We start from the raw sequence: 288,358 nt of genomic DNA on the forward strand, positions 1-288,358 counted from the left end.
GAATCAGTGCCCAGAAGCCAAGACTAAACAAAAGACAATTGAAAAACCATGTGGCATTTGCCAAGGCCCACAGCCTGCTAAAAGGATGGACGCAGGAAAAGTGGCAGAAGGTGGATTTTTCAGATGAATCTTCTGTTGAATTACACCACAGTCGCCGCAAATATTGCAGCAGACCTACTGGAGCCAGAATGGATCCGAGATTCACCCAGAAAACAGTGAAGTTTGGTGGCGGAAAAATCATGGTCTGGGGTTACATCCAGTATGGGGGTGTGCGAGAGATCTGCAGGGTGGAAGGCAACATCAATAGTCTAAAATACCAAGAAATCTTAGCTACCTCTTATATTCCCAACCATAAAAGAGGTCAAATTCTGCAGCAGGACGGTGCTCCATCGCATACTTCCATCTCCACATCAAAGTTCCTCAAGGCGAAGAAGATCAAGATGCTCCAGGATTGGCCAGCCCAGTCACCAGACATGAACATCATTGAGCATATGTGGGGTAGGATGAAAGAGGACGCATGGAAGACGAAACCAAAGAATATTGATGAACTCTGGGAGGCATGCAAGACTGCTTTCTTAGCTATTCCTGATGACTTCATCAATAAGTTGTATGAATCCTTGCCAAACCGCATGGATGCAGTCCTTCAAGCTCATGGAAGTCATACAAGATATTACATTTGGATCTCACAGCACCACAACTTAATTTGCTGACATATTTTTGTATTTGCAGTAAATTTGTTCAATATCTGTATAGGCGGCAAAACTTTTGTCTTGCCAAAATTTGACCTTTCTGTCTTGATTAAATGATAAATATTTTTTCTGTGAAAATTATTTATTTCAGTGCAGTAAACATCATTTGTGAGGGTTTTAGCTTTTCATATGAGCTATTTCTAGCACCAATGAATTAATTAAAAGTCAGGTTAATATCAGGTATTTCTAGAAAATAGATAAGCGACAAGACTTTTGTCAGGGACTGTACTATTTTTCATTCAACATTAGGTGAAACTGGATAAGTGTAAATGCATCAGGTTGTTTAAACCACATATGTACTTTTTTACTTCTGGCAAACTGTTACAAAATAAACCTGGGAGAGCGTGTTATATGACTACTGCAACACGCATCGCCACAAATGAGTGAAGCAAGCCAACATGCAAACGGCCACAAGTAAAACTGAAAGTAAGTTTTAGATGCTCAAAAACATAATCATCTTCATTAAAACTAATGAGACTAAATGCTCTTACCGGTGCTTATGTCGCACTCTCTCATATTGCAGTCTTTAATGTTGAAATGAGCTGGTGAATAAAATGCAGTTTACATATCTGTTGCTTTCGTTGATGTGAGCTCCGTTAAATGTGCATATAGAGTGGAAATTGAATATCGAATTTACATTCATTTTGAGGAGAGGTGTAAGGTAAGACAACCTTCATGTTATTTTATTTTCATATTTTATATTGTGTAGCCTGTTTCGTTTGCGAGCGCCTACAATGATCAGCCTACCTCAACTTATAAAAAATGCCTTTTCACTGTGGTGGTGCAGGCTACATGTTTAAAGTAACATTGTGAAGCTTGAAATGTTTTATAGCTATGGATTTTATTATAGGCAAGACAAGTCCAGTGTTGATTTGAGAGGCTAAATTGATCCAACTTGTGGTTAACTCACTGTCTGCCTGTACAGTAACACGTTACTTTGTCTCCCAACACTGCTCACTGCTGTGAAAACATGTTGTAAGATACATTTGACGTTCTCCAGAATGCAAACACAAATATGGAGTTTGCCAAAATCTATTTCACAAATATATTACAGTATCAACTGAGGGTGCTTATGTTTGCGTTTGAGGGAGCATAGGCACCGTAGAACCAGGCCTGCAGAGCACCCGGAGGAAAAAACATGGAGAGCACACAAACGCCATGAATAAAATAATATAAATATAAAATAAATATTATCCTCAGTAAATATAGGGCTCAAGCTCTTCTCTTAAGTCAATACCTTGTCTGGCTGTGCGTGTTCTCGATGATGCTTTGTGTAGTTTCCTTGCATTGTGTCATCCTGAAGAGGACCTGGAGCACCTCCTGTAGCGCCTTCCTAACATTCAGAAAAAACATCATTTTTAATATACATTTCAAATGACAAACACAATTTATTTTAGGGATGCATTGATATGAAAATTTTAGCCGATACCGATATATTTGCCGGGAGATATATTTATAATGTTGAGGGTGATTATATATATATATATATATATATATATATATATGTACACACCGGTATCTAAACACACAATTATAATGTTCTCATATAATTTTATGTTGCCTATATGACACTGCACATGTTGCTCTGAACTGCATTTTCCTTTTGAAGTGATTTCAATCATATTTCAAGCAAATAAAAACCATCAAGGAAATACATTATCGGCTTTAATACATAGGTCACATTTTCTTTTAGGGCAAAAACGATAACATTACAAATTAACATGTATAGGCAGATACCGATATGGTGGCTCATATATTGTGCATCTCTAATTTATTTATTTCAAAGCAATGTGTTTTTGATTAGTTTACAGAGTATAATTTTTGGAATACCTTTGTTTGTTTCAAAGAATCTGTTTTCTATTTCTTTAACTGGTTAATTCATTTGACACAAACCACAGATTTAGTCAGAATTGTGCCTCAAACGGCAGACGTCAAGCTGAAATGGGTTACCACAATTAACCAGTTATTCCAATAGGGCTGAAATGAAGAGGGGTTTTTTAATAGATTTGGGTATGTTTTAGAAAGAAACACATGTTTAAAGGTTGTTTTGGACTTTAAATAAAGCAAATTATTTTTTCCAACAATCAATTGAAAAACATTTTTTTATAATAATAATAATAATAATAATAATAATATATGATTTAGTGATGTTTTGTAGGACTGCCAATTAATGAAAATATTTCTTACTGATTTTAGTCATTAATAAAAGAGAGCAAAAGTGGAAACATAAACGAGCCCAACTGAATTCTAGTTCTGTCTCTGTGATGCAATGTAATGGTATCTACATGTCCTGAATGAGCAAACGTACTTCTGTGTCTCCCTTCTGATGAAATCCGGTTTTGGAAAAGTCTTGTCCACTGACGCTGGTAGGCTGTGAAGTAACTACGGTTTCACTGGAAACCTGTGAGTGTGAGAATATTCTCTGTTTGTAGGATAACAATAATCTTTAAGTAGGTTTTTTTTTCCTTTTTTCATACATATTTCATTTGAAACATTTTCACTAGTTTACATTTCCCAAGATCTTCAGTACAAGAAATAAACTATACATTTCAGCTGAATTTGTGTCTGGTACTCACATGATCATTATCAGACTGACTGTTTTGCATCATTGAAAGTTTTGCATCCACTGAAAATGAGGTCTGCTGAATTAAGAAAAATTGTTGCCTATTTTAATTTAAATACAATCAATAATAGATGAAATATCACAAACCAACAAGGATTCTCATTATAAACACATTATATTTTATTTAATGGGAGCAGCTGACCCTGGAAAATGACCAAGAATGCCCAAGGAAGAACATGCCGCATTTTAAACCCCTATGTTGATATGAGTTGCTGCCATATAGATTTGAATGGAAGTGTCACTTTGGTCAAGCTTTCTCTTTTGTGACAGAGCCCGGACACTCCTGTATTGTTTGTCTTGTGTGAGTGCGCAGCTTTGGGTATTCTCCATCTGCGTGCTCTTCTGTCCTTGTGAGTGTTCTGTGTGGGTTGTGGTGTTCGGATCGCAGCACTTCGGTCTAGTTGGGTTTCGGACATTCATGCTCCTCGTGTTTTGTCTTCTGTTGTGAGCACAGGGAATGAGTATTCGCTCGTGATGTGAGTGTGTGCTCTTCTGTATGTGTGTTATGTTTGTCATGTGTTGTGTAGCTTACAGCTAATGTTTTTCACTAGCTGCGTGCTTTCATGTTGTCCTGTTTTGTGTGAACATGCAGCTTATGAGTTCCCATTAGCTGGATGTTCATGTCACGTTTGGTGTGAGCACATGGCTTGGCATGTGTTTCTTTGTCCCATGTCCTCTCATGTCGATTGTCTAACCCTGCACTCCTTGTTTCCTGATTATTGGTTCATTTGCCCCAACTGTCTTCCCTCATTACCCTCTTTTGTTTGTTCCCTATTTATTCTCCTTGTGTTTGCAGTCCTGTGCGGGTTCGTCGTCGTTCTTACCTCGTGTTTCCCTGCATGTCTGCATTGTCAAGTCAAGTCTTGTTTTTCCCCTTGGCGTTAGTTTTTGTTTATCTTGTTTAGTTTTTTTAATAAAGCCCATTCCTCCTACAAATTGAGTCCTCACTCCTTTCCCTTCAACAAACCCTGACAGGAAGTAGTTCTTCTGTTTTTTGTTTCCATTACTATGTTGTACATATACTGTAAGAATTATATAATCTATTTTAATCTTTATGCGCTCATCCAGTAAAAGGGGATCTTTACACTAAAATGTTTGCCTTAAGTCATAAAACAGAGCAATAAATTTAGAGAAAAGACTCACGAAGGACATATCTTAGTCTTCTAATATTCACTTCAACATTTTTTGTAGTAGAGATGTCTGAGGAAATGAACTATTAGCATATGTGTGATGTCAGACTTAACACCCGGATAGGCTGTTACACTGCTGTGATTGAGACCTAATGCACGGACCCCATATATATTGGCATTGATTGTCTCCCACATAACCAAAAGTTTACATTAACACTCACCGGATGGGCATTTTAACATCATTTTTTGTGTATTGAACTGTTCAAGCACAGTAATTTACAAAAGAAAGCTAAATTCGGTAAAAGGTACCTCAGTATGAAGTAGTTTTCTCTGTTTATTTATAACTTTAAGCACATAGATTTAAATTTCTCATTCACGCATGTTTCTTTATGATTCTAGCACGCCAAAAACTGTAACCAGTCCTTGGGAAAATTGATCATTATATATTGGCCCATTAAATTACTTCCAAATAATTATTCCCATGCACAAATATGCATTGTACTAATCATAGTTTAAAGGGCCAGTTCACTTTAAAATGAAAATTCTGTCATCCTTTACTCACCCTCAAGTTGTTTCAAACCTGTATGAGTTTCTTTCTTCAGCTGAGCAGTTAACTGGAGCCATTGACTTCCATATTAGGGGAAAAAAATACTATGGAAGTCAATGGCTCCAGTTAACTGTTTGGTTACTGACATTCTTCAAAATATCTTCCTTTGTGTTCAGCTGAAGAAAGAAACTCATACAGGTTTGAAACAACTTGAGGATGAGTAAAGGATGACAGAATTTTCATTTTAAAGTGAACTGGCCCTTTAAGGTATTCACTAGGGCTGGGCGATATGGAGCAAAAAATATATCTCGATATATTTTGCTATATCTCGATATACGATATATATCTCGATATCTTTACAGGAAAAATAACCCCCTAAAAACTACAGCAAAAACAAATATGCCAAATACCACAAATTCTTTTCTTTTTTTATTGAAGTGCAAAGAGGTAGTCAGTTCATGTAGGAACAAAGTGCTTTTGCGACATTTAAAAAAAAAAAACTCCCTGATTACATAAATAATAATAATTTAACTGTAAAAGAAAATAAATAATATTGCCCTCTTTTCATTTATTTCATGCTTTCAAAAGATGAATCAAAGACTACCTTTTTTACACTTAACAGTAAAACAGTAAGCATTTTGCAGAAAGATGGGGGCATGACTGAGATATAAATAAACTGATTTTGTCATAACACAATTTCCTGTTAATTTGTATCAAAATTCAAACAGTGATGTTTGTCATGAGTTTGACCAAATTCAAACTCATCATGCGGATCATGTAGGCTACACATGAGCTGAATTTCACTTCTTTTCCAGTTACAGAACGAAATATGAATGTCAGAAGGTAGGCTATATGATAATATGATACAGTACAACTGACAGAAGAGCACTGTGTCTCAGGACACCCGGGATGAAGCGTTTCTCCCTCTTGGTTAAAACGTGAATAGACCTGTTCATCATAATCCCGTGATAAAGCTGACAAAATAATCATAGTAATGATATTGCAATACTTTTTAAATGTTTTCAAATGATATGCGATCATTTTGACATTTTAACCGAAAACCATGCGATCAGTTAGACACAAATCATAAACTGGCATGATTGTGACTGAGAGTGCGTCTCGCACCAGTAGTGTCAATCACCTGACTGTGGGTGAAACGTGCGCTTTGAACTATGATGAACATTAATATTTCTTTATAAATTTAAGCAAGCAGTTGTGTTAGAAGGAAAACGTGATCTCTTAACTGAGTCCTGAACAACGCGTGCGCTTGTCAACATGATAACTAATCCTCACCTGGTTGCGGACGCAGCCGTGTGCACTGAGACGACACGCGAGGGGAGGGGGAACAAAAGCAATGAGGCGGGAGGCGCGCGAGCGGGAGCGAGCACAGCACATGGAAGCAAAGTGGCGGAATCAGAATTTAATATAAACAATATATCGATATATACGATATGTCCAAATCCATATCGAGCTGAAAAAATATCTCGATATATTTTAAATATCGAGATATCGCCCACCCCTAGTATTCACTCAAAATTTAAATTGTATATTCACCAAACATATTTAATAGTGCTCAGTCAATCTATAAAGTCAAATTGAAAAATCCATGTTGGATGAAGTGCTACGTCCGAAAATGCGCCCGAGAAAAACCGTTCATGTGGAGATTTCAAATGCGGATTCGTGGGAGCCCGAGCAGACTGCTGAGCCAAACCAGCCGGTGCTGCTGAAGACCGAAACAAACATCCCCAAGAGAATAGAGATATTCATTGTCACATAACGTTGGTGAGTATTGAGCATTGATATTATTCTCCAAAGTTTTGCTTTATGCCTCGTTATGAAGTTAAAAAACATATGTCAGTGCTGTCAATCGACTAATTAACTAATTAATCGCACATTTTTTCTGTAATTAATCACCATAAAAAACATCCGTTTTAAATATTTAATTATATCTTAATAATTTTGCAGCTACTCTCCAAATTAATGTAGAAATAACTTAAAGGTGCACTATGTAGTATTTTTGCAGTAAAATATCCAAATATTCGGCCGGTTTTATATATTTTGTTCAGTTGAGTATGTACAATATCCCAGATGTTTCCAACTATTTGTAAATTGTGAGAAAATTGCTATTTTAACTAAGGACCGGGACGTGTCAGGATAGCGTCTGAGGGAGTCGCCTGTCAATCTCGTCATATCTGCACTACCCTCGGTTTCGGCTTTTACTTGGCAGGAGCGCTTTACTCTTAGCAGTGTGAACAAGTGAACCCACAGAGTAACGTCATAACATCATTTTAAACACACTTAAATGTATCTAATATGATAAACAGAGCTGCTTTAACTCAAAATCATAACCGGAAGAGCGGATCAGTGCAGGCGCCCGGCGACTGTGTCCCGTCCCGTCATAATAAAAGTCCCGGTGCTCGCGAGTCGTGTGTTTGTGTAACAATCGCTCCAGCAGCCGTGCTCAGCTCCTCAACACTCGGTCCTGCTCTGCTTTACACTACAGTAACGTTAATAACCGCATCCATCAACATGATTTCTGCCCGAGTCCTATTTTCCACCGGCTGTGAGATGAAGACCACATGTCGCAAGATACTGCGCTCACACTTGGCGTCATCAAACTACACCTTTGTTTTGAATAGGCGCCCTCCAGTGGACGGAAAGTTGCATAGTGCACCTTTAAAGACAGTATATTTTAAATATTTGTTGTAATGGCATTTTTTTATGAATAAAAAAGCTAGTATCACTGATACTAATAAAGCTACTGATGCCAACATTAAAGCTACACTATGTAATTTTTCCATCTGCTAGAGAGCGTCTATTCAAAACAAAGGCATAGTTTGATGACGCCAGGTTTGAGCTCAGAAGAAGAAGTAGAATGGGGCGCTTCTTCTTAGCGTCTGTTTCATGGTGAATCATTGATTCGTCGCTCTGTTGAGAATGTCTTGTGTGTTAGCTGGGAACCCTGAGTTGTCTGAACTTACTCCTGTGTTTTTTGGAACCAGCACACCTCGAGTAAGCAAGGTTTGGCTTAATTAACCAAGAGTTCAGGGTATATGTGACAGCAAGTTAACATTGCTTTCTGGAATACCCCCCAGAAGTGAGGGGGACAGAATTTCAAGTATAAAATCCTTTTTTTCTGATCTGTGTCTAATCTTGCTCTTAACTGCCCTAATATTCTATTTATATTTTAAGAAAAAGGAAATAAATGCACATGTTCTGCACCGTATATATTGCATATTGTATTGTATACTGCAGTGTTTTGTTTACATAACTTAAATTGTTTACACAGTAATAGATTCTTGCACATCCACACACTACTTTATTCTTTTATATTCTAAAAAGAAAAAAAAGTCAATCCACATTGTTGACAAAGTAAATGAACTGAATAGCAAGCCACATTACCTGTGAAGTGTCTGTTGATTGTAATACTCCATGTTGAACATCCTATGGACAATACAGGAAAAAGTTGCATTAGAGCAATAATGAAAAAGAGCCACATGAATAAAGACCTATATTAGAATGTTAATGCATACAACTTCATATCTGTAAATAATGTTAAATACTACATGTCCATGGATCTATGGATGATATTGCTTTATGCCTTTTGAATGCTTTTTACACTAATATTGTTTTTTCCCCCTCATTCTTAAAATGAAACATTAGAAAAGGTTTTTTTACAGTGATGACACAAATTAACAATTTTTTTCTTAAAGGTCCTTTTGTGCCATCGAAAGGTTCCTAATGGAGGACGAAACCTGCAAAAACCACCAATAAATCCACAAAATTCTACATAAACATATGAATAAATGTGCAAATAAATACACAAATACACATATTCCGACATACATAAATATATAAATAATGTGCTTGGAGATAAATTATTAATTCAATAAATAAAACTTTTTTTTTTAAGGAAATGCTGAAGTGAAAGTTGTTTTGCATCCTCCATAGTTCCTTGGATGGAACCAACAATGTCACTAAAGAAACTTTATTGTGCAGTTTGAAAAAAACCCACTGAAAATTACTTATTTAAAGTATCCCAGTTGCTTTATGTGACATTGTTATATTGATAGGCTATTAGGGGTAACACTTTACAATAAGGTTTCATTTGTTAACATTAGTTAATGTATTAACTAGCATGAACTAACCATGAGAAACACATTGTTTACTGTATTAGTTCATCTTTGTTAATGTTAGCTAATAAAAATATAGCTGTTCATGTTTGTTCATGGTATTCAATACATCATTTGATTTTAATAATGTATTGGTCAATACATTAACATTAGCAAAGTTTAATAAATGCTGTAGAAGTGCAGTTCATTATAAGTTCATGTTAAAGGGATAGTTCACCCAAAAATGAAAATTATTTTAAATTTGTGAATTGTAAATTATGATTTACTCCCCCTCAAGTCATCCTAGGTGTATATGACATTCTTCTTTCAGACGAATATAATCAGAGTTATATTTAAAAAGTCCTGGCTCTTCCAAGTTTTATAATGGCAGTGAACGGCTGTTTCTGTGCAAAAAAAGTGCATCTATCCATCAAAAAAGTACCCACAGCTTCGGGGAGTTAATAAAGGCCTTCTGAAGTGAAGCGATGTGTTTGTGTAAGAAAAATATCCAAATTTAAAATTCTACAAGCTATTTACAAGAGACTGCCATTCAAGCCTACCAGTCCTACATCATTCGCTGGAGCACCAGTCTCTCGTGAACACACAGACGACAGTCAGCGGAAGTTAGCGATAACAGTTTGTACAGTTTTAAATATGGATATTTTTCTTAACAAATGCATTACTTCACCTCAGAAGGCCTTTATTAACCCCTGGAGCCGTGTGGAGCACTTTTATAATGGATGGTTGCACTTTTATGGACTTCAAAACAGAAGAAACAGAGCCAGGACATTTTTAATATAACTCTTGTGTTCGTCTGAAAGAAGAATGTCATATACACCTAGGGTGGCTAGAGGGGGAGTAAATCATGGGCTAATTTTCCTTTTTTGGGTGAACTATCCCTTTAACTAATGTAATTAACTAATGTTAAAGCTACACTGTGTAACTTTTTTTGTTTATTCTTAGCTAAAATCACTTAGTTCTTTCAAAAATATATGTGCTCATTAATGTATATTTACTTCTTTCAAATAATAAAGTATTCTCGTAAGTTTATAATATGCCATTGAAAATACATACGGGCATGGGCGTCGGAACCATTGTGTGTGTGTGTGGGACAAGACCCACCCACTTTTTAAGACCAATGATATTGGACCCACTCACTTTTATCGTCTCTAATTCAGCACATGTCTGCTTACCTTGACTACCCCTTAACCGAGAACTGTATTAAGAAACTTATTATTAAACACATGCTAAACGCTTTATTTCCCCTTTTCTGATATTTGCTCTTTTTTATTGAAAATAAATACCTTTCCGATCTGATATGTGATTGGGAAAGGGAGTAGAGCAAGTGCGGCAAAAGGCGGATTCGAACATGTTCGATTTGCGTCAAAACTTTATGCCATGCGTCTTACCCCTACTCTATACCCACGGTAACAAACCCAATTTTTTTTGGGGTTTGTTTTCAAATTTTGGCCCTCCATCTTGGCCCTCTATCTTGAAAATAGAGTAGCCAAAGAGGGACATACCCGTAAATTCAAGCTTCGCCTTTCGCGTTTTAACACTCGATGGCACCGTGTCGGATGTGAAGAGGGGGATTGCAATGTTAATCTTGGACTAAATCGGCCACCGTAGGAGTTAAAACGAAATTGGAATTGAAAGGAACAGAAACTGGATGGTCATATACCTTTTCACCTTTTCACGGGGAAAAATATCACACAGTGTAGCTTTATCTAATGCAACCTTATTGTAAAGTGGTATATAGGTTATATCAGACCTATATGTGATTCATGAATGAATGATAAAGTTACTGTTACTCACTGCTGAAAGATCAATCTCCATTGGCAGTCCCTGTGACATGACTGCGAGAGAATCTCCAAACAGCGACTGAAAGTAAACTTGGCCTTTTATTTAAAAAAAAAAACAATACCCAAATAAATATGACAAATTGCTGTTTTACTTCAAATACTTTTCAAATTGTTGTTCAAATGTGTAAGAGAGACGGGTAGTTTGAAAACGCCAAAAACTAGAGAGTAAACAAAATATGGAGAACATCAAATATGTCGATGATACAGTGTATCCAGCATTGTAAATGCTCAGTTTGACCGAATCGTTTGTTGTCTTCAAGACTAAAGCGATTAAACAGAAATGAGTTTAGTTTCATTTTCGTTTCACAGACACACAAACACACCCACACAAACACACACATTAGACAGATCATAATGTCTAATCATAAACACACACATATCCATGTCACAGACATTTCGTTACAACTCGATAGGTCTTGCAGATGAATGTCCATCTTCACGCGTTTACTCGCATTTAGCTTTTTATTCTTTAGTCAGAGGCTGTCGATGTATGACGCTAATATGGTTGTCAGGCTATATTTACAGCGGTTACAACATTTTACTCGGTCACTCGACAGTAATCGACACATCGAGCAAATAAAAGCACAACTCTGCCATTTAATCCTGTACTCACCGAAAAGCGTGAGCTGTGAAGTGTGAGCTGTGAACCTCTGAACTGAGCGATTCGACCTGATCCACTGGTTTTGACTTCAGATAACGAAAGAGAAAGTTATTGGAGGATATGAGGTAGCATGTGATAGGCCTAATATGACAACAATACAAGTGTGTTTAAAAGACGACACATATATCTACAGCATATTGTATCTCATATATTAAACATCCACATGCTGCCTTTATACAGAGCATATAAAACAAGAACATGAACAAAGAAGTTATTCTAATATTATAGGGTCATCATTTGAAGGATGTGTCCTGATATTCCGAAAACATTCGTTAATGTTTATTTGTTAAGACTTGACCGAAGATGAAAGAAATGCATAGAGGTTTGGAAAAACATGAGGGTGAGAAAATTATGACAGAATGTTTTGGGTTGACTGTCCCTTTAAGTGCTACGTCTCGTCCATGTCTCACCAATAGAGGGAGCCCAAGAGCTTAAGAATTGATCAAAACGGATCACTATTTTGTGATCATTTGTAACTAGGCTTTTTTTTAGTATTTTGAGTTTTAGTTATTCTCTTCCTCATTCCTTTTAGCTGAGAAAATATCCAGAAAGTAGAACCAAGTTGTGATTTCATGTATGGACGGACTACAACTCAGTTAGAAAAAATTCTTGCAATAAAAATTTGGTTTACAAATAATCCATACTATACTACAAGTTTAATATTTACTTAAGTGTGTCATGCAAACTTTCGATTTCATTTCATTGTGGCTTTTCAGTACTATGTTATCAGGTCATATGCCTAATGTATTTGTATTTTTTCTTCTAGCTAACTGTATGAATTAAAAGTGTGGTTTTATTAGTTTAACTAGCTGATAGATTTAAGAGTGTTTATCAACTTATACATTATAGTTGTTATACAACGCTTTTTTTTTTGCAGAGCCAAAATAGTGATCCGTTCTGTCTAGCTCATGAGCTCCCCCTATTGGTTAGACATGTGGACGACACCTAGCACTTAAAGGGACAGTCCACCCAAAATTTCTGTTATCATTTTCTCACCCTCATGTTTACCTGTATGCGTTTCTTTCATCTTCTGAACGCAAAATAACATAATATGCAGAACGCTGGGAACCAAACAAAATAGGAGCCCATTGACGTCTAATGTATGGAGAGAGACAAAACAATGAACAGACATTTCTTGGTAGCGCTCGTAGAAGATTTTATTATTGAATTGAATATAAAATAAGCTGTATATAAGACAGTATTATATATCAGATGTATGCTGAGGTTGCGTTTGCCCTGTATTAAGTTTGTGTGGACGTTGATAACGTGCTTGAAAATGACATGTAGAGGATGCATGATCGACAGAAAAAGATCTTGGAATGTGGTGACGTGTGAGCCAGGAAACCAACTGGAAAACTAGCTGAAGGTTGTTACCATTTTGGGAAAGCAGCTATGTATATATGCTAGGTAAACCAAAGAACTGGAGTTGTCTCCTGCAGGAGAGACTCGGCTTTGTTGATGTGAATTAAGTCTTTCTGTAATCAAATGATCTTTGGGAAACGATTTTTGCAAAAAGAAAATTTCCGACACATTCTAGGATCTTTGGAAATTATGAAGCTGACAAGGCTGCAGATTAAGTGCTCTTTCTCAGGACTGAAACCTGCTCTAAAATCATATATCAAACATAATATGAGTGGAATTAGTGTTTAGCAATAAAATTATATAAAATCAATCCTGCTGATAGGAACAAAGTACATTTTCATTTAGGATTGAGTTATTTACACACAGAATAAGACCCAAGACTAACACAGTATCAGGAAAATCCTCCCATCTGCATCATATCAGAGATCATTGCCAAACATATTTTGTTGGACTATAATATACTCCTTTGAGAAAACAGACCAATCTTCTCTTTTGATCCCCTTGAAAAGTTTTTTCTAATCAATTACTTTTAGAGAAAAAAATGGACCTTAATCATTAAAAATAAAACTTTAGTTCTTTTTAAAATTTTAATAACTAGTAACCAGGGTCTAAATATGCCAAATTAACAGTAAAATCACCTACACAATCAAAACCTATAGTGCATAAAAGGCAACCAGTGCTGGAGGTGGTTGTTTGAGAGGTGCTGGACCTTCCTGTGGTTTTACCCTGAAAACAGACCTCCTATTGCTCACCACACTCCTGACTACAGAACACCAGAGTTTCATTTATTTATAAAGCACATTTAAAACAATCTTGGTTGACCTAAGTGCTGCACAAAATTGCTTAGGTCCATCAACAAAAATAAAATGGACATTCACAACTTAAACTCAGACAATGTGTACGCTGTTCTGATAGAGCTGTGAGGACGGTGACCTTTGGACGGTTAAACAAGTATTCATAAAGATGATGTAACACCCCAGCAATGACACACGGAAGTCATTTGAGGCCCTGTTTGAGGATCTGAGCTCATGGTCTGAAAACTCACGGCACAGGTGCACTCAGGGTGTGTCTGTTGGTCTGAATCCACTTTTGCTAGTTTAGCAAAGGAAAAAACAGTTGGCGCACCAGGCTCAGGGTCTAAAAGGGTTGTCCCTCATCTCTTAATGAGTCATGGGGTGTGTTGGCCGTAAAGTGCAATAAACCAATCAGAGTCTTATCTCCTATTCCCTCTAAAAGCACTATGGCAGATTCACTATTTACATAGTGGAATTTGCAAGTGGAAAGATTGAACGCTTCTCAAGAGAAGAATACTTTTATTTTTAAAAATTATTATTTTACCTGTCTTAAGTCTTTTAACTGAATTAGTGCCAATTGTGATGGGGGAACTCACATGGAGGCTGTTGAGACAGTGTTTGGCTGGCTGTGGTCAACTCGCAGGAGCTCCAGCCCTGTATTTTTTCTCTGAGTACACACAGCCCTTCATCATGCCCAGCATGCAACCAGAGGTACACACTGACCTTTCTGCCATGGAACTAGTCCCCACCTTTGAGCCCATCTCCGGTTCCACCAGGGTCCTCAATCCTTCTGGCTCCACTGTTATCGGTATCAGTTATCAGTTCTCTGATCCTCCAGGTCCACCTTGGTCTCCACTTCTTCTTGTTCTGCCTCAGGTTTCTGATCCACCAGCTTTGGTCACCAGTTCACTAATACTCCACCGTAGATCTCCATGCCTCTGGCTCCACTGTGGTCATCCCCTCTCCTATTTCAACTTCCGCCTACTTCTCCATTACCCCTTTTCCACCAGAATAAACCGGGTGCTAGTTCAGAGCCAGAGCTAGAGTTGGTTCGGAGTTGGTTTGACTGACAAGCTTTCTAAGAACCGGTTTGGCTTTCCACTGGTAGAGAGCCACCACAGAGTCAGGTCATATGCCATTGTATACGTCTCATCTTTTTCACCAATGCTAGCGAGGCAGTGGGAAACACACACACTGAAACACACCAGGTTTGTTCGAGATGCATCAGTGCTGTGCAGAACGATCTGCATATTATATCAAAATACGGCATGAGTGATTCAAAAGCATAAGGAGTCGTATGCACAGCACCAATGCATCTCAAACAACCTTCCATCAACAATGGTGAACGTTGCGTCACTATTGATGCTCATGGATTTACGATCATACATTGGCATCAAAACAAAGCGAATCCAACACATTCGGGCAGCTCACTGTGTTTTTTAATTGACGGAGATTACAATCAAGCAGCTATTAGCTCGATTAGCAGCTATTTAAAAAATGGGGGATCTCAAGTTTGTGTTCATCTTGTTGGTCACAGTAACCCCGCCCCCAGCCGCTGATGGAAACGGTTCTTACTTCTAGACCAGCAATGTCTTTAGAAACACTTTTCCTGGTTCTGAGCTGGTGTTTTGGGTGTGGAAAAGCAAAGAACCGATTAGAAACTAGGCTATGGCTCCGAACCAGCACTGCCTTGGTGGAAAAGGGGTACATGTGTGTCTTCAGCTCCACTGTTGTCTCTTCATTGTCATCTCCTCTGAGCTTCTCCTCTGCTGACTGATCCACCATGGTCCACCATTTCCTCCACCAGCGTCCATGATGCTCACCTACTCCCTCAACACCCAACTAAAGCTTTGTTTCTCATTTCTATACAGCACCAAGTGCAATCAACTGAAGGGGGGAGTAATGTCTTCTTAGTTTTTTTTAGTTCAGTTTCATTATCTGTATTTAGTCCACGTTCTTGGTTTCCTCTGTTGCTCATGAATGATCAGTCCTACCTGTGTCTTGTATTATCCCACATTATTAACTATATAAATATATATTCCCATTCCGTTCAGCATTGTATGTTCTTGTTTATGTATGCTGCTGGTTTGTGTTCCTATACATGTTTACTAATTTTCCAGAGTGATTCAGTGTTTTGTTTGGTTTAATAAAGTACCGTTTATGACAAGATCCTCGCCTCTACTCTCCTTCTTCCGACTAAGCCTTGACAGGTAAGATAACTCTACAGCAACACTTAATTCAGATGTGACATGCATGAGCTAAAGTTGAGTAGAAAACATGGTCAATACAAATAAGCTCTAACAAAGGCTAAGATAAGAAATTGTTTTATTACATCAAAAAGGCTTTAGCTCCAAGAACATTTCCATCATTGACATATATTGTAATGTTTTAAAGCTAGAATTTGTTGACAAACAGAATAAATTTAACACGTATGTTGCCTTTCCTTAAACTAAAAGTGCATTTCTAAGAGGAGCATGAAGAGTAGAAAATATATCACATTTTAAAGAGCATGTATAACTTGATTATTTGTGCTGCATTAATCACATAGTCTTTACGTTACCTGAATATCATCTGTTCTTGTTGAGGTACAGTGGAGATCTGTCTTCTAAACTCTAGTCAAGAATGAATACACAGTATGTAAATCTAGGATCAGAAGTCATAGAACATACAAACACAGAAGTCGTAGATCATTACAAATAACTCAATGACTAAAAGTTAAGCAGATATCTGAGATTTTTTCTTCTTGTTGTTGATCATTTATCTCGTCCTGGCTGGGCTTTTTTATTTTGTCTGATTCAGTTTGATTCCTCTTGCGTGAGGAATGTCTCCTGAGTAACCAATCCATTTCTTCTGCTCGTCATCAAACACACTCCTCTTAAATATTTTCTCAATGTCAGCAATGGCAGGACCGAGGTGCTCTGGCAGTCCAACAAGCCTCCAGCGACTCAAAACATCTTCTGCAAAAACAGGATGATGCTGCTGCTGAAGCTTCTCTACTTCTGATGCCACAAGAGTTGCGTCTGAAGGGTATTTGAGTTCACAGGTGACAGCAGCTGAGCCAAGTTTCTGGTAGAGGTGTGATAAAGCTCTGGTGGCATGACTTTCGAGATTAACACGTTGATCTCCTTTGGATAGAGCTTGAACTTTAATCGTTCCATTGTTCTGCAGTTTGTCTTCATGAAATGACACTCCATACTTTGTTTCAAGCTGTGATAATTGCTTCTTATAGGAAAGTTTCATCAGATCCCAATGGACCGTGTCCATCTCAAGTTCAGCTGGAAGGTCCTTTGTGTCCATGTTCAATGAAGACCTGCTTTGTGGAGGGAGGTCGTTATTTTTATTCCTTTGAATTGATTTGTCATTGAATTGTCTTCCCATTCTTGTGTCTTCTACCCCTCTTTTAATCATGTCTGTAAAGTTCTTCGGTCCAAAGAACGGGTTACTGGCAGACATGGTGAACATCATCCTTGAGTCCTTTGACTGGATATGAGGAAGGGCCGGCTTCACAATATCTGAATCCATCTGATTATGATAAATGTCAGCCTCACTAAAACTACCAATCACAGGCATAGAGTCCATCACCTGAAAACATATAATGGGATTTGATTAAATTATTTGATACACACATTAAAATATTTATAATACTAAATATTTGCTATTGCTACTAACTGTTTATTAGTGTGTATTGTAATAGGTAAGGCAGCTTTCTATGGTTATACATAGTTCTTATAGCCATCAAAACTTCCAAAAACCGATGAATAAACTGATGAGATGATTGTACACAACGTAAACTTGATACCTTTGATGACAGAGCTCCGTTCTCCTTTAGCCTGGATTTTTGTGCTGCAGTCACAGAACATGCTTCATCCGGATAAATCTGTGCAGTCATGTCCTTAGAGTTACCGTACTTATCTCTAAACCTCAAAGATATAGGTGTGTGCTTTTTTAACTCTTCTAGAGCTGCAGAAAATAAGAACATTTAATTTAAGTCTTAAAACAATACACAATAATTATAAATGGGAGAAAATTTAACTTCTAGTTTTGGAGAATGTTAAAACAATCCTGTCAGAACCAACCCAACCACATTGTCTTTTTATTTAATGGAGAAAACATTTAATGAACAAAATGGCAAGTCTGATCCAACGCTTGCATTTTTCAAGGTTACCAGCTGAAGTCCCCAAAACTCCATCAATAGTCTCTCTGGACACCTAGTATTCAAATTGGAAGTGTAACAATACTTATTTACCATTGCGGTAAAGTACTTTGTACTTTATGTGTCCAAAAGTTTGCTAAAGCGTGACGTTCTTAAAAGTTTGACAGACAAAATTGCAATAGAGCTTCTTAACGCAGTGGTTTGGTTGGCTATTTGGGCTGTCTGTCATTTATCTGTTGTAAGGTAAATTAAAGGGTTACTTCAGCGATTATCATATGGCTTTGTATCAGTAGAAACCCTGGAGTATAATCAAATGATTGCCCCCAGAGACGAGAGATTTATGCATTTTATTTTTGGAAAAATTCCTCCTATGATGCCAATTGACGATATTTGCGTCATCTTTGGAATGTTTGTCCCGAGGCTAAAGACTACAGCCAGCAGAGGGAGCCATTTCCGCATGTTTTCAACTCACGCATGGGGAATGGGAGATCACACTTACAGCACAGCTCGCAGCTACAGGCACTCATTTAAATGGATGCTGAGCAATGTAAGTGTTTTAACATCTCAAATGAATTTCTATGAAAGTTAAGCTTCCAAAGGCATGAACTGAAAACGCACCAGACTGAACTTACGTTGTGAATGTATGCCGCGAGTGTGATCGCAATTACCTCAGCTCTCATCACTAGAGCTCATTAGCTCATTTATGACGTTTAATGTAATCTGATTCCTAATCTGAGTTAGTGCTGTGAGACTCACTCGATCGTTATATTGAACACACACGTTCAGTTTTTAATTGTAGTGTCTTCTCCAACTCAGTCACAGTAATTCAGTAGCGGTGGCTTTGGGAATGGCCTCACAGGGCAGTGAAGCATTCTGGGAATTGTAGTCTTTCATCCCCATAAGACAAAAATACATTTTCGGTCTTTCGAAAAGAAGGCACCAAATTCAAAAATAATTTCACATTTCTACTACATTAATGACCCAGTTTAAATACAGATTCATCGTTCCAGCGCTGAAGTACCCCTTTAACTCCAGTGCCAGTTCCAATCTACTTTAATAATATTTATTAAAGGGTTACTTCAGCGATGAGCATCAAGCTTTGTATCAGTAAAAACCTGGTACTATAATTGAATGACAGCCATCAGAGGTTATTTTCACGTTTTCAACCCGTCCATGGGCATTGGGATCGCAGTCAGCGCTCAGCTTGGGCAGCTGCAGGCATTCAGTGAACGGAGCGGTGCGGAGCAAAGTGAGTGTTTCAATATCTCTAATTATTTCCTATGAAAGTCAAGCTTCTAAAGGCATGAACTAAAAACGCTCCAGACTGAACAAGCGCTGTGAATGTATGCCACGGCCGCGCTAACCTCAGCTCATCTCAGCTCTTCGGTTGTAATTAACCTAATCTGACTCCTGCTGCGTTTGTGCCGTGACACTCATTCGGGTAACACTATATTGAACAGACACATTCAGTTTTTAATTATAGTTCTCTAACTGAACTAAATAATTGTATTAATATGAAAATGAAAACAACAGTAGGGGCGGTGCCGCGGTGGGGAAGTGATCCAGTGATCCAGTAGTGTTGGGAGTGGCCTCATAGGGCAGCGAAGCAATGCATTCTGGGAATTGTTGTCTTAAATACATTTAATGGCTTGTCTCAGTCTAGAAGGCACCAAATTCAAAATTAATTTCACATTTATACTAATTCAAATATTAATGACCTAATTTAAATACACATTCATCTTCCCAGTGCTAAGGTACCCCTTTAAAAAAATTACAACTGACAGGATCACGCTTGATTGATCATTGTTGTCAATTGTAACACTTTACTTATAACTTCACTCTGTAATTGTAATGTTTGTTAGAAACTTGAAGACTATGTATGTCATAGACACAGTTCAACAATCACTACAACCTCAGTCACAAGTGGAGATCGCAGGAGTGCCAGTGAGGATCATCATGGATTCTGGTGCAAGCGTAAATATCGTTGATGACAATATATCACAAAAAAATAAAATGTAACGTTGCATTAAAACCATCTGATTCAAAGATTTTTGCATATGGCTCTTCCACTCCACTTCTACTAAAAGGAAAATTTCTGACTAGAATCGCCTTCAACGACAAAGACGTTTTATGTAATTGATGGTCACTCTGGTTCTTTATTAAGCTACAACACAGCAACAGAACTCTGAAGTTCCCAATTACTTGAAAAGTATCAAGACCTTTTTCAAGGCATTGGAAAGCCTAAAGATTTTCAAGTTACTTTACCCAAAGGAGTCTGTGCAAGAATGTATCCCATGTCAAGCAGCCACGGTCCAGCATCATACAGAACCCCTTAAGATGTCTGATCTACTAAGAGAGCCATGGTCAGAAATCTCTGTAGATTTTACTGGCCTTTTTCCTTTTGGTGATTACTTGCTGGTAGTTCTTGATGATCAATCCAGATATCCAGAAGTGGCGATAGTCAAGTCTACAGCAGCCACTGCTGTAATTCGCAAACTGGACAAAATATTCTCAACTTTTGGCATACCCAGCATTGTCAAAACTGATAATGGCCCACCGTTCAATAGTCACTGTTTGCAGATTTCAGTTCCTATCTTGGTTTTAAACACAGAAAGATAACCCTACTGGCCTAAAATGAACGGTTCATGAGAACACTTAAAAAGACAGTCATGACCACCAACGCAGAAGGTAAACCATGGAAGCAGTGCCTGTATAGCTTCCTGAGAAATTAAAGAGCAACACCACATGGAACCACCCAAAAACCACCAGCAGAACTACTGTTTGGTTGAAAGATCAACACCACATTACCTTCAAATCCACAGAACAAGCTTAAAACTGACCTCAGCGACACTGATCATGTTGCAAAGCAACGAATTAAAAGATAGGCAGATCTTCAGAACAGAGCGAAAGAATCAAGGCAGGTGATGTTGTACTCTGCCAACAACCATTTACAGGAAAGTTTGACGACTCCGTATGAAATAAAACCCTACAAAGTAATCACGGTCAAAAGGTCAATGGTGACGGCAAGTAATTCAGAAGGATGCGTTACGAGAATTTCCTTGTTCTTCAAAAGACTCCCATCTCATCTCATGGTCGAGCAGAATAAAAGCTCTGAGAACGAAGATGATGTTGGAGAACAATCTCCAAATTCTGACGTGTTTCAGGACAACCTGCCCCAAAGCACACGGCACACACTACCACTGACCAAAAACACTTGACTCGTCACATGCCCCCCTATACTACCTGAAAGCAAATCGTTGGGCACCAAGATGAAATGTAAAATGTTTTTTTTTCACCATCCTTTCTACTTAAATTTTACTTTGTTTTGTTAAATGTTCTTGTTTTCGTATTTTGACGTTTAAAAGAAATAGCCTAAGGTAGCATGAAGACCTTAATCTAAGTTTGTTTTTTCTTTTAGTTTGATCATACTAAATAGGTCTACAGTTAAATTTTTTGTGCTGTAATTGCATCTTAATTTTGGAATAAGGGAGGGATGTAGTGTTCACATGTAATCCATACCGTGTTTTCTGTTCAGCATCTTACTGTGACGTAAGCGGGGGAACGAAAAAGACTGTATGGAAGTAAAAAGTAAACTGCACGTTTCAAAGCAGCTCTCTTGTCTCTCCTGCAATCTTTCTTTAATTGGACAAGAAAGACTACAACTAGCACCCATTAGATTTAAGTTGAACAAGGTTTTAAAGTGAATTATCATAAATCATATCACCTGATGATGGTGTTATCTGCACCTCTGCACAGGACTGATCATCCATGAGTTCAAGACTGAGGACAGATGCTTTCAGTCTTGACAAACATATCTGAAGGGCTTTCTGTAATGTTGCATCCCATCTGTCAGGAAATGGTTCTGTCCAGTCCACTTTGATTATAAATTTAGCAGTATCCATCGCTGCTGAAGGTTGTAGTGTTTTATCACTGGCTGCACCAATGGCCTGTTAAAGGAAAAATAGTTCAAATTTCTGAATTTGCTTGTGAAAAAACTATGCCCATTCTGTTTTATGAAGAAAAGTTCCAATTGCACACCATAAACCACACCACAACATTAGTACTAAATATTTCTGTATTTTATATTCTCTATATTGTTAGAGCAGTTTATTCTGTAATTGTGATTTGAAAAATGACAGCAATAATAATAATAAAAATCGGAGGTCGTTTTAAATCAGTCCATCATCGGTTCTTAAAATACTCCGAGGACAGAGTTATAATCTGAAATGTAAACCTGTGTAAATTATATGATTATACTAGATACACACCAGATACCAGATGTTAAACCTTTTCAAAATAATTTTATTGAACTAAAATAGTTATTTAAAAATTATCAGAAATATCTTTGCAAACAAAACAATCAATTTTAATTTGGTACATTATGCTTTTGACATTAAATCATACATACTTATAAAGTATATACTTATAACTTATAAAGTATGCCTCAATACCTCTGGCTGTGAGTGATGCCGATACATTGTGAAATGTTCATGCTTCATGTCATTCAAAAGTGTCTGTGAATCTGATTTTCGATCCATTGTGATTTTTGGATGCTTCATGTCATTCATAGTTTGTCTAGAGTCATTGAATTGTCTTCCCATTCTTGTGTCTTCTACCCCTCTTTTTATTGTGTCTGTAAAGTTCTTCGGTCCAAAGAACAGGCAATTACTGGCAGACATGGTGAACATCATCTTTGCCTCCTCTGACTGAATATGAAGAAGGGCCTGCTTCACAGTATCTGAATCCATCTGGTTATGATTAATGGCAGCCTCACTAAAACTATTCACAAATCCCTGAACAAGTTTCTGAAAGTCCTCATAGGCATTAAAGACGGAATCAGACCTTGAGCTCTCGGTAGGATTAATTGAGACTGACACTTCTGCACCAATAGAGACTCCATGATGTTGCTCAATTTGCTTTATCTCCTTTCCATAAGTGTGATGCATGAACCAGGACAGATAGAGGGGGAGAGTCAGTACAGCTGGTGTCCCAGAGGTCATTTCAGCAGTTTTACTGGTCTCAGCTTCACTTGGAGATCTATTAGATGCAGACCGGCCCTCAACATTATTTGTGTCTTCTGATGCTGCAGCTGAAGGCATAGAGCCGAACACCTGAAACATATGATGGGATTTGATTGAAAGATTTGATAAACAGTGAAACAAAAAATATATATTATACCAAATTATTTCTACGTGTCATTGATGAGTTTTATTATAATTTTACATCTACTGCTACAACTATTACTGTACTATGAGTCTGAACAGAAATAGTTTAACAATGCACTAATTATATGTGTATTATAATAGGTCAGGCAGCTTTCTATGGTTATAAATAGTTCTCTCAACATTCAAAACCTGAAAAAAGCAATGAATAAACTGATGAGATATACTGATTAAAAATAATGAGAATAAACTGATGAGATATACTGATTAAAAATAATGAGAATAAACTGATGAGATATACTGATTAAAAATAATGAGAATAAACTGATGAGATATACTGATTAAAAATAATGAGAATAAACTGATTGTACACAAAGTAAAATTAATACCTTTGATGAAGGAGCTCGGGACTTTTGTGCTGCAGTCACAGAAAGTGCTTCATTCGGATAAATCTGTGCAGTCACTTCCTTAAATTTGTCGTATTTATATTTCAACCTCAAAGATATAGGTGTTTGTTTTTTTAACTCTTCTAGAGCTGCACAAAAAAAGAGTACATTAAAGCAGAACCTCACAACATCTAATCCAATCATAGTTTGTTAAAAGTAGTTTAAAGCAGCACCTGGCAACTTTTGCTCTCGGGGTCCCCCTACAGTTTGGAAAAAATAATGTCCTCAACTACTGTCGTAAGCTCTGTAATCCTACATCAGGGGATGCCATCGCGCGCGCATTTGTTGACATGACAACCCTGATAGCCCTGAACTAGGGATGCGCGGGTCGTCTCATAACCCGCGGACCCCGTATGTCTATTTAATGATCGCGGGTGCGGGCGGGTTGTAAAAATATATACAGTGGTGCGGGGCGGGCCAAATAACTTCATAAAAGTGGCCCGCGGGTTGGTGCAGCACTAACAGTTCCCCTGAACACTGCAGGAGGAGTTCACATGCAGGTGTTCTTCTGGCGGCGCGTGTGAAATGTCTTTATCCCAGGTACAGTCAGTGGCATATGTTTCAGCATGTCATATGAATATAATTTCATGGGTTTTATTTTTTTCAAACGCCAAATAATCACGATGCTCACGTTTACAAGCCAGCGTCATTATAGTAGTCTATTGGTTAGCGTTTTACAGAATCTATATGATACTTCAATTCAATGTTTGAGTGGTAGCTCACCGTAACAAGCAGGACAGCATCGGTCGGGCACGCCTCCTTCAGCTCACGCCGACGAGCAAACGCTGGTCACATGTTGATCCTCGTCCTGCCTTTAATCCCAGCATTTTTCGTTTCCTCTTATTGCTTTCCTCCAACAAAACCTTTTCTTTCTTATTTGTCTCTGCTGCTTCGGACATGACTATATTATCCGACAAACAAAGTTGGGCTCGCACGTCTGAATGTAAGGAAGTGTGTGTGTTTGTGGAAGTGACGTATATGCCGTAAAGCAGTCGAATTTTGTAGTTCTTTTTTTTCTTGGGTTACTACCCGAAACCCGAAGTTTAAAAGTACGATTAAAAACGATACAGACCCCATCAGGCTATGGCAGACGGGTCATTCAACCTATTGTAAGTCGATTTATCATCACAAGAGTCTTGAAAATATATTATGAAGGTTGAAAAGTTACCTAGTGCTGCTTTAAATCCATGTGCAGTTTATTCAAAATAAAATGTAAAAGTCCACTAATTAAATAATTAAATCAGCAGAATATGTACATTAGTAACAAAAAAACATTTTGCTTTGTGATTTTACTGGAATGGACAACAAGAAAATTGAGTCTATAGAACCGTACTACCATATCTATTGAGCTCATAGAACAAATTTGCAGGAAAGTCGTACATTTTTTCACACAGATAAATGACAGTCTGATTATCAACCACAGCAAGTTAAGAGTCTCTAACTGAAACCCTCTAGCGCCACACACGGATCAAATTTACAAGCAGAGGCGGACATTAGTGAATGAGTATTTTTAAATTTTTAAGTTGTCTATACTTTATCAGAATTTTTTTCTTTAGAAAACTTTTACTTCAACACATTCCAAAGCATAATGCCACACTTTTTACTGCACTATGTTCCACATATCCGAATATCATTTAATACTTAATTACATTAAAAATAACATTTGAACTATAAGGGCTAGAAACTAAATTATTTTTCATTTGATTGCTTTGCTCAAGACGATTCCATTTTGAATTGTCTTGAAGACCTACTTTTTCAAGGTCCTTCTAGATTGTTGGTCCAATTTCCCCCGAAATCGCCTCTGATCATCTTCAGACCATGCCAGAAAGAAATTATTCAGAGCTTTTTGATTAACCAAACTGTTCTCAAATAATGCATCAACAAATTTGATGGCATGGTGCCAAGCTGATTCTGAGACAATGATATTTGCCTTTGTGTATATATATGGTAAAATACTCATTTTAGCTATTTCAGATACCAGCATCCATAGTAAGATTTAATTTGAACAAGGTTTTAAAGTGAATTATCATAAATCATATCACCTGTTGATGGTGTTATCTGCACCTCTGCACAGGACTGATCATCCATGAGTTTAAGACTGAGGACAGATGCATCCAGTCTTGACAAACAGGTCTGAAGAGCTTTCTGTAATGTTGCTCTCCATCTCTCTGGAAATGGTTCTGTCCAGTCCACTTTGATGATAAATTTAGCAGTATCCATCGGGGCTGAAGGTTGCAGTCTTGTATCACTGGCTGCACCAATGGCCTGCTTTTAGAAAAAAATTAAAACACAGATCAGGCATAACATTATGACCAATAACATAACACTGATTATCTCTTCATCACAGCACCTGTTAGTGGGTGGGATATATTAGGCCGCAAGTGAACATGTTGCTCTTAAAGTTGATGTGTTATAAGCAGGAAAAATAGGCAAGCTTAGGTTTTGTGACTGTCAAAATTTGAGTGTAGCCCTCTCGCCAGACCCTAACTGTTTGTTGTGTATGGGGCAACATAGCTGCTGACCAGTCAGGGTGACCTCTGACCCCTGACCCCGCCAAAAGCACCAACAGTGGTACGTGAGCATCAGAACTGGACCACGGAGCAATGGAAGAAGGTGGCCTGGTCTGAGGAATTACGTTTTCTTTTACATCACATGGATGGCCGGGTGTGTGTGTGGCTTACCTGAGGAACACATGGCCCCAGGATGCACTATGGGAAGAAGGCGAGCCGGCGGAGGCAGTGTGATGCTTTGGGCAATGTTCTGCTGGGAAACCTTGGGTCCTCCATCCATGTGGATGTTACTTTGACACGCTCCACCTACCTAAGCATTGCTGAGACCATGTTCAGCCTTTCATGGAAACGGTATTCTGGTGGCTGTGGCTCTTCCAGCAGGATAATGCTCCTGACACAAAGCACAAATGCTTCAGGAATGGTTTGAGAAGCACAACAACAAGTTTGAGATGTTGGCTCGGCCTCCAAATTCCCCCGATCTCAATCCAATTGAGCATCTGTGGGATGTGCTGGACAAACAAGCCCGATCCATGGAGGTCCCACCTCATAACTAACAGAACTTAAAGGATCTGATGCTACCATCTTGGTGCCAGATACCACAGCACATCTTCAGGGGTCTAGTGGAGTCCATGCCTCGACGGGTCAGGGCTTTTATGGCAGCAAAATGGGGATCAACACAACATTAGGAAGGTGGTCATAATTTTATGCCTGATCTCTAGTTATGAATGCAGATTCTGAATTTCTATGTGAAAAAATACTCAACTCACTACAAACTCGAGTAATGTTTACATTAATGTATTTTATGTAGAAGTGTAGCAAGTGCAGACATAAACCAAACCTGAGCATTTCATATTATATTGTTTATATTATTGGAACAGTTTATTTATTAATTGTAATTTGTATTTGTAATTTGACAAATGACTGCAAATAATAAATAAATAAAAAATCTGACATGATAGTCCATATATTCAATATATAATCAAGTTTGAATCTTTAGTCCTTACCTCTTCTGAGAGTGGGTCTGATTTGTGCGTTTGATCCATTGGGAAGTTCTGATGCATCATGTCACCCAGAGTTAGTCTAAAGTCTTGACATTCATCTCCTGCCGTATACAAATCCTAACATTCAGAGAAAAAAACATCTTAACACACAGTAATAATTTCAGTAATAAATTTAAAACGTACAATCCTATTTAAAAATGTCAACTCAATATGTCTGGATAAGATGTTTTTTGTTAAATTCATCCTATTTTCTGATGTATTTGTAGCCTGGATGCCAGCCGAACTCAGCCCCGCCCACAACATTTTTAGGTCGGGCGGTTCGGTCTGGCCTTGCTCCACAGAGGAGTAATTATCTCCGAACAGAAACTGTTCAGACCAATGAAATCATCAGGGCGGGCTTTAGACGATGACGGACAGATGATCAACAGTAACGTAATCATCACGTCATCAAAGGGGCTTGGGTTATATTTACTCAAATCCTAAACGGAGAGCTTGTTTGTATCTGCATTCACCTTCATAATTTCTCTCAGAAATGATGATCATGTTGGGTAAGTACTCTGTGTATCAATACATTATTTTACAACACTGGTAAAGATTGTGTATTCCAGCCTGATTTCAGCGTGCGTGCAGACAGGGTTGCCAAGTTTTTACAACAAAACCCGCCAACTACTAGCCCTAAACAATAGCTTCTCGGGGGGTTCTCTGGGGAAAAATGGTGTTTGGGGGGTAAAATGTGTGTTATTTTGGCAAGGTTTCCTGCTAAAATTCACACTCATGGGTCTATATATCATATAATAGTCGCTTCAACCCGCGGACATAGAAAACAACCCACGGAAAAAAGGCAGACTTGGCAACACAGTGCAGTTGAACTTTGTTGACATTTGACAATGCATCGCTCCGCTGCTCTGATTGGTTGTCGGTCTGTCCAATTGAGGTCTTTCCTAGTTCGGTTGAAACACGCCCCATAATCACAGCCCAATGGAGCATCAGACTCATATTCTGACTAGAATTGAGAATGACCACGTCAGGCTAATGTATTTGACCATCTATAAAGGAGTTTCTGCTACCTGAGGAACAATCAAAGTTCTTAACCAAGCACCTTCCTTATGTATTTTAATATCAATACAATAAGGGCAATAGTAGATTTTTTTTTAATACGGCATTTCAGAACATTTGTAAACAATCGGCACCAAGATACTTCTGGGTGTCATAACGCGATCACCTTACTGACCAACTGAGATCCAGCAAAAACATTGTTGTTGATTAAAGTTGAAACTATGATTACAACGTGTTGTGTTTGGGGTTGCGCTGTCAGATATACAGCAAAAGGTGTAGGTTTTATCTATTTCCTTTAGAAAAAAAGTAAATATATCCAGCAGAACCTGTGGGTGAGGAGGTTAAAGCGAGTGGACGTCGTCAAAAGTGAAGTATTCTCAAAATGGTCCATCTCCAAAATCATAGCAGAACATAATTATCTTCAGCTGGGGAAATTCGAGACTAACATTAGTAAACTTTAGATCTCTTTTGAAGATCAAACTCATTGCCAGTCGCTGCCTGAAGTAAAAGTACAAGGAAGAGACAGAACTTCTAGTGTCACGTAGGCTACTGATCGAACATAAATGGAAGATAGGAAAAGCAAAACATATTTGTAGGCTACTGCTGATGTGTGTGCGTGTACCACATTGGTTTCATCATCACCGTGAGTTTAGTTTGAGTGAATGCTTACGTTAGCTGAGTAGCGCTAGACTCATTTTCACCATCAAAGGCTCACGTCTGTGCCATCCGATCCGAGCAGCAGAAAACAATCATAGCCTTTTTAGTCAGATAACAGGGAAATAGACCATCTGCCTAACATATTGTAAGTCAAACAGCAACAGTCAATAAAATAACTACTCAATGAGGCTCATTTAAAAATGATGGTAGTAGATTAGCACTAAATCTACTAGACAGAGGTTAGGCATTTCATGTATTGCTAGGCCTATCTCCTGAATTTGCCATAGTAACACTTCTGCTTTTGCCACCCGGAAGAACGTCTATTACTGTTGCGACGTCATGGTGAATTGTTGTATCGATTGATTTTAATGAGTACATTATCAAATAGTGGATGTGTCACGTGTAATCTATTTTGGTTTAGTTTTCTCTGTGTTCTGTTCCTGTTTTGCCAACCTGTGTTCTCTAGTTAGTTTCCTCATTTATTAATTAATCCTGCACACCTGTTCTCTTTCAGTCAATCATTCCCTGTCTGTTTAAGCCCTGTGTTTCTTCTGTGTTTTCTTAATTTCTGTTTTTAAATGTCCATTGTTCACCAGCACACTCCACAAACACTGCAAAGTTCACTGCAAAGTGCTTTCTCTGTCGCTGGTCCTAGATTGTGGAATAACTGGCCGTTAGATCTTAGATCTTCAATAAATCTAAATGTTTTCAAGGAGCGCTTAAAATCACATCTGTACTCTCTGGCATTTAAGCACATTAGCAAATGGATATTTTGTCATGTTGTATTGTTGGTTTCTTTTTTACTGCATTGTACAGCAATTTGGAACTACAGTGGTAGTCTGTAAGGTGCTATATAAACGAAACAAAACGAAACAAACGTTTCCCAGAGGACCGTTCACAGGCAGGCCTAACCCTCTAGCAGGAGCAATATCAAGGCACACCTGCCTGTGAACGGTCTACAAAAGTCCCCTGTGTGGTCCTCAAGTGAGGGATCTCCTTGCTCCAAACAGACGGCAGGCAAATCAATAATTAGTTTTGACGCAAAAGTAAATTCTTTCTTGGTTTTCCGTTCTGTTATGAGTTATGGGAGAAAAGTAACAAGGCTATGAACAACGGAGAACAATGAACTGACAAAACCAGGGGCTTATAAACACAAGGAGTAATTAAGGGATTAATTATAATTTATAATCCATGACAACAGATGAACGAACTGGAACTAAGATAAAATAGAGACGATGAAAACTAAACTAAAGTCATACATGTGACTAACTATTGTATCTATAGGCCTACTACATGATTAGATTGTGTAATTTAAATTTTGATATAATACATTTATATGCTTGCAAAACCCTTCTGTTGTACGTTTTCCATAATTTCAGAAATTGAGTGTGTGTGTGTGTGTGTGTGTGTGTGTGTGTGTTTGTGTGTGTGTGTTTGTATAGTTTTGAATCCAGTTCTTGAATCCAGTTTCATGTTTATCTCTTTAACTTGACCAAATACTTTAGTTTTTCCTCGTTTAAAAAACCTCTTTATAAATCCTATTTGTTTTAGGCCATGTCATGTCATTTGAAAAACGCTTTGTACCAACTCATATTGTAATAACATCACATAATGTAATAAGTATTACATTATTATTATAATAAAATATTCATAATGTAATTTATACAAAATGTAATAAAATCTTGAGCTCATAATCTCTCTCTCTCTCTCTCTCTCTCTCTCTCTCTCTCTCTCTCTCTCTTTCTCTCTCTCTCTCTCTCTCTCTCTCTCTTCCTCTATTCCTGTTATGGGACATTTTTGGTCCCCAAGAAGAGAGCAGCATATAAAGCATTTAAAAATAGAGAAAGCCCTCATAAAACATGAAAACTGACCTGTGTAATAATTAAATAAATACTAAAATGACTCACATATTCGTAAATGTCCATCTGCTTGATCCTGTGATATCAGTGCGAGAGAATCTCCAGTCAGAAACTTTAGTCTTGAGTTAATTCTATGAAAACAGAAAGTTACATAGCTGGCCTAACTTATGTAGGCTATTCTCCAAACTAGCCTACAGATGTCGATGATCAAAAGTTTCGATCAGTATTGTTATTACATTAACAGCGCAGTCCGAGGATATTAGTTTAAGATAAAACATGTGTTAAATAATTAGAAGAACAAACTTGACTTTTGATCTTGTACCTACCGAAAACCGTGAGCTGTGTGAAACTGAGCTGTAAATCTTCAGGTTGATCAACTAATGTTTGAAGCGAAACCGAAAGCTGGCATGGAGCAATAAAGACAAGTTTGAGGAAACATTCAATGTTTATATCACATGAGGAAGGAGGGAATCTTACATCTGTGCGTGTAATGTGTCATAGACAGTCAGACACGAGCTTTGACACTGACTGTATCTGCACGATTTCAAATGTGATATTGAGCTCATAATTAAAAACACAATATGAAAAATAAGTTACACAATTCCCTTAGGTTATCTTACATTATACAATGATTTTCACTCCTCACAGGGCAGCATTTAAGGATTTATCATTTAAGGACTCATCCTTGCAAACCCCACATACAACAATATTGTATAAAAACACTGCCTATATTTAATGTAATAACTACTGCAATGTCTTATATGTTCATTAAAAAAAGGAAAAAACAGGAGATCACCAGAGTGGTCCAAGATACTAGGACCTCTGTCGCAGTTGAACCCTTGCAGGTCAATTTGACCCCCTTAGAAGTCAATAGAATGATTTAGTATATATAAAAAAATACAAAAAATGACTACTAAAAATGTTAAAAGATTATTTTAAAATGTTTACATGTGTATCTGAGTGCATACTAAAAAAATAACTTTAGGACCCAGCAGAACAGCTCATTTGCTCCATAGACAGCTACCAGGCCATGAAAGATCATGTTATATTTTTCCCCCACAAGTGGTTTGTAGAGATACACAAATGGACTCAATGTGAGCTATTTTGAGCTTGTTGCATGTATTGGAGTTATTTTGTAGCCTGGATGCCAGCCGAACTCAGCCCCGCCCACAACATTTTTAGGTCGGGCGGTTCGGTCTGGCCTCGCTCCATAGAGGAGTAATTATCTCCGAACAGAAACTGTTCAGACCAATGAAATCATCAGGGCGGGCTTTAGACGATGATGGACAGATGATCAACAGTAACGTAATCATCACGTCATCAAAGGAGCTTGGGTTATATTTGTTCAAATCCTAAACGGAGAGCTTGTTTGTATCTGCATTAACCTTCACTATTTCTATATATTCCTGCTAAAATTTGCACTCATGGGTCTGTATATCACATAACAGTCGCTTCAACAAGCGGACATGGAAAACAACCCGCGGAAAAAACCGCGGCCTTGGCAACACAGTGCAGTTGAACTCTGTTGACATTTGACATCTAACGTTATGCGTTGCTCCGTTGCTCTGATTGGTTGTAGGTCATCCGATTGAGGTCTTTCCTGGTTGGGTTGAAACACGCCCCATAATCACAGCCCAATGGAGCATCAGACTCATATTCTGACTAGAATTGAGTATGACCACGGGCCTATTGCACAAAACTAGGATAAGGAATTAAGCCGGGATATCTGGGTGATCCTGGCTCAATTTATCCACTAATATACAGTTATCTTTCATTATCATTATCGTTCCTGGTGTGAGTGTCCCTTCAGGGTACGTCTACATGACAGCGGTGTACTAAATTTTGCATACATTTAACAAGATCACCAAGATATCCTGGCTTAATCCATTACCCTAGTTTTGTGCAGTAGGCCCCACGTCAGGCTAGTTATGTTGTATTTAGTTAGAGAGAATATGCTTAATTATATTATTTATTGATAAAATCTAGTAATTTAGGGGAATACGCTAAAAAAAAAAAAACATATCCCCAATAAACCTGCATTCAAATATAAGCTTTCTGGACTTGAATAGTTATGATTTGTGATTTTATTAGTATTATTCTAAAATATATATATATATATTTTTAGAATAATACTAATAAAATCACATGTACATAAGTATTCACAGCCTTTGCTCAATACATTGTTGAAGCACCTTTGGCACCAATGACAGCCTCAAGTCTTTTTGAGTATGATGCTTGGCACACCTATTTCTGGGCAGTTTCTCCCATTCCTCTTTGCATGAGCTCTCAAGCTCCATCTGGTTGAATGGGGTGTGTCGGTGCACAGCTATTTTCAGTGCCTTTTGGCAAACTACAGGTGGGCTGCCATGTGCCTTTTCCTGAGGAGTGACTTCCGTTTGGCCACTCTACCATACAAGCCTGATTGGTGAAGAGCTGCAGACATGGCTGTTCTTCTGGAAGGGTCTTCTCTCTACAGAGAAATGCTGGAGTTTGTCAACGTGTCCAATGGGTTCTAGGTCACCTCCATGACTATGGCTCTGATCCTGATTGCTCAGTTTTGACTTAGGAAGTCCTAGTGGTTCCAAACTTCTTCCATTTATGGAGGATGGAGGCCACTGTGATCATTGAGACCTTCAATGCTCAATTTTTCTCTACCCCCAATCCCGTCTCAGAGGTCTACAGACAATTCCTTGGACTTCATGGCTGGGTTTGTGCTCCGACATGCACTGTTAACTGATGTGGGACCTTATATAGACAGGGGTGTGCCTTTCCAAATCATGTCCAATATATTGAATGGACCACAGGTGGACTCCAATCAAGTTATAGAAACATCTCAAGGATGATCAGTGGAAACAGGAGCACCTGAGCTCATGGCAAAGGCTGTGAATACTGATTTATATGTGGTTTCAAACTACTGTCACATTCTCATTATGGGGTATTGTTTATAGGACTTTGAGGAAAATAATGAATTTAATCCTTTTTGGAATAAGGCTGTAACAACAAAATGTGAAGAGCGCTGTGAATACTTTCCGGATGCACTGAGGTGTATGCCATGTAACTAACTTAATTTGTTTAGCTTAATATTTTTAATGTACTATCTAAAAACGTTTTACTCATCCCATCATCCCTCTAGACACAAATCTCAATATTTTTCATCAATTCATTCGCCATTTCACATTTCCTGAATATTCTGAATGTGCTCCTTCCACACACATACACAGGGTTCCCATCCAAACAGACAACGGCTGTTTTATTTTTCTTTCATAGCATACAATATTCTACTTTTTTAAAGAAACATTTCTATGCACATTGAATTAAGGCCTCACTTTGGCCTTATCACATTACTTCTGAACTCCTAAAAGTTATTTTACAAAGATTCAAGATGTATAATTTTCCAAACAGCAGGAAAAACTGTCAACCTATTTCTTTTGATACACAAACTGTACATACAGCTCGTACACCACATGAGCTCCAGCAGATGTCTAGTTATCCTTTCAGAAACACAAAAAAGTCAACAGAATATAACAAGATACTGAGATCCCTGAATAATTCCTCAGCATGTTCGCCATTTAAGATTTTGCAGGAATGCACGCGTTTGCTGCCAAATCAGTAACGGGGTTGACAATACATAAATAAAACAATAGCAAAACACTTATTATACAGGGTTAAATTAAGTAAAATGGGATTTTAAATGTGCTAACAAGCCAGAGAAAACAGGGCAAGAGCATTATCAGCATTAAAGTGTCTATTCTGGAACAGTAATCGTTTCATATTCATCAACACAAATTTTCCACATTATGTTTTGTAGAGAATATCAAAGCTGCAGCAGTGGGACTCGCCGTGGGATCAGGAAAGTATGAGAGCTCGGTTTGGGGCGTGAGATTTTAAAGAGCGAAGGTACCGTCTCGCTTTCTCCGTCATGAACAGCTGGTCTTTTGTCCGTCCACAGACAACGGTTTCCCAGGCTGGAGACATCTATCAGAAGAACAACAAAATGTTAGCAGTGGCTTACTTTATCACCACGATTAGAATTGGTTTAATGCCTATTCTTATAATGCAATAAAAAAATAAAAATAAAAATAAAATTAAAAAAGTGCCCCTATTATGTTACTTTAAAGGTTCCTAATGTTGTTTTACCATCTTCTACAACAGGTTTACATGCATTCAAAGTCAAAACCCTTTTACGGTCTCCTAATATCCACTGCAGCATCAGCTCTTTTCTCTCAGTGTCTGAAACGCTTCGATCAAGGATTCGTTCTCTCTAAACCCCGCCTTTCTGAGAGCCTGATCTGCTCTGATTGGTCAACCCTGTCTGAAATGAAACATCCATTATAATATCTAAACTTCACTTCTCGACACAGTGATACGAACTAGTGTTGGGCAATATCGGTTAGTTTGCTTTACTTATTTACTAATTCACTTCGTTTGTATAAATCACAGAAAATTTGAATAATTTTCTATTATTTTACAAGCAAAGATGGAGTTGGTGATTGAAGAAAAATATCACATTGCGTAGAAATATTTCACATAAAAAGGCGAGCCCGCAGATATCACAGGCAAATTGAAAACTTTGCATGAGAGTTAAAGGGTTACTTCAGCGATTAGCATATGGCTTTCTATCAGTAGAAACCCTGGAGTATATTCGAATGATCGTGCTCCCCCCTCTCATATCCCCTTTTATTTCTGGAAAAAATACTCCGGTGACGCAAATATCGTCGATTTGCATCATTGGTAAAATGTTTGCCCAGATGCTAAAGACTACAGCCAGCAGAGGGAGGCATTTCCGCATGTTTTCAACTCGCACATGGGGGATGGAGATCTCGCTCACAGCTCAGCTCGGCTCAGGCATTCGTGGAAACGGTGCGGCCGGCGGAGCAAAGGGAGTATTTGAGGACTGAACACGCGCTGAGAACGACTGCCACGAGGGTGGACGCGTTTACCTCAGCTCTCATCACGATGCGTGTAATCTGACTCCTGCTGCGTTTGTGCTGACACTTCCTCAGCGGCTAAATCACAATATATTGAACAGACATGTTCAGTTTTTAATTGTAGTGTCTGTTCTCTAACTGAACTGATTTTATGAAGATGAACGTGGTGTTGGGAAAGTAAAAGTGATTCAGTAGCGGTGGCTTTGGGAATGGCCTCACATGGCAGCGAAGCATTCTGGGAATTGTAGTCTTTCATCCCCATGAGACAAAAATACATTTACTGTCTTTTCTGATTGTCTTTTCTTTTCTTTTTTTAGAAAGCACCAAATTCAAAAATATTTTTTACATTTCTACTACATTAATGACCCAGATTAAAGACGCTGAAGTCCCCTTTTAAGCCCAAAGTATACTTGCACGTCCGCGCACAGCCCAATTTTTGAGACTGCGTGGTCGATGTACGTACAACAGCGCATGCGCCAGAAAGTTAGAAGTGTCACAACAATTGTACTGCACGTTTCGAACGGCGGTTGAATATACTTTGAAAACTGTGCGGACACGACTGCGCACGAGACTGGTCCAGATGCGGAAATTGAAGTACACCTGGGGCTTTACGCCGGTAAAAGTGTCTTAAACCACAGTCATACGAGCAGCTTTACACGCACACCAGGTAGTGAGGAACACAGCTTAATCATTTGCGTCTCTGAATCAGAGTATTACATTTATTATGTCTTATGTCTATGTTAAATAAATCATGAAAAGCCCATGAGTTTTCCTGTCTGCTGGCATTTTGCATTTTGATGAGAACACGTTTTTATAATTTCTTGGGTCAAGAAAATACGCTAATGCATAGTAAGGAAACTTTCCTGTCATAAAGCCCATGCACACAAAAAATGCAGGTTAGGTTAATGCGTTTACATGCTGAGAAATCAGGGAAAGGTGCAGTGATATAATGTGCTATGGAAACAATAAAATGTGGATGAACATTATGCTGTTTTCCCCTTGGCTTAAACAACAACTGCATAAGAATGAAGCGTCTTTACAAGCATTCTTGACAATTTGTGAATAGACATCTTGCAATTTAATTTTGATATGGGATGTTGCTTTGTAGAATAACTGGTGTACTGTAAACATGTCAGCTGTCCGATCAAAACATCACTCACAGGCAGTGGAGGAGTCATTTGGGGTGTTTGAGGCGCAGGTTTAGAGGGCAGCCCACTTTCATTCGGTCCAAGAATAAAGCCTTGATCCAACACATTTTCCTCCTTCACAGCAGGGGACACGAGAGAGAGCGACCGCGCGGTTTGAGCCTGGAAATCAACACAAAACCTGCTTTATAATCGGGTCAGTAACACTGAGCAAAGGCAACACCATCCGTCCGGTTTCTGTACCTTGTGATTGATTCTGACTGTGTGTTTGAGGTGTTGCTTTCGTGCAGTAACACTCTCACTGCAGTCAATGACATCGAGAGCCAGAGATTTACGCACTTTCTTCATGGGAGGACGATACTGTTAAAAGAGACAAAAACTATAACAGCAAAATGGCAAATAAACAAGTAATATTTTTATTTCTTTGAATGGTTTTACGCACTCCTTCAGGCTTTTCACAAAGGTTTATCTGTTCATCTCAAACATGATACTCAAAAAACATACCCTGTATTATTAAATATTTTGTAAAAAAAAATGTGTGTGTGTGTGTATTAGGGCTGGGATAAACGATTATTTTTTAAACGATTAATCTAGCGATTATTTTTCCGATGCGTCGATTAATCTAACGATTAATTTTCCCTGTCCGATTCGGTTACGATTCGATTCGATTATCGATTATCTCCCCATTAATAGCCTAATAGCAATTTATACATGTTGATTTAATTATCTGAATGAAAAAAACTAATTCCTTAACATTGCAATATATGTTTATTGCTTTTAAAATTCCAAAGTAAAAGACTATACAAGAACAATGCATTCAATAAAATCATAACAAAGTGCACGCACGCGCACACACGCGCACACACACGCGCGCACACGCGCACACACACGCGCGCACACACACACACACACACACACACACACACACACACACACACACACACACACACACACACACACACTATTTTGAAGTTACTGCACTCTGCCTTTGTATTTTCTGCAAAAAATGTGGAGTCATGCCAAGGCAAAAGGCAGTAACTTCCATTTTATCAATATTTGGTTGCTGATCACCATTTACAAAATCAATATAGTAACACCTGTATAAAATCTAATGATCATGGCATTTATTTTGGATGATTTACAATTAATTATAGCCATCTTCTTATTAGCATCATGTGCTTTGGTTGCATTCTGATGCCATTATTAAGGACACAATACGTCTTGTAAAGAGTACCTTCATTGCTGTGCAGCAAAACTTACAGGTTGATAGGTGACACTGAATTATATGAACAAGATAAGATTATTTCTTATGAGTAAACATTTGCATATATAATGCAAAGATATAAAAAATAGAACAAATAACGAATCATGTAAAAATGCATGGGATTGGAATAAGATAAATAGCAAACAGTGCCGCTGGTTAATCAAGGGTTAAGTTTGGCTATCACACTCTAATGACAGCACTGACTGGATCGGATTGCCCATTCATTAAACATCCCCGATGACGTTCATTGCCATGGATTTTATCGGGTTTACAAGAAAAGGTAGGATATATGGATATAATTGCGAACTGTTACTGATTGTATGCGTGATCGCACGCTGTCACGGCATTCGAGTACACACAGCCCCATACTGTCTGACAGCGCGCTGAGTGAATATTCTGCATTATGAAAACATGTATGACAGTACACAGGCTTCACCGTAACTTAAACGCGGCAGACTTTAATAGACAGTAAAACAAAGGCGGGACACCATAACTGGATGTCGGTACCGTAACTTAATTTAAACATCTGTCTTCCTGTGTGCAGAAATTTGTTTATGTAACGTTAGCAGTGACAACAAAACACGTGCATGCGCACCTGTACTCCGTGCGCGCCGCGCGCCAACCCGCAAGCCTTGCACTTCTGAAAGTCTGAGGAGCCACTGTTGCTACCATAGCTATACAAAATAAATAATATACTTAATTACATAATATACTTTATTATGGTTGCTACTACTCTCCGGCGCCGCCATCTTTATTTTGAGTCTGACGAATCGACGCGCATATTTTGCGTCGACGTCATCGATGACGTCGACGCGTTGTCCCAGCCCTAGTGTGTATGTATGTGTATATATATATATATGTATGTGTATTATTATTATTTATATATATATATATATATATATATATATATATATATATATATATATATATATATATATACACATATATACACACACACATATATACACACACACACACATACACAAATGTTTTCGACAAAATATTTAAAAATACTTAATTTTTTTCTCCTGACTATTACTTCATGTCAAGCGTTGCAGGGTTAAAAGGAAAAAATAAATCTCATTAGTCAAATAATACACATCCTAATTGGCATGTGAAGAAAGTATGAGATGACTTAAAACTATTTCTTTGTTAATTTGAGCATTTTACTTTAAATAAATACCTGATAAAAGCTGGGTTTACTTAACTGAGAAATACTTGAAAGCTACAGGTTGTTTATTTTCCTTATTTTAATTTATAGATAATTTTTTTACATTTTTAAATAATGCTGTGTTATCAACAGTATATTCGTTTTTGCTGAGGTTTCAAAATTCGTACTGTTTCGACAACTGAACAGTAGGTGTTATGGAAAAACCCTAGAACCTCACTGCAAACGCAGTTAAAGGGACAGTTCCCCTAAAATGAGAAACGAGGCATCTTTTACTCAGCCTGGTGTTGTTCTAATGCCATATTCCCTTCTTTCTTTTTCAGACCCCAAAGGAGATTTTCAAAATAAATAAAGTCCACTCCCGCTCGTCCATATAATGGCAGTGAATAGCGACCAGCATCAAACTTTTTTTAAACGGGTGCAAAAGCATGACAGGCTGATCCCATGTGACGTGGGGTATATTCCAAGTGTTCTGGGATATATGATGGGTTTCGGTGACAAACAAACCGAGATTTAATCTATTATTTAATGAAAATCCTTCTGTGCTCGACTCTATTAGCACCGCAGTGCACTCCCGACTGTGAGAAATATAGAGTAACAAAAACACGACATGAAATAATGTGTGCTTTCTTCTCTGAAGTGCATAAATCTGTTTTTGTGCAGAATTTCAAAATTTCTACTTTTGCCTCTACAAAAGCTTAATGCTGGTCTCTATTCACTGCTATTATATGTAGATATTATATGTATTTAGATATATTATATTAGATGAGCGTGAGGGAATTTCTCCTTTAGTGGTCCAAAAAAGAAAGCAGGGCATATTGGCATTAGTGAGCAAATATAGACTTATTTTTCATTCAGGGGGAACAATCACTTTAAGAGATGTATTAAAGGTACGATGTAACTTTACACAGTAATAATCTGGACACCGCTTTTACACGACAGTATCTTTCCTCTCTTACCACTTGTTTGCGTCTCTTCTCAGTAGGAGTTTCATCTTCTACGATCAGCTCGATTCCGGCTTCACTGCGCAGCACTTCTTTAAGATCCTCCTCCAGATTTGGTGTCGGAGGCTAAAGAAAACCAAACCAAACACACAAACGTCATCTCAAAGCATCAGAACGAGAATATCAAACAGGAGGTCATCCTTCAGTGAGCTGTATGTTAGTTTTAACCTTAAAGGGATACTTCACCGCTTTTTCCTATCAAACTATGTTATTCCCTTAACTTAAACGAGTTGATACATACCTCTCGTCTCAGTGCGTGCTCTTAATCTCTCTGACGCGCGGTGATGATCTGATAGCATTTAGCTTAGCCCACTAAGCCCAGTTCATTCACTATGGAACCAAACAGAGATCAAGTTAGAAGTACCAAACACCTCCAGGTTTCCCCTATTTAAATACAGTTACACGAATAGTTGAACGAACAAGTATGGTGACAAAATAAAACGGGGCGCGTTTCTAATCGGATTAAAAAGGAGAACTACAATGTATGGCGGAATAGCACTTCTGAGAGTACTTCGGCTCGGCGCAGTAAAAAGTCCCGGCCGAAACATCTTTCCTCACACCTCTCCCTCACTCTCTCATTTCTGTCAATAGGGAGATGTGAGGGAAGATGTTTCGGCCGGGACTTTTTACTGCGCCGAGCCGAAGTACTCTCAGAAGTGCTATTCCGCCATACATTGTAGTTCTCCTTTTTAATCCGATTAGAAACGCGCCCCGTTTTATTTTGTCACCATACTTGTTCGTTCAACTATTCGTGTAACTGTATTTAAATAGGGGAAACGTGGAGGTGTTGGTACTTCTAACTTGATCTCTGTTTGGTTCCATAGTGAATGAACTGGGCTTAGGGAGCTAAGCTAAATGCTATCAGATCATCACCGCGCGTCAGAGAGATTAAGTGCACGCACTGAGACGAGAGAGGTATGTATCAACTCGTTTAAGTTAAGGGAATAACATAGTTTAATATGAAAAAGCGGTGAAGTATCCCTTTAACATAGACAGCTGGCTTTTAGAAGTAATGAGCCTTTAATTATAAGAGAATCCCTCACCAGTGGCCGCAAAGGGCCGTATTTCTCCATGGCATTTTTAAACGGAGTGGGCGTACGGGGCGTCGTATCCAGATCAGATTTGTGATTTGGTGTGATGAACCTATAAGAGAAGAAAACAAAGGTTAAGCAGTGACATTTGAATTCGATTGATCTGAATCCGGCTGTATGTGAAGGAAGGCCGAGACGTACAGGGAGTTTTCCTTCTGTGTGAGCGGGGTTTTGTCCCGGTGCAGAGGGGTCGTGACGACCGCCTTCTGGCTGCAAACAGGCGTGGATGTGAGAGAAGGATTCTCCAGGTCCAACGTGTCTTGCTTGGTCCACATATTGAGGAACTGTGAAAACATTAAGATTTAAAATTAAAGGCTATAAAAAACTACACATAGGTAAACCACTACAGAAGGCTAATGATCCTGGTTGAAGAAAAACTCTTGTTTTTTATCCTTTTGTCTGTGTTAAAGCCAACTGCATAAATATTGGTACAAGTGTGTATTTCTATTGGAATTATACTATTTCACCCTCATGTTGTAATACACAATAGTTCCTCTCAGGACCTTAAGGACAAAAATGTCCCCATTAAAACTGCAATTTTTAATCCCAGAGCCATTTAACTATAAAATGATTCAGTCTTTGTTAATACGCTTTCCCTCTGTTGGCAAGGCTTCAAAATTTAAATAAAAAAATGTAACCAGATAGCACGATTTTCTCAGGTTTGGCCTTTAAAGAAAATACTTGCTTTATTTTCTGCTTCTGCATATTATAGAGCCATTTGGATGACATTATGCAGCTGTAATTGTGTGTGTGTGTTGTATGGATGTCAGTGTGTGGTTTGTATGCGTGTAATAAAAATAGTTTGTGTGTGTAATATTTGAGAGAGAAAAACTACTGTAAAAAAAAAAAAAAAAAACAAAACAAATTCAAGTACTGTGTCCCATTCATAGACTGTTAAAAAAAATATGGACAGTGTCCGTGACGTCACCCATAGGATTCTGAAGTGTAGAGACGAGCTGGCCTTCGCCATCTTGCCAGCGCATCACGCCCAGATAACAGAAAATGGGCAAAGAGGCGGGATGTGGGCGGAGCTGAGCTGACGTGACGACTAACAGACAGCGGATAAATGGCTATCCACCTTAATTATGCAGAACTGTAAGGCTTATATATATATTAAACAAATGAGTTATGAAAAAATTAACCGCCCTCACAGTTGTCATGAAGGGCAAAATGAGCTACATAGACCAAAACCACCATTTGTACCAGGGTATAAACATGTTTTTTTCTGTTGTAAAGTTGGCCATTTTAACATGGGGCTCAATGAGATTCTGCTCCTTCTGGAGCCTGCCTCTAGTGCGCAGTCAATGAATTGCAGTTTAAGTCACTTCCGTATTGGCTTCAACAGAAACTAGGGGAGCTCTGCCGGCATCTATTGGGGAAAATTTGGTACTGCGCACAAACGAAATCTGGCTGAAAGATCATTTTTGTGAAATATTAATCTTAAATTTGGATTTTTGGCTTTGATTTTCTAGCAGTTTTAGAGTTCAATATGTTTCCTAAAATGTATACTTTATATTTAGACTTCTACAACTTTATTTTACTTTTTAAAGCTACACTGTGTGATATTTCCCCCATCTAGCGGTGTAAAGATGACCATCCAGTGAATATTAGTTTCTGTTCCTCTCGATTCTGATTTCGTTTTAACTCCTACGGTGGCCGATTTAGTCCAAGATTAACATGGCAATCATTCACATTCAACACGGTGCCATCGAGTGTTAAAACGTGAAAGGCGAAGCTTGATTTTACGGGTATGTCCCTCTTTGGCTAATGTACTTTCAAGATGGAGGGGCAACATGGCGACCGGCATTTGAACCCCTCACCCGTATGCATTTTCAACGGCATATTATAAACTTACGAGAATACTTTATTACTGGAAAGAAGTAAATATACATTAATGAGCACATTTATTTTTGAAAGAACTAAGTGTTTTAGCTAAGAATAAACTAAAAAAGTTACACAGTGTAGCTTTAAACATCTTTACTTCAACAATAATCTGCCATGGGTCTTTAACATAAGACCAAACTTAAGTCTGCGCATTTATATGTCAGTTTTAGAACATATGGACCTGTGTGTGACTTTTATAATTGACACTCAAAGGCTGAAAAGGTAATGTAACGGCAGTGAGGTGAAGCTGCGTCGGCCGTACCTGTGAAGGAGAGAAAGGCAGGATTTTGACCGGTGTGCTCTTCGGGGTCATGGAGTCGTTGGGGTCTGGAGAGAGGGCGATGCGGCGGCGACTGCGGCGGTTCAGGATGGACGGAGGCGTGGCTCCGCCGGGTGAGATGGGGATGAGCTCTCCTTTGCTGCCCTTGCTGAGCTCCTGCAGGGTGCTTCCCTCCAGACGAAACTGCAGCAGCTCTGAGCTCTGGCTCTCCTCCGGCAGGTCGAAGTCTGACATTGTACACCAGCCCTCCAGATCCTGGTGGAAGAAATCAGCATCACGGTCAGGCCTACGCTCACTTAAGCCTAGTTCAGACTGCACGATTTTCAAACTCGTCGGGTCACTGCTCTTTTCACACTGCATGACTATCTGGGGTATCAATCAGTCGCTGTGCTCACACAGAGGGGTTCACGCTGCATGACTGTACAGGAGGAAGAGTCGCTGATAGCTCTCTCTCACAGGTGTGTGAACTACATTTCCCAACTACACGTGCGATGTGACGAGTAAACAACATGAGATCACGTGCGTCAGACCGGCGTTCTCGCGCGAGACTTGGAATTGTTATTAAAAATGATGAACTGCACAAAGTTTGCTTCAAATTGTATGTGCGCTGATTTGTGGAGAAAAAGAAAAAAAAAGACAGACAGAGGGAGCCAGGATTGTGTTCTGCAAAGACAGTTTGCGGCAAACAAATAAACTCAGCAAAAAAAGAAACGTCCCTTTTTCAGGACTGTGTATTTCAACAATAATGTGGTAAAAATCCAAATAACTTTACAGATTTTCATTGTAAAGGGTTTAAACAATGTTTTCCATGCATGTTCAATTAACCATAATCAATTAATTAACATGCACCTGTGGAATGGTCGTTAAGACCTTAACAGCTTACAGAGAGTAGGCATTTAGGGTCACAGTTCTAAAAACGCAGGACACTATAAAGAGACTTGTCTACTGACTGTGAAAAACACCCAAAGAAAGATGCCCAGGGTCCCTGCTCATCTGCGTGAACGTGCATTAGGCATGCTGCAGGGAGGCATGAGGACTGCTGATGTGGCTAGGGCAATAAATTGCCATGTCCGCACTGTGAGACGCCTAAGACAGCGCTACAGGGAGACCGGAAGGACAGCTGATCATCCTCGCAGTGGAAGACCACGTGTAACAACACCTGCACAGGATCGGTACATCCGAATATCACACCTGCGTGACAGGTACAGGATGGCCACAACAACTGCCCGAGTCACACCAGGAACACACAATCCCTCCATCAGTGCTCAGACTGTCCGGAATAGGCTGAAAGAGGCTGGACTGAGGGCTTGTAGGCCTGTTGTAAGGCAGGTCCTTACCAGACATCACCAGCAACAACGCCGCCTATGGGCACAAACCCACCTTCGCTGGACCAGACAGGAGTGGCAAAAAGTGCTCTTCACTGATGAGTCACGGTTTTGTCTCACCAGGGGTGATGGACGGATTCGTGTTTATCGTCGAAGGAATGAGCGTTACACCGAGGCCTGTACTCTGGAGCGGGATCGATTTGGAGGTGGGGGGTCCGTCATGGTCTGGGGCGGTATATCACATCACCATCGGACTGAGCTTGTTATCATTGCAGGCAATCTCAATGCCTTGCGGTACAGGGAAGACATCCTCCTCCCTCATGTGGTACCCTTTATGCATGCTCATCCGGACATGATCCTCCAGCAGGACAATGCCACCAGCCATACTGCTCATTCTGTGCATGAGTTTCTGCATGACAGCAATGTCAGTGTTCTGCCATGGCCAGCGAAGAGCCCGGATCTCAATCCCATTGAGCATGTTTGGGACCTGTTGGATCGCAGGGTGAGGGCTAGGGCCATTCCCCCCAGAAATGTCCAGGAACTTGCAAGTGCCTTGGTGGAAAAGTGGGGTAACATCTCACAACAAGAACTGACAAATCTGGTCCAGTCCATGAGGAGGAGATGCACTGCAGTACTTCAAGCAGCTGGTGGCCACACCAGATACTGACTGGTACTTTTGATTTTGAGCCTCCCTGCATTCAGGGACACAATTTTTCTATTTCTGTTAGACACATGTCTGTAAAACATCTTTAGTTTATGTTTTATGGTGTTGACTCTTTTAGTGTTCATACAAATATTTACACACATTAAGTTTACTGAAAGTAAAAACAGTTGAAAGTCAGAGGACGTTTCTTTTTTTGCTGAGTTTAATTTTGTAATGTGCTGCGGCTGTGGCTGGACGTGCAAATGTTTGGCCTTTGTTTCTGTTTGATAGAATTGTAAATATATCTATTAAAATACTGATATTCTGCTCTATAACTCCTCCCTGAACCTCCTGCTGCCCTGTATCTCAGTCTTTCATTGGCTGTCGGTCATCGGCAATGTGATTTTCAGTCAGAGCGCAGTTCACACAGCAGGAGTTTGAATCGCCGACAGGTCCAGATATTTAGCATGCCAAATATCTCACCGGCGTCGGCGACTCGTTGGCGATTCTCTCTGATCGCGTCTTTGATCATTCACACTGCGTGATTGTCACTTGCGTGCACGAGAACTGATTTGCCTATGATTTCGGGCATTTGTCGGCAATTTCACAAAACCTGTCGGCGAGTCAAAAATCAGGCAGTGTGAACTAGGCTTTATCAAGAGTGTCCCCAACAGAGATTTATGCTGCCTTCATGTGCTATGTGAATTATCGTAATTACGAGTTTCCTAGGTAAAAATTACACGTGAACGTACTCACATTTCAACATCTGAAGTCGTGATTGAGCTCATCACATTCAAAAGTGGGAAATATCAAATTTGTGATAGCACGTGAAGGCGGCATTACTCATGGGATGCACTGACGTCGCCACTCAAATATTGCATTAATACACCGCTGGAAAGAGCTCACATTTGAAGCTGATGAACTGCACACTCACTACACAAAGAAACCAACAACTGCATGACGTCTCCAACTCACTCCGTTTACATGGAACAAGCACAAGGGCTGTCAAAATGGCTGAAAAACCAAAGTCAATTGTTATACTTATTTACTAATATTTTAATTCTATATGCTAATGTGCTCCAAAACTATTTAGTCTTCACAAGAACGACTTCAAAACAGATCTGCCATTCATGGCATTATAAAGCTTAGATTAGCCAGGACTTTTTTTAATATAACTGAAAGAAGAATGTCATATAGATGTCCTAGGATGACTTAAGGGCGAGTAAATCATGGGCTAATTTTTAGTTTTGGGTGAATTATCCCGTTAAAACTCAATGACATCACATCTCGTGCACCTGACGCATATTTGAAATTTTGATTTTAATTTGACAGCCCTCATGCAAAACTAGTGACAAATAATGCATATTTGTGAATAGAGTTATTTATTTATTACTTAGTTTAAGATAATTGTATTTTTCACAATAGTGTGCATAAAAAAAGCAAGCCCTAATCTTAACCGTATAGTAAGTACATGTAGATAATGAACATCACGCAGTGTTTAGTTGTGCATGGACAAGAGCCCTGAAGGTGCGCTGTGGTTTCTGGCACCAATGCTTTAGCAACCGGTCCTTCAAGTCCTGTGGGCTGTGAGGTGGAGCCAATGTGGATCAAACTGGTTTGTCCAGCACATCCCACAGATGCTCAACTGGACTGAGGTCTAGGGAACGGACTACTTGCACTGAGCTTCATGATGCACTTCTGTTTCGACATGGTACATTTTTGGTTACGGTTCCATGTAACCGTAGTCATCAAGTTGACTAAACGCCGCCTAAAATGAGTGTCTGCAAGAAGATATAAAAACCTGGACATTTTCAGAGACAGGAGAAGAGATAATAGGATTACTGTGTACTGATTTTACTAATCTCAACAGATCATGAAGTTTAAGCCAACCAAGCCGATCGAAGTCCAGTTCTGATACTCGCGTGTCCATTGTAGGCACTTTCTCATACGCAGTAGTGTGTTGCACTGTGCGTTGACACATCCCTCCCATTACCATCATAAGGATGTCATAAATACCAGTACTTCAGTACCAAGTACCAGCGCTCCAGACTAAGGCCACGTTTACACACAGCTGGGTATTTAGAGAAACAAATATTTCCCCCCCTCCGTTTTCAAAAATAGCATCTTGCACACAACAACGTTTTCAAATAAGTTGTTGTTTCCATCAACCTGCATAAATACACCATCGAGCGCCATCATAACTATGCCAAACCAATGGGTGGCAGTGTAGGGAGAAGGATAAAGCCATGCAAGCCAATCAGAATCCTCAAAATCGACAACAACGAATAGCATGAGCGCCTTCGTATTCCTTTTAAAACAACGTTTCTTCGTCATTTGTATTTATTGCTCCTCGATATAGTACAGCAGTTGTGTTTGCAAATGCAAACAGGCCAAAAGCGTTTGCACAAAAGTAAAAATGAGTACCACCATAACAGCATCCATGATCAAACAAACTCTAAACAAAGGGCGCTCAAATGATGCAAGCATTTTCTGGCGCATAATGTGACGTTTGAGAACCTAACACCCTGTTTCTTCCAATTGACACGTCAACACATAACCGGAGTTTTTTTTAGAAATAATCGTTTTCTGGGATAAAAACTATGTTTTCGTTTAAATGACAGGCCAAAACACAGTGAAATATCGGTTTTCCCATTGTGTAAACGGGGCCTTACTATCCGCAATTTTTAAAAAAAATATGAATCCTGCATGTTCATGTCTCTGTGTGAGTGAATGGCACAAGTGCACTGTTTTATTTCACACACACACACACGCGCGCGCGCACAAACTCGTGTTTTCAGCTTCTGCCGTCTCACTATATGAGGATATGAAAGGCATGAACTTCGTCTCCAGAGCCGCTCTGAGAGTCACTTCATGAGCATTTTACCGTTTCACTTGAGAAAAAAAATAGTCATATACGTCACACACCCACAGAAACTCAAAGGTCTTCACTTCAAAATGAAAGGTTGGTTTACCTTGAAGAAATGTATTAGGCTACTGTTGTACAGAAGCTTTAATAATTAACTCACCCCATCCATGAGCTCCATCACCTCCTTTAGCGTCGGGGCCCCTGATGGAGAGAGGAACCCAGAGCTGTCCATCACCCATGTGGACACATTAGAGTCTCCACCTTCACTTTTGGGGGTTGTTGGAGCTTTTGGTGTCTTGGGAGAAGCAGTTTTCTGCGGAGCAGTGGCGGCTTTCTCCTGCGCTTCAGGATCCTGGAAATAAACAAGTGTGAAGTCATATGCTTATTTGTTAAAGGGTTAGTTACGCCAAAAATAAAATGTCCGTCATAAATTCATCACCCTCATGTCATTCCAAACCCGTAAGACCCGTTCATCTTCAGAACACAAATGAAGATATTTTTTGATTTGTGAATAGCTCCAGAGACTGACACGAAAGAGAAGAAATAGTTGAATACATGTTATTTTGTTTTTTTTGTGCACAAAAAGTACTCATCGCTTCATTACATTAAGGTTGAACCACTGGAGTCACATGGACTATGTTAACGATGTCTTTACTGCCTTTCTGGACCTTGAAAGTGTTCATTAAACAGCTGTCAATGGAGGGGTCAGAGAGCTCTCGGATTGCATCAGAAATATCTTCATTTGTGTTCTGAAGATGAACGAAGGTCTCACGGGTTTGGAACGACATGAGGGTGAGGAATTAATGACAGGATTTACATTTTTGGGTGAACGAATCCTTGGTTTCCCAAACGGAGTTTCAGTAATTAAAAAACAGAACTGGTTCTAAATAGGATGTCAGAAACAGGCATACAACTGACCTAGTGTAATATAATTTTAAAGATCAGAATGTTTTCGTGTTTTTACCTGCTTCAAGACTTCGCCTGGCAGTCCCTCATTGGCTCCATCATAGCAAAACTCCACCTACAAAACCCAAACCATCAGCGTTAAACTGAACGCCTGATCAAGGCCTATAAAGCGCTCTCAGGGCTCAGGGCTGAAAGTACCTGCTGTTGTTCTGTCTCTTCAGACACCAGCTCTTCGCTGTCCGTCTGCTGCAGCACATGAAGCGTGGTGTCCACACCGGTGTAGAAACCCGTCTCCACCTTACGCTTGATGGTAGAGTTCCAGTGGTTTTTCACAGCATTGTCCGTTCTGAAAAAAAATAAACTCAATTTCACATATACCAAACACCTATCAACTTCCAGACCCCTTCGTGCCATTATATTCCGCAAGTAAAAGGCCTTTTAGTATAACTGCACCTCCAAGCCAGTGATTTCTATAAAGTAAAACTTTTACATTGTTAAGCCCCTTTCACACTGCACGTCGGACCCGTAATATTCCCGGAACATTGCCGGGTCGCCTTCTGTGTGAAAGCAACCACGTCCCGGGATTGATTACCGAATTCGACCCGGGTCGGGGACCTAGTAATATTGCGGGATTCGACCCGGGACGAGCGCTGTGTGAACAAAAGCCGAAACTAATGCCGCAACGTGTACGTAGTTATCGTGCGACTCCTAGAGCTTGTTCTTTCAATAATACAACCCTGCAGTGCCAGAAGAGCTCGTCGGTGTTTTAAACGCAGAGAGTGTTCGTATACAAAAGAAACTAAAATTAAACAAGCAGAAATGTGTGCAAACTGGACACAAGTCGAGACCACGGAGCTCCTTACTATCCGCGCTGAAGCCGAGATCGCTCGCCGTTATACGTCACATCCGGATGTCACGTGTCAACTCGACCCGGGACCATTAAGCGTTGTGTGTGAAAGCGCACATATTACGGTATTTCACTGGCAGTGTGAATGGGCCAAATCTAGCGGCCCGGGAACAAATGCCGGGTCACATTATCCGTGTATTTGCCGGAATCGCAGTGGGAAAGGGGCTTTAGTAATATTCAAGACAAACAGAAACACTGGACTGAAGCACATATGCTTACTTCATTAGCCATCTTCACGTTTGAGTATTTTGAGGTTTATTTGTTTATCATTATTGTATTGCATTGTTGAAAACTACAGAGCTTAGATCATAAAACTAAGCATTTAAAGGTGCAGTGTGTAGTATTTGAGGATCTATTAAAAAAATAAATGCAATATAATATTCATAACTATGTTTTCAGTGGTGTATAAAAACCTCACATAATGAACCGTTATGTTTTTATGACCTTAGAATGAGCCGTTTCTATCGACACACACCACGGGTTCATTACAGTGAAGTCGCCATTTTGTGCAGTCATGTTTCTACGGCAGCTCTAAACGGACAAACTTCGAGCGCGCTAGTCACTCTCAGCCGCCTCAGACGAACACATTTGTCCTGTGTCAGCAACCGTAGCTCTTAATTGAGCGCAAACATGTGAGTTTGGATGCATGTGTAACAGTATATTGGATCCATGCCATGCAGTGACAGCAGTCTAATATTCCTGCTGCAATTTTTTTTAATGTTAATCAAAAAAAAAAGTCAGAAAAGCAAACAGTCACTGCTCTTGACTGAATAACTTTGAGAAGGGTTCATCTATGTTTACACTATGCCGTTATATTTTACATTTGATTGCCATTTCTGCACCTGAAAACCTAGTTTAGACCCAAATGAAAATTCTGAAAAGAACTGTTCACTTCATTCGTATACGTTTGCTATGTTGTATTTATGCTATTGCTCGTAAAAAATGTGTTACATGGATCAAAAATAACATTTTTATTTGATTTACTTATTACTTTTTTGGGGGGTTCAAGTTCAAGTTCAAGTTCAATTTTATTTATATAGCACATTTCCCACAGCCCCCAGGCTGACCAAAGTGCTTTACAGAAGGTCAAGAATAGCATACATACATAAAAATAAAACCAGAAGAGAGTAAAAAATAAAAAGCACAACTTTTAAAAGTCAAACACATCAGGGTAATCAGTACGCTAAAGTAAATAGAAAAGTTTTTAACAGTGACTTAAAAATAGACAGGGTAGGGGCCAGCCTGATCTCTAAAGGCAGGGTATTCCAGAGTCGTGGCCCTGCTACCGCAAATGCACGCTCACCTCTACGCTTCAGTCTAGCGCGCGTTTTTGGGGGGTGGGGTGGGGACCAGGCCAGTAGAAAAAATCCTTAGCATTGAGCCCTGGTTAGTCAGTTATAAAAATCTCATTCATTTACATTACAAGGATCATAATTGCATCTAACCTTTCTGCCACACATTTTATACACACACAAGCATCTGGACCAAATTGCATATATTTGCTCACTTTGAGTCTCTAAATAAAACGTGTGCCTTAATAAACCGTTCCATTTAAATCAATAATTTTATGTCAAGTTTTACAGGGTTAAAGGCCTGAAAACCTCCCGACTAGTCGATTATGAACCGTTTTTGGGACTCTATCAGATCTACAGTATATCTCGAGTGTCTCACCTTCCAGGCAGCAGTTTGGCGATCTCAGCCCAGCGGTTTCCCAGCACACAATGAGCCTTGTAGATGATGAGATCCTCCTCTGGCGTCCACGAGGACTTCTTGACGTCTGGGTTGAGGTGGTTGTGCCAGCGCTCCCGGCACTGCTTTCCCAGACGGCCCTTCAGGTGCTTGGCCACCATTGCCCACTGCTTGTTGCCGTACTTTTTCACCAGCTCAATCACCTAAACACACAACACGTTCAAGCATGGCATCACACACATTTCTATGGCCAGTGATTGTTCAGGACCACTGGTTAAGAAATCCGTGGATTTCCATTTGTATGACAAACAGCAACCTTTAAAGTGCCCCTGTTATGCTTTTTGGGGTATAATCTTTAATGTCGTGTGTAATAGAGCTGTTTGTGAATGTAAAAGATCTGCAGAGTTTCAAAGATTAAAGTGCAGATAAATTGAGATTTTGTCTCCTATAGTTCTATGTTAGAAACGAGTCGTCAGTATTTCCAGTCTCACTTCCTGCTGTAGGTTTGTAACTGATTTGCATAATGCCAGTCTCTGGTCTTGATTGGCTGAACGGCGTCTCTTTGCCCCTCGAGCGCTGTAGTTGTGTCTGAGACTGGAAGAGTTTGGTTGGCAAGCACCGCCTGAACTACAGGCTCAAAGTCTGTCTTTTGCTCCATTATGTAGTTTGATGGTTTGTACAACATGCAGAAAAATAGATATGCGTGTCAAAAGGATTACAGACTTGCCGGCTGCAGATATATTTTTAACAATACTGACAAGAAAACTCATTGAGATTGGATACATTTATTAGCCTCATAATTAATAAAATAAACTATCAAAATATGAAGAAATTTAAGTGGCTTTAATTTACATTTGACTGCATTAATTTTAATTTCTGGATATTCATCTCCGCTATTAGACATCAGACTCACTGAGTCCACATCATTGGGGGTCCACATCAGTGTTTTTTTCAGAGGGCCCAGAATTCCCTTGCTTCAGCCCTTCATTGGCCTAACACTTATGCCCAAACTCATTTCCACCCCTTCCCGTTCCCCTACCCTTTTGTTTTGCGTGTTGAAACGAAGATTTTTCGGGACCACACTACGAGCGAAGGGGTGTGAGGAATTTCCCTGCATACACAGACTACCGGCTGCTAGAATGTGTGTAGTGATGTTTCCACTCAGGATCGATCATTTATGTGTTGTCTGGATACCAGTTTCTCTACAGACAACCATTTGAGGGATGTGAACTAATAATTAATAATACAGTTAAAAAATATGTTTGTCATCCTTAAAGGGGCGGTGAAATGCTGTTTCATGCACACTGAGCTTTTTACACTGTTAAAGACTTGGATTCCCATCCTAAACATAGACAAAGTTTCAAAAACTAATGTTGGACGTTTGATGGAGTATTTCTGTGTTAAAAAATACTCCTTCCGGTTTCTCACAAGTTTCGGAGAGTTTTTTTTTCGAGTATGGCTTGGCTTGACGTTAATAGAGCGGAAGGTCCTTGTATGGGCCGTACAGGCTCTTCTCCCGGTAGGGTGCGCGCGTGCGTGACTAGAGCGAGAGAGGAAATGCACGCCCATAAACACTCTCTCAGCTGCAGATCCAGTCGTCCGTGAGCACTTATGACGCGCCGCGCTCCACTTTATTCCTATGGGTGACATCAAGTGACTTCAACGCTTCAGCACAGCAAGTCGCTGCTGTCAGGACTTCACCAAATCATACCAAAGAAGTGTGTTTTTGACGGAGCGGTCCCAGCGATAAAGGTTCGGTCCTGCTTTGGAAGCAGCCGGTGAGTTAAACTGCTTCAAATGTCTGTGCTGTCGGCTATCGTCGCGTGAGTAAACATCAGTAAACGACACGATCGCGTGCTTCGTCATTCAAATGCGCTAACGGACTCCATTGCTGTTCTCTGTATAACGTTACACTAGTCTGACGTGCAAAACCGTTTTGCTTGCTACTGCTAAGGTTTAGTCGCATACAATAGTCCATAAACTGAATCATGTCCTCATAAACTGCGAGTAAAGACACACAAATGTTGACAGGCCACTAAATACAGTCCATACCACAGAGACGGACGTCCTGCTGCTGCTGTTTCTCCTGTTTTATCTCAGTAAAAACTGGTTTTATCTCCAATTTATTTCAGCCTCCGGATCTGATTCTGGATCATATCTATTAGCTGAGATAGATGGGTTTCTCCACGCTTGAGGACATCACCACTTTGCGCGCTCGTCATTCTTTAGCTCCGCCCACACGATACGCCTCCAGGCGCTCAGTTTTTCCGGAAAGACTCAGTACAGCCCATATTTCTTTTATAAATATAATAAAACTAAAGACTTTTCTGAGATATGAAGGATGCAGTACTACTCTATAGGTACTCAAGATTGACATGAGATTGACTGAAACTGAGTGTTTCACCGCCCCTTTAATAACGCAGATGATATTTACATCACGTGTCGTCTGTAAACACTTGTGACTCGTTTGCATTACATTACAAAGAGCTCCGCTATTTCTAGCCTGGCTCCGCCCTCCTCCGTAGTTCCACTAAATTTTCATTTTCCCTTCAGTACTCCGTCTGGGATTGCCGTATATTCTTCTGTTTCCTCCGGTCAAATTTTAACAGGTCCAATCAGTGAACAGAGAACTATGACGTTGATGTTGTGCACTAGTTTGAGATGACAATTAAACGTTAGCGATTGGTTATGGCAGATCCAATAGTTTTAAAGAGCACCGCCTTCAAGGAAGTCAACGCTTGTCAATGGAGAGTGGCCAGACTCTCTGTACAAATGAAATGTATGAGAGTCTGGTAGGACCAGGCTATGTTATCGCAGCACCACGGTAGAAAATTAAATCATATCCGTACCGGCCGGAGGATCCGCACAAAATTGAACAGTTTGGCCTGATGGAAAAGCAGCTTCACCAATCTATCATGTTCTGTATCGTCTTAGCGCAAACGTTTATGAACTGAAAACGAGCGCTGTTTCCTTTAGTTCAAATACAGCGCAAAACAACACTGGGAGTAATGCATTATACGCTCTCACTCCTGGTTTCTGAGCCTACGCACCTCTCTGCTGTTCATACTGGTTAAATATTACAGAACTCTAATAAAAGAAACCGGGTTTTCTTCCATTTCTTAGAGGAATATTTTCAGCCCTACTCCTTACCACTCCATTTCAAGGGGAAGGGGTATACAATTAAATTGCGCCTAAATGACTTTGCTCACACAGATACTGCAAAACTAAAAAACTAAGTATCATTTTTGTGGCTCTTCTTGCCTACACTAAAGCCCCTTTCACACTGCGATTCCGGCAAATACACGGATAATGCGACCCGGCATTTGTTCCCGGGCCGCTAGATTTGGCCCATTCACACTGCCAGCGAAATACCGTAATATGTGCGCTCACACACAACGCTTAACGGTCCCGGGTCGAGTTGACACGTGACATCCTGATGTGACGTATAACGGCGAGCGATCTCAGCTTCAGCGCGGATAGTAAGGAGCTCCGTGGTCTCCACTTGTGTCCAGTTTGCGCACATTTCTGCTTGTTTAATTTGAGTTTCTTTTGTATACGAACACTCTCTGCGTTTAAAACACCGACGAGCTCTTCTGGCACTGCAGGGTTTTATTATTGAAAAAACAAGATCTAGGAGTCGCACGATAACTACGTACACGTTGCGGCATTAGTTTCGGCTTTTGTTCACACAGCGCTCGTCCCGGGTCGAATCCCGCAATATTACTAGGTCCCCGACCCGGGTTCAGTTCGGTAATCAATCCCGGGACGTGGTTGCTTTCATACAGAAGGCGACCCGGCAATGTTCCGGGAATATTGCGGGTCTGACGTGCAGTGTGAAAGGGGCTTTGGTATTCCTAGTCAAAAAATACGACCCACAAAAACACTTTGTGCTATTGCCAAATATTAGATTCAGTGTTTTTGTCAACTTTATTACAGGTTTCGTAGTCCATCTAGAGACTGATTTATCGAAGGGCTTCTTGATCAGAGTTTATGCAATCAGTGTTTAAGTGGGAAACAATAAAATACTGACCTGCAGAAGCTCGGGCTGACCAAAAAGACTGAATACAATATTTGGTGATAAAGCATAATGAGGTATTTAGAAGCTATTGAAAAGGCCAGTGATTGGACTACGAACACCAAATTAGGTGACGGATGCTCAACAGCACAGGGGTAAATTACAGGATCATACCAAGCCTGAATGTGGATTGCAACATTAAATATTTTACTTGCAATATAAAAAAATAAACTTTGTGTGTGAATTAGATGCTGCGATGAAGACACATTTTGGTAAAAACACACCTTCTCGTCCTCCTCTTTGGTCCAGGGTCCTTTGACAAGATCAGGATCCAAAACTTTGAACCAGCGATGCTGACACTGATGCTCTGACCGGCTCTTTATGTGAAAAACATGGACACTTTTAAGACACATTAACATGGACACTTTAATGTGGCGACACCAAGGTTTAATAGAACGTTATCAATAATAATCTCATCATTGAGGTAAACACACTTACAGGTAAAAAGCCAGCAATGTATTTCCAATCATTTGGTCCAACGTTCAGCACTAATTTCCGCAGCTTATCATCCTGGAAAAAGCCAATAAAAGCATATACCATGATTCATTTTTCACAAAGATCTTTTGATTGAAGCTGGAGACCGTGCAAGAGTGAAAAAAAATCATGTGTGTGTGCTGCTGAGCGTCCCTGTGTGTGTAATAAGTAGGGGTGTCCATGGTTAACCGATTGACCGATTAACCGTTAAAAATTGCGTAACCGAGTGAAACATTTTGCTCGGTTAAGTGGCGTCAATGACGTGCTTTGAATTTAGTTGTAATATATGTTTGCACCCCTAGAGACCGCCAGAGCGCTCCCAGACATTTGTAATATCCACAAGAAGAAGCCATGACCAGCTTTCTAAGCGGGCAAAGAAAGCGTGGGAGCACTTTAAAAATGAGAGTGACGGGGCGAAATGCAAGTATTGCAATGCAGTGCTTACCGCATTTTTCAGGCTATAAGTTGCTCCGGAGTATGAGTCGCATCAGTCAAAATATGCGTCATGAAGAGGAAAATAACACGTCGCACTGGACTAAAAGTCGCATTAGGGCAGAAGCAGAGCGGGAGCCGCGCGCGCTGGGCATAACGAATCAGAAGAAAGAAAGTTTGAAGTGAGAAACTTGTGAATGACTAGAGAAGAGCAGACGTTACTTTAACTGTAATGAAGAAAACAAAAAAGCTGATCGCGGACTGAAAGCAAGATGGCCAGAGCTGAAGGGACGAGTCCACAGATGCTTGAACTCTGCCGGGAGAGGCTCATCAGCCGCGCGAGTCAAACGCTGTGTCTGTGTGAATCATTCTCGGCTGCATATTTTACTAACGTTACATGCTCTAATCGTGCAGGCGGCCACTCGCATTGCTCGTGAACTGGAGCGCATCTCATCCTAATTTAACGAAACTCAGCGTAGGCTTTGCAGACATGAAATAGATCTTAAGAAACTTGAAATGTCTTTTAACAATTTAAAACGAAAAGAAATAGGCTACTCTCTGATTGTGTAATCCATGATGTGCATTTCTCTCTATAGGCGCGTTCACTACGGAGATGGTGGTCGTCAAATTAATAAACTAAAAATAACCCTGACGCACACTATGGTTAACCGAGAATTAACCGCTAAGGGCCTCGGTTAACGGTTAATGAAAAACTTGAAAACGTGCAGCCCTAGTAATAAGCAATGTGTAACGCGTTGTGCACCCACCTATAGGCTCATATTACTAACACACCCTTTAAATAACACAGAAATACTACACTATTGACTTTAGAGCCGGTGTGTGTTGGTCAATGGTCAGTGGTTTTCAGTTCCTCAAAATACCAACACGCCAACAACACCTGGTTTAGACCAGACGCCCATTGACACACACACACACACACACACACACACACACACACACACACACACACACACACACACACAGGTTTGTTTCACTATATTAGTGAGGACATTACATAGACTTCCATTGATTTTATATCAGGTCAATGATATTTTCTATCCCCTAACCCAACCCCTATCCCTAAACCTACCCATCACAGAAACTTGTGCAGATCAACAGATTTAAATAAAAACATGTTTTGGCCGATTTATAAGCCTTTTTATCTAGTGAGGACCAGTCCAATGTCCTCACTAGTGGGTTGTTTTCATGTTTTACTATATAAGTGAGGACATTTGTGTCCTCACAAGTATTGCCAAACAAGGAACACACACACACACACACACAGCGTTTGATATTTAAACAGCGTGACGCTGGACGTTAAAATGAGAACTGCGTCAGGATGAAACTAGAAAAAAAAGACTTGTGTCACGCCTGCCGTCACATTGTACTGTGTGTATGATAGGGCCCTTAGAGTTAGGACTGATATTTATATGCATTTTATAAAATTAATCTGCTATACCGATACAAATCTCAATGATTTAGTCTTTTGAAGACTTCTTATTCATATATAAACTTGAACACAGCATGTTTGAGCTTTCCTTTTATCATATTTGATGTGGTTTTATCAGTGTTTATAGGTGTAAACATTAGTCTGGTGGGTTTATAAGGATATGAAGGCAAGTTTAAGACAGCGGTTTCATTTTAGGTGAACTATCCCTTTATCAGTCCAAAGAGTGAAACAAATCTGAAAAACATGCTACAGGAGTCATATTTAGTAGTCTTCAGTTCAGTTCAGTTTTATGCTCTTCATAACATGAAGTGGTTTCTTATATTTTGGCGATGTATAATGTTACTACTATCTAAGATGTCATCAATACAAGCTCTCCAAACCAAGCAATGCCTGTGTGTGTTAATATGAGCTCCATTATACCTCCTCCTGGGTCCACTTCACTTTCACCTTCCCACAGTCCTTCTGATCGGCTACATCGGAGTCTGTGTCCTGACACATGGCCTCTTCCTCATCCTCACTGTTCACACACACAGACATGGATGTTAAGGGCTGGGAAAACATCACTGTGCACAGATCAGCAAACACTGGCAACAATGTGTTGAGGTACACTGACACCATTAGGCAGGGCAGTGTGTGTACATCTGGCCTTGTGTGTGTGTGTGTGTGTGTGTGTGTGTGTGTGTGTGAATGATCATCAAAAATAACGTCGGATGAAGATCTCAGCATCATGTTTAACTATAGCAGTGATAATAAAAACACTTTCATGGATCAAGAATGGAGTAAATGTAAAGCATCACTTCCAAATACTCTAATATTCTCAATGCATATGTCAGTTATCCAAACTTAAACATTGCAATGGTTTGGGTTGGTGGGTGACATTGCAAACACTGTCTGACTGTTAATATGTGTGTGTGTAATGCTGAAGTCGAGCGACTCTCTTTGTGCTTATATTAGGCGGGTTCATTGCATCGTTCACAAACATCATGTCAACAATCTCTACAAGCTCAATCATTTTTTTGAATGCATGTTTCATGCTCGTTTTCATGCCCTACAGTAAATCACTATCATATAATCATATTAAGCATGCGAGAATAATCAACTTTGTGTACTTACCCGCGCGCCCACCGCGACATTTCCTTAATGTTTTATCAAAACGCACCAATAAACCAGAGCTTTACGAGGACACAGCGCATGCAGCACACAAACGCAAAAACATCTGTGATGTTAATGAGATGGTCGATCAGATACAGTGAGCGCTTTCATTAAAGAGCGCGCAACAGCTCGCCAGCTACACATCTAACTTACAGCTGCGCGCCCAAGTTTCTATCTCGCGCTTCTTTTTCTTAGCCATTCCCGCGAGTGACGTCAGCGAACACACGCTGCGCGCGCACCTTCTTGAGTTCAGGACGCAGTGCGTGCGCGCTCGGATACACGTGACCGCGCTTCTCTAAAAAAAATAAAGATAGAAAATAAATTTTGCATAAAATGATCTGTTGTAAATCCCTCAAAATCGCTGGATTGTTTTATTGTACTTTAAAATGACAAAAATATGCCCGATAAATATGTTGTAGGTATTTGTTTTGGATATATTTTATAAATCACTGATCAGTTTAAATTCCAAACATGCAGTGCAAAATATGCCAGAAAAGAGTAATTCTAACTATGTTTAGGTTCCTGATAGAATATTAGGGATGTGTATATAGTTTAGTTTTACAGTGTAAAAAAATCACTAAAATAGTGTTTCATTAGTGAAATATTTTTTTTTACGTTACAAATAACCAGAACGCTAATTTCGTTTATCTTCGATTATAACCTAACTTTCATTTGTCTTTTATTTACATTATTAATAGCGATCAAAGATTTTAGTAGTGTTCGGTTCTTCAACAAATCATTCTTTTGAACCGGTTCATTGTAATGAACTGTCCGAAAGAACCGATTCGTGGAAATGAATCGGACTTTACATCACTATGTTGACGTGTTTAGAGAATTTAGCTTTTGAAAATGTCATTTTAATTTTACCCCGCTCAGGTGAACGAATTTACTTAAATAAAGATAAGCCTGGTTAATTCTGCTGAACGAGATCAAGTCAAATGACCGGATCAATTTACTAGACAAACGAACCAATGGTTGGAGATCTCGGTTAACGTCCAAATCAAGCACAGCTATAAATGTAAGCTGAGTCCAATTAACACCACACTTTCCTAATGGATTCAGGACGGGAAAGACCTGGTGATGTCTGCTTATAAAAAAAAATATATATATTTTGATGATTTAAACAAAATCTAGTAGCCTACTTTTTCAATAGTAAGATGTAAACACTTAATTAATCACTGCTTGTTTTGTAGAGCTGGCCCGGAGCTGTGAGGGCCCATCATCACTGTCTGACTTTGACAGAGGTTTTTGTACAGACCAGAGTCTATCCTTATCAGCAGTTTCAGCAGACGGGTTCCTGAGACAATTTAAAGGCGTTGTGCTGGAGTATTCAGAGCCCAACCTGTGTCTAAATTACTCCACAAGTCTTCTTTCGCCTTTAATGGCCCTCAACAAGAACACCCTCTCTCCAGGCAACACATTGAGCACAGCGCTGAGCAGTCCGGTGCAAGGCAAGTCCTCCACACAGGGTTGCCAAAAATGTCTGTATAATATGGAATTGTCTTGTATTTAAGGCATCAGTGAGCCACACTGAGAAACTATTGGAACTTAAATTGAGACATCAAAAGTAAAACGTTTTAAGAATTAGAAACTAAAAGGATATTAAGAATGATTAAGGATTCAAAATGAGCTCGTATGCAAACTTAGTTTTAAAAAGGGGAAAAAACACTTCTTGTGTTTCAATCAGTCTCTGTTGCAACAAAGATTGATAGTCAACATATTTACCGAACAGACCTGCCAAAATATCTGTGTGAAACTATAATGATGCTTATTGAGGCGTCATTTTTACACCCCTGTGAAAACTGTCATTCTGACCCCTACTACAAAATATTTAATTACTCTGTATATATACATACATCACATTTAATATTGTAATTTAATATTAATATTGTCTGTCTTCAGAAACAAAATTAACAATGACAAATTTGAGCCAGGAAAGTTTCTGAATTGGTTTTTTGACACTGAATGACCCAAATGTGTTTTTCTGAGAACCTTTTATACATGTTCTTAACTGCAGATACTAAAATGACACTGTGGTACAGTACAAATATTTAGCATGTTCCTTCTCGTATAAAGACCCACAATTGCCCTGTATTTTCTTTTCCAGAAGTTGGCAACCCTACCTCCACACCCTATGAGAGAGTAAGAGTTCAGAAGCCCATCCTGGCCAGCTCGCTGGACCTGTCCTGCGTCGACCTGACCTCTACACACCCCTCGTGGGAAGTGTCCCTTGTGAAGGCCATCGTCGAGAGCCCAAAGTCATGTTTGGAGTCCACGTGGAGTCCTATTAACCCCTCTGCGCCTCCTGAGATCTCACTGATGGGGTCCGGGACGTCACCTCACCCTAATGTTTCAGACGAGCTTCAGCGCTCTTGGAGGGAAATGGTCTGGCAGGGATCAGGTCAAGCTCCTGTGATCCCGGATCTCAGAGAGGAACAGAGTTCATTCAACCTGGCCATTTGATGGACGCCCTGTTTTAGGCACTTATGCGACCGAATACTGATCCTTGACATGCACTGCAAAAAAGGCTTTCTTACTTAGTATTTTGGTCTTGTTTCTAGTACAAACATCAACTCTTAAAACAAGATCTTGCTTACCCCATTGGCAGAATACTTTGCTTAGTTTACGCAAACATAGCTCAATTAAGAGTTTTTTCCCCCAAAACAAGACAATTACTTTTGCTTATAGTAAATATTTCTATTCTACTAGTTCTAAATATCTACTAGTTTTGACTAGAAACAAGACACAAATACTAAGAAAGCATTTTTTTTTTTTTTTTTTTGCAGCGTCACGAAAGCTTGTTCTAACCCTCTGCTTTTTTTCACAGATGTATGATGCTCACTAGAACAGCACCTGTGCATTATGTAAATGTGTTTGTACTATACATGTATTTTATAGAATGTGTTTTTGAAATGCCTTGTATTGTAATGTGTTGGGGTGCGTGTGAACTTCACACTGCATAACAAAAGGGAAATAAAAGCTTTTCTTACTATATTGTCTTGCATTCTTGCCTCAATATTTAAAGTCCTCGTGAAATCAAAATCGACCTTTTTACTTTGACTGGTGAGTAAACGCTGAAGTAACACCCTTCAGGATTTACTCCAAGTTGTCCAAGGTTTATATGACATTTTTTCAGCCAGACAGTTATATTAAATAATACTCTGGATCTTCCATAGCCTGACAAGCCAGACACTTGCGGGCAGATTAGATTTGCTGCCGCTAGGGTGTGTCTAGATTTCTAGGCTAGATCTTCCAAGCTTTATAATGACAGTGAATGGCAGTCAAAAAATTAAGCTTAAAGTGCATCCATCCATCATAACTGCTCCACGTGGCTCTGGGGGGTTAATAGAGGCCTTATGCAGCGACTTGATGGGTTTGTGTAAGAAAAATATCCATATTTAAAACTTAATAAAGCAAGAAATCTAGCTAATGTCCATAGTGCCTTCTGTGAGTCATCAGTAAATCAGAATCTCGAATGTTTGTTTGCCAATGTGTGTACGTACAAATGTTCCAACATGAGAAAAAGCTAATTTATTGAAAACTCAAATGTTACAGGAAAGCTTAACATTTCTTTAAACCATAGGCCTGAGAAAGTTCTGACGGACCACACCTGACTGTATGTGTATGGTTCTATTGTACCTTGATTGTTTATACTCGCTCTCCCTAGATATAGATATATACACACACACACACGTCCAGACCGAGTCCTTGCTCCAATCCTCCACAGCTTCATGGCTGTTCTGCTTCAATACATGTTGAACCTTGCTTCTGTGGTGTCAATATCATGCTCCTTTAAGAAAGGGAAAAAGAAGCAACCTTAAAGTCACCATAAAATCAAAATGGACAATTGTGTTTTTGTTGTTGTATTAATGGAATACTGCAGTAAATAATTTATCCGTGCACATTGTTTTAAATTCACATTCCTCGATCTCGAATCAGAATAACTTCCCCTCCCTCTTCTCTTCATGATGACGAAGGCGGGGCATCCTGTCCCTCACATGAGATCCACCAATAACAAACCACAACCATCCAATCAATTCCCCAAAGACAAAATCAAGCCCCGCCTACATTTGTTCTTGTCCCAGAAGTGTTTCACTCTGACATACTTCACAATAGGGAAGTAAAGTCTAGTGCAACTCTCATTTCATGCCGGCTTAACCCTGTAAGACCAATAAAAACAAAAACATCAATTTTAGCTCTATTATAATGAACCTGTAGATATTTTTTATCTCCAAGACCACATTTACACAACTAATAGGTCCTATTCTTCAGTATTGCAATGCTATTGGATGGCATATTTTGTGGATAGGCCTGTTTACCTGGCCAGGAACTCACACAACCTGCAAAAATGACTTCAATCACATCATGAGGTTTTACCGGACTGAATAAATCAACATTCAAGTAAAGTAAAATGCCCCAAAATATTTTTTTTATGTTATTAGTAATATGTCTAGAACATGCATGCAGATATTAAGGTACTGTTGAATGTTTTAATCTCATTAGATTTTGAGCTTGTAAAGCCAATGTTGTAATTTTACAACTCTGGGGGAAAAGGGTAGCAACATTTGCTGGTCCACGTGAAATAAATACTAATAGAAACAATGTTTTTGATTATTTACAAGTTTTAAAATGTTATCTTTGTTACAATTTTGAGTTTTAATCAACATTTAATTATTATTCAATAAGTTCAAGTTGAAATCAGGAATAAATTATTTCTTTGAGAATTTGAAAGTATTTGTGTTAGCAATATTTGACACTATCTGTGTCTTATAAATTACAAAACAACTGGTTTTCTTTGCCCAAATATCTGCTTCCTGCGTGAGGGACAGGTGATAATGTTCGGGAATGTGGGGGTAATAGTGATATTAGCATGATAGTAGAGAGCACATTAAGCTAGCCAGACTGTATTGTGTGAATTCTTTACGTGTTTAAGTATCATTGGGATATGGAAAATAACCCTTTTATTTCATTTCAGAATGCCACCAGCCAGGAAAGACCATATTATCTACATAATCTATGATGTCATTGATGGCGTCCAAAATGGGAACAGTGATTTTGAAATGGATTCTAAAACAAGAAGATGAATGTGGAAATGCATGTGAACTAGAAAAGTTAAATAAACAACCCATTGACCACACATCTGATGATTATGTGGACATCATGCCAACAAAATCAAGTCACTCAAGAATGCCCTGAGACAGGTATCGCTGGCTGATTAAGGATTTTATCAAGCTCAACACTGATTTTTCAGCTCATATCACTAATGATGCAGTCTCCCTTAATACACCTCTGCATTACCTGAAAGTTTGTGTCAGAAGATATTAAGAAAATAGAGGACGGGTAAAGGCTACACCAACATACTTTGCAGCAAGTGCAATGTCCACCTCTGCTTCACGGAGGACAAGAACTGCCTTTGGGACTATCATAACTGAATATGGCTATGAACATGGCTAAATCACATAAATCCCAACGTTTTCATTCAGTTCATCAAGTTTTGTAAATACAATCTGAAGATATTTTTTAATAAATAATGTTTAAAAATATGACTTATATTGATGTGAAATATGATGTCCAATTATTAATATTGTGTGATAAGTAGTGTATACATAATCATTACACCCTGCAAATGAACCCTTAGATGTTCTCTACATGTATTCAGACCGGTCTTAGTACATGATGTAACTACAGAAGAGTCAAGTTATAAATAGGAAAAATAACAAAACTCTTTGGTAATTTTTGAGCAAAATGCTAACGGTTGGTTTGGTCATTTTTGAGCGAAATGCTAACGGTCTAACCAGAATCAATCATAGACAGTAAAAGAAATGGACACAGCGACCCTACAGACTTCAACAGCGAAAAGTGAAGTCAATTAGAAACACTCACTTCCTGATGGCTGAGCGAACTGCGCAGGCTCAGACTGAGCTTGACGACGTAGATGTGACGTGAGCCTCCTGTCTGACAGCTGTAGGTCTTCTGGTAGTTGTGGAAAGTGAAATCTGAATCACGTTGTTTAAATGTTTTGTCCCGTTGCTTTTGGCTCACTATGAATGAATGGGCTTCTCCCCATTCTTCCCCCTTGACTTTATCAGACTTTATGTCTCCACGTCCCCCCGACTGTCTCATAGACAGTAAAAGATTGCTTCTGAGCGTCTCCTCAGGTCTATACGGTAATTTCTCAACTGTGCGACAGAGTCGCGTTGGTTATGACGCAATCGTTAGCCTATTTTTACAAAAACAGCTTCTGCGGGGCGATAGCGTAAGATACAAGGTAATGAAGTCTTTTATGCATTGTTGTGTTTCTTTAGAAATAAACAATGGACAAATGGAGTCTTTAAACGCCTCAGATGTAAAGATATTCACTGTCAAAGTGACGCAAAAATGAATGGGAGTCAATGGGATGCTAACAGATGGAGATGGCTTGGTTAGCAATGGCCGGCCGCCGCTATGGGTGGAACGCTTGGAATCAATGAATTCTGCTAAGCTATGCTAAAAGTGCTAGCGCCAGACCCGGTGTCATGACAAATCCTGTCCCCCTGTGAAATCGTGTCCGCTGGTAGCGGTTTTAAATGCCTGATCAAAAGTTGTTATACATGGTTCTGGACAATCAATTGTTTAAAAATAACTAAATAATTAACTAATAAACTATGAATTCATTGCCATACTAAGTACACACGCAAAACATTTATTTGAAATATTTAATTGATTGCTGTAATGGGAGCAAAAACATGTTCTGAATTATATACTTATATAAGCACTTAGCTTCAGTTATATACTACTAATATATGAAACATATGCTTTGTAAGACATTAAAGACTATTTGAACACAATTTAAACAGCAAAAATCAAAACGCGATTGTGTAAGAATTGTAATCAGGCTCTGAACAGATTACCTATTAAAATTTCTTTCAGCCAATAGAATCGCTCTGGGGGTCCTTGCGGACACGATTTCACAGGGGGACAGGATTTGTCATGACACCGGCGATCGGCTGAATGGATTTGAAAGCAGTAAAACTCAACTGTTTAACTCTAGGGGAATCGGAAAATTGGCCTCTTCAAAAATAGTGGAGTGTTCTTTAAAGATAATAAAACACCCAAAATCAAAATGTTGTAATTTACTCGCCCTCATTTACAGCTGTTCAAACCACAAATTATTTTTCAACTTCCGTCAAATACATAAAGAACCAATAAAACACCATATACATATCATAATAGTATTCCTTATGGCTTGTGTGTCACATGATTTAATCTATATTAATATTATAAAGTCTGTTAACTTAAATTTAAGTTCTAAGGGCCTTTTCTGAGCTCTGCAGTATAAATCACCATCCACTTACAATGTGTGGAAAAGTGCAGTTAGGACATTTTGCATATCTTTTCCTTTCTGTTTCACAGAGAAAAGAAAATCCCAAAGGTTTGAAACGTGGTTGTACAAGTGACAAATTAAAGACTAAATGAATGGCCAAATAAAATGGAAATGTTCATTTACTTACCACATTGAGCTTCTTGAACTCCACCACCTGGAAGAAGACGTGTTCCAGTATGTGCTTGGCGTCTCTTTTGTCCTTGTCCAGCTTCCCTTTCACTCCTAAGATGTCTCCACACTTACGTACATAAAACTCAAGATCATCATCGGTACCTTCGAGAAGACAATGCATGCGTTACACATCGCCAAACACTCAAACTCGAAGCAATGACAGGATTACAAATCTTTTTGTGCACTCTTCCAATGGGAGAAACTCACATTTATTTGAGAGCTGAGCCAGCCTCACTTTCTCAGAAGAAAAGGTCTCGTCGAGGTCAAAAAGGTCAAGCATGGGTGGGCGAAGGTCCCTAAAGGCTGGCTGAAAGACCTGAACACAAAACAACGCTTCAGTCAAACACAGATCATCTGAAAACACACCCATAAACACGAAGGGAATAATCAAAGCAGACTATAAAAATGCACTGATTTGATCCATCAATTCCACTGGATTGTGAAACGTAAGCTATGATATAATTAGCTAAATGTACTTTTCTCCACCCATGTGGAACTGGTTGCATCAGCAGTAAAAAAAAAAAAAATGGTTGAGTCAGAGAGTAAAACTATTTTGACAAAGAAATAAAGTAGGTGTGTGGACCGATAATGCAATGAAGACGGACTCACGGCCGGCTGCAGAGGAGGCAGAGGAGTTTCAAACTGAGGTGTGATCAGCTGGAGAGCTTCATGTTTTACATTGAGCTGCTTGTAAGAACTGGAAATACACACATTCATTAATTCATATTTCAACCAGGGTTTCTGCAGATTTTATGAAGGTAAATTTAAGACCTTTTTAAAACCAATTAAAGAAAAAGTAAGGAATGGAAGGGAACATAACACATCAATATGTTCTCTAAATGTAAATGTCTAACCACAGAATAAGTTGTATAAGCTACACTATTTCCAACATATATCCATTACCTTAAATTAATTTTTACAAAAAAGCTACGAATATACAAAAAACAATGTTGTTCAAAGCTCGTCTCCCAAACACTAGAATATTGAAATAACTTTTTACTGAACCTTCTGATCACACTACACAAAAGTTGTTATTTTTTCAGTCGTTTGGTCCTGTTTTGCAGTGTCTAAAATCTGAAAGATTCTTAAATCAAGATACATTCACTTGAGAAGAAAAATGACATTAGATAAGAAATCTTGTGATTTTATGATCAAAACAACAAAAAATCTTCTTAATTCAAATAAAAAAGTAATTGTCATACCCATTGACGATGCTTGTTCTTGTTTTAACCACAAACTCACTTAGTTTTGTTTAACTTCTCAGAAAACAAGACCTAATTTCATCCTTTTGCAAGTAAATATATTTTGATACGGATGTTTAGATATTTTTACTGAAAACCAAAATCCTGAGGATGTTTTTTTTATTTTATTTGCAGTGGATACCATTTAATTTAGGGCCTTATGAAATCGGTTTTATTTATTTTTAGTTTTAGCTTTACAAAAAGCATGTCTAATCAATTGAAATCATAAAATGTACAATTTATTAAAACTTTGACGCTGCATTCACACGGGGCTTCGGCGTTAACGCTTGGCGGAGCTGAAGGTTGGTGCTAATGAGACCGCAGCCGATCACATGTCTGCTCTAGGATTGCATGAACGCAGATGGCTAGCGTCTGCTCCAGGGTATTTGCATAGGGCGATCTGATTGGATGACACCTGCGTATAGGATGTAGAATAGTGATAGTGATTAAAATGGATGTTATGAAGGAGAGGTGTTCTAATAAAGATGGTACATGTATGTAGGCTGTAAACTGAAGAATGTTTTATTTTTATATCAGACCATTATTGTGGATCTGACCATTTATTTTTTATTTTATTTTATTATTATTACCTTTACAACTGTTTTAACTATGCTTGTTTTTTAAAAAATTATTCATCCACATGGTATTCTTTTTCTCATGCATTTGTTACCACTGTTTTAATTAATTTCTATGTAAAGCACTTTGAATTGCCATTGGGTATGAAATGCGCTATACAAATAAACTTGCCTTGCCTTGCCTTGCATGACATGAGTAGTTTATCTGTTAAAAAGCCTCATTAAGAAATGTTAATCTTACTCCAGGACAGAGGGAAGAGTGCTTGTGTGCAGCTTTAGCAAAGACATGTCAAACAGGGATGTGAAATCTCGCGGATTCTCGTCTCCCTCTTGCAGACACACCCGCAGACGGTCGGACAGACTCCCAGTGTCCGGCAGCATGGTGTAGTCTGTGATCTGGGAAAAGTCAAAGGAAGAATGTCACCTCACAGTCCTGAAGCATGATCGTGTACTCAGGTCAGACTTACACAAAAGTTTGAGGTCAGAAACATTGCATTCAATTCATTAAAGTCACAGGCAATGTTACAATAGATTTCAATTTATAAATGCCGTTTGGAACTTTTTATTCATCCTTTATTCCTTCTATCCTTCTATTCAAATCCTGAACAACATTTGTGAATATGTGTTCAACATTGATAATAATCCAAAATGTTTCTTGCTTATCAAATCAGCATATTAGAATAATTTCCAAAGGATCATGTGACACTTAAGACTGGAGCAATGAAGCTGAAAAGTCAGGTTGATCACAGGAATACTTTATATTTTAACATACTGTGTGTACTAGAATATGTTTGTATGTCTTTCAGGAGATTTAATTCTCCTGCCAGGCTGTTGTTGAAAATAAGAACTTGTTCTTTAGTAACTTGCCTGGTTAAATAAAGGTAAAAAAAAACAACAACAAAAAACAAAAACAACTGTATTTATTCGCATAGAAAACATTTATTTTAAATTGACCACTGTTTTACTGTATTTTTGATCAAATAAATGGCCCAGCCTTGGCGAGCAGAAGAGACTTCTTTCCACAATATTACACCAAACATAAATTATGAGGCCTAACTTTTGAACACATTGAATAATTGAGATTATTGAAACACATGAAGTCTACAACGATTGTGTTACGCTCACCTCTGGGTCCTCCGCATCTATCTGGTTGAGAGGGATGCTATCGGTTGTAAGCCACTGGAAAACAACATCCTGCAAAGTACACATTATATTATATTAAAAACAATGCATTTTAAACAATAACCACAAAAGTAACTTGAGTTTTTCTACTTTATCAAGGACATGAGAGTGGTGCTTGCCCATGCAAAACTCACTACCACAATCCTTGGTGTTGTTAAACTGTGTGTTAACACTTTGCTGTGTTTGCTAGGGTGTTACAGGCCATAACACATACAAAACAAAGTCAGCACTCCCACAAACATTTACTGAGCTCACGTAACAAAATATATGTTTGTGGGAGCAAGTGTACTGACTTCAGGATGTTTGAGTTACAATTCTTATCAGTCGGTGTGTGAGACAGGACTAACAACTTCTTCCGAGTTTATTACAGAGGTAGGAACGCGTGTTTTCTTCTAGACGTGGACATTACAGAAGATCATGTGCTCTGCTTGCCTGCATCACATATGTCTTTTAATTTATTATTTGTTAATATAATTTTAATTTATAATAAAAAAAACATTTAAGTGAACTTCATGAGTTTATAGCAGTGGCTATAAAACTAGACAAGTGTCTTACTCTTATCTGACACTGACATTAAAGGGGTAGTTCACCCAAAAATGAAAAGTACCCCATGATTTACTCCCCTTCAAGTCATCCCAAGGTTAATAAAGGCCTTTTGAAGAAAATCGATGTGTTTGTGTAAGAAAAATCCATATTTATAGCTTCCAGCAGACCTCTTCAGAAGACCTTTATTAACCTCCAGAGCCATGTGGAGCACTTTTATAATGGAGGGATGCACTTTTTTGCGCTTGAAATTTTGGGCTGCCATTCACTGCCATTCTAAAGCTTGGAAGAGCCAGGACATTTTTAATATAACTCTGATTGTATTCGTCTGAAAGAAGAATGTCATATACACCTAGGATGACTTGAGCGTGAGTACATCATTGGGTACTTTTTCATTTTTGGGTGAACTATCCCTTTAAACTTGGCATTCTTCACAGTTCCTGCGATTTGACTCTATTTATTGATTGTATATGTTATATTTTTAATCCATATTCAAAGGAAATGAAAGTATGCCGAAGACTGGTACGCAAACAGTAGCGGAGGTAAAAACACATGAGGAGACACAAAAGCATCAGCAATCACAGAAATTCACATTCGGACAGGATTAGAGGACGGTTGAGTTTGCCCAAAATAAATAAAACAGGTCATTTGCTCTGGAATTTTTACAGAGGTTGTATTTTTCGGATGATATTAAAATCGGAAAGTGAAGCATGAATTTCTTTACCGCCCCCCCTTACGCATAGGGCTTTTGCTTTGTTTTTGTTTTTTTATAAATCTACGGTTCCATATTTGTATTTCAGATATTTTTGGACACCCATGCTTTATATGTTTTTAAAGTAAAAGGACTTCTCTGTAAAGTCTGAAATATACTACACAACTTTTAAAATCTGAACAGATTTTCAAACCTTAGACATCATACACTTGTCGACTTTGTGGTTACTAAACCAATGAGGATCACACACTAACAGACGTTCAGAACACAAAAAACTAGGAGAAAAGATGTGCTTTTTCTAAAAATCGCCTCAAACTTGTTTGACATCCTCTGACTGGATGGAACCGCAGTTTAAAGCAAAAAAATTGGAGTCTGCGCACTTAAATAATTCTGTCATCCGTGACTTTGCAAACTCTGGCTCTGTCCAGTATACAAATCGGACATGAATCTGGACAAAAGTTGTGTAGTGTATTCCAGTCTTAATCTACATTTGAAGACGTATCATTCATTGCATAAACTGTACAAAACAAGCAATTGGCGAAAGTTTAGGGTTAGGGGTTTGTTCAGAGTGTGGCTCCTAACCATAGAATATCATACCATGATTTTACTATTCTCCTCCTTGTCCAGGTACTGGTCGCTGAACATGTGACATGAGCCCATAACTGCCAACTTGCCAGCGTTCTGAACACAAACAGACATTAACACACAGAATAAAGGCCAGTGAGTTGAACACAGGCACGAATGAGTCTGCTCATCAGAATGACTGTACACACCTTCGGCTGATGGAAGGCAAGAACAGGCCTGTTGAGTGGAAAGCACACAGAGCCAGTGGACAGGACGGCCACCGCAGGCTTCATCACATTTAATGTGGCTCCATAAGGGTATACGAATGTAAGTGCCCTGTTTAATCATCAGATAAAAAGTCATTACACAGTCTGATGTGGGACTTTAAAGTGCCTCTATTATGCTATTGTGGACATTCCCTTTAATGTAGGGTTTAATGTAACTTAATATGAATGTAAAAGATCTGTGATTCTGAACTGCCTGAAACGAGTCGTCAGTAAATCCAGTCTCACTTCCTGCTGTAGGTTTGTAACTGATTTGCATAATGCCAGTCTCTGGTCTTGATTGGCTGAACGGCGTCTCTTTGCCCCTCGAGCGCTGTAGTTGTGTCTGAGACTGGAAGAGTTTGGTTGGTGTTGTTCATGTGGAGAAGACGCTGTTTTCTGCTGCCAAAGCAAATCCACTTTGATGAGATTGAGACGGTAAAACCCACGCCATCGTTACTGTTCGTATCACTGTGTGTCAAAAGCTGAGATTTAGATATGATAATGAGCGTTTGGGTTCTGACACGGTCGGCCAATCACAACAGCCCATCTGACCAATCAGAGCAGAGATTGAACCTTTTTTGTTTGAACGAATCCTTGACTAAACCGTTTTAAACACTGAGAGAAAAGAGCTGATGCTGCAGTGGATATTATGAGAATATTAAAGTGTTTTTTGACCTTGGATGAATGTAAAACTGCTGTAGGAGACGCCAAAACAAAACTAGGAACCTGTAAAGTAGCATAATGAGGCACTTTAACAGTAAAGCCCCTGTATCTCTGTACGGTTACTCCTCAAATATTAATTGTTCACGATAACAAAACCAAACACTGGGCTCAAGCTTACTGTGAATTATTCCCTGAATTTTCTTCATCAATCACCCCTGTGACCACTTTACCGGCGGCACGACTGATCTCCCTGAAAAAAAGTAAAGACTGTTTAGTTTCAATATAATCTCTGCATAAATTCACAGAGGAACATTTTAACACACATGGGAGACACAAACCTGTTCAGAACACCATTGGACACAAGTGCCTCTTTAGGATGGAAATATTTATAATAGACATTCCTTATTACTGCATCTGCAAATCCAATGCAAAATAATACACAATTATACATTTCAGAATAATGAAATGCACCATGACATCATATTAAAGAAAAACTACTTTATAAAATAGTTTAAAAATATTGTTTACAGAATAATGTTATGATAACGAGATATCTGTGGAAAAAGAAAAACTTTCAGCAGTTTTTTAAAAAATATATATATTTTTTAGATTTGTATGGATTTTATATAATGTCAGGTGGTATAAAAATATATACAATATTTTCCTTAAACATTAAAAACATTTGCGTAGATAGTTAAACCAAAAATGATTTCTTTTTTCATTTTTGTTAAGTTTGTTCATTTACGTAACTGAGAAGAGCAAAATGAAGTAAACTGTGACATATTATACCACAAAATTCTTCACACCTGTAAAATTGATAAATAATTGGGAGCAAATTGATTGAGACACTTTGACCTGAGCATGTTTTGCTGAAGTGTTTTGTCTTGAATTGCTAATGTGACCTTTGACACCACAGACTGAACATAATGAAGCATCGCTTGGTCATTGGTTGAGCTAAACTGGTATTATCTAATTGTGTTCTTAAATCTAACAGCTGATTGGTTGATTGTAATCCATTACATCCCTTACTGTCACAGTTATCTGACATTATCAAGATTTAACTCTGAGTTCTTGTTAAGAATACTCGGAAGTCTTTTTAAAAATAAAATATTAATAAAATATTAATGTAATTATATTATATACAGTATATATACACTAATATAATATATATATATATATATATATATATATATATATATATATATATATATATACAGTATATATAGTGTATTTATAGTGTATTAACACTTACCATTGTTTATCATAATGCCAAACTCTTCCAGGAGGAAGTTGATATTAGTGTCATATTTCATTTCTCCTCCTTCTCCGAGCATCACAAGAAGAGCTCCACCACTGTCCAGATACTGCTTAAGAACCTCCAGCTGAAGCACAGCAAACATTCAGCGGTTTACAAGTGAAGCACCGGGCATTAGTTTGATCTCGTCCGTATTTGTGCTGCAGATTCTCACCTCAGCAGCCGTGAACTTCTCTCGAGGGCCTGCAGTGATCCATAACTTCACTCCTTGGAGTTTCTCCAAGCTGAGCTCCTCTTTGATGCTGAGGAACATGTATAGATTAGTTTGGAAGCTTGTTTCCCACCAGGAAATAAAAAATAAATAGAAGGTTGAAGTTGCAAGTTATAAACTCTTAATTGCAACTGTACATCTCACAGTTCACTTATCTTTCCTCAAAATTCAGTTATTAGCTCGTAATTGCAGGTTTTTTTTCTTGGAGTTACACTTCACAATTCTAAATTAAATCTCATAAAACTGATTTGTATCTCCCAATTCTGAGATATATAAAGATTTATATAAAGATTTTAGTAACAAAGTTTAATCATGTAGATTTGAATATGAAAAGTAAGACTGATCACCCCTTTGGCAAACTGCTAGCTGGTCAAACTTTAAAGCACAGTGGTTGTGTTAATGCAACTGGCACCAGATCACATTCATTCATAATCATTTATTTCTAATGGGTATTTAATTAGCATATATTCAAATCCATGAAAACGTGTGCATAATCCATGTTTTGTGATATAGATGGGCACATCACCAATGTAGTGAATAAACCTTCACAACTGTAAACATGTTTAAATGAGCCATTTAAAAGGTTTTACCTTTGGATCTTCCACTGTGCTCTTAATTTCTTCTGCAAGCACTTGTATCCAGAGTTGGAGGTGAAGAGCTCTCGTTTGGATGCGTTGAAAATAACAATATTTCGTTGCTCTTTGTCCATGCTGGTCTGGCATATGAATTGGTTAACGTTACACTATTTACAGATGGACAGATTACTGTCTGTAATACACGGAGCACGACGTTTTCCTCAAATGCTGATGCATTTAATATTTCAATACATTATCGCCTCATCACAATCCCGACGTTGAACGACAGCAACAGCAAGAACTGCAAAATATACATAAACTGTGAATACTGTGTTCATCATCTCACCGTTATGAGCTGCTAGGCTAGCAAGCTAAAGCTAACAACTCTCGCTAAACAACTGATCAAATCTGTTAAAATACGGGACAGTTATAGCGCTACACCATGTACAAAATGTAAATGCTTCTAAAAAACGAAAAAGGATCAAAGTTACCACAGAATTCACCTTAATGTAGTGGCCGTGAGAGATGCATTGTGGGTATTTTTGACAACGCACAAGCGTAACCAGGGGCGCTTCCTTCATAGCAACTGTGTTGCGTACTTGTGTGTAGCATCTCCAAACAAAATAAAACATGATATTTTCACATTTATTTCTAAAAGTGACTGAGACACTTTGGGATGGCGATTTATGCCATATCCGTAACATAGGAAAAGTAATTAGGACATCAAACGTCCGAGTCATATATTTCTTTTCATATCAAATGTTGTCTAATTTTATTTTTGGGGGGGGATATTTTAATTCCCGACTGTAGGTCAGAAAAACAACAACAACAGAACACCTATTGAAGGAACATCACTGGAGCTGTTTTAATAATTATCACGGGCAGCTTTATATTTCCATATCAACAATTCATACTATAAAATATTTAGATTATGATGTTCTCCACAAAGATCTTGATGCAAACTTCCAAGTAGAGAGGATCACTTTTTTACACCAATGGTAACATTCTACAGATTAGAATGGGGCGCATTATATGTATTTCATTGATATATATATATATATATATATATATATATATATATATATATATATATATATATATATATATATATATATATATATATATATATATATATAATAAAAAAAACACATCAGACAAAAAGGCTGACAGTGAAAAGGCTGCAAGACAGTAACGTTAAGGACATGTGAAGATCATCATTCTAACCTCTGATCTAAAAGATGAGCATAAAGTGTCAAATGACATAGAACAAACTCATGCAGAACATATGGGTAAAAAATGTAATTTCTCCGTTGAGATCAGAAAACTGCATGAAAAACCAAAAAGAAGCACCGTAGTCGTTTTGGGCAAATTGACATAAGTTGTTTCAGGATCAACCAATCCTACTAGAAAACATTCATAGGTATTTATGCATGTGCGTCACATACCTGGGGAACACATGGCACCAGGATACACTATGGAAAGGCAAGGCAGTGTGATGCTTTGGCCAATGTTCTGCTGTTGTTGGTGTATATTCAGATCAAACTCCAGTGGTACAGAACAAATGATGCAGATGGCACTGCTTGGGTCGTCTTACTTTATAACAATTTATTTTGAGGTTAAATGAAGTCCCATACTGCCATGTTTGACTTAATTGTGGACTCACACAGACACACAAAAACTGCTCAGTTCAAAAAAAGAAAAGCAGCAACACTGGAAACCAATTAAATGTTTATTTAACTAAAACAGTGGAAATATCCAAAAATCCATTTAAAAATGAGATCACAGAATCACACTGCAAGTGATGCATTCAATTTTTTGAAAAAAAAAAAAAAAAAAAAAGTCACAGACATTCAAGAGAAGCAAAAGCACTAACAGAAACACGGCTTCCAGGGGAAAAAAATAAACACCATCAGCAAGAGACAGGAATGAATTACTATACAGTGAGGATGCAGAGCTGACTGCTCAACTATCACATCTTGTTGACTACGCCACAAAAGGACAGTTGAGGAAGTAAGGTACACCTAACTCCAGGTTATAACGCATTGTTACAGCCTCCTGAAACCTCATGCTAAAGCAAAAATATGAAAAGAGCCTTCAAATAGACGTTTCATACCAAAACAAGTTGAATACAAACAATGGCCAGAGCAATGCTTACAAGCACCAAAAAAAAAAAAAAAAAATACTAATTCTGATTTGCCGCCTCGTGTGAGGGAGAAAAAAAACCCTCTGGTACGCAATTAAGTTTTCATGCAATGTTGAAAACGACACGTTAAATCAATACTACACTAGGCGGCAGGCTTCAAGCATTTGGTGAATGTTCATAGGCTGTAAATGATCAATTAAACACTGAGCTGAGCATTAGATGTTCCTGCTATCCAATCCAATGGGCGAGACTAGTCTTGAGAGGCAGACCTAGAACGGGAACGAGACTTCGATCGAGATGGAGAGCGAGATGCAGAGTGTTTGCCGGGTGACTCCGACTGATGCCGATCATCTTTAGGGGATGGCGAACGAGAGGTCGACTTGGCCCTCTCTCCATTTCCATTCTCCCTCGGTGAAGCAGAGCGGCTCCGTGACTTCTTACTGACAGACTTTTCCTTGGAGCGGCTTCTGGAATCTCTCTCCGACTTTGCTTTGGAGCGACTCTTGGAGCGAGATTTGCGTGCATCGGAGCGAGAACGGGACTTCTGCGTACGCGAACGGGACCGAGACTTTGACTTCCTGGAGCGGGACTTTGTTGGGGATTTGGAGTGAGACTTCCTCTCAGACCTGGAGCGTGATTTGCGGCCAGACCTGGAACGGGAGCGGCCCTTGCTACGGGACCTTGACCTGTAAATACAGACAAGCTAGTCAGAAAAACAACCGGGTCACATTTTAAAGGAATGCTCCACCATTTTTACAAATAGGGCTTATTCAAACTTTTTTCCTACATTTAGATATGTGGGCAAATGCATTTGTCTCAGTGCATGCATTGTTTTAGTGTGGCAGGGTCGCTGCTAGCTTAGCATAATGAATGGAATCATATGTTGCCAGCTAGGCATGTCCCAAATAAAAGTGATCAACAAAAAAAAAAACACAAGCACAGATAGCGATGCAGATTAAGACTAGGCGATCTGCTATGCAGATATTGACTTGGATATTGACCCATATTATGGGTAAGCACAGGCGAAGCAGAGATATCACGGCTCTCATCCTCACGTCCTCCGGCTGTTGAGTAATCGCAATGATTTGCGTGATATCTCTGTGCCCAAGTAGCAGTGCTTTACCTGTACTCGTTGTAAATACGCAGGCCACAAGAAGTAATTAGGTGGGTGTTTGTTTGTTTTTTTGGATCACTTTTACCCTGGACATGCTAGCTGGCAACATAGGATTCTATTATATGCACCGAGACAAAATTGCATTTGCCCACTAGGGGTGTCCATGGTTAACCGATTGACCGTTAAAAATTGCGTAACCGAGTGAAACATTTTGCTCGTTTAAGTGGCGTCAATGACGTGCTTTGAATTTAGTTGTAATATATTTTTGCACCCCTAGAGACCGCCAGCGCGCTCCCAGACATTTGTAATATCCACAAGAAGAAGTCATGACCCGCTTTCTAAGCGGGGAAAGAAAGCATGGGAGCACTTTAAAAATGAGAGTGACGGGGCAAAATGCAAGTATTGCAATACAGTGCTTACCGCATTTTTCAAGCTATAAGGCTATATACATTTCTCTCTATAGGCGCGTTCACTACGGAGATGGCGGTCGTCAAATTAATAAACTAAAAATAACCCTGACGCACACTATGGTTAACCGAGTATTAACCGCTAAGGGCCTCGGTTAACGGTTAATGAAAAAATTCTAAAAACGGCGGAGCGTTCCTTTAACCACAAAAATAAAGTGCCGTCCTACCCAGATCCGGAGCGGGAATGGCTTCGTGAACTTCTGCGGCTCCTGCTGCGAGAACGGCGTCTGCTTCGAGACCTGTAAAACACGACATTTGATTCAAGAGATCTATAGAAACCCAAGACATTTTACAAACGCATGGCTGAGATGAAGCTAAAACTGAAGGCCTGACCTTGACCTGCTCCCAGAGTAGGAACGACGGCGTCTAGGCTTGTCCTCTACGAGACGTATTTTTCTTCCATTAATATCAGTGCCATCCAACTTGTCAATAGCCCTCTTCATATCAGAGTAGGAGCGAAACTCAATCACGCCCTCATTGGTCCTTTCTTTGTGGGCGTCGGCATAGGTCACCTCACCAGCTTGACGCATGAAGTCCTATTTTGAAGAACAACAAGCCCTTCAATTACTGATACAAAGGTTTTCTAAAGAGTCTGAATCACTGTATACCAGAAATTAGACAAAAATAAACAAGACAATTAAACTTCACAAAACCTTTGTGAAAAAGTGTGCTTAATTGTATTGAAATGCACTTCAAATCTTATATAATCTCTTCAAATCTGACATTTGAATCAGGTTCTTGAATACGGTTCCTAAGAGCACAGTGTTATTTAAATCCCAACAAAGTGCTTACCTTCAGATCCTGCCAGCTGCAGCGGCTGGACAGGTTCTCCACTATCAGACGGTACTCCGTGCGAACCGGAGGTCCATATTTGTCTCTTCCGCTTCGGCTCCTGCTGCTATAACCACTACTGCCTTCAGACAAAAGCCAAAAGACAGCAGACAATCAGTACTGAATTAGACCAGATGCATAGGGCGCACACAAGGCAACCTCTTCAGACATCAAACTGCATAAAGCATGATGTTCAGGCATCAGAAAATCAAGTCTTCCTACCCCACCCCATTGAATAGTCACACCCATATAAACGGACCTCAGCACCACATAGTTCTGAAGGGAACGATTACTGTGGGATTATTAAAAACAAACAAAATAAATCTCGACATTTGACCGCACTGGATTTGTTCAATCAGTCCTTCTGAAAGGGCCAAAGGTCGCATTGCTGGTCTTTACCCAACAGCTCAAGAACAGCAATGCTCTGAACATGAATACCGCTCCAGGGACACAGGTTTTAATGTGAGCCCCAATTTTAAAGACAGCAAACGAGTACATGATACCCTCACAGGGCTCCAGACTAACATTTGAGAGTAGCAGCACCGGTGCCACTAAGTTCTACAGATGGTGGCGCCAGCGCCTGATTTGGCAGTGCCAAATAGTGATTTTAATCATAAAATTACTATTGCTTTGCATTAGTGCAGTTACTAATAGACATGTTTATTTCTTGGAAATGCAGTTCAGAGGCAGATAGAATTAACAAACTAAGTTTTATAGGGAAAAACTATAATGCACCGTTGTTGTTCTATAGCATCATAGAGTAACTGATGACAGCTTCAATGATTATAAAAGGAGCGTTCTTTGCAATTTGAAGTTGTTTTTTTATGAGACTTTGTAGTATGAAAAAGAAAGTCAAAGTCAGGGATATTATAATAGGGATTTCATAATACACAAGTTTAAAAGCAAAACGTGTGGAAAAAACTACAACTATATTACGGAGCGGGAATGGCTTACAAGCCAATAAGTGCTCCTCTGCCACAATCTACTGGTCATTTCATATCTTTTTATTTTTAAATAAAATTGTTTGTTGGCCACGTCGTAATGTTCCTACATATTGAAACTTAGTTTTACAAAGGAGAACAATCTTTAATAGATGAACAAATGTTTTGGTCATTGCATTAAAAATTACATTTAAATTGGGTAATATTTAGAGATTTGAAGAGCTAGAAAAAGTGAGCAGCACTTGAAAGCAATTAAAAAGTGCCTGAGTTTCACTCTCAAAAGGTTGAATGAACCCTGATAATAATGTAAAAAACAACAAAATTTACAATTTCTGCCACAATACCATGGTTAGCGTTGTTAGATTAAATCCATGGTGAATGTGGGTGATTTGTGGCCTTCTAACTTGTTTGTTCATGGCCTTATGTTTCTCCTGGTTTGCACGTCAGCGCTGTTTGATCTGATATCTGTGGTTTATAACAGAATTATGCGCTGAATTTGAAGGCTTCTCACTAGATTTAGCAGTGGTGTTATTAATTCTGCTGCAAATTCAAATGCTCTAACTAGATCTCTCTAACAATGTTGTATGTTTGGGAGCGGCCCTCGAGTAAACTTGTTCTGAGCTTGCGCTGCGTTGTCTATTATCGGTCCTAACTGATAAACAGTCCGTTCTGCGCTGCTCAAACGAGTATTGCGGATGTGTATCTGCTTTAGTTTTTTTGCCGTTTAATGTTTCTTATATGTAACAGATATGGCAGCTCTTATCAGTTGGGCAACGTGGTGGTCGCACCAGTGAGACTTCTTAACAAAATGTATTTGCCCCGGCAGGAAAGGAGGTCACAGTCTGGAGCCCTGCCCTCATGAAAACAAACAGAAGGAAATTTTACAAAAAAATAAAAAATAAATAACCAAGACTACTTACATTAGATGCTGACGTTACCTGTCTACTGACAGAACAGCGACAGCACAAGACACATAGCAAGGGAAGCCCATTGCTCTTTTGTTTTTATATATAGAAAGAAAAAAAATAAAAGGAAAAACTAGCGGGTAGCTACATAAATTTGTTTAACCTGACCAATATTTCGTTCAACATAAAAACCAATGGGTTTCCTCACCATCACCCTGGTCTATTGGCAAAAGGCAGCTGTCATCATGGCTTCCGGTTAGGTCAGCCAAGGGTCAAAGGGCAAAGGTCACACACACATTGTAAGGTGAAAGCCAAGGCCAAACGGGACAGGCAGTCATCTTAGCCTCAATGGACTCGGACTCAGCCCGCACCGGACTCTTTTAAATTGAAACATCAAGGACTTTTGTTAATGTTGAATTCAGATGTAAACACAAAATCGCATCGTCACACGTCATACTGTTTACATGCCAGTGAGGCTTCAGGTTGTGGCACAAAAAAAACAAAGCAACTCATTACTAAATCTATTGGCTAGAATAGATTTAGAGCTGGACCAATAGAAAATGGAAACAGCCCACCATCTGACATGTAAACATCTTTAGTCCCTAACTTTTTAGGATTACTCAAGTTATACTGCACATTCTCATGACCCTTGGCATTTAAAATGGGCCAAAACTACAAAAGCAAAGGCATCTTTTGAGGGTATTCCCATTTAAAAAGGTCACATTTCAGGACCATCTGCATTAAACAGAATATAAGATATCCCAGAAGCCTTCAATCCGGACCACAGGAACTGCAGACTTCAGAGAAATGTAGTTAGTCACTGGACGCAGGTGCAGTTACGGTCCACTGTAAATTAAAGCGTTATTATTCACCTCCACTTTTTCCTCGTGCCTGAAGGGGGAAATAAAAAGATAACATGTTTGACGAGATGAATGAGAATGTACTTACTGCGCCCACCGCCCCCATAACCCCCACCATATCCATCACGGTCCCGCCGGGGTCCCCTCGCGTGCTCCACGATCACACGCTCCCCACACAGATCTTTACCGTTCAGCTCGTACACGGCATCGTCTGCGTCACGGGTGTCTTCAAACTCCACGAACCCATACCTAAAAATACAATTTCCAATCCCAACTTGGGTTAACAAAGATTCACACCATTCCATAAGTGACATGCAAATGCAGCCTCAACACAGGATTAAGGGCTAAAGTCACCACAATTCTTGTTAATTGAATATTGCAGTGTTCACTTTTTTTTTTTTTATCCTTGCAGTCCTTTTATTAACTTCCCATTCCATTGACAGAAATTTGCAAGAATGAATATTATTCTCTCTTATTATACATTTTAATGGATTTACAGTATTGCATTAATTTCCAAAATGATTATAAAACATGGGAAATGTCAGTTCAAATAAGAGCCTTGTGCAATAAGGAGATATCTTTCTGAACATTGTAGCATTAGTTTGATAATGTCATATAGTGAAATTGTGTCAACGATTTATAGGAGTAATTATTATATATTTGATTTGTAGTAATTAAGCCTTGTGCAACTCAAATGACATTTGTTTAGGCATATCTGAGTTGGTTTGGCCTAAAAACATGAAACGCGCAGTGTATGGGTGTGAAACTGAATGTCTAACGTTAAACTAACTTCACCGCAGTCTTTAAGCGCAGACCTCCTAGTGAAACTGTCAGGGAAAAAAATGTGCAAAGTCTTCCTCGAAAATGGCTTTTGGAACCGATTTTTATATACATTCACAATACATGAAGCGTTTGTTTAATACGATCATTTTAAACTGCTAACGTTAGTTGTCAATATAAGAGCAAAACGACCGCCATATTGGTCCGTTTTAGGCACAGCACACTTTACACACGCAGACCATACTTCATAATGGAAATTGGTTTAGGAACCTAGTTGGTGATGTTACTGAAAAGAATACCTGCTTTAAAGTGCATTTATGAACACAAAGTAACACTAAAGTGGGAGAACGAATGCGCGCGACACAGAAACAACGGCGAGTCGCTGAGACGCGAATTCACGTCAGCTCCGTGTAAATGCTAAAATACTACTACTCTAAATACTAAAGCGAGCTAATATTTTTCTTAGATACTATTTAATAGATATGTTTGGTCTTTTGAGCCTCCGAATCGGCGACATTAAAAGCGTCGATGCTTTCAGTAAAGATAATCTAATCGTATAAAAGTTCACGCGCTGTACACAAACATCCGCCATTTTGAGCACGCGGCGAGAGCCTGTCATACTGGGGGAAAACACGACACCACACTAAGCATTTAAACTGCCATATAAATTCAAGATAGAAAACATTACGAGGCATACAATGTCCCTAAATGCATCGAAGACGTTTAGTTGTTGTTGTTATTATTATTATGAAGACAATGGCAAGGCCGCGGTGGCGCTCCACAAACTTACCCGTTTTTCAGATCGATCTCCAAAAGCTTTCCGTACCCGCTGAAAAACCTCTGTATATCTTTCTCCCGCACATGATAGCTCAGCCTGCCGACATACACTCGCGGCATGATTTATGTTTAGTACGTTAAATAACTGTCAAACGTACGAACCCCCGTAGCTTTAGTCGCTATCCTTCCTTTTTTCGGAATGGCCACCTAGCGGTTGTAACGGGCTTGATAACGACGTCACTTCCGAGGTCTCTGCGCGCATGCTGATTGGCTACCGATCAAGCAAAACATTATGACCTAGGTTAAGTGAATAGATTATCTCTCCATCATGGCACCTGCTGTTAGTGGGTGGGATATATTAGGCCACAAGTGAAGTTGTTCTCAAAGTTGATGTGTTAGATGCAGGAAAAATGGGCAAGTGTAAGGATTTAAGCGAGTTTGACAAGGGCCAAATTGTGATGGCTAGACGACTGGGTCAGAGCATCTCCAAAACTGCAGCTCTTGTGGGCTGTTCCCAGTCTGCAGTGATCAGTATCTATCAAAAGTGCTCCAAGGAAGGAACAGTGGAAACCGGCCACAGGGTCATGATCATTGATGCACGTGGGGAGCGAAGGATGGGCGGCCCGTGTAGTCCAATCAAACAGAAGAGCTACTGGAGCTCAAATTGCTCAAGAAGTTTAATGCTGACCCCTGTCAATCGCCCAAAGTGCCAACAGTGGCATGTGAGCATTAGAACTGGGGAACACATGGCACCAGGCAGCTCTAGGCAGTATGATGCTTTCACCATTGTTCTGCTGGGAAATCTTGGGTCCTGCCATCCATGTGGATGTTACTTTAACACATTCCACCTACTTAAGCATTGTTGCAGACCATGTTCAGCCTTCATAAAAACAGTATTCCCTGGTGGCTATGGCTCTTCCAGCAGGATAATGCTCCTGACACAAAGCACAAATGCTTCAGGAATGGTTTGAGGAGCACAACGAGTTTGAGGTGTTGACTTGGTCTCCAAATTCCCCAGATCTCAATCCAATCGAGCATTTGTGGGATGTGTCCGATCCATGGAGGCCACACCTCACAACTTACAGGACTTAAATGATCTGCTGCTAACATCTTGGTGCCAGACACTGAATGATTGCAAATGCACAACACAACTTAAGATTGTTTAGTTTATTAATAAATTATAAATAATTTAATTTCTTGGTCCACCTTCACAACTTGCTATAACAGTGGAGTTTGTCATTCGAGACTTCAAGTTTTTGTTATAATTCCACACAGCAAAGGAAATCTTATTGTTCATTACACTTCATAAGCAAAGATGTCTTCAACATTTCTAAACAGGGCTTACCTAAATGGACAAACATTTCAGCACAAGGACAAAAAAGCAAAGCATGTAAATCTTGTTATTTATAGCCATATTCTACAGACCAACTGCAACCTCAACATTTATTGTGCTTTTTGATATGACAAATAATAAACCAAAAAAGCCTGTCAGCTTGGCAACTATCATAATGCTTCTCAAGAATTCAATAATTTAGTTTTAACCCCTTCACTGCCTCACACCCTTTTAAGCATAGATGTGAAAATGCACTATCCATACTTAAATAGTTGGAATATAAATGCGTTGGAATACAGACCTATGGTTAGTCTCTTTTTAAAGACACTCAGCAGATTATGAAGCATTAAAAAAAAAAAAAAAAAAAGTGTAAAAAAAGTTATAGAAGTTTACATTTACTGTTTTATCCTGTACTAAACATTTTTATTTCATACAATATATATATATATATATATATATATATATATATATATATATATATATATATATATATATATATATATATATATATATATATATATAAAAAAATAATTTAATATAAAAAGTGCTATAAAAATCAAAGTCATATGTCTAACCAAGTTGTGTTCCAAATTTGAAGTTGATTTCACAAAAATTTAAATTTCGTTGAAATTTTATTTAGGCGCTGTATTAAAAATAGCCATCGGATGAAGCCCACCTTCCATTGAATTTTTTGTATGCCTTCTGTAACAAATTACACATTTGTCACAATATTACATCTATCACAAAAAAAAACTCTCCAAATATGGAACCTTAAGACTCAGACCTTTCCAACAATGTGTTTTGTCAACATTAGAAAAAGTTGTGATAAAAAATATAGGTCAATTTCGTAATAGGAAACTTGACACAGACCAATAGCCTGCTTAAAGGAATCAAAGTACTGTTTCCATGGTAACACAATGTCTGATTTGAAAATGGTGAGCGTAAGTTTTATGATGATTAATAAAATATGTGATAAAAAAAAGAGAGCGGACAGTGTCCATGATGGTGACACCTAATGGGTTAAAAGTATATTTTCAATCCTCTATAATTTACTCGGAGAAACTGCCATGACTCGTATCACTCCCTCTTGGGCACAGGAAGCTGCGAGAACGCCATCCTGCCTCCACAATCGGCCCTGGACGAAGCCTCTGCTACCTCCTGATAGGAACACAGGTATATTGCACCAATGCATTAAGACATAATAATAATAGTATTTATTATCATCATATAGTCATCACTAGCTATGTTTCCATCCAAAGTTCAAATTTAACTCATAATCAAAATTGGAATATCACATAAAACATTTGCAGATATAATAGCTTTTCTATCCCATGTGTTCAAGAGACCAAAATTGTCAGTTCCTGGCACAATAGTACACATTAGTACACTAGATTCCTATATAGTTGTATATAAAGTGGCTTATAAGTGTTTTTTAGACTCCTTTTTGTTATTTAGGTTATTTAAGGTTTATTTGGATTGTTAAAGGTGCACTATGCAGCTTTTGTCCACTGGAGGGCGCCTATGCAAAACAAATGCGTAGTTTGATGACGCAAAGTGTGAGCGCAGCATCTTGGGAAATGTGGTCTTCTCATCACAGCCGGTGAAAAAAAGGACTCGGGCAGAAATCACGTTCATGCAAGCGGTTATTAACGTTACTGTAGTCTAAAGCAGAGCAGGACCGAGTGTTATGGACCTGAGCAAAGCTGCTGGAGCGATTGTTAAACAAATACCCGCCTCGCGAATACCGGGACTTTTATTATGACGGGACAGGACTCATTTGCCGGGCGCCTGCACAGATCCGCTCTTCCGGTTATGATTTTGAGGTAATGGAGCTCTGTTTATCATATTAGATACATTTAAGTGTGTTTAAAACGATGTTATGACGTTACTCCGTGCGTTCAGTTGTTCACACTGCTAAGAGTAAAGCGCTCCTGGCAAATAAAAGCAGAAACCGAGGATAACGCAGATATGACGCAATTGACAGGCGACTCCCTCAAACGCAATACTGACACGTCCCTGTCCTTAGTTAAAATAGCAATTTTCTCACAATTTACAAATAGTTGGAAACATCTGGGATATTGTAGGTACTCAACTGAACAAAATATATAACACTGGCCTAGTGGTTTTTGGATATTTTACTGCAAAAATACTACATAGTTCACCTTTAATGTGTCTATATGTGTCAAGTGTCATCCAATGATGATATCAGTTATCCAATTATAGCCTCTGTGGAGTCAGTTACATGAGGTTTTGTTGTGCATTTGTTTCCATCGTAGTTTGCTTCTTATCTTCTTAGCATATATATATATATTTTTTACATTTTAAGCACATCTTGTAATTTCTAACCTGTTTGCGTGCAATATCCCAAAACTTGCTTAAAAAGCTTGGATGGAATCATGCAGTACATTCCCAAAAAACTCCATAAACATGCAAGAATGGACTGAAACGCCTGCTGACCTGACCAAGGGCTTTCGCATTCATAGAGCATCCACTCATCGGCTCTGAATGTGCTGTGAAACCACATGGCGTGATCCAGAGAGGCGGAAAACTGGGCCCTATGATTGGGGTAAGGTAACAGTGCTGTCCCCAGGAAAGCGTAGTCCGATACATACGCCGCCACACAACAGTGCAGTTTCATGTCACCAGGTCCTAAAATAAAACACATACAATATTCAAAAATATTGAGAAGTACAGGAACACAATAATGGCCATCCATTTGACTGTACATTGCTTAATATATGGCTTAAATGAATAGAAGTATATCATTGTAAATTCATTTTTAATCTGAGTAGAATTAAACAACATCTGACTGAATTCCATATGAATGACAATTGACCAATGAATTTCTTTTTTCTTTTTTTTCAACCGTTGAAATTATTAAGTAAGGAATTAAAAAATATATAATTTCACAGAGATTGCGCCCGCAATAATGTAACAAGTAAAACTTTACAGCAGAGTTTAACAAACAAATGTATGCTGACAGTAGGTTTTCATGACTTGAAGATATCTATAAAGATTTTACTAAATTATATAAAAAAAGAAAAAAATTAAACTAAAACTCCCTGTAAAAAAGATGTGTGTTTAACTGTATTAAATGTGCACTCCTAAAAACTCCTTGCAGATAATATAATATTAAAGAAATAAAAGCTCACTTAAGAGTATTTTCATGTCTGTTTCTTCACATTTAAAAGTTAATTTTATGTTTTAATATTTTGTCATGCTTTAAAGCACTTATTTTGATGTGTTGACTAATATAAAGCACTTCTTATAATTTCAACTGTATTGAGTTATTTGATAGCACATTTAAGATTAAATTATTCTAAATATAATAAATTGCAGCTTCATCGTTATTACAAAAGTGTATCTTCATTTGTGTTCCAAAGATAAACGAGTAGTCTTACGGGTTTGGAACGACAAGATGAGGGTTATTTCTGGGTGAGCTAACCCTTCAAAGGTTTTACTATGAGAGTTTATGGGTAAATAAGGTACACAGATGTCATTTTAAGGGTGTTTCTGTTTTGCCTCTAAACTAAAGGTACCATATTTGCACTTTTTCTGAGAGTGATTGGCATCCTTATACATTTTTTTACCTATATGTCCTCTCGCTCGCACCCAGAATAACTTCTTTGGTTCCATGGCAACACGTCTAAAAAAATCAGGTGGGTTGACTGGCTTGATCTCTATAGGAACTTCATCAGCAAGTATTTTATTTAGGCCCAGTCGCATATTATCAGCCAGGTTTGGATCACTGTAAAGCAAAAAGAAAGTCATACGTATGGGTGTGACTAAACTATTTGGAATAGGCTTTTATAATTCACTATGGCAAACACCAGTGTTGGGGAAAGTCACTTTGAAAAGTAATGCATTACAATATTGCGCTACTCCCTTAAAAAGTAACTAATTGAGTTACTTAGTTACTTTTTAAGAAAAGTAATGTGCTACGTTACTTTTTCTCACCTTTGTTCACAAATTTTATTACGTAACTCAAGTTACTTGTAATGCTTTACCCCAACACTGGCAAACACACTGATGTGGGCTGAGACCTGAGGTAGCGCTGAATGAGTTCCTCGACAGTGAGCAGTGTGTCCGGTAGAGGGACGGTGGGCATGGTGAACTGATGCTCCAGTGGACTCTTCTGCTGCATGTGAAACGACGCCTGACAGATCAGTATGGGCTGACCGTGCTGAATGGCTTTCACAGACCGCACAGAGAAACTGCGGCCATCTCGAGTCCTCTCCACCTGATACAGCACAGGTACCTTTGGGTCCCCTGGACACACACTTGTTGAAAAATATAGGGAAAACTAAATGTGTTTCTATATGTGATTAGATAACGTGAGTTTACCTGCTCTCACAAAGTAGCAGTGCAGTGAATGTGCATAGAGATGTTCACCGACAGAATTGGCTGCAGCTACCAGAGCCTGTCCCACAATCTGGCCACCGAAAAGGCGTTTAGTGCGAGGAATCCAGTGATGTGTCCCTCTGTAAGAGAAACAACAGCATGGTAATCCAGCTAACAAAAATATATTCCAAGAATGTTTTGATAACGTTCCTATTAAAGGGATAGTTCACCCAAAAATGAAAATTCTGTCATAACTTGATGGAGAGTAAATTATTCCAAACTTGCATGCATTTCTTTCTTCTGCTGAACACAAAGGAAGATATTTAGAAGAATGTTTGTATATAAGCAGATTTTGGGCCCCATTGACTACCATAGTTAGCCTGGATGCCAGCCGAACTTAGCCTCGCCCACTATTTTTTTATGTCGGGCAATTGATATTCTGACTAGAATTGAGTATGACCACGTCAGGCTATACCATAGTATGGAAAACAAAATAGTATGGTGGTTAAAAGGGCCCAAAATATGCTACAAACATTCTTCAAAATATCTTCCTTTGTATTCAGCAGAAGAAAGAAATGCTTGCAAGTTTGGAACAACTTGATGGAGACTAAATAATGATAGAATTTATTTTTGGGTGAACTAACCCTTTATAAGTTATGAAAACGTTATTCCTAAAGTTCAAAACATATTATGCAGAATGTTACATTTAAATTTTCATTGAAACCTTCTGAAACAAGTCGTAACATTTATAAAACGTTAAACGAACGTCTAAATAAAACGTTTCATAAATAATGTTTTTGTGCTGACATTTTGAGAGAATTACTAAAGTCCTAACTGAATGGACGTTCAACTGGAAGAAGTTACTGGTGCTGCTAAATCTAATAGACTCGATATTTTAAAAACAAGCATTCATTTAGCCTACCTGAACAGATCGGTGTCAAGCTTTTCTAAATTCAAGACACTGGTAACTAAAACACTTCTGAGATCAGCGTCACCTGTTTTAGACTCATGGTTTACTACAATGTTAGATTCACTACCGCGTTCGGCCATATTTACTGATCTGTGTGCCGCCGGCCGGGTGGATCTGCTGAATCGATTCAAAACCCCTTCAAACGATTCATTTGCGTCATCATTCAAAATGTTCACGGAATTACTGCCCACGTAGTTTTTTTGTTTTGTTTGGTAAATATTGGTACGTATGTTGTATTGGTGCATGCAAATTAAAATGATTACATTAGTAATGGGAGATATTATTTCCAAATATAAATAAAATGTATTATTATTATTATTAAATCTTTGAATCTAGTGAACCACGGCTCACTGTTCTGAACTTAAAAGGTGAATCGCCGCACGCTGGGGACATCTGCTGGTCAAATTAATCGTAAGCAGCCTCCCAAGAATCCCAAAATTTCAAATGATTCATAAAATTTGCAAATGAGTGCCATTTGAAACATAAATGAGTCTACGGTATCCTTAAAGGCACGAATTGACAATATGTAAGATTAAAAAAAAAATTAAAAAAATCCAAAACCCATTAGAACAATGTTATATATTTTGTTGACTTGTGACCTTACATTATCCCAGAATGACCGTGTGACCTTAAATTATCCCAGAAAGACCTTGTGACCTTACATTATCCCAGAATGACCTTGTGACCTTAAATTATCCCAGAATGACCTTGTGACCTTACATTATCCCAAGAATACAGAGAAATAAGTGATTTAACCAGGACACAGACTGTGTCCATGCGTCGCTATGGCATCATACCCGGGTTATTCTATTTTTTTTAACTTTATTTTGTAGAACCCTTAGAAACAACCAAAAATATGCTTTAATGTGTTAGGCATATGTTTTATTAGAAAAAGGAACAACTGTTTGTATAGATTTATAGACATGTCCATGAAAAAAAATATTATTGTACAATAATACAGCATTATCTCTATCATACAGTATGTTTTCAAATTAATTGTTTGCCATTTAGCAAGACAAGCCATCCAGCATTAATTAATATTATATTCTAATATTGATCTAGCTCACAGGCCAGTGTGTGTCTCATAGAAGCCGCAGAGTGAACGCACAGAGTAAGGTTATAAAATCATTTTCAAAACACTGAAATGTAGCTTATCTAATACATCTTAAGCCACAACTTTGTTTTAAATATGCGACCTCTAGTGGCAAAAATGACATATTGTGCCTTTAAATAATTGAATTAATGAATGTTTGTAGATCCCAACCACATTCCTGGAGCCCCCCTAACACTGCACATTTTGCATGTCTCCTTAATCAAACACACCTGATTCAGGTCATCAGCTCATTAGTAGTGACTCAAAAACCTGAAATGGGTGTGTCAGTCAAAGGAGATATGCAAAATGTGTAGTGTTAGGGGGGCTCCAGGAATGTGGTTGGGAACCACTGTAGTAATATAGCTATAGAGATATAAACAAGGTAGTAATAGCTATATTTGTTTAAAATAAAGGCTGTGTAGGCCTATAGTAGCCTATTTAAAGGGATTTCACCCAAAAATGAAAATTTGATGTTTATTTGCTGACCCCCAGGGCATCAGGGTGTGTTTGTTTCTTCTTAACTCCAACCTTGCTCGTATAATGAATGTCAATGGGGTCTAATTCTAATTAACTCTCCCTTTAAGATTTGTGCAATATATATGTTTCATACAGACACTCGTTGTGGACCATTTGTCTGGCTTTCCAATGCGAAACCCTTTTTGTTTTGTTTTGCTGTGTTGTATTTTGTTGGGACCCGACAACATCTGCTGATCAACCCAAACTTGTTTGCATCAGTCTGACCTGATCTATCCCATCAGACTGTGAAATTGCCTGACGTCTGTGTGGCTCCACTGTCATAAAGAGCCCACAAGATGGCGTCACAGGTTCATTCACCAGTTCCTCTGCCAAATCACTGTATCGCAAATAACACTGATTATATTACATATTCACGGGTTTTAATAGGGCTACACGTCCACCTCTTATAAAACCAGGATGGATGCCAAAACACAATAATTATCTTGCGCAAGTAGCATCTCCAGTCCCAAAAAGTCCCTTGAAATTCGTCCACACATTTAAATAGGCTACTCTACCAATGAGATGTTTTATATAAAATGTAAAAAAAATGAATAAAACATAATAATAATGATGACGATAATCCGATAGTCCCCCAGATGTGCCCCAGTGGCCCCCCATCAGCATACGCACGTGCACGCGCACTCGCGCTCTCCTCCTCCTCCTCCTCGTCCAGCGATGCTGTTGCTGTCAAACTGAATTAGGCTACATCCATCGCCGTCGCTCGGTCGCTGCTCATATCCCCGCACGCAGATTGGCTTTTCCCTATTTTATGGTCTGTTCTCATCTCCATGGCCACATCAAATGGATCAGAAGATTGCGTTGTGCAGAGAGGAAGATCTCGAAGTGACCCGAGCATCATTACCGACAGTCGTGTCGTTTATAACAGCACAGGTGAGTGTGTGTGTCTTTACTGCATAGATATCTGATTGGACCACTGCGGAGGGAGAGTTACATATAGGAAGCAGCTGCTGTTTTTCCCCCTTTATTTATTTTTTTCCTCGAGAAACCAAAACGCTGGCATGACTGGCACGATGTCTTTTCACATGCATTGCTGATGATGCGCGGAGATGAAATGCATCATGTAGAGCGCGCTGCTCATGCCGTGTTCGGCGGTGCTGATGCTGCTGTGACGCGCCGGGCTTCCCCGTGACTGATGCATGCTCATCCTGCAAATGAGCTCGCTTTAGTATAAACCTCATGAGTCGTGTCCTCTGCATTTGGCCAGTTTCAGCTCTGGATCACTGTCTTTCACTGACCTTTAGTTACATTGACTATGCAATAGATTGTGATTCAAGGCTGAAGCTAGAAGGACGACTGATTTCAAGTTGGACCAAAGTGTTTGCAATGCCTCCATTAGGGGATGAATGCAATCAGCCAAGACAGGCTTAATCGATTACCATTTACAATATAGTGGCAAATTACTAATCTGTGTTCTTCATTGCTGATCGCTCTAAGCTCTGTGGTGGTGAAAAGGCAATGATTTATCAGTGTGCATTGTTCTATAAACTTCTGCATCACTTTCTATTAGAGCATGGAAAGTCCCTCTCCCTGAACGGCTGAAGTGGGATTAGTGATTGTAATGTGTGAAAAGCCCTTTGTTTGGATACAGACAGGTGGTGAACATTTATCCTTGGATTTGGAGCTGATCACACTGTCGCAGTAATACACGTTGACATGTTGCTTACTTTACTGATGCACGCTTTCCCAAATGATGCGGTATGAGCACACTGGAGACTACGGTATCCTGTGGGGAATACAGGTGTGTTTGTTATATACTTGTTGCTTGATGTAACTTAAAATTACTGCATCAAATGTGACAAGCGCATTTACACACTGGTTAACAAATTTGCACACTGGTGCAAAAAAAGGAAATGTACTAAAACAAACTTGTAATGTACTAAAAACAAAAAATGCATGATAATGTTAGGACATTTTCATAAAAAAATTCAGTACACTTTAAAAAGTGCACTTCTTTAAATAATTGTGTTTTGTAATGATTTAAAGAAGTACACTTATTTTGGTGTGTTATAGCACATGTAAAGTACTTGACTATAATACTAACTTGTGTTTTTTTGATATACAGTTTGTAATTAATTTGCGACTTTATCATTGCAAATGTGTAATTACAAATACTGTATATTCAAATGCAAGATATACAAGTATCAGTTTAAATGATTTTGAAGTACAGGGAGTGCAGAATTATTAGGCAAGTTGTATTTTTGAGAATTAATTTTATTATTGAAAAACAACCATGTTCTCAATGAACACAAAAAACTCATTAATATCAAAGCTGAATATTTTTGGAAGTTTTAGTTTTTGCTATTTTAGGGGGATATCTGTGTGTGCAGGTGACTATTACTGTGCATAATTATTAGGCAACTTAACAAAAACTAATTTATACCCATTTCAATTATTTATTTTTACCAGTGAAACCAATATAACATCTCAACATTAACAAATATACATTTCTGACATTCAAAAACCAAACAAAACGTATCAGTGACCAATATAGCCACCTTTCTTTGCAAGGACACTCAAAAGCCTGCCATCCATGGATTCTGTCAGTGTTTTGATCTGTTCACCATCAACATTGCGTGCAGCAGCAACCACAGCCTCCCAGACACTGTTCAGAGAGGTGTACTGTTTTCCCTCCTTGTAAATCGCACATTTGATGATGGACCACAGGTTCTCAATGGGGTCAGATCAGGTGAACAAGGAGGCCATATCATTAGATTTTCTTCTTTTATACCCTTTCTTCCCAGCCACGCTGTGGAGTACTTGGACGCGTGTGATGGAGCATTGTCCTGAATGAAAATCATGTTTTTCTTGAAGGATGCAGACTTCTTCCTGTACCACTGCTTGAAGAAGGTGTCTTCCAGAAACTGGCAGAAGGACTGGGAGTTGAGCTTGACTCCATCCTCAACCCGAAAAGGCCCCACAAGCTCATCTTTGATGATACCAGCCCAAACCAGTACTCCACCTCCACCTTGGTGGCGTCTGAGTCGGACTGGAGCTCTCTGCCCTTTACCAATCCAGCCACGGGCCCATCCATCTGGCCCATCAAGACTCACTCTCATTTCATCAGTCCATAAAACCTTAGAAAAATCAGTCTTGAGATATTTCTTGGCCCAGTCTTGACGTTTCATCTTGTGTGTCTTGTTCAGTGGTGGTCGACTTTCTGCCTTTCTTACCTTGGCCATGATCTTGCTTCAGAAGCTTGGCTATTTTAAGACTGCTGCATCCCTCTGCAATATATCTCACTATTTTTGACTTTTCTGAGCCTGTCAAGTCCTTCTTTTGACCCATTTTGCCAAAGGAAAGGAAGTTGCCTAATAATTATGCACACCTGATATAGGGTGTTGATGTCATTAGACCACACCCCTTCTCATTACAGAGATGCACATCACCTAATATGCTTAATTGGCAGTAGGCTTTCCAGCCTATACAGCTTGGAGTAAGACAACATGCATAACGAGGATGATGTGGTCAAAATACTAATTTGCCTAATAATTCTGCACTCCCTGTATATTGTAGTTTATCACAAAGGCTTATCAGCACATTCAGTCGCACACTTTACCATATTTTTTTTGGTAGATAATTAATTATAAAATTATATATAAACCAGCCCTATAGGGATAGTTCACCCAAAATGAAAATTATCCTAGGTGTATATGACATTCTTCTTTCAGACAAATTCAATCTGAGTTATATTAATGCAGTGAGTGGCAGCTCAAAATGTGAAGCCCAAATAAGTGCATCCATCCATTATAAAAGTGCTCCACACGGCTCCAGGGGTTAATAAAGGCCTTATGAAGCGAATCGATGGTTTTGAAGAATGTCATATACACCTAGGCTTAAGGGGGAGTAAAACGGGCTAATTTTAATTTTTGCCTGAACTTTCCCTTTAAATTAGTCAAAAAGCAGTCTAAAAGCATTTCATATAAATTTAAACTAATACATTTTCATTTAATTGCCATTAACATGCATTTAAGTGTCTGCAGTTCACAGTATATATTTTAAAGTATACATTATTTATATCATAAGTATTCTTTTTAAAAGTATGCAAAGAAAATTCTTTACTTTATGTTACTGTGATTGTCTGGCTTTATGCAGCAAGTTTGTGTTTACAAGAGACTGGGTTACAACAATAGCACTTTTGAAAGATCACTGGATTAACCAGGTTAGATAAAAACCTTGAATGCCTGTGAGCTGCTTTGAGGAAAGCACAATGTAAATCTGTGGAAGATGCTCAAGAGAATGACTCGGGTACAGCACTGCTTGTTAAGGTAAAGTTTTCTCTCTCGACTTTTCTTCCCTACTGTGATTGAAACGCTTCTGGAAAAAGAACAAATGTAGGCGGGGCTTGATTTTGTCCTTGTGGAATTGAAGGGATTGTTGTGGTTTGCTATTGGCTGATCTCATGTGAGTGACAGGTTGTCCCGCCTTCATCATCATGAAGAGATGCAACATCCAGTGAAATCAAAAATACTGGAAAGTATGTGCTTTTTAGATTGTGAGAAGTCCCCCTCCCCGAAAAAGACATATCAGTCCATATGATCAGGTCAATGCACATCAGAATATTAGCAGAGCTTCATAACAAATTGCGACATGGCAGAGACGCCACTGGCCAAGCTTTCTCCTCTACGAAGTCTTTCATCCCTGCCGCACACCCACTGCGGCTTTGATCTCGCCTCTTGAGCTGCACTTGAGAAACAGAGCCAAAGCCCTCATTCGAGCAGAGAGATACAGTACAGGAGGACGCTAAAGAGAGGACAGGACACACATGGAGGTTTCCTAAGCAGACAGAGCCTCAGCTGCGCAGCAGACATGAGCGTTTATGATTGGGCCGCATTTGACGTATTTTAGCCGAAAGCGAGTGTTTAGGGGTTGAATCTGCACACATGTAGCCCACACTAATGAACGGTTGACCTGTTAGACACACGTTCTCTCAACCAGTCAACAGTTTCTGTATTGTTCAGCATTGAGAGCCCTTCCTCCACACGGAGGTGGGCAGCAACAGCGAGCAGCGAAGGGTCTTTTAAAGTTGTTTCTCTCTGCCGTTGACTGGACTGGCTGACTCATCTGCAGCTGAAGCAATGTTTCATACAGGCCATGAGCTGTAATTTCCACTGACATTCACATGTCTCAAATGAATTATCTGGGTAATGTCATATTGTTTTCTGTGTAATAGAGTACTGCAGGGATTATGAATATTTGTTGGCCATAACCTGGAAACAAGTTGCACTGGAGCACTTCTGGTTCAATCATCCTGAATCAAAAATACTCAATTGTGTTTTTTTAAAGCTTTTACCAAGTTAATGAGTTTATATAAAAAGATAATTCTGTAATTAATTCCTCACCCTCATGTCGTTCCAAACCTGTAAGACCTTCGATCATCTCTCTGACCCCTCCATAGACAGCAACACAATGACCACTTTCAAGGTCCAGAAAGGCAGTAAAGACATCGTTAAAATAGTCCATCTGACTCCAATTGTTTAGTCTTAATGTTATGAAGCGACGAGAATACCTTTTGTGCAAAAACAAACAAAAATAACGTTTTTATTCTGATGCAGAATCCGGAAACGCTAGCCTGACAAGCCTGACCCACATCAAGATGTTTGGTCTGAAACTCACCATTGACAGCTCAATCCGAGGGGCGGATAAGCGGCTGTCTTTCAAACTCCCTCTGCACGCGATAGGATAGCGCTACACCAACCAGAGCAACGAAGGTGAAGCAGAGCTCGCTGACAGATTAAACATTCGCCGTATCCGGTTGGCTTAACTCAGAACACATCTTCCCTTCTTAAGAATGACTTCAGTGCCGTTCTTTTCTCAGAGAAAAGCTCAACTCCAAGTCTTCCAGAGTCGCGGTCAAAGCTGATTCGAAAGACCGCCGTTCGCCAGTTTCTGTGTTTACTAGAAGCATGCAAACGCAACTCTGGCGTCATTATGTTAAGCCCCGCCCACCGGCTCTATACACGATGTGATTGGCCTCACCAGAGTTTGGCATTTACAGCTCAGAAGGGTATTGAGAGTTGCTAGACCACACTCGCTGGCAGATTAGATTTGTTTCCGCTAGGGTGCGTCTAGATTTCTAGGCTACGGAAACGCTGCACTGTAGTTACAACGTAAACTGCTGAGAGACTGACACAGACGATAAGAAATTGTTGAATAAAATCGTTATTTTCTTCTTTTTTTTATGCACAAAAAGTATTCTCGTTTCTTCATAACATTAAGATTGAACCACTGGAGTCACATGGACAATTTTAACGATGTCTTTACTTCCTTTCTGGAGCTTGAAAGTGTGAATTACATTGCTGTCTATGGAGGGGTCAGAGAGCTCTCGGATTTGATCAAACATTTCCTAATTTGTGTTCTGAAGATGAACGAAGGTCTTACGGGTTTGGAACGACATGAAGGTAAGGAATTAATGACAGAATTTTCATTTTTGGGTGAACAAACCGTTTAACATAACTTTCTGGCAAGGTTCTCTCAAAGTCATGAACAAACATCTTTGTACAATTTGTACAGATTGTACAGTAACATTAATAGAACAATCTTTTAGAGTTGTCTGGTCTTAAATAATGTTCTCAAAACATTAGTACAAAAAACATTATTTATACAACGTTAATGGATTTTTTTTCTTTCTAAATGGCTTGGTAAAGCTTTATTTTGATGGTCTCTTTTGAAAATTCTGTTGACTTGCAACTATGTCAACTAACTCTCAGAGTATTAGTAGACTGTCTGCATAATTTCTGCTAACTCTTTGTTGTGTTGGTCCTCTCTAACAGACATTCTACTGACTATAAGTTACTGTCAGTTTATTCTAATCCTAACATTCTGCTAATACTCTACAGACATTGAGAGTCAGTAGACATGGAGGTGAAACGATACTTAGAGTCAACAGAATGTGTTAAAGGGACCATCAAAAAGTAAAAACCAAACGTTGTGTCTAACATTTTGTACATGTTTCAGAACATTCAAAAGAAACATTTCCATGTTTGCAATATTATAAAATGGAAACTTCATAATTTTTTTGTTTGTTTTGTTTTTAAATATTTTAAAAACTAGACATTTTGAATGCCAGATCCACCAAATGGGCTGCCAGTGAGGCTAAAGGGGTGTCCCGCTGTCCCGACAAAGACTGAAATCTGGTGACAGATGATGAGCGCTCAGCATATATGTATCCTTCGCTGCCTTCGATATCCCACCATCCTGTGCTTTCCGTTCAGAGATAGTTGAGCTGGGGGGAAAAGAGGGCGTACGAAAATTGCATTTGCTGGTCAGTTTGTGTGTAAATATACGTTTTTTTTTTTTTTACCAACATTTTTCGCTTCTGATGTAATTTCAAGCGAGAAATAACTAATGTAGTCATTCAATATTTGTTTAGTTCTCACCAAAGCTTGCTCTATTTTGCTGTAGATCATTAAACTGTTACACTGCCTCAGAAGTCTGTCTGACTTGAGTTTTGTGAGGTGTACAAACACTGCCTTACAAGCTGCCTTAATCATCCACGTATAAATACTATGGTTACCACCCAGAACAGCCTAGAAACTACACAGACTAAAACACTCAGAGCACCTTGGAAAACCATAAAGAAAATCCCTGGAAAACATTTTAGCAGTGCAGTGGCAATTTTTTCACCAAACAAATCTGGTTGAATCTTCCATGCTGATCTTAGACCAGTATAAAATCTGTAAATGTTAAGTATAAGGCTGGTCACAGATCAGTCTCTTTGTGCCCAGAGTCGCTCCAGGGTGTCTTGAGCTGGATTAGCCATCCTTCCAGTCTTCAGCAACCTATTGGAGCAGTTTTGTGCTTACATCAAAGACCACCCCGCTCTTTACCCATGATCCTCCCTTACTTTCATTGGATAAGACTCTAAAATGTTCCACCAATTTTAGGACTATTAGATTAAGACTCTCCCTCCCCCATATGTGTTAATGTTTTATTAATCAGCCATCTATATTTAGCCGTTGTAGGTTTTTTTGCAGTGAATATTCAGAGCAGTGATTAATCCAGAGGCTTGTAACCGCACTTGCCTGTACAGTTTTGTGGTTGAGAACGAAACCCACCGCAGCATGACTTCTCTATCAGAGCTGTTACAGACCTCTTAGAAACATGCCAACTCCATTTCCTTCTGAAAGTATGATCACGTTTCATAATTAATAACTGAGCATGCAAAGGACAGGGAAAGCTTCCTCAATGACTTGTGATCTGATTCTATGAAGGTCTGTAGAGTTTTAGACGCAGATTTATTGTGGACCTCGTCATCTGTTGTTTGTTTTTTCTATCATAAATTTGAACTTTGCATAACTGGCTCTAGATCAGGGCTATTCAATGCGCTGCAGAGTTTGGCTCCAACCCTAATCAAACACACCTGAACATGCTAATCAGTGTCTTCAGGATCATTAGAAATCTCAGGTGGGTGTGTGTGATTAGGGTTGGAGCTAAACTCTGCAGCGCATTGGCTCTCCAGGGCAAGATTTGAATAGCCCTGCTCTATATTTCTTAGTTTTTAGTGTCCATTTTCTAATGAATTCTGGATGATTGGATTTACTGAATCTGCAAAACATGAAGTTGATTTAAAGCAGATACATTAGCTAGTTAGTAATTAAAAGCAATGATAATAATAACCTACTGGAATAAACTGAAAAAAAAATGGTTTACATTTGGTGTAAATCTAGTACATTTCATAAATAATTATAAAGAAAGGGCAAGTAACACATTGAATTAAAGGGGACCTATTATGCAAAGTCTCACTGTTGTTTTTGGGCTCTACTAGAATAGGTTTTCATGTTTGAGGCCCTGTCCACGCGAACACGGCTATTTTCAAAACCGCAGCTTTTTCTACGCGGTTTGGCTGTTCGTCCACACGCAAAAGCTGTATCCGGTTACTAAAACCGGACTTTTTTGAAAACTCCGGCCAGGGGGAAGATTTTTAGAAATTCCAGTTACAGCGTTGTCGTGTAGATGGTGAAACCGGAGATTTCGGCTTTTTAAATTGAAGTGCGCCGTTCTTTCCTTTGTTTGATATCAGATTTTCCACATCTCCTTTTGATTTACGTGAGTCGAGTCTATGCGGTGGACTCCACTAACAGCGTTTATCACACGTATATCCTACAGATACATGTTCAGTTATTTCATTGTATTGCAGAACAAAGGCACCAGAATGCAATAATACAAAATAGTAAAGCAAGTGTGTGAAGCTATTACAGTCCACTTCGGCCCTGCACCTGGGTATACAGTTACCTGAGTCCAAAGCAAAGGAACTTGTAGGAAGGGTTTCACTTGAGCCCATGGCATCCCTCAGTCAGTGCAATGTGCATCGGTGCAGTGAATGGGACCCATGTGGAAATCAGGCAGCCAATCACAGCGTAGTTTTGCGTTCTCATGTGGACAGATTTTTTTTTAAAACCGTGCTTGTGTGGACGCGATTGTTTTTTAAAACGGAGGAGGAAAAACTCTGGTAATAAAAATACCCGTGTACGTGTGGACTAGGCCTGAGTGTTCATTATTTCCCCCTTATACAGGGCTGTTGAATGCTTGAATCTGATTGGCTGGTGAATGTTCTAAGGCAGTGGTTTTCAAACCTGTCCTGGAGGACCCCCAGCCCTGCACATTTTATATGTCTCCCATATTTGGCACACCCACTTCAGGTCTTGCAGTCCCTACTAATGAGCTCATGAGTTGAATCAGGTGTATTAGATGAAGGAGACATAAGCTGTGTCTCATTTTGTTAAATTTCGAAGGCTGCGTCCTCCAGAGGACCCATCCTGTGTAGGATGCAGTATACGGAGTGTCCTCAATCAGAATTAAACGAGAAGTCCTTCGTAGTACACACAGGCAGGAAGTATCACGTTGCCATGCCAACAAGTTCAGCCACGTTGCGCTCTCATGCCAGTTTATATGAATGAAAATTATTTATAACTTGAAAATGACTATGAAATGTTTCTTGTCTTGACAGCAATGTACTGTTCTAAACGTTTAAAATGCACTAAACAGTTGTATTCCTGTTTACCACAACTATCTGTTTGAGGTAATAGAGCTAAAAAAACAACAACAAAAAAGCTTGAACTACTTAATTTAAACACCACACCTACGCTCGCATGTATATCTGGCGGTGGTGCCATTTTTTCATATAATAGAAAAAAAAATATGACGGGTGTTAACGGAGACGCAAAGAATTGTGGGTTATCTCCAGCCGTGAAGGATACACCTCAGCACACTCCGAAATCCTGTGAAAGAAGGACGCATCCGAAGGCCGCATTTGGAGAGTCCTACTCACTTTTTTGAAATGAGATGGCCTTATGACGTATGCACCCTTCGAATGCGACCTCCGGAGGACGCAGCCTTCTGAAATGAGACACAGCTATACAAAATGTGCAGGGCTGGGTCCTCCAGGGCAGGTTTGAAAACCACTGTTCTAAGGCATGCAATTATTTTCAAGGAAATGCACGGCTAAAGTAGTTACAGGCAGGTCTTGACCACATTACAGTTCCATATCACGTCGCCAAATGATATCAGTTATTTTAAATGTCTTTACAGCCAACAGAACCAAAACCCACAGAGACACTGACCAAGCAAATACACATAAACAATAGGATAAAAACAACAAATTAATTCCATGTTGTTGTTTTTTTGCCACAAAATTAAATTTTTATTGTGTACGGAAAGCACATGCTCTTTCTCCGCTCTCCCACTGAAATGCACACACACACACACACTCTCACAGACACGTGTTGTCAGTGCTGCTCTGATGTTTTTCCCCCTAGTAAAATAGTTTAGCAACTTAAAAGCAGTATAAAATTTCTCACTAACAAGGTAATAACAGCACTGTTCTTACCGTTCTGTATTAGTAGTTGCTGCTGCCGAACACTGTTGGGAAATAATTCACATTCTCTCTCTCTCTCTCTCTCTCTCTACATTAACTACATTAATAACAGCATTAGTCTGCTATCAGTGGCTCAAGCTTCCGTTACTAGCTCTAAAATTATGTTTGCGTAAGAAATTTGTCCTGCACAGAAAGCATTTTAAGGACAAAACCTGGCTAAATAATGTGAACAATGTTTTGTGGTGTGGTAACCATAGTAGAAGCGGAATAATTGTTGATTTATTGATGATAATGGATGATTGATTGTGATCACTGTAGTTCACAAGTCCCTTGTTTTTCCTGAGCAGTCAAACACAGTTCTCACAGTGAGCACAGTTCTTCAAAAACATCCTCCAGGTTTCTCATATTCTTTGGTTTTCTAGCATCTTCTGCATATCTGACCCCTTTTCAACGATGACAGCATAATTTTGAGACAGTGAGGACAACTGAGGGACTCATAGACAACTACAGTTGCTCAAGATGGCAACATGATGCATTGAAGGCACAATATGTAAGATTGTTGGATGAAAATATCAAAAATGTTATTTATTTTGTTGACTTGTGTACTAATATAATCAAAAAAGGCGGGAATAAAGAACCCTAAACTCTAACACAAAGAACCATTTCAGCAGATAAAGGGTTCTTCAGGACAATACATTTCTAAATAGATGTGTTACGCTGTGTAAAGAACTTTGGTCGTAATGTCTTGAACATGGGGGGGGGGGGGGGGGGGGGCGGTATTTTTATAAAGCATAAAGAAACTGAAAAGTGAATGAAAAGTTAGGAAATAATAATTTTAGGACTATTTGCAAATAATATTTCCATTCATTTGCATCAAATACATAGTTGGTCTCGAGATTCTTCCCATTTGTGTATAAATACATAGATCTGCTGTTTATTCTTGAATTCCTTAGTGGTCTGGTGGTAGAATTTCTGTAACCCATGTTGAAGGTTACAGCTTCTAATCCGCCCTCATTTAGTTTTTTCTTCTTCATTGAAATCAAGATGTTGCAAGAGTGCAAGAATTTCAAATATTGGGGCGGGACTTGTCTATGGTGGTCCCGGCCCTGTAAAGAACCTTTCAAGAACCATCTTTGTGTAGAGTTTAGGTATAATTTGCAATAATGACTTTACTGCATTAATGAAGGACTCTGCATTCATTGCTTCATGTATTATATTATGCACTGACCTCTGTTCTTAAAGTTGTGTATAGGAGGTGGGACATTAATAAATGAGAGTCCTGTGACATTATTTGAGGCATGCTGGGAAATGTCGGAAAAACCAGGCACTTTAAAAAAAGGCCTGTTCCCCTGAGGACTGAGAAAATGGTGCTAAAGAGGGAGGTTAAGAGACAAGCAGCCCTGCCAAATGGATCTGCAGGGGTAGAACATTTCTACACAGCCTCTGTGAAAGTCTCGCTACTGCTGAGACAGCAATTTATCAAGTGTGTCTACGCTGTGGAAAACCCTAGATTCCTTAGTTCATCCCAAAACAATGCTTTGACTTCTGAGGAATTAATCATATCTGCTGACTTGTGAGGGGATAGCAAGTGCGTTTGGGTCTTGTCTAGTGTCACTGCAGTGGGTCTGTTACTAATGTACGACATTGAGGCAATTGTTACGTGGCCACCTGGCCGACAGCAGGGGGTTACGGTGTGCTGCGCTTTGGGCAAGTCCTGCCCAAGGTCACTGATGACCAGTCTCATGCGACCTTCACTTTCACTGTATGCGCGTGCAGAGCTTTGAGGGACAGGCACATAATAATGCTGTAATGTTCACACTGTACAAAATATCATGTTTTTTTTGTTCAACAGAAGAAAGAAACTCATACACATTTGGAGCATTTTGAGGGTGAGTATCATGACAGAACTTTCATTTTAAACTGGAGCGACTCGATCACATGATCCGCTCTGAGCTGTCGTGACTCTGGACCGACTCGATCACATGATCCGCTCTGAGCTGTCGTGACTCTGGACCGACTCGATCACATGATCCGCTCTGAGCTGTCGTGACTCTGGACCGACTCGATCACATGATCCGCTCTGTGCTGTCGTGACTCTGGACCGACTCGGTCACATGATCCGCTCTGTGCTGTTGTGTCTCTGGACCGACTCGATCACATGATCCGCTCTGTGCTGTCGTGACTCTGGACCGACTCGATCACATGATCCGCTCTGTGCTGTCGTGACTCTGGACCGACTCGATCACATGATCCGCTCTGTGCTGTCGTGACTCTGGACCGACTCGATCACATGATCCGCTCTGTGCTGTCGTGACTCTGGACAGACTCGATCATATGATCTGCTCTGAGCTGTCGTGACTCTGGACCGACTTGATCACATGATCCGCTCTGTGCTGTCGTGTCTCTGGACCGACTCGATCACATGATCCGCTCTGTGCTGTCGTGTCTCTGGACCGACTCGATCACATGATCCGCTCTGAGCTGTCGTGACTCTGGACCGACTCGATCACATGATCCGCTCTGTGCTGTCGTGTCTCTGGACCGACTTGATCACATGATCCGCTCTGAGCTGTCGTGTCTCTGGACCGACTCGATCACATGATCCGCTCTGTGCTGTCGTGACTCTGGACCGACTCGATCACATGATCCGCTCTGAGCTGTCGTGACTCTGGACCGACTCGATCATATGATCCGCTCTGTGCTGTCGTGTCTCTGGACCGACTCGATCACATGATCCGCTCTGTGCTGTAGTGACTCTGGACCGACTCGATCACATGATCCGCTCTGAGCTGTCGTGACTCTGGACCGACTCGATCACATGATCCGCTCTGAGCTGTCGTGACTCTGGACCGACTCGATCACATGATCTGCTCTGAGCTGTCGTGACTCTGGACTGACTCGATCACATGATCCGCTCTGAGCTGTCGTGACTCTGGACCGACTCGATCACATGATCCGCTCTGAGCTGTCGTGTCTCTGGACCGACTCGATCACATGATCCGCTCTGAGCTGTTGTGTCTCTGGACCGACTCGATCACATGATCTGCTCTGAGCTGTCGTGTCTCTGGACCGACTCGATCACATGATCCGCTCTGAGCTGTTGTGTCTGGACCGGAGCTGCGGCGGTTTACTGACACTAATCTGAAACCAGACTTCATTCGTCCTAATGGAAAGCATATTTACACCGAATTGTTTTCTATCCCCTATCTAGCACATTGTGCCATTCACCATGTAGAATACAGTAAATGTGTGAACGAGTGACCTCTGACTGCAAAGTTGCTTATAGTTAATATGATGTCTAAAGTGTACTATCGAAATAAAGTGTTACAAAAAAACTGAAAATTAAAACAGTAGAAAATATTTAAAAAAAGAAATAAAAAAAATTCCTATTGCAAACTATTGTATGACAGTAAAAATAAATGTAATTTAGTACTTTCTGGAAGTTATCTTAAAGTAATGTTTACCATAACTTGAATGATCAAACATGAGTTGTTTTTCATAGACCTCCTTTTGATATTTTGATATTAACAAAGAATCAAACATCCCTAATGCAAGTTATGAAAGCCAACTGATTATATTATTTTGCTAGTTTCTAATGTAAATGATTAATTACTATTCTACGGTAATATAGCGTTAGCTTTCTGTGATTTACTGGCTGTCCAGGGTATTTTAAACTTTCCTTAACCACATATTACATGCGGTCTGGAAATTAGATGGATTAAACAAGAAAATATTCAGACAATATATTAACAAATTGTGATAAAACTTTAATTAGTCACTAAAGTAATCAAGAGACCTTCCAGTCAATAAAATATGTCAAATGTGATTGGAAGAAAATGTCTTTGCATTCACTTAAAAAAATCCTTTGTAGGTTTAAGTAAATGCCTGTTGAAAGGCAGTGTTTTGCTGCATCACACTACAGTAAATGCTGTTCTCCGCTCTGGAATAGTGTAATCTGTCATGCTGGCAGCAGTCTTTGTAAAACTGAATATAACCTTGTAGTCAGACTCCAATCACTGACCTCTCAGTTCTCCTCCTACTCAGTACCATGCCGAGATATCCCCATCTTCCCAGGACTCTGAAACCCTTTACTCCAATTGGCTGGTTTGGATGAGTGACAGTGGAAGGCGGTGCCTCTACTCTAAAAGAGCTGGAGCTTGAAAGAGAAAGCAGAAGTGTTTGTTTTTGCGCTGACCACCAGCTTGCAAAAGCAGGCTTGAGAGAGCAGAGAGATTATGAACTGTAGCCATCACTCAGGACGCGCCACACTTCATTAAATCGACATTTGCACACGCCGCCAGAGAGCAGATTAGCTCAAACGCCAACAGCTCTCGAGAAATGTGGTGGCGGGAAAAGACTGGCACGTACCAAGCCCAGCACAACAGTAGACGTAAACCGAAGGATGCAAAGCAAACCTGAACAATGGGTTAAGACAGCAGGGGAATGCAAATAATAAAATACAATATAATAATTCAAAGTTAGCTTAGAAAAATAAACACCAAAAAGGGAGAAGAAAAGGCTTTTCATACATTTTGTCATTGATGTCTAGGGCTGTGCATCCATTCAAACTCTTCTCACAAACTCATCTGTCACAGTGAAGAAGGTAGCCAGATGGACAGATGCCAACATGGACTGGTTGCGTGCATGTGGCCTCATCCTTGAAAACCATTGGCAAAACCACGGTAAAAGAAAGGTTACACTTTATTTCGAAAGTCCACTTTAGACTACTAACTACAAGGCTATGTTCAGACTGCAGGCAAATTTGATTTTTTTTCTCAAATCAGACCTTTTTAGGCATGAGATTTGTGTGTCCAGACACACCTAACCTATCTGCATGGATTGGTAATAATGTAGGTGTACCTGTGTGTGTGATGAAGCTTTCAAAACATAATCTCGCTCTCCAAATAAGCGAGTCGAGTCATGGTGCAGACCTTCTCAGTATTAATACTTTTGGCATTTCTATGTCTAGATTTGACAGCATTGGTGTGTGAATTTTTTAAGAGTGAAAAAATTGTTACATTTATTTGAAAGCCTATATTGAGCTGCAGGAGCATCCAGACTGAGACATATCTGTAAAAACCTGATTTGAATCACATTTTAACTGAAATTACCCGGAACAATTTGTCCCAGGAACTTTATCCCCCCAGACCTGTTGCTGTCTGTGTTTCCATCACGGTCTAAAGTACCGTGAAGATCAGGCTAATTAGTCAGATTCTAAAGATTTGGATTACAGTGAGCGAATAAATGTATTTTGTGAATTTATGTTGTGTTTTGGTGTATTCTATGGTTCTATTGGCAGTCGCTGTATAGGAGAAAACATCTTTTGTCTCACGGAAAACAAGTAGATAATAAATGCAACTGAAAACGTCATTGATTTGACAATTGAATACATTTCAACCATATCCTAGGCTGTGGAATTCATTGGAAAATTGTAAAACATTTGAAAACTCTTCTATTTAAAGAGGCTTTTATCTAGACTGTAGGTTGGTTAGGCCTGTCTTTTGTGCATTTCTGTTTATTTCCATTTCTATTTATTGTTTTTGTTACTCGTTCTGATTAGGGACTGTAATGTTTTGATGAATGTTGTGTATTCCTCCTTTTGTTGTGAAGCACTTTGTGATTTGTATCTGTTGAAAGTGCTATACAAATACATTTTACTTACTTACTTAGAGTCAAAAAATGAATGCCACAATTTTAATATATATCATTAATACGTTCAAATTACTTCTGTTAAGATGTTCATAAGTTAATAATTTATAATTTAGTTCTGTCAATACGTCATTGTGTATGAAATTGTACATACATTGTTTTGTGAACTACACTTTATGTAAAATACACATGTATTCTCATGAGATTATGTTGATCAATCAAAACTCAACCAATCAGCATGTTCAGTGCTCAAGTCCCACCCGTGAAAGTTCCTGAACTTTGAAAAATTACTGCCTTGTGATCAGGGACTTTCTGAGGGGGAAATCTTTACCCGGAACTTCATTTAGTCCCAGCGGTGGAAACGCAATGAGTACCACCCCAAAGTCCCTGCGGTCAAACGCAACGAGTACCACCCCAAAGTCCCTGCGGTCAAACGCAACGAATACCACCCCAAAGTCCCTGCGGTCAAACGCAAAGATTACCACCCCAAAGTCCCTGCGGTCAAACGCAACGAATACCACCCCAAAGTCCCTGCGGTCAAACGCAACGAATACCACCCAAAAGTCCCTGCGGTCAAACGCAATGAGTACCACCCCAAAGTCCCTGCGGTCAAACGCAACGAGTACCACCCCAAAGTCCCTGCGGTCAAACGCAACGAGTACCACCCCAAAGTCCCTGCGGTCAAACGCAACGAGTACCACCCCAAAGTCCCTGCGGTCAAACGCAAAAATTACCACCCCAAAGTCCCTGCGGTCAAACGCAACGAGTACCACCCCAAAGTCCCTGCGGTCAAACGCAACGAGTACCACCCCAAAGTCCCTGCGGTCAAACGCAACGATTACCACCCCAAAGTCCCTGCGGTCAAACGCAACGATTACCACCCCAAAGTCCCTGCGGTCAAACGCAACGAGTACCACCCCAAAGTCCCTGCAGTCAAACGCAACGAATACCACCCCAAAGTCCCTGCGGTCAAACGCAACGAGTACCACCCCAAAGTCCCTGCGGTGGAAACGTGGTTTAAGTCGGTTGCACAGTGTGCGATTTTAGCCACGATTTGGCTGTCGGAGACAAATTTTGCAAGTCCTAAAAGATTCCTTTTGATCCTAGGCTAAATTCGGACATCTTTGATCGTTAGTTTGACATGTTCACGACAGCCGATTTGTGGCAAATTTTACCTCAGACCAAATTTTGTCAGTGTCAGAAGATTTCCCGCACAGTCCTGCAGTGTGACTGCTCCTACGACGACCATCAAATTGTTTTTATTTATCAAGACAAATCATGACCAAAATGAGCGCTATAGAGATTTCTTTGTAGCCACCATTTCAATCCCACGATTGATTGATGATATAAAACTCCGGGCGAGTTTCCTTGGGTCAGTTGGGTGCGTCTTTTTAACGAGCCTTGACTATCAGACACTCTGATATTACCGATAACTGAGATCTTACAGTGTGTCATGGATGTTCGTACAGTCGGACAAGGACCAATAGAAAAGGACTATACATCGCATAGTGTTCACCTGGCTTTAATAGACTGCTAGTTGACATGTCACACTCTGGACTCTAATCACACACACCTGCATCTAATCACCTGCTCATTTGGACTGCTATTTAATGCTTTCAGTCGTTGTCAGACAATTATTTTTGTATTTGTGTTGAAAGTTACATGGATTCCCCTTCTTGTCGTGCCTCGCCCTGAAGGACTTGCCTGATCTCTATTTTCTTGGGCTTATTGTCCTGTTTATGAAGAACAGAGTTAGAATTGCAAGTTGCAGTCCTGATATTTCCATTTACCTGTGTTTTGGAAAAGAAAGAACTGACCTGTGATACTTTTGCTCTTGACACAATCAGAAATTCTGTAATTGTTTATTCAACTTCATTTGTGTAATTAACTTCATTTAGTGAAACACAAAAGACGGATTCTTCACACTGTTCTCATCACATTTTTCTGTGTAATTAACAAGGAATGAAAGGTTCAAGCCTAAAAAAGATGCAATAGTCTTGAAAAAGAGTAAATGTAGTTCAAATGAGAAGGATTAAATTGAAGTTGTTAGTCACTGATCACTTTAATCTCCAGTGAACAGATAACCATTTGCGACTGGAGAACCTTACACTGTACGTTTATTTTATTAACGAATCATATTGTTGCCCTATCAAAATACCAACTTTTGTGGTCTTGGCCACTTGAGAGCGTGTATATGTGGCAGGAAGTAAGTCCCATGTCTTAAAAATGGCAAAGTGCAGTGCCCTGAACGCACACTAAACCCACGCAATCTCGGATACTTCAGAGCGGTATTCAAGGCTAAGTGTATCCCATCATGAATCTCTCGTGCCCCGAAATCACGAGATGTCGAGAAAAACATGTAAGTTAAATTAATCCAATATTACATATAATTTGGTAAAACATAAAGTCTTGCAATTTTAATTGGTGCAACGATGATTAGGATATGTGTGTTTTGATCAATATTTGCATCTGCTTTTTATCACTTAATTAGAAGCACCACAATAAAAAAATAGTGTCTTCTGTTAGTTACAGTGACTAATGAATGTGGGCATTATTCATGAAAAACCTTACTGCAAAGGGTAGTTCCTAGTGACAAAAATCTAAGACCATTCTTAGAAGTGTGGAAATTTAATCTTAAAATTCAATACAAATCCTAGTAAAGGAAAAAGTAATTCAGAAAGCATCTTAACTGTTAAAATAGGTCTTAAGGTCCAAAAGTGTTAGGAGTACAGACGAGGACTTTTACGAGACTTAAGAGTTTCTTTAGCAGTGGAGAAAATGGACGAAACGCATCGAGGGAGAAGAAATGTTATACAGAATGCATGAGTGAATTAATAAGACACTACGCATTTAAATCGTGCCGGGATCATGTTTGTGACCGATCTTATTAGAGACACGCTAACATCTCCGACACTTCCAGAAATGGAAGTAATCACTACATTAACGTTAATGTTTGGCAACTGGAAAAATGAAACTGTGCAGCCGTGATGATTTGGGTCTGTCAAAAAGTTCAGAACCTCACTGTGTCCTGTTCATTTCCTATGAAATACATTATGTAAAACATTAACAGCATGGTAAATAAAACAAAAAATAATATATAAACTGATCAGGCATAACATTATGACCACTGACAGGTGAAGTGAATAACACTGATGATCTCTTCATCACGGCTCCTGTTAGTGGGTGGGATTTATTAGGCAGCATGTGAACATTTTTTCCTCAAAGTTGATGTGTTAGAAGCAGGAGAAATGGGCAAGCGTAAGGATTGACAAGGGCCAAATTGTGATGGCTCAGAGCATCTCCAAAAACTGCAGCTCTTGTGGGCTGTTCCCGGTCTGCAGTGGTCAGTATCTATCAAAAGTGCTCCAAGGAAGGAACAGTGGAGAACCGGCCACAGGGTCATGGGCGGCCAAGGCTCATTGATGTCGTGGGGAGCGAAGGCTGGCCCGTGTGGTCCGATCAAACAGACGAGCTACTGGAGCTCAAACTGCTCCAGAAGTTAATGCTGGTTCTGATAGAAAGCTGTCAGAATACACAGAGCATCTCAGTTTGTTGCGTATGGGGCGGCATAGCCGCTGACCAGTCAGGGTGCCCATGCTGACCCCTGACCCCGCCGAAAGCACCAACAGTGGGCATGTGAGCATCAGAACTGGACTACGGAGCAATGAAAGAATATTAGGTCATAATGTTATGCCTGATCCGTGTATATACACTCATCTAAAGGATTATTAGGAACACCACACTAATACTGTGTTTGACCCCCTTTCGCCTTCAGAACTGCCTTAATTCTATGTGGCATTGATTCAACAAGGTGCTGAAGCAATTCTTTAGAAATGTTGGCCCATATTGATAGGATAGCATCTTGCAGTTGATGGAGATTTGTGGGATGCACATCCAGGGCACGAAGCTCACGTTCCTCCACATCCCAAAAATGCTCAATTGGGTTGAGATCTGGTGACTGTGGGGGCCATTTTAGTACAGTCAACTCATTGTCATGTTTAAGAAACCAATCAACAGAAACAATGCTCAGGTAGGCCGTGTGCATTTAAACGATGCCCAATTGGCACTAAGGGGCCTAAAGTGTGCCAAGAAAACATCCCCCACACCATTACACCACCACCACCTGCCTGCACAGTGGTAACAAGGCATGATGGATCCATGTTCTCATTCTGTTTACACCATATTCTGACTCTACCATCTGAATGTCTCAACAGAAAACCAGACCCATCAGACCAGGCAGCATTTTTCCAGTCTTCAGCTGTCCAATTTTGATGAGCTTGTGCAAATTGTAGCCTCTTTTTCCTATTTGTAGTGGAGATGAGTGGTACCCGGTGGGGTCTTCTGCTGTTGTAGCCCATCCGCTTCAAGGTTGTGGCTACACAAATGCTTTGCTGCATACCTCGGTTGTAACGAGTGGTTATTTCAGTCAAAGTTGCTCTTCTATCAGCTTGAATCAGTGAGCCCATTCTCCTCTGACCTCAAGCATCAATAAGGCATTTCTGCCCACAGGACTGCCGTATACTGGATGTTTTTCTCTTTTCACACCATTCTTTGTAAACCCTAGGAATGGTTGTGCATGAAAATCCCAGTAACTGAGCAGATTGTGAAATACTCAGACTGGCCCGTCTGGCACCAACAACCATACCACGCTCAAAATTGCTTAAATCACCTTTATTTCCAATTCTGACATTCAGGAGTTCAGGAGATTGTCTTGAACAGGACCACACCCCAAAAAGCAACTGCCATGTGATGATGATAATGTTGATTAGATAATTGCATTAATGAAAAATTGAACAGGTGTTCCTAATAATCCTTTAGGTGAGTGTATGTCTGTGTGTGTCTATATATATATATATATATATATATATATATATACAATGTGAGAAAGGGAGAGTACAGTAAAACAGGAATAATGATGTCTGTAGTTTCAAAGTGAAGGCTTATATAGACCCTATACTTAAAAGCACTCCTTTTTCCTTCTTGGACAACTAACCAAGCACAGTCTTCAAAAGACTTCAAAAGACTGTCATATAGCAAAGGGATCAGCTCTGCATTCTCACTAAGATACATTTTTTGTATTTTCCTCTCTCAGAGTTGCTCTCAGATCAGTCCTCAATCACTCTTAAGCTAAGCTTTTTTATGTAAAAGTTTTAAGCTAAGAGGATTCTTTGAAGCTTTAAAAAATACGAGCCCAGACATTCAAATGCAAAGTATTAAAAATAATAATAATAATTTGCAACACTATAAGCGTGTCCCATCAGGAAATCAAAAGTTCGACACACTTGCTGTCTTCACTCATACTTGGCCAAATTGGCCAAAAGAAATACACCATGTACACTCTGTTGGGTGTACCCAAGTTGGGTTGAAAATGGACAATCCCAGAAATTAGGTTGTATGAATGTGGCCGTTTACTAGGGTTCAAACAACCCAATTTCTAGGATTGTCCATTTCCAAACCAACTTGGGTTGTTTTTAACCCAGCATTTTTTAGAGTGTAAGTAGTCAAGTGCAAAAATCGCAAGTGTTGGTATTTGGACAGGGCATAGAGATTTATGAATCAACTGATGCGTTGAGGATTTGATAAAAAACAACAACATTTTGTTAATGAATTGAACATCACTACTGTTCTACTATGCATTGCTAAGATTCCCAAGGAATAACATTCCTTTAATAAATGTATTCACATACCACAGTCTTATTTTAAGGGTATATTTGTTTACTTTTATCTATTTTGGATCTGTATTGGGTCACCACTTGATGGCCAATGTAAGTGTGAGTCCTGAAACAAAACCAGCTGAGAAGCACAGAACATCCCATAAGGTCATGTGTGTTTGGGGGGGGTTGGGTTTACTGACCTCCATAGGGAGCCCCATATGTCGTTCAACCCTATGTTTTGCTTTTTTATCTCCATACCATGCTAATTTGAAATTGCCCTAAGGGAGTGCAGTTAAGAGCCATCATCCATGCGCTCGTGACTGTTGCGAGCGTCTTTATGAATGATTCACACATTGACCTAAATGCTTGCAGAACTGAATAACACCAAAACACGCCGAACTGATCCTCCTCGAAACTGTACGAGATCCTGCTGAATGAGAAGCTTCCTATTGAATACATTGCATAGAACATGCCAGTCATTTTGGTGCATGCACATATATCAGAGAAAAATCATGTGACGTTATCATATGTTAAGCCATACGGCCTGAAAAATGGAAGATGTTTTGCATTTTGAATGGAGAGATTTTCCTCATTTTGGGTGGTAATTAGGGCAGCATGCTGATGCCCAGCAGGACGGATGTAGCTGTCGCTCACCCACACATGAAAGGAAGCGCGAGAATGAGGGACTGAGAGAAAAACAACACACACACACACACACACACACACACACACACACACAGAGGTCATGAGCGAGGGCTCGTGCATGGCAGTCCCCTGTGACTGCGCTCTAATTCAGACACTATTGAAAAACAACAACATATGAATGATTTTTATGGCTTCAAACTTACAGGCAATAGTAAAATATGACTGATTATTTAAATGTTTTGCAGATTAAATGTCTTCAAACCCTTCTGAAAAAAAGAAGTACACTTTAGCGTACTTTTAAAAAAGAGTACTTATTACTTATATAATACTTTGAAAAGAATATACTGAAATGTGATCTGAATGCCATGTTTTCAGACAATTCATTGCATGTTATTTACAACTAAACTAAAATGTATTATATTTGAAATTTATATTAAATGCAATTAGGCTGAACTTAAAGGTGCCATAGAATGCATTGATACAATATTTGAAATTTTTCTCTGATATCTACATATAAGGTATGTGGCTCAGGAAAGTTCAAAAATTCTCCAGATTTGCATGTCCATTTACAACCCTAGGATTTGTCCCTAGAATGAAATGGGCTGTTATTACCTTATCTGGAAGGTTCATGAATAATAATGTTGAGCTCTGCTCTGATTGGCTGTTGCATCTCTACTGTCCGGCATGACCGATGGAGAGATTAGGCATCCAGTCGTATATGGTTGAACCTGTGTCAAACAAATTCTGATTTTGAAGCCTACATCATTTGTATGCAGGAGCTGTGATGTACTCTGAAATACAAGCGTCTATCCATGATCTGCCATTTTCGCTATTGTCCTTGTTTGCTTCTTCACAATACCTGCAAAACTTACGAATAATGTTAGCCAACCAAATTGTGGGACTGTTACAACTGACTAACTTCAGCACACGTTTTGTAAGTTAGGCCTATAATGTTTGACACTCCAAGTAAAAGCAACTACCGTAGATGTTAGCGTTTGCTAACAATGACCAAAACAATCAAACAACCACAATTATATATATATATAAAAAAAACTTACATCTTTCTGAGGAATTGTAGGTCGGCCCACAGGTCCACCCTTTAAAAGCAACTTTAATGCGAGTCCAGCCTCGTATTGTCCAATGTTTGAAAAACTCTCACTCTCACTCTGTCTGGGACATTACCTTCATAAATAAAATCAAGCCATTTTGCTTTGGTTTCTTCTGAAGCTGGACATCTGTACATCCTAACACAGAGCAGGTGGCATGCCAGGATCGCTTCATTATGAAACTAAATTGTAGTAATGCGAATGGCACCTTAGTTAGCCGCTTCGCTATCTGTGTACAAAACGGGCTGGGAAGAGGGCGGACTCCAAATTGACACAGGACAGTTTATAACAAACTGGCTGCATGTTTTCTTTTTAGCTTTACTGTAAAATGCAAATGCAAATGTAAGTAAATGCAAAAAACCTACAAAAGTCAAAGTTTCATTTTATGACACCTGTAAGGATGCTTATTTGACCTGCCTAAATTTTAGCGGCATCTAGTGGTGAGGTTGTGAAATGCAATCCCTCACCCCTCCCTTTCAAGAGTATGAGGTTGCGAACTGATGGGTGTTTATAAATCACGCAATTAAGATGATTCCCTTCACCCGACCCCACCCCTAAACCCTACCCACACTGTGACGTGGGCAAATCAGGTAACAGTTGAAAACGTCCCTCTGTGTATGGCCACGCCCACTGATGTGATGCAGCAGACCTGCAGAGACATGTTTGCCTTTCAAAGCACAGTGAAAAGCTACAGTGGCCAACACAGAATAAAGATGTGGTCGTCTCAGACAGCAGAGTGACTAACGCTCTGTAGAAAAGCTTGTCCGTTTAGGGCTACCGTAGAAACATGACGGCGCAAAATGGCAAATGGATTTCACTGTAAGGGACCCGCGGTGTGTGTAGATAGAAACGGCCCATTCTAAGATAATAAAAACAACGGTTCATTATGTAAGGTCTTTATACTGAGAACATAGTTATGTATATTATACTACATTTCTGTCAATAAATCTTTGTAAATATTACACATTGGACCTTAAGTAGGACTTACATTACTCTACATAAATGTAATTTAAAGGGGGGGTGAAACACTCAGTTTCAGTCAGTGTCATGTCAATCTTGAGTACCTATAGAGTAGCATTGCATCCTGCATATCTCCGAAAAGTCTTTATTTTTTTTATAATTATATAAGAAAGATGCGCTGTTCCGAGTCTTTCCGAAAAAAGCCGAGCGGGTGGGGGCGTATCGTGTGAGCGGAGCTAAATAATGACGTGTGCACGCCGCTGCTATTGTGTTTGAGTCGAGTGCGTCGTAAAGCTGTGTCATCCCTAACAGCGGGAAAAAGACTTTATTCAAAATAAAAATATGGCTTTTAATCAGATACAGCCATACATCTATGATCCGGAATCAGACCCAGAGGCTGCAGTTGAACAGGAGCAGCAGCAAAAACGACTAGAGCAGGACGTCTCTATGTGGTACAAGTTATACACTAACTATATAATATGCTTAGCGGCTTGTGTTATTTACATATTTATACTTGAATTATATTGTCGTATTTTTGTCTTTGAAGGTGTACATGTGAGAAGTGCAGTTGTGCACGTGTGTGTGTGTGTGTGTGTGTGTGTGTGTGTTTACGCGTGGTTTGTGTAGACAATTGTAACGTTAGTAAGCGGACTGGTTTTGCACGGCAGGCTAGTTAGTGTTTACATAGGAAGACACGGAATAGTAGCGCATTTGAATGAAGAAGCGCGCTTATTTAGTTCAACATATTTCCCCCCTCTTTGTGTATTGTTGTTTGGAGTGCTTTTACAATACACAAACATAAAGTTACACATATAGTGGCCAGCTAAACAAATGTACACGCACTACACATCGCATGCTCCATTGATCAATTAACTATACGTGATCATGTTTGGGCTAACACAGACAAAAACACAGACATTTGAAGCAGTCTCACTCACCGCCTGCGGTTCTAACGTTGGGACCTTTATCGTTGGGACTGCTCCATCCTTCAGCATTAGGCGATCGGAAAATCCGGTGTCGAGCTGGGCCTTGTTTATGAAACAGTCGGCACCGAAATGCAGCGAACAGATATAAACATTCGCGCAACTCAGTTGCTGATCCGGAAAAGCAAATTACATCCACTGTTGCCTTACCGCGGGGTTTTTGGAGAATCTGTGCAGGACTGTCTTGGTCTGGCAACCAAAAACGCACTTTTTTGGTAACATTGTTATGTGCACATCCCCTGTGCAGCGCATCCTACGAGCCAGCGCTTTGATGGGCGTAGCCTGTTACTTTCGCTCTCTCCCTCTCTCTCTCTCACGCGCTTCCGGTAGAATTGTCCGTAAGGCCCATACAAGGAAATTCCGCCCCCATTAACGTCAAAGGGGACGCATGATCGCAAAAAACTTGCCGAAACTTATGACTAACCGGAAGTAGTATTTTTGACAAAGAAATACTCCCATCAAACGTCCACCTTAACTTTTGAAACTTTGTCTATGTTTAGTATGGGATTCCAAGTCTTTAACAGTGTAAAAAGATCAGTATGCATGAAACAGCATTTCACCCCCCCCTTTAATGATTACTTCGGTTGCATTTGAAATATGAAAAACAAGATCAATGCCAGATTATTAATAATCTGAAAAACAAGCCTTGTGCACTATAGTAATATTCTGAGTAATTTACAGTTTTGATACCCTTATGGTTATAGTTTAATGGATTTACAGTAGGCAATTGCATTTACATTTCTAAAATTATAATAAAACATATGAAATGCAAAAACAGAGCCTTTTGCAATAAAAGGGATATTTTTCTGAACATTCTTCTATTAGTTTGATGTCATATAGTTAAATTTTCATTAATTGATATATATTTTATTTCTTGAAATGAAGGCTTGTGATATGCAAAGGGTGTTGGTTTATGTATGTCTGAATTAGCTTGGGCTGAAAACATTAAATGCATTGAGGGCCTCATCATATACCCAGCGTAATGCAACGCCAGGCGAGACTCAAGTGTGTTTGGCTAGTTTCAGCCCGACGCAGTTCTCATGTTCACGTCCAGCGTCACGTTGTTTAAATATAAAATGCACTGGCCCATCTGTTCCCATCAGAGAGAGAGAGAGAGAGAGAGAGAGAGAGAGAGAGAGAGAGAGAGAGAGAGAGAGAGAGAGAGAGAGAGAGAGAGTGAGTGTGTGTGTGTGTGTGTGTGTGTGTGTGTGTGTTCGTTCCCCCATGGACGTCTGGTCTAAACCAGGAGTGTTCAGGAGCATTGTTGGCGTGTTGCTATTTTGAGGAACTGAAAACCACTGACCATTGACCAACACACACCTGCTCTAAAGTCAATAGCACAGTATTTGTTCCTTATTTTCCTGGGGTGAAGACATCCTCACGGAGTGCGGTTATTAATTGAGCTGCTGAATGGGTACTTGAATTACGGTCATGACAGCCGTTGTTTGCCTCAGACTTCTTAGATTTGGTTCGTTTTACTACAAGTTGTCAAGTAGTTACTTCCTCCTAAATCCTTCAACTGCTGTCAAAATGTGTTGTGTGCACTTTAAGCCGGCTGTGTGGATCTGTGGAACTGAGTTTCAATGTATTCACAGAAGACATAGTTCATTAGTTACAGTCACTATAGGCACCCACCCCGAATGCATCTGTATTATCCGTTTGCTGAACCGCAGTGGCACATAATTTTATAAGTGTAGTTTTGTAACTCCCATCTCTTTCTCCGTAAGAATGTTTGGCCCTGTGGAAGTGAATTGAGTGTCTGGTGCTTTAGTCATTAGTCATTCTCTGTGTTCAGAGTCAGACGCGGCTGCTGTAAAGCTCACTTTCTTTGAGCTGGCTACTTTCCCAACCTGTGGCTGTTTCATCCGTCTCAGAGGAATCCCTCGTGCTCTCTCATTACCACACACCAGACTGTTGAGCCTCTGCTTTCTGCTGGCGGGGAGATAATATATGTCTCTCTTTTTTTGAAGTATGAAATAAAATGAACAATCTTTGAAGAATAACTTTTGTAGATTATTGTTATGAAATACGATTGTATATAGAATATAATTCATTAATAAACAAATCAAATACATTTTGAATATACAATATTATATATTAGTACATACCTTATTATATAACAAAAGTTTTGCCCGTGTAAGATTTTTTAATGTTTTTGAAAGATGTCTCTTCATGTTTATCACAAAATGCACTAATCAGGCATAACATTATAACCTAATATTGTGCTGGTCCCACTTTTAATGCCAAAATGATTTTGACCCCATTTTTTGTGTATATCATATATAATAAGCAAATATAATTAAAGGTCCCATTCGTCGAGTGTTTTCTAAGCTTTGATTATGTTTACAGTGTCCAATATAACATGAGTTTATGTTTCGCGTGTAAAAACAGTATTTTTCACACAATTTACTTATCTGTACACCGCTGTTTTCTCTGTCCTAAAAACGGCCTGATGATTTCCTTGTTCTATGAAGTCCCGCCTTCAGAAACACGTAACGAGTTCTGATTGGGCCAGCGCTTCCTGTGTTGTGATTGGACAGCAGCTTAGCGCACTTTGCCCGGAAAGGTCCCGCCTCTTACCATAACGGAGAGATGCAAGCGCTGAATGCGCTCGTCTACACGTGGGAGAGCAACGAGACCACGCCCCCTATTTTGCGTGTTCTTGCGGGCGGAGGGTTAGTCAACAAACGGTTCTAGTGACGTCATTACAGCAGGAAGTGCAGCGGTGTAGTCCAAACCGGCCGTTCGCTGTAGGCTTTGAAAGGGAACTTCTGTTAAATAAAATATCTCGCTTGGCATTGAACTTTGGGCTTTATAATTTTACAGGTATTATTTATGCTCTAACAGCAACATTACACACTAACTAAAGTTTGAAAGATGGAATCGCGAAGAACGGGACTTTTAAGCAACTGATTTGTTTGCTGTAAAAAAGTATACTTTCATGAGTTCATTTTATGAAGTATACTGCTGTCATTTTTCACACCGAACCTATAGACAAAAAACAAAACACGGCTTATATGATAAAAAGTACTGTGTAGGTGACAAGTTGAAGCAATCAGAGTTGATTACATTATTTAAATAAGCATCCCATAATCATCCCTCCTTTAGCACAACTGGCCTGAAAGACGAAGAAGAAACTGATTACCCTCCTGTAGCAAGTGCCTATGCATATTTAATGCTAAATGTAAACACTATACTGCGGTTGTGTCTGCTAACAGTAATGGGCCTTAAATATTTTGCATTCTATACGTTTAAAGTGCTGCTTTGGCGCAGAGAAAAATCAATCATCAAGCACTTTGCAGTTCCGTATTGTGATGCTTTGATTAATGCCGCACGGATACTCTGATGTTTTTGAGTCCATTCCCATGAGCCCAGCAAACACGGCAGACTTTAAACAGCATTTACGCTGCACGACCGCAAATCGATTGCATCTGTAATACAATATTTCTAAATATTGACTGATCTCCATTACAAGTCCTCAGAGAAGGAGAGACTTTCTCTCTTTAATGTGGCGTTACTTACCGCTACACTCACTCTGGGGATGTTCTTGTTTAACTTCACTTCATCATGGTTCATATTGGTTCTGAAAGCGAGAAGAGATTTTGATTGATATCACCATAAACAATCAGATAAAAGAGACCCGTTCAATGGGACTCCTATTACATGGCAATTATGAACATAGATCTATATGATGAAACATTTAAAAACTGGACCACAACTAATCAATTTTACATCATGACCTAGTTTGTGTTGCCAATTTGTTAACAAGCCCATGAAAGCTCACAAAGAGGGATGGAAGCATAAGGCAGCAAACAAAGCTCTTGACATTTTCCTGAACACCGTCAGCCACTCATAGGCTCTCATGGATGCTCAACACACTGTTATTTGCTTCAATAATGTAACTGTGATGGTGAGGTTATAAGGGCTGTTTCTATTTAAAGGGACAGGAAACCCAAAGTGAAAATCCGGCCGCCATTTACTCATGTATTTCCAAACCTGTTCGAATCTTAAAAATGCCATAATCTCACTTCAACAGTAAGTCATATGATGTGTGTCCATCAGATCGCGCTCAATAGCATTAGTGATGTAGAACAAGCAGTCTTGGACTGAGGATCCGTAGCTGACATCTGAGTCTGAAATTAAGCCATTTGTTCTGTTTTGAACATGCTTCCAAAAGCAATCCTATGGGACTCCCAAAAGGGAAACCATCAAAATACCTAGAGCAGTGGTTCCCAAAACTGTCCTGGAGGTGGAGGACCATCAGCCCTGCACATTTAGCATGTTTCCCTCATCAGACACACCTGATCCAACTCATCAGCTCATTAGTAGAGATAGCAAGACCTGAAGTGAGTGGGTCTGATGAGGGAGACATACAACATGTGCAGGGCTGGTGGTCCTCCAGGACAGGTTTTGGGAACCACGTGACCTAGAGAAATAGTGTTTATCAGTTATTTACCAGTGAACTCAGTTGTAAGGGTGTAAATGTCTAATAGCTGTTTTGTAGCTAAGGCATTAATGAATATGCCACAAATTGACTTTAAAAATGAAAGGTGATTAACACTGTGGATATTTCTCCTCCAACGCAAGAACTGTCACATGCGCGTGCACATTCACATTGGCATCCTCTGTGTGAAAGCATATGTCACATTTCTGCAAAGTTTCCCCCCAGCAAATAAGACTGTTTTATTTATTATAAACGCAATTCTATAAATAAAATGCTGCTTTTGCGAATGATATTGAATGACAGACGCTTTTTGTCCTCGCGTGGTGTTGCGGGTTCAGCAGTTAGGACGCGCGGGATGATGATGTATGCGAGCGCGCGCACGTGAGGGATTCTGCTGACGAGCGATGCGGGAATGACCGCTCGCTTTCCATCAAGGATAAAGATTTTTTGGTTACTGTTCATAATGTGTTCATGGAAGCAGCGAAGATTCAAAGTCCAGCTGTCACACTCACAGTCCACGCCTAAAGGCTCCACCATATGAGGTCTTCACTCACTGTAACGGCGGCAGCGCGCGCTGAACTCTCGAGCGTCTGCGGGAAGTTACTGAAATAACGCGTGAGTGCGTTTGTTATGAAATATATTTTCTACTTTACCGCGTTTGTGAATGCTGTTATGTGCGTTTGACGAAAAAAACTTTAATTTTAATTTTACATTGTTTCTTTCACTCAAAGCAGTTCATGTTAAAACGCCTTGATTTTCACTGCAGTGATATGGACCAATTTTACTATTAACAATAAAAAAGTTTTACTTTAAAATAATGATCCAGATCACTGTTCGAAGAAAGACGTTAATGTAATTAATAGGTCATTGTTTTAATAATTTGTTAACTTCAAGCCTAATTGATTACTATCTCAGTCTTAAATTTGCCATTAAGCCATTACTGATTAGTTAAAGGCACAATATGTAAGATTTTTGGACTAAAATATCAAAAAAAACACTATAACAATGTTATATATTTTGTTGACCTGTGTAGGCTATCCCAAATGTTTCCAATAATGTTTAAATCCAAAGAAATAGCCTAAGCAATTTTTAACCAGAACATTTAATCATTGTTCTCCAGTCTTATTGTTCAAATCTGGTTTTCTTGATTTACCACGATGTTTCATGTTTTAACATGCCTAATATCGCTCTAGGTTACTGCAGTGTAAACAAGTGTCTCAGCAGCCGCCGAGCGGACGCACAGAGTAACATTAAAACATAACTTTCAACACACTCAAATAATGTGTCTAATATGATAAAACATGGGTGAAAGCAGCAGAAGCAGTCATCTGTGGCAGAATAAAAGCTCTGCGAAATGAAGGCGTCATCAAGCTACACATTTATTTTGAATAAGTGACCTCTAGCAGTGAAAAATTACATATTGTGGCTTTAATTTTGTTAATGTAGTAATACTCTATTGCATTACTTTAGGGACAATTATTCTAACGTGTTACCAGTTCACCAAAAGTTTTCAGTTTCTTCCAAAATATCATAACCTCTGCTAGTCTATTGTAACCAGTAACCTTACAATCAAAAACAGTAAGGAGAACGTGTGAACAATGTGCTTGCATTTAATGTACTTTATCTATAATAAAGCAACAGGCTAAGAAATTACATCCACCTTATGTTTTGTCAGTACTGTAACCTTGAACTATAGCAAGCCAGAAAAGCGAAAACGACTTATCATCGAGCGTCTAATATCATTCATTAATATTCTTACTTCAGAAACATTTTCAAATATTACTAGACTACTGCATTATTTGTAAAAAGCATACAAACTATTGTAATGGGTTGGTGAGATGTGTGGGAGACTGAAGCCTTAAAGGGGTCCTAAAGTGCCCATTTTTACAAGATGTAAAATAAGTCTCTGATATACCCAGAGTGTGTGTGTAAAGTTTTAGCTCAAAATATGCCACAGATCATTTTTTTATGCCATGGTAAAATTGTCACGTTTTGAGGGTGAGCAAAAATGCACTGTTTTGTGTGTCCCTTTAAATGCAAATGAGCTGCTTCTCCGGCCCCCTTTATAGAAGAGGGCGGAGCTTCAAGAGCTTGTGTTAGCAGCTCCGATTACCTCACGCAGACACACACTGAAAATGTCCGGACTCGGACAATGATTTAGAGACTCAGGACGTTTCTGAAAGGTAAGTTGATGAATTTATGAGCTAACTATCTTCAAGTCATTGATTAGCATATTCTGTCATGGTAATCTATAAATCACTCATGTGGGAACTGTTGTAAGATGAGCCAGAGAATATCTGATGCATAAAGATAGAACAGGTATAGTTTAGTTTAATTACGGAAATAACCTAATGTTATCATCTTGCTTTTATGACATGCAACTGCATTTGTGTTACATATAGTGTATTGTGAAAAGATGGATGTGACAGTTTGAGCGACTCCTTAATGTGATCCACTACAACAACTCTTCCTCTTCTCAAAATGGCCTTTTGTTATGTTCCTGGGGGCAGGTTTTAAATGTAAATTTTAGGGTAAGTGATGTCCTCAACCTGGGAAGAAGGCGTTGTAATCTGCTCCACGTTTAAAAAGGCGATTTCTGTAAAAGAAAATATCTCCCTTTGCGTTGAACTGTGAGCGTTGTTACTTTGCAGATGTTGTTTATGCTCAAACAGCAACATTACACACTAGTTAAAGTTAGAAAAGTAAAATCATAATCAACCACCCTTTTATTTAGGACAACCCTGCTTTCATGGGCCAGGCTGCTATCGAATAACTTCCTATTGATTTACTTTCTCCCAGTCTAATAAGAGTAGAAATCTTGTGCAGATGTTAAGAAACAGTCAAGCATGCAGCTACAGAGAGAGAGAGAGAGAGAGAGAGAGAGAGAGAGAGAGAGATAGTCTTGATATGTGTTTACACATGATACATTAATTCTTAGCATCCCATGATAGATTTTTCAAAACAATTTCTAGAAATTATAAATAGAGGGATGCCTGCCGTGGGTTCCGCGTCGCTAGCCTCTGATTGGCTCTCGTGGGTTTCTAGGCGCTCTGCGTGGCAACAGCCTCCCCGTCCGCCCAGCAACCCCCGTTAGTGATGCTGCGCCTCTAAGGGGCCGCGCTGCAGCAACCGGAGGAGTAACCATGGCAACGGCGCTCTGACCCTGGCTCGTGCTTCAGCTGCAGAAACTAAAAGGCTTGACCTGGATTCTGCACCGCTGGTATAGTAAGACACGAACAGCTGACCTGCTTTACACCGTCTGGGTTCGGTCTGACAGCACAGAGAAATACAAGCTGCATTGGATCCTCTGCTCTCTACAGAAACGTTTCACGCGATAGCAATACTGCTGAGCTGTTATGTAACTGCATTACATTAATATGCAGTTTGTTGTGCATAATACGCAGCACAGCGTCGATCTTTTGGCTTTCTTAGACTGGATAATTGTAGACAAGCACAAATGCTTTGCATATGGATATTTTAACAGGTGAGAGTGGAGTCTGCAGTCGACAGAATCAGTGTTTTGTACAGCGAGTTCAGCTGGAGGGCGATGTGGTCCCTTCCGCCATTAATATTACAGTGATGCTCCATCCACATACTGTGAGAATATTTAACCGCTCCAGCTAAAAACTACATCGCATTTTTTATACTAATTTGATGCATTTCAATGTTTAGAACTTCTATGTTACTAGAACAAGTCCATCCTTAGCATATGAGAAAATAATAAATTCAATAAATGCAATTTTATTTGGTCAACAGCAATTCTTTGCTATTCAATTAAACTTTATTTGTATAGCACTTTCACAATAAATATCGCTCCAAAGCAGCTTTACAGGAAATGGTGGTTTGAGTGTTACAAACCTTCGCCAGATTGTTGTCGAATGAATCCATCCTCAGTGCTGTATTTGAGTAACTGTAATTAGTTACTGTACTTGCCTATTATGCCCCTTTTTACAAATGTAATATAAGTCTCAGGAGAATAAGTATATGTACTCTTCACTCCAGTACATTTGTGATGAGTAATGCATTATTTTGCATGGCAACTTTTTCTACAGAATATTATTTCTGCTACAAAAGAAGTGATATCCCATTTTACAGGGCATTAAAGCTACTTTATCTTGTGCAATTTGCATTTACTCACCCAAACTTGACAACAAAGGCTACTTTACATGAATATGAATGCAGGTATTTGTGAATCGCAGTGTCTTATATCTGAATCGAGGACATGGCTGAAGCCGCTGAAGAGGCAAAACTGTTGAGTGCGAGTAGGCCGTGACTATTTAATTTGACTTAAAGGGTGAGTAGGTAAGAATTGGTTAAAAAACTTTTTTTTCAAAATTTGTTTAAATGTTCTTTATATATCAATACATAATTAAAATGTAACTACTCTAAAAAAGAAAGTATAAAATTTGAGTGTCTGTAGACGTCTCACGACTGTTTTAAAGACAGCTCATTATTTCCATTCGCTCCACCTTCTCCCTTCTGGGCTCTTTCCAAAGCCACGCCCCCAAAACACATGAACGCGCCTCACCGACCAATCAGCTGTAAGACGCATTATTGACCTGAGGAGTGGTGTGCATGTAGTCACATCATGTCAGAATCACATGTAATAAAACATCTAACTTTATCAGTATGAATATAAACAAATAAGATGTCTTTTAGTACTCACTATCCAGCTAGAATAACGGTACTATAGTTTAAAATATATTTTTGTTTAATTCGGTAACGAGCTAGTTATATTTATAAGGCAAAGCTAAAAACGGGTAGCATTGATTTTTTTTTTTCCAATAACATCAGTTATACTGTGATGAAGATGAATTTCGTGTAAGATTCATAACATATACTGTGTTTTGCATGTAAGAGTTTCCATGATGAAAGCATTGTTGATTAGCAGCAGCTAAAGCTAACTTAGCTCTAAAAACAGTTCCTGGATGCGGTGTACTAGCTTTTACACATGCATTTTGTTATCTAAGGTTAAATTTTGTGAAATTCAACACAACAGCGATCAACTTAACTAAGCATATTGAGTATTTATCATCTCTACTAATGGCTAAGTGTATAATATTGTAACTTTATGCTAAGTAATGTTATGCTATATTAGGCAGCTTCGTGTGCTAGTGCTACATGCTTCATGAAAACAGAAACCAAAAAAATGTATAATCAAAATGAAAGATGACCTGTCCAGCAGAAATACAGCCAGCAATCAGTCGTTTTTCAGCCCCTTTAGGTCCCTCAGTTCTCCATCGTTGGAAAGCCACGCCCATATTTACTCACGTTTGATTTATTTGTTTATCCAAAGACTTTGTGTGCATTGCCTTTACATGTAGGCCTACTGTCTTCCTTTTTCCCCGCTGACTACAAAACCGTGCACCGTGCATTTTGAATGCTATTGCTCTTCCTAGGGGTGGCGCATGTGTGGGCGGATCCTGTAGCAAAAGCGGTGGTTGCCATGGTAGCGAGAGAGAGTGACAGTCGCCCAAACCAATCATTTGTTTCGTCCCGAACAAAAATAATGAGCGGTGTTTATTGCAGATTCAAAAGTCTAGAGTCACTTGATTTTTATACTCTCTTTTTCAGACTACTTACATTTTAATTATGTATTGCCAGATAAAGAAATTCAGTCATTAATTCCTCACCCTAATGTCATTCGACATCCGTCAGACCTTCGTTCATCTTCAGAACACAATTGAAGATATTTGTGTTGAAATCCGATGGCTCAGAAAGGCCTTCATTGACACCAATGTCATTTCCTCTCTTAAGACCCATAAAGGCACTAAAGACGTCGTTACAAAGCCCATCTCACTACAGCGGCTCTACAGTCATTTTATGAAGACACGAGAATAGTTTTAGTGTGCAAAAAATAAATAAATATCGATTTATATAGTGATGGCCGATTTCAAAACAAAGTTTCCTGAAGCTTTGGAGCTTTATGAATCAGCATATCGATTCATAATTCACGGATATTAATACACTGATTCGTTAAGCTCCAAAGCTTTAGGAAGCAGTGTTTTGAAATCGGTCATCACTATATACGGTAAGTCGTTATTTAGGTTTTTTTGCGCAAAAAAAACTATTATCTTGTCTTCATAAAATGATTGTAGAGCCGCTGTAGTGAGATGGGCTTTGTAACGACGTCTTTAGTGCCTTTATGGGTCTTAAGAGAGGAAATGACATTGGTGTCAATGAAGGCCTTTCTGAGCCATCGGATTTAAACACAAATATATTCATCTGTGTGTGAAGATAAACGGAGGTCTGACGGGGAATAAATGAATGACAGAATTTTTATTTTTGGGTGATCTAACCCTTTAACATAATTTTATTTATCTGTTATATTGAAGAGTAGATTCTTTCTGAAGGACATTGGTTACTTTGATTCCCTTTTTAAGCACTTGTGAGACTTGAGTGTCTGTAGATATTTGTCGCGTCGACCTTGATGTAGTACACAAAATAGTTCGTAGTCACTACCCAGCAAGCAATTTTGCATTTAAAAGACGTCTAATAGCCGTCCACACAGCCCTGTTCAACACAGCCCTTACATCTAGGCTAAAACCAGGAAAAATATGGGCTGTCACTGAAAATAGCCGTCTAACTATAGCTCAAGAATAGCCTAGTCATCTAGAACATGAACATGTCAAAGAGATGAAACCAAACGCCTTGTAATCACTGTTGACTTTGCTTACATGATGGAATATCATGCATCTCGCAGGTTATTTTGGCAAAAACTACATGTAACTAAATTCAAGGTTATTTTAGCCAGAATTGAGTAACTCATAGCCAGACTATATCGGGTCTATAGTTAACAGAGCTATTTCTTGCTGGGTAAGTCTTTAGTGTTGAATCTATCCAGTTTAAGGAAGCACTTATGCATAAGACGGCAACCTGCCTTAACATAACCACACATTTATCATTATTAAGAAATGTTGAACACATCAAAGTTTTATAGGGGAAGTATTTCAGATTAGTTATATAAATGTTTATTATAATGTATGATTTTACATCCATCACTATTCCTTCTGATATAAACAGGTGTTGTTGTTGTTGTTGCTTTTTCACTTTCGTGCGGTTGAGGTGTGACAATCGGAAGAAACGGACAGAGATAGAAGCTCTCAGCGCTGCCCACGGTTCATCTGCACTCTTCCTGAGGTGTCAACTCTCCGTCTCAGCCAGACTGTGTAGGCAGAGACTGCTTCTATTCCTGCTCCAGCGCAGGGCTTGAGTCTCTCTGCAGAGGCATGTCGCTCAACCATTATGCTGGACACACAGCTCTTACTCAAAGGCTGTTGTAGACGCAGCCAAGAGTCAAGCCAGCTGTTTGATGGGGTTTGGGACAGATTGATGTCTGATAGATTGATGTATTCACTCGGCCGTCAGTGAACCAAGCAGCAGTTTGTGTCTTGAGTGGCAGGAGTTGATATGAAGCTGACTTGATTTCCTTGGGGAATACAGCATTGTCTTATAAAGTGTCCATATTAAGCTTTAATGTTTAATAGAGCTGTTTGTGAATGTAAAAGGTTAGCAATGTTTCAAAGATCAAAGTTAAATTGAGTTTTTGTCTCCTACGAGTTGTCAGTAATTCCAGTCTCACTTCCTGCTGTAGGTTTGTAACTGATTTGCATAATGCCAGTCTCTGGTCTTGATTGGCTGAACGGCGTCTCTTTGCCCCTCGAGCGCTGTAGTTGTGTCTGAGACTGGAAGAGTTTGGTTGGTGTTGTTCATGTGGAGAAGACGCTGTTTTCTGCTGCCAAAGCAAATCCACTTTGATGAGATTGAGACGGTAAAACCCACGCCATCGTTACTGTTCGTATCACTGTGTGTCAAGAGCTGAGATTCAGATATGATAATGAGCGTTTGGGTTCTGACACGGTCGACCAATCACAACAGACTGGGCCATCTGACCAATCAGAGCAGAGCAGGCTCTCAGAAAGGCGGGGTTTAGAGAGAAAGAATCCTTGATCGAACCGTTTCAGACACTGAGAGAAAAGAGCTGATGCTGCAGTGGATATTAGGAGAAAATAGGGGTTTTGACCTTGGATGCATGTAAACCTGTTGTTGGAGACGTCAAAACAACATTAGAAACCTTTAAAATAGCATAATAAGGGCACTTTAAAATAGTCAGTTGTTTGTGTGGTGGTGTCTGCACAGACCATGTGAGACCGATATAGAGCAGTGCTCTGTGTCTCAGAACAGGATTCAACTGCATACCATGTAAAAAAATTAATACTTATTTTTGTAGGACCAACAGGGGCTCTTTTCAAACAGAAGTTTAAGTCATTATTCACTAAATTAGCCACATCTTAATCTTTCCATGTGACTGTAGTAAGCACCAATGGAATTTGGCATAATTAGCGCTAAACCTGGTTCAATGTGTGTACGTACAGCAAGTCTGAAATGTGCAAAAACAAATTAGAGAGGGCAAGATTTTCTGAGAATAAAAATGTCAGTCTCTTCCTCATGCAGTGCTGTTTTACATCTTGTATGTTGAATTACTTCTGTGGTGTTTTTTTTGTCTTGTTTTTAGGCTCATCAGTATTCATCTAAATTCATTTTAATTCATTGTGTACGGGACATGTGAATGTCTTTTATTCCACAAGTTTTGACGCGTATCTTATTTTCTTGTATTCACAACTCAAAGTCCATTATTCCTTTATCATGATTTATTCTTCCAAGTCAATAAAGAATCACATTTCTTGAATACAGCATAATCCTCTTGTGCAGTGATGTCTTCTCAACAACTTATTTGTTGAGATCCTATACTTGTAAGCCAATGTATGCTATATTGATTACTTTACGGTCAAAAACTTTGCGTTCTCCCACTGCAATAACAAAATTATTGAATGTGCCTCAATATCCGGCTTGCGTGCTCTACAGAGAAAAAATGACGTCGCTGAACATGCGCAGAACGAACAAATATAAACCAAATAACTAATTAACAAAAACAATTATTGTACGAAATATACATAGTAAAACATCTAAAAATAGAAATTCTGAAATATTGAAATATGGCTCTTACACATTGAAAAAGAGCAGCATAAACATTGAAAAAAATATATTTTTGTGCTTTTTGGAAGGAAGCACATCATTATGGTTTCGAACAACTTTTCAAATGTCATATTAAGCCAATAATTTTTTGGTCACTTTGTCATGTGTTGTCATCTTTTAAATTAAAACTAATGTTTTGCGTCAGGGGAGATGATCCACATGCTGTTCCACCTTGGTAATGCTCACCCATCTGACACACACATTCACTCCCCATGGATTATCATTGGCTCTTTCGCAGCTGTTATTAACATCCGTCTCAGGTGGTCTGATGTCATTGGTTGACACTAAATACTGGAGTAAACGGGGTCCAACATATTTTTGTGATGCAGTCAGTATGCTATTGACATGCACCCAAATAATTGGTTTCTAATCAGATTGAAAGGCTGCCATGTAAACACCTGAATTATTTGCTTTTGACAATGTGTCAGATTTCTATTTAGATATGTGAATCAAGTCTGACAAAATGACAATTATACTCGCCGTAGCTCTGATGATATTGCTGAAGCTTTCTCCGGTTTTGAATGCAACGACTGGCCAAGTTCATTTAATGCACATGTGAACAAATATGTGTATCGGGTTGCAATAACTCATGTTAACAGAACATTTAGAATCAGAAATAGGACTGGATGTATTGTATTCTGACTAAAACATACCTGATGGCTGCTGGAGATAAAGAGTTAGTTCATCCAAAAATTAAAATTAGCCCATTAATTGGGAGTGACCTCTGACCCGACATATTGAGGAATGCGAAAGTGCTCAGGATAGAGCAAAACAAAACACCGGTGTAAGAGAAGAGGAGCCAGTGATTATAGATTATAAAGCTATAAATATGGACATTTTTCATACAAAAGCACATGGCTTTGCTTCAGAAGGCCTTTATTAACCCCCTGGAGTCGTATGGCTTACTTTCATGATGGATGATTCACTTTTTTGGGCTTCCAAATCTCAGGTACCATTCACTGCCATTATAAAGCTTGGAAGAGCCAATATATTATTTAATATAACTCAGATTGTGTTTGGCTGAAAGAAGAATGTCATATACACCTAGGATGGCTTGAGGGGCAGTAAATGACGGGATCGTTTTCATTCTTGGCTGAACTTTACCTTTAAATGCTTAATTTAATGTTGAAGCAGTGTCTTTGTGGTGTGCTGTTGATCACAGAAACACATTTTTAACTTGCGTTCACAGAAATACAGCTGCATAAAAATGCATTATCTTGCTTTTACAAACCGAGAGATTAGTTTCTGATGGAAACGTCATTTCTTCTTGTCTGTTTTGTGCCATAGATGTGATGGATCAGCACAGAACACTTCATTCTGGTTGTCTAGTGTCCGGGGTCCGAACTCCACCTATCCGCCGCAACAGTAAGCTGGCCAGCCTGGGCCGCATCTTCAAGCCCTGGAAGTGGAGGAAAAAGAAAAATGAAAAACTGAGACAGGGATCTACAGGTGAGTTAAGAAACAGAAATATAAATGTTGAATAATAACCTATAAACATCACATGGGTAATTATTTCCCCATCAAATAAACATCATTGCTGTCATGCCATTTCCTTATACTAATATGAATGGAAATCATCAAATGTAATATTCCCAGTTCTGGATTCTGACTGGTTAATGTGTGCTAAATTTAAGCAAAATCACTCAAGTAACAGTGTGATTCATTTAAATATCAAAAGGAGTAGCTGTGACATTGTGCCTACAGCTGAATCACAGCTCGACAGCACAATTGTTAGTGTGAAAGTTGTTTTATACAGTAGCTCAATAAACAAGAAGTTAATTTAGAGTAACAGACATTTTAGACACAATGGGCCCTATCATACACCCGGCACAGGTATTCTTGGCTAGTTTCAGCTCAACGCAGTTCTCATTTTCACATCCAGCTCCGCGTTATTTAAATATCAAATGCACCCGCACCCATCTGTTCCCCCATGGGCGTCTGGTCTGAAAACCAGGTATGTTCTGGAGCATTGTTGCTATTTTGAGGAACTGAAAAGTATTTATTGTGTTATTTAATGGGTGTGTTAGTAATATGCGCCTGTAGGCAGGAACCAGTGGCGATTTCTTTAAGACTGCAAGGGAAGCTTGACTTCCCTTATAATGTCACAAAATTAATGGTCAAATATGTACTATTGTATTAACATTTTATTGACTAAAAATGCGTTAGAAAACGTTCATCTCAAAGACGAGTTTGTTCAGAATCAGTTACATATAGCAGGTCGGCGTCCATTGACTTCAGTGGGGCTGCTTTGAACGTTTTTTTTTCAGCGCTTCGAAACTAGACGGTCATTGGATAAACGCTGCGATTATGTCCCGCCTACGGACGCTCAGCGTCTCTGGGGGTGAATGGGGAGTGGGCTGGCCCGGACTCCGAGCTTCTGCGTGATGATTGGAGGATCTGCATCTCCTTTTGACTGACAGCGATTCTGTACTATAAGGAATCACTGAAGCTATTCGCGGATTTCTCAAGTTCAGTCGAAATAAAAACTGCTGCAACCTATTTCTTTGATATTTGCTTTGCAAAATTGCTTGATTTTCATCATACATTTCACACAATTATACACCACATTCCTTGTTTCAGTTTTACAGAGTTTAATATTTTTTTTAGATCGTTCATTCATTCACAGGGTCACAGACCATTTTCTTGAAAAGGAACGTAGAGCAGAATTTACTTTTAAATAAATAGACAATTTTATGATGTAGGCCGAAAATGGGCTTCCCCTCTCTGACAGACCAGTAGCCGCCACTGGCAGGAACACAACATGCGTACACTCTACTTATTACACACACAAGGACGTGCAGAAACACAAACATTTTTAATATTAAAAATAAAAGGGTTCCTCTCTAAAAAGCGTTCAGTCTTTCCGCTCTCGCAAATTCCTCCAAGTAAATAGCGAATCCACTATGACACGAATGCATGCAACTAGCTTTTAAAGGGAAAGGGAGATGAGACTGATCTGTTTATTGCACGTTACGCAAAAAATACACCCATGACTTATTAAGAGACAAGGGACAACCCTTTTGGACCATGCATCTGGCACACAGATAATAGTTCTGTTGTTAAAATAGCAAAAGTGGATTCAGACATTCCCTAAGTGCACCTGCGCCGTGAGCTTAAGACCATGAGCTCAGATCGGTAAAATAGGGCCCAAGGACTCACTCACGAGGACATCAATCGATGTAACTTACAGAAATCCTCACTGAAAAACCCTCACAAGCTGACAAAGCGAAGGGATAGAAACTGAAAAGATGAAAAGATGTTTGCTTGTTTAGTCAAAAATGTTTTCTTTATTTAATCGATATTATGGCACAAATTTGACATAAACTTACTGATCCTAATTCATTAATTTAATAAAATATATTTTTTAATTAAATTCTGTGTAATATTTTATGATGTTTTATAAAGCCTTTCTGACTCTAAGGCCACAATTTAAATGCTCCTAATTTTCAAACTTGTTTTATATATAGAAATTTGGAGTGGGGATTTAAATTAGTTTAAGTAAATATTTACATTGATGTTTATACAAAAGTATTATATATGTATATATGAATAATTTGGGAATTGTGTTAATTAATTTTGAACGCTCTAACTTTTATAAATGATTATTAGCATCTCTCCAACAGCTTTAGAGATTGATTTACAGAGGGAAGTGTTGTTGTGTTTGTGTTCAGTGAGATCTATATTTAACTCTCTCTGATGGCATCTGCAGCGCTGGAGAGAAAAGTGCCCAGCAGGCAGAATCGTGAGGATCTCGTCAGGAAGGGTCTGGCAGAGGCTGGCATGGGTGAGAAACTGCCACATCACTGACTCTCTTCACTGCACCAACACTGCCAAACGCTCCCTGCCGAGCACATGTACACGCATAAAGGCTTCAACATACTCCGCAAGAACACAGAAAAAAGTTCTCGCTCCCAGGGCTGAGAGAGCAAAATGACGTCAGTTTGTTCTCTCAGCCCTGGTTTGGGAGTTCTCGCAGCTTGTTCTCGAGCAGAACTTTTTTCTTGCGGGTGTCCGAGAACTATTCTGTGATTGGTCAGACATTTAAAGTGGGCGTGGTTAATGCGGAGAAACGCAGATATTCGGCTCCTGCTTTTCTCGTGAAGTATGAATGTACTGGCCAATACGAACTTTGTTCTTGTTCTTGCCAACTCGAGAAAACGAACAAATTTCTTAGTTCTTGCAGAGTATGTTCCAAGCTTAACTGTAGTTCAGACAGGTCCACCTGATTCAAAAACACCATAGACAAACTTTTAGTTAACTTTTCATTGTGTATTTTGCATAAATTTACATTTGGTGATATTGCTCTGTTCTAAATTCCCCATCCTTTCCATGAGCTCCATGCAAAGTCAAGACAGGGAACAGCAGCATCTGGGGACAACCTCCCAAGGCATCGTAAATCCCCCATTTAGAACAGAGCATGCATCAATGACACAATCGACATTGATTAAGTTAAACACAGTTAAGGAGGAGGTGGGTTAGAAAGCAGGAAGCAGGCAGACTGAACTAAAGCTACACTTAAAGGGTTAGTTCACCCAAAAATTAAATTTATGGCATTATTTACTCACCCTAATGTTGCTCCACACCCGTAAGACCTCCATTCATCTTCAGACACAGTTTAAGATATTTTAGATTTAGTCCGAGAGCGTATGCAAGTGTATGCACACTATACTGTCCATGTCCAGAAAGGGAATAAAAACATCATCACAGTAGTCCATATGAGACATCAGTGGGTTAATTAGAATCTCTTTAAGGATCGAAAATACATTTTGGTCCAAAAATAACAAAAACTACGACTTTATTCAGCATTGTCTTCTCTTCCTTGTTTGTGTTCAGTCTTCAAATAACGTTTCTAATGGTTATGAATCAGCGTATTGATTCATGATTCGGATCGCCAATGTCACATGATTTCAGCAGTGATTTCATCAATATGATGATTCATAACCGTTTTAATCTTTATTTGAGGATTAAAAACAAACATTATCATTGGAGGAACAGAAAAGCTCTCGGACTAAATATAAAATATCTTAAACTGTGTTCTGAAGATGAACGGAGGTCTTATGGGTGTGGAACGACATTAGGGTGAGTCATTAATGACATCAATAAAATGTTTTGGGTGAACTAACCCTTTAAGTAAGACAGTAAGTAAGTAAGCCCTGTTTGAGAGTTGCTAGTTGAGTGCATGGGAATCGGATCAGCTGATATGGGCGGGGTTGTTATGTTTCCAATCAGCTGATAGCGGAGCTTGACTACAGGCCTGCCTGAACTAACGCGGATGCTTGATCGAGATCATCACCTCGTACTGTTTGACCACCAGGAGAGTTTTGAGGCTTTTATGAGAAAGTGATGACAGCCGTTAAGACTGGCCCTTTTCTCCATGCTTACAGAGTCTGGCCTGGCCTGCGGTGGGACTGCAGACGAGCCCGGAAGCCCCACGCTGGAGGATTCGGACGCAGAGGAGCGAGAGGATGAGCCCATGGCGCCGCTGGCCAGCAACTCCGAGGATCTTGGATCGGATGAGGACAATCTGTCTACAGGTCAGGACTCGTGAGCACTGCAGAAAAATGCTTTTCTTACTTAGTATTTTTGTCTTGTTTCTAAACATCTAAAAATTCTTACATTAAGAAACATTTACTTGACAAGCAAAAGTAATCTTGTTTTCTGGGAAAAATTACTCAAAATTAAGAGAGTTGTTGCTTAAAGTAAGCAAAATTATCTGCCAGTAGGGTAAATAAAATAATGTTAAAATAAGATTATTTTGCTTACCCCACTAGCAGATTATTTTGCTTATTTAAAGCCAAAAACTCTCTTAATGTAGAGTAATTTTTTCTCAAAACAAGACAATTATTTTCACTTGTCTAGTAAATGTTTCTTAAAGTAAGCATATTTAGATATTTAGACTAGAAACAAGACAAAAATACTTTTTTGCAGTGAATGATTCGTCTTTTGCGAAACTGATGACAACAGAGTGAATGTTGAACTACAACCAATGCTATTTACATTATCAATAAAAATTCCTGGCTTTATTCTTCCATTAGTCCAATAGAAAAAAATGCCCATGTAATTCCCAGCTAACAGGGAGAACTTTAGCTGATGCTCTGACAAGATTTTCTCAAAGTTATGAACAGTAACATTAACGTGCCCCTACACTCTAAAAACTGCTGGGTTAAAAACAACCCAAGTTGGTTTGAAAATGGACAAACCCAGAAATTGGGTTGTTCGAACCCATTGAATGGACCCATTCAAACAACCCAATTTCTGGGTTTGTCCATTTTCAAAGCAAATTGGGTTGTTTTTAACCCAGCAGTTTTTAGAGTGTATTATGCGATTTTTAAAGGCTCATGATCTAGTCTCCTAAAAAAGGTTTACATGCATCAAAGGTCAAAAAACACTTTAAAGGAAGTGTAAGATTGTGGCCAAAACTGGTACTGCAATCTCTATCCCCTCCCCCTGATTCGAGGTTGCCAGATTGGCTACAGGATCAGCAGGAACATTTGTAGATCTGCAGCTGTGGTATCTAGAGCAGATCTGGCAACCCGGATGCCCAAAGACTACTGACTTTGTGATTGGTCGATAGGTGGAGGGCAGAGCTTCAGGCCAAAACACAACATGACAACATAAATATCAGTTGAGTGCTGCAACAACCACTTTTAAATGACAATATTCTGGCCGGACTACTGTTGTCAGTAATAAAAGTATTTTAAATTAACATGATTTATTAATGTCTAGTGACATATCAGGGCCCTGTAGATCATTCCGTGAGCTACTCTGCTCTGATTGGTCAGACGGCCCAGTCTGCTGTGATTGATCTAACGCTTACAGCATGTGTCAGAAACAAACGGCCATAACCATAAACTTCCTAAAGCCTAGAGATTGTACACGGTAAAGACAGTAATGATGACGATGAGTTTACCATATCAAACATCAGAAGAACTAATTATTCAACCTGAACCTCCAATGCTAGGACGACTTGAGCAGGACGTTTCAAACAGCGGGATTCAAATTACAAACGACTGGTTAAGGTAGTTCAGAGTCGATTCTTATTTTTGGGAGACAATAACTTTATTTATCATGTACTTTCAGCTTTACATCTTTGCAGAACGTTTACATTCCCAGACAGGTTTATTACACACGATATGAAAGATGATATCGGAAAAAAACATAACAGGGGCACTTTAATAGAACATTTGTTCAAAATGATCTGGCCTTTAATAGATGTTACTCCTTGTTTCCGAACATTCAGAGAACATTATGAAGTAACGTTCTCATAATGTTAGCAAAATTCATTAGTTACCCTCATGTTGTTCCAAACCCGTAAGACCTTGTAATATATTTTAAGATATTCTTGAATAAAGTCGTTTCAGAAATATGCATCATTAGGGAAGTAAAATGGGGGTGCTGTTTCATGTTGACTTTAACAATTAATTGATAAGCATGTATGGTATGTGCATGTTCATCATCATTATCATCATCTTTATTTATTGGAGCATCTGAGTTCTACAAAATTCAACATAGTAACACATTTCAACAGAAGGATACATGCACAAATGATTAAAGGGGGGGTGAAACACTCAGTTTCAGTCAATCTCATGTCAATCTTGAGTACCTATAGAGTAGTATTGCATCCTTCATATCTCCGAAAAGTCTTTAGTTTTATTATATTTATAAAAGAAATATGGGCTGTACCGAGTCTTTCCGGAAAAAAACGAGCGCCTGGAGGCGTATCGTGTGGGTGGAGGTAAAGAATGACGAGGGCGCAAAGCGGTGACGTCCTCAAGCGTGGAGATACCCATGGCTATCGATCTCAGCTAATAGATATGATCCAGAATCATTCGGAGGATGAAATAAATTGAACAGGAGAAACAGCAGCAGCAGGACGTCCGTCTCTGTGGTATGGACTGTATTTAGTGGCCTGTCAACATTTGTGTGTGTTTACTCGCAGTTTATGAGGACATGATTCGGTTTATGGACTATTGTAAGCGACTAAACCTTAGCAGTAGCAAGCAAAATGGTTTTGCACGTCAGACTAGTGTAACGTTATACAGAGAACAGCAATGGAGTCCGTTAGCGCATTTGAATGACGAAGCACGCGATCGTGTCGTTTACTGATGTTTACTCACGCGACGATAGCCGACAGCACAGACATTTGAAGCAGTTTAACTCACCGGCTGCTTCCAAAGCAGGACCGAACCTTTATCGCTGGGACCGCTCCGTCAAAAACACACTTCTTTGGTATGATTTGGTGAAGTCCTGACAGCAGTGAACGGTGGAGATCCACTTTTGCGACGCGACTGAAGCGATGTTGTGAAGCTTCCCGTCATTTCTGCGTTCAAATCGGTTCAAATGCAGCGCTGCCTTCCCGGGAATGCTGTGCTGAAGCGTTGGAAGCCGCTTGATGTCAATAAAGTGAAGCGCGGCGCAACAGAAGTGTTCACGGACGTCTGGATCTGAGAGAGGTTTTATGGGCGTGCATTTCCTCTCTCGCTTTAGTCACGCCCGCGCACACCCTACCGGGAGAAGAGCCCGTACGGCCCATACAAGGACCTGAATCCTAAGTTCTAAGCCTATTAACGTCAAGCCAAGCCATACTCGAAAAAAACTCTCCGAAACTTGTGAGAAACCGGAAGGAGTATTTTTAACACAGAAATACTCCATCAAACGTCCAACATTAGTTTTTGAAACTTTGTCTATGTTTAGGATGGGAATCCAAGTCTTTAGCAGTGTAAAAAGCTCAGTATGCATGAAACAGCATTTCACCCTCCCTTTAAGTAAATTAAAATAAAGGGGAAAAAAAGAGAACGTGGATATGATGCTCAAAAGTAGACAGAAGCTTTTGCTTATTAACGCCGACCCCCTTTTATACATTTGAGTAGTAAATACATTTACTATAATCAATAAGACAGTCGCAACATATTTATATTGTCCTATTCCAGTGACTATACAATCAGCAATATTAACTCACAACCATTCTGTAAATTCCAAGACAAGGAAAGAAGACTCTTCAATAAGTACACAAAACCCACCATTGCCAAATTCAGGTCTCCAATTGAAACTTTTCTAGTGACTGATCACATCTAAATTGTTCAGTTGGCCGAATTGAATTTCTGTGAATTAAATTGCTTCAATTCACAGAATTTCAATTCGGCCAACTGAAAAATTTAGATGTGATCAGTCACTAGAAAAAGTTCAATTGGAGACAAGTTTTTTTTTTACAGTGTGATGATACACTCTAAAGTTGGGAAATGAACACAACTGTTATATTGAAAGAATGAGTGCACTGAATGATCACTAGGTGGAGACAGAGATCACAGAACGCACATTTCTGTCCTGATGTCTTTTCAGCACGAGACACCACAGAGATGACGGAAACAGAAGGGGAACTTGGGCAAAGTGAGGATGAGGACAAGCCGTCTGTAGAGGCCTCGAGTAGAGGGGCCAGCGTCGGGGCCCCTGAGGCCCTTGAGTGCCGTGAGGAGAGAAAGGAGGAGCCACCGCTCAGAGAAGTCCACACTCCTCCAGCCAAACTTCCTGTGAAGCTGCTTACTAGACTGGGCAGTCTGGACAGTGAGGATCAATTCATCAGATGCATGTATAACGGATTACTAAGATCTGACCAGAGGAGGGTAAAAATTTAGCAAAATTGTTTTTCTTGCCCGTTAGATACCCACTCTCATCAGAGCCGGCCTGCTCCAGCCACACTGCCCAGGAACTTCACCATCCCCAAAGATGTCCTGAGGGGCAGGATTTCCACCCCCACCGGCTCACCTCACTTAGGCGTCCTGCACCCTCAGCTGCCCCCTAGCTGCATCATAGAGGAACTGCACCGTGCGCTGGCCTCCAAACACCGGCAGGATGGGTGAGGAGGACAGTTTTCTGGCCATCATTTCTAAAGAGAACCATATAAAACTGTGCTATGTAGTCAAAAGTGTGGTATAATTAAGAATTGATAAAAAAAAATACAGCTGGGACCCAGGTTTTTTTTTTATAATTTTGTATTTTTTCATGTCATTACACAGTTTAGATCATAAGAAACAACTGGACCATTTTTTTTTTGTTGTTGTTGAAAAATTATATTCCATTCATATGTTATGATATTCCCTCTGTAGTTGACACCAGGAAGTTGTTTAAAAAATAAAATTACATTAAATTGCAAGTATAGGCAAAAACAATTATAAGATTTATTTTTAATTTACCAATCCATTTTTAGGTTTCAGGATTTTTTTTTTAAACAAACTTTGTTTAAAGATGATTCTGAAATATGTTATGAAAGATATAATGGAGTGCATTGATATACCATCTTACTATATGCAATATGTGTGTAAAATGCTCATACATAGATTTTCCTATTAAATACAATGTATCTATTACACTGCATCTACTTTGCATATTAATGTGTCCTTGGTTCAACATGTAATGAAAAAAAGAAGTGTAATAATGGGAGTAATAGTTGGCATAATTTTCATAATAATATCTAATATTTCGTAGGAATATTGATATGCAATTTCTTTCCCTATTCACTTGTTGTGTCTTCATAATGCCTGATAAACATGACTTAAGTCCTGGCGTCCACTACAGTGGACATTTATTAAATCAGTGCCCTGTTTTGTAACAGAAAGTCATATTTTGATTAGAAACCCCATAATATTTTCCTGAGATGTTGATTTATAACAAACAATTTGAAAATTAATCTGATTTAAATTATAAGTACTTAATACTATCATATTTCCATAAGAGTGCTAAACATTAATGTCAGCCGTTTTTAAAGCCCAAGAAGAAGTTGTTGTCCTGGTGAAACCTCCAAACATTTGGCTCTTTACAGGACATCCAGATGTAAAACTGTGATGTGTATGATGTCAGAGAAATTCACTAAAATATAATGAATACTACAAAAGCCTATTACTGGATCCCAGGAGGATATTGTGAACAAAATATTATTACAACAATTTTCTTTCTGAATATTAAAATGTAATTTCTTATGATGCAAAGCTGGATTTTCAGCATTATTACTCCATCACTTACATTATTTTTTGGTGAACTGTTCTTGTAGTTTGACTTTTAAGGCATAAACGTGGTGCATTTAACTTCATTTAAAGGAAATAGTTCACCCAAAATTAAAATTACCCCATAGTTTCCTCACCCTCAAGCCATCCTAGGTGCATATGAGTTTCTTCTTTCAGCTTTTATTAGGCCTTTATTAACCCCCTGGAGCCGTATGGATCACTTTAATGATGGATGATGAACTTTTTGGGGCTTTAAAGCTACACTGTGTAACTTTTTAAGTTTATTCTTAGATAAAAACACTTAGTTCTTTCAAAAATATATGTGCTCATTAATGTATATTTACTTCTTTCAAGTAATAAAGTATTCTCGTAAGTTTATAATATGCCTTTGAAAATCCGTACAGGTGAGGGGTTTGAATGCCGGTCTCCATGTTGCCCCTCCATCTTGAAAGTACAGTAGCCAAAGAGGGACATACCCGTAAATTCAAGCTTCGCCTTTCATGTTTTAACACTCGATGGCACCGTGTCGAATGTGAAGAGGGGGATTGCTATGTTAATCTTGGACTAAATCGGCCACCGTAGGAGTTAAAATGAAATCGGAATATAGAGGAACAGAAACTATTATTCTCTGGATGGTCATAAACCGTTACACCGCTAGATGGGGGAAAATATCACACAGTGTAGCTTTAAAATCTTATTTCCCATTCACTGCCATTATAAAGCTCAGAAGAGCCAGGATATTATTTAATATAATTCAGATTGTGTTCATCTGAAATCAGAATGTCATATACACCTAGGATAGCTTGAGGGGGAGTAAATTATAGAATAATTTTCATTTTTGGGTGAACTATCCCTTTAACTCTTAGGTAGGACCATATTCAAGGTCAGATACAGTCAGGGACTTCAGATGCATTATCTTCCTATTTTCAATAAATCCTTTACATGCTCTTCCTTGCTTTCACGTAGCTTCCATGGGAAGGAGATCCGTAGTTCACCCAAACGGCGCTCGGATGGGCGGCTGTCCCGTACCGCCAGCACTGAGAATGAGCACAGCGGAGAGGTGGAGAACAAAAAAGAGGCGGAAGAGAACAAGGAGAACATGCGTGTGGAGGAATACTACAGCGACCAAGACAGCTGGAACCAGTCGGTCATCTCTGGTGTGTTTCTTTGACCTTGGATTAGATCACATGTTGATCGTAGACATACATTTGAGATTTTTAGTACAAAAAAGATTTTTAATAATAGTTTTAGTTTCGGTTAACAATAACAACACTGTTTGGGATTTGTCATGTTTTGTACCATAGTCTGTACAAAAAGATGGACGACGCATCTCTGCTTCCTTACACTATAGAAAAACAAAGCAAAAATATCCCAGGAGCGGTCGTTGCTGATTATGCTGTTCGATTATGAGCATCAAGGTCCCGCCCACATTCCCGCTCCCACAGACTCATTCGCAAGCACAGCTGTCAATCATGATGTTACGCCCTGCATCAAATAACTAACTAAAACCAAACTTATTGGGAAAACTAACACTTAAACATGTGTCTGTGTCATGAGAACTACCTAAAAAGTTTTGGAAAAAAGTTCTGTGAAGTGAAATTGGATTTCTTAGTTAGGCTTGTGTTTTAATCGATTACATGGAGAGGGCAGGGTTTAAGACATATTATACTTCCGCCAGCCACCAGGGGGCAATGGAAAAGCTTTGGCTGCACTTTTTAGGACTTGTGTGGCATCATACACCGTAAAAAAATATGAATGATGTGACTTCATCTGTTTCCCCTGGCCAGAGTTGAAGCTTTCAGGCGCTCCGCACGACACTGACATCTTGGGACCGAGTCTGCGGAGTAGAGAGCAGAAGTACAGCCGCGATATCAAAAGCCCACCCACACTCTCACAGATGCAGAACAATTCATTATGTTAGTGTGAAATAAACAGTTTTGAAAATGTAGAAATTAAAGCTAAAGCTCCAATTTGCTCCCAAAATTCCAGAAAAAAGTCTGTTAGTGCCTCAGTGACAACTTCACTCAGAGAAGACGTCGACCTCAGCTGTCAATCATGACGTCACACACCCGTTTTTATAGCATCAAATAACGAACTAAAACTAAACTTATTTAAAAAACGAATACTTGAAATGAATTCATCGTGATGATAACTGCCTACAATGACATAAACTAACTTTGTGGAAAAAATATTTGAAGTGTAATTTGATTGTTTAGTTTGCCTCGCATCCATTAGAAAACACAAAGGGGCGGCTATACTGGGACCGGCCACTGGGGGGCGACCGAGGCGCGGAGGCTTTAGTATCTGAGAGGGGTGCTGCAGGCTTGTGTGGCACACATAGGGTGCTTCTCAATACTTAAATTGCTGCTTCCTTGTTTCCTTGCTCTTATGTCCTCCAGCCCGTTACCCGTAAGCCAATCGAACTCAGCCGTCTTAAAGGGCATCTCAGTTCTCTAATTGCACCACTTCCTGAGGAGTCGTGAATGAGGATTTCCACCGACATTATCCGGAACTATTTGTACCAGGATCTTTTTCCCCAGACCTGATGCTGTCTGCATTTCCATCGTGGTCTAAAGTACCGTGAAGTTCTGGCAAATTAGTCTACACTGTAAAAACAAATCATGTCTCCAATTTTTCAGTTGGCCAAATTGTATTTCTGTTAATTAAATTGCTAGCCTGACAAGCCAGAGCCACATCAAGATGTTTGGTCTGGAAACTCACCATTGGCAGCTCAATCCGAGGGGCGGATAAACGGTTGTCTTTCAAACTCCCTCTGCACGCGATAGGATAGCGCTACAACCAACCAGAGCAACGAAGGTGAAGCAGAGCTTGCTGATAGATTAAACATTCGCCGTATCCGGTTGGCAAAACTCCGAACACATCTTCCCTTTTTAAGAATGACTTCAGTGCCGTTCTTTGTTCTTTTCTCAGAGAAAAGCTTAACTCCAAGTCTTCCAGAATCGCAGTCAAAGCTGATTCGAAAGACCGCCGTTCGCCAGTTTCTGTGTTTACTAGAAGCACGCAAACACAACTCGGCCGTCGTCATTATGGCCCCGCCCGCCGACTCTATACACAACGTGATTGGCCCGTCCAGATTTTGAGGAATACAGCTCAGAAGGGTATTGAGAGTTCCTAGACGACACTTGCGGGCAGATTAAGTTTGCTGCCGCTAGGTAGCGTCTAGATTTCTAGGCTATTAAATTGCATCAATTCACAGAAATTCTATTTGGCCAAGTGAAAAATTGAGATGTGATCAGTTCCTAGAAAATTTTCAATTGGAAACATTTTTTTTTTTTTTTTTTTTTACAGTGTAGCAAACAAAAATTGTATGTTAATTTTGTCTTTGCCAGTCTCCCAGCAGTTCCAAATTCTGCATCAGAGCGCCGGCTCCCCATTGGCCGACGCTGTTCACGTGAGCACCACAACACGTGTGATGTTGATGCATGAGCTGACCAATGGGGAGCCGGCGTTCTGACGCAGAACTCGGAAGCGCTGCAGTGTATTTACTACGTTAACTTCTGGGAGACTGGCACAGACATGAAGAAATAGTTGAATAAAGTCTTTATTTTTGTTTTTTGCGCACAAAAAGTATGCTTGTCGCTTCATAACATTAAGACTGAATGAGTCACATGGACTTTTTTAACCATACCTTGCTGGACCTTGAAAGGGTTAATTCAATTGCTGTATATGGAGATCTAAAGTCTATAAGGTCTTCTGGGTTTGGAACAATGTGAGGGTAATTATGATAGGATTTTAATTTTTGGGTGAACTAACCCTCAAGCCTACCTGAAAATTGTGATATTTCACTGGTATCTCAAAATTTGAACCACTAACCCATCCAGGCCAATAGAAAAAGATTATCTTTAAAGGACAACTCCGGTGAGAAATGACCCTAGGGGTAATTAGCAGATGGTTACCGAGTAGATCGTTCTCTGGGATGCGTTTTCATGAAAATCGAATGTAAAGAGTTTTATCTCTAAAAGCAGATTAGCTTATAACGCTTGTCTATGGGGCAAAGGGTAAGTGAAATTAAATCGCTAGTTAATACCACTAACAAGACTCAAAATAGCCTCACACTAACGCAGCAGCATAATGAGGGTCTCTACATGCAAACCGAAGCATTGAGAACTTTGTAAGTGTACAAACAGTTTAATAAGAAGATACTTTATAAACACAGTGCATTACGCGTTCACGGACAGGCGCCATCTTGGAAAACAGTCTCGACGAATCGATTCACGAGCGCTGTTCTAAGTGAGCTTGTCGATAGGAATTAAGTTTGTGAAATGTAATAATATGGACATTTTTATTTTTATTTATTTATTTTCTCTGTTGCGTTCAGTGTTTCTTCCGGAAACAACGGACCGTATGAGATTCAGTCACAGTTCATCGCTTAGCACAGCGCTCGTCACTCGACTAGTCGAGACTGTTTTCCAAGATGGCGCCTGTCCATGAACGTGTAATGCACTGTCTTTATAAAGTATCTTCTTATTAAACTGTTTGTACACTTACAAAGTTCTCAATGCTTCGGTTTGCATGTAGGGACCCTCATTATGCTACCGTGTTAGTGTGAGGCTATTTTGAGCCTTGTTAGTGGTATTAACTAGCGATTTAATTTCACTTACCCTGTGCCCCATAGACAAGCGTTATAAGCAGGGTGCGAACTACGGGGGAGCTAGGGGGAGCTCGGCTCCCCTAAATAAGACATGGGCTCCCCTGAAAACGTGATTTGTGAAATTTTGGGGGGTCTCAAAAATATTGACACTGTGTTATTTTGAGGTGCAATTTCATTTTTATGTAATGTAATCATTGTGGATTATTATTTGTAAAATTGCTAAAAATATATAATTAATTCATGCATGACGGCAGTTTAAATCTAATTCACTTCAATAAAGATAACTATACATGCCGTTCTTGTCATGACCATCGAGGTGTGGTGGCACTGCGGTGCAAATTCCACTCATGTTTAGTACATGTCAACGCAAAGATTCGTAGAAAAAACAAAAACGAATATCCACTTCTTGATCTTGGATTTCTGGAAGAACAGAAAAAGAGGCTGACCTCAAGCCTCTGTGGTCGCTTCTGTGTTAAGGCATGTTATTCCCAATTATGTGTTGTGGCTGGGTTGATATAGGTCTGCGCGACTATCGATTGAATTTTGGTATTCTTCTGTAGCCTGACGAGTAACTTCAACCGTTGTTCATGTGAACTCAAAGACAGCCGGATGCTTTGTTTATAGATTTGTGGACTTTTTGACCTATCAATTCTTGTTTTTTTCTTCCTTCATTAAAATCAAAGATGTTCTTCAATGATTGTAAATTGTATATTAAGAGTCTCCGCAATGCATTAAGCAATAGATTGACGAGTTCGTCTGTGTGTGAAGGAATATACACGTCCTCTTTTGTGTATAGGGATGCACCCCCCCCCACCCCTAAAAGGGGGCTCCCCCAAAGGCCACAGTATAGTTCGAACACTGGTTATAAGCTAATCTGCTTTTAGAGATAAAACTCTTTACATTCGATTTTCATGAAAACGCATCCTAGCGAACGATCTACTCAGTAACCATCTGTTAATTACCCCTAGGGTCATTTCTCACTGGAGTTGTCCTTTAAGCCCTGCTGGCAAAGCTCTAAATATTCACTGTGCTATTAATTTATAGACAGGATATGAGAGCAATAATATGAATATCAGTTGTTCCTATAGTACATTTTAACTGGCATGAAAATAACAGAGGGAAATATCTATTTGCTGAGCCAAATCATTTGATTATTTTGGTTCCTCTGTCAAATATTTTAAAAAATAACATAAAATGCAATGCAAATACAGGTATACAGTACATTCTGTATTGGCAAGTACTAAAAATGATTGGTGCATCCCTAATTAATAATTTTGCATTTGTTGCAATCAGAATAGTCCACATGCCAGAAATGAAGAGGCTTTTCTTCCTCTAGACTTGATTTGTCAGCAACATCTGGTGTCCTACTTCTAATGCAGTCTGCTGTCATGACATGTGGGCCGGAGAGAAACAGACACACTGCAAAAACAGAAGGAACACTGGGACTGAATGAAACGGGGCATGAGCGGGAGATGCTTGGGAACATTCGACGGGGAAAAGGACGTTTTTGTTTCATTTTGTGTAACTTTTGTGTCAAATTTCAGATTGACTGGAAAATACACACACACACACACACACACACACACACACACACACACACACACACACACACACACACACACACACACACACACACACACACACACACACACACACACACACACACACACACACACATTCTGTTGACAAGAGATATATACCCTGATTTATCTTTTCCTTCACACATCACTTATCTCGTATTTCTTCATTGACACTGCTTGATAAACAAATACTTTTGAAAGCAATATATTAGGAGAAAAATTATTGGTTGTAGTTAAAATGTCCCTATACTCTAAAGAAGTTTGACACAGTCATAAAAACTGATATATCCACACACACGTTCTGTTATGAAACCGGTTTGTTTAATTAAAACCAACCTCTGGGGCATGAACGTGCCTGTTATTGACCCTTGTTTGTGCAGATGTGTTATTTCGGTCCATTTCACCGTCACTGATGATCATGTGTACATGTGTTTGGGTGTGTGTAGGTACACTTCCACGACGAATAAGAAAAGAGCTCCTGGCGGTGAAGCTGCGTAACCGGCCCAGTAAACAGGAGCTGGAGGACAGGAACATCTTCCCCGTGCGCAGTGATCAGGAACGGCAGGAGATCCGCCAGCAGATCGAGATGAAGCTCGCCAAGTGAGTCTCTTTATTCCAGATTCCTGTCGTATTGAAGCTGGGAAGGTGGGTGACCGTTTCATATATAAATATTTTATGTGAACTGCTGTTCAAAAGTTTGGGGTCAGTACAATATTTTATTATTTTTTTGAATCCAGCAAGGATGCATTCATTTGATTTAAAAGTGACACTTTAAAATATTAAAAAAGATTTCTATTTTAAATAAATGCTGTTCTTTTGAACTTTCCAAATCCCGATACACTGTAAAAAATAAAAAAATGGCAAATTTTTAACTTTTGCAGTACATTTGACTTGGATGTTTAAGTTATTTCAACTTAAATTATGTTAAACTGACTTAAAAAAATGAGTTACATCTTGTATAACTAATAAGTGACTATTATGTGTTATATAGACCCATGAGTGCAAATTTTAGAAGGCAACCTTGCCAAAATAACACATATTTTACCCCCCAAACGCCATTTTTTTTCCGGAGAACCCCCCGAGAAGCTATTGTTTAGGGCTAATAGTTGGCAGATTTTGTTGTTAGCCATGTTTGCCTTCGCTGACTGCAAAACCCGGCACCGTGCACTTTGAATGCTTTCGCTCTTCCTAGGGGTGCGCACGTGTGGGCAGAACAAAGGCCACATTTACAATGCAGGTCTTGATGCACAATTTTGTGACCGATTTGGTGACTATATCCGACTTTTTCAACGACTCGATAACATTATATTTTAAAAGCAACCCTCTATTCGATATTTGCGTTCACACTGTACACTGAGAAACAGTCCAAGACATTCTTAACCAGAAAAGGAAGTAAAACGGCGTGATATGCAACGGACGCAGACAAAATGATTATTCATAGTTTTGCTGTCTGCACTTTTGCACACATCTTTAAAGGTCAACATAAAATTGCTCTTGTAAGGCGGAAAAAAGAGGCGAGCCCTTGATCGCAGTTCGTGTCTACTTGAGTTGACGTAATTCGCCTCCGTCCCTTTTTCAATGACGTACGACTTGCATTTACTGGGGAATATCTGATTTGACCGCTTACATGGCAGACACAATACATACATATGCCGATTTATTACCACATATGGGTGAGACCTGAATCCGATCTGAGGATATCGGAATCCATACGTTTTTTCCTGCTCACACATTCACATGTCATATCCGATCTGTGCCACATGAGAGGAAAAATCAGAATTGGATCACTTGAACCAAACAGTGTAAATGGGGCCAAAGAGTGAGTGAACAAGAGGAACTTAAATACAAACACAAATGACTGAATAAACGTAGGGCACGGGTGATACAGATGATGAGGATGAGGATGATGATGTTAAACTAAACAGCTGAACAGAACTAGACTAACGAGGGTAACCAAGGAAACAGATAAGTGGCAGGAAACTAAGACAAAAGAACATGTGACAAATGCAAAAACACAACAGAGACAGAATATACAAACATGTGACAGTTTGTGTGTATACAGCACATATAAACCAGTAGGGGGAGTTATGAAAGGTTTTCTGTTTCTGTGAAACCCATGCAAATGATCACACACTAATATTCCAGCAGCCCCGTTTTTCTATGGTGGACTGATATGGGCATGGCAAAACTGCAAGAACAAGAAAGAATTTACTAGACAAGCAAAAGTAATTGTCTTGTTTTGGGAAAAAATAACTCAAAATTAAGAGAGTTTTTGCTTAAAATAAGATAAATAATCTGCCACTGGGGTGAGAAAAATAATATTAATTTAAACAGAAAACAAAATTATTTTTCTCATCCCATTGGCAGATTATTTATCTTTTTTTAAGCAAAAACTCTCTTAATTTGGAGTTATTTTTCCCCAAAACAAGACAATAATTTTAATTGTCTAATAAATGTTTCTTAATGTAAGAATTTTTCAATTTTTTTACTAGAAACAAGACAAAAATACTAAGTATGAAAAGTATTTTTTTTTGCAGTGAAAACTCTGAATCTCTAGTCATTTTTGTGTAAATTTAGCTTTTGTGTGATTTTGAGCTGTGCTTTTGCTCCCTGTCCTGCTGGAATATCCAAGGGTCAGTCAGCTGCTGATGTAACAGATTTTATGATACCATTCAAAATTGTATTGGAGCCTTTGAATGGAGAGCTTTTAGCCCTCAGAACATCATTCAGTGCCAAATACATAGTTTAGTTTTAAAAAGGCCTGTTTTGGCCTCATTCGACAACACAGCCCAGTTCCACTGAAACGTCAATGACTGTAAGCGCATGGGTGTTATTATATTTGATGACAGAAAGGGCTTTTTTATGGATAGCTTTGGAGATTTTCTGAACTAACGGTTCTCCAGCTGAGATCCTTTCAGATTTTGGTCGTGTGAAAAAGGATCAATTAAAATATTTTTTCAAATGAATCAACATCAGACAGTGGGCTGGATGGTTTCAATACTTTAGGGTTTTGAAGATTTGCACAGAGAGGGATCCAGACAAACCTTTTTTTCTTTCTTTTTTTTTTTTAAATCTGTCTCTACAGAGAGCTTTAGGCTATAGCTTTTAGTTCAGCCAGATGTCCTGTTTTTCCTGGGAAATACAGGACTACCCCATGCAAAACAGGAGATCTGCTTACCGTAAGTGGTTTAAAAAGCCATTTCATGGAAAGGAAGCAAGCCTGCTCATTCTTACAAAAGTAATTCATGTTTGTGTTGCAGTGGAATTTGAATTTCACTTCCTGTTTTCTTGTCACAAAGGTGGATTCCTGTGTGTGTGTGTGTGTGTGTGTGTGTGTGTGTGTGTGTGTGTGTGTGTGTGTGTGTGTGTGTGTGTGTGTATGTGTGTGTGTAGTGGTTACATAATTCAAGCATCCTCAGTAGATGGGCTTGTTTGTAATTTATGTTTCTTGGTAAAGTTACTTAAGTCATTAACTGGTTATGCCTCCTCAGTGAATGGGTTATAAACATCAGTTTCTGCCAGTGTGTGCTTGGCTCCAATGTATTCTTCCTCAGCTGTGATTATAAGTGAACTAATCAAATATTAATGGAGAACACTGTCTGTAATCCCAGTGGTTGTAAACAACTGGAGAGTTGTTGGAGTAAGAAGAACAGAGCAGAGAGAGCGAGAATGGAAGTCTAATGGAAGCTTTTACTACAAAAGTGGGGCTTTACTGTTCTTCTGATTAACCCACCAAACGTCTCCTGAGCTTCACAGTTCAGTTAGTAGTATGTTCAGTTCTTCAGTCAGTATACAGTATAAACTAGATTTGAATGTTTTCTGAAGAAAATGTAGTTGCATGGTCAATACTTAAAGGGATAGTTCACTCAAAAATGAACATTAGCCCATGATTGACTCCTTCTCAAGCTGTATATGACATTCTTCTTTCAGACGAATACAATCAGAGTTGAATTAAAAATGTCATGGATAATCTAAGCTTTATAATGGCAGTGAATGGCAGCCCAAAATTAAAGCCCAATAATGTGCATCCATCCATTATAATAGCAATCCACACGGCTCCGGGGGTTAATAAAAACCTTTTGAAGTGAATCGATGGGTTTTTGTAAGAAAAATATCATATTTAACATGTTATGAAGTCAAATATTTAGCTTCCGCCAGACCGCCTTCAGTATTCAACTTATGAAGAAAGTGTAACGGCTCTCGCAGTTTTAAATGCTTACGCTACGTCCAACATCATCATCAGTTACACCTTTTCCATAAGTTGAATCGTGAGACCAGTGGCGATTCACACCCCTTCTCTCAAGGCCTGATTTTATTTGGATTTTGCAAAGCAAGTCACATACGCTATGTCAGCTCACACGTCATTTAAAAAAAAAAAAATTACAATATTACACACCCCTACTCACACCATTGGTTGACATGTCAGAGTAATATTTTGAAAAAGTCAAATAAATGATCCCAAATAAAACTTCTGATGACTCAATGTTGTTGAGCGGCCTTAGTCTGGTCTTCTGCAGCAGAACTACACATGGAGCCATGATGAGTTACAGGATTAGTTCACTTCAGAATGAACATTTCCTGATCATTTACTCACCCCCATGTCATCCAAGATGTTCATGCCTTTCTTTCTTCAGTCGAAATGAAAGTAAGGTTTTTAAAGTGAACATTTCAGGATGTTTCTCCTTATAGTGGACTTCAACTGCAACCAACGGGTTGAAGGTTCAAATTGCAGTTTCAGTGCCGCTTCAAAGAGCTCAACACGATCCCAGCCGAGGAATAGGGTCTTATCTAGCCAAACATTCAGTAATTAAAAAAAATATATGAATATGTATATACTTTTTAACCACAGTTATCTGCTTGCGATGCACCATTACAACATCACGGTGGAAAGATCACGCTTGACTTAGGAAATTACAGCGGTAGGACCATAAATTCTCTCTTCCCCCCTCATTTTTCAATTTCTCCTCCAACTTCAAAATTGTCCGATATTGTTGTTTTACCTTTTTTTGGTAAAGGTCTTTTGACTAAGTATTTGCACGATTGGTGTGTAAACACTGGGTCGTTACTTCCTCCTATGTCAAGCCTGACCTTTCTAACGTGACTACGTAATGTGTGCGCATCGCAGATCAGAGCAAGAAGAGCCTTGTGGTTAAAAAGCATATACGGTATTATATTTTTTTTAGAAAATGGCTGATTGTTTGGCTAGATAAGACCCTTATTCCTCGTGTAGAGCTCTTTGAAGCTGCACTGAAACTCCATTTGGACCTGTTGGACTCCATTGAAGTCCACTATACAGATAAAAATCCTGGAATGTTTTCCATAATTTAATTTCTTAAAAACGTAGTCTTTTTGACTGAAGAAAGAAAGACATGAACATCTTGGATGCCATGGGGATGAGTAAATGATTAGGATTTTTTTATTCTGAGGTAAACTACTCCTTTGACTGTGTGTGTAGTCGCGTTCACAGCTCAAGAGGATCAGCAGAGGTCTCACTTTCCTCTGACATTCGCTCTCGTGTGCCCCGGTATGTTTCCACGTGAGAGCTTTCCTTTCGACCTCATGTCGCATGATTCCACAATTCATTTTCTACATAAACACACCCACAATAGTTCACACCTTTGTGATGAATTTGTCAGTAATAAGAAGGATGTTTCTTAAAATTGTAAGTTTGACTGCTAATGTGAAGTTACAGCACAGCTCTCCTCATCAAGACAAATTTGAAGAATCATTCATGCACTGCAGCATGAGATAAAGTTAGAGGTTTGTTCAAACGCTTCACCACTAGTTATAGACGGCTCGTAAAGAAATAGTTCTCCCAAAAATGATCTTAGCATTCACTCACCCTCATGCCGTCCCCAATGTGTTTATATGAAGAGAGTAAGTCATATACATCAGGGATGGCATGAGGGTGAGGGAATGCTGAGAGCATTTTCACTTTTGGGTGAACTATCTCTTAACTTTAAATTTCCCTGAGAAAAATGGTCCATGGTCCATTGTAGTGATGTGAAGTCCATTTTTCCGTTTCATTTCATTGAACCAGTTCACCAGTTTGTTTACATAATCACACAATGATGTCACATATGTACACTTCTATTATTAAAGCACCAATTGACCTGAAACGTGGATGTTTTACATGCCTGAAGCATATATAGTGAATAGTACACACACACACACACACACACACACACACACTCGCATCAGCAGCTCAATGGTTTTCATTGGTTCATGTCCGAGTCTGAACTGTTTCCTCTGATGACTCGAGAACTTTTGCAACCATTAACCAACTTTTGACTTGAGGACCACTGTCTTCATATCACTGTTCACACAGAGAAAAAGGCTGTCAAAATTGTACCTTTAGGGGTACAACAGCTTGTCGCTAAGGCAGTACCTTAAAAGTACATCTTTGTACCTTTTTTTTTTTACCACAAAAAGGTTCATAGTAGTAAGGTACATATTTTTACTCTAATATGCAGTTTTTAGGAGTAAAAAAGGTACAAGTACTACCCCAGCGACAAGCTGTTGTACCCCTAAAGGTACAATTTTGACAGCCTTTTTCTCGGTGTGTTGTATTTCCAAAACCCTTTTTAGTTGTTACATTTCTTCTCAGCAAAAGACATCAGAGACATAAATGTTACGCATTATTAAACCCTCAGCACACATATACGCATATTGTTTATGCCAAAAAGACTCTTCAGTTCAGTGTAGGGCTGGAACTAATAATTATTTTTATAATCGATTAATTTGTTGATTATTTTTTCGATGAATCGATGAATCTGATAAAAAACCCTTTTTTATTTTATTGACAGAACACACTGTTCCACGTCCTGCCCAAAGCTGTCCTTCAAACAAATGTGCCAGCTGTGCTATGAAAATAGACATAGTGAATATATATAAATTAGCTATGGTTAAATTTAAATCCCTACATGAAAATGATGTTAAAGAAAAACACACAAAAACTAACAAAAACAAACTCAGTGTTAGCAGATAAGTGGAATGTTCTGCAGGAACACACACACACACACACACACACACACACACACACACACACACACACACACACACACACACACACACACACACACACACACACACACACACACACACACGTGTGGATAACCTGTTACTGTAATTTCTTAAACCTTTAAATAGGCTGTAAGAAATGTGTCACATTTCGGATGTTCAATTACCCTACATGCTGATATTCCTTTATAGTTACTCTCAAAACACTTTAATTACATGTTTGGCTTTTAAACCTAAATATATCCTCCAACAGCAGATATTTCAACTAAATGAATGTTTTTGCGCTGAATATTAATTGTCTGCTTGACGCAGAAAGCTGCCAAAACGCACTTTCATGCAAAATGGAAATACTTACGTGAATTAGTAACATTTTACAACAGTTACAGATAAGAATATAACCTGTACACACAGAAAAATAGGGTGTCAAAATTGTACCTTTAGGGGTACAACAGCTTGTCGCTGGGGCAGTACCCTTAAAAGGACATCCTTGTACCATTTTTACCACAAAAAGGTTCATAGTAGTACCTTAAGGTACGCATTTGTACTCAAAGGCACTAATATGCAGCTTTTAAGAGTAAAAAAAAATGGTACAAGGATGTCCTTTTACCCCTAAAGGTACAATTTTGACACCCTATTTTTCGGTGTGAAGGTTTTGCGCTGAGGACTCACACGCATATGTCAAAGCACAATATGTTAAATGCTAATGAATTAGCTTGAAGCTTACAATACATAATCCTCATGTTTTGGGTGAGTTGATCATGCACTTTTCCTGCGGCAGCTTGCTCTGTTCACACTCCACTATTTTCAGATGCATTTTGTCCATATAAATGCATTATTCATTGCTGTAATTTGGCACGACTGGTGGAAGATTAGAGGGCAGACTTGACTAATCAATAATGAGAATCATTGTCGATGATTTTCATTATCGATTATTATTGATTTTATCGACTTGTTGTTGCAGCCCTAGTTCAGTGAAATGTTGGGATAACTAGAGTTGGCAAAAACCGGCATCATAGGATCATATTCTCCTGGCTCATTTCGAGATAGAGTGACTGTGGGGCACGTCTGAAAGTGAGCTTGATTGAGTATCTTGATCTGTGCTGACTTGAGCCGCAAACTGTTTCAGACGGTTCTGTCTAATTTGGTGAACTGATTGAGCAAGTTCACTAATAAGAGTGTTTCGTTCAAGAACTGGACATGACTATAGCTTTATGGGTCCTGCACACTGTGCGATTTTTCAAAATCCTTTGCGAATGTCCCTTGTCAGACTGTACAAACATGATCACCGATGTAAGCCATGTCACACTGTAAGATCTTAGTTGGCATTAATGTCAGACTGCACGATAGTGAAGGCGCGCTAAAAACGGACGCGTGCAAGAAAACTCACCCGGAGTTTTATATCATCAATGAATGACGTGTTCGGTGACAGTGAGCTGCATTACACGCGGGACTGAAATGCTGGCTACAAAGAAATCTCTAGCTCTCGTTTTGGTCATAGTTTGTCTTGAAAAACCGAGAAACTACGTCGTCGTAGGAGAAGTCACACTGCAGGATTATGTGCCAAATCTTCTGACACGGGTCGAAGATTTGAATTCACATGAGCAATTTATGCAAAACCCTCGATCCTGCAAAATTTCACTGAGCAACAGTAAATGTGACCACACCTTTAGTAACAATATGAGATCATAAGAAGTTCTGGGAAATTCAGCGATGACCTAAATGCCAGTGGTCGTTTATAATCTTTTCTCCATTGTTGACAATCCGTTGTTGGAATCTGGACGTTCAGAACTGAAACGTTGCCTTCATAAACACGGTTAGGCTGCAGGGTTACCCTATGTCATGTTGTTACAGGTGTAACTATACAGGGAGCCCCTCTGGAGTTTGTGTGTGAGTTCTGTGAGGCGCTGACAGTCGCTCTCGGATGGGTAACTCACACCCTACTGGGAGGCTGAAACAGGCCTCACACAAACAGCTTATGTAAGGCCTCCACCGGACCGGCTTACGCAACCGAGCGCTTGAAGATCGATGCTGGACACAATTGCGGATGAACTTTATTGAGGTGATAAGAGAAACTGATCCCAGGTCAGGTCTTGCCCCAGGGTGTTACATTTCACTGAACTTCATTATAGTTATACACAAATCAACACATGATGGGCATCAGATGATGGTGTGGGGGGGACTGCACTGCAAAAAATATTTTCTTACTCAGTGTTTCAAATTATTTTCAGTCTTGTTTTCTAGTAAAAATATCTCAACATTCTTAAACCAAGATACTGGGGAAGCAAAAGTAATTTAGATATTAAATCTTACTGTAAAATAAACATTTAGTGAGTTTTTGCTTAAAACAAGAACAAATATCTGCCAATGGAGTCAGAAAAATAATCGTGTTTTCCCTTTGGGATAAGTGTATTTTTTTGACCCCATCTGGCAGATATTTGTTTCTTGTTTTCTCAGTTCATTTTGATGATTTTTTTTTTCATAAAACAAAACGTAATATCTTTCGTCATTTTGCTTCTCATCTTGATTTAAGAACTTTTAGATATTTGTACTAGAAAATCTAGCTTTTGTATCCCTCTGGTGCTGTTAGGTCACCGGTTTTTGATCTAATGTATAACAAAGGAAACAGATTTTTATCCTGACAAGCCATTATTAGGTATGATTTTTAGTAGGTCATGTGGTCATTCAACACCAGTAGTTCTCAAACCCGGTCCTGGTGACCCATCACTTTGCGCATTTTGTTTAGCAGTCCAAATCTGAATTTTAGTTTTTATTAATTTTTTTTGCAATTGGAATCCAATCATATTTAGCAATAGCCTGACAAGCCTGACCCACATCAAGATGTTTGGTCTGGAAACTCACCATTGACAGCTCAATCTGAGGGGCGGATAAACGGTTGTCTTTCAAACTCCCTCTGCACGCGATAGGATAGCGGTACAACCAACCAGAGCAACGAAGGTGAAGGGGAGCTCGCTGACAGATTAAACATTCGCTGTATCCGGTCGGCTAAACTCTGAACACATCTTCTCTTCTTAAGAATGACTTCAGTGCCGTTCTTTGTTCTTTTCTCAGAGAAAAGCTTAACTCCAAGTCTTCCAGAGTCGCGGTCAAAGCTGATTCGAAAGACCGCCGTTCGTCAGCTTCTGTGTTTACTAGAAGCATGCAAACGCAACTCTGGCGTCATTATGTTAAGCCCCGCCCACCGGCTCTATACACGATGTGATTGGCCCGACCAGAGTTTGGCGTTTACAGCTCAGAAGTGTACTGAGAGTTGCTAGACGACACTCGCGGCAGATTAGATTTGCTGCCGCTAACGTGCGTCTAGATTTCTAGGCTAACGGAACTTGGTAACGTTTTGACAATTGCTGTATGAATACACACACACACACACACACACACACACAAAATCATGGACATGATTTAGAAATGTTAAATGATCCTTAAAAAAATAATCATGCTCATATTGTTTGTGATCAAAAATGAGCCCATTGGGACTGAATGGGAGGCAAATTTTATCCAGTGGAAGCGTTTGGTACTTAGGGCTGGTCCGAATACCATTTTTTGAGCTTCGAACCTTCGGTAGTAATCAACACTGAATATTCAGAGTCAGGGGGTTGAACATATTCTTCTCTCTAACAAAGGCAGAAATCTCGAAAAGTGGCGCGCCTCACACGGGCAGGGCTTAAATGCTCTGAGATCGGATACAAAACACACAGGTCTGTTACGTCCCAGTAACAAGCACATATATTTCGCAGTAGATTTATTAAAATTGATAATAACGGGTAATAGTCTTAATGAGATAGTCTGTGTTACTGGTGTTCAGGCATAACACTGGTTACATCACTTGCACACCCACCGTCATTTTGATATTTTATTAGTGAAAATCCTTTAGTTCAGTAAGAGAAAAGATTAAATACAATTAAAACCTGAACGTGCAGCGTGAGCCGAACGAGAGCCGCAGCACAGATCAGCAGCAGGAGTCAGATCTCAGTTATCACGAGACTGAGGAGCTGACTGACGAGAAGATTTGGTTGCAAAGCCAATTGTAAAAGCTCCTATTTAAGTGAGTTTGTCATTGTACTGTTTTGTTGTTGGGTCTTTCATTAAGAATAATAGGTTAATAAACCCACCATTCAAGCAACACACTCCTGAATTGGCACTAATTCTAAACCAAAAGTCGTCCGTTCACAGCCACACACAGCACACACACTATAATGTGACATGAGGGAAATTTTCTCACTGTCAGATATCTAATGGGTAAAAAGGCTAATACATTTTGATTCTATTATTCAATTTTCCACAATGTCAAACCAACGCAGCTTCACCCAAAATGCAAGCTTGGATGATTCGCCCTTATAAGCTCATGCAGTTGTGTGCTCTAGACAGAGAATATTCTCAGATAATTGAAAAAAAACTAAAAGTATTGTATTTCGCCAGATTTTATAGTGTAAACATTCAAACGCAAATGAGAACTGCTTCGAGGGGGATGCCAGGCATGTGAGAAAAAAACGAAAAAACTAAACAAAAACAACACTAATATTCGAATTCAAAATCAAATACCAACCCACCAAATGAATATTTGAATATTTTGGTCCAGCCCTATTGGTGCTGTGGCCAAACTAAATCTTACTGAAAGCTATTTTTTTTAGATATCAACCTTAAATTTGTAACACACCTTTTTTAGTTTTATGATTTTGTTGATCAGTTTTAGAGTAAAATATGTTTTGAAAAATATATTTTTCACATAAAAATCGAAAATGCTATTTTTGTGCATTTTTCATAACAGTAACTTATTTCAAGTTTTACTTTTTTTTTTTTTTACATTTTCAGTTCACCAATACTCTGGCAAGTGTCTTCTTTAAAGGGGGGGTCTAATGCTATTTCATTTACTTTTTTTTACACATGGCCAAAAAAAACAAAAAAACATTGAAAATATCTAAAGCATTGAACGCATGCGCACACTGACCAGAGCGAGAGCAAGAGTACATCCATCAACGAGTTTCGTTCAGGTTACGGGAGCCGTCAGCAGTGTCATTTAGTTTTTAGACCACAAAATCAAAACTGTCACTATAGAAGTGTGTTTTTGGTTATGAGGAAAATATGAGGAAAAGCCCAGCATTAAGGAGGAGTTCTGCAATTGTGTTTGTTCTCGGTCATGAATCGAAACCACGGACGGTGAGTGAGATCAAACTCACTCGTCTGGTTTGTTGGCAATTGGTACTTTAGTGCATATAATGCAAACGACACGAACATATAGTGAATCGCAAGTTATCCAGGGATAATGCCCGGATGTATTGTGTGTGTGTGTGTGTGTGTGTGTGTGTGTGTGTGTGTGTGTGTGTGTGTGTGTGTGTGCGCACACTTGTGACTCTTTAGCTCCGCCCATTGCATGCCTGCACGAGCTCAGCTGTTTTTGGAAATAATCGGTACAGCGTATCTGTCTTTTATAAATGTGATCAAACGAAAGACTCTTCAGAGATATGAAGGAAGGATGGAATATACATAGGTACTCTAGGTTAACATGAGACTGGCAGAAACTGTGTGTGTGTGTGTGTGTGTGTGTGTGTGTGTGTGTGTGTGTGTGTGTGTGTGTGTGTGTGTGTGTGTGTGTGTGTGTGTGTGTGTGTGTGTGTGTGTGTGTGTGTGTGTGTGTGTGTGTGTGTGTGTGTGTGTGTGTGTGTGTCTTATGTACCCTTTAAAAAGAGACTAAACTGAAGTCAGTGTTCCAAAGCATTGAAGATTCATGACCATTTAAGTTTGAAATTTTTCAGGTATATGCTCAAAAAGTGAATTAATGGATTAGAATTATTGAAATAAAAAAATGATATTGTTGACCGACACACGAACAGTAACAGAGGGTTACTGGGTTGGTGGGAGATCCGTGAATTGTAGATCAATGATTCACACACAGAAACACAAGGGGATGCTTGGATGACCATACATGCGGGGAAGTTTATGCTGGTATTTAATTACTCCAAGGTCTTATGTGAACTAAAAGTGCACAGCTCTCATGACCCAAGCACTCAGCAGTGAGTCAGCCTGTGAGAAGCAGAAGACCGGCTGCGTAACTGGAGCTCTCCATGTGCGGTGTGTAAACACAGGTGTGGAGCCCCCGCTCGCAACAACAGCAGGGGAGTGTGTGGACGACACACATCGTCTCTTTTGTCCAGCGCTGGGAAATCATCTTTAACAAGAATGACCGGTCAACAGAAAACTGATGCCTTGTTTTTCAGCCGCATGCTCCTCTGAACAATTTGCTCTAGTACCAAGAGGACTTTTTTATAGCTGAAAAGTTGTTTAATAGCTTGAGAGACTTAATTGAGTTCTTAGTTATGTTGGTATCAGTCATTCGGTCTTGGAACAAAGTTCAAATAGTGAGAATTTTGGTATCTTAGCAAATCTGAACACAAAGTCTTTAAGAGACATGTAAAATGTATTATTATCTTCAGCTGAGACACTTCAGACTGTTCACAATGATGGTTTTAATTAGCTTGAAATATGATTATAATCACAACATGCAGCCATACATACATGTTGTATATAATGAGAACATTATAATTGTGTCTTTGGAACATGGACTTTTGTTTTGTAATCAGGCTCTCAAAAATCACATAACATTTTTTATTTAGATTTATCAGCCAATATATTGGTTATCGGCTTTCAATAGAGAAGTATAGGTTATTGGTATCAGCCAAAATGTTCATATTGGTACATACTGAAATGATACAGCACCGAATGTAAATTGATATATTAACCTTTATTGGAAAGCTAGTAGAAAAAAAAAAGAAGTAAATTAATCTTTAGTTATAATTGAGGCAATTTGGCACCATTATTAAAGCAGATTAAATGATATAGCTTGAATTACAGGATCATCCACATTTTCAATGCACAATGAAAAAAATATATCCTTTTACAATGGAACAAAAAACAGCTCATTCTAAGCAAATATGTAAATATTATTAGAGATTACAGTATAGCAGACTTGATCACACTGTAAAAAAACTGTTGCTGGCCTTACATTTTTAAATACTGTTTAAGTCATTTCAAATTAAATGACTTAGTTGAAAATTAGTTGAATCTTGTATAACATTTTTTTTTTAATTGCTGAACTTATTTTGATGAGTTAAAGCAATGTAAAAACATATGTTGTCATAACTTAGTGATTATGTAATTTTTTACAGTGCATGTGTTATTACCACCTGCTTTCAGTAAACTGAATTTTGTTAGTGTTTCCTAGCATTAGTAGTTATTAAAATGATCTGTTAATACTGTAGATATATTAGACAAAGAGCGAGCACATATCCATATGCGTATCAATAAATTACTAACAAAACAAAAAAAATCAATGATGCACTGTAAAAAATTATTTCGAAAAAAAAGTTACCTGGTTGCCTTAAAATTTTGAGTTCATTGAAATAAAATTTTTGAGTTTAACATTTTTTGAGATTTGACAACCTTTATTAAAATATTATTAAAAGATTTTGTAGGCATATTGGGTAATTGTGTGTGTTTTATTGTGATGATTTATCTTTTTTTTTATGTGGTTCAGATACAATAATATTTTGTGTTTCTATTTATTAAACAAATTTCCTTCATTGTATCAACTCAAATTTTTTAATTTCAATAAACTCAAAATGTTAAGGTAACCGGTTACTTACCCAACATTTTTTTTTACAGTGCATGGTTTACAGTCACAATGATCATGCATCATGAAAATTGCATTGAGAACTCATTTTTCGGCCATATTTGCGCATTCAATTAGACATTCTGATGGTTGCATAACCGCCTAAAAAGCAAATGCATGGTCTGCTGTTGAAGCTAGGAGTATGTTTTATTGTGCCAATATTAGGGAACTCTACCCTTTTACTGTAGCCTGGTTAGGAAATAAACCTCTGTCTGGTCATTCAAATCAACTGACATGATCTTCCCAATCTCTGTTGTATAATTTCTTTTATGTGTGTGTTCTTGTGTAACATTGTTTCTGCACATCAGCATTTGAATTGTGTCAGACTGCACCAAGTGCAGAGCAGTGGGTTGGCTGGGAAGGGGGATCCCTCTCTGATGCTATTTTAAGCCTGCTGCATTGTCAGTCGCACTGAAAAACTGCAGCAGGACTCCGGATCAATCCTCTACGTCACTGTTGCTACCTCCAGGAGGGAAGAGATTGGGTTCAGCCCCCTCGCAGCCCACCGTGCCGCCACTTTTCCGGTCCAATCCTGTCGTAGTGACCCACACCGACCTTGGCTTGCCGTAACGATCTCACGTCGTTCCTGAAACCCGTCTGGACGGCAGATCCTTGAGCCCCTCCCGGGATGACCTTACTATCAATAGCCCTCTCAAACAGTGATGCCGGCCTCTCGAGCGCAGCTAAATATAGACAGGCGAGCTGATGAATTATGCATGAACGCGTTCACATGAGCAGAGCCGAGCTCGTGAAGGAGAGCGGGAGATGAAGACAGCTGGCTGTTTGCTTTTGAGGCGACGACTCGTGCTAAAATAACAAGACGCCCACTCACAGATGCTCCACAAAACCAGATTTCTGCTGCAATCTTAGATTGCCGTCCTGATCATACAACAGCTATAAAAAGAGCAGGTCTGTGTGTGACTGAAGGATAGTTCACCAAAATGTAAATGTTTCCATTATTTCTTACATACAACAGTTCAATAAATAAGAAAAGGTTTGATGTGGGGGTTCCTATTGTGAGATCATTTTATGGATTTAAGACATTTCTCTTTACTTAGATCCTTTTTGGCATAAAGGGTTCTTTAAAATTCAATTCTTTAAGTCAAAATCCCTAATAGAACCCCACTGAACCTCTAGAGTGTGGTAAACACATTTCTATCAAGGCTGAAGTAAAGGAAAATCCATCGCTAGCTGTGCATTTAAAAACTTAAATGTGTAGGCAAAGAAACATCTGATGCAAAGCATTGCCAGCATTGACAAGTTCAAGCTCTCATTGATGTTTGCAGTGCTTAATTTGACTGGAAGGGTTCAAATGATGGTCTGTTCAGCGTCTCTCTAGCAATGAAGCTGTGAGTTGAATTACTTCAAAAACAGTGACGTTACCGCCTCCTTGCTGTAGCGATTCAGTAGCATTTTATCTATTAATAAAAGTCGAGGGGCAGTGTTGATAAGTTAATGTGCTCCTGAATCTCTTTGTGTGTGTGGGTTATTAGTATATGATGATTAGACATGGGACTACCTGTGATTTGTGTAAGGAAGAGAAAGAAATCTGAGTTGCTATTCAACGATTTCGCTTTTTGTGTGCTCACTACACATTAGTGTAAAGACTCAAGACTCGAAGAGATATTTTATTCCACAGAAAACAAAGATATTATACAAGTTTATTTATTAAGGTAATTGTGAGTAAATACACTTTATTTAAGGGATATTTGTTACAGTGTAATATTACATTTAAGTACTGAGTAATAATAATAAACTACTTACTATAGGGTTAGTGTAAGGATGATCATGCATAATGTGTAGTTATTACTAGAGTAACTACATGTAATGTGTAGTAAAGACACTGTAAAATAAAGTGTTACCGTAATGTTGATTTTTGTTGGTTTAACTTAAAAAAGTAAGTAACCTGATTGCCTTAAAATGTTAAGTTTATTGAAATTAAAAATTTGAGTTGATACAATGAAGGAAATTTGTTTAATACATAGAAAAATCTAAATAAATAGATCAAATAATAAATAGAAAAAAATATTTTTGTATCTGAACCACATAAAAATGTGATAAATCATAAAAACAGCACTATTTAGCATGTTTCACCGCGTCATCAGAAATAAAACACACACAATTACCCAATATGCTTACAAAATCTTTTAATAATATTTTAATAAAGGTTGTCGAATCTCAAAAATTGTTCATTGTATTAACTCAAAATTTTAATTTCAATGAACTCAAAATTTTAAGGCAACCAGGTTACTTTTTTCTAAATAATTTTTACAGTGTAGAATACATTTTTACTCAGAAATTGCTAGTAAATTTCATGATTAATTACAAAGAAACAGCAATTAACACTGAATTAAACATGACATTGTGACATTTTGTACAGTGTATATATATATATATATATATATATATATATATATATATATATATATATATATATATATATATATATATATATATATACTGTAAAAAAATTATATGTTCAATAAGTTATGACAACATATGTTTTTACATTGTTTTAACTCATCAAAATAAGTTAAGAAATGGAAAACTTTTTTTTATTAGTTATACAAGATAACTCATTAACTCATTTTTTAAAGTCAGTTTAGCATAATTTAAGTTGAAATAACTTAAACATCAATGTCGATTGTACTGCAAAAGTTCAAAATTTGCCCTTTTTTTTACAGTGTATATACTGTACACACACACACACACACACACACACACACACACACACACACACACACATACACACACACACACACACACACACACACACACACACACACACACACACACACACACACACACACACACACACACACACACATATATAACACATAATAATCGATTTGACAGCACTTCTTTATTAAGACATTATTACAGTGTAGATGATATAACCATTGTGAAATTACATCAAAATCGAGTTGTTTTGTGTTCATGAATGTCTTTGAGAACAGAAAACAGAACACGGTCTTATTTCACGCTTCTCTGGAATCCTGCTTAATTGTGTAACAAACCATCACAAATGATTTCCTGTAATAGTCTCCCATGTCACTCCGTATACGCTCTTCTTCTTGCATTATGAAATGATTCAACTCAAACAAATATTTCATGCCCATTTATTTATTTCTTAAGCAGATCAGATCCTGATGACCCAGGCATCAGCAAACTGTACATTAACCCGTTACATAATCTCATTGTTTAAACTGAAAGAATGAATATTTTATATATCTTATATCTCACAGTGCGCTTTGAAAACTGCAGTGTCTCGTGAAGACAAAAAAACGAATCAAAATGAGATTGCTGCCTATTGCATGGATGTCACGTATTGTAGAATGCTAGGAAATAATTCCTCCTTCCAGAAAACACCTAAGACTTTAGTGTAAAAACCAAGTCAGTGGCTATTTAAAGAAGCAGCCATTTATAGCCCACTTCACAACATCACGACTCGTACTCGCTCTCAATGCACGGCGGGCTCGTTACCCTCTCCAGAGCATTCGATGGCAGCTGGAGTTGCTAGGCAACAGCGGCCAGTCAATAATGGCTAGATGTGTGGCACTGTAGGGGAGTCTCTCTGAAATATTAATCACAGTTCCTTAGAAAAAACCTCTTTACAATACAACCTACAAAGCAAAGGCGCAAACAGCCCTCCTGTAGCACCGAATGACCATTTTGCAATAAATTACATGTTTGTAATTAGTGTTTCTTAGTGACATTTATATTTTTACATCACATGAACAAGGTGTGAGCGTATATCTTTCCTGTGCTCATCTCATCTTCCTTTAGTTGTGCCGGTTTGCACCAGTTACCCCATCAGCACTGCAGCAGTATTATTGACTGTGTGTTTCTGGCCTGCTTCTTTCTGCTAAATTAAGTAACGCTTCACAGCCAGGCAACGGTCCAAAGCTTGGGATGCATTGTGACTTCATAACTATCATGAGGGACTTTGCACATGACGCTAGCACCGGATGTGACATCGTCTTTACAACTCCAAAAAAAGCCCAGATCCTGGAATTACATGCTGCCAACCGCACACAACAGCCATCCGACAGTGAAAGCGCTATATTTACATTTGAATACACTCGCTAATTAAGTCATCAGAGGCACAATACCATACACCACCAATGATCAGTGCCCACATTCCTCTGCATCAGAGCTTCCAATGCAGGCACATCTTTTGTCCTGTTTCAAGAAAGACCCTCTTTACTCTCTCAATATACACCCTTAGAAGAAAAGGTTCTATATAGATATTATATTATCTTAAAAGCTTCTGGTGCAAACCGCTACGTATTTGGTACCCCTAAAATGTTCACTGCAAAAAATGCATTTCTTACTTTGTCTTTTTGTCTTTTTTCTAGTCCAATGATCTTAAAATTATTAAAACAAAGAAGCATTTACTAGACAAGCAAAAGTAATTGTCTTGTTTTGGAAAATAATCTTAAAACAACATTATTTTGCAATTATGCTATTATGCTATTTTAAGGGCGCATGCTTGACCATAATGTATAGCGTGCACAACGCGCATACACTTTGCTCATCTAGTCTACACAGATGCAACAGTTATTTTTGCAAATCATAAATTGTTACACTAAAAAAATAATAACACATGAGATGACGGAAATCATTGTGGTGTGCCACGAAGATGTGAAAAAATAGGCATAAATCTAGCTTACAAATTATTCAATTGTAAGGATCAGACCTGTTTGCCTAATAGTGGCAAGACATATATATATAAGGACATCTGTCTTTCACTGCTCTTATAAGAACATCAGTCTCCTCGGCTGTGAACCGCTCCTGGCGTGCGCCTGGTAAATACGCCATAATAATAGCGACCCATAATTGAGCTTGCGGAGCTGCTTTTAAAGGGAATGTTGGATGACGCTCTGATTGGTTTATTCACGTTACGCCCAAACCACACCTATGAATAATGAAGCTACTTCAGACCAACCCTTTTTAGATTTGCGCCGGGCGGCGGGCGCAAGAGCCATTTATCCCGCCGGGAAAATAGCACCAGCGCCGAGACCCGCCCACAAAGTTACTTGCGCTTCACGCTTTGACACTTGCGTTTCAGATCGTTAAAATAGGGCCCCTGGTCTTATTTGGAACGATTCATCAATACACATTATTTCAAAGAGTATGAGTCAAGAAAAGTGTAAACAGAAAAAGTAACAATTTCTAATAAGGCTAATAATAGTTAGTGCATTGACTAACATTAACCAACAATTGCTTGGACCTATTCAAATTTGATTTTGTCCATGTTCATTTGTCTTTAGTGTGTAATGTTTGAGCATGAAAAAGCTCTGCAAAGTTAAAAAGTCTCTCTTTGCAAGTCTTGAGTTTTCTTCCAGGAACCAACACATCACAATTTTCCAAATTTGAATAATTCACACACAGAATAAATGGGCGGGGCCTGGTTGAGTTGGTTAGTAGTGTGTTGAAACCGGCGATTATGGTGAGGGGCGGGACATTTCCCAAACATGCTGGAAGCGTTTGACCAATCACAACACACTGATCCAGCCGACCAGTCAGAGCACATTGTGTTTTTCAGAAGGAGGGGCTTCATAGAGACAGGAATTAAATAGTAGCGCTGCATTCACAAGGGGCGTCGGCATCACCGACTGCAAGCTGGTGCTGACGTGACAGCAGCCAGTCCTATTACTTTTCCAGTGTTGCATGAACGCAACTGGCTAGTGTCTGCGCTAGGGTTTTTGCATAGGTGATCTGATTGGCTGACACCTGCTTTGGCGCTTCCGCGAGCAACGCCAGTGACGAGATGCAATGGTACCCACAATTCAGTTCAGCAACGCATTACATCACCAATACTACAGCCAATGAATACGGAAGGTGGTCTGCCGGAAGCTAGATATTTTACTTTAGTGTTAAATATGGATATTTTTCTTTTCCTGAAAACGGCGGAAGCAGACAATGAATAGTCTTGGCGATTGCCCTGCTCCAGATTTAGTGCTCGCTCAAGTTCAGGAGGTTTGTCAAACACGCTCTCCATGGTATCTTTAAGCAGCCCAGATATAAATCCGATAGTGTCTTTTCCATCTTCGGCGTCTTCCGGAACATTAATAATACGAAGGTTGGCCCTTCTGGATCTATTCTCAATGTCATCAATTTGGTCGAGAAGAGCTAAATTCTGTGCTTTCAATGATTTAGCCGTTGCTTCCGTGGAGACTAGCCTTTCGAAGTTTTCGCCAACCAGTACTTCAGTAGATGCGAGCCGCTGTTGGAACGAGCTCACGGTCTCCCGCAGCGTGTCAACGGAGACTTGTAGCAGCTTAATTGATTCTTGAATGAAACTTGCCATGTCCTCTTTTAAGCTGGCCCGTTGTTTTGCCAGTTCTGAGACTAGCTGGCTCATCGACAAGTTATCTGGGTTGTCTTTTTCAGGTGTATCTTTGATGCTCGTGGTATCGTTAGCCGCCATAGCTGCTAATTTACCCGCTAGAGTAGTGCCTGATCGTGCTGCTGGCACAGTGCTTTGCTTTTGTTTAGAGTTACTCATTTCACTTCCTAAACTGATTTCAGTTCTTATATTTCACGTTGCAAACCGGTCAGATGGTAAAAGAAGACGCTTAAGTATGTTTTTATGGAGTGTGGTTGGGAGGATCTCGTCGCTACTGCTCTCTCTTACATCTCCAAACCGGAAGTCCTATGGATATTTTTCTTCACAAACCCATCGATTCGCTTCAGAAGGCCTTTATTAACCCCTGGAGCCGTGTGGAGCACTTTTATAATGGATGGATGCACTTTTTTGGGGGCTGACATTCACTGCCATTATAAAGCTAGGAAGAGCCAGGATATTTTAATATAACTCTGATTGTATTCGTCTGAAAGAAGAATGTCATATACACCTAGGATGACTTGAGCATGAGTCAATCATGGGCTAATTTACATTTTTGGGTGAACTATCCCTTTAATCCTGAGTCATATTAAAGTTTCCTTTAAAATGAACCAATCATTCATGACCAATCCATCAGTAGAACTGACCAGGGCTGCATTTCCCGAAACCTTCTTAACTCTACGTCATTCTTAAGTTATACCTTAAGGTATCCCTTAACGTTAATATGTGTTTCCCGAAACAAACTTAGTTAAGAATACCTTCTTTAAGTCATACTTTCGTAAGGTTGGTCTGGACCACTCTTAGCTATACCTTATCACAATTAAAAGTTAATTCCACTAGTGGCCACCACTGTGAAAAAAAGCTTCTTTATATGTCAGTCTATCCGAATATAATTCCGAAGTTGTAATATACACCCAGTGTTGAATTAGGCTAGTTGAATAGTTTTTTTTTTTTTTTTTTTTTTTTTTTTTTTATGCAAGGATAAAAAATTGTTATACGAAATTTCATAAATTTCTTTGTCATAAAATTTCATTACAAACACTAATGGTTGTTAGCTTTTTAATGATATTATCCAAAGGTACATCAGCTGGCAAACCATTAGACAGGAAAGGCTTAGGAGCCTATTTAAAGGGAATGATTGTGGAGGGGAGTTTAGTCAAACTTTGGCAGCGAGGCAGCGAATATAATTGTGCTAAATCAAAGACGGCGCTGTCCGCGGAGCCATTTAGTGTATGTGCACTATTTCATATGTGAAAACTTTAGTCCCTGGCTACCATGTCAGAAGCTGCTATTAAAAATAAATTTCGCCTACCACGACAGCAAATTCAGCAGCTTTTAGATCTTGTTGGATCAACTTTGTCGAGACAAACTGGACGAAGCTCAGCTACTAAAATCAGCTGTTGGCGGCTCTTCTCTTTCTTTATTTTTTCTCCGCCATATAGTAGCAGCTGATTATATGTTTTGCGTGTTGCGTTTTTATTGAGTAGGCCATCTAATAATATAAATTAGTTATTTACACAATAATGTGATGCAGCTGCTGCATGGTCAATCATCCCTGGTTGTGGATTAAATCAAGACACTATGGAAAATATATTGTAATAATTTAAATGACGCGTGATGCTCATGGTGCGGTTGAGCATGAGATTCCTGGTTCGTGCACTCATTTCAGAATTATGTAAAATTTAGGTGCAATTTTGTATGATAAATGAAAGTTCAACTATTTCTGAAGTGTTTCTTTTATAAAGAACATAATTTTTTCGCATAACACAGTGAAACAGCCCCTGCATAGAGTAAATAATCGATTCTTGAGCCATCGATAGAAGCCAATTCAGCACCGCCGCCACGAACAGCACCCGCTTACGTCGCACTTAAGAAGGTATACCTTAAGCAACCTCCTAAGGTATAGTTCGGGGAACACACCTAGAAATGGTATACCTTCAGTTAAGTTATACCTTTAGAGTCTTCGTAGCGCGCTAAGAGACAACGTTATCGGGAAATGCAGCCCAGAGCGTTACTGACAGACTGGGAAGAGAGGAGCTGCAACGATGGAGGAAATAATCAACATTCAAGCAGGAAAACCTGTTCTAGTAGTGTTAAAATGAACTTTAACTAAGATGCTTTAGAAGTAAAGTTCATTGTTAGTTCATGACACGTTAACTAACTAACTAACCAAGATTATGGTACATTATGACAAAATAGTGAACCAAATGCAACAAGAAATGCATGCAGATGTAATATAGTCATAGTATCTCATATAGCCCCAATCCACCAAGCTCTTTCCAGTGAAAATCTCAGTATTGGAAAATCAATGACTGGAAAGAGCCGAGTTGCTATGTGGGCCACAAATAGAGAGTTCCACCAATAGCAGACATTGTTTTAAACCAACAGCAAATCGATTTGTGTTCATTCCCAGTTCTGGCCACATGAGGATACATCTATTTAGGGAAAGAGCTGAATGGGTCAAAAACAATGCATGAAGCAATTAGTCTCCTGTCTGGATTCAATATAAATATGCATTCTATAGTATTTTGAATGCGTTTGAGGTAAGCCAAGCATCTTCTCTGAGGTGCGGGCCATTTGTGTCAATAAATCATTTTCTTGTAATGAATGATTGAAGTTTCGGTCATGTGTTTGTGAGGTAGATCAGAAGAGCAGGATCACATTCAGAGAGAGTGACTGTAGATGTGGAGGCGTTTGAAGATCAGCTCGTGTTGATCCTGAAGCGGGTTACGCAGGGACACACCGAGCTCTTTGTCTCATGTGTTGCTCTGTTCTAAAGAGCAGACCTGGGGTCAGACGGGAGATTTGATGAATTATTGAAACCGGGCGCGGAATAAAATTGCTTTAATGTCTAAGCCTTTATTTATATATATTTACTAAAGTGTACAGTAGAAACAGCTCAACAGCCTTTCTGTTTGACACACATCTTCATGTGGATGTTTATCGATTAGAGAAAGCATTGCTATTGTTGTTAGAGTCAAATGTTTAATGCATGTAAAATAATAAAATGCAGAGCAAAAGTAGGTTTCAACAAACTGAATGAATGTAGGGATAATTATTTAAGCATTTTTCCTTTAAATGCACCAATCTATCTATCTATCTATCTATCTATCTATCTATCTATCTATCTATCTATCTATCTATCTATCTATCTATCTATCTATCTATCTATCTATCTATCTATCTATCTATCTATTTCTGTCTGTCTGTCTGTCTGTCTGTCTGTCTATCTCAACTTTTGAATGGCATATATTTTACTTAATTTTTTAGATAATATTAATACATGTCTCTGTCAAATGGCACAGTCAGTTCTTAACTCAATGGACAACGTTCATGATGTTGCTTATTTTTTTATATTCAGCGAAATTGACCAGATTTCTTTTTTATTTGCAATAGGATAGATTACGCTCATTACAACGATCGGGTTTTACAAGGAAATACTATTTCAGTCTTTCAACTTCAAAGTTTCACATTTACTTGCCGATTCTTGCAATCATTTGTGAAATCTACTAGCAATTTCCGAGCATTTTTTTTTCTATACCATTTTTTTATAGCACAGATACTTGCCAGATCAAGCTTTCAGTTCCTTCATCTGTCATCTCATTTATGGCATGCAGTCAGACACCCAAATGGCACTCAAAGCACCCTAGAAGTTACATAAACGCTCAAACTATTCTTAAGCGTGGATGTAAACTTCTGTAATGATCCCTGGCATCCTTGTCCCTCAGGGTGTCCTAGACACACTTGGCTATCAATCAAAGCCATAATGGCCACCCATACAGCCAGTGACGGTCTGAAACTTCCTTCAGAGCGCCGGCCCCTCTGCTGGCTGGACCGGAACGAGGCTCGGGCTTTAGGGCACAGCTCAGTGAGCAATGACAGCCAGCGAAATCCAGGCGGACTCACGACCACTCACTGACACTCCCATCAGGGGCTGCTCCTGTAAACGGCTTATCGCCCTGACACATCGCTGGGTCACTTCATATACATCAAGTCCTCATGTTTCATAAGCGGAAGTAGTGATCGTCAGGAAGGAGTGAGCGGGACCCCAGGGTTTGGTCTGTGTTCAAAAGAACCAAATGCCTTTTGAGATGTTGGATTGTGCTGAAAAGAGGCTCTTCATAAGCATTCACTTTTCAGAAATAAAGGCTGGACTTTAGGTTTTTACATGTAAACCTTTTCACATCCTGCCTGCCTTAATTAGTTCATGGTAACTATTGTAGTTACTAAGTTTAAAAATTGAAACCTTATTGTGAAGTGTTGCTGAAAACCTATGAAATTCACCAAATATTATGTGTGGATTTTTTATTTAAATTTTTAGTGCATTTAAAGTCAGCATGAAACAGAAGTTGTGCATCCATTTGAAACCGCTTCTGGAACAAGAACAAATGTAGGGCGGGGCTTGGTTTTCTCTGCGGGGAACTGATTGGATGGTCGTGGTTTGCTATTGGTGGATCTCATGTGAGTGACAGGTTGCCCCGCCCTCGTCATCAGAGAAGAGATGAGCTGCGAGAGGGAAGATATTCTGATTCAAGATTGTGAGATACGAACATGAGATGCACAGAGTTCATATCTCTTATATGTGATAACTCATTTATCACATATAAGAACTGTAAAGTTTGATTTCATGGTGTCTTTAAAGGCTTCAGTGAATATGGTATCACGGTTGAGCTTCCGGCCCCACAGCACGGTTTAATCTGCCCACAGATAATATTTCCAGGATCGGGGCCAATCAGGCAGGATTTAAAAATATCCATCTCTAATTTGGAACTGCATTTTTTAACAGCAGTTTGGGTTGATGAAGCTGTTTATGATTCATGGCGTCATGCTCTGCTGTGACAATTAAAGTGGGCGAACACAACGTTCATTACAGACAATCCTTCAGCCGTCATGTCATGTGAATCTATCAGTCAAGAAGTGACGTGAAGCTGTATTAGTATAGCCCCAGTCACAGTGTCCCTATGGTGGCTATTCGTAGCCATTGTTATCCGAGCAGCACACTTTGACAAAACAAGATCGGTCTTGTGTTCATGCAACAGATGTGTCAAATCTATTTCTTTTAACACCATCACAACTCACGCTTAGACGAGCACACCACCGGATGAAGTGTCGTCGGGCTGCACTGTCCTTTCACGTTTTGAGACCTCTCTGACAGACAAAAGCGTGATCATATTTTCCAGTGCTGATTCAGATGAAATTAAATGATTCATTCTGAGACTCTGTAAATGACAGTTCATGGAAGAAGACAGTCAACACTGTGATATGCGCTGAGATCAGCTGTCGAACACATGATGTTTTTGCTGTTAGGCTTTATGGAGCCAATCCCTTAATAGTCATCTTTATTATTTAGAAGTTTTTGTCATTGTAAATATAATAAAAACGCACCGTCGCTGAAATAACGATTGCATAATTTGCATGCATGTTTACTTCTGAATATGAAAGCCCCGCCCAACACGTCTCGCTTCGTTTTGAAATACAGAACAATCTGATTCTAAAGTGAATTCTGTTCGACATTAAAACGATAACGCGCCTCCCTTCGCACAATAGTGATTATTCTGATTTGTCGCTCTATATCTCTGCTGAAATCAACACAGATGCGTTTCGATATTAAAGCGTCTATCAGAGGTTGTATTTTCCCCTGACTGCAGCATATTCCTCCAGCGCGCGCTCTGGATGCGCGTGGGAATCTCTCCCGCACGCGCCGCCCCCTTTATAAATGATGCGTAAAGGATCTCCGGGATCACACCACTCTGAGGCTTCAGAGAACTCAGGACCTGATGCTCGTCGCTCGTCTGTTTTTCACTCTTTTCTATTACCTTTTAATACAAACCGACACTTTCTACTTATTTCTTCGTCGATGAGGCTTTCGTATAGTAAGCGCGCACCCATGAACGAGTGCCGTTCGCTTCCGTCCGTGAAATCAGGGAATTTCAAGCACAGATAATACTAAATGTGGAGGTGGGAGCGCTTTAGATGTGATGATCCTCGGCGATGTTTAGACGCGAGATGGGACGCAGGGTTCGCCTGTAACATGCGCGGGTCGCGGGATCCCCACTGACACGCACGGGAGCGCGCAGCTGATCAGAGACTGTCACAGACACTTTTGGAGATTAAACGAAAATGGTCCAGAACGTGATTTTGGTGTTTTTCCGCAGGAGACTCAGTCAGAGACCAGCAGTGGAGGAGCTGGAGAGCCGAAACATCCTCAAACGTGAGTATGGCACCTGTCAGATGAGAGGAAAAGTCTCTCTTCCTCCCTGGAAAATAGTTTTTGTTTTGTTTTTTACTTATAATGGATTTTTGTCATAGTCACTCTTTGCAATAATGTAGTGTTTAACATTTATATATACTGATCTATGTTTAAAAAAGGTGGATATTTGTATCTACTGTCAGGCAAGACTTCCTGTGGTAAAGTTTAAAGATGAACTGGTTGTATTTTTTTTTTATTATTATTTATATTTAACACCATAAAAAAGTCCTCTTTAAGAGTTACGTCTGGTACACTCAAAAACATTATTTTTTATATTTACGTAAAATAATTTTACTGTTAATTCTTAGATATTATTCATGATATCAATTAAGAATTTTAAATGAGTAAAAAAATATTTTGTATAAATCTTAATGAAAATATGGACTGGACCATTTCGTTTATGTGATTCGTATTCATCAGTCAAAAAAATAAAATAAAAAAATTAATATTGTTAAATATTAAGTTTAAGATTTATCCAAAATTATTAATAGAAATGCGGAAATCTTCAAAAGAGAACATTTGACATGACTTTGAAATAATGCAGTATCTGGTCACTTTTCTTTGACACTGTATTCAATCAGATTGCAATAAGGCTTGAATATAGAGATGATCTATCTGGAGCTTGACACAATAATATTAGTTATTACAGACCTTACACAGGTCATGCAACAATAGTTGTTGTGTGATGAATTTAGGTTTATTTAAATAATGAGTGATCTTAAAAAATTTAAGAACATTTTCTCTTCAGGCTTTTCTTTATTATTAGTGTAAATAGAATCACACTTGTGATGAAGCTTGTTTATGTAGATGACTCCACATCCACATGATCCACACACTCACTCCCAACAGAACAGAACTTACAAAAGTTCACACACATTTTCAAACACTGCTTGCACTTTATTTGACATTATGTGTACCTTTACCTAAGAAAGTACTGGGTAATATAAGGTAACTACATGGTTAAGAGGTAGCTTCAGGGTTATACCTAGTTATTACACAGTTATTGTAATTACTATAATAAGCACATAGGACTGCAATCGAAGAACCTGGTTTTAAAAATAACCATGTTTTTCTTAAAGCGAAGAATATTCTAAAGAACCTTTCTCCACTATAAAGAACAACATTAAAGGTACATGGAACTATCAATGGGAAAAAAGAACCTTATTTTTAAGAATGCAGTCAAAACAGAGTGTCCTAAATAATTGTAACAAATGCCTTTTCAAAAGTGGTTTATCATAGTTTAATCATACTGGATCAACATGTGCCGTTAAGTCCTCCGTAGCACAGATTCGGATAATCCACATATATTTGACTGAGGGAGAAGAGAACAGTGTTATCCTGTGCTATGAAAGAATAAAGCCTATTAAAGAGATTTGATTTTAACTTGAGTTTGATATTTAACCCAGACAACCACAAAAAATCTTTATACATTTATAAATATATATTGATTAAAATATGCAGACATTTAATGACTTTTGAATTAAAGCGATTACAGCGAGAAACACTGCTGATATTTGAAATCAACCCAAACAAACACGCTCCTCTCTTCATTGCTCTGACCCCAAAATGCACGAACACACAATGCAGGATGCCTTTTTATCATAACTATAAATGGAGCAAAATAATGCTTGCAACACACAAGGAAGAACACACAGTACACAAGAGAATGGGTTGTTAGCCGCCAACAGCTAACCTGCTCCAGACACACCAAACTGTCCTGCTACTAGAGCTAGCAAAACAACAACAGCGCTGGAAAGCTTTTCCTCTTTGTGTAATGTCTCTCAGCCATCTCTCTGTCTACAGTCTTTCTTTAAATTCCCCTTTCGCTCACACTCTTTGCTCACTCTCATCATAACTGGACACGCCCCCTACTGCTGATTGGCTCACTCTCTCCTCCCTATTATTAGTGGGCACGCCCCATACTGCTGATTGGCTCAGTCTCTCCCCTTCATCATTAGTGGACACGCCCCATACTGCTGATTGGCTCACTCTCTCCTCCCCATCATTAGTGGACACGCCCCCTACTGCTGATTGGCTCACTCTCTCCTCCCTATTATTAGTGGGCACGCCCCATACTGCTGATTGGCTCACTCTCTCCCCCCCATCATTAGTGGACACGCCCCATACTGCTGATTGGCTCACTCTCTCCTCCCCATCATTAGTGGACACGCCCCCTACTGCTGATTGGCTCACTCTCTCCCCTTCATCATTAGTGGACACGCCCCCTACTGCTGATTGGCTCACTCTCTCCTCCCTATTATTAGTGGGCACGCCCCATACTGCTGATTGGCTCACTCTCTCCCCTTCATCATTAGTGGACACGCCCCATACTGCTGATTGGCTCTCTCTCTCCCCCCCATCATTAGTGGACACGCCCCATACTGCTGATTGGCTCACTCTCTCCCCCCATCATTAGTGGACACGCCCCATACTGCTGATTGGCTCACTCTCTCCCCCCATCATTAGTGGACACGCCCCATACTGCTGACTGGCTCACTCTCTCCTCCCCCCTCATGAGACACGCCCCCTACTGCTGATTGGCTACAAGTTTGTTGTGGCGAAAGTAGTTCGATCTACTTTCAACAGTGTTCCACAGAAATCCCCTTTACTTACTAATCACCTTCATCTTACTGCACCTTTAAGAGAAACGAATACCTTAAAGTTACTGATACTTTAGCAGTAGTACAGGAGGGAGGTCAGGTGAATCGTGCTCTTCATGTGGTGTACTGGATTTAGTTCATCTGTCTGTACCTCTGTGGACAGTGTGTGTGTGTGTGCTTCTTCTCATGTGTGATTTTTTTTGGATGATTTGCAGAGAGGAATGACCAGACAGAGCAAGAGGAGAGAAGGGAAATCAAGCAAAGGCTGAACAGAAAGGTGTGTGGATCTCATCTTGAACCCTGACAGAGACACACATACACACATATTGGCCTTGTCCCAAATGGCACACTTCACGTGCACTTGCGATCTTGTGGACTTACAATGGCCGCCTCGTGAACGCGTCCGTTTTGACCACAAGACCGTAGGGTGTCCCGTTTGTCATTTAAGGTTTCAGAAGGGTGTTCAGGGGACGATTCCAAGGGCTTAGGGTTCCATATGGGACAGGGACATTGTCAGATATAGTACGCACTCGTAGTCTGCAATTTAAGTAAATACACTATAACTGCTGTAATACCAGTCATTCACTGTACAGCAGTGGCACAGGAGCCTGTAAACTCTCTATGTCCCCCTTTAAAAAGAATATTTTTACGAATATTATTGATAATAATTGGACAAGATTGCAATTCTTAAGAGAACAATCACAAATACCTCCACTGCAAATATTACTGAAGTTAATGGGAAAGCACTGATTAATGTTTATTAAAGTATTAACCCCCAAAAAGTGACACACAGCCCTTTATGTGGTAAAATCATTGAAACAGCCTTGAGAGGCTTTGCAGAAACAGAAGATTGATAAATTATCATTATGATAAATAATGGTATTTATTAATGATAACAAGGCTGACCTGCATCTTTAATTGAGTTAATCCCGATCTTAATGCAGCTTTTTGATTAAATCGCCCTCCTTCTCTCGTTTTTCCAGCTCAACCAGCGGCCCACTGTTGACGAGCTGCGGGACAGAAAGATTCTGATCCGTTTCAGTGATTATGTGGAAGTGGCCAAAGCTCAGGATTACGACAGGAGAGCAGACAAGCCCTGGACGAGACTGTCGGCTGCAGATAAGGTGTGTGTGTGTGTGTGTGTGTGTGTTATGGACTCTCACGCGCCCCCTACAGGACACCACACACAAGACCACTCATTTTAGTCATTCATTTTAATGTAATATAAAAAATGATCAAATTATAAAAAACTACTTCTACCTTTTCAACTTAAAAAACTTAAGTTGCTGCCCTAAATTTGTAAGGATAATCAACTTGGTTAAGTAATTTCACCTTAAATTATATTAAACTGACTTAAAAAATTGAGCTGAATCTAACAATAATGTAAAAACATAAGTTGCCATGACTTACCGATCATATTTTTTACAGTGTATTTTTTATGGATGTACAATATCTTGATATGTTATATATATAACATCAATAAAACAATATACATAAATAAGTTTATTTGATTTTTTTTTTTAAATCATGGGGAAAATCTATGGATTTCTACAGACAATATTTATATGGTGTGCTGCATTGACAGTATGATCAAATTAGCCAAAATAAGTTATGTAAGAAATTAATACTTTTATTCAGCAAGGATGCATTTAATTGGTCAAAAAAGACAGTAAAGACATTTATGATGTCAAATAAATATTTTTTTCACAAAATATGAAGCAGCACAACTGTTTTCAACATTGATAATAATGCGTCAGGCAGAAGCCTGGCGATCTTCTTTCTGCGTTCGTGTGTCTGACTCCTGTGGCTGTTCTTCCGGAGCTCATAGTTGTTTTTTATGCCTTGCAGGCGGCGATACGCAAGGAGCTGAACGAGTTCAAGAGCAACGAAATGGAGGTTCATGCATCAAGCAAGCACCTGACAAGGTCAGTGTGTTTCCATTTCTTATTTGTGTGTTTGTGCGTGGCCTTGTTCCATGTTTGCATAACCATTTACCACAAAAAAGTCATCACATCTATGATAGATTACTTGTCGCCACTTACTTGCGTAGTCTCTTGCGTAACCGATACAGGTGCGGGACCAGTACAGCAAATCAATATGGGAGGTGGTTCTAAATATAGGCGTATCTCTACGGATCTGAAAGTGCAGAATCAGCACACTAGCGCTCGCCGACATGTGTAACAAATGCTTGCTCACATTCAGCTTACGTCTGTTTTACTTTAGACCTCATTTCTGTGGGCACAAATAGCTGAACAAGGTCCTGCCGAGCACAGTCCTGTCTAGAACGCACACACTGCTGTTCTATTAATACACATTTGATGGATGATAGTTGGGTTTTTTGGTCGACCAGCACTTACAGGTGTCTTCTCTTTTTGCACTGCAGGTTCCACCGACCATAGCAAGGTTTCTTCTGTGAAGAATATGCTAACGGTATCTCTGTGAAGTCAAAGACCTCAGGAGGCTGTCCATGGGCGCTCCATGGAGGGCCTGATATTTGGGCGCTAGTGAACCTTGGAGACCGTGTCTCTGGAGCTTCAGCCTGAAGAAGGCAAAACCCTCCAAACTCCACTCAGCCGAGCTACAAGTCTGTAGATGATCGAACCTTTATTCTCTTCAGGGGACTCTCGTGGGATGCTGGAAGACTGTTTGAATAAAAAGACATTTACCTTTTTCTCTTCTTCTTTTTTTTTTGTAATGGACTGTTTTAAACGGTCACTTTTTGATGCCAATGGGGGGCGGGATGAGGGATTGGGGATCAAGCATGTGACTCTTTCGAACCTTTTTCCCACACCAGTGTTGGTGCTGTAGTGACACCCCAAACGTTTCTGGGCTCCTACTAAAACTTGAGTTTCATATCAGCTGTATAGATGTTAGTACGAGGAATGGAAATCATGTTTTACCTTTGCAAGGACTATTTATTGTCTGTACAGTACAAGCTTTGGATTTTTAACAAACAACTATGTCTGTCTTCTTTTATGAATGGATGGACATTAGGGTGGATGGTGGATGGGCGGTTAATGAACAGATTTCATTAATTGGATGGATGGATGGATAAACTGACAGACATTAGGGTGGAGGGTGGATGATGGATGGATGGACATTAGGGCGGGTGGATGGATGGATAAACAGATGGGCATTAAGATGGATGGATGGATGGATAAATGGATGGATGGATGGATGGATGGACGGATGGACATTAGCATTAGGGTGGGTGGATGGATGGATAAACATGGGAATTAAGATGGATGGATGGATGGATGAATGGATGGATGGATGGATGGATGGATGGACATTAGCATTAGGGTGGGTGGATGGATGGATGGATGGATGGATGGACGGATGGACATTAGCATTAGGGTGGGTGGATGGATGGATAAACAGATGGGAATTAAGATGGATGGATGGATGGATGGATGGATGGATGGATGGATGGATGGATGGATGGATAGACATTAGCATTAGGGTGGGTGGATGGATGGATGGATGGATGGATGGATGGATGGATGGATGGATGGATGGATGGATGGATGGATAAACAGATTGACATTAAGATGGATGGATGGACAGATAGACATTATGGTGTATGGATAAATGGATGTATGGATGTTAGTGGAACATAATAACATTAGGTCGGATGGATGAATACACATACAGACATTTGGATGGATGGATGGATGGATGGATGGATATTAGGGTGAATGGATGGATGATGGATGGATGAACAGATGGACTTTAGGATGGGTGGATGTATGGATGGACATTAGAGTGGATGGTGGATGGGTGATTAATGAACAGATAGACATTATGGTGGATGGATGGATGGATGGATGGATGGATAAACAGATAGACATTATGGTGGATGGATGGATGGATGGGTGAACAGATAGACATTATGGTGGATGGATGGATGGATGGATGGATGGATGGATGGACATTAGCATTAGGGTGGGTGGATGGATGGATGGATAAACAGATTGACATTAAGATGGATGGATAAACAGATGGTGGATGGATGGATAAATGGATGTATGGATGATAGAAGAACATAATAACATTAGGTCGGATGGATGAATAAACAGACAGACATTTGGATGGATGGATGGACATTAGGGTGAATGGATAGATGAACAGATGGACATTAGAGTGGATGGATGAACAGATGGACATTAGGGTGGATGGATGGAGGGATGATGAATGGATGAACATGGACATTAGGATAAGTGGATTTATGGATGGATGAACAGATGGACATTAGGATGGGTAGATGTATGGATAGATGGATGGATGGATGGATGGATGGATGGATGTATAGATGGATGGATGTATAGATGGATGGATGGGTGGGTGGATGGACATTAGGGTGAATGGATGATAAAAAAGATGAATTTCTCCTACTTGCGTACACACACTGATGAATATTTCCTTCAGCTTACAATAATAATTACATTAATTAACATAAACTAACATTGAAAATACTTCTACAACATTTATTAATATTAATTAGGCTTAATTAAAAAAATCTATAAATTAAATTATTAAATTAAAAGTTGTATCTGACTAATATTATTGTTTTCATTTGCTAACATCAATACTAAATCAGTTAACATGATCTAACAGTGAACAATACTTCTTATGCATTTATTAATATTAATCTTAGTGTTAAGAACACATTTTTTAAAAAAAACCTAAGTTTTATCTGTGAACATTAGTTCATGCACTGTGCACTAACATTAACATGCACCTTTTTTATTAACTAACATTAACAAAGTTGAATAAATGTATTGCTGATTGTTAGCTCGTGTGATGTGACCTTATTGTAAAGTGTTACCAAACGTCACTGAAGACCCCGATCTCACGTCCTCGTTTGTCAAACTGATGTCTTGAGTTCAGGAGAAGGCATCGATTCCTTTTAACAGCAGCAAACTGATCCACATGAAAAAGTCTTACATAAGCTGCCAGGAAGTCCTTGAAAAAAAACACAAGATCTCTTTATTTCCATTCACACACACACACACACTCACACACACACACACACACACACACACACACACACACACACACACACACACACACACACACACACACACACACACACACACACACACACACACACACACACACACACACACACACACACACACACACACACACACACACACACACACACACACACCAAACTATGAGGAGGGAATACATGGCTTTAGTTTGACATTCATTGTGAATAATCACAGATGAAGAGCTGGGCCTGTTGAAATTAAGGCTATATTAAGAGGCGTTTTTCCGTCATCATGACGTCCTGGAGCGTCTGCAGGACAGCAGAAAACAGGTCAGTGGTGTCGGGTTGAGGGAGAGAACACACTAATCATCTTACACACGGACACCATTTCCCTCTGAGCTTAATGAAGACCAAAATTACAGAGAAACTACAGCAATGTCATTCTCTGTTTTATACTTTATTTCTTTTTAACACACTCTTGCCATTCTGTTCTCCAACACATTGGGCCCTTTCATACACCTGGCGCAATGAGATGGCAGGCGTGACGCAAGTGTTTTTTGCTAGTTTATCATTGCAGTTATCATTTTGACTGCGTCATTGACCAAACAACAACAACAAAAACTGCTCTAAAGTCAATAGCGTAGCATTTTTTGTTATTTAAAGGGTGTGTTAGTAATATGAGCCTATGGTGGGTGGAAAACGTGCATACACTCTGACTATTACACAAACATTTTTAATATGTTAAAAGTCTTTTGCAAGCACAACTGGCTTTTAAAGGGAAAGGGAGATGAGACTCTGATTGGTTTATTGCACTTTATGGCAAAAATACGAATGAACCCATTAAGAGACTAGGGACGACCCTTTTGGACCATGAGCCTGGAGCGCTGACAGTTTTTTCTGTTGTTAAACTAGCAAAAGTGGATTCAGACTATGAGCTCAGATCCATAAAATAGCGCCCATTAAGTCTATGTAAACCCATATGAAAGTAAAATCACAACAGGGGCAAATATATGCTCAATAGCTGACATGATATGGTTTGAATTCCCATGGAGGGACGGGATCAGAAAGGACCGTGAGCAGATACTCACACTAAGGTCAACCTGTGAAATGTTGGAGCTCAGAACAGTCTTATGGTTTCATTTAGATTTTCATGCAAGACACAGAAAGAAATTTCTGGACGAATAGGCTGTTCCCAGAGTGCTGTATCAAGGCACCTCAGTGGGAAGTCTGTGGGAAGGAAAAAGTGTGGCAAAAAACTCTGCACAACGAGAAGAGGTGACCGGACCCTGAGGAAGATTGTGGAGAAGGACCGATTCCAGACCTTGGGGGACCTGCGGAAGCAGTGGACTGAGTCTGGAGGAGAAACATCCAGAGCCACCGTGCACAGGCGTGAGCAGGAAATGGGCTACAGGTCCTGCATTCCCCAGGTCAAGACACTTTTGGGCTACAGAGAAGCAGCACTGGACTGTTGCTCAGTGGTCCAAAGTACTTTTTTCGGATGAAAGCAAATTTTGCATGTCATTCGGAAATCAAGGTGCCAGAGTCTGGAGGAAGACTGGGGAGAAGGAAATGCCAAATGCCTGAAGTCCAGTGTCAAGTACCCACAGTCAGTGATGGTCTGGGGTGCCATGTCAGCTGCTGGTGTTGGTCCGCTGTGTTTTATCAAGGGCAGGGTCAATGCAGCTCGCTATCAGGAGATTTTGGAGCACTTCATGCTTCCATCTGCTGGAAAGCTTTATGGAGAAGATTTTTTCTGCACGACCTGGCACCTGCTCACAGTGCCAAAACCACTGGTAAATGGTTTACTGACCATGGTATTACTGTGCTCAATTGGCCTGCCAACTCTCCTGACCTGAACCCCATAGAGAATCTGTGGGATATTGTGAAGAGAAAGTTGAGAGACGCGAGACCCAACACTCTGGATGAGCTTAAGGCTGCTATCGAAGCATCCTGGGCCTCCATAACACCTCAGCAGCGCCACAGGCTGATCGCCTCCATGCCACGCCGCATTGAAGCAGTCATTTCTGCAAAAGGATTCCCCACCAAGTATTGAGTGCAGAACTGAACATAATTATTTGAAGGTTGACTTTTTTTGTATTAAAAACACTTTTCTTTTATTGGTCGGATGAAATATGCTAATTTTTTGAGATAGGAATTTTTGGTTTTCATGAGCTGTATGCCAAAATCATCAGTATTAAAACAATAAAAGACCTGAAATATTTCAGTTGGTGTGCAATGAATCTAAAATATATGAAAGTTTAATTTGTATCCTTACATTATGGAAAATAATAAACTTTTATCATAATATGCTAATTTTTTTAGAAGGACCTGTATATTAATTTATTAAATAAGGAAAGGAAATAATGTCTGATTACCTGTGACAGTTGTTTCACGAGTTCACCTCTACAAATGATCGGCTAGAGTAAAAGAAGCCTATTGGGCGTGCTGTCCGAGGAGATTGAGGCTGCGAGCTCAGAATTTATCCCAAACCCAGTTCTGCCCCGAAAGGAGTCTGGGTGGTGGAGGGATGCTGAAGGCTGTCGAGGTCGGTGAGTCTAAGGCGGTGTATGATAAGCTCCTCTCGAACTTTATTTATAAAACATCATTTATTGCTTGAATTCTGCAATCTCTCGAGATGCACACATGTAAGAGGCTGACAATTAGCTGAACATGTTTGTTTAATTAGTTACATTAGTTAAAAAATCTTTATTTGAATATGGTAACATGATACCTCATTCTACAACATTTATATGATTAAAAAATGAACAAAGACCCCCTCTCCATATCAGCCAATCACTGTGGTCATAGTTAAGAAGCGTGATGACATCATCCATAGCAACCCTTTCTCTTAGCTTAAGACTTCTCTCTGCTCTCAGGAGCTTTGTGAATAGGTTATATGAGAAAACTCTTTACTGAGAACTTTTACTGCTAGAATTCTTAGTGCTAAGACAAAATGTTTTGTGAATACAGCCGCTGATCTGTACATTCTTATTATAAGTCAACAACAATTGATTCTCCTAAATCATTTTCATATAAACATCTGATAAAACTCTTCCTCTGGGGAGACAGTAGTTGTGTCAAGGGCTGCATTCAACACATTTAAACAATTACACAGACAAACACGTCTGCGACTGAAATCTGGCTGGAAATTCTTCTGACCGCTTTCTGCTGGCTGGAACAGAGACACGTCGTGTGTTTCTCCCCAAAGATATTGTCTGTCAGATAAGAGGAACATTTTGTGCATGTAATTCCACCTTCAATGACTAACAGAAAACAATTCACTTTTAAGAAGCTGAGGCTTCTCTCCTTTTAATGGAGATTTTATTGTGTGTGTGTGTGTGTGTGTCTCTGTGTGTGTGTGTATATTATCTTGCAAACAACTCTTCAAAATGACATGATGTGTATTGAAGCTTTTTCCAGCGTCACATTCATCGCTTTCTGTGATGAAAGAAGATTATTAGTGCCAACAACACACTTAGACACACAAACACTGTTTACAGCCACCTTCATTTGCAATGTGAAATGTGTAATTTTACACAGTGGCAATTTTAAGACCTTTAGACCTACTACTCCCATAATGACTTAATCCCTGTAGTTCATATTAAAACTTGTCATGTCATGCATAAATCGGGGTTACTTTTTTTTTTTTAAACAAACTAAAAAAAAAAAAAAAAAAAAAAAAAAAAAAAAAAATGGTGTTACTTATAAAATAAAAATAAAGTATATGGAAGTTTGTTTCCAACACAGAATATATTTTTTTAAAAGATGTGACTTTTTATCTCAATATTTCCAAGTTATAAAGTTGCAATTGCATGATATCTCAGAGTTCTGACTTTATATCAGATAATTGTGTTATACTGCTCATAAAACATCCACTACTAATTAAAGGGTTCATTTCAGTATACAGCGCTACAGCAATCACAATGAAATGATGAAATGAATTACAGTGACAATGTTTTTAAGTTAGAGTTCAGTTGTATATGACAATTGATCTGTTTATTAAAACTTCTTGCTCACCTGTTGAGAAAAACAACATCTCTGTGTCACGTTTATAACATATCAAATCATTTTAAGTTGCTGCCATCTTCGTAAAGCCATGGTAATGTTGATTCTTGTTTTATTACAAGCTCTGTCTCGTTCCCTTTTCTCCAGCAGACTCTTCTCTGCTCTGTGTTTGTTTAAACGGGTGACTCCCTGGAATTTGGAGATTTAGCGGCTTAATTCTCACTCACTCTGGTAACTAAAGGCAAGCTCACGCTACACAACTTTTGGCTGGAAACAGGGGCGATTCTAGGGTCAGAGCTTTAGGGGTGCTGAGCACCCAATTTTTTATGACTTTTTAAAACCATAGTTTTATGACTATGGACGAGCCACCCAGGTCCTTTGCTACTCCACAGCGGTGGCGATCCGCCGGACTAAAATAGTCAGAGAATAAATACTTATTATAGGTGTACCACCATGGTGATTCAGGATACTGACTCCAGTACTCACCGATATGGTTTCAAAATCGGAACAACTCTAGGTAAAAGGAAAGAAGTGTCACAGCTTTCAACCAATCACAACACTACATCGCAGGTTCTCACCTGCGTGTGTTTCGCGCTGGATGACAGTCGTGCTGAGCGGTGCAGGTACAGAGGAGAAGTAGAAGAAGAGAAGAGGATGACACCATTTGCTATGTGGGGATGTTTTCATTTTCCTCCTTAACACACACATTTTAAACCACAAACTACGGCGTATGTTTTGGACATTATTTAACCGTGTAAAAGACTACCAAAAATTTTAAATAACACAATTTCTTACTCCAAGTTGTAGGGGTGCTGAAGCACCCCTAAAAAGGGGCTAGCCTCGCCCATGGCTGGAAATAGCTGTCGCAGACGACCCCTGGATCGCATCCAAATCCACTGCTACCGGTTCACTGGATCACTTGCCCACCGCGGCACCGCCCCTATCATTGTGTTCATTTTCATAATAATAAAATTATTTAGTTCAGTTTGTGAACAGACACTACAATTAAAAACTGAACGTGTCTGTTCAATATAATGTGAGGGAGTGAGAGTCACGGTACAAACGCAGCAGGAGTCAGATTACATTCATCACGAGAGCTGAGATAAACGCAGGCGCAGCAGTCGTTCTCAGCTCGGTTCAGTCTGGCACTTCTTCATTTCATGCCTTTGGAAGCTTAACCTTTCATAGGAATTAATTTGAAAATTTGAAACACTCACTTTTCTCTGCACCGCTCCGTTTACATGAATGCCCGCGGGGCTGCCGGAGCTCAGCGCTGTGAGTGAGATCACACCCCCTATGGGCGGGTTAATAACATGCGGAAATAACTCCTACTGGCTGTAGTCTTTAGCCTCTGGCCAAATCATCTGATGGCACAAAATGACGATGTTTTCGTCATCGGAGCATTTTTCCAAAAATAAAAAAGACAAATCTCTCGTCTCAGGGGGATATAAGGGAGAACGCACAATCATTCGAAAATACTACCGGATTTCTACTGATACAAAGCTTAATGCTAAATCACTGAAGTAACCCTTTAAGTATAAGCAGGTCAGGGAAATGAACTGAGCCAGTCTCAGCACTGCAATATTTTCAAACCTGTTTAATAAGACATCTTTGAGATGTAAGAAAGACAGTACAGTTCTCACTTCTCGTTTATAGTGGACCAGACACCAATGAGATCAAAGGCAGATATTGCAGGATTATTAAAAATAAATGGATTTCACTCTAGACCATGGTTCAGTCTTTCCACTCACAAATTCCCCAATGGTGTGAGCACAACTGGCTTTTAAAGGGAATGGGAGATGAGACTCTAAATGGTTAATTGCATGTTACACCCAAAACACACCCATGACTTAATAAGAGACTATAGGGACAACCCTTTCGGAGCATGCTCCTGCCACACCAACCATTTTTTCCATTGTTAATCTAGCAAAAGTGGATTCGGACACGCCGTAAGTGCACCTGTGCCGTGAGCTTCAGACCATGTGCTCAGATCGGTTAAAATAGGGCCCAATGTGTGAATGACAAAAGCACCTTTGTGTCAGATCAACACTGGTTATGTAAGAGCATCAGATATGTTTAATATTTCAACAGTCACACATTATCTATTCTCAGTAGAGTTGTATTTGCATCAGCTTCACAGGTCTGCTGGCAGAACAGTGTACGTTCAGCATGTCCATCACATTGGTGACAGCATGAATGGTGTGAGGAGTGACTGACGTGTGATATAACACAATGAGCTTGTAATGATGAGTGCTTGTCACATCCTCCGCGTCGATGTCTGTCCATTCTACAGAATTGGTGCAAACTGCTCTCCCACAACCAAAAATGTTTGTATTTAGTATTTTAGTGTGTGAGTTAAAATTCTCTAATGTGATGTGGTCACTACCAAAACATTACTGTCACGTCCAGAAATGTGCAGTTGTGACCAGAACATGGGATGCTCTGTCATAAATAAACTATATTGAATGATCAGCTATAGATGTTAGCGTTTGGTTCAATGTGTGTTCAAACTAATGAATCCTTAACTCTGAAATCAGTACGAGCAACTTAATGCCTTTAAAAAGAAAGATCGGATTCAAAATACAACAAATCTCAACAAATTACACTGGAAATAATGTTAAAATTGTAATTGTTATTGATTTACCAGTGAAAACTGCAAAAATAAAATAGCAAACATATATATTTACAAGGTTGATGTAAACAAAATGTTAATAGGTCAATATAACTCTTGTTAATAAAGTATACAAATAATAAAGTATATAAACATATTATTGTGTTTTGGTAGTGACAAATTTGAGAGGAAAAATATTCCAAAACTTTCTGAAAATACAATGTGAGAATTAACAGAATTACTAGAAATGTTTACCTGGGATTTTATAAAACTTGCATACATCATTTTTTTTTTTTTTTTTTTTTTTTTTTTTTTTTTTGAGAAAAAAAAAAATATTTTCTCAAGATGTTTCCAACTCTGACTTTTTAACCCATTCTGCAGAACGGCTGGCCTAAATAAAGCCATAAAAAGTTACATGGCCTACATGTAGAATATGGGTTTGCGTTCTCAGCCATATACCATTATCATCCGTCTCCCTAACAAGACCCACTCCCTCCCATTTACAATCACTCTTAATGAGATCTGCATCTAACCTCTTCTTGTATGTGGCTATTGCGCTTAGTTATTTGCACGACAACCCATCATTATTAATATTAATGAAGGTATTTAAATCTCATGCATACGAGATTAGCTCCTTAACTGGGTCAGCCTCCTTTCATCGGAAGAAATGGATGCCTGAGCCACTGAAGCACAGGGTTGATATTTCTCAGTAAGGGCATTAAACACAAGCATATCAGCTGATCTTACTTGCAGGAATACAAAAATGATATATTTGCTGCCGAGGTTCACCTACCCAACTATGATGACTTCTGCTTCGGAGAACCCCGGAAATGTGAAAAGGGTCCATTAGTTTGTTTCACACACATAAGCTGGCAAATAAGTCCACAGTTTGTGATACAGAATATTGTGATACACATTGTCCAACATAATTAAAAAAAATAAAGCCAACTAAAAAGAAAAAAATAGTATTGTTCTGTCCGTTCCCCACAATCATCTGTGGAAGAAATGCAGCCTGACTCACAGCGCCATCTAGTGTTTGCTCACAGCAGTGGATCAAATTAACCAATCTAGTGTTGGGACTTTCAACGCTTAACCTCACAGAACTTAACAACAGAGATATGTAACAGATAATACACGCGTTGCAATTTCAATAGAACAGGAGTGTCTAGCCCCACTGTCCTCAAGGCGCAGGTGAGGTGCAGGACGACGGCTTTGGAAGAGGCCTGGTCTTCTCTTCCCCCCCCCCCTTACGAAAGGAAAATATATTTACCAATATATTTTCTTGAAATATATTTTAATATATGGAATAATATATTGATGGTATTATAAAAATATATTATATATTCATGCAATATATTGCAAAATATACAAATGATTGCCGCTTTCAATATATTGCAATATATTGGAAAATATAAATCCCATATATGTGAATATATTGCATGATATTTTCAAATATATTGCAATATATTTTTGTTTCGTAAGGGATCAGCCATCCCATCACATACCTTAAAGGGATAGTTCACCCAAAAATGAAAATGTGACGTTTATCTGCTTACCCCTATAGTGCTTCCAACATGTAGGTGTGTTTGTTTCTTCGGTAGAACACAAATGAAGATTTGTAACTCCAACCGTTGCGGTGACAGTCATCATGTAAATGGGTAACAATTCTATGAGAAAAAAAACAAAAAACAAATATGCTTAGACAACATGCACAAAGAGCCCTGTGGCTAATGACGACACGGCTCGATTTCTCACACAAACTGATCGCTTTGTGTCTTAAGACATCAATGTGTCGTCATGAGCCACAGGGCTCTTTGTGCATGTTTTCTAAGCATGTTTTTTTTTTTTTTTTTTTTGCTCTCATAGAACATTACCGATTCACATGCATTATGACCGGCACAGCAACTGTTGGAGTTAAAAATCTTCATTTGTGTTCTACTGAAGAAACAAAAACACCTACGTGTTGGATGCACTGGGGGTAAGCAGATAAACATCATATTTTCATTTTTTCTCCCCTGTATTATGTCTTTTGTTTTATGTTGTGTTTGTGTGTGTTAAACAAGTGCAGTACTGTGGAGAATAGTTTCTGCCTGGGGACAATAAAGTTAAATCGGAGGTGCTTTCTCTGAATGTCAACACACCCCTGTTCACAATTATTAATTGTTATACAACTGAAGAAAGATAACGCATACATAAAAAAATCACACACATTTAATCATAAAAAAGACAATAATTTTAGATATACATAAAAAGTGCTTTTGTTTACTTGAGTTATAGAAAAGGTGAAGGTGTGCTTATAGTAGTTTTGCTATTGGTTTAAAGGCGATGGGTATTTTTAGAAAGGCCCTGATCATGTGGCCTAACAGCTGTAGAGTCAGGAGGGCATTGATCGCCTTCCTCAGATGCCAGGAATCTCTGTCGGCCAAAGGTCAGCAAGAGCAGCAATGCAAGGGAACATAAACAATGATCCCTCAAATGTACCCTTCTCTAAATATGCCAACTTTAAGAGCATAAATAACCTTGTTTTGCTGTATGGGGTGAAATAATTTAGGCATTGCAATCGTTATTTATATTATATTGCATTTCTGTCAATAAATCCTCATAAATACTACACACTGCACCTTAGACTTATTTTATCAGGCTTTCTTATTCAGGTCTGATACGAACATGTAAATGTGAGTGTTTTAAATTATTGTTTTTGTGCATTGTTGTTATTCTATGTTTCAATGATTTTTATAGTTACATGTATAGCACTTTGGTCCATTTTTTATGGCTTTGAAATTGCTTTATAAATTAGAGTTATGTTGAGTTGATATTAATGCATGAGCAATGAGCATGCATTAATATCACATACTGATATTGCACTGCACTTTATTCTTGTGTTCATGTCACTACTCATTATAATGCTGTTTGCACATTACACTCCTGCACTTCTGTTATCCACAGATTTATTTTTATAGTCTCCAGTTTACTTTATCTCACTTATTTTATTCCACATCTCTTATTTCTTTTACTTGATTTATTCATAATTCTACATATGTATATATATATAGCACCTTATCCTATTCCTATTTTATCCTATCCCTATTTTATAATTTATTGTGCTTTTTTTGTTAATTGTTATTTGCTGTCCATGGAGCGGACCTGTTTAGATTTCACTGCCGGTTGTATTCTGTATAACTGTGTATGTGACAAATAAAACTCTTGAACTCTTGAACTTGAACTTGAACTTGAACTTGAACAATGTATATTTTTTACAAGATTTATTAAATTTTGTTAATCCCCAATTGTTCAATGTTTGTGTTAGTTCCAAATAAATCCAAATACATGTAGAAGACATGCAGGAAAATCAATCACATATTTAGAGAAATAATCTTTATACAACCCAGACAGAAAAAAAGTGTCGCCTAGATCCGGCCCACATCTGCTTATTACACACACAGGGACGCGCAGAAGCACACACACACACGTTTAAATATTAAATACAAAAGTGTTCAATCTTTCTGCTCGCAAATTCTGTAAATAGCACATCTGCCATGGCACGAGTGCAACTGGCTTTCAAAGGGAAAGGGAGATGAGACTCTGATTGGTTTATTGCACGTTAAGTCCAAAACACACCCATGACTCATTAAGAGACTAGGGACGACCCTTTTAGACCATGAGCCCGGCACGCAGACCATTTTCCCCATCTTAAAACTAGCGGATGAGTGGATGAGCTTCAGACCATGCACTCAGATAGGTAAAATAGGGCCCTATGTTGTTGTCTGGGAACAAAACCTACTCTTAAAGAGATAGCTGTGAAAATAGCCATAAATAACAATGAAAACAATGATTATAATAGCGCTATAACGTGCAGTATCTTGGCGGACGAGCGTTTGAGTTCTAAAGGGATTGAAAGAATGTCCATGAAGATTGTTCTATTATAAAAAAGAGACATTTAAAGATAAAAGTCTCCTCCTGCAGTAATAACACAGAACTGAACATGTACTGCAAGCGAATCATTCTTGGGTGGCAGTCAGTCCTGATATTAGAGCCATTGTGCAAAAAAGTTGGCTCTATAAAGGGATAGTTCACTTTAAAATGAAAATTCTGTCATCCTTTACTCGCCCTCAAGTTGTTTCAAACCTTTATGAATTTCTCTCTTCAGCTGAACACAAAGGAAGATATTTTGAAGAATGTCAGTAACCAAACAGTTAACTGGAGCCATTGACTTCCATAGTATGTTTTTTTTCTAAGTCAATGGCTCCAGTTAACGGTTTGGTTACTGACATTCTTCAAAATATCTTCCTTTGTGTTCAGCTGAAGAAAGAAATTCATACAGGTTTGAAACAACTTGAGGTGAGAGTCAAATGAAATGCACCAGGCTGTCTTCACACACTGTAAAAAATGATTGTGATTTCAACGGTCAAAGGTTGTAAAAATGCTACAGTTAAAAACTGTTATTTGGTTAACACAAATTTTCCGTACTATATACGGTGAATAACTGCAATAGATCTAACCTTATGCCCGTGAAATTTACAGAAAAACAATGTAAAATCCCAAAAGAAAAGTATAGAAAACCCAAAATCATATATTTTTTGTTTGAATCACAGTGAACTTTTGTTAACTATTAAACAGAATATTTTGTTATATTTACAACATGTGATTATAATACATTTTATTTGATACAACTACAAATATTGGTATTAAAAACCTGTACGTTTTTTGAGAAAATACTGTAAAAACTATTTTGTTAATTTGACATGCAAATATTGTGACAATTAAAAATTTTGGCAGTTGTTTTTAAAAATGTAAGTCACTTTACACGTTTATGCACTTAAAAATGTCTAAACATGTATTTGATTTGCATTTAAATGTTCCATGCATTTGGATTATTTAATTTTAACAAACAAATTAATCAACTTACTAAGAATCACTATCTAAGAATCAGTAATAAAAATCTTATTTGTAAATCATTTATAAATGAAACAGGTAAGATTTATTTAATTATATTAATAAACTGAATGTGACTGATTAATCCCAGTTACACGTAAATTAAACAGTTAAGATTTATGTAATAGTACACTTCCTAGTGTTCATGTGTGTGCTCACTAATGAGTTAAAGTACCATTGAAGCAGTGTTGAAGTTAATGAGATAATTAAGAGATGATTGGGCATTAATGATGAACACCTGATGATAATGAGCAGAATCACTGAAGGAAAGAGAAACACGAGAACTACAGCTGACTTCAGCCACAGCTTTAGATGAAATCAACTGAAGATAAAAGAAGACATTAAATCTCTGAAGATCTCATCAGAGGATTAAACAACTCCACAAACAGCATTACCAGCTTCATGCATTACTAACCAAACTGACTTTCTTGTTGTAATTTCTGTTTTATTGAAAATAATAGTTTTATATGAAGTCACCATGATGGTGAGAAGTGTGTGCTTTAGTTGGGCTCTTGACCCTTGACTCTCCAACATTAGTTTTCTGGCTGCTTTAACTGTGTTTGTAAAGCACTTTAGTTACAGCATGGAAAGCCAAGCAAAAACATGGTCAGATGATTTGTCTCTTTGTTCATGATTTTATAATCATCATCTAGTGATCAGTGGTCATGTTCAGAGTCTAAGACTCTGTTTATGTGTTATTAATTTTGTTTAATCATAATAGTGGCCAGTTGATTCTATAGCATGAGCACTGTTGTGGCAATCTAATATGCAGAATTAAAAAAAATAGTGCACAAAAAGTTTTAATCTATGGCAATTATTAGACACAAACAGATATCAAGAATCAGTGTATGAATCTCAACAATGGTGACAATCAATGAAAAGCTTCATGCCGCAATGCATGCTGGGTACCACCAATCAAAACTCTCCAATGGGTCCCAGCATGCATTGCGGCATGAATAAATTATGCATCTGAATTGTGATTATCTTTTTTATTTTTTTGTCACCATTGTAGAGATGCACACACTGATTCTTGATGTCTGTGTTTGTCTAAACAATGCCGTAGATTAAACCTTTTTTTTTTTTTGGTCCTGCAAATTGTTTGATTGCCACAATGATGCATGAGTTTATAATGTAAACCACAAGGCTTTTATTACGCATGCTACACAATTAACAGATTACCTCTATAACCAGAGCATTAGAATCTGAATCAGTTTAGTGATTCAGCCACTACATGATGATTAATATAATCATCATTAAAGAGCCAAATCACCTGGCCATGGTTTTTTGACTTTCCATGCCATAACAAAAGTGCTTTACAAACACAGTTAAAGCAGCCAGAAAACTAATGTTGGAGAGTCAAGGGTCAAGAGCCCAACTAAAGCAAACACTGCTCACCATCATGGTGACTTTATATAAAACTATTATTTTAATGAAAACAGAAATTACAACAAGAAAGTCAGTCTGGTTAGTAATGTGTGAAGCTGGTAATGCTGTTTGTAATGCTTATTTTATCTTCAGTTGATTTCATCTAAAGCTGTGGCTGAAGTCAGTCGTAGTTCTCGTGTTTCTCTGTCCTTCAGTGATTCTGCTCATTATCATCAGGTGTTCATCATTAATGTTCAATCATCAATTAATTATCTCATTAACTTCAACACTGCTTCAATGGTACTTTAACTCATTAGTGAGCACACACATCAACACTAGGAAGTGTTCATTTAACATAGGCGTTTTCTGTGTACTTTTACATAATTCCTAACTGTTTCATTTACGTATAACTGGTATTTATCAATCACCTTCAGTTTATTAATTTGTCTATGTAAAAATAATCCAAATGCATTGAAAATGTATATGCAGTTTACATACATATATCTTATGCTTTACATTTTAATGTAATACTTACTGGTTTTCTATTTATTTTTAATAAAAAAAAAAACAGTGCCTCCTCTAACCACAGACTTAATTTTGAATTTCTTAGTGCGCATAGTTTCATAATTCTCTGGTAACCACAGCTGCCAGCGTTTTCCTGTAAAAATAACAGTTTTTTGTAGTTTTTTTTACAGTCTACACTTTTTACAGATCCCCATAAAATTAACGGTAAAAAACCGGCAGCTGTGGTTGCCAGAACTTTACCGTAAAAAATACGGCAGTAACGTTTAAGGTTTTACGGGACAGCAGCATATAATTTAAAGGTTTATAATGTAATAAATATGGTTAAAAACCATTTATTTTACAGTTCAAAACTGTATAATTTAAAGGTTTATACATTTTATTTTATTTTACAGTAAAACACCGTTAAATGTACAGTTTTTCGAAGTGAAAAAGAACAGGTCATTGTGTAATTAACAGTGAAAAAACGTAAATTGACATTCCCAGAATTCCCCACGTGACACTTCACATTTGATGCATTTTCATTGAATTAACTGTTTCTTCTTAGTTTTTTCTAATCACATATGTTCATTAAGGTTTTATGTTACATCTAATGTTGTTAAATTAATGTTTATTGCATTTTTAAAACATCATGTGTGTTACCATGATGGTGTTTGGTGTTTAGTGTTTGTGTGTGCACCTTCTATATGTTAATATTGTCCCTTCAAAAGCTGCGTGTGATGAGCTTTGATTCATCATGTGATTCTCATCACCACTATAATTGGTGATTGTCAAATTATATAAAAGGAAAATAACAGATATTAGCATTTCAATAAGTTGGTAATTTAATATTTCAGTTCAATAAAAATTTTTTTTACCATTATTGTTTTATAGTGTACTGTGTACACATAATTATTTCAATATAAACTTTCAAATTATAGGGTTTTTAACTGTAAAATAAACCATTTTTAACCGTAATTACCACATTATAAACCTTTAAATTATATTCTGTTGTCCCGTAAAACCTAAAACGTTACTGCCGTATTTTTTACGGTAAAGTTCTGGCAACCAGAGCTGCCGGTTTTTTACCGTAAATTTGATGGGTATTTTTTTACAGTGCACTCTCTGGGCACCGTCAGTTTGTACGTCTGGCAGGTCAGTTTATAATTACAGCCAGCATTATTGTCCCAGTACTCCGATCCTCTGACCCGGAAGCAGATGGCGAATTGTAGCGTGGCACCTGGTTGCATGATGAAAGGTGGGACAGGCAGGTGAAAACGAAACACGTCCGACTCTGGATCCAGCCTGTCTCTGCGGACGGTGGAGAGCCAGCTCGCTTTACTCTCCGCACTGTTCTTCCAGTCTGTGAACGAGTAGCGCACCGTAACCTCTTTCTCGTAGGCCAGGTTCAGCACTTGCACAGTGCCTATAATTCCCAGCTCGGAGTAAAACATCTGCTCCAGGCAAACCCGCTGCTGGCACAAGCGCTTGAGGAATCCAGACTCCGCACACATATTGTCAGGGAAAGACGGCTGGAAGTAGGGAAGCGAGAGCTCCAGCTTTTTCCTGGAGGCCAGCTCAGAACTCGCCAGCAGTCTCGTGATGACGTGGACCGGCACCTGAGGGTCCTCGCTGGCCTTGAAGAACTTCACATCTTCCAGTTCCAACCCTAAGGAGTCTACAAAGCGGACCTGCACGTTCCTGCAGACGAGCTCGTCCGTGGAGGAGGACAGAGATTTAGCCCGTCTCCTCATGATGGGCTTTGGCTCCGGCTCGCAGGACGGCCCACGCCGGACGCCGGGCTCCTGAGGTGGGCCTGGTTTTGGGCTGGGAGGCCGTATTGCCACCGGAGTCCTTTGTGGAAGCGGTTTGGTGTTGTAGATGTCCCGAAGATGAAAGGTCTTGACAGGTCTTGATACTTCATGAAAACCGCTTGTGAACTGCAAGGCTGGTCCAGACCCATGCGGATGGGATTCCATTCTCACTGCACGCACTATGAGCAAAAGGAGAACATATGCAGAAGATATAGCAATTCCTACTCAAAAATGGACTGCTGACATGGGTAAAAGATTTCTATTTCTAAGTAAATTCTCTTTTGTTCATCAAAGATTCCTGAATATGGAGCCCCGCACATGACATGCAGGAAAAAAAATAGGCTAAATCGTGAATATGGCTTACTAATTTGTTCCTTTGATTTATAGATTGTGCCCACCGTTTATGAATAGAGGGAATTAATTAGTAAATCGTGCGCACGATTAAATAAATTTTTTCCCCCGTGCACGTCATGTGTGGTGCTCCGTACCTGAAAAATGCATTATGATCTCTGAAGGGTCATGTGACACTGAAGACTGGAGTAATGATACTGAAAATTCAGCTTTGATCAAAGGAATACATCATATTTTTAAGTATATTAAAATAAAATCCATTATTTGAACTTGTAATAATATTTTACAATATTACAGTTTTTTTCTGTATTTTTCATCAAATAAATGCAGGCTTGATAAGTATAAGAGACCTCCTTCAAAAACAATATAATAGTTACTTTTGTCGGTACTGTATATTCGATATAATGTCATAGTAAAATCCAACGCAATCTTCTCCATAGGATGCATATTACAACACACAAAGTTTACCACATAGCAAACTACAACACATCGCAGGATGGAAAAACATCTGTAAAATCTAAACTTGATATCTAGGGTACTTGTTGCATTTTGTTGTGTTCACTCATGTTCTATATATAAAAAGAAGATATCCAAACTTTTGCCAGAACTAAAAGATTTTTAGGCAATTTTCAGTAACAGACTTTGCTATGTTGATGTAAAGGTGTCATTCGAGATTCGGAGCCTTTTGTGTAAACATCAGGATCTTACTATCTTAATATGTTGAACAATATCAATTTTAAAACTGTCTTAGCCATAAATAACACAATTAAAACTTGATAAAAAATAAAAAATAAAAAAAAAACAGCATTTTGAACAACCATCAATTTTTCTACTGTCCCCATCTGTGCCCAGTTTTGTGAAAAATACAACATTTATATGTATGTTTTATTTCCATTGTTGGGTACAGTATATAAATAATGTGTGTGTGTGTGTGTATATTTTAAATAATTACATTTATTTCAACAGTTATAATCAAGGATTTAGTTTTTTTCCCTCAATGTATTGCCTCAATCCATCCATCCATCCACTCATCCATCCATCCAAACACCCACCCACCCATCCATCCACCCACCCATCCATCTATCCACCCACCCATCTATCCATCCATCCATCCACCCACCCACCCATCCATCTATCCACCCACCCATCAAACTTTATTTTAAACTCAAATTACTTTATTAAAATAATGTAACTGATTGATTACATTTGATTACTGTTTGATTGCTCTTCTCATTTCCAGCACTAAAATGCCTTTTTATCACTTGGTGGCAACTCTCAGACAGGTTGTAGCCTAAAGATTTCAGCAAATATTTACGTATCTGGCAGACGTGGTGCGCTGCGAAATTAAAATGGGTAACAATCAAAAGCATCAGAATAACATCGCTTTATTAATGGCCTTTAATTGGCAGGAGGCAACACAATATTATTCAACATATCATAGCTTTTTACAGAAAATATTAAGATGTAACCCCCTTTGTAATCATTAACATTTTCAAGTAACTGTAATTTAATGACATTTTTTCCTCAGTGATTGTAACATTACATCATCTAATTACATGTAACTACTCCCCAACACTGCACTTCCACCCTGTAATCAGTTTTTCACCTGTTAAGCATTTATTTTTTATTTTTTACGTTTTAGCAAATCAGCACAAGAAATAAAATATATAATAATAAAAATAATTCAGTGACAATGGAAATGTAAAGAGTATCAGTAATGTAGTACTAGTAGGCTACTTATAACATGATTAATTATGGGATGTCCTTCAATGCTTTCAGAATCTTTACTTTTTAATAATGTAGTGAAAAGTTAAATGTATCAGTTATCAGTTATAGAATCTGTACCAAAATGGGTGGATAGGTTTAATCTTCCATTTCATTAACTACTGTTAAAATTATTTATCCGAGCTTGACCAGAATTGTTTCTTTTTCTTCTCAAATGTGTCCATTTACAACATATCCCATTTCACATTACTATCTGATTCTCTATATTTTATGATTCATTTCATTATGTAAGCTCTATTCATTTCATCATTAGGCTATGTTCACCTACGCCTTAAAACATAAACACCTGTGTGAATAGTTGACGTCTCTAGATCTGGCGACAGGTTCTTACCTCAGTTACGGCAACTTTACCAAGAATACCCTCGGAATGTCCAGGTAAAACTAATAAACACACAACATATTAATTTTAAAGTGGAGACGACCTCTTCGCTTAGAGTGACTGTAATAATATACGCAGAGATCAAGCGCCTATGACATTTAACTACTGATCCCATAGGGAGGTGTAGTCGAAACTGCCACACCAATGATTATTATTAGACCACTGTACATGAGATGAAACATTCTCACGTCCTGCCTGTCCATAAACAATGCAATAGCGCTAACACGTCAATCTCCATTCACGAGAGCAATGCGAAACGGACGAGGACCACAGTTAATATCGCGCTTGGGCTTGTTTTTGGGCGCGTCGCTCGCTTATACAGGAGCCTGGCACTCTGACTGTAGGGCAGGCTATAACTACATTTCCCACATAACAATGCGCCCTTCAGCATCCTCACATCTGGAATACACGCCTGCGTAAATATCCTCATTTACAGGCTTAAGACAACTAACCCCATATCGATTAGTGCACGAGACAGAATCGAGCAGAACGCCTAATTTGACTGATGCATCTCATTACAGACAGACTGATCCGGTCGTCGCTGAATTATTTACTGATGCACAGAGGATTAAAGGAGCTGTGGGAGTGAACCTCACATCAACGAGAAAAATGGACAAACCGTCAAATCAAAAGACTCCGTGGCTTTAATGCTAAGAGAATTCATCCGTTTAGGAGATCGTTGAGAAATGCCAGTGAGGGGAACGGTCTTACTGGAGAGCACCGTGCACAATAGTCAGAGTAAGCGTCTTGCTTTAGATGGAACAAAAACTAAAGCTCTGGGACATGCACCAAGGTAATAAGAATAAACAAAACCTTCCTTCAATTCAGGTCATGTGTTATTTATCTGTCAGGTCGTGCATTTATGATGAATTGAATAAGTGGCAAAGCATCTTTAAAATTGTAACCAAATTCTTATTGGTTTTTGAAAGCATGGGCTGTACTTCAGCGATCATCCATTTATTTCTGATCTTGACCAACCTTACTTTTTCATTGAAAGCAAGAAAACCACAAAGGTGCCTTTGCGTCCACCACCGAATAGTGGCATCAGCCTGTCATCTGAACCTGTGAGTAGCCCATCCAACAGCAATTTTTGTGTGTAAACTTTTTAATTTAATAATAATTCTATTTAATGCAATCTTATGCAATAAAATTTACCGCACACGTTGTGTGTAATAGAGCTGGTTGTGAATGTAAAAGGTCTGCAAAGTTTCAAAGATCAGAGTGCAGATAGGCTAATATGGAGTTTTATAATAATTTATTTGTTTTTCATGTTTTATCCGTCTTTTCCCTGTGCCTTTGTTGATACTGGACTTCTGCAAGGCATCCACATAGAGTACAACATTTGCTTTTCATTACTCCTATAGTCTATGATTGCAGAAAAAATATACATGTTTGTTTGTATTAAACATTGATTGAGCAACAGCATTTGTGTTTAAATAAATAATTTCGTTTAAAAATCGTATTATTGTATGAGGTGGTGAGGAGGACCTTTTACCCCAGAGGTAAAAGCACAGGCAAAAGATACACTGATACACTTCAGCTAAAAGAACATGTTTTTCATCATGTCTGAGTTAATACTTGTTCAAAACAATCACTTTAGCATAGTTTGAACTATTTTCTGTTTTATTAAATACAATTCATTTTTGTTCAATATAGGCGACTATCATTAAAATATGTTAATATAGAATTATATATATAAAAAAAATACAGAAACAAAATAATTTTAAAAAGTAAAGATTCTGAAAGCATAAGGAGATCCCATAATTTAATATAGATTTATGGTAGTGACATTAAACCATATTTTATGATATGCTTAACATCATATTTTTAAATATGATGGTTTTGTTATAAATATAGTGATTATATCTAAGGTGGGTGTCCACCTTAATTTATATCATGTTAAATATGGTGCCTTTAGTCCCAACAGCAGGGGCGCCTTTTACCACAAATACCATACTTTTACATATTTCTCTGTTTTTGAAAATCTGTTGCTTTAATTATCTTGAACAAAACTCGACTACTTTGCCCCTCAAACGCTGTTGTTGAAGTTGAGACTGGACGAGTTTGGTTTGTGTTGTTCACGAGTCACGATACTAAATACAGGTGTAAATGGGGTCTAAAAAGTTTAGAGCTTTTCCACTTTCCACCAATTCCAGCGGTAGTCTAAAACACATTTGACAGGATTGTTTTCGTTGTGTAAACTCTCATGTGGTTGAATATGTTTCGGACAGCCACAAAAGACCGTCTTCTCTCCGCAGACTGACCTAATGCGTAAACATAATGGGCCTAAAATAGTTACACTGACCTAATTTAAAGCTTTGTTGGCTAAAGACCCAAATTCGATTTGAAGCCAAAAAAATGTACCAATCACAGCGTTCTCTCACCATTACTGATGTCTAACACACACTCACAGCGTTTGGCGTAGTCTTGCTGCTGTCAGAGCAGAAACTAAAGCTGCTGTTCATGTGTTTTTCCATCATCTCGTGTTCATATCTAAAATATGTGAGCTTATTTCATCCATTAGATGGATAGATCTGAATAAACCCATACATTTACCCGCCCATAGACCCTCCCCTCAAAGAAATCAGGACAGAAGTGGATGAAAGTGGACAAAAGAGATGGATTAAAACACCAGGTATTAACGGGAATGCGTCTCCCTTGTCTACTTGTTATCTGATCGACCAAAACGCATCTTAATACCAGGTCTAAAGTGGACCTTTGATACACTTCCAAAGGATGAGATTGATAGGCTTAAACTGACACCATTGATACTGTTTATATAACTGTGTATCAAGTGCTGAAGAAGAGCTGAAATTAAGATATGCTGATGGGCGTTTGGTTTCCAACACACGGGTTGTAGAGGTCAACCAATCACAGCAGGATATTATGAGAATGTTTTTTAACCTTGGATGGGGAAACATGAGGGAGACACCAAAACTAAATTAGAAACCATTAAAAGAGCATAATGGGGCAGATATTAAACACATCCTGGGAAGTGTACGAGCTTTTTTCCTTTCTCTCTACAGGATTCGCAGCAAAGGTTAATAAGGACAAGACCTGACAAAATGTTGATCATGGCGAACACCACAAACAGGTAAGATATGGCACATAGATCAATAATGGCTGTATTTTACAATCTACAATTAATTATTACAATAAGACAAGAACTATGAATAAATACATGCATTACATTATACACGTCAATAATTAAACACTGTAAAACAGATCATTTTCTAAGACTTTTCCTTTGGCTCCTCAAGGCAACACGACACAAAGATCAAATCTCATGCGACTTCTAAAAACCGACAAAAGGAGCGACGACAAAGACAAAACAGCGATGGTGCAAAAGAGAGCGGTGGCAGAGGTAAAGGTTCAAGTGCAAGGCCTGTAAAAGTGCTGAGAGAAGATGAAGATGAGGGCTGTACACTGCAAAGTAAAGCCAGAGATGAGGACAGCGCCAGCGACCTCTCAGATTCAGAAAGATATTCTGTGCTTCCCGCTCAGATCGCTCCGCCTGACCTCAACCTGCGTGCAGAGGTCATAGATCCGTCTGACTTTCATCCTTCCCGATGCGGACAGGACAAGTTCAGAGGAAGCTATCCAGATTTCTTACCGCCTCCTTTCAATTCTTGGAGTCTCAAACAGTTAGCGGTGTACCTGAACACGGACGGCAAGGGCGCTCCTCGACCCAAGCCCGTCGGGCAGCTCGAGAGATACTTGGACCGGCTGTTGCAGATGGAATGGCATCAGATCCAAAGCGTCCAAGAAGACGGCAGCAAATCTAACGGCCCATTACCTAAAGCTCGCCATTTGCCTCACTCGTCTTCTCATCTCAGCCTCAGCTCTCCTAAATGCATCCTCCAGTGTCAGCGCGCGTTCCCTTTGGCGTTACTCTCCTCTTTGGCCACCCTTCAGATTTCAAGCTGTACCTGTCTACATTGCCAGAATCAGTATCCCATCTTGAACGGATCATGCCGCTCTTATGCCTACCATCACCACACACGCTTGAGTCCACTCCTGGAGAAGAAGCGCCAGGCGTCGGGTTTGCCTAAACGGAGCAGCAGCGAGAGCAGGGCTCATCAGATGGAGCCCAGACGCAGGTCCCGCGAGCACAGGCTCAGTGACCCTCTGAGTGAGAGCAGCCACATGAGGCGCATGCAAGCTGTCGGGAACATTCGCAATCCTGTTGGTTCCACAGGCAATCCTGACCAAGCTTCTACTGCAGATACAACAGCCAGTATCGGCGATGTGAAAAAGAGAAGGCCGGGGGAAAGGAGCCATTCCTGTGGGGGCGTGAGGGAGGCTGGCTTTAGGGCACGAGGACGCAGTGAACAAAGGAAGAGCTGTGATAAAACACAGCAGGACTCTAAAGTGTCGTGTGCTGCAAGTTCAGATGGTTTACAGCGATCCAAAGACTCTGCAACTAGTCGACTGACCAGGAAGCAGAAACACGTCGAATTTGTCACGATGTAACTTCAATCCAGTGGCCTGGAAAACACTTACTGTAAAATGAATGAATTTCATTGAATTATGAAACCAGGTTGCATATTTTCTGAGACATTTGTGTAATGACGTTTACAGTAGGCAACACGTCCCTGTTATTTTAGTGAATGTATGAAGCCAGGTCATTAACTTATGATCTATGAACATAATGTTAAACTTATGATTTGCAAAACAGAAAGTTGTCTTCATTTAAAACAGTACTGATTTATCATTTAAAACACAGTGAGATTTTTATCTAATGGCATGGGTCTCATTCTCTAACTGTTACACACACACACACACACACACAGATGCGCGCATGTACAGCTGGCCAGTCAGAGGTCTGTAATCTCTGAAAGCGTGTCTTTAGAGAGTGTCATGTTTGCTGAGCACAACGACAGTGAAGGGAGTGTGGAAAGCTCTTCTATGAACTTGGGCTGCATCCCAAATTGTATATTCTCTTGAGTCGGTGCTTATTTTGACTAAGTAATACTGTGTGCTATAAATGTAATCTGGATATACTTTATCCGCCATGCTGTCATTATCGTGACCTAGCAGTTGTGTCGCTTCACTGCCATTCACAAATCCTCTCCAGTGGCCTCATGGGATAGTAAACTAAAGTGTCCATCACTCTTTAGAATCTCACCAAAAGTAGTAGGTCATCCGGGTACTCTTTGCCTACTCTCTTTTTTTTCTTTCTCTCTCTCTCTCTCTTTCATATAGTAGGGAAGTATGCAATTTCAGATGCAGCCATGGCCTGGCCGTGTTTTCGACACATTACTCACCTCGGTCATGCGAGCACTCATTCAGAATATTTTATAATGAAAAATTCAGAAGTTCTTCTGTGCATATAAATACAAATAATCTGTGCAGTTTTTTGCGAATGAGACCCAGTCTTTTTATGGATGCTTAAAGGCCCATTCACACTAGGGAAGATGACTATAACAGTAACAAAGTTAAAAAAAATCTTTCTAAATATAAAAGAATAGCAGTCCACACCACGGATATAATGAAAACTGCACAGAGAAACGATATTGTTGCAATCGCTTTCATCTGTTAACTATAAAAACAATGACAGCCAATCAGAATGCATCCTTCTTTAAAGAGCTCAAGCATTTAAAGCAGTTGACATAATCACAAAATAATTAAAGTGTGTACATTTTAGTGGCATCTAGTGGTGAGGTTGCGAATTGCAATCACCCATCCTGAGAAACTACGGTGGCTGACACAGGACAAAGATGTCGTCAGCAGAGAGTATCTAGCGCTCTTTAGAGCAGTTTGTCCGTTTAGGGCTACCGTAGAAACATGACGGCACAAAATGTTGACTTCACTGTAAGGGACCCGAGGTGTATGATGATTGAAACGGCTCATTCTAAGGTCATAAAAACATAACGGTTCATTATGTAAGGTTTTTATACACCACTGAAAACAGCAGTGTATATTATATTGCATTTATGTCAATAGATCCTCATAAATACTACACACTGCACTGTTAAATTTTCAAGCTCTTTAAAGCAAGATGGATTCTGATTGACTGTCAGTGTTTCTATAGTTCATCAGCTGGAAAAAAATAGTTTTGAATCGATTCCAAGGATATCATTCTCTGCGCCATCTGCGTTATCTTTGTGGTGTGGACTGGACTCTTGCTATTCTTTTATATTTATAATGATTTTTATCATTATTATCATTATAGTTATTGTTCTTCGTGTGAACAGGGTTTTAAGCCTTTTCAAGTCGGTACAATCATGTTCCTGATTATGACAGCATTATTTCAAAAATTACGTTTAAGATGTGTTTTAGTACCGCCGTACGCATGCTATACCCTAAATGTTTATTTTTGTTTCAAATCTTATTTTTTAGTATTTTTATATATTCTTGTGTTGTTTGTAATAGCAATATATCTACATAATTATCTTTAAGGCATCTTTTATCAGCAGGTTAATAAACAAAAAATAAACTATAGTTTTTTTTCAGCAGTAATTATATGTGTGCAGCGCTTGCACAGATAATTCAATTACAGGAATAGTTTCACAGTTAACACTAGTTAACACACACACACACACACACACACACACACACACACACACACACACACACACACTAGAGTCAGAGATGACATGCTGGAGCTGAAACACACCATTACCCTCAACTCCACTGTCCCAGTGAGCAAAAGAACTCATCTTACATAGTATAACTTATTATTTTTCTTACTCTGTGCCTGATTCAAAAAGTGAATGTGATGACTATAAATAAAATATGTTTGTAAAGCTCCTCTTGACATGGGAGGAGTGAGGACATGTTTGTAACAGCCATATCTAAAGCAATTCCAGATGTTTTGAGGACAGAGTCATTTCTTACCAACTGCTGTTGAATAAAATAAGTTCCTTCTATCTAAGTAGCTATAATGATATGGCATTCATGGCCAATGCTTGTTCAGTGGTTTTGAATTCTGGATCTAATAGTTTAAAATAATATTTTTATTAATGTCTTCCTCTTGACTAAAAACCACTGAAATACACGTAGACAAGAGTTACAGCTCGTGCTACCTTTTCTATTTAGTTTTTTTTCATCCAAAATATTTGGTGATTCATGATTGTTCTGCTGTTTACATTTTTGTTTTACAATGTGTTTAAACATGCTGTTCATATGCTCACATGGTGATTTCCTCATCATGGTGAACAGGTTATTAATGTTTTAATAACCCATTCACATGCATATTAATGTTTTGTGCATGTAAAATATTGTGATTGTTAAAAAAGAATATTGTGATTATAGTATTTTGTAATTTTTCGACAATATTTTAGCGAATACGTTTTTTATCGTCACGATGTTACAACCGTTTCTTATTGTATGAAATAAAATAAAATAATATAACTAATAAACAAAGAACAAAACTTGAGTTGTCCATTATGAATAGTAAAAGCAATACTCAGGACATTTAGTGCTTGAATATCCTGAAATACTTTTAAATGTAAGTTCTTAAGTTATTTTATTATTTTAAAAGCACACTCAATGTAAAACTGCCAAACAAATTAAAATAAATACTGTTACATTAAAAGGTGGAGATCTTGGAAGATATCAAACAATACAAAAAAAGTAAATCTTGAATTATATTTTCCATTAAAGAATGGCTGTGAAATGTGTGTCTGCTCCTCACTTTGTGTCAACTCCATCAGGATTTGTTATAATTTTGAATAAATCAGGCAGTGTCATGGGCACTCCGAAGAGCACTTAGGCCACAGTCCTGAAAGTTACATGTAAAAAAATAAAAATAAATAAAAAGTATATATATATTTTTAAATAAGCATTATTGAAGTCTCTGCAGTCGTGGGATAAATCTTGTTTATTAATAAATAAAATGTGTATTAATGCAGTTAACTAAGGGAAAAAACTAAATTGCTCCACTGTAAATCACGTAAGGTGGAAAAAACTCAATGTGTTTTGCATATGGGGACTTCTTCTAATAATGTTTCATTTTGATTCTGTTTAGGCTAATGTATATTTGACCCCAGCCCGACCTTTGTAAACATGTCCGTTTTTGTCAACTCCATATACACCAGATGAAGGTTTTTGTTAATTTGAAAATAAATGTCTTACTTTTTTTTATTGTGTACAATTTTTAAAACATCAATGGAACTACATGATAATAGTAAATTACCTAATAAAATACTCATTTTTAGTTCATTATCAGAGACCATACAGAAATACCAATGTTTAATAGCCTACTGTAGTGTTAGGTTTTTTTTCCAGCTTTTTTCTCTAAATATAAAAGAATAGCAGTCCACACCACGGATATAACGAAAACTGAGAAACGACAACGAAATCAGTGAGTTATTGGGAATGACGTGTTGAAATGAACTATATTTCTCAGGTTCAGTGAGGCGGAAATGTTAAAATGCTTTTTTGTAGCCAAGACTACAAAAATTATTATAGAAAGCTCGCACAAACCCTGGAAATTTGCTGCATTTGGAACCGCATACTAACACACTACTCTTTCTATTTTCTCCATATCTTTGAAAATCGAATGATGTTGCGGTTGCGAATTCAGCGGCTACAGGCGGAACTGAAATTGAGCAGAACTTGTTTCCCTGATCAGTCGAGCCTATTTTTGTGGCGCACATTATACAAAATCAAGCATGGACGAGAGTGCACAGCAAATATGGGAGCATTTGACTGAAGTAGAGGTTGCTGCAGAAGACATACTTGCTGACAAACAACAGGTACATTGTAATTATGTAAATAGAATCAGAAGAAGTGTCGATGGAACAGGGTAAATTAATTGTTGCTTAAATATTGACAGATTGTGGATCTGGATTTGCGGAGAAACAAAAATCGTGAAGCACTCAACGCTTTACGAAATCATTCCTCAAACGGCAAGTTACAAATATTTTTCATATTATTATTATTATTATTATTATTATTATTATTATTATTATTATTATTATGACATGCGGCCTGTCAAAAAACGAGATCTCACCCCACAGCCCAGCTTACGGTATATGTTGTATTTCACAAATCAGCGTTTGGGGTTTTGGCTTAGCAGCACGTCATCTGTAAGTGTAAATATATCAATAAAAAAAGTCCAGTAAGCATGCAATTGCTGAAGTTTCATAAGAATATCTTAATGGAAATATATTTTATAAGATTAGTCTTCATTTATATTTCTTTTTATTGTGATGTCAGACTTTTTTTTTTAACCAAGAAGAGAAAGTTATCTTTACCGTCACCCACAAACACATTTGATCTATTTTATGTGTTGGTATAAGAGCCCTATAAAATGATACCGAATATGAACGCTGATGTGGATATGATGATCTCAGAGAAACTTAGAAACAAAACTGAATGGCTGGATCTCAGGAGGCTCTACCTCATACCATTTACACCATAATATTATGCTGGTTAGATGGTTTTTTTTATGATTTGCCTCTGCACATGACAATAACATGTAATCCAATCTAATCTAGATAATGTTAAGGTGTGTTTTGGAAATATGTTCATCAAATTCCCCCAGGAGAGCACCAGATCCATGATCCTTAAAGGTGAGCAACCATAATTTAGTCTGAATAATGCATTATCTGTGTTCTCTGGCCTTTTGCTGTTATTTCTGTTATATTGTTCTCAACAGACCAAGAACAACTTGATAAGGAAATAACTGACCTCCGCAAACGTCTAAAAGCAAAAGTAAATCGTCTCAATGAGCTACAAGGTAGAGTTGCCTTAACATCCTTATTTATTCATACTTTGGCACGGGGTGTACAATATATATCGTCTAAGATAATATCATAATTGTTGTTTTAACAACATAATCTGACATTATCAAGTATGTGTGCCTCACTTTGCAAAAAACTGACAAAAGCACGACTAGAGAGTGCACACACAACATGATGATGTAGCCTAGTGTGTGTGTATGTCTGTGTATATATATTTATATGTACACACACGCAAGGCAAGTTTATTTATATAGCACATTTCATACACAATGGCAATTCAAAGTGCTTTACATAGAAATTAATTACAATAGTGATAACATGCACAAGATATTAGAATACCATGTGTAAGAATTAAACACACACACACACACACACACACACACACACACACACACACACACACACACACACACACACACACACACACACACACACACACTCTTGCTCAAAAATAACATGCATTAGAATATTGTGTTACTCCCTTAAAAAGTAACTAATTGCATTACTTAGCCTTTATGCTGAAGTACAGTACAGTAGAGGGCGCCGCTCAAACAAACCTTTCAGCTGTGCTGCATTTCTGGACTGCAGGACACAGTTGAAGAAAGTTTAAAGGGATACTTCACTGCCTTTTCATATTAAACTATGTTATTCCCTTAACTAAAATGAGTTGATACATACCTCTCTCGTCTCAGTGCGTGCACTTAATCTCTCTGACGTGCGGTGATGATCTGATAGCATTTAGCTTAGCTCCCTAAGCCCAGTTCATTCACTATGGAACCAAACAGAGATCAAGTTAGAAGTACCAAACACCTCCATCTTTTCCCTATTTAAATACAGTTACACGAATAGTTGAACGAACAAGTATGGTGACAAAATAAAACGTGGCGCGTTTCTAATCGGATTAAAAAGGAGAACTATAATGTATGGCGGAATAGCACTTCTGAGAGTACTTCGGCTATTCCGCCATACATTATAGTTCTCCTTTTTAATCCGATTAGAGAAGTACCACGTTTTATTTTGTCACCATACTTGATCGTTCAACTACTCGTGTAACTGTATTTAAATAGGGAAAAGATGGAGGTGTTTGATACTTCTAACTTGATCTCTGTTTGGTTCCATAGTGAATGAACTGGGCTTAATGGGCTAAGCTAAATGCTATCAGATCATCACCGCACGTCAGAGAGATTAAGTGCACGCACTGAGATGAGAGAGAGGTATGTATCAACTCGTTTTAGTTAAGGGAATAACATAGTTTAATATGACAAAGCGGTGAAGTAACCCTTTAACATTAACACATTTTACTGATTTACCCCCAACACTGCATATAACATCATCTTTTCAGGTCAGTTTGTAGTAAATACCTGCCAGTTTGAAAAATGTGTCAGTTTACTGACATGAAATATTAGTACATATGGGAGCATAATAATATTGATTTTTTTACACAGGTAAGCCTGAGCTGATAGGATATAACCTCGCCCCTCTGAGCAATGATGAGATGAAGGCAATTAACAGCCTCCTTAAGAGATGATGTTCCTCAGGCTGTCTTAAACTGGAAACGTTTGTACTGAACTGGAGTAAACTCAAACCAATGCAAGGTGTCTCTTCTTTCTTTTGTTCTTTCGGTCGAGTTTTGGTGACTGGCTTGTGTTTTGTGGAATGAGAAACAAAACTGAACTGTTGAAGAGCCCATGCAAAAAAATCAAATGAATAAAATTAAAGCAAAAAAATCAAATTTAGTACTTGTCGGCAGTGTCTAAAAACTCAATAACATGCTTGTTTCTGGTGTAATTTACATTGAAAATGTTTTGTTTTTTACTTAATAAACGCAATGTTTCATGACTTTATGGTTTTTGCTTTATGACTTTGATACACTGTTTCCTCATGCTGTAAACATGGGAAAATGATTACTTTGTCCACTTAAATAGTGTAGCCTATACGTTTATTAACAGTTAGCCGAGTTGTAGCCCCTTTTTCTGCGCTGAGCTCATTGGGCCCTATCATACACCTGACACAATGTGACGCCAGGCACGACACAAGTGTGTTTTGCTAGTTTCAGCCTGACGCAGTTCTCATTATCACGTCCTGCGCCAGGTTTAAATAGCAAATGCACTCGTTCCCATCTGTTCCCCCATGGGCGTCTCATCTAAACCAGGAGTGTTCAGGAGCATTGTTGGTGTGTTGCTATTGTGAGGAACTGAAAACCACACCATTGACCAACACAAACCGGCTCTAAAGTCAAAAGCACAGTATATTGTTAGGTTATTTAAAGGGCATGTTAGTAATATGCACCTATAGGTCGTACATAACTCACACTCTGCTTATTACACACACAGGGACACGCAGCAGCACACACATTTTTTATAATGTAAAGGATTATTATTGTGTAAAGATAAAAATGCCTGCATGTCATAATGAATGACCTGATTGGATGTATCAGAATGACCTATTTGTAGGAATGACGAAGAAAAATGGCTAATTATTTGACCAATCGTGGCAATACACACATGTATATGACTCGTCAGGTTGAGGGTGTCTATGTTCCGTCATGTAAATAACGAATCTGCCATCTGATTGGTTTATTGCATGTTATGTACGAAACACACCCATGACTTGGGACTTTTGGACTATGCGTCTGGCGTGCCGACCGTTTTTTCCGTCGTTAAACTAGTAAAAGCGGGCCTGTGCCATGAGCTTCAGATCATTTGCTCAGATCATTAAAATAGGGCACATCGTGTTCAGTCTTCTGGTTTATATTTCCACAGCATGCGGTAAGATCTTGCGGATTTATGAATAAAGTGCTCAGTCTACTGATAGTTATGACTTTGCACTGTAAAAAAGTGCAAAAATAGGGCACAATGTATTGTATAACTATGAAAGGATTTTCCGTATTGGTTTTTTGCAGGTGTTTTACCTGTATTTTAAATTACACATTGGATTAGTTTGTGTTTTAAGGGTTAACGGATATTTCCGTAAAATTATTTGATAATGTACTGGCAGAAAATGACCAATACATTTTCCATTTTAATTTTTTACAGTGTGGCTTTAAACATTACAGCGCTCATAATAACTTTTCTTGAATCTACAATAAGTAAATCCTCTTTGCCAACTAATTACTCTTCGACAGCGATGCCATATAAATATACAGAGCTTTGAACACAAAATAAAAAAATGGCCGTGCATTTGTGTCTGGCTCATAAGGTCTATAAACTCTTAAAAAAATAAAGATAACATTTTTACAATAAGGTTCATTAGTTAACATGAACTAATAATGAGCTGCACTTTTAAAGCATTTATTTATGTTATTAATCTCAACATTTACTTTATTAAAATCTTGTTAACATTAGTGAACTAACATGAACAACCCATAAACAGCTGGATTTTTATAAACTAACATTAATAAAGATTAACAAATACAGTAGCAAATGTATTGCTCATTGTTAGTTCATATTAGTTAATAAATTGACTAATGAAACCTTATTGTAAAGTGTTACCAAAATAATACTTCTTTATTGCTATTTCTGCTTCTATGAAGAACCTTTAAAATTCATGGAGACATCATCATATTTGCATGACATGTTCTTTATAGTGGAAAAAGCTTATTTAGATGATTAAAATGTTCGGTAACACTTTAAAATAATGGTCATTAGTTATCATTTGTAAACTACATTAGTTATCATGAACTAATAAAGAACTGCACTTATGAAATATTATCATTGTTCATATTAATTTCAACATTTACTAATGCATTATTAAAATCTTGTTAGCATTAGTTAAGGCATCTTGAACTAACATGAACAAACCATGAACAGCTATATTTTTTATAAACTGACGTTAACAAAGATGAACTAATACAGTAACAAATGTACTGCTCAGGGTTAGTTCATGTTGGTTAATACATTAACTAATGATAACTAATGACCATTATTCTAAAGTGTTACCAAATGTTCTTCACACTAAGAAAAGAACATGGTTCTCTTAAGAATTGCCTATGAAAAGGTCTATGGCTTTGCTGTGAAAACCCACTTTTTTAGAGTATTTTGTGGTGTAAAAGAGAAAGGCATAGATCTATAAGTCTTGGAATTAGACACATGGAGAGAAAAAAGGACATTGAGCTTAATGATCGACACATCCTTTTCCATATATAGAGAAACTAACCTGGTTTACTAAATGCTGTGGAATAAAACTAAAGACCTCACACATGCATAAAGTGATTATTAACCATGTTAATCATCTTCCTTACTGAAGTCTTCTTAACCCTGTAAGATTCTCTGACTCTAGGTGGCAGTGTTTCTTTAGTCTTCACAGCATATTTACGGTTGTTGCAATGTTCTTGTGTTAGCGGTGAACATTTAATAGACAGCTGGCCACTATAAAACTCTCCGCTGTGTTGTTTCGAAATGATCTAAAATAAGCAGAATGAGTGTGTAGTCACGTTTTAGCAATACTAAATGAATAAAAAGTATTGCTAGTTTACATGGCAGGAAATGCTTTGTGGCAGAGGATGGTTTGCCAGGTTGCGTGCAGTGGTACAGTCCTGGATCTCATCCAGTGTGATGAATTTATGAGTCAGAATGAGGTGGGAAACAGAAGTCTGTTCTCAGTTATATAATCTCCAAAACAAGACATTCCACTAGAGGAGAAGGACATGTGAAAACACATTCATTCAACAGGTTCATAACAAACAGTTATGCAAAGACGAACTAATTTTATGTGCAGAAATACTGCTGTGATGTTTAACGGTAAAGACTTGTTGTTAAGACAAGTGAGTTATACAGAGATCTTTACACTTTAACAAGAGCCAACTATCTCTCGTGCCGTGCATACACTCATAATGATGGAATACCATCAAGTTTGTTCAGCGATGAGTCAAAGCTGAGATTGTCTGTTCCAGCTTTATTTCTGCCCCATTATTACAAACATATAATTTAAACACTGCACTTGCCAAAGGGCAACTTTGAAAAGAAGATTGCAAAAATGTACTGTCTGTATGTCAATGACTCAACATCTAGAGACCCAAATCGTGAATAGCTTGAAGGAAATGCTCAGCTTTCTATTAAATGATATGGGAGGCATTTCCAAATAAGACGGCAGGGTTTTTGCCTGATAGTAAATGTTTTTTTAATTTTTTTATATGGATTTTTTTCTTGGTTTCAATTGTTGAATCGAACACTGTTGCTTTTGGCTGCTGAATTTTGCAGTAACTGGCACTCTTATTTTACTGGCAAGAGCAAGAGCAGATGTAGTCAACAGTTCTGTCAAAACTTTGACGAGTAAATTACAAATCAATTCATCATCTTCCGTACAGCTTACTTTGGACTTGTCTGTTGCCTTTATTCAGTGGTTAAGAGCACAACAGCTCCCTGCTTGTCTGATAAATCCCGCTGTTCTGCTTTTATTAAGCGTTTAAAATTCAGGCCAACCATATTTTTCTATAAATTCGTGGCCAAAGTGGACCTTCTGATAACCAGACCAGGTGAAGTAATACCAGGGGTTAAATCTTAGACTGCAAAAATATGGAAAAATTTATTAAAATTAAGTGACTATAGAAATGTCCAGTGGGGTAAGAAATATTAACTTGGGTGTTATTCCAAAATTATTTTTTTATTGTTTATTTTTACTTTTTCTGACGCCATTGTCTTGTTTTAAGCATAAACTCACTTAATTTTGACTTTTTAAAAATCAAGACTTAATATCTTGAAGTCATCATGAAAGGGTGGACAGTTCTTGTTTTTATGCAATGTTGCAGTGTTTATTATAATAATTTATAATTCATTAATAATTACAACAGGTTATAAATGATTTCTCTGTGCCTCATAATACTGACTCAAAATAACTTCCCCTCCCTCTTGCAGGCAAATACACGGATATTGCGACCCGGCATTTGTTCCCGGGCCGCTACATTTAGCCCATTCACACTGCCAGCGAAATACCGTAATATGTGCACTCACACACAACGCTTAACGGTCCCGGGTCGAGTTGACACGTGACATCCGGATGTGACGTATAATGGCGAGCGATCTCAGCTTCAGCGCGGATAGTAAGGAGCTCCGTGGTCTCGACTTGTGTCCAGTTTGCGCACATTTCTGCTTGTTTAATTTACGTATACGAACACTCTCTGCGTTTAAAACACCGACGAGCTCTTCTGGCACTGCAGGGTTGTATTATTGAAAAAACAAGATCTAGGAGTCGCACGATAACTACGTACACGTTGCGGCATTAGTTTCGGCTTTTGTTCACACAGCGCTCGTCCCGGGTCGAATCCCGCAATATTACTAGGTCCCCGACCCGGGTCGAATTCGGTAATCAATCCCGGGACATGGTTGCTTTCACACAGAAGGCGATCCGGCAATGTTCCGGGAATATTGCGGGTCCGACGTGCAGTGTGAAAGGGGCTTAAGAGGCAGCATTAGCTTTCAGCATGAATGCCACAAAAAACACAAAACCAGGCCTGTTGCCAGAGGTGGGGTACATTTTGTCCCTGTAGAATTTTCCATGTAGACATTAAGTTTCTTGCCCCCCCCTTGGACATCACTGTGTCCCCTCCGGACAGAGGAAATCAGACTTGATAACAGCGTGTAATTTTCTTACTCAAACCACTGCCGCTGCTGCTTCTGCTACTGACAGCTTTTAGAGGGAAAAACTGTCCATAATTACGAATCTAAAAATTGTTTTTCTTTGTAATAATAGCATATTATGTGCAAAAAATTTTTTAGCAAAAGATTCAGTGAGTATTTGTACTTGCGCTTGTAAAATGATTCAATTTCCAGCATGTTTTTGCTTCGTGAGTAATGTAGCTTATCACAAACATGTTTGTTGATTTCTTGAACGCAATGGCCAATCACAGTTGAAGTGAGAATCCACTCACAGCTCGAGTGTTTGTCCAGTGCTGAGTTCCGCACGTGCACTTATACTTTCTAAGTGTAGACATTATGTAAATAATGACATTGGTGTCAATGAAGGCATTTCTGAAGCAAATTTAATTTGTGTTCTGAAGATGAACAGAGGTCTTACAGGTGTCGAACGACATAAGGGTTAGGAATTAATGTCAGAATTTTCATTTTTGGGTGAACTAACCCTTTAAAGAAATGCTTAACTGTGTTCGGGTGGCAAAGTGACGTCAAAGAAAAGACTAGCACAACTTCCATGCCAACTTAAAGGGTTAGTTCACCCAAAAATTAAATTGATGTCATTAACTCCTCACCCTAATGTCGTTCCTCACCCGTAAGACCTCTGTTCATCTTCAGACACAGTTTAAGATATTTTATATTTAGTCCGACAGTGTATCTAAGTGTATGCACACTATACTGTCCATGTCCAGAAAGGGAATAAAAACATCATCAAAGTTGTCCATATGAGACATCAGTGGGTTAATTAGAATCTCTTTAAGGATCGAAAATACATTTTGGTCCAAAAATAACAAAAACTACGACTTTATTCAGCATTGTCTTCCGTGTTTGTTTTCAATCCTCAAATAAAGATTCGAACGGTTATGAATCAGTGAATCGATTCATGATTTCGGATGAATCATGATACCCTGATTCATAACCGTTCCAATCTTTATTTGAGGATTGAAAATAAATATAAAATATCTTAAACTGTGTGTGAAGATGAACGGAGGTCTTACGGGTGTGGAACGACATTAGGGTGAGGAGTTAATGACATCAATTTCATTTTTGGGTGAACTAACCCTTTAGTAACTTTAGTTCAAGTAACTTTGCTTCTCAAGTAAATGTTGATTTACAAGAAAATGATGGGAGAAAATATGGATGGGAGACCAACTGGGAAAACCAGGTTGCTGCTGGTAGAGGTGTTAGTGAGGCCAGCAGGGGGCGCTTACCCTGTGGTCTGTGTGGGTCCTAACGCCCCAGTATAGTGATGGGGACACTATACTGTCAAAGAGCACCGTCTTTCGGATGAGACGTTAAACCGAGGTCCTGACTCTCTGTGGTCATTAAAAATCCCAGTGTCCTTCAATAAAGAGTAGGGGTGTATCCCCGGCATCCTGGCCAAATTTGCCCACTGGCCCCTGTCCATCATGGCCTCCTAATCATCCCCATATCCTGATTGGCTTCATCACTCTGTCTCCTCTCCACCAATCAGCTGGTGTGTGGTGTGCGTTCTGGCGCAATACGGCTGCCAGGTGGATGCTGCACATTGGTGGTGGTAGAGGAGATTCCCCCTTCTATGTAAAGCGCTTTGAGTGCCTAGAACAGTGCTATATAAATGTAATGAATTATTATTATTATTAATATTAAAAGAAATGCTTAGCTGTGTCTGGTCTCACCGAACACCTTTGGGATGAATGGAATCGGCGAGCCAAGCTCCGGCATCACTGGCTGACCTCACTGATGCTCCTGTCTGAATGGGAGCAAATTCCCACAGCCCTGTTCCAACATCTAGTGGCAAACCTTCCCAGAACAATGGAAGCTGATGACATGAACCAGTATACATACCACAAAAACACTGACGCTAATTTGTGGTCGTATGAGAAAAAATAGCGCAATAAACCCACTATTGCATTTTCCCCCACTAAGATTAATCATAAATCAAAACTTTATGAACTCCAGGCGAGGGTCTGCACCTTCTCAAACGAGAATAGACCACTATTGTGTTTCTACTCAAAGACTTTGCATTTCTGGTTATTGGCTCATCTTGTGCTGTCATGCTATTTGAAATGGCAGTATTTAGTTTTAATGTAGATGAAAACAGCAAAGAATGCAGATTATCAGACAACGACCTCCGTCTTGAATGCATCATAGATGATCTGAATGTAACTCCTAAATCAAAACTTGGATGACATTCTAATAACACAATACGGCCTCAGAATGAAGCCAAACCTTGAGTTATGGTGAAAGCATTATGCATGAAAACAGTTCTTTAACTTCTTCTTCGTGCTTGACTAAAAACGAGATGAAAATTAAATAGCATTTCAACATTGCTATGCATCTATTATGTCTCAAAAATCACAGTTCACTTTGCAGGAACCTTTTGATTGTATTTCTTTAGCCTGCTTTTGTCCGACTCCAGCAAATTCTCGAAGGACCACCATCCTGGGCTTCATATGTGAAAACAAGAGGCTTTGTGATTTTTTTGGGAAGTAATTGAAAAATTCTTTCTTGTGTGAAACCTTTATAGTGATGCTCTGTATTATTTCTTAATGAACAAGAAGGATAATAAGCAATAGAATTAAGTAAACAGCACCCAGCCACTGACTTTCATGAAGAATGGCACTCTGGTCTGCGGTTTAAACACCTCCTTAAGTCTTTTCACCTCAGTGTGAGGGCTTGTGGAGTTGTAAGATGAGATGTTTATTGTGGCTGTGTAGACGTAGGTCTTGGCTAGTCTTCATAAAACACTTAAACACTCTTGCCCCTTGGTTGCCCCTCAGTGGCATTTATAGCTGCTAGAGCCCTTCTCACAATGCGTTCCCTTTTCAAATGCCGTTGTCCAAATACGCTTGTGCCCTGAGGTGATGAATACCTTGCAGTAAGCTGTTATTTGTCTGTACCCGCCTAACAAAACCCAAATATCCTGATGGTTTCAGAGCTTTTGCTGTTTTTGTTGTGCCATGGTCCTGGAGACAATGTTCAATATCAATAGAGCGTTTGTGTTTTTATTTATCGTCTTCATCGCTTAAATCAGTGAGAAATGTGTGTAAACATTTGTGACACATAAACACGTTTGTAGCCAGCAGTCATATCACCCTGTAGCCCAAGGCTTCCCACTGAAGCTAAGCAGGGCTGAGCCTGGTCAGTACCTGGATGGGACCAACTGGGAAAACCAGTAGCTGCTGGTAGAGGTGTTAGTGAGGCCAGCAGGGGGCGCTCACCCTGTGGTCTGTGTGGGTCCTAACGCCCCAGTATAGTGATGGGGACACTATACTGTCAAAGAGCACCGTCCTTCGGATGAGACGTTAAACCGAGGTTCTGACTCTCTGTGGTCATTAAAACCTCGAACAGAACCAACTGCAAAAGTACTGATCATTTTTGGACTAAACCAGCTGCCGTAGTTAGCTGCGCTGACATTGTGTGCATGACATTACCTGATAGATCGTTGGAAATATTTTCGGGAAGATGAGCATGTCAAGAGTTAATAATTAATGCACGCCTCCGCTTGAAGTGACGAGTGATGCGCTTGCCGTCTGCAGTGCATTAGAGCGTTGTTTTCACGTCGCATCCGCGCTTCATTATAGAAATGTATTGTTTGCATACTGTGGTAAATACACACAGTGTAGTAGATTATGGCCAGGGACAAAACTGGCCCGCGCAGTCGTCTCTCCATAGTGTTATTATAGTTTGCTGGCTTTGCCTCTTCTGTTGGAATTTTTCCACACGTAAATTCTGACCAATCGAAAAGCAGTTTAGGAAATACGCCATGGCCAATGAGTGATGTGGATGTTGTCATGTGCCTGCGTTTTGGTTCGTTTCAACTGGTTCGGGCCAAGGCAATCGGTGTGGTGTGAAAAGGAACCAAAAAAGCTGAAAAATGCAACAATGTATAATTGTTGCCCTTGGTTCGGACCAAATGAACCGAACTAGAGATGTGAAAGCACCTCTAGTCTTACCCTGATGAACACTGGTCTGATATATAAAGGCCCTTTCACACTGAGCACACAACACAATAAAGCTGAGCGGATTGCAGATGAACAGAGAACGCAAACACTATTAATCGCCTTTGGCTAATTCACACCTGCCCGATAGGTGGCGCTGTCTGAGAATACATTTTCCTCATGTAGCTCCCGTATGTTTTTCCATTTGCCTTTAACTTCATCCGCTGCACAACATACAGCAATAAATTAAGATAAATAAAGTTTGGTATACACATAAACCATCATCGACTGTGATTTAAAGTGGATTTTGATTCAATACTCTGTAGGCGTGCATTATTTGTCTTTTTTTGTCTTTTTTTTTACGCTACACCTGCTTAGCATTCCTCATGTAAATAGTTCTCATTCTTTATTGTTATAAAAATGACCCAGAACCCCATGAAAATCACATACAGAACATGCATCGTCATAATCATAAAATCATAATTTATTTGGCTTCATGTATCATCTGTTGAAACGTTTCTCTCAGTTGTTCATGTGCGGAACTCAGAATGAGGAAATGAAAACAGCGCTCTGAAGAAAACAGCCACTTCAAGCACTTCAGATCGCATAATTCAGTGGAAAATTAATCTGTATAAGAACATGTAAGAAAACATCTGTTCTCAGACACCAGTGATGACACTTAGCAGCCATTCTCTTCTCTCTTCTGAAATACTTTGCTGTTTACGCAGGTTTTTAAAACAGTGGCACGACTCTCACACTCAGGCTCAGGTAAGCTCAAATCTTATTGGACGGCTTGTTTTACTGGGAAAAAGTCGACGCGCTGGTTGAAAAAAAAACATCTTGCTTTGATAGATCGCGCACGTTGTGATAACTTCCTTGGTGATCTATTGTTTGGATTATAGTAATGCCTTTAAGGGCACACAAATAGGAAACAATCTAAAGTCGTCTTCTGATTGGTTGAATTCTACAGGATTTCCGGGAGATGTGTGTGTTGTGTTCTTTACAGGGTTAGTTCACTTCAAAATGAAAAAAAAAAAAAAAAAAAATTATATATATATATATATATATATATATATATATATATATATATATATATATATATATATATATTATACCTAGTATTTTAACCTGTCTCTGTTTTCCACTTCCAACCACTTCTGTCCTGATTTCTTCAAAGGGAAGGAAGGGTCTATGGCTGGGTAAATGAATGGGCTTGGTACGGTTTTCATCTTCAAACCAAACGTTTTCGTCTTCATCCAACAAAGTTTAAATCCGATCTGGCTAGCACTCTTCACACTGTGTTTACGTGTTAGGTCAGTCTGTAGAGAGTAGGCGGCCTTTTGTGGCTGTTCGAACACATACAACATGTTTTAGAGCCCGTTTACACCTGTATTTAGCGTTGTCCACTTGTGATCCGATCGACCAAAATGCATCTTAATATCGGGTGTAAACAGGGCCTGAATATCTCAGAGTGCTTCCTTAAATCTATTAAAACATTCCTCACTATGATAATTTGGAGCAGAAACAAAATTACCGCACTTTAAGAAACTGTTGGAGAAGGGGATTTCAGACATCTCAGTCCAGACATGAACTTCCCTCATCCATATAAACACTACTGTAAAAAAATATGATGCCTATATGAAAGTTCATATTAGGAAAAGTCCAAAAGATGCTTTGACAGCGTAGTTACAACACAAAACAAAACACTCTTAACTAACAAGCTGAAGAAAATGAACCAAGAAATGGGATGAAGCAGGAAAATAACAATTAAGGGAAATAATGTTAACCTTTGTCATCCAGTTGTAAGGAAAACCACAGCTGGAACTGCATAATGGATAGTACAACACTGCAAACTGTTTTAATATTTCCCAGACCTGCATTATCTCCTTGGATATGCTTATTGGCAATGGCACTCCCATTACAAATTGTGTGAGCTGTGCTGAAAGACACACAAAGACCTGAGGAAAACTGTACAGTCCCTTCTGAGCATTGCAAGGCTCATTTTTAATGGCTCTCAGCATTTATGAACTATGTTTTAAAACAGGGGTGTCAAATATACGGCCCACAAAGGTGTCCAATCTGGCCCGGGGGATGATTTGAACAATAATACAAAAAATATTAATTATGATAATATAAAATAGAGATGCACTAGTCCACCAGCCATAAATCTGAACGTTTTTTTTTATTTATTTTTATTTTGGCCAATCCCTATTCCAGACTTGCAAACAAACTGCTTTGCAATCATTTCCCAAAATGTAATTTATGTGGAAATATTACGAAGTCTGTAAAAAGTACATTAAAGGTGCACTATGTAGTATTTTTGCAGTAACATATCCAAAAACCACTAGGCCAGTGTTATATATTTTGTTCAGTTGAGGACCTACAATATCCCAAATGTTTCCAACTATTTGTAAATTGTGATAAAATTGCTATTTTAACTAATGAACGGGACATGTCAGCATAGCGTTTGAGGGAGTCTCCTGTCAATTCACCCTTCGCAAAGACCTGCCCCCTTAGTTACTGTTGCTTTATGTCCGACAAGCATTCGATACCCGCAATGGCGCTCCCACTGTCAATTCGTGGGGAAATAGTGAACAATTTCTGGAAAAATGGCATGTTGCTTTCAGACAGAAGCAGAAAGAAATGTCTGCAATATGCATTTGAGGGATATATTCAGGATGTGAACGTGACTCGAAATGAAATAAACAAAATAAAGATCGTAGCTATAGCCTACAGGTCAAAACTGAACAACCGCATCATCTGGCGATTAAAACAGAGGATAACAATATTAAGGAGCAACACTGTTCCTATAAAGCTGGGTATTTAACTCTCTGTTCACTATTATAATCCAATAAAGATAATATATAAAGTCATATGCAGTTATCCTAGCTAGCGTTAGCTAACAACCGTAACATTATTAAGTATGCTGTGAGCTCCACAGGTTTCTGTGCTCATGCTGTTGGTCTTATCTATACCCTGGACCTCTGTAAAGCCCAGAATATTACCAGTATGACAGGCCAGTCCTCCAAGCCTGCCACAACAGTGGCATAAACAGTGGCAGAAAAATGACACCGCAGCCCGTAACAGCTGTTTTAACGTTAACGTTAGTGGCAAAGGCGAGCCGAAAACGGAAACCCATCTTCTGTCACTACAGCAATGACAGGTGTGCTGTTCTTCACGCTTTGTAAATAAGGATATAAATACCAAATATGATTAACCATGTTAATTACTGTGGTTTAAATTACTGTACCAGTAAGCTAGACACAAGTCAGACATGAAGTTTGTTTAGAGCATTGTCTGAAATGACAGATGAGGATTTCGGGCAGGTTTTGGGAAACTGTACATCGCCATCCCTGTCTGGATACCTGCTGTCTGTGTTGCAAGTCCCATACGAGCACCTTTTTACCATTTTTCACGTTAAAAACAACGTCAGTCTACAGTCCCTGACAAAAGTTTTGTCGCTTATCTATTTTCTAGAAATACCTGATATTAACCTGACTTTTAATTAATTCATTGGTGTTAGAAATAGCTCATATGAAAAGCTAAAACCCTCCCAAATGATGTTTAATGCACTGAAATAAATAATTTTCACAGAAAAAAATATTTATAATTTAATCAAGACAGAAAGGTCAAATTTTGGCAAGACAAAAGTTTTGTCGCCTATACAGAAATTGAACAAATTTACTGCAAATACAAAAATATGTCAGCAAATTAAATTGTGGTGCTGTGAGATCCAAATTTAATATCTTGTATGACTTCCATGAGCTTGAAGGACTGCATCCATGCGGTTTGGCAAGGATTCATACAATTTATTGATGAAGTCATCAGGAATAGCTAAGGAAGCAGTCTTGCATGCCTCCCAGAGTTCATCAATATTCTTTGGTTTCGTCTTCCATGCGTCCTCTTTCATCCTACCCCACATATGCTCAATGATGTTCATGTCTGGTGACTGGGCTGGCCAATCCTGGAGCATCTTGATCTTCTTCGCCTTGAGGAACTTTGATGTGGAGATGGAAGTATGCGATGGAGCACCGTCCTGCTGCAGAATTTGACCTCTTTTATGGTTGGGAATATAAGAGGTAGCTAAGATTTCTTGGTATTTTAGACTATTGATGTTGCCTTCCACCCTGCAGATCTCTCGCACACCCCCATACTGGATGTAACCCCAGACCATGATTTTTCCGCCACCAAACTTCACTGTTTTCTGGGTGAATCTCGGATCCATTCTGGCTCCAGTAGGTCTCCTGCAATATTTTCAGCGACTGTGGTGTAATTCAACAGAAGATTCATCTGAAAATCCACCTTCTGCCACTTTTCCAGCGTCCATCCTTTTAGCAGGCTGTGGGCCTTGGCAAATGCCACACGGTTTTTCAATTGTCTTTTGTTTAGTGCTGGCTTCTGGGCACTGATTCGACCATGGAGGCCATTTCGAGACAGAATCCGACAAACTGTTCTGGTTGACACAGGGACTTCAGGTGACCAGGTCTCGTGGAGCTCTGCTGCAGTGGAAAATGGGCTGGCCTTGGATTTTCGAGCCAACAAACGGTCCTCTCGAGCAGTTGTCTTGCGGGGTCTGCCTGACCTGGGCTTGTCAAAAACGTCTCCAGTCTCTTCAAATCTTTTGTTTACCCTCTGTACTTGACGCTGAGACACATTGAAGGTGTCTGCCACATCAGCAGTGGATCTGTTCTTCAGCCTCTTGATAATCAAAACTTTAGTCTCAGGGTGAATCTTAGGCATGTTTGCAGAGGTCTAGTTGCAGTTGATGTGAAGGTCTAGCGTACTGGGGTTCTTTTTATACACACTTAAGACCTAATTGATCCATTATTAGTCACAGGTGAAGCTCATATGACAAGGTGACAACACTTATGTCTTTGCAAAAATTGACTCAATGGGCTTTACCAAGCTGTGAATATTAGAATACTTTTTGAAAGTTTAGTTTTTCACTGAAACATTATCACAAAAGCTGGTGGGATTAAAATGAGCCATTTCTTGTAAAAAAATCTTGATTAGAAATATATTTCAGCGGCACTTTAGGTCAATTTGTACACAAGCGACAAGACTTTTGTCAGGGACTGTACTAAGCGTGGTGGTTTGTTTGTCGGACAAATGGCGGATAGCAACGGGCGGCGCACAATATCGTTGTGATTGGTCAGAGCGCCTGTCAATCAAACTTGCCACAAAGGGTGAATTGCGTCATATCTGCGTTACCCTCAGTTTTATTCTGCAGAAGCGCTTTTCTCTTAGCAGTGTGAACATGTCACAGCAGCGCCGAGCGAACGCACAGAGTAACGTCATAACATCATTTTAAACACACTTAAATGTATCTAATATGATAAACAGAGCTGCTTTACCTTGTATTCATGACCGGAAACACGGATATAGTGCAGCTGCCCGGTGACTGTGTCCTGTCCCGTCATAATAAAACTCCCGGAGCTCGCGAGCCATGTGTTTGTGTAACAATCGCTCCAGCAGCCGTGCTCAGCTCCACAACACTCACACCTGCTCTGCTTTACACTACAGTAACGTTAATAACCACATCCATGAACATGATTTCTGCCCGAGTCCTATTTTACACCGGCTGTGAGGTGAAGACCACATGTCCCAAGATACTGCGCTCACACTTGGCGTCATCAAACTACGCCTTTGTTTTGAATAGGCGCCCTCCAGTGGACAGAAAGTTGCATAGTGCACCTTTAACAATATCATGCGCTGAATATGGATGCAAAGATAAGAACACAGACATGCCAGAGGAGAAAATACTGTACCAGGCACATGCTCAATGTTTTGCGAAATATAGGAATAAAAATAAACTGAACTGGAGTTTGTGTATCTCTGAAGGGAACTGACTGTTTGAGAAAAGTTTCGATTAAATTTTCTTTTCCCCTGTATATGTATATAGTAGCCCATTTATTAGTGCAGTTCTGCTTTGTATAGAAGCTTGTTTCTGATAAAGAATAACATATTTAAAAAGAAAATTTCATTTTTTTCTCACATCTCGTATTTCTGACTTTTTTCCTTGCAAATGCGAGTTTATGTCTTGCATTTCTGACTTTATTTCTTAGAATATTGAGATATGAAGTTGCAATTGCGAGTTAGAAAGTTCAGTTATTGGGGGGTGGGGGGTGGGGTGGGTGCAGAAACAATGCTCAGGTAGGCCGTGGAATTTAAACGATGCCCAATTGGCACTAAGGGGCCTAAAGTGTGCCAAGAAAACATCTCCCACACCATTACACCACCACCACCACCAGCCTATTCTCCCTATTCTCCTCTGACCTCGAGCATCAATAAGGCATTTTAGCCCACAGGACTGCCGCATACTGGATGTTTTTCCCTTTTCACACCATTCTTTGTAAACCCTAGAAATGGTTGTGCATGAAAATCCCAGTAACTGAGCAGATTGTGAAATACTCAGACCGGCCCGTCTGGCACCAACAACCATGCCACGCTCAAAACTGCTTAAATCATTTTTCTTTCCCATTCGGACATTCAGTTTTATATATATAGTTTTATATAGTCAGTTTTATAAAAAAAAAATTTTTTTATATATATATATATATATATATATATATATATATATATATATATATATATATATATATATATATATATATATATATATATATATATATATATATATATATATATATATATAAATGTAATTGTAAAAACTTGCAATTTATCTTGCGTATTTTCTTGGAAAATCATGTGTAATTTGTGTGGTTAATTTTAATGTAAATGTCTGTGTACTAAGGTTGTTACAACATTTATGCACATTGTTATAATTTATGATAAAATGTTAATTTTATCTCCTATGAGTTTGGAACGCCTTTGCAACAATTAAGTTGGGGTAAGGGTAAACAATTTTTTTTTGCCATCTGTAAAGAAGGGACGCTATGATCAACTTCATCAAGTTTTCCCTTTTAGCACTAATTTGACTGGTTATTTTCATCACTGTTCACTCCATTAAGCAGAAAAACTCCCACAGTGGAAAGAGGAAATAGACCTACAGTCAAGTCAAGTTTTCTTATGTCCTAACACTAGAAAAACATAAATTGTAACTCTTTCCCATCACTCCTGCTGTGATGAACAACCAACATGGGAGGATTTTTTCCTGTTTCACTCAAGCTCCTGCAAGCAAAAAGACCACATTAACCTTCTGCCTTCGGGCCATCAGACTTTCTCACTCTGAACGCCAGACTCTAGACTTAATGAACCCAATGACATTAGCTCTTGCTATTATTTAAAAATAAACAAGTTATCCACCTCTAAACTAAATAATATAAATACATTTAAAAAACAGGTTGACATTACAGTTCAATGCATTGTGGTTTGAAATGTGATCCTGTCTTTTTTTTTTTTTTACAAGAAACTAAGTCACAAATGTAAAATCTTTACCTGCACCTGTGTGTCAAATAAAATCCTCCAATGCAGTTTGTCATATTAACATCTGTATTGTTCTGGTATGAAACATCTGAGGTCTAAATCATTGTTAAATTATTGTAGCTGTCTTTGTTTTTTAGGCTTTTTCGGGTCACCGCTGGGATCCCTGGCTGATGTTCAGTGTTTTGACGGACTCTGTTTGATGGGCACTTTGAATTGTAACAAATCTGAAATGTAAATATTCACATCAGGTGAAGGTCATACACATTTAAGGTTACTCTGTTTCCAACATTTGTAAGGTATCAAATTATATAGGGTAACTTTTCAAGTATAGTTTGTCAAAAATAGTAGGGTAGAGAGAGAACAAAAAAGGAATATGAAAAGTTTTGGGACTCCTGCCTTAACATGCACATGAACTTTAATGACATCCCATTGCTAATCCGTAGGGTTTAATATGGAGTTGGCCCACCCTTTGCAACTATTTCAGCTTCAGCTTTTCTGGGAAGACTTTCCACAAGGTTTAGGAGTGTGTTTATGGGAATTTTTGACCATTCTTCTAGAAGCGCATTTGTGAGGTCAGGCACTGATGTTGGACGAGAAGGCCTGGCTCTCAGTCTCCGCTCTAATTCATCCCAAAGGCGTTCTATCGGGCTGAGCTCAGGACTCGGTGCAGGCCAGTCAAGTTCCTCCACACCAAACTCCTCATCCATTTCTTTATGGACTGGAGCGCAGTCATGTTGGAACAGTAAGGGGTCGTCCCCAAACTGTTCCCACATTGTTAGGAGCATGAAATTGTCAAAAATGTCTTGATATGCTGAAACATTAGGAGTTCCTTTCACTGGAACTAAGGGGCCAAGCTCAATCCCTGAAAACAACCCCATACCGTAATCCTCCCTCCACCAAACTTTACACTTGGCACAATACAGTCAGGCAAGTACCGTTCTCCTGGCAACCGTCAAACCAAAAGTCTTTCCAGAGAGAGAATTGTGATTGGTCACTCCAGAGAACACATCTCACAGCTCTAGAGTTCAGTGGCTTTTTTTCAGTTTGCTTTACTCCACTGCATCCCACGCTTTGCATTGCACTTGGTGATGTAAGGCTTGAATGAGCTGCTCAGCCATGGAAACCCATACCATGAAGCTCTCTACACACTGTTCTTGAGCTCATCTGAAGGCCACAGAAGTTTGAAGGTCTGGAGCTATTGACTCTGCAGAAAGTTGGCGACTTCTGCGCTTGGTGTACCTCTGCATGCGCTGACCCCGCTCTGTGATTTTAGGTGGCCTAGCACTTTGTAGCTGAGTTGCTGTTGTTGTCAATTGCTTCCTCTTTGTTATAATCCCACTAAATGTTGATTGTGGAATTTTTAGTAGTGAGGAAACTTCAGGAATGGACTTATTGCACAGGTGTCAACCTATCACGGTACCACACTTCAATTCATTCAGCTCCTGAGAGCGACCCATTCTTTCACAAATATTTGTAGAAGCGTCTGCATGCCTGATTTCGTAACCGGTCCCATGTGATGGGTTGTCAATGTAACGGAGGCCAGCTAGAAGTTGCTGTGCCAGTAAACCTCACTCCTCTGATCTCAAGATATACACTAGCGACTGACGCTAGGGGTTTCAGCCTTTAGCCTCTTTGTTAGAGCGCAGTTCGAACGGAAGTGGTTACATCAACTCTGCATTGTGTGTGTGAATAAAATGAACACCAAACTTCTTTGACTGGTCTCTGGCTGGCTCTTTATTTTCTAGACAGGCGAAAGAACTGGACAAATGAAGAATTAATATTAGAAAGCAAGGCTTCTCAACAACTTCATCATCCTTGACTCCGTGAGCCACCAGACATCCTCATCGCAGCGTACCTTAGCATTAACTGACTTTAAAATTATATATAGCTTCACATACCAGTTTAAACACTACACATATCAGAACAATGACAAATATGCATGGGTTACACGATGACATGGACAAACGAAGAATTAATATTAGAGAGCATGTATTGTGCTTTATCATCTGTTAGGAAGTAACAGCATAGGCCACGCGAACATACAAACAATATAAACTTTGACAAAAACAGCACATCGGTTAATCCCATATTGCAAATCAAGTTAAAACACTCCATGACCGAAATATCAATTAATATGTTGAAATTGAATTACCTTTGGCTCCGTGAGCCACCAGACATCCTCATATCAGCGTATTTTAGCATTAACTGAGTGAGGAGAAAACGCGCCTAAAGTTAAGTGTTTCTTAAAGGGGTGGTACGCTCTATTACAAATCATATATAAAACTTCAACAATATACATTCCAGCATAATTAAATCAGAAGACAATACAATGAAAATCAACAATATGTTAAGAGAATTAAGGGTTTAATGATAAAGAAAATATTTTAAGTGAAAATAATAAATGACTAGAGTCAGGCTCGTTCTTACATATGATATTCATAATCATACATTAAATATATTTGAATCATTGTAGTCTATATGTGGCAAATGGACCTTGCTAAATGGAGCGCCCTGTGGTACAACAACAGCATTGTGTTTTTTGGATGTCAATGCCGAATCTAATGTTTAAACTGCCAACTCAATTCTTTTGGTTCTCATGAAAACATTCCTAATTTTCTGTGGAAGATGGTTTCTTTAGTAGGGACTCAAGTCTAGGAAGAGAGACGCCTTTGCTAAGCACCTCAGCGGTTCTGGTACTTTTTAAGGATTGTTTTAAAATTGTTTTTAACCAAACAATTGTTTTGAAGGTATTAAAGTATTAGAGAGAGAGAGAGAGAGAGAGAGAGAGAGAGAGAGAGAGAGAGAGAGAGAGAAATACATTTAATCAAATTTTGATCTTACTCAGACAATCACAGTGATAATTCAGCTTTTCTATTATGATGAATTATGATTTATCATGATATTATGTCTGAAAAATAACAGGCACAGCAGGTGAGATTGATGAAGTCTTCAAACAGATCTCTGAAAAATAGTTTTGTGCTTTTGGGAGCAGTTTTCCCTTGTTATGTTTCAACTGTGCAGGTGTTAATGTGTGTGTGTGTGTGTGTGTGTGTGTGTGTGTGTGTGTGTGTGTGTGTGTTTTAAACTCATTTCAGTGTTCATGGGATTTGTTTTGTAAGTTTTAAAAGTGCCCTATATGAGTTGAAACAATATGTTAAATTGTTCTCTGATATCTACATAGAGGGTTTGTGGCTTATTTAAGGGCAAAAATTGTCCAAATACAGTTTTACAGGTACCCTAGAAATTGTCCCTAGGATGTAATGCTCTATTTTTGCCTTTTTTGGAAGAGTCATGAATATTAATGTTGAGCTCTGCTCTGATTGGCTTATTTCAGCAGCTCACAGCAGTTCAGCTCCTGACTGTCCTGACAGAACACAGACCGACTGAATGACACTTTAAGCAGAACATCTCAAATGGAGATTGATAAAATGCAGCTTACTTGTTTATTGGCGTTTTCAGATCATCCGCGCACGAGAAAGAGCTTGCGTTCGTGCGGTTGCCAGATTTCAGTAATTTAAATCCCCCAAACAGAACTTTTCTGTGAAAAGAACACGTATAGTATCCGGTGTTTTACCTGAACATGTCCAATCTGGCAACCATATGCACGCAAGCTCTCTCTCGCGCACCGGTGATCTGAAAACACCAAATAAACAAGTAAGCTGCATTTTATCACTCTCCATTTGAGATGTTCTGCTTAAAGTGTGTCATTCAGCCTACATTTTAGACTTGTCTTTTTTCGTCAATGATATTGCATATTTATATAACGTTTGTCACAATGTAGGCTACGCAGTGACTGTGATGCACTCTGAAGTACATGCAAAAACATCATAGGAAACACCATACTCAGTTCTCAAAAATATAATATAACTTATATTTTTATAAAATGAATAGCCTTGCCAAATGACTGTCGTTTTAACTTATATGGTGGAAAAGGTGACGTTTACTTGAAGGATCGAGTGAACGATCTGTAAGCAATCTACGGTTGTATTTTGTAATTCAAAATAATATTAACCTTTGTCATTAGACACGCTATTTAGTTTTAAAAGCAAAAGTAGTCCAAGGCACTCGATTGAGTCGATGCTTTTAGACTTAATTATCCCACACAACCAAAGAGCACCGAGACTTTACACCCTGTGCAGCACTTCTTGCATTCCTTTGCTTTGATACACTATTTAGTTTTGTATGGAACTCAGAGTTTCCTATTGTTACTGTACTAGCATCTTGCGTCATCTAGACAATGCGGTCTCTCTAAGAAACTTTCAATTTAATCAGAAATTGTTTAAGCAGTCAATAAGTGGAGAAATCACTACTTACTGCTTGCAGGAATATAGTTGTTAATATTATATAATAATATTATATAAGCGAAGCTTGCTTGAAATGGGCCAAACAAACAAATGATTTTGAAATAAATTGTTGTGGTGTCCGATTATAATAAACCTCAACCATGACTGTTGACATATGAAAAGTCCTCCCGTCCCCTGCACAGCCTGAACATGACGTGTGTGTCATGAGAGGCATTTTTGCTATCCTCGAGTGTCTTTGTTTACCTGCAGTCTCGATGATTCGGCAGTGCCGCCTGACAATAAACATGTTTGGAAAGATGCCAATGTTGGGGGTGTGCATATAAATGATCCCCAACAGTTGCGTCACATTTGGGTTTATGTTGAGAAGCACTTTTCTTCCCGTGGTGTTTTCGATTTATGAGATTTACATATGAATGAGGAGGCAACGGTGTTTGAGACTCACAGTATGTGATGTCCATGTACTGAACTTTTATTATTTCACTATGGCGAGATTAATTCAATGTTTCATTCTAGGGCACCTTTAAGGCAACAAACCCTTATATATAATACTGAATAATAAAAAATAATAAAAAAAAATAAATAAAAACATTTTAACACAGTGAACAATTTGCAAGAATTTTTGTTGGTGAAACTTTAAAACATGAATTTTAAATAGATTTTTAAATTAGTTACAGAACCTAAAGGTATATAACTATAGCAGATTTTTAGATTTGAACTCATGGCAACAATACAATTTAGATTAGCAAAATAATTGAAGTAAATTCATTATTATACTAAATATTTGGCAGATGCATCATTATCCTGCACATCCTGTATATCAAAACTCAAATGTAAATGCATTTTTTTCTTAATGGGGGATTATTAAGAATTTTCCCATACCACAAATAACCATGCAAACTATTACCTTTTTTGTTTATGAACAGTATGTATGTATGTATGTTATACACACACACACACACACACACACACACACACACACACACACACACACACACACACACACACACACACACACACACACACATGTTGGTCTATGTGGTTTACAGGGACTCTCCATAGGCGTAATGGATTTTATATCGTACAAACCGTATTTTCTATCCCCTTACACTGCCCCTGCCCCTAAACCTACCCATCACAGGAAACATTCTGCATTTTTACTTTCTCAAAAAAACATCATTTAGTATGTTTTTTAGTCCATTTGAATTATGAGGACATTTGATATGTCCTCATAAACCACATTTATAGTGTAATACCAGTGTAATACCCATGTTGTTATACAAATTTGTGTCCTCATAAACCACATAAACAGGCACACACACACACACACACACACACACACACACACACACACACACACACACACACACACACACACACACACACAGCTATCTTTTCATATAAAGAGGTTGGTTTCCTGTTTCCTCAGAATGTCATGGCAAGTTGAAACAGTGTGCAGTAATGATTATTATTATATATTTTTTAGTTGAATCAGTGCCAGGATCTTGGCTTAGTTGCCAGTAAGAAAATAAAATAAAATCATGATTAAGTGTGCAACACATAACTTTAAGCAAAGTATGTGAATAACATCGGCCTGGCATCTACTTTAATCTGTCATTGATACTGGTTCAAATCTGAACATGCTCTGTATCATCAATGCCTGTTTCAACCATCACCCAGAAGTACTGGAATGCTTATCTTCTGTTTTATTAATTATCATCTTCTGTTCTCCCTGGCTGCAAAAGAGCAAAACACCAGGGTCTGTTAAGTCTGCCTGAATAAATGCATGGCCTGTTTGTCTGTTTCTTAAAGCCACACTTGGCAACTTTTGCTCTCGGGGTCCCCCTACAGTTTGGAAAAAATAATGTCCTCAACTACTGTCGTAAGCTTTGTCATCCTACATCAGGGGATGCCATCGCGCGCGCATTTGTTGACATGACAACCCTGATAGCCCTGAACTAGTGATGCGTGGCTCGTCTCATAACCCGGGGACCCCGTATGTCTATTTAATGGTTGCGGGTGCCGGGCGGGTTGTAAAAATATATACAGTGGTGCGGTGCGGGCCAAATTACTTCATAAAGTAGTCCCGCGGGTTGGTGCAGCACTAATAGTTCCCCTGAACACTGCAAGAGGAGTTCAGAGTTCTTCTGGCGTCGCGTGTGAAATGTCTTCAACCCAGGTAAGTAACGTTACAGTCAGTGGCATGTTTCAGCATGTCATATGAATATAATTTCATGGGTTTTATTTTTTTCAAACGCCAAATAATCGCGATGCTCACGTTTACAAGCCAGCGTCATTATAGTAGTCTATTGGTTACCGTTTTACAGAATCTATATGATACTTCAATTCAATGTTTGAGTGGTAGGTAATCACCGTAACAAGCAGGACAGCATCGGTCGGACACGCCTCCTTCAGCTCACGCCGACGAGCAAACGCTGGTCACATGTTGACCCTCGTCCTGCCTTTAATCCCATCACTTTTTCATTTCCTCTTACTGCTTTCCTCCAACAAAACCTTTTATTTCTTATTTGTCTGTGCTGCTTCGGACATGACTATATTATCCGACGAACAAAGTTGGGCTCGCACGTCCGAATGTAAGGAAGTGTGTGTGTTGGTGGAAGTGACGTATATCCCGTAAAGCAGTCGAATTTTGTAGTTCTTTTTGTTCTCGGGTTACTACCCGAAACCCGAAGTTTAAAAGTACGATTAAAAACGATACAGACCCCATCAGGCTATGGCAGACGTGTCATTCAACCTATTGTAAGTCGATTTATCATCACAAGAGTCTTAAAAAATTTATTTTGAAGGTTGAAAAGTTACCTAGTGCTGCTTTAAAACCTGTTGACATTTTTCGATGCTCAGACCCGTCATACAACATGCGGTCTATAAAGCATGAGATGTGCACATTTACAGAGCAGACCTTCACGAGAGGTGTGCTTGTTAAAGTGTGACTGAGTGATACAAGTTTCTTAAATGAAGGGAAAAATCTGTATGATTGGATCTGATATTTACTATAGGCTATTTAGCATTTCTTCAAAGTTAAACTCATCTTTGACTGTTGAAAGGAACTGTGCCACAATGTGTTTTGTTGGTTTATGTTAGCTACAAACACATTTTATGTCATGCTTCATCACTACAAGACTGCAAATCAAATTTCAGGAGACTTGGGAGACCCAGCCCTGGATCTGGGAGACCATGAGCCAACAAAATGAACAACAGCCAAATGCAGCAGATGCAACTCAGCTTTTGATCCTTGCTACATATTTTGACAAGAGTTATTAGGATTAGCAGTTTAATTTGTTAAAGGGATGTGTGTAATTTGTATGCAACTTGTGACACCAAATGGAATTTGTGTCTGTTTAGCCCCTTTCACACTGCACTATTGGACCCGCAATATTCCCGGAACATTGCCGGGTCGCCTTCTGTGTGAAAGCAACCACGTCCCGGGATTGATTACCGAATTCGACCCGGGTCGGGGACCTAGTAATATTGCGGGATTCGACCCGGGACGAGCGCTGTGTGAACAAAAGCCGAAACTAATGCCGCAACGTGTACGTAGTTATCGTGCGACTCCTAGATCTTGTTTTTTCAATAATACAACCCTGCAGTGCCAGAAGAGCTCGTCGGTGTTTTAAACGCAGAGAGTGTTCGTATACAAAAGAAACTAAAATTAAACAAGCAGAAATGTGTGCAAACTGGACACAAGTCGAGACCACGGAGCTCCTTACTATCCGCGCTGAAGCTGAGATCGCTCGCCGTTATACGTCACATCCGGATGTCACGTGTCAACTCGATCCGGGACCATTAAGCGTTGTGTGTGAAAGCGCACATATTACGGTATTTCACTGGCAGTGTGAATGGGCCAAATCTAGCGGCCCGGGAACAAATGCCGGGTCGCATTATCCGTGTATTTGCCGGAATCGCAGTGGGAAAGGGGCTTTTGTGGCCTTACTGGGAGAGAGTTAGCAGCATTGTCTCAACCAATGGTGTGAGAGTGACAACTGTGACAACTGACAACCTTTGACAGCTGTGTTTGGGGCTGATAGTGGAACAGAAATCACACACTTCACATTTGAAGAAAAATCTGAAACAACGTTTTAATAACTTATAGGCAGCGTTAGCATAATATAAATTAAACATTCTTATAATATAATTTTTTTTAGACACGCAGGTCCCCATGAGATTAATGCTGTTTGAATCCCATGATCCACGGAAAAGGCATTTTATCATTGATTGTAAATAATTGAAAGTATTTGTAATAAAGTTTGTAGATGGGAAGGAAGGAGGCAGGAACGACGGCAAACTTTTATTAAATCAACAAAACGAAAGTAAACCACGGGCAGCCCCTCACAGACGACTGCCCGCACACACACACATAACAAAACTCAACATAAAGTCCAGGCCTGGTCCTCTCTCATCTTCCAATGTCTTTGCTCCTCCTTTTATACTCCCGTCACTCCACCATGGTGAGACGAGACTGATGTGTCGCGCAGCTGGCGCTCATTATCACTTGCAACCGGCCCGCTCTCACGATCCCTTGCTGCTTGCCACAGTATTCAACTTTATTGGTTTCGCTTTTATTTTAAAGCTGCACTATGTAACTTTTCTGTCCACTAGAGGGCGCCTATTCAAAACAAAGGCTTGAGTGCAGAATCTTGCGACGTGGTCTTCTCCTCACAGCCGGTGGAAAAGAATCGGGAATTCATTCAGAAATCATGTTGATGGATGTGATTATTAACGTTAGTGTGAAGCAGAGCAGGAGCGAGTGTTGTGGAGCTGAGCACAGCTGCTGAAGTGATTGTTACACAAACACACGACTCGTGAGCAGCGGGACTTTTATTATGAAGGACACAGTCGCCATTTTCACTTTTCCGGTTATGAGTATGAAGTAACGCAGCTCTATTTATCATTTTAGACATATCTGAGTGTGTTTAAAATTATGTTATGACGTTTCTCTGTGCGTTTGCTCAGCAGCTGCTGTGACACTTGTTTATCATGCAAGAGTAAAGCGCTTCTGCCAAATAAAACCAGAAAACGAGGGTAACGCAGATATCACACAATCGACAGGAGACTCCTTCAGATGTCCAAGTTCCTTTGTTAAAACAGCATTTTTTTCACAATTTACAAACATTTGGGGTATTGTATGAACTCAACTGAACAAAATATATAACACTGGCCTAGTGGTTTTTGGATATTTTACTGCAAAATTACCATATAGTCTTTAAGGTGATGTAGTTGCATTGTACTTAATAACTATTGAGTAATAATACTTAACTACATGTACTGCGTATGGTTAGTGTTTGGTTTAGGCTTAAGGGGGGGGGGGGTGAAATGCTGTTTCATGCATACTGAGCTTTTTACACTGTTAAAGACTTGGATTCCCATCCTAAACAAGTTTCAAAAACTAATGTTGGACGTTTGATGTATTTCTGTGTCAAAAATACTCCTTCGGTTTCTCACAAGTTTCGGAGAGTTTTTTTCGAGTATGGGTCAACTTGACGTTAATAGAACGGAAGGTCCTTGTATGGGCTGTACGGGCTCTTCTCCCGGTAGGGTGCGCGCGCGCGTGACTAGAGCGAGAGAGAGGAAATGCACGCCCATAAACACTCGCTCAGGTGCAGATCCAGTCCTCCGTGAACACTTATGTCGGTTATAGTCCGCGCCACGCTCCACTTTATTCCTATGGGTGACGTCGAGCGACTTCAACGCTTCAGCACAGCATTCCGGGAAGGCAGCGCTGCATTTGAACCGATTTGAACGCAGAAATGACGGGAAGCTTCACAACATCGCAGATCTCCACGGTCACTGCTGTCAGGACTTTACCAAATCATACCAAAGAAGTGTGTTTTTGACGGAGCGGTCCCAGCGATAAAGGTTCGGTCCTGCTTTGGAAGCAGCCGGTGAGTTAAACTGCTTCAAATGTCTGTGCTGTCGGGTATCGTCGCATGAGTAAACATCAGTAAACGACACGATCGCGTGCTTCGTCCTTCAAATGCGCTAACGGACTCCATTGTTGTTCTGTATAACGTTACACTAGTCTGACGTGCAAAACCGTTTTGCTTGCTAAGGTCTAACGTTAGTCGCATACAATAGCCCATTAACCGAATCATGTCCTCATACACTGCGAGTAAACACACACAAATGTTGACAGGCCACTAAATACAGTCCATACCACAGAGACGGACGTCCTGCTGTTGCTGTTTCTCCTGTTCAATTTAATTCAGCTTCAGATTTGATTCGGGGTCATTATCTGTATTAGCTGAAGTAGCCATGGGCTTCTCCACGCTTGAGGACGTCACCGCTTTGTTCGCGATCGTCATTCTTTAGCTCCGCCCACATGATACGCCTCCAGCCGCTCAGTTTTTCCGGAAAGACTCGGTACAGCCTATATTTCTTTTATAAATATAATAAAACTAAAGACTTTTCGGAGAATATGAAGGATGCAATACTACTCTATAGGTACTCAAGATTGACATGAGATTGACTGAAACTGAGTGTTTCACCCCCCCTTTAATTACTATAGTGTGTGTATACACCTGGCTTGATGGGGAGTAAATCATGGGATCATTTTCAGTTATATCAGTGTCATGATCCCAGCCTGTGTTCCCCTGTCTTTGTGAGGACTTCCTGTCTTGTGCCATGTTTTGTAGTTCTTTGTAGTTTTCTTCTTGAATAGTCTTCCTCATGTGTGTCTTGTTATCTTGTTAGCTTCTTTGCTTCTTGTGTATTTATACCTCTGTTCGGTGCCATCGAACAGATGTTTCATTGTAGACGCTCTTGTCTTTTGTAAATAATCCTAATCTGCCAACGTGATCTCATGAAAATACGTGAGTATTTTTACGTAAAGTGTGATTCTACTACACGTACATTTACTAACGTTTTCACACACAATAAAACGTACAATACTGACTTATTAACAGCACTAAAATGTACAATATTGACGTATTGACAGCACTAAAATGTAAATTATCGACGTATCTGTTAACGTGTAAGCAGCCAGCCACCGGCTCCCATAAATCGTGGCATTAATATTGTTTATTTTATATCCAATAGTCACATCAATACATGTTTTCAGTCACATTTATTAAATGCATTTTACTAAGTTAATCAACCTAATATAAAATAACAGAAATATAAAATAACATTTTGCTCTCGTGACATCACTACAAACTCATTTCGGGTGACTAGATAATGTTAAAAGAAGACTGAATTTTAAAACCGTCAGATGAATAACATTCTTGCCAACCATTTTGTAGTTTTTAGCTTGTTGTTTGCTGTCAGACATAAAAAGGCATTTTCTCCTATTCAGCAACTGGCGATCACAATATACACCAAAACACAACATCAATTCACAAAACACAACACTTTATTCGTTTGCTGTAATCCAAATCGTTAGAATCCATATGTTTGCGAGAAACAAATCTAAAATTGAGCCCGGTGATCTTCATCTCCATTAGCCTTCATCTCCTCTCAGTAGCGCGACGGTAAACATCAAATCTCGCTCTCGTAAATTCAAATTTAAAAAATGCGCCCTCATGAAGCGTTACGACATGATTTACGGCAGTGGCATCGAACGCTCATTGGCTCTCGCCTGCTTCATCACAGATTTTGACATGTCGTGTTTCAGTCGATTTGTATTTGAAATGGGAAACGCGCAACTTCACGGAGAGAAGCGAGTAGCTAACATTCTGCTCTGTACCTCATACAAAACTATTAACGTTATATACCACCAGAGAGGACTGCGACTGCAACAAATCTTCATTTGAACTACTTTTGGTACCGCTTTTGACATTTTTGCAATAAATAAATTATTGTGAGTACACTGGTCTGTCTGTTATGCTTTGATTTATAACAGTACGTTGTTTTAATAAATGCTAATGGGTAGGTTTAGGGGTAAGTGTAGGATTAGCCGTTCAAAATATTTTTTTTAATGCTATATTGTTACCAAAATCGTCATTTTCCAACGTTTTACCTTTTATTTTCTTTATATTCTGTATTAAATTGGTAGGTTTAGGTTTTGGGTAGTGTTAAGGGATCGTAGATTAATCAATAAAATGGTCAAAGGGAAATTATATAGATATCTTTATGATATAACAAAACAAAAAAAATGTTTTTACCAGAATAAAGTTTTGTATTCTTAAAAAAAAAGATTTCATGATGGATTCGTAAATATTTCACGTTTTTTAGCTGTAAAAATGTAATAATACTACGTTTAAATGTTGCAAATACGTCTATATTTTACATTTTAGCACTTCTCCAAACGTACTAAGACGTACGTTTAGTCTCTTTGAAAGTAACGTATTAATACCTACGTATTAAGGATGAGACCAGGCTGAATCTGCATGTGGATCCACCTCATCCTTTTGTTCTATCTATAGCATTACAATCAGGACCAAAAACACAATACTTATCAAATTAATTTGAAATTTGTTTTAATAATTGTTTGTACATAGGCCTTAAGTTTGAAACTAAATTAACAGATGTATAGGCAATCATTTTTTCTCTTTTAAAAAGAAAGAAACATCACTTTTTCCAGTGCGGTGCTTTGTTTTGTGCATTCATTCAGAGTGCTAAACATTTCCTGTCATTGGGGTCAGTGTAATAATTGCTCTTGATAACTTGCTTGTGTTGCCATTTCCATTAGATCATTTCTTCTTTCTTCACCTCCTCTTGTTAGCTGGATGAAATAAATCCCTGGCAGATAAATCCTCACGAGGCCAATGGTTTACTTGACTTTTCTTACAGAACATTGCTGTATCAGTTTGACATACTGAATCCAAGCTATTTCCAAATCAGAAGGGGAAGCAATGAAATATGTATGACTTCAATACAATTTGGCATGAGACCAAACCCACAAATAAGCAGTCTTACCTCTGACCTCACAGCAGTGTGCTGAAAAACAAGACAAGCACTTATTTATTTAATACAATTATAGGGTTAAAACCGCTACTTTGACCAAAAGCATGCAGTGCCCTGCTGGAATCTGAGAAATGGTCAGATTTATGCACATTTCAGCCCAATATCCATGCACAGAATGTTACATTTTAGTCAATTGTTACAACTTTTTTAAAAATATATTAAAGTGATAATATAGGTTTTTGCCGCCAGTGTACATTTTTAAAACCATAACAAATGCGAAGTTGATGACACGAGAGATGTTGTTTTCACCGTCCAGACATGTACCGTGTTTACGGATGATGTAATGAATTCGTTTTTCTATTACCTGTATGTTTGATCACACTATTTTATGTCATCGTAATACACTTTACATTTTTACATTTATCCAAAGCGACTTACATTGCATTCAAGGTACACATTTCACATTTTTGTCAATTCTTGCTCTCCCTGGGAATCGAACCCATGACCTTGACGTTGCTAGCGCCATGCTGTACTGTTTGAGCTACAGGAAAGCCAGTACAGGCCAGTACATAGTAGTACCTTAAAGGTACATATTAGTACCTTTTCGCTTCTGTACCTTAGGGTACTGCCCCAGTGACAGAAATTTACCTTTTTTACTGACAGTGTAGAACGAAATGACAGAACCCTGACAGCTAGATGCTGTGTAACCTCCATTTCCGCATTTGTCCACTTGTGTTGCCAGGGTATTTTATAAGTGGAAACCGAGGATGGCACAGATATTACATCACTGATAGGCAACAATGACAAGGGATGAGTCATTATTTAACAAAAAACCATGGGAACCTGTGGGATAATGCAAGCACACAACTGCATGAAATACTTACCACACTGTGTTGGGATATTTTATTTAAAAAAATCTTACATATGGTGCCTTTAAGAATAAACATTGAACAACATTTAGTCAAAGAATAACTATTTAGGGGTAAGAAAAGCAAACTTAATTCAAAGATAAAATCTCTGAAAACTAGTCTTATTAGTTCTTAAAATAATACCGTTTGAGGACAATTTTTCAGGTTCATGATTATTTATTATTACGTAAACCACTACACCAACATGAATCCGTAACAGTGAGTGATCCTGTTATATCGTGACTACAGTTTGGCCTGACAATCCATTAGAGGCCGACTATTGCTATTATTTTGGCTTTCACTTGTGGGTGTATAACACTTATTGATCAAAAAAACTGAGCTGGGCGGCTATATCTGCTGTTTGTACAACTGTGTCATGTTGAGAAATGACTGCTACACTGAATGTGAGCAACTGCAATATTCTTGAATTCATCTGCAGGTTTGATTATTTGTAGAATGCATGGCATCATTTTCTGAACCTTAAATAACTGCGGCCTATCCTCGCAGAAGCATCTCTTTTTGTTTGGTGAACGAATGCCATCTTGACCTGAACCTTATTTGACCTGTTGTAGGCAGATATGGGGACGGGAGTTCTTATTAGTTAATAACATGGTTGAAACTACAGGTGAAGCTCAAGATGAGTTGTTTTTCTCATGTTCTCATGTTCCAGGTCCCACATGAGCACAAATGAATCCATATTTGCATTAACATTATATGATGTGAGAGTCTCCCCTCTGTGACTAATGTGGACTGTGAATTTGGCCGATGTTCTCCACTGTAACTGATGGATGGTGTATGAGCTGATTTATCAAAAAAGCAATAATGTTATTCATTTTTAATGTTTACTGCAAAAAATGCTATAACAGTAAATTATGCATAATTACATGCAGCTAACTCTATACCAAACCCCAAACATACAAGGTAAAAAAAAAAAACAACAACAAAAAAACCGTTGCCTTAACATTTTGAGTTCATTGAAATTAAAATTTTGAGTTAATACAATGAAGGAGGTTGATTTAATAACTAGACACCCAAAATATTATTTTATTTGCGCTGTAAAATTAATACCCTATATCTACTCAATAAAATTGTATATAATAATATTTAATACATAATTATTTAAGTTGATTGAGAAAAGATAAGTTGTGATAACAAATCATGATTTATAATATAAAATACTATATAATAATATATAAAATATATTATTTTATATATTATATATAATATATAAAATAATATATAAAAACTCTATAAAAACGCCAATTTGTGAAACAACTGCCAAATTGTAAACTTTTCATTAAAATGTTTTGTCTTTTATCAGTTGTAAAGTGAGATTGACATGTTCTGTAAGCATGTAGCTTTTAATAAGAAATGCATTGCTTGTTCTCTCAGATCAGATGAGTGTTCTGTTTAAACTATTATAGCCATCAGCTGTAGCTTTGTCATGCTCTGATGATAAAATGTGCCAATGAGCCAAAATCAGCCTTAAAATGCAACAAGTCATCCTGAAGGGACACATCAAACTATTACCTGTTGCAAAAAAACCCGAAGACTGAGTACTCCAGGAAAAATATAAGTGTCCCGGAGAGATTTTCTGCAGTCAGGGTTCTCTCTGCTCATATGGACAGACTTGACAGCCACGGCTACAGACATGCTCAAATTTGTAGCTCAACACGTGTTATAGGAGTTTTGTTTTTGGTGGTAGATTTATGTGGATTAACCTCACTGATGATTGTCTCTTTTCAGTTGAGTTTAAGAAATGCTTGAGTACCGGCCTAAAATCAGCAGGCAGCCAACAAAAAGACATTTTCATTAACGCACCATTATTGCATCAATTACACAGTATTAGGAAAGCGATACCTCCAAAGGTTGTGTAGAACACTGAGATTTTTCTCTTTAGAAACCAAATGCCCATTCATGTTAAAAAGGCAAAAGGGAGTTCAATGAAATGTTTGAAGGTGCTCTTTGAGATCGGGGATATGTAGAACAAAGACACAAATCCAAGGCGCTCCTTCAAATTATATATAAAAAAAAAACTTTATTTAACGGGCTAGTTGATTTTAAAATATTTAAAAGGCATGGAGGGTGAAACACTCCCCCACCCTCCATATTAAGTTTCCCTGGCTAAGTTTTCCACCCCCAATGTCTTTTAAATGTTCTACAATCAAATAGTCAGTTAAATAAAGGTTTTTTAAAATAATTTGAAGAAGACTACCTTGGATTTGCGTCTTTGCCCATTCATCTTATTTTGCAGTAAAAGAAATAGTATATTTTTTAGATCATTGAAGCCGTTTCATTCACTAAACTCCTTGTTGTTTTAGGTCAAAGTAAGTTATACTGCCATTTGTGTAGATACACTATATTACAGTTTTGAGGCCTGCCTTTATATGCACATGTTTAATGACATCCCATTCTTAATTCGTAGGGTTTAATATGGAGTCGGCCCACGCTTAGCAGCTCTAACAGCTTCAGCTCTTCTGGGAAGGCTTTCCTCAAGGTTTAGGAGTGTGTTTATGGGGATTTCTGACCATTCTTCTAGAAGCTCATTTGTGAGGTCAGGCACTTATGTTGGACGAGAAGGCCTGGCTCTCAGTCTCCGATCTAATTCATCCCAAAGCTGTTCTATCGGGTTGAGCTCAGGACTCTGTGCAGGCCAGTCAGGTTCCTCCACACCAAACTCACTCATCCATGTCTTTATGGACCGACGCTTTGTGCTCTGGAACGCAGTCATGTTGGAGCAGATAGGGGTCATCCCCAAACTTTTCCCACAAAGTTAGGAACATGAAATTGTTCAAAATATCTTGGTATGCTGAAGCATTAAGTGTTCCTTTCACTGGAACTAAGGGGCCAAGCCAAATCCCTGAAAAACAATCCCCCCCCCCTCCACCAAACTTTACACTTGGCACAATGCTGTCAGGGAAGTGCCGTTCTCCTGGCAACCACCAAACCCAGACTGATCCTCCGGATTGTCAGATAGAGAAGCGTGATTGGTCACTCCAGAGAACACGTCTCACTGCTCTAGAGTACAGTGGTGGCAAGCTTTACTCCACTGCATCTCACACTTTGCATTGCACTTGGTGATGTAAGGCTTAGATGCAGATGCATTAGGAAATCTCTTAGAAATCAGTTTTCTATACATACACATGCACTAACATCTGTATAGAATTTACAAATGGCTTATTTTGTATACATGTTAAGTGTTTTTATGATACAAATGCAATGCCCCACCCATTGGTATCACTATGGTATTTGGTACGGGGGACCAGCAAGATGGTTTGTGAACCATCAAATGGTTTTAAACATCAAAATTTGGTGCTATGCCACTAATTAAATGCATATCATTGTCAGTCAGCTTGATGTTCACAATAAGTATAAGTAATGTATAAACACAAGTCAAAGTAATCACAGACTTATTTTTTAACAAAATGGGTCTTGTTCACTTATAAATGTGTAGATTATATGCACTGGAGAACTCTGCCTAATTTACAACACGTTTGTAAGCATATGAATTTTATATATGGATTATATAATACAATTAATACAACATACTTCAATATAATTAAAGTCGTGTTAGGATGAAACATAACCTCAAGGTCGTACAGAGTAAGTGCTTTTGGCATTTGTGTGTTTTCAAATCTTCCAATATTTTGTTTGTAAATTTAAAATAAAATGTATTAATCATGATTTGTTCTTAAAGTCCCCCGTAGTCATTAATTGGACATATTTTGTTGAAATTACATATTTAAAAATATGACCTTTTGAAAAAAGAAAGTGGTCTTCATGCCTTAAAATAGCTTAAACATTACTCTACACCCTTGCTTCATTTAGCATACGCGGAGCCACAAATATGCAAATTATTCTCAGAGACCCACTCGCTCAACTTTAACAAGTTATTGTAGTAAACGCTGCACAATGGTGTCGCAAAGTCGGACACATAACAGTAATATGATTAGCCTTTTGTGTCACTACATTATTATACTCAGAGTCAGACAGCTTCAAGCAATCAGCATCCTTAAAAACATTTTGAACATAATAGACACTTTAAAAGAGGCATATAATTAATTGAAACATCATAATGTATGTCATATACATAATTCACCTGCTATATTGCAATATTTACAGTATCGCTGCTGTTATGACTCCCCTGCTCTGCAGAATTGTTAATGATATGCTAAAGCCCGGCTGCACGTTGACGTGATTGGTTACAAGGTAGTGTGTGACGTCAGAAACAACATCGATTTTAAACCACATCTTTGGTTCACTGGACTTTTAAGGAGAAAATACTCAGCAATGATATTGATTTATGATTCTGCACATGGTTTGTCTGAAAGCATATAAACAACATTAAAAACTTGATTTTCACCACAGGGGGATTTAAAAACGTTCATACACATGCTTAGTGAATAAGAGCCAATGTTCCTGAATGAGAACTGTGATAAACCTGTTCTTTTATGCACAGTTCTCTGTATGTTTTTCCCATCATGCACCATGGGAAATGACCTGTTATTTCTTGGTTAGGAGGGTGTATTGAGGGCACATTCCAAGACAGCAAACAATTCTTGCCAGGCCCCCTGTGTGAAAGGATAAGACGTACCTTTGCGAAGTAATGAGAGAACGTATTCTAGCCGGAGGCCAGACGGCATTAATTTTACATTTGAGCCTTAAGTTTCAAATTAGCTCAGGAGATACTCTCAACATTCTTTGGTTTAATGTTTGTTGTTCACAGTTGAGCTCCATATGAACAAACAATAAAACAAGTCATGGGTAAAACAACAGCAAAGGTTTTAATTTAATAATAAACAGAGAGCACGTTTGACCCATATGATGGCCATGAAAAGTGAGAACAGACACAATCTATTTCAGTTAATGAATTTCAGAGTTCTTTTGTAACTCAAATAACTAAAAAAATTAAAAACTATAAAACTTTGAATAAATAAAGGATGGTTTGAAATATAATATTTCCATTTTTTTCCTGATTTGGAGCTCCACTAAAATTTGGTTAGTGTAATAAATATGTAATCTATTGCATATACTTTATATCACAGACAGTTATTCATATGTTGTGTATTATTGTGACATGTAAAATGGACATCTTGAGGTTAGTCATAAAATTCATGCTTGAGAGAGCCAAGAGTTTTCCTTTTGTCTTTTTGTTAATTATTTATACTCACAAGGAAACTTAATACTTGTACCATTATGAAAGTCCATATTAAATACGGACATCATTTTTTTAGAATAAGCCAATGTCTGCTGTACAGTACATTTATAAAAATATAGTGCTCAAGATATAAATGATATAGAATAAAAGATATAAATATATTTTTCAAAGTCCTGTGATGAAATACTTATTCAACCCCACCGTGCGTGTCTGATTTGGCAGTCAGATCATAGTGGCAAGTCATCTCAGCTAAATGCATAAGACACATTTGGTCTTGTTGAGAGTGGCAGTCCATGCATTGCTTCTTCTTTATAGCTCAGGTGCTGTTATGTAATGCTTTCACGATCACAGCGCAAGTCCTTCGCTCTGCTCTTTAATCCTTCCTCTCCATAATGGCATTCCGATGGCCTTCCTTTTGGACAGACATGAACCTTTTCTCTGAGGTGATTCTCCAGGTGTTGGGACAGAAGAATGAAGAGGCAGTCCAACGGCTGAGTGCATATGAGTTTAGCGGCGCTCCAATGGACGATCATGTTGACCTGCCCCTACCGAAGGAGAACAACGAAAAAGAAATCAAAGTATCGATGAGATAGCAAAAGCCGGTGTAAATTACTTCCAAAGTCTATTAATGAAAACATTCAATTTTGAAGTTACTTCAATAAAGACTGTATTACTACACACTATAATAATCCACACATCCCATTCAGATACATATGAGACACATCATTGGAAAAATGTGAAATGTCCAGTGTGTTGCACTAAAATCATATTCAGCTTTATCAGAAATGGGAAGTCACGTGAGAGCAGGCAATGCTATGTTTGGATGTGATTTGTTATATTTGGATCTGATTTGCTCGTGCGATAAATCCCGCATTTTGTTTTTGCGCACGTTCATGAATCGGTCTGATAGGAAGACTTATTAAAAAGTCAGTAAACAGCTCAGCCACAAAATCAAACTTGAATTTTACTGAAAATGTATTTATACAAATACTTTAGCTAAAATAATTGAATACATTTAAAAAGAAATTTGTTTTGAACGTCTCGAGATCGAGTACATTGGTTCCGTTGCTCTCACTAGCCCCTTTCACACTGCGATTCCGGCAAATACACGGATAATGCGACCCGGCATTTGTTCCCGGGCCGCTAGATTTGGTCCATTCTCACTGCCAGCGAAATACCGTAATATGTGCGCTTTCACACACAACGCTTAACGGTCCCGGATCGAGTTGACACGTGACATCCTGATGTGACGTATAATGGCGAGCGATCTCAGCTTCAGCGCGGATAGTAAGGAGCTCCGTGGTCTCGACTTGTGTCCAGTTTGCGCACATTTCTGCTTGTTTAATTTTAGTTTCTTTTGTATACGAACACTCTCTGCGTTTAAAACACCGACGAGCTCTTCTGGCACTGCAGGGTTGTATTATTGAAAGAACAAGCTCTAGGAGTCGCACGATAACTACGTACACGTTGCGGCATTAGTTTCGGCTTTTGTTCACACAGCGCTCGTCCCGGGTCGAATCCCGCAATATTACTAGGTCCCCGACCCGGGTCGAATTCGGTAATCAATGCCGGGACGTGGTTGCTTTCACACAGAAGGCGACCCGGCAATGTTCCGGGAATATTGCGGGTCCGACGTGCAGTGTGAAAGGGGCTCGAAAGGTGTGTAATAGTATTTAACTTAAAGTAAAAAAAAAAAAAAAAAAAAAACTTTGACTAACTGCCAGATAAAACCCAGCAGGCGTCCATGCTTTCTGACAGTCTCATGAATAGAGCAACATTGTATGCTACTGCATAATACATTTTTAACAAGCAGAATAATAAAGCATCGTGATACACATAGGGCCAGATTTAACTGCTTGTGCCAAAACCCTCTTTTGGCGCTAAAAACTACTGTCAGGATTTACTAAAGGCACACGTGAAGATTTTGTGGAAAGGGCCTGGACACATGGCTGAACTTATGCATTATAGGAGTTTTCTTTTCAGACGTAAAATTTTGGAGGGAGATAATTTGCACTAGTTAATTTACTGGTGTTTGCACTATTATTTATCGCCCCCAAAAAGTACGTCCTAAACCAGACACTAACAGGTAGATTGTGCTGGTCATTATGGAAACGATCCATTTGCAACTGTGTTCTTTAATTTGTGTGTTGTCAGTAGATCACGCACAGAGCGACACACTCCCATCTGACTGGAATTTCAAAAAACGATCAGATGAAGTTCTCTCAGGAGGCAGGAGTGAAGTATGTAAAATAACGCGATCATCAACATTAAACAGCATGTAGGCTAAATCAAAACTGACTAATGTTACTGAATGAAATGTCGAACCCATGAAGAGGAAACTACTGTGAAGCGTTGGGGTGTTGAAAAACTCCATCTGTGTTTTGATCAGACTACATTTTTTCTCAACTTTTTGTTTAAATGTTGCCTTTCTTTATGAAACTTACCCACATTCAAGTGTTGATAAAAAAGGAAGCATGAAGCTATACATTTTTTTAAACTAAAGTATAATAGTATAATATTATGCTCACTTAAAGAACACTTACAAGTATACTTGCAGTATAAATTACTAAGCTAGTAGTTTGCCGAGAGTACACTTCAAAGTGTACTTTCATAAACTAAAATTTTTTACTGCTCACGTTAAAATAGTAAACTACTGGAATACTTAGAAGTTCACTTGGTGCAGTACAAATGAGAAACACAGTTAAAATTTACTAAAAAAAATTGATTTTATATACTAAAAGTAGGCCAATTTAGTCCCAAGAAGTACTACAAGTACACACTGACTTTATACTACATAAAGTATACTTAAAAATCTACTTGAACATTACTTAAGTATACTTGTTTTTCGTAAGAGTAGGGAACCAGTGTTAGAGTCGTACCCTGAGAATTTTTATTTAAAGATTTATATAAAATCTTATTTTTTCCTACTCCTGTTATACTAATTTGTGTGAAATGGTTTAAATGTTTTTGGTATGTTACTGTTTTTATGACTTTTAGAAAATGAATTACTATTCTGGAAACTGCAGTGAAATGTGTGCAAAGGTATGTTTTTCAGGGGGTTGTGGTGCAGCAATGAGCCTGATGTTATTTTAGTGGTTTGTGGGTTTATTATTACCTCCGACTGCAGAAAGCGGAACACTCTTGATCAGTGTGTGAAGCACAGGCGCAGCGCTGACCTCCTACACTGCCCTCGGCAGACCGCCGAACCCGCTGGGATCCTCTATAACTCGACATGCCATATGGGACAGTGCGCCTGCCAATACACAAAGGGGAAAGGGTTATGACCTTCAGTTACAGAAAACACAGCCGCAGTGCTGGGCCACTGCATGTTTAAAACAATAATATCCTATATTTATCCTGATCTAATGTTGACAAACTATATATCATTCGAAAGCTTACGAACTCAAGAATCATCCTGTGAAAACCGTTTTAAAATTGGATCTTGCGTTACCATGGAAACGGTGCTCTAAATTCTTCTAGCGGGCTCCTGTCCTAGTGGGCGTCGTCATGTTTCATATTACAACATTTATTTAACTACTTTATAATAAAATCCTTTTCTAATCTTGACAAAAAACCACATCGTCGGAAAGGTCTGAGTCTCACGGTTCTATATTTGCCAACTGTTTTGTGATATTTGGACAAAAATATATTCGTTTGACAAAAAAAATCTATGAATTTCAGTGACACCCTGTGGCTATATGTGGTACAGTGCCTAAACAAAATCTCATGGGAACTTCAATTTTTGTGATATCAACTTCAAATTCGGAACATAAATTGATTAGACATATGGATTTGATTTGATAGTAATTTTAGAGTACAAATTATATTGTAACATTTTTATATAAAATATCTAGTACAGTATATTTGATTTACAGCAAAAAATAAATAAAATTCCAAACCTTTTTTATACTTTATTTTATACTGAAGTTTGAAGTGACTTGGACAATACTCTGCCGACTGTCTTCTTTAGAATGAGACCAAACGTATGTCTATGTTCCAAAGCATTCTTGATTTGCAACCAAGTTTGGATAGTAAATTTTCATGTATATTTTCAAAAAGGGTGGTGACAGTTAACAGGTTAAAGGCAAACAGTGAAAGTGAGAAAGGTTTCCAATGCTTTGATTTACTTAAAAGACTTTTCATTTTTTTAAGAGAAGTTCAAATTCGCCCTCAAAATTATACTGTATATCACGTCTCCATCCACCTATGTCAGAGGCTGGAAGTTTAAACCATAAAGATTTAATGCGTGCTCAGAGTCTTCTCTGAGTTTCACTGCCAAGTTTAACTTTTGGTTCGCACTCATGGAACAGGTTACATTCACAATCTGCCAAGAGGTCTGAAATGTGAGACTAAACCATGCATAATGTGGAGGTCAGAAAATTGTCAGCACCAAGATTATGATTGTGATCGGCATCCCAACCTCACTGTACAAACACCTATGAGTGTGGATCTGAATATGGCAAAGCACTCTGTCAGCATTATTTAATGACCCTTAATGTTTAATGAACAAGCACACATAAGAACATGTTCAAGAACCTTAAAGGATTCTTTCAGCTGCTTATATTATATTGTGCAATTATGTAAGGCTTATATTGAACAGTTTTAGCTGAAATGCGTAAAAAAACCTTAGGGTTCTATACACTGTAAAAATTATTTAAAAAATAGGTTACCTGGTTGCCTTAATATTTTGAGTTCATTGAAATTAAAAAATTGAGTTAATACAATGAATATGTTTGAGAACCGACAGCCTTTATTCAAATAATATTAAACGATTTTTGAAGTATATTGGGTAATTGTGTGTGTTTTATTTGTGATGACGCGGTGAAACATGCCAAATAGTGCTATTTTCATGATTTATCAAATTTTTTATGTGGTTCAGAGACAATAATATTTTGAGTTTCTATTTATTAAGCCAATTTCCTTTATTGTATCAACTCACATTTTTAATTTCTATAAACTCACAATTTTAAGGCAACCAGGTAACTTACTTTTTTTAAGTTAAACCAACAATATTTGTTTTACAATCTACAGAACCCTTTTTTTTTCTGAGAGTGGAGAACCGTAAAGACTTCTGTCAGGCGCTTGATATTCTGCATGACCTTATTCTCCATCCCTTAATCCTAGCCAATACCTAAACGTAAATGCTACAAAAACTACCTTATTAATAAATTAGGAGTTTGTTGAGGCAAAAGAGGTACACTGTAAAAAATTATTGTTGGTTTTTGTTGGTTTAACTTAAAAAAGTAAGTAACCTGGTTGCCTTAAAATTTTGAGTTTATTGAAATTAAAAATTTGAGTTGATACAATGAAGGAAATTTGTTTAATATATAGAAACTCAAAATATTATTGTATCTGAACCACATAAAAAATGTGATAAATCATGAGAATAGCACTATTTGTCATGTTTCACTGCTTCATCAGAAATAAAACACACACAATTACCCAATACGCTTAAAAAAATCTTTTAATAATATTTTAATAAAGGTTGTCGAATCTCAAAATTTTTTCATTCTATTAACTCAAAATTTTAATTTCAATGAACTCAAAATTTTAAGGCAACCAGGTAACTTTTTTTCTAAATATTTTTTTACAGTGTAGTTAATAGTCAATATGTGTTCCCCATACTAAAATGTTAATTAAACATGCTATATCACTAGAAAAAAAGAGGAAATAACCTGTTAAACATTAAAATATGCAATACTGTTAGATTTTCTCCTTATATAGAACTTTTTTTTTGGCAGAAAGAGTTCATTAAATTAAGTAAAGAACCCCTAGAGTTCAACACAGAACCCCAGTGAACCTTTTTTCCTAAGAGTGACACGGATGCAAAGAACTGTCGAGAAATGCAGACATATCAATTCTGCAGAAATCTACAGAGCTTAGTTTGGTTGGAAAATAGTAATATTTAACATGGAAATGTAATAATATTTAACAGTGAGAACAGATACAATAAAATACACAACCTATGCATTTCATTAACAAATACACTCCAGCTCAAAAGTGTCGACCCTAAGACTGATCACACACAGCAGGCTTAGTTTGAGGAGTTTACATGCTCATCACAGGCCACCTTTCAGTTTATTAGACTTTGTGTTTTTTGTTAACTCAATAAATGACTCTTATTTATACAGTATGCCAACTAATGAAGCAGACTCAGTAAATCTGAACAGCTGTAGTCAGGGAGCTAAAGGCCTCCTGTCATCTGCTAAGAGTTACTTCTGCAAACATCCTGTCATGAAAGCATGTCTTTGATCTCGTCTATTCTGTTTAGCCAGTATTATATGCTAGACAAGTGCCTAGACAAGTGGCTGAGAACATGAATTACTCTCAGAGAAAATAATTACTGTAAATTATGTAGAAGTTTTTTTTGAACATGAACTATGATAAAATATCTTTAACAAGTTAATATATTTCACAAATTAAAATGGCAAGTTTACATATAGTTTTACTAATTTACTAAGACGCAGCTCGTAGCAGAAGCTGAAAGATTTCGGAAACCTTTTTGGCTCTCTTAATAAAGATAAGTTACTCTACTAAGGATAAGTTAATCATCATCATGTAATAAATGTAACTTTTTGGATACAAATGATGCATGTGAATTGTTTTAACTACACAAGAAGTGCAATTTTATCTCTGATATTGAAGGGGCAGGCCAGAGATAACTCAGTTTTGACAGAAAGGAGAACGTTTGTCTAGGTGTCTCTTGAGTTTCTATAGACTGCCAAATAGTTCACTTTTTCTTCTAAGACAGCAATCATATTCACTCACAGTAAAAAATATAATGCAGCAACACATTTTTCACATTCATCTTTGGTCATTTTAGCAACCAAATTTGGTTACACTTTGTTTCATGGGCGTCGGAAGCAAATAAACAGTGGATGGGTCCTCTCTCCGTTTTTTTTTTTTTTTTTTTACTGGAGTAACGTAAGATGCCATATTTACATTAGATATCGCTGTTTAAACGATTGATTGGGCCAGACAAAATTACAAAAATCACTTAGTTATATACTGTGGCAATAGTGTAGGAGTAAGACGCATATGGTCAAGTTTTTACTCAAATTGATCTGAGGTTCGAATCCGCCTTTTGCCGAACTCGCTCTACTCCCTTTTCCCATCAGATATCAGATCGGAAAAGGCTTTTTTTTTTTCAATAAAAATTGAGAAAATATTAGAAAAGTGAACATAAAGCATCACATGTTTAAGTGTTTCTCGGTTAGGGGTATGTAAACAGACATGTGCTGAATTAGAGTGAGTGGGTCCAATATCATTGGTTGTAAAAAGTAGGTGGGTCTTGTCCCACACACACACACACACACACACACACAATGGTTCGGACGCCCATGCATTGTTTTAGGGTGACTATACGGTTTAAACAGGGGTAAAAAAAAAACACTGGATGGAAGATGCAGTGGAACTTGCCTCAGCACTTTCTAAAACATCCGCTTCTCAAGACGCTCGTGGAAATGTGTCTGATCTTTAACGCAATCACGGGAGCAGCACAGAGTTGATTCAGTGCTAATTTAATCTAATATTTGATGTTTTTAAAAATACTGTAGATTTAAGTAGCAAATAAGAATCGCTAAAATTATTGAATATATTTTAAGACAAAGGTCTTCTTAAGATAAAGGTTTTTTTCTGAATTTCAGGCGCTATCTTTTCCATTTTTTGACATGCTTAGATTCAGATTGTAAATCTCATATATTATGTTGATAATGAAACCATCATATTTAAAAGTATGATATTAAATAATTATAGGATCTCCTGCTTTCAGGATTTTTTAAAATAATTTTGTTTCTATATTTTCAAATATATTACTATAATTTAATGACAGCATTTTTATTTAACAAAAATGTCAGTTTTATTTTATTTATCATAATAAAAAAATAGCATAAACTTTGCTAAAGTGATTGTTTTCTGCAGTCATACACTATGGGAGTAATGAAAAGCACATTTTCTTACCCTGTTGTACGCTAATATTAATAACTACATGTACTATACAGTTGTTTACTGTAGACTCGTCATTATGATTACTATATGAAGTTATGTAATAGCCGAACATGTAAATACGTCACCCCAAATTTGAATAATTTTATTCTTAAATGTTTCTTCTTATTAAATGTCACAGTGGTTTGTTTTTTTCAAAGTGCACAACATCTGTAAAGTAGATTATTAAGAACAGAAAACTGAATTTGTAAGGTTCTTTTTTGTTCACATGGTGTTCAAGTAGCCCTATTCATAAATGTTATGGCATTTATTCAGTATTATTTATGGTATGCCATTTACCAATGCATGCTTCTTAAAGATAGTTTAAACCAAAGTCAGCCATTGCAAACCCATCTCTGTGTTTAAAGCAAGAGGAGCAGTAAAGAAACGTACTCTGGTGTGTTGATCCAGATGATGTCCAGGTGACAGTAGTAAACACACTCCTTGTCTTTGTAGGAGTAACATGTGCATCTCTTGGCTCTCCCCCGTGGTTTTAGGCGCTGGCAGAAATAACACGCTCCAGGGTTATTAGCAGAATCACCCAGCTGCTTAGGAGTCACACTTGATACTTTAATGAAATCCTCCGCCGTGTTTTTCACGAGTGCATCTTGACGAAACGAGGAAAAGCCTGAGTATGAAAATGCATGAATTAGAACAATGCCAAGTTTATTCATTCAAATGATCTCACACTGCAGCAGCACTAACAGATCGGGTCTTTTTACAGTGTTTCTGAATTGCTAAAACACTAAACCCCACTAAAACACTAAAACTGGCTCAATATATTTCACTGAATGTTGACACCAGTGGATGGAAACTATGGTAAGAGGGGAAGGAGGAAGAGTATGTGTAAGAGGTGGTGGGAGAGGAAGAAGAGGATGAGAAGAAGAAAGGAGAGTGTTATCAAAGCCGGATCCAGCCCTTCCTTTGGCCTGACAGGAGACTATATTGCCTGTGAAGTCTTCAGGTCGGACCAGCATGAAGACTTGATACTGAGGCAGAATGAATCGCTCACTGACCTTCAACTCTTTTTAGTGTACAAGCTTTTCATTTTGAGTTTTCTTTGACCTTTTTTTGGCAGCTGGTTATTGTACTTTCACAATATGCAAGAGCTAAAAATAGAGAAATTCAACAGCACTACAATTCTACACTTGCAGTGCATATAGTATACAATTTATTCACCTTACTACTGTATGTTGCGATTACTTTCCTTTTTTACATAATTGCAAAAATACTTTTTTTTATCTATAACTGCATGCTTTGAATTCTGTGTTATCCATGGTTTGATGGATTGTCTAATGAATGATCTGTAATATTGACTAGCTGTATGATCTGAAAGCAATATGATTTTGAGCACAGATAAAATGGTTATGTGGCAATTGTTTGATTTTGTCCGAAGAGTCAGATGTTTTCTGAATGCAGTTTGAAGATTTGGTTTTGTGTTTAAGGTTTTGAGAAAGTGGGTGATGATTTCGAGAAATGTGTTTCAGCAATTCAGAAAAATTGTGCTAAAAGAATGTGCTAAAGATAGTCTATAATAACTGCTTTATGTGGTAAGAATGTATTATTAAAATAGGCTCATAATTTAGACTAAAGGTGACATTGAACGTATTTTAAGGGTCAAGCATTAGGGTTCCTCAAGGTGCGAAATAGGCAGTGAGCCACCGGGTCACAATTAAGTCATGAACGATTGAACCCCTGAAGTTAAAAAAAAGTTTCAGACTTTAAAGATTTTCGCCTGCCGCGTTCACAGGAGCCTTATTTGCATAAACTTACCTCGTGTCTTAATATGAATTCATCTTAATTATATCTTAATGAATTGCAGATATTACACCTTAACTACCTTTATGTAACTGACTTAAAAAAGTCAGACCAGTATTGAAGAATTTCGAAGGAATTAGGTTCTACTAAGACCGATCATAAGACTAGATGTTTATGCAAACGAAATTACTTTTACTTCACATATATACTGCATAATTTAGAATATATTTATTTCTTTATATATATATATATATATATATATATATATATATATATATATATATATATATATATATATATATATATATATATATATATATATATAAAGTTGTGGGCAATCTGTGGGAAAAATTCTGAATTTAAGATTCTGGCTCACTTTCAGTTCAAAAGTTGGAATTTCAGTACACATTTTATGCACACACTGATTTTATACAGTGATTGACCGTAGCCTACAATGCAATGCAATCTAAACCCACCGTTAGCCATTGCGACTGTTAGTCCAATAAAAAGCAAAATTCCCAAATGTATCAATGACACTTTGGCCATCCCAGTTATTCCAGATAGTCTCCGTGAAAAAGATGGATCAGTTTAAAATCCCGGATTGACCAGAAGTGCTGAGAGGTCCGACGGCAGATAAAAGTAACATTTTGTTCGTTGCATGCTGTTTTATTCCCACACGCGGAATATCATTTGTTCAGCGCGCAACAGGAAGCATCCCCGGGTTGCGCAGCGGCTGGTATTATTTTCGCTCAGGTTCCCCCGGTCAGGTTTTATAGTGAGCAGCTTTCATCATCAGCTCAGCTCGCGAGGCACCACCCGCTGGAGCTACGGCTCAATTAGCTGCCATGTGCATGCCATTAAATCACACACACACACACACACACACACGTTATTTTAATGCCATCACATTATTTATCAAACTATTTATCCCTAGACATATCAGGGGTGTGTTAGTAGTAATAGTAAGTGTCTCATATTAATTGAAAAAGTGCTTGCTTTTGACATTATTCTGATTGCAATGCCCTTCCTCCCCCACCTCAGTAGAGATTAAATGACATGCGCTATCTGGAGGACCGTTAATCAAGAGACCACACAGATTTAGACAAGAGCTGTTAGTAAAATTATCAATTTATTCAAGTGTACATGTATATAAGGGTGGCTCAGTATAGGTCAAATTTGTTTATTAATAAAAATAAAATAAATTCAAATAAATAACCGGTTGTATACTAGGCTACTATAATAATATGTAGCCTATTCTTCATCATATTGAGAACCCTCTGAATACTCTATGTTTGTTATGGTGTATAATTTAATTTATAAATTCAAAATCATTTTTTATTATTTTATTAATATCTATCGGACATAAAATTGCATTTAGTGCTTGTTCTTTTAAACGCTGCTCTTTTAAAGCTTTCTGATTTGTAATGCTTCAGTCATAATTCTGCTTTTTACATATTTTGTAGAAAGCATGTTTTTACATCTCACATCATTGTACTATCACCTAAAATGTAAAATAAAATTATACTGAACACAAACCACCAACCAAGCATTGCAAGCATAGCGTTTAAGGGTAGAGTTAGGGTCAGGTGTGGTGGTGTGGGTCAGTTTAAGGGTAGAGTTAGGGACAGGTGTGGTGGTGTGGGTCAGTTTAAGGGTAAAGTTAGGGACAGGTGTGGTGGTGTGGGTCAGTTTAAGGGTAAAGTTAGGGACAGGTGTGGTGGTGTGGGTCAGTTTAAGGGTAGAGTTAGGCACAGGTGTGGTGGTGTGGGTCAGTTTAAGGGTAGAGTTAGGGACAGGTGTGGTGGTGTGGGTCAGTTTAAGGGTAGAGTTAGGGACAGGTGTGGTGGTGTGGGTCAGTTTAAGGGTAGAGTTAGGGACAGGTGTGGTGGTGTGGTTAAGTTTAAGGGTAGAGTTAGGCACAGGTGTGGTGGTGTGGGTCAGTTTAAGGGTAGAGTTACGGTCAGTTGTGGTGGTGTGGGTCAGTTTAAGGGTAGAGTTAGGCACAGGTGTGGTGGTGTGGGTCAGTTTAAGGGTAAGGTTAGGGACAGGTGTGGTGGTGTGGGTCAGTTTAAGGGTAAAGGTAGAGACAGGTGTGGTGATATGGGTCAGTTTAAGGGTAATGGTAGGGACAGGTGTGGTGGTGTGGGTAAGTTTAAGAGTAAGTTAGGGTCAGGTGTGGTGGTGTGGGTCAGTTTAAGGGTAGAGTTAGGGACAGGTGTGGTGGTGTGGGTCAGTTTAAGGGTAAGGTTAGGGACAGGTGTGGTGGTGTGGGTCAGTTTAAGAGTAAGTTAGGGTCAGGTGTGGTGGTGTGGGTCAGTTTAAGGGTAGAGTTAGGGACAGGTGTGGTGGTGTGGGTCAGTTTAAGGGTAAGGTTAGGGACAGGTGTGGTGGTGTGGGTCAGTTTAAGGGTAAAGGGAGACAGGTGTGGTGGTGTGGGTCAGTTTAAGTGTAAGGGTAGGGACAGGTGTGGTGGTGTGGGTCAATTTAAGGGTAGCGTTAGGGACAGGTGTGGTGGTGTGGGTCAGTTTAAGGGTAAAGTTAGGGACAGGTGTGGTGGTGTGGGTCAGTTTAAGGGTAAAGTTAGGGACAGGTGTGGTGGTGTGGGTCAGTTTAAGGGTAAAGTTAGGGACAGGTGTGGTGGTGTGGGTCAGTTTAAGGGTAGAGTTAGGGACAGGTGTGGTGGTGTGCGTCAGTTTAAGGGTAGAGTTAGGGACAGGTGTGGTGGTGTGCGTCAGTTTAAGGGTAGAGTTAGGGACATGTGTGGTGGTGTGGGTCAGTTTAAGGGTAGAGTTAGGGACAGGTGTGGTGGTGTGCGTCAGTTTAAGGGTAGAGTTAGGGACATGTGTGGTGGTGTGCGTCAGTTTAAGGGTAGAGTTAGGGACATGTGTGGTGGTGTGCGTCAGTTTAAGGGTAGAGTTAGGGACAGGTGTGGTGGTGTGGGTCAGTTTAAGGGTAGATTTAGTGACAGGTGTGGTGGTGTGGGTCAGTTTAAGGGTAAAGTTAGGGACAGGTGTGGTGGTGTGGGTCAGTTTAAGGGTAGAGTTAGGGACAGGTGTGGTGGTGTGCGTCAGTTTAAGGGTAGAGTTAGGGACAGGTGTGGTGGTGTGCGTCAGTTTAAGGGTAGAGTTAGGGACATGTGTGGTGGTGTGGGTCAGTTTAAGGGTAGAGTTAGGGACAGGTGTGGTGGTGTGCGTCAGTTTAAGGGTAGAGTTAGGGACATGTGTGGTGGTGTGCGTCAGTTTAAGGGTAGAGTTAGGGACATGTGTGGTGGTGTGCGTCAGTTTAAGGGTAGAGTTAGGGACAGGTGTGGTGGTGTGGGTCAGTTTAAGGGTAGATTTAGTGACAGGTGTGGTGGTGTGGGTCAGTTTAAGGATAGAGTTAGAGTCAGGTGTGGTGGTGTGGGTCAGTTTAAGGGTAAAGTTAGGGACAGGTGTGGTGGTGTGGGTCAGTTTAAGGGTGAAGTTAGGGTCAGGTGTGGTGGTGTGGGTCAATTTAAGGGTGAAATTAGGGACAAGTGTGGTGGTGTGGGTCAGTTTAAGGGTAAAGTTAGGGACAGGTGTGGTGGTGTGGGTCAGTTTAAGGGTAAAGTTAGGGTCAGGTGTGGTGGTGTGGGTCAGTTTAAGGGTAAAGTTAGGGACAGGTGTGGTGGTGTGGGTCAGTTTAAGGGTAGAGTTAGGGACAGGTGTGGTGGTGTGCGTCAGTTTAAGGGTAGAGTTAGGGACAGGTGTGGTGGTGTGCGTCAGTTTAAGGGTAGAGTTAGGGACATGTGTGGTGGTGTGCGTCAGTTTAAGGGTAGAGTTAGGGACAGGTGTGGTGGTGTGGGTCAGTTTAAGGGTAGATTTAGTGACAGGTGTGGTGGTGTGGGTCAGTTTAAGGATAGAGTTAGAGTCAGGTGTGGTGGTGTGTGTCAGTTTAAGAGTAGAGTTAGGGAAAGGTGTGGTGGTGTGGGTCAGTTTAAGAGTAGAGTTAGGGACAGGTCTGGTGGTGTGGGTCAGTTTAAGAGTAGAGTTAGGGAAAGGTGTGGTGGTGTGGGTCAGTTTAAGGGTAGAGTTAGGGAAAGGTGTGGTGGTGTTGGTAAGTTTAAGGGTAGAGTTAGGGACAGGTGTGGTGGTGTGGGTCAGTTTAAGGGTAGATTTAGGGACAGGTGTGGTGGTGTGGGTCAGTTTAAGGGTAGAGTTAGGGACAGGTGTGGTGGTGTGGGTTAGTTCAAGGGTAAAGTTAGGGACCGGTGTGGTGGTGTGGGTCAGTTTAAGGGTAAAGTTAGGGACAGGTGTGGTGGTGTGGATCAGTTTAAGGGTAGAGTTAGGGACAGGTGTGGTGGTGTGGGTCAGTTTAAGGGTATAGTTAGGGACAGGTGTGGTGGTGTGGGTCAATTTAAGGGTAGAGTTAGGGACAGGTGTGGTGGTGTGGGTCAGTATAACGGTAAAGTTAGGGACAGGTGTGGTGGTGTGGGTCAGTTTAAGGGTAAAGTTAGGGACAGGTGTGGTGGTGTGGGTCAGTTTAAGGGTAAAGTTAGGGACAGGTGTGGTGGTGTGGGTCAATTTAAGGGTGAAATTAGGGACAGGTGTGGTGGTGTGGGTCAGTTTAAGGGTAAAGTTAGGGACAGGTGTGGTGGTGTGGGTCAGTTTAAGGGTAAAGTTAGGGTCAGGTGTGGTGGTGTGGGTCAGTTTAAGGGTAAAGTTAGGGACAGGTGTGGTGGTGTGGATAAGTTTAAGGGTAAAGGTAGAGACAGGTGTGGTGGTGTGGGTCAGTTTAAGGCTACACTGTAAAACAATGCTGTAAAAAACGGCCACATTTTGACAGTAAAATGCTGTTTTCCATTAAAACAGTAATATACTGTAGAAAACAATGCATTCTGGGTAATATTTGTCATTTTCGAGAAAATAGCCAACAGTAATATACTGTGAATTAACACACTTAAAGTCGACACTCAGAGGCTGTGTTCAAAATCACTCCCTATCCCCTTATTCACTATTCCCTACACTAGTTCACTGATATAGACCACTCGACAGAGAGAGAGGAAAGAAGAGAGTGAATTCAGACACTGATGAACACCTGCTGTTATCACTGAAGGAAAGAGAAACATGATTTCATCAACTGAAGATAAAAGAAGACATTAAATCTCTGAAGATCTCAGCAGAGGATTAAACAACTCCACAAACAGCATTACCAGCTTCACACATTACTAACCAGACTGACTTTATTTCTGTCAGACGACTACAGAAGCTCTTATTGAGAATGAACAGATGATGTTTTATTGTTTCTTCTGACGTTACCATTATGGTGATCAGTGTTTGCTTTAGTTGGGCTCTTGAACATTGACACAATAACATCAGTTTTTCTCTCGTTGCTGTAAAGGTGTGTTTTCAATACTTTTGTTATAGCAAGCAAAGCTGAGAAAAAACCATGAGTTGGTTATGTTGACTATTTAATAATAGTTTAATTCACTAATAATTTACTAGTCTTATCTATAAACATGTAGGTGACGCTTAATTTTTTTTGTAAAACTAGAACCCTACAATTTTATAACATCATTGCAACAACCAGATAATTTGAAGAGCATGGGAACAGCTTGTGGTCAAAACATCTGAATCAATCTGACTCACATAGACATCGGCATATGAATCTCAGCCGTGGTGACACTCAAAACTCCCAGCATGCATTGCGGCATGAATAAATTATGCTGCTGAATAGCCTGGTTATTTTCTTTAATTCTTATTATTTGCTTTTATTTTTGCTGCTGTTGTTGTGTTGACTTTAAGTAGTGTTTTGTGATGTTCAGAGTTGATCGGTTCGTTTTTTTTATTGATTGTCACCATTGTTGAGATTCATGTGCTGATTCTTCATGTCTATGTGAGTCTAAATGACAGCAGAGAGCAAACTAATTTTTGAACTCATGACTTTAAATTATAACTAATTCCTAATCAGTGGTTGATAATTTCAGAAGGGTCCCAGTTTAATAACATAAATTAAGAATAAATGTATGTGTTTTTAAAAGAATGGGTTTGTTTGGGGAAGAAACACTGGACAAGATTAACAAGCTAAACATCCTATTACAATTATAGCAAAGCATAGTCAATAACTTCTGACCATATTTTTTTTCTTGGCTTTTTTGCTACAATAAACGTGTTTAAGAAACACACAGTTAGAGCAGACAAAGAAAGACTATCATTACAAAGTCAAGGGCCAAGAGCCCAACTGAAGCAAACACTGATCACGATAATGGTGACCAAATATTTTCAATTAAACATCAACACCTAAAGATCTGATAATTCTCAATAAGAGCTTCTGTAGTCGTCTGACACAAATAAAGTCAGTCTGGTTAGTAATGTGTGAAGCTGGTAATGCCGTTTGTGAAGTAGTTTAATCCTCTGATGAGATCTTCAGAGATTTAATGTCTTCTTTTATCTTCAGTTGATTTCATTTTATCTTCAACTTCATCAATGCTTCAATTACTCTAACACTCTGTAGTGTGTACACTTTTCAGTGTTCATTTAAAACTGAAGATTTTGCTGTGGGGTTAAAAGGGTTAAAGGGGTTAGATGAAAAAACCCACAGAGGGAACCGTAAATTAACAGTAAGAAACTGTAAATTCATTTACGGAAAAGTTCTGTAAAAAAACAGCACTTTACTGGCAACCAGAGCTGCCAGTAGATTACCGTTAAATCAAGGAAAAACAGTAATATACTGTAAAACGTAACAGTCAGATTTACCAGATTAATCAAGATATTTGCACTGAAATATTAGTGAAAGTTATTAGAAAAAAGTTGTGCAAAGTCAGTAACTGATAAGAAGAGTAAATAATAAAATGACCTGTGTTTATGTGTTGTTGCACAAGATGATATAGAAGAGATCTTTTAGTTGAATTCATTAGTTTTGTGGGTTACCATTGCGGTGAAGAGTAGAGCCTGTGCTTCAGTCCAGGATGAGCAGAGAAACATTGATGATGTGCTGCCTGATGCTTTATTTAACGGCAGTGACTGTGTTTGCTGATGCAGTTATGAGCAGTTTGTTGAGTAATTTATCACATGCGTGTGTGCTATTGCTCACAATGAACCGCAAAAAGTGAAGTTAAAGTCATGTTTCTAAATTATTTCACTACTACACCTTACAAGTGTGAAAGGACTCAAATGAAGTTTTACGATACAAACACCTATAAATACTAGTTTTAAAATGAGAACTGTTTGAAGCAATTAGTTTTCCAAATGAAAAGTTACCTTTCATGGTATTATTACGGTAAAATACTGTAAAAAATGAGAGCTGTATATAAACAGTAGAGGGCTGTAAATTAACAGTACATTGCTGGCAACCACAGCTGCCAGTAGATTACCGTTATTTTACGACACCATTTTTTACAGTGTAAGGTTAGGGACAGGTGTGGTGGTGTGGGTCAGTTTAAGGGTAGAGTTAGGGACAGGTGTGGTGGTGTGGGTCAGTTTAAGGGTAGAGTTAGGGACAGGTGTGGTGGTGTGGGTCAGTTTAAGGGTAAAGTTAGGGACAGGTGTGGTGGTGTGGGTCAGTTTAAGGGTAGAGTTAGGGACAGGTGTGGTGGTGTGGGTCAGTTTAAGGGTAGAGTTAGGGACATGTGTGGTGGTGTGCGTCAGTTTAAGGGTAGAGTTAGGGACAGGTGTGGTGGTGTGGGTCAGTTTAAGGGTAGATTTAGGGACAGGTGTGGTGGTGTGGGTCAGTTTAAGGGTAGAGTTAGGGACAGGTGTGGTGGTGTGGGTCAGTTTAAGGGTAGAGTTAGGGACAGGTGTGGTGGTGTGGGTCAGTTTAAGGGTATGTGTATGTGTATGTGGTCGTATGTGTACCCTAGGTATGTGTTTATGGGTTAAACAAAATGGGAACATATAGGAACTACATGGATTTCTATCTATATTCTACCATGTTTTTTCTTCTTCCTCTCAGTCAGTTGAAAGTAGAGGTACGTCAGAAGTCACCTTGCATATCATGGGAATGCACAGCATGGGATTAAAATCCCCATTCCACATGGATCCCACAGGGAAATTAATCTTGAAAAAACAGTCACTTTGGGGCCCTGCTGCCTGTCAGTACGAACCAAGGCTAGTACAGTATAAAAACTGCCCCAGGTGTGTAGTCAGACTTACACATAAATCCAAAACTGAGAGTTAAGAATGTAAAAAACAGAGTAAATGTCGAGTTGTTTTGCTGATAGTGGTTTAAAATGTGATTCAATATGGTTAACTGCATCTTTTTGTAAGGTTTTAATCAGTAACTGCTTGTGTGGCCAGTCCGGGTTCATTTATTTACATTCCTGCTGAATTTAACTTACATTAAACCTATAATTGACCATAAAGTGATTGAATCCTGGTCTTGGTCGCCAATGATAACACATCTTGATATGTGGGCTTTGTATCACTTAGCAGATGATAAGTAATACTTATAAGCCTGATAATGGTCTTTGCAGCAAGAATTCTGCAGCAACACAAGGGGCACCAAGACTTAGACAAAAGCGTTACTGTACAATGTACACTATGTACAGTATTTCCTCATAAGAAATAAATAATGGGACCTCTGTACATTGTACAGTGGTACTATTATTTATTATGAGGACTGGGGCCAAAATGACCAAAAAAATCCATTAGATGTGAATCCATATGATTCTTCATTGTCAGGGAAAATCACTGGTGGGTTTTCTGATGTTATACTTCAGAAGTTTTAGAATATAGATCACAAGTCTATGGAATGCCCAGTTAACAGGGAACATTCTCATAATGTTCCGGCAAGCTTTTCTAAAAGTCATGAACAAATGTTCTTCCAGTAACAGTAATAGAATGTTTGTTTAAAGTTAAACAGTCATTGATCATGTTCTCAAAATGTTAGCAGAAGCAAATTATGACAAAACTTTATTTTACAGTGTCCTTGTTACATATGTTGCATGTAGTAATAACATTAAATTACAGTGCGGCAAAACAGTATTTAGTCAGCCACCAATTGTGCATGTTCTCCCACTTAAAAAGATGAGAGGCCTGTAATTTCCATCATAGGTACACTTCAATTATGAGACATAATGAGAAAAAAAATCCAGAAGATTACATTGTCTAATTTTTAAAGAATTTATTTGCAAATTATGGTGTAAATAAGTATTTGGTCAATAACAAAAGTTAATCTCAATACTTTGTTATATACCCTTTGTTGGCAATGACAGAGGTCAAACGTTTTCTGTAAGTTGCTACAAGGTTTTTTACACACTGTTTGCTGGAAGTTTGGCCCATTCCTCCATGCAGATCTTCTCTAGAGCAGTGATGTTTTGGGGCTGTCACTGGGCAACACCGATTTTCAACTCCCTCCAAAGATCTATCTATCTATCTATCTATCTATCTATCTATCTATCTATCTATCTATCTATCTATCTATCTATCTATCTATCTATCTATCTATCTATCTATCTATCTATCTATCTATCTATCTATCTATCTATCTATCTATCTATCTATCTATCTATCTATCTATCTATCTATCTATCTATCTATTCTATTTTATTTTATTTTTATTTTTATGGGGCTGAGATCTGGAGACTCCAGGACCTTGAAATGCTTCTTACGAAGCCACTTCTTCGTTGCCCGGGTGTTGTGTTTGGGATCATTGTCATGCTGAAAGACCTAGCCACGTTTCATCTTCAATGCCCTTGCTGATGGAAGGAGGTTTTTACTCAAAATCTCAAAATACATGACCCCATTAATTCTTTCCTTTACACGGATTAGTCATCCTGGTCCCTTTACAGAAAAACAGCCCCAAAGCATGATGTTTTCACCCCCATGCTTCACAGTAGGTATGTATGGTGCAAATGCATTCTTTCTCCTCAAAACACGACAAGTTGAGTTTTTACCAAAAAGTTCTATTTTGGTTTCATCTGACCGTATGACATTCTCCCAATCTTCTTCTGGATCATCCAAATGCTCTCTAGCAAACTTCAGACGGGCCCAAACATGTACTGGCTTAAGCAGGGGGACACATCTGGCAGGATGCAGGATTTGAGTCCCTGGTGGCGTAGTCTGTTACTGATGGTAGTCTACAATTTTGCTTCTGGTGTCCTTTGACAGCTCTTTGGTCTTGGCCATAGTGGAGTTTGGAATCTGACTGTATGAGGTTGTGGACAGGTGTTTTTTTTTAATACTGATAACGAGTTCAAACAGGTGTCATTAATACAGGTAACGAGTGGAGGACAGAGGAGCCTCTTAAAGAAGAAGTTACAGGTCTGTGAAAGCCAGAAATCTTGCTTTTTTTAGGTGACCAAATACTTATTTTCCACCATAATTTGCTAAATTCTTTAAAAATCAGACAATGTGATTTTCTGGATTTTTTTCTTTCTCGTTTTGTCTCTCATAGTTATACCTGTGTGTACCTATGATGAATATTACAGGTCTCTCTCATCTTTTTAAGCGGGAGAACTTGCACAATTGTTGGCTGACTAAATACTTTTTTGCCCCACTGTAAGCAACTGTGACCAAAGCAGAACCCTATAGTAAGTATACATGTTGCAAATTAATATTACTTAGTATTGAATTACACTGTAACAAAGACACCTTAAAATAAAGTGTAACTAAAATTATTTATATATTGTTTCTGGATTTTTTCCCCCCTGAAAGATAATGTTTTTATAATGCTGGCAAAATGAAAAAATTGAATCTTCCCTTAATATTTATATAGCCAAAGATAAAGTAAAACAAATGGTTTTGAACATTTAGGTAACTTTCAGGAATTACCTATCTAGAACATTAGCAAAATGTTCTTGGAACATGTAATACTTAGCTTCTATTTTTGTTGCAATTTTATAATCTGACAGTCTATATTCGCTTTCATTATATGAAAAAGAGACGCTAGGTATTTACCTAAAAGTTTACCTTTTTATGTTCAATAGAACAGTAAAAGTAATACAGATTTTGGAAGGCATATATTATGGATGTAAAAAATAATGAAAATATTTTAATTTCAAAGGGGAACTATTGAAAATAATCAGAAGTCTTTGATCAGAAGTTGGCCTCTCTAACTTTAAAAACATCTGCTAAAATGGCCAGCTAAAGATTTACACTTATACTTGGAATACTATTTGCACCCACATTTTCTGAGATTGCTATGATGACACATGGTTCAGTAAGACATACACATAAACCAAATGTATTGGAAATCTGCGTGATAACACATAATATAGCCCAATAAGACAGAGGTAATTTGACCCTTTAGCAGTTAAAGCCAGCAGCACCATTAGCTGTCTCCGGTCTTCACAGACAGATGCAATACATCTAGAGATGCAACTCTATTAACTGACCACACACACACTCCTCGTGAGAAAATCACAAGAGACTCAAGTTTGACATTAAGATGATGCTATAGGGTGATGACCCTGACTCTGAGGATTCTCCAGGGTTTTATTACTTTATTTTATATTTTAAATGTATTATTTGATAATAAATTAAAATATTATATATTAAAATCAAATGTATACTTTTTTGTCAATAATATTATGTATTTTCTTGAAACTTTATGGATTACTTAAAGGGATACTTCACCGCGTTTTCATATTAAACTATGTTATTCCCTTAACTAAAACGAGTTGATACATCCCTCTCTCGTCTCAGTGCGTGCTCTTAATCGTTCTAACGCGTGGTGACGATCTGATATTATTTAGCTTAGCCGACTATGCCCAGTTCATTCACTATGGTACCAAACAGAGATCAAGTTAGAAGCGACCAAGGACAGGACTTTTTACTGCGCTGAGTCGAAGTACTCTCAGAAGTGCTATTCATACATTTTAGTATATGTCTGTTTGGTCTTTCTGTTCCTTTGTCTTAGTTTCCCGCCACTTGTCTGTTTCCTAAGTTATTCTCGTTAATTGTTCTGATCAGCTGTGTTTAGTTAATTATCTAATTTCTGGCTGCTATTTAAGTTCATCTTGTTAACTTAACTCGTGTTAATCTTTCGTGTTTAATCTTCTGGTCACAGTTATGTTTTAGTGTGTTGTTCTGTTGATCTTTATTTAAGATTAAATCACGTTTGGAATTGACAGATACCGAGCGGGGCACAACCTAACACTTTTTGACTTTCTCAGTTTGTGTAAATCCACTTGTGGTTAAGACTATTTATTTTTTTCCCACATTAATTGCACTTATGTCTAGTACAATTATGTGGTTTTGTTTAATCAATAGTGTATACTTTTCTCTTGATTTACCCTGAAAGAATGGAAGTGAAATGTGACAACATGCGCCATAGGTGGGGTACATTATAACATGACTATATGATAGTTTAAAGCTGCACTATGTAATTTTCCGTCTGCTAGAGGGCGCCTATTAAAAAAAAAAAAGGTGGAGTTTGATGATGCCAAGTTTGAGCTCAGAATCTTAAGACATGTGGTCTTCACCTCACAGCTGGTGGAAAAGAATCGGGAACTCGGGCAGATATCTTGATGGATGCAGTGATTAACGTCAGTGTAGTAAGCAGAGCAGGAGCGAGTGTTGTGGAGCTGAGCAAGGCCACTGGCGCAATTGAACGCAACACACCCGCAGACTTTTATTATGACAGGACACAGGCGCCATTCCTGCTTTTCCGGTCATGAGTATGAAGTAACACAGTTCTGTTTATCATATTAGAGACATTTAAGTGTGTTTAAAATGATGTTATCCTCGGCGCTGCCGTGACACTTGTTCACACTGCTAAGAGTAAAGCATTTCTGCCAAATAAAAACGAGGGTAACGCAGATATCATGCAATTGACAGGCATATATTGCAATAAAAGCTTTTTATCCTGATGCACCCAAGAGGGGTTATCTTTATTTACACATTCCAAGATATTGTGGAATTGTTGGCTGGGACTACACACGTATGTTTGACAAAGGAATAGGTGCAAAATCTGCCCAAAAGACTCTGCAAATTGTATGTGAAAGGTTCTGTCTTTGTCTGAAAAGATCATTTTCACATGTTCTGTGAGAAATGTGGAAAGTGAATTATTTTGTTATTATTATTTTTTTAATCATGACTTCATGTTGCAAACAAGCTGCATTCAGCTAAATAAAATCAAAAATGACCAGACAAAACAGTTTGCCGCCTGCAAGTCTGTTTATTCTCTAGATTTATCTAGTCTAAAACCCTGTCTGAATATGCTACTGGAGATGTCAGATTATCGCTTCATCATTTCCTGTCTGCCTTCTAACCCTGCAACATCTGAGAACAATTTTACCCTCTTAGCCACAACCCGTAGGTGATAAAGTGCAGAAATCGAAAAAAAAGGCATGCGGCTGAAAATTCAGAGGAAGTCAGTAGATTACCATTTACATAATCAAAGCTTTTCTACAAAAGTATCCTCCTTTAGGTGCCAATTGTAAGAATCCAATTTATAAACCAGTCATTTTTCTTTAAATAAAAACAATTATAAATCAGGGTTGAACAAAATCAAGTTCTCCCTTGGTTTGAGGAGGATCTTACCCAACAGATAGTTTAACCATAGCTCCTTTTTCAAAAGCCGAACAGGTGGGCAAGACAATGTATCACATGATGCATCATCATCACCTTTCTAATAACTCATCACAGTCTTAGTCATGTATTACTTGCTAGCCCATCTCACTAACCTTTCTTCACAGCTGTTCATCCATATTTCTTCCTAAAGCATTCAACCTTTGACCATCTGATCCTCTGCATTTCATTTCAAGTCCAATAAATTTCATTAAATGTTTGAAGGGATTGTTTTCCCACATCAGTATATGAACTGCATCAGGCTGAGTTATTGAACATTGTCAGTGATTTAAGCTGTTCCTGCTGTTTTTCAGTGAAAGTCACTGGCTTTGTCTTATTTATCTAATTTCTTTAAATCTGCTAAATAAATATAAGTGATGAAAAAACAAGTATGTTATCTTGTTTTAGCTTCAACCATTTACCTGTCTGGCGTTTATGTTTTCTCAAAAGTATTTTTTTCTTTTCTTTCAACAATAGCCAAATCTGATGGAGTTTTCTCTTCATTTTCCCACAGAAGTGACTATGGTAACCAGGATTAGTCCTTCCCCATGAACAGATGGAGCCTCTTTTTGACTATATCTACAAGGAAATGAATATGAAAGGCAAGGTAGCTAAAAATGCCACTCCACACAATCATGAACAGATAAGGTGACGTATTCGACCCCCTCATGCCTGAGGGTTAATCCATGACTGACATGTCTGATCCAATTAGAAAGCATGTGTTTAAGGAAAGGAATGAAATTCCTGAATGGTTTCGTCACAGTAAGACCTTCCACACTTTGACTGAGACGAATCCCATCTGGTCTCTAAAAAACTTCAGGCCACAACGTGGTTCAAAATGTTTTCTGATTGGTCTACTGAAACCAGGTAGACAAAAATAGCTCATTAGCTCATTTGTGTAATCGATTTGAGATGTCATGTGGAAGCACACCAAAATAAGGCCGGTTTTAGCGCAGGTTAACTGGCTGAGTCCTACACACGGGCAAATCCGTTCATCATAAAACCAAAACTTAGGTACGGTGTAAATGTACCATTCTGTGGCAAGCAATGGGGCGAGGGACCGTGAGAGCGGGCCGGTGGCAGGTGGTAATGAGTACCGGCTGCGTGACACACCGGTCTCGTCTCACGGCCAAGGGACGGGTGTCACATGCCTGTCCTGTCTTGTGTGCACATATTAGGCTTGTTCGACTTCCCCCAGACCGATCGGCGGCTGACTTGAAGCAGTGCATGCCGGTTAGAAATTTTGTCCGACTTGAGACAGCGCCGACGGCACGTGACTGTGACGTATGTCAACAAAGTACCGCGAGAGCGATTCGAGAGCAGCCGGCTGATGCAGCCGCTGCAGATTCTCAAGGGTGGCTGCAGGAGGCTGCTCGAGCTCTGATGACGACACAGCTGATCCACGATTGGCCGGATTCACCGCATGACAGCGACCACGTGTGTTTCGTGTTTATTCTAAAACCTTATGTTACACTAATGCTCACAAATCATTTATTTATAACAGTAAAACCTCTTTTCATGTAGTCGCGATGTTATATTGTCATGTTTATCAAACTAAAACTGATAAAAACCGTTGACAACACTTCATTGATAGTGTAGGTTTATATGTTGAACTTTAATCTTGTCCAAATAGACGCTTTATTAAACAGTACATAAAGTATTGGATGAAAATATCATTTGAAACATCTGTGTATTTGAGAAATACTGCATTTATTTAACTTCAGCTGTGATAAAGTTTGCAAACACAGCTCAAGCGTCACCACGGGAAGCAGAATGTGTCCGACTTCACGTCTCCGTTTGCAGCTCCTCCCCGCCTGCACTCGGCTACTCTCGCCGATCGCATCCATCCAGCCGCAGCCGATGTCGAACACACCTGTTGTCTTGCATGTGCTCCTGTCATTGTCTGATCCCTCCCCCTTGTTATTTGATTAGTGTTGATTTCTCCCACCTGTTCCCTCTTGATTTCTTCCCCTTATAAGCTCCTTGTGTTTGTCAGTCTGTGTTGGATCCTTGTGTATGTCTCGTCTATGTTTCCTAGTTCCCTGTGATTCCTTGGTATGTTTGAGTCTTTGGTTTATGGTTTATGATTATGTGTTTTTCCCCCTCGTAGTTTTTGTTTTGAGTTTATGTTTTATTTTAATCATTTTCTGCACTTGAGTCCTCGCACCCATTCCTTTGTATGTGACGTGACAACGGGAGCATAAAAGGAGGAGCGGAGGAGGAGCGGAGGAGGAGAGAGGACTAGGTCTGGATTAATGTTGAGTTTCGTTTATGTGTGTTTGGGCAGTCGTCCGTGAGGGGCTGCCCACGTTTTATTATGTGTGTATGTGCGGGCAGTCGTCCGCGAGGGGCTGCCCGCGGTTTTACTTTTGTTTTGGTTATTTATTTTTGAATGAAAGTTTTTGAAGGTTCGCTGGTTCCCGCCTCCTTCCTTCCCATCTAAGAACTTTGTTACACATTCATTGTGCAGTGTGTAGTTTAAAGTTTTGTGTGAGTTCAGGAGCACTATAAACACTCTTTTCATGCTTTCTATATATAAAATCCATTCACAATTTAAATAAAACTTTAGTTTTGTCATGCAGGCGATCAGATACGTTAATTTAAAGGAGTGAATCCGCTAAATGTTTCCCTTCATCTAAATGACATCAGACTTTGAGACTTTTTCGTACTTGTCATCCTAATTCAGAACAATAAAAGTAATAAAGTTTGCTATGATAGTTATTTAATAATCTGTGAAAATAATTATTGCAAATGAGCCGATGCCTGCAGCCATTTACTGGTTATAATAATAAATTCACTCCATTTTCATTTTAAAAGTTGGTTTACCTACCAACAGTTGTCAAAAATCATCCACTATATGCATGGCACATTTTCTGTGTTGTCTTCATGTAAACAAATTAGATACACAAATAAGTGACTCAGAATCATGAATCGATGCACTGATTCATAACCGTTTGAATCTTTATTTGAGGATTGAACACAAACGCGGAAGAGAAGACAATGCTGAATAAAGTCGTAGTTTTTGTTATTTTAGGACCAAAATGTATTTTCGACGCTTCAAGAGATTCTAACTAACCAACTGATGTCTCATATGGACTACTTTGATGTTTTTATTCCCTTTCTGGACATGGACAGTATAGTGTGCATACACTTAGATACACTGTAAAAAAATGTGGTTGGTTTTTGTTGGTTCAACTTAAAAAAGTAAGTAACCTGGTTGCCTTAAAATTGTGAGTTTATTGAAATTAAAACGTTGAGTTGATACAATGAAGGAAATTAGTTTAATAAATAGAAACTCAAAATATTATTGTATCTGAACCACATAAAAAAATGGATAAATCATGAAAATGGCACTATTTCGCATGTTTCACTGCATCATCAGAAATAACACACACACAATTACCCAATATGCTTACAAAATCTTTTAATATTTTAATAAAGGTTGTCGAATCTCAAAAAAAATTCATTGTATTAACTCAAAATTTTAATTTCAATGAACTCAAAATTTTAAGGCAACCAGGTAACTTTTTTTCTAAATAATTTTTTACAGTGTATACTGTCGGACTAAATCTAAAATATCTTAAACTGTGTGTGAAGATGAGCGGAGGTCTTACGGGTGAGGAACGACGTTAGGGTGAGGAGTTAATGACATCAATTTCATTTTTGGGTGAACTAACCCTTTAAGGGTTGGATTTTGCATCCCCTGTATTAAGACATTATAAGTCCTGGTTTAGAGACAAAGTGTGCTACTTGTTTTATGAGATCTCACATACTTTCATACTTGTGCTAATATGGCTGACCTGGGCTACAAAACGTTCACCCTCTGTTGCTCCAGTGCCATGTGCAAAAAAAAGATACATGTACATTTGCAGCATGGTCTAAAAAGACACTGATTATGAATAAAATAGCAATTTCCCTCCTTATCTTTATTCACAGATCGATTGTGGGCCATTAACATGACATTGTTCATTCAAATCCTTCAAGGTCACACATTATTTCAATAGTCCACTTTTGACATTCTACTGACTATAATAACTTTGCAACTACATGTCAATTAGAGTATTAGTGGACTTATAGGGTTTGGGTTAGAATAAGTTGACATGTAGTTTCAAAATTTCTTATAGACAGTAGAATGTCAAAAGTGGACTATTGAAATAATGTGATACCAAAGTGTATTTGTGCATGACATAACAGTGATGTTGGGTGTGATAAAATAAAGGTACGGTCACATTAGTGCAATTTTAAACAAATATCACGGGCCACAGCATGTCAAGTGTTGATAACACAAGTGTTAGTAATATGCGCCTATAAGCGGTGCACAGTGCGCCTACCACCTGCTTATTACACACACAGGGACACGCAGTAGCACACACACATGCTAAATATTAAAAATAAAAGGATTACATTGTAAACGATTATTATTGTGTACATAAAGATAAAAATGCCTACATGTCGTAATTGATAGTCATTGCATTACCTATTTGTAGTAATGATGAATGAAATTGGTCCAACCAATCGTGACAATACCACACATGTATTTAAACTCGTCAGGTTGAGGGTATCTATATTCAGAATGTAAATAGCAAATCTGCCATGGTGCGAGCGCAACTGGCTTATAAAGGAAGGGGTCTATGAGACTCTCTTTGGTTTAAAGAATGTTATGCCCAAATTATACCCATGACTCATTAAGAGACTAGGGACAACCCTTTTAGACCATGCGCCGGGTGTGCCGACCATTTTTCCCTGTTAAAGCAAAAGTGGATTCAGACCCTTGACTTGCGCCGTGCGCTTTAGACCATGCGCTTAGATTGTTCAAATAGAGCCCATAATATAGCTGCCCTGTTCTCTGTTCTCCTACATCATGTCATACCTAAGACTGTGGTTTTGGACCGGCTGGTGATAAACTCGCCAGTGCATGTGGTTCAGATTTCATTCTTCTACAAGCTTTGTTTTTTTTCTGTTTTCTCTCAGGCATTTTGGTTTGGTGTTTTTTTTTTAAAGTTATTTCAACTCCTTAGTGATAGCCTGATGAATTAATTCACCATCTCAGTTTGTCTTTCAACGCAGGATAGGGAAATAAACAAAAACATATGTTCTGTATCTGACAGTGGAGATAGATAAAAATAGGATAAATCAATGTTATTTTCTCATTATCAAACTCACTGCCTCATGTTCCTCGTACTGCTTTATGAAAACCCATTTTTGTGACAGAAGTTGTATTGTTCTGTTGGTGTTATAGTACATTAGGCACCCTGTGTTCTTATAGTAATGCACATGATCTCCAAAAACAGTTTCACAGACACGCCATGCTTTTAAGGCACGTTTATAAAAGCTAAACTCAGAGGACCATGTACAGGGACGGGAATGACATCGTCATGTATATACTTTCCATTTTAAATGTCTGTGGAGGAGCTATGCTGTCATATGTGGTACCATTTGAAAGCTTAGAGTCTTTACTTTCTGGAGATATGCATCACTTTGGCATTTGTTTTACACAAAGTAATGTATTTACACTAAATTACTCTGCTGACATTTCCGCCTGGATTTGGCCTACCCAAATTGAAAAGCCTCCCATACACACATTCAGTGGTCTAGGTTCAAAATGTTGGTGTCATTTTACAGGAAACCATTTAAAGTTACATAAAACACTGCTAAAAGTGATAAGCATGTAAGTATATGTAGTGTAAGCTGTTATTACCCACCCAAAAATTAGGCGCTTTTTGATTTTTTTAATATAAATTAATTTTTGAAAGTGTGTAACTCAGGCCCTGTGTGCAGACAGTTTGGGCTGCTTCCAGCATGTATAATTAATTTAATGACACTGGAATATTGCATTTATATCACTGTATATGGTGGTGGAGGGGGGTGGTGGAATGGGGTAGCCGGGTCGGGGGAGGGGCAAAAGGGGGGGGGGGGGGTCATCCCTTCAGATCATTTGAATAAATCTAGCACACAACATGACACAGACAAACTTCTTTGTTTCACTATTTTCTGGAATTTAGTGGAAATAGCCCAAACTGTCTGCAGGGTCCTAGAGCACACAGGGCCTGAGTTACACACTTTCAAAATTAAATTTATGAAAAAATAAAAAAAATTCTAAAAGCGCCTACTTTTTGGGGGGTTATGACAGTTTAGACAACACATACTTACATGCTTATCACTTTTAGCAGTGTTTTATGTAACTTCAAAATGGTTTCCTGTAAAATGACACCAACATTTTGAACCTAGACCACTGTATGTGTGTATGGGAAGCTTTTCAATTAAGGTAGGCCAAATCCAGGCGGAAATCCCAAAAAATGGCCATGAGTGTAAGAGGTTAAATGTTGAAGTAAGGCCTAAATCCTGGTTTAATCTAAGCGCTGTCTGTAAAACCAGTCCATTGAGAATGAAATCCCATTACCATCATGGAAACTGCATTAAACAGAAATCAAGAAATAAACAGTAGCTACAAATATACACACTGTAAAACTGGAAGGAAAACATAATACATTAGATAAGATAAAAACTTGTGATGAATGAAAAGAAAAAGAAAAATGCTTCTGCGCTCACACACTTATCAGAGGGGAAAAGGTCATGTCCTCGCTGAAAATATTTCATACTAGAATGAAAGTGATTTACTGTAGCAAATCATTCAGTTATTTGTGGTATTATTTTAGCACTTATTTAGCTTATTAGACTTGTGACTTAGGGGGCATACTCAAATTTGATTTATTTCAGTAAAGGTAACAAAGACAAATTTGATTAAATTCACTCAGATTCATTTATTATCACCAGATGACAAAAGTAATTTTACAATATACTGTTCACTTTCTTTAAAAAAATCATTTTGATTTAACACCATTATAGGTTTGTTGTGCATATACGTTTACATTGTGTTAAACTGACTTGTGATAAATGTGATTTAAAAAAAAGTGTTTCTTTTGAAAGAACATGTTTCAATAAAGTTGAGTTTCAATATCATATTACTGTACTACGGCACGTCTTAAATAAGAATTTTCACCGGAAAATGTCATCTGTATACAAGTATAACATGTCTGCCACTTTTGTTCTGACTAACTGGGAAAAAAAGCATTACAATAAATTGCTCTACCAACAGTGATTAAATCTACCGATCGCTTAGCTCATATCACATCAAACCATGTAAAATATTATTATTTTTATAGTCTGTTCTCAAATTGTTAATGCAACATCAGCATTGCGTGACTGTGCATTTAGTGTTTTAGCATTACTGGAGATCAAACTTCCATCATCCAAATGATAAGTTGAATTATTCCATCTGCTGTGAGAAAAGACTATAAATGATCCTCCACCTGCAGCATCCTCACATGCGATAACCGACTGCTAGCCGGACTCCTTCTTTATATATACATACGTAACGTAATGACCAAAATAAATCTAATATATATTTTTTCGAAATTTAGTGCATGTTTCAAATTTATGCCAGTATGAAATACAAAAGTCCTGACATGGAGTGGATAAACATGATAGATAGATAGATAGATAGATAGATAGATAGATAGATAGATAGATAGATAGATAGATAGATAGATAGATAGATAGATAGATAGATAGATAGAAAGATAGATAGATAGATAGATAGATAGATAGATAGATAGATAGATAGATAGATAGATAGATAGATAGATAGATAGATAGATAGATAGATAGATAGATAGATAGATAGATAGATTTTTTTCCCATTTGCTTCACATGGAGAAGCAAGCAGTAATGTCACATGCTTAGCGTTCTTTAGGCGTATATAGGGCCGTTTACATTTTAAAGAGACATGACGGGCCAAAGGCACACTGGTAAAAGGCACATTTGACGTTATTCTCTTTTAAACCACTAGACTGCAGAAATATTTAGCTCAGTGTTTTTTTAACAACCGCTTTTCAAGATAACGCCCATAGAAAGTTGGCTGATCCTGGACAGAAATGCAAAGTTGGTTCAAAAATGTCGCAAAATAAGTCAAAATGACATTCTTTTAAATATGTGAAACTATGCAATGGAGTGGTGCAAATATTGCTCAGTATGGCTGTAATTGGGACATTTTCACTTGTTGTAACTGAAGATCAGTAATGAAATCAATTAAACATTTATTTTAAGGTCCTTTTTAAGTTCTTCAAATAAGTTCTTTTTGAAAGAAGATATATGCTAGGCATTACTTTTATCAGGAGGTTGAGGTTTCAATGAAGGGTAATATAGTTTTTGTGGTTGGTTCTCCATAGCCATGATCAAGGAAATCTAATCCCACTATTAGCAGACACTCAAGGTGTTTCCACTTCAGGCAGTAGGCTCAGTGTTATGAGCAAAGTCTCTCCCTCTCTGTCCTGACTGCTTTACCAATGACTCTCCATCAGGATAAAGATGATCACCAACTCCAGCTCCACTCTACAGTTTTCATGTGCTCTCTAGTGAGAGAAAGCCTGGGCCAAAGGGTCATGAAGTGAGAGAAATCACAGACGCTCTGACTTAAAATTCCTACACGAGTAAAACAAAGATTTACACTTAAATGAGTCGCATGTGTATAGCAGATAACTAACATTACAAACTAAGAGAAAATTGTGCCAAACAAGATCATTAACAAGCTCAAAAACATGCCCACATTTCCCAGCCTTCGGCTAGGCTCTAAAAATACAAGAGGGAGGCTAATTAGGTGACAAGATATGTGTAAGGGCAATAAAAAGGAAGCAGGAAATCAAGGCATCAGACACAATTCAAACTAATAGTCCACAAAACAAAATATTCATTGAAAATGGTTGTCTTCACCTCAGTCGATGAAAAAGTATCTGACAGGACTCAGGCAGAAATCCTATTGATGGCTGAGCTAATGTATTAAATATATATTAATGTTCCTGTAGTATGAAGCAGGGTGGAGCTGAATGAGACGCTGGAGTGATTGCCGATGGGAGACGAGCGTGACACACCCCGAGAGCAGTGGAGCTTTTATTCTGCCGCAGAGAACCGCTTCTTCTTCTGCTCATGCATGTGTGGGGAATCGCAGTGCTGTTTTATCATATTAGATACATTTGAGTGTGTTAAAGTTATGTTGTGTTTTTATCTTATCTAATGCTGTGCATTCGCTCTGCGGCTACTATGGGACACTTGTTCACACTGTAGTAATAGGGATGTCACAATACTCAATATAATATTGAACCGTTCGGTACGGCATTCACAGTTCAATACATGCTTGTGAAATTCAGTTTTTTCGGTTTTGCATTTAAATTATTATTTCTCTTCATTTTAAATATTTCTCTCAGGTTATTTTGGCTCTGTTTGAGTGTGCCTGTAAGTCTACGCGCTGATATGAGCAAATATCCTAGCCTGGTTTTACCAGACTCGTACATTTCATTTGTACATAGAGTCTGGCCACTCTCCATTGACAAGGGTTTATTTCCGCGAAGGCGGGCACCCTGTTGAGGTTTAAAACTATTGGATCTGCCCTGAGCCACTCTGGATCTGCCATAACCAATCGCTAACGTTGGTCGTCGTGACGTATGTCATGCGCCCTTCGCCTGTTTCACTCAAGGAAATCCGACAAAATAAAAGAGCACATGTGCATGCCACCTCAGTAATAAAACTATAGGATAAAACCTAAAACTTGTGCATTCGGATTGTGATTTATTCACGTCACGGTGGAGAGAAGAGTTCTGTGATCGGGAACGCGGCGCTCACGTGTTCCGTAACATCATTGTATGCTGTAAATAAAATGTCATATGCTTGGTATGATAATAAATGCTGCTATAAATAACGGACCAATTCAAATGTTTAAGTGCTTTTATTTTGATTAGTTTGAGCGGTGATGAAATATAGTGCTCTTCTAAATACTTGCCAGCATTTTAAGGAAATACAAACAGTGAATTTTGAAGTGATATATTGTTAAAAACTCAGAGATGTGGATTAGGACAGCTATTACATCAACACGACCTTGCGTTTGTCAAAAGCAGTCGGTAACTCGGCCGGGGATTTTTACGCGGGTGGTGAGAGACGGACGGCAATAAAATAACTGACCAGTCCCTGTAACTTAAATGATGGCAATACCTTACGACCCCACGAGAAACAGTTACCGTCCGAATAGCTTCAGCCAACTCCTTCATCACTAACGTCACTAACGAAGCGATCTGGAAAATCTAACATTTCCCGAATTTACCCTGTTGGAGGGCCACAACATCATGGCCCCCAGCAAAGACTGTTATTGCTCCGGCTTTAACTTCTGGATATTCGGCAGCGGTGCCATCATGCAATGAATGGTTTAGTTTGCATCTTTCTCCGCCGCCATTAACATTACTGAACTAACGTTACATCTCAAACTAGCGCTCGACATCAACGTCATCGTTCTCAGTCTCTGTTCGCTGTTTGGACCGGTAAAAATTTGTTCGGAGAAAACCTAAGACTACACAGCAGTCCCAGACGTAGTACTGAAGGAAAATGAAAATTGAGCGGAAGTACGTAGGAGGGCAGAGCCAGGCTACAAATATCCAATCATATGCACTAAAGTTAGGGGTGTTTAGCTGCATTTTAAAGCCTTGCCGGTTAAACATTTCATTCGTGTTTTACATGCGCTGAGCGCGTGCAGCTGTCAGACATGTGATTACTGTAGTCTAATACTGTCAAATACACACAAGGTTAAAATATATAAACACAGTCGGTTATATCTAAAGTGAAAGTAAAATTGCGTGTCTGTATATGAGATGAGCAGCGCAGTGATTGTGAACACTTGTCCTTAAAGGGAAAGTTCACCTCTAAAATTATGTTTAATAAAACAACTAAAAACAAAGAGAAAAATCACTCACTGCTGTATGTACAGTAGCTTCCAATCAATGTTGTATATTTAAGACTATGTAGTTTTATTTTAGCCTACATTTATTCATTCAATTTTATACTTGAATGCTACTGTACATTTCTGAGCTGTGTATATATATATATATATATATATATATATATATATATATATATATATATATATATATATATATATATATATATATATATATATATATATATATATATATATATATATCAGTGGCGGCTACTGGTCTGTCAGAGAGGGGAAGCTCATTTTCGGCCAATTGTCTAAATTGTCTAAATTGCCAATTGTCTAAAATGGTCTTTTACCCTGTGAATGAATGAACGATCTAAAAAAAAATATTAAACTCTGTAAAACTGAAACAAGGAATGTGGTGTATAATTGTGTGAAATGTATGATGAAAATCAAGCAATTTCGCCAAGCAAATATCAAAAAAATAGGTTGCAGCAGTTTTTATTTCGACTGAACTTGAGAAATCCGCGATGGGACTGAGCGGAGTGAGCGCGAATAGCTTCAGTGATTCCTTATAGCACAGAATCGCTGTCAGTCAAAAGGAGATGCAGACCCTCCAATCATCACGCAGAAGCTCGGAGTCCGGGCCAGCCCACTCCCCATTCACTCCCAGAGACGCTGAGCGTCCGTGGGCGGGACATAATCGCAGCGTTTATCCAATGACCGTCTAGTTTCGAAGCGCTGAAAAAAACCGTTCAAAGCAGCCCCACTGAAGTCAATGGACGCTGCGCTTCAATAGGAAAATGCACTGTGACGCTGCGGGAATGTATGAGAAGGATATCGAGTCAGCCGACCTGCTATATGTAACTGATTCTGAACAAACTCGTCTTTGAGATAAACGTTTTCTAACGCATTTTTAGTCAATACAATGTTAATATAATAGTACATATTTGACCATTAATTTTGTGACATTATAAGGGAAGCCGAGCTTCCCTTGCAGTCTTAAAGAAATCGCCACTGATATATATATATGTGTGTGTATTTATTTATTTATTTTATATTATACAATACACCAGGAATGCGTACAAGTTTTTTTTTTTAAGTAAAGTTAAGTTTAAGTAAGGTTTTACAAATCTTTTAAGTAAAATAAAGAAAGAATATTGCAATAAAAACATTTTCTTCTTAACCTCTTTCTGTTTCTGTCGCCTAATAGCAAAAAAACGAACCGAACCAAAAGCCGTGGTTAAAAACCGAGGTATGTTTTGAACCGTGGACTAACTGTATTGTTGCATCCCTAGTAGTAAGCTAGATCATTATTAGATGTGGTAAAACATGGTATACTCGCGGTAAATCAAGAAAATCAGATATAAACAATAAGACTAACTGTGTTGAGCTGGAAAACAATGATTAGTTTCTGTCGAGGCAAACTGTTGTTTCCTTGTTTAATAAAAAATGTGGTAAAGCGCCTTTGGTGTTTCCAAGGTTAACACGGGTATGATGTCATCGATAGGTGATGCACGGACACGAATCGCTTATTTCTCTAGAATTAATCATTCTTGAAAATATCTGGGATAATGTAAGTAAACAAGTCGACTAAATATTTAACATTGTTCTAGTAGTTTTGGCTTTCTTACATATTGTGCCTTTAATTTTCCAGAAATAAAAGTTTCAAATAAAGTAATGTTTAGTCCTTATTTAAATAATTTACATTTGTATGTTGTAAGGATTTCCATTTTCCCAACCAAAATTTCCACTTTTAGAATTCTGTAACAATTTAAAAAATATTATATATATTATATATATATATTAAAAGATATATATATATATATATATATATATGCACAAATATTTCAGATTTTGTAAGTCACTAATTAAATAATTAATCAATATCACTGAGCCATTAATCTCCTTTGAACAGGATTTCTTGAGACATTCTCATCTTATGCTGATCTGATAATCAGGATTTGTTCACATCAGCTCGAGTATTTTCACAAGTGCTCTCAGACTTTTGGATCCTATTCTTTCTGAAGGCATTCTCTTCACCCAGGCTTGTGCAATCTTACAGCTTCTAGAGGAAATATACAACCATTACTTTTACTGTTTTTGGACTGTTTTCTTTATAGAAAAACATGTAGTTAATCACCCAAAACATTGAATTCATGCTTCAAAACCTTAAATAAATAGGAGTTAGTGTGTGAACTATCCTATGCCACCAAAATAAAAAGTGTTTTTGTGTGAGCCACCCTGGTCAAAATGTTTAAATGTTTGTTCACCATAATAGACAACCGTGGAAATTATTATATAAAAAATGGCATGTTTGTTGGTAAGAGACTCTCCTAATTCTACCTCTTCCTCTATAATATCTTCCCCTAATATCCCCACCACAATCTTACATGTTTTCCTATTGATCTCTCACAAGCATGTTGCTAGTGTTCAAGGTTTTGAAGGTCCTCCATTTTCAAAACTGGTAGGAATTGTGCTGTGGGCAAACTTCATATATATTTATTGACAAAATGAAAGATACCAATGCCCGTGTATAAATGTTAATGTTTGTTTAAATATGATTTGCAGTTACTTTTTCTGGTCTAAAGGTGCACATTAGATTAGAGAAAGAACACCAAGAGTTTTAGTTTTATTTACTTTATTTAGAATTTATATCTTAGCATTATAATTACATTTTCAGAATGGACCTGTTGTCTCTGGGTTCATGGCTGCAGCATGGTTCTGGTGGGATTTAAGAGAACGCGCAGCCTTCCTGTTCCTCATTTTATGCCATTCTGAGGGATTCTGGGTAGTGTAGGCATAGCCTATTTTCCCAGTAGGATAAGGGGTTCATTGTTTACTTGTTTATTTGTTTATTTGGTTAAATGTACTGTAGTGTTTATTATTTGTATTTTGTTTCTTGTAATATTTATGTAAATGTTATAAGATGTTTATTTTCTAATATTATGGTTTGTTTATGCATTTATGTGTGTATGTATATACCCTGTCTATTCCTCTATTATGAAATGTTTGAATCCCGGAGTATAATAGGAGTCATCTTGTCTGTTTGAGTCAGGTTTTGTAAGGGACCTCCGTGAGGAAGGGTTAATGTCTCTGTTTTATGTTATTGGGTTTTCCTAATCGAAGTTTGAAGTCAATAAAGCTTCTAATTGACGGCAATCAGTGTCTCCTGCCTTTGTTCTGGTCATGTCCCGACATGTACGTTACGGATTTGTTATATTTAATTTTGTAAAATTAATGTTTATTTCATTTTTTAGATTTAATGTGTGTTAACATCATTGTGTTTAGTGTTTGTGTGAATGACACTGTGCACCTTGTATATATTGTCCTCCTATAAGCTGCACTGTAAAAAATAAAAACAGAAAATGTACTGGTAATTTTCTGCCCGTAAATTATCCAGTCATTTTTACGGAAATATCTGTTAACCCTTTAAACACAAACCAATGCAATGCAAAATCTCCTGATAGCGAGCTGCATTGACCCTGCCCTTGATAAAACACAGTGGACCAACACCAGCAGCATGGCACCCCAGACCATCACTGACTGTGGGTACTTGACACTGGACTTCAGGCATTTTGGCATTTCCTTCTCCGCAGTCATCCTCCAGTCTCTGGCACCTTGATTTGACATGTAAAATTTGCTTTCATCCGAAAAAAGTACTTTGGACCACTGAGCAACAGTCCAGTGCTGCTTCTCTGTAGCCCAAAAGTGTCTTGAACTGGGGAATGCGGCACCTGTAGCCCATTTCCTGCACACGCCTGTGCACGGTTGCTCTGGATGTTTCTACTCCAGACTCAGTCCACTGCTTCCGCAGGTCCCCCAAGGTCTGGAATCGGTCCTTCTCCACAATCTTCCTCAGGGTCCGGTCACCTCGTTGTGCAGCGTTTTTTGCCACACTTTTTCCTTCCCACAGACTTCCCACTGAGGTGCCTTGATACAGCACTCTGGGAACAGCCTATTCGTCCAGAAATGTATTTCTGTGTCTTACGCTCTCGCTTGAGGGTGTCAGTGATGGCCTTCTGGACAGCAGTCAGGTCGGCAGTCTTACCCATGATTGCGGTTTTGAGTAATGAACCAGGCTGGGAGTTTTTAAAAGCCTCAGGAATCTTTTGCAGGTGTTTAGAGTTAATTAGTTGATTCAGATGATTAGGTTAATAGCTCGTTTAGAGAACCTTTTCAGGATATGCTATTTTTTTGAGAATTTTTCATGAGCTGTATGCCAAAATCATCAGTATTAAAACAATAAAAGACCTGAAATATTTCAGTTGGTGTGCAATTAATCTAAAATATATGAAAGTTTAATTTGTATCATTACATTATGGAAAATAATGAACTCTATCACAAACTGCTAATTTTTTGAGAAGGATCTGTACTTATTCAAATAATTTGAGGTGTAATATGTTTTTATTTTATTTTACTTTTTTACTTTAAAAAAAATACATTATCTTAAAATTTTAAAATGTAAAATGTTAAAATTACATTGCCTTATTGCTGTTGAGGTGCTGTATACTGCTGTGCATTAAGCAGAGATTAATCATGGAGAAAGTACAGTAAAGACAAACAATACATACAATACCATATGACTTTAATAGAATTTCGATTTACACTCAACTAAACAACTCTTGAAAAAGCACACAATGTACAGTATATCAGCATGTAAAAACATCAGCTCAATTCAAAAACATTTAAAAACTTGAATATACATTTATGGTTACACAAGGATCATAATCACAGCCACTGTCCATTAAATGCCTTTAAGGCAGCAACTGCATTCAGTCAAAACTGATGACAGTTCAGGAAGGTTAAAGTCTGATGATGAATAAAAGTCTTTTTAGTCACTTTGCCATTGGCCTCCCACTGGCTGACTCACTGATGGCTGGGTGACTGATCTCTGTGGAACCCCATTGTGAGCGTTTACTCTTGGGCCAAGGCTTAATGCTTATTCAGACATGGTGAGTCACATAAAGAGATCGTGCTCTCGAAAAGAGCGTGTGCATCCCACTGCGTGCTTTCTCCAGGTGCCTTCAGTAAAAGCTGAAACTCCTAGGGCAGTGAAATGCATTATGAATCACAGCACAGCACAGCACAGCACTGTTGATGGACGGTATAGCGTGAGGATGCAGGAACTGGCTGGCTTTGTGTTTACATGAAATGCACCTGGATGCACCTGTGGGCACGAACTAAATAATGAAGATTGCCTGTGTGTGAATTTGAGAAAAGGTTTTGCTATCATAGGACAACCCAAAAAACTGCATTGTGTGATGATTAAAACTGCTTCATACACTGTAAAAAGACAAAATCTGCAGTTCATTATATTTCTTGGTCTGACTAACTTCTTAACTCATTCATACAAAATAATATTTTGACATACATAAGCCAATTATATTATGTGTAACATGCACACGCATTGCCCGAAAAAAAGAGAAAAAAGTCACTGTTTGGATTTAAATAGGCAAATGTTTAAAAGTCAATGATTGGATCATTATTGCAGTGATTATTGTTTCTAGCATGTTATATGTTTGCAACAGTTCATCGAACCCTAATTGATGGAGTGTGTGTAGCTTGTAGGAAGACACAGCATGGCCATATTCCAGGATGACAATGTCAAGATTCATCATCAGGCTCAAACTGTCAAAAGTCTTTGGGGTGTGCTGGAGGAGACTTAACAGAGTGCTTGACTCTTGCATTGGCAATACAACATCTGGAACAAAAATGGATGCACATTGATGGAAATTAATGTTGTGATGTTATTTCCAGTTCTTTAAGAAATTAAAAGCTACACACTCCATCAATTGGGGTTCGAAGAACTGTTGCCAAACATATAACATAACACAATAATCCATGCAATAATGATCCAATCATATATATATATATATATATATATACACACACACACAATGTTGCACAAACAAATATGTTCTCTTTGTTCTCACTTTCCTTGTGAATCAAAGCCAAACCACTACTTGAAAACATAAACAAATGAAAAGCACTAAAGCCAAAATGACTCATGCTGCATTTGAATCCATGCCTAGCCACACATGTCTTATGGATAAAAAAGACTTAAAGGTGCTGTATGTAAGACTGGCAGATAGTGAAAGTTTTTGTGTTTTTTATGCTTTAGTACAGTCAACAACTTACATACAGCACCTTTAAAGCCCATTCACAACATGAACGATAACCATAAAGATAACTACGCCTGCGGACATATCGTTCTGTTTATTGTCCTGTCTAAGCGCGAGCTTATCTGTTATTTTAAATGTTCAAACTCAGCACAGCAGGATGGATTCTGATTGGCTGTTAATTTCGGCTTTAAAATCGTTCTAAAAGTGAATCCAACAATATAGTTTCTCTGTGCCGGTATCGTTATACATGTTGTGTGAACTCTGCTATTCTTTTATATTTAAAATAATGTTTATAACTATATATTTATCGTTATCTTTACAGTTATCATCCTTGGTGTGAGCGGGCCTTTAGAAAGTAGTACTCTATATGAGGAACAAAGGGAAACTTACAGTATGAAAGTTGAAATACTGAAATTTACCATGACACAATTGGTCCAAAAAGCAAGTGGCATTTGA

General features: G+C 38.7%; 13 protein-coding genes across 17 annotated transcripts in view; 5 read left to right on the forward strand and 8 right to left on the reverse strand.

Moving 5' to 3' along the window:
- Nucleotides 1–16,621: 16,621 nt before the first annotated feature.
- On the reverse strand, nucleotides 16,622–23,092 carry LOC137058867 (uncharacterized). Its single transcript, XM_067432369.1, has 3 exons — nucleotides 22,663–23,092; nucleotides 17,640–17,800; nucleotides 16,622–17,422 (listed from the first exon to the last, which is right to left on the reverse strand). The coding sequence occupies exons 1-3, from the start codon at nucleotides 23,090–23,092 to the stop codon at nucleotides 16,622–16,624; spliced, it is 1,392 nt and encodes a 463-aa protein (XP_067288470.1).
- A 10,815-nt stretch (nucleotides 23,093–33,907) lies between these two features.
- On the reverse strand, nucleotides 33,908–59,686 carry mybl2b (v-myb avian myeloblastosis viral oncogene homolog-like 2b). Its single transcript, XM_067430990.1, has 15 exons — nucleotides 59,329–59,686; nucleotides 58,636–58,732; nucleotides 56,298–56,369; nucleotides 56,084–56,176; nucleotides 51,767–51,987; nucleotides 49,387–49,534; nucleotides 49,247–49,303; nucleotides 48,443–48,634; nucleotides 43,431–43,703; nucleotides 41,426–41,568; nucleotides 41,237–41,336; nucleotides 40,149–40,259; nucleotides 37,001–37,117; nucleotides 36,773–36,919; nucleotides 33,908–34,659 (listed from the first exon to the last, which is right to left on the reverse strand). Exons 1-15 carry the CDS (start codon nucleotides 59,346–59,348, stop codon nucleotides 34,531–34,533), a joined length of 1,920 nt encoding a protein of 639 aa, XP_067287091.1. The 5' UTR covers nucleotides 59,349–59,686; the 3' UTR covers nucleotides 33,908–34,530.
- Nucleotides 44,406–45,250, forward strand: LOC137057893 (uncharacterized). Its single transcript, XM_067430994.1, has 2 exons — nucleotides 44,406–44,875; nucleotides 44,949–45,250. The coding sequence occupies exons 1-2, from the start codon at nucleotides 44,421–44,423 to the stop codon at nucleotides 45,127–45,129; spliced, it is 636 nt and encodes a 211-aa protein (XP_067287095.1). The 5' UTR covers nucleotides 44,406–44,420; the 3' UTR covers nucleotides 45,130–45,250.
- Nucleotides 59,687–60,299: 613 nt separating the features above from the next.
- On the forward strand, nucleotides 60,300–62,359 carry si:ch73-303b9.1 (uncharacterized). Its single transcript, XM_067430993.1, has 4 exons — nucleotides 60,300–60,444; nucleotides 60,561–60,818; nucleotides 61,475–61,847; nucleotides 62,195–62,359. Exons 1-3 carry the CDS (start codon nucleotides 60,420–60,422, stop codon nucleotides 61,828–61,830), a joined length of 639 nt encoding a protein of 212 aa, XP_067287094.1. The 5' UTR covers nucleotides 60,300–60,419; the 3' UTR covers nucleotides 61,831–61,847; nucleotides 62,195–62,359.
- A 524-nt stretch (nucleotides 62,360–62,883) lies between these two features.
- On the reverse strand, nucleotides 62,884–75,354 carry ift52 (intraflagellar transport 52 homolog (Chlamydomonas)). Of its 2 annotated transcripts, XM_067430992.1 has the most exons (14): nucleotides 75,252–75,354; nucleotides 74,764–75,049; nucleotides 74,117–74,204; nucleotides 73,900–74,029; nucleotides 72,986–73,061; nucleotides 72,826–72,897; nucleotides 71,928–72,054; nucleotides 71,752–71,835; nucleotides 69,843–69,911; nucleotides 68,959–69,113; nucleotides 67,511–67,598; nucleotides 67,109–67,217; nucleotides 66,858–67,003; nucleotides 62,884–63,157 (listed from the first exon to the last, which is right to left on the reverse strand). In XM_067430992.1, the coding sequence occupies exons 2-14, from the start codon at nucleotides 74,880–74,882 to the stop codon at nucleotides 63,113–63,115; spliced, it is 1,308 nt and encodes a 435-aa protein (XP_067287093.1). In that variant the 5' UTR covers nucleotides 74,883–75,049; nucleotides 75,252–75,354; the 3' UTR covers nucleotides 62,884–63,112. The 2 variants fall into 2 exon arrangements, with proteins under 2 accessions (XP_067287093.1, XP_067287092.1); XM_067430991.1 differs by having other exon boundaries at nucleotides 74,764–75,300.
- A 1,109-nt stretch (nucleotides 75,355–76,463) lies between these two features.
- srsf6b (serine and arginine rich splicing factor 6b) lies at nucleotides 76,464–83,782 on the reverse strand. Its single transcript, XM_067430789.1, has 6 exons — nucleotides 83,580–83,782; nucleotides 82,098–82,258; nucleotides 79,265–79,386; nucleotides 78,806–79,008; nucleotides 78,640–78,711; nucleotides 76,464–77,577 (listed from the first exon to the last, which is right to left on the reverse strand). The coding sequence occupies exons 1-6, from the start codon at nucleotides 83,684–83,686 to the stop codon at nucleotides 77,142–77,144; spliced, it is 1,101 nt and encodes a 366-aa protein (XP_067286890.1). The 5' UTR covers nucleotides 83,687–83,782; the 3' UTR covers nucleotides 76,464–77,141.
- A 1,645-nt stretch (nucleotides 83,783–85,427) lies between these two features.
- acot8 (acyl-CoA thioesterase 8) lies at nucleotides 85,428–90,305 on the reverse strand. The gene is made up of 6 exons (XM_067431486.1): nucleotides 90,163–90,305; nucleotides 89,244–89,380; nucleotides 88,943–89,168; nucleotides 88,490–88,647; nucleotides 87,357–87,548; nucleotides 85,428–86,057 (listed from the first exon to the last, which is right to left on the reverse strand). The coding sequence occupies exons 1-6, from the start codon at nucleotides 90,288–90,290 to the stop codon at nucleotides 85,942–85,944; spliced, it is 957 nt and encodes a 318-aa protein (XP_067287587.1). The 5' UTR covers nucleotides 90,291–90,305; the 3' UTR covers nucleotides 85,428–85,941.
- A 2,143-nt stretch (nucleotides 90,306–92,448) lies between these two features.
- On the forward strand, nucleotides 92,449–181,249 carry phactr3b (phosphatase and actin regulator 3b). Of its 3 annotated transcripts, none has more exons than XM_067431627.1 (13): nucleotides 92,449–92,710; nucleotides 132,418–132,579; nucleotides 134,840–134,914; nucleotides 136,515–136,664; nucleotides 140,470–140,691; nucleotides 140,788–140,983; nucleotides 143,094–143,284; nucleotides 148,766–148,919; nucleotides 175,525–175,580; nucleotides 178,435–178,496; nucleotides 179,203–179,343; nucleotides 180,068–180,144; nucleotides 180,603–181,248. In XM_067431627.1, the coding sequence occupies exons 1-13, from the start codon at nucleotides 92,608–92,610 to the stop codon at nucleotides 180,616–180,618; spliced, it is 1,605 nt and encodes a 534-aa protein (XP_067287728.1). In that variant the 5' UTR covers nucleotides 92,449–92,607; the 3' UTR covers nucleotides 180,619–181,248. The 3 variants fall into 3 exon arrangements, with proteins under 3 accessions (XP_067287728.1, XP_067287729.1, XP_067287730.1); XM_067431628.1 differs by lacking the exon at nucleotides 92,449–92,710 and adding an exon at nucleotides 122,474–122,709 and having other exon boundaries at nucleotides 180,603–181,249; XM_067431629.1 differs by lacking the exon at nucleotides 92,449–92,710 and adding an exon at nucleotides 125,037–125,314 and having other exon boundaries at nucleotides 180,603–181,249.
- A 16,465-nt stretch (nucleotides 181,250–197,714) lies between these two features.
- ppp1r3db (protein phosphatase 1, regulatory subunit 3Db) lies at nucleotides 197,715–201,701 on the reverse strand. The gene is made up of 2 exons (XM_067432371.1): nucleotides 201,578–201,701; nucleotides 197,715–198,622 (listed from the first exon to the last, which is right to left on the reverse strand). Exon 2 carries the CDS (start codon nucleotides 198,606–198,608, stop codon nucleotides 197,715–197,717), a length of 894 nt encoding a protein of 297 aa, XP_067288472.1. The 5' UTR covers nucleotides 198,609–198,622; nucleotides 201,578–201,701.
- fam217bb (family with sequence similarity 217 member Bb) lies at nucleotides 200,924–208,459 on the forward strand. 2 transcript variants are annotated; one of them, XM_067431866.1, is made up of 4 exons: nucleotides 200,924–201,751; nucleotides 201,960–202,022; nucleotides 203,985–204,052; nucleotides 204,219–208,459. In XM_067431866.1, the coding sequence occupies exons 3-4, from the start codon at nucleotides 204,024–204,026 to the stop codon at nucleotides 205,429–205,431; spliced, it is 1,242 nt and encodes a 413-aa protein (XP_067287967.1). In that variant the 5' UTR covers nucleotides 200,924–201,751; nucleotides 201,960–202,022; nucleotides 203,985–204,023; the 3' UTR covers nucleotides 205,432–208,459. The 2 variants fall into 2 exon arrangements, with proteins under 2 accessions (XP_067287967.1, XP_067287966.1); XM_067431865.1 differs by having other exon boundaries at nucleotides 200,925–201,751; nucleotides 201,956–202,022.
- Nucleotides 208,460–209,533: 1,074 nt separating this feature from the next.
- On the forward strand, nucleotides 209,534–212,489 carry pdrg1 (p53 and DNA-damage regulated 1). Its single transcript, XM_067431370.1, has 5 exons — nucleotides 209,534–209,660; nucleotides 209,741–209,813; nucleotides 210,405–210,479; nucleotides 210,566–210,646; nucleotides 212,096–212,489. The coding sequence occupies exons 1-5, from the start codon at nucleotides 209,577–209,579 to the stop codon at nucleotides 212,176–212,178; spliced, it is 396 nt and encodes a 131-aa protein (XP_067287471.1). The 5' UTR covers nucleotides 209,534–209,576; the 3' UTR covers nucleotides 212,179–212,489.
- A 35,152-nt stretch (nucleotides 212,490–247,641) lies between these two features.
- Nucleotides 247,642–258,266, reverse strand: LOC137058493 (endothelin-3). Its single transcript, XM_067431779.1, has 4 exons — nucleotides 258,029–258,266; nucleotides 256,188–256,422; nucleotides 250,927–251,064; nucleotides 247,642–248,356 (listed from the first exon to the last, which is right to left on the reverse strand). Exons 1-4 carry the CDS (start codon nucleotides 258,096–258,098, stop codon nucleotides 248,341–248,343), a joined length of 459 nt encoding a protein of 152 aa, XP_067287880.1. The 5' UTR covers nucleotides 258,099–258,266; the 3' UTR covers nucleotides 247,642–248,340.
- A 28,082-nt stretch (nucleotides 258,267–286,348) lies between these two features.
- znf831 (zinc finger protein 831) overlaps nucleotides 286,349–288,358 on the reverse strand; it is a 22,984-nt gene continuing 20,974 nt past the window's right edge. The window contains exon 4 of the mRNA XM_067431580.1: nucleotides 286,349–288,358. This exon is cut by the window's right edge and continues 2,974 nt beyond it. The gene's annotated coding sequence lies outside the window, so the exon portion shown is untranslated.

The sequence above is a fragment of the Pseudorasbora parva genome, chromosome 22, assembly GCF_024679245.1.
Source record: "Pseudorasbora parva isolate DD20220531a chromosome 22, ASM2467924v1, whole genome shotgun sequence".
Lineage (NCBI taxonomy): Eukaryota > Metazoa > Chordata > Actinopteri > Cypriniformes > Gobionidae > Pseudorasbora > Pseudorasbora parva.

Coding starts and splice junctions, on each gene's coding strand:
- si:ch73-303b9.1 (XM_067430993.1), top strand. CDS start 60,420: ATGGATTCAGGACGGGAAAGACCTG. Junction 60,445..60,560: donor TTCAGGACGGGAAAGACCTG/GTGATGTCTGCT, acceptor CTTGTTTTGTAG/AGCTGGCCCGGAGCTGTGAG. Junction 60,819..61,474: donor GCTGAGCAGTCCGGTGCAAG/GCAAGTCCTCCA, acceptor TTTCTTTTCCAG/AAGTTGGCAACCCTACCTCC.
- fam217bb (XM_067431865.1), top strand. CDS start 201,645: ATGCCAGTGAGGGGAACGGTCTTACTGGAGAGCACCGTGCACAATAGT. Junction 202,023..203,984: donor TCAGCCTGTCATCTGAACCT/GTGAGTAGCCCA, acceptor TTCTCTCTACAG/GATTCGCAGCAAAGGTTAAT. Junction 204,053..204,218: donor ATGGCGAACACCACAAACAG/GTAAGATATGGC, acceptor TGGCTCCTCAAG/GCAACACGACACAAAGATCA.
- pdrg1 (XM_067431370.1), top strand. CDS start 209,577: ATGGACGAGAGTGCACAGCAAATATGGGAGCATTTGACTGAAGTAGAG. Junction 209,814..210,404: donor ACGAAATCATTCCTCAAACG/GCAAGTTACAAA, acceptor AATCTAATCTAG/ATAATGTTAAGGTGTGTTTT. Junction 210,647..212,095: donor TCGTCTCAATGAGCTACAAG/GTAGAGTTGCCT, acceptor TTTTTTACACAG/GTAAGCCTGAGCTGATAGGA.
- LOC137058493 (XM_067431779.1), bottom strand. CDS start 258,098: ATGGCCAAAGTGTCATTGATACATTTGGGAATTTTGCTTTTTATTGGA. Junction 256,423..258,028: donor AACAGTCGCAATGGCTAACG/GTGGGTTTAGAT, acceptor TTTCATACTCAG/GCTTTTCCTCGTTTCGTCAA. Junction 251,065..256,187: donor ATCTGGATCAACACACCAGA/GTACGTTTCTTT, acceptor GTGTATTGGCAG/GCGCACTGTCCCATATGGCA.
- srsf6b (XM_067430789.1), bottom strand. CDS start 83,686: ATGCCGCGAGTGTATGTCGGCAGGCTGAGCTATCATGTGCGGGAGAAA. Junction 79,009..79,264: donor GCAGCTGGCAGGATCTGAAG/GTAAGCACTTTG, acceptor TCTTCAAAATAG/GACTTCATGCGTCAAGCTGG. Junction 77,578..78,639: donor CATTCCCGCTCCGGATCTGG/GTAGGACGGCAC, acceptor CTGTATTTACAG/GTCAAGGTCCCGTAGCAAGG.
- LOC137057893 (XM_067430994.1), top strand. CDS start 44,421: ATGCCCAGGGTCCCTGCTCATCTGCGTGAACGTGCATTAGGCATGCTG. Junction 44,876..44,948: donor AAAGTGCTCTTCACTGATGA/GTCACGGTTTTG, acceptor CGTTACACCGAG/GCCTGTACTCTGGAGCGGGA.
- LOC137058867 (XM_067432369.1), bottom strand. CDS start 23,092: ATGCCTTCAGCTGCAGCATCAGAAGACACAAATAATGTTGAGGGCCGG. Junction 17,801..22,662: donor GATGTTCACCATGTCTGCCA/GTAATTGCCTGT, acceptor TATTTTCTGCAG/CTCTAGAAGAGTTAAAAAAG. Junction 17,423..17,639: donor ACGGAGCTCTGTCATCAAAG/GTATCAAGTTTA, acceptor ATATGTTTTCAG/GTGATGGACTCTATGCCTGT.
- ift52 (XM_067430992.1), bottom strand. CDS start 74,882: ATGGACAAAGAGCAACGAAATATTGTTATTTTCAACGCATCCAAACGA. Junction 69,912..71,751: donor AGGAGAATAGTAAAATCATG/GTATGATATTCT, acceptor TGTACTTTGCAG/GATGTTGTTTTCCAGTGGCT. Junction 67,218..67,510: donor TGCCTCCTCTGCAGCCGGCC/GTGAGTCCGTCT, acceptor TTTTGTGTTCAG/GTCTTTCAGCCAGCCTTTAG.
- acot8 (XM_067431486.1), bottom strand. CDS start 90,290: ATGGCCGAACGCGGTAGTGAATCTAACATTGTAGTAAACCATGAGTCT. Junction 89,169..89,243: donor CTGCTACTTTGTGAGAGCAG/GTAAACTCACGT, acceptor GTGTGTGTCCAG/GGGACCCAAAGGTACCTGTG. Junction 88,648..88,942: donor CTCATTCAGCGCTACCTCAG/GTCTCAGCCCAC, acceptor TTTGCTTTACAG/TGATCCAAACCTGGCTGATA.
- phactr3b (XM_067431627.1), top strand. CDS start 92,608: ATGGCCACATCAAATGGATCAGAAGATTGCGTTGTGCAGAGAGGAAGA. Junction 92,711..132,417: donor TGTCGTTTATAACAGCACAG/GTGAGTGTGTGT, acceptor TTTGTGCCATAG/ATGTGATGGATCAGCACAGA. Junction 136,665..140,469: donor TGAGGACAATCTGTCTACAG/GTCAGGACTCGT, acceptor ATGTCTTTTCAG/CACGAGACACCACAGAGATG.
- mybl2b (XM_067430990.1), bottom strand. CDS start 59,348: ATGTCGCGGTGGGCGCGCGG. Junction 56,370..58,635: donor TGAAGTGGACCCAGGAGGAG/GTATAATGGAGC, acceptor GGCTTTTTCCAG/GATGATAAGCTGCGGAAATT. Junction 37,118..40,148: donor AGAAGAGACGCAAACAAGTG/GTAAGAGAGGAA, acceptor CTCTTTTAACAG/TATCGTCCTCCCATGAAGAA.
- ppp1r3db (XM_067432371.1), bottom strand. CDS start 198,608: ATGGAATCCCATCCGCATGGGTCTGGACCAGCCTTGCAGTTCACAAGC.